Raw genomic sequence first — 288358 nt, 5'->3', positions numbered from 1 at the left:
GTGTGATTATGACTCAACAGTCAGCAGACACTTGTAAGATGTGTATAATCCATATTGGTCGTATGCTGTAAAAACCTTGTATTTTAGATGGACTTTACTACAGAGGCACATTCATTTTATTTTATTTTGCTTTGATTAAAGCTGCAGTTGGTAACTTTGAGCAAATATGATAAAAAGTTATTTCATAAAACAGTCACTATATCCTGACAGTAGTGCATGAGACAGGTAATCTGTTAAAAACAATCATGTCCCTCTGTGTCCTACGTTGCTCCAAATGGCATCTGCAAGATTTCGCAGACCAGAGGAAAACAACCAATCAGAGCTGAGGAGTCTCTACAGCAGCTGTCAATCACCGCTCGCGAAACTCGGTAAGTCATGGAGACACGTTAAATAAACACTCACGCAAATTAACAAGTTATAACGGCGGTTGTTGTCCTTCTGCTTCGGTCAGCTTGGTCCTCAATTGGCTGTCGTTTGTTCCCACATGACTGCGTCATCGGCTGTCCCCGGGGTTCCCCTGTTTAATATTTACGATTTGTAATCGGTGCGACCAGGATGGACTTCCGAGGTGATAAGAGGATGTAAAAAACACTCTTAACATACCTCACTCTACAAGAATATCTAGAAAGATAATCTTTAAACCATCAAAAAATGTTGGTTTTGCTGACGATTGTCAGGGTGAATCGGGCCCAAAATCATCCTTCGGTGTGGTGAAATCTTCCAAATGCCATTAGGAGCACTAGGAGGACACAGAGGAACATGATTTGTTTTCCCCCACAGATTATCTGTCTCATGCACTACTGTCAGGATATAGTGTCAGTTTTATAAAAATAACCTTTTTTTTCATATTTGCTCGACTGCAGCTTTAACATTAAAAACAAATGTTGAACATGGAGAAGTGAGGTTTTCTGTAAGCCACCAAACATGTAATTATGCAGAGTTCATGCACGAATCATTTTCTATTAGTCACCAACAATGTCTCGCTGATACACTCCTTTGTGAGCGGGGTCAACGTCAGCTCCAAGGGTCAAGTTAATTATCCTTTACTTGTGGTCTGGTTTTCATCCATCTTTAACCTTTGACTTCCCTCTTGACCTCTTACGCAACCCGACTTTTGCTGTGTGTGTGTGTGTGTGTGTTTGTACTCGTAAGCCCATTTCTGTGTGTTTCCGCTTGTGTGTGTGTGTGTGTGTGCTAAAGACCTGTCTGCGCACCAGACACCGAGGCAGTTTCATTAGGACTGCTGGTTCCCAGGAGGGGGGCATGTGAATAATTACCAATTAGACTGTTGTCAAGAGCCAGTGGTGGTGCAGCGCTGTGGCAGCCGTGGAAGGTTAGGGTGGGTGTGTGCATGCCTACGTACTTGTTTGACATGAGTATGAGCGTGTGTGTGTGTGTGTGAGGCTTTCTGATTGCACTCCCCGAGCACTGGAGCGTGCGGTCGTGGCTGTTAAATACAGAACGTTGTTTAATCTAATGCTTCAGTCACTTGCTGGGGTTCTTGTCAGCTTTGTCAGCTAATTATAAAGTAGCCACATGGATTACACACTCTTTTTCTCTCTCTCATTTTTTTTTTTTTTTTGATATTACATCCCATCGTCTTTTCCTCTCCTCCTCCTCCTCCTCCTCTCCTCTTTCTGTGTTTTCACTGTACGGGCTGACATGGGTGGAATGAAAGACATATCAATGAATAGCTTTGAGTGTTGACAGACGGAAGCGCTGTGTGTAAGTGACCTTGTTTTTCTTATGATTTAAAAGCTTATTTATCAAAACCTGCCACGATGAACAACCTAACCTTTCTCGATAAATACCCAGACTCTCTGAGAAGAATCTTGGTTTTATGTATTTCTGAAAACATTCCGATAAATGTCATATTTTTGCCTGAGCTGAATCTTTACACACAAAATATATCTAGGGCTGTCAATCCATTAAAATAGCTAATCACCAATAAGCTCAAATAAATCTTTTATCCGTTCAAAACCTTAAAGTGTTTGTCAAGTATTAAATACTCTTATCAACATGGGAGTGGACAAATATGCTTGCTTATACAAATGTATGTATCAAAAACATCCAGAAACCCTCACAGGTACTGCATTTAGCATAAAAAATATGCTCAAATCATAACATGGCAAACTGCAGCCCAACAGGCAACAACAGCTGTCAGTGTGTCAGTGTGTTGACTTGACTATGACTTGCCCCAAACTGCATGTGATTATCATAAAGTGGGCATGTCTGTAAAGGGGAGACTCGTGGGTACCCATAGAACCCATTTTCATTCAAATATCTTGAGGTCAGAGGTCAAGAGACCCTTTTGAAAATGGACGTGGCAGTTTTTCCTCGCCAAAATTTAGCGCAAGTTTGGAGCGTTATTTAGCCTCCTTCGTGACAAGTAAGTATGACATGGTTAATAGATTCCTTATGTTTTGAGTTGACGCGTTATTATGGTGTTAACTTTGAAAGCCCTAATTAAAACTCATTGTATGATTTCAAAAAGATGAGTGTTTCTGCTCTTAATTTCCGGAACAGCTTTATCTGCTCTTACAGTTTACTCTTTATGCACTGTTTCCCCGTTTTATCACATTTTATTGTCGGCCTCTTTGCCTGTTTATATATCTGTATTTGTTGTATCTTATTTAATGTGTCTCTTCTAGTTTTCATTTTATTGTAAAACACATTGTAATGCTGTTAAGAAAGGTGCTATAAACGTGCATTTTATTGTTAGTGATATTACTTTTTTGTAGAGTTTTTAAATCAGATAGACCATAATCATAAAAGCAATCTCACAGTCGCTCAGACGGGAGAGGAGCAAAACAGATAACCACCGTTTATTCTGACTTACAGTCGTGCTTAAAGGCCTGTTATGTTTTATTATATAAAAAAAGAAAACAATATGATGGAGAGAATAGGGCTTCTCTAACAAACAGGTTGATGAAAGAGCGCGAGGGCTCTTTTATTCTCCCAGGATTCACCTGCGTGGGAAAAAGGAGATAATACAGTGCGGTCAAACTCACCTCACTCTGCTTCCTCCTCCTCCACCCTGCAACATCTCCACCCTTCCCTCGTTTTTCATTCTGCTTGGCTCGCTCCTTGACAGGGTGATAGGAGGAGAAGCAAGGTGGTTGGGTGATGGGTTGCATTGTCAGCTCTCTTTTATCCTGCTCTCTTCATCCTCCTCTCACCTTGTTCTGCATACCTTTGTCTCCATCTCCTCACCCCTTTTGTCCTCCTCTCATCTTTATTTTACCTACAGCTGCTCTGTTTCCCGCTTCTCTCTCGTTCAGCTGTTTCTCTTCCCTACATCTCTTTCGTGCCTGCTTGCCCCCCGAGAGATGAGGAGCATTTCAAAGAGAGGAAAAAGTGAGTGTCAGACGTTGTTCTGTGGCTCGGACCATCATAACATGTTACAATATTTCTCAATCTCCTCCTCTATTTTTAATTTTCTCTCTTCGACGGTTTCTCTGCTTTGATTTCTGCTCCAGGAAAACAATCGCCTTTGCTCTCCTCGTCTTACTGAGTCATCTCCCCGTTTTCTTGTCTCTCCTGCTCATCTTTTTATACCACCTCCTACCTTTATCTCCCACGCCAGGAAATATAAAAAAAGAGCAGTGTTTAGCCACAGAGAGGGAGAGACTTGTACGCCGGAAAATACAAGACATTTGAACTCTTCATCTCTCTTTCTGTTATTTATTTCTCATTTTCTCATCAGCAGCTCTCTTTTTCTAACGCCTTTTTTCTCCTCCGCTGTTCGTCTGTATATCACCACCTCTAGCTCTTTGTTTGGCACTACAGCCGTGTAAAGCCCGGGGCAACAAACAAGACCCAGCCGGAGGTTCAACTACAACCCTAAGAGGAGGGCTCGATAGCGTTTGAAGTTTTTAGCCATGCTAACGGCGTGTCAGCGTCTTGGCCGGTCGGTCCACCGCTTTCAGTCTAGACTGAAATATCTCAACAACTAGTGCATTGTTTGCCATGAAATGTTGATATTAATGTTCCCCAAATGATGAAGCCCCTGTCGTTGATGATCCCCTGACTTTTCCTCAAGGGCCATCATGAGATTGCAATGTCACAACTACTTTTGGATGGACTGCCATGAAGTTTGTTACAGATATCATATCTATATGGTGTCCAGATGCGGGCTGGTCTCATACACTGTTTATAGCTATGACTACGAAAAGTAATGCACTGTAATTTGTGTATGTTCCATGAAATCATATAAGACCGGTGTTCGTGTCCCGTGTGAAACCAGAAGTCAATGTTGATTTATTTGTCAAGTAACATATGTACTTAAGTAACACCACTTCCGGAGTTTAACCCAAACCAAGTCGATATTTTCCTAAGCCTAACTAAGTTGTTTTATTGCCTAAATCTAAGGAAGCTGTTTCCATGAAGACAGAAGTTTATTTTGAAAAGACTGTATGCGTGTAATGAGCGGAAATTGACACGTGTTGCTGGACATTCGTAAGAAAACAAAAAAAGGAGGATTAACTTTTTTGTAAGATATCATACAAACTGTTGTATGAGTATACGTTGCCAGACGGTATACCCTAACGACTAACACACTAAACTTGAAATGGTTAAAAAAATAACACCTGCTAAAATCAGCGTATTAGCATTGTCATTGTGAGCATGTAAGCATGCTGATGGTAGCATTAAGATTAGCTGTGGTTTGCTGTGCGTAGCCTAACGGAGGCATGGCTGTAGACATAAGCCAGGTTTCCATCCAAATGTGTCGCAAATCTTTACAGAACTTTGAGAAAATCGGCAAAAGAAATGTGAATGCATGCTTGTTTCCATCCACTACTGTTATGCGATTAATAGGAGTTGATTCATCAGCAGTAGGTGGCGCCAATACTCTATTCGGAAAAAACACTAATACCATCGCAGAAGAGGGTACAACAACATGATGTAATTAAAAGAGCACTCAAATGGTGAAAGACTCAATGGAAATATGACATTTGTTTCATGTATTAATGTGAGGAAGGTTACATCAGATCTGTGTGGAGCAATAAGGAGTTTTAATCTGCCGCTATTTTTCGTCTCTTCAGCGAAGCAGAAGCTTCAGCGGACATTGAAGTCACATGCTTCATGTACGTCATCATTTGTTTGCTTATTGCACTTCGTCACATTTTTCTTTTATCAAAACACAAACTTTCTCAGCCAAGCGTAAAAACTTTTTTTCGAATTTTCTGCATTTCCACGTTATGCAAATTGAAAGTGAGCATTAAAACAGGTGGATGGAAACGTACCTAGGTAGTCTTGCGTAATATTAGAACTGATATATTATCTGAGTTTGGGTAACTAACATTACATTTTATGTATAACGTTTTTATTTCCTTCAACAAAAGAAACCAAACTTCTCAAATGTTACATGAGGACACAAGAGAGAGAGATATTGCCAGGAACATCTTGAGATAATCACATCAAAAAGTATTTTTTAATTTGATGAGCACTCTTCCTTAAGCTCTCAAACTATCACAAAGAAATTCTCACATGAGAGAAACACTCTCACTCTCTTCATCGCGTGTTGTCAGGCGGCATATGTGTGCATGTGCTGGGTTGAAAAAAGTTTAAACACTTTTTCCTCAATAAGATGTGAAATCAGGTGTGAGTTTGTGTGTGAGAGAGACAAAAGTGCAAGATTTCCCCTGTTAGTTGAGCGTGTCAGCTCTGTCAGGAAATGAACTCGTCTCCCAGCCTCACGCCACCGGCTGCTGCTGCTGTTCTCTCCACTTCCTGCTCCTCTCTCACGCTTCTTCACTCTTCCTCCATCGCTCCACTACAGAGAAAGAGAGGAGAAACTCACACACGCACTCGCATACAAACGTCATCACATGATGCTTAACTCACACTCACACAAATCCTTTTCATCCTACAAATCAAACACAGAAACACTACAAATCTGAACAGGTTGGTGTGGTTGAGATAAAAAGCGGTTCTTGAGTTCTCATCAGGAGATGGACAAAGTGGTTCAGGGGATTGAAGATTAACATTTCCCAGATTAGAGCGGCGCAGTGGGTTACTGTGACTTAAGTGTAAACCCCATCATGACTCACCACCAGGACAAACTGAGTAGACCCGGTGACCCAGTCCCCAGATGACACCTCTCTTACTTTCACTCTCTCTTTCTCTTTATCTGCTGTATCTCTCTCAGTGTGTGTGTGTGGTGGAAAATGTGGCGATACTCAAATATATGCAGCAAACCTGAGTTTGGCTGATGAAATGAAAGAAATCCTCTGTAGAATATTTGCTCCAGACTCCAAGCTAACATTTTTAGAATGACATCACCAATTGATTATTTAGTAATAAAAAGTTATGGTAACACTTTATAATAACCATCATTAAAGCGGCAGTAGGCAGTACATTTTTGGCATCATTGGGCAAAAATTTCATAATAACCTTTCATCATATTGTAATTCAAGTGTTCTGAGAGAAAACTAGACTTCTGTAACTCCTTATGGCTCTTGTTTTCAGGCTTTAAAAAACCTGTGACAGGAGACTTTGACCAATCACAGGTCATTTCAGAGAGAGAGAGCGTTCCTATTGGCTGTGCTCCGGTCATGTGACCTGAAATTGGCATTCTTTCACCAGATTTTACAATGTCGGCTGCATCACAAACTTACTCATTTTACAGCTAAACCGTGCACCACAAGATGATTCTGAAAACATTTGAGGAGAGAAATAAGCATTTACGTAACATAATATTGATTCATATTTGATCAGCGCTGCCTAGTTTGACCGTTTGGTCGGAGTTCGCGACTGATTGACAGCAGCTCAGAGACAGCAGCTGGACAGCAGACCTCAGATCAGCTCTTACTGCTTGCTTTCCTCCAGTATGTGAAATCTTGCAGATGCAGTTGGGAGCACCGGATGACACAGAGGCACGTGTTTTTTTTTTCAGGTTACTCGTTTCATGTACTACTTTGTATCATAATTTGACATAACAGAGATATTGTATATTGCATATTAGAGTGCTGAACGGGCCTGACATTTTGGCCTGAGTTGGACACGGCCCAGATCGTTCTAGTCTGAGCTGTAGCTCAAAACGCTTATTAATCAGCATGCATTACTGTCAATGTCATTGTAATTTTAATATTGAAAGTAATACTTCACAATGGTATTGGTCATTTCATGTTTTTATTGTACTACTTATGTTTTAGGGTAAAACCTGATCCAAACTCACGGTACGCACAGAAAAATGTGCTGGACCCAGCTCCAATTGTCAAGCTTCAAAAAGGGGGTTGTTGTAGCACATAATATTGTAAATCACTTATTATTCTGAGTTACAGCTGCTGGTAATTCTCTTGACAAAATGCCAATCACCTAGCAGCAGTCAACATGTAGAATGCAAAATGAAGTTTTGACGGAGCTCATTCTCCCCAAACTTTTCTGTTTCCTATTAAATGTCAGATGGAGCGGTGCCAGATGGCCGCAATCCAGATGTTGGTGTGTTCAGTCCTGTTTTATATAATTTCTCTGTGTGTCTTTATTTCTGTGTGATTAATTGTAATAAGTGATGGTGTTCAGTGTTGCCAGTACCAGGCAAAAAAAAACAAAAAAAAAACACGTTGACTGAACTCAATGACCGTCCCGAAGTCCTCTTTCATTTAACGATTCCTCGTCTGGATTTAGGGGCTGTCGCTATCAATTAACTTCCCACCCATCAGTCACAGCTGGAGAGGAGCACAAGGTTGGCTGAGGGGAGAGTGGGGGACACATAGATCATGTGGTTGAGAACGAGGGGAAAAAAACAAGAGGAGGAAAGCAAAGGAGAGGAAAAAAAGACAGTGATATATACACACATGTGCATACTTGAGGCCGACTGCTACAGCACCGTGGACGGATGGAAGGATGGATGGATGGATGGATGGTGGTGGTGGTGGTAGTGGTGGCGCTGGGGGGGCGGGTTGTATAATTTGATTTGGATTTAGTGTTGCTTGGAAGAATGACACAAATTCTACAGGGATTAATCCGGCTTTAATTCAATCTGGCCGCCACAGCCTGAAATAGCCCCACTCCGGTCCTGCTGTTCCTCTGTGAGAGCACAGCTGCACCTGGCATGGGGTCCAGAGGCCGCACATGTAGGTGTGTGTGTGTGTGTGTCTCTGTGTGTGTGTGTGTGTAACTGTAGATGTGTGAGCATGAGGGAAAATATGATTTGTTCAATTGTGTATGGATTTGTCTGTGTTTGCCTGAACTGTATCCATGAGAATGTGTGTGTTGTGGCTATCAGACCGGTGAGAAACAGACAATACAGCTGCTTAGACGCTACAATACTACAGGCTGAATTGCTGTTCTGTGCTTGAAGGGAAAAAAATATGTGCTGGTACTCTCTTATTCACATGTTGGCAGCTTGTTCCTATTTATTCATTATTTCTATAAGCATTTTATTTAATTTTATTGCTATCGTTATACTAAGGCTATGCATCCTCTATAGTAGACCTGTAATACTCCAATAATATTCCATCTGGAACATTATAGGGTTAAAGTGGTGTTTTTGTAGATAGTTTTAATACTTAAAGTGCTTTCCTGTGTTATTTGTTGCATCGCTCAATGTAAGGGGTTTATTTCACAACAATGACCGGCTCGCTGTACATTATCCCGCCTTATTACACGACTACTTACTTAAGAAATCAATAATTTGCCACAAAAATGGTCCGCCAGAGTCCGACATCAGAACTGCGCCCATAACAATGGTCTGTTATACATAGCAACGGTCTGTTATAAGGAAATAACAGACCGTAGAACATCGTGACTGACTAATCAGAATCGAGTATTCAACCAAACTGTGTAATAAAATATATTATAGGATGTTTATAGCCTGGAATCAACACCAGACAGACAGACAGACAGGCAGGTATAGATGCATAACTGAGCTATACCCAGTCAGGATGCTCCTACATATATATAACAGTGACTAAAAGATACTAGGAGATATTGGGTTTGGAGGTCCTCCCTCAAGAAAATTTGACCGAAAAGGTTTTTGACTTAAAACTATGCAATTTTTTTCATCATTTGGGACAATTATTATTACTAGTTAAATGATTATTTATCACAGCCTTCGTCTGGACATTCAATTCAGCACGAAAAATTGTCTAGATACTACGAGCGATGTCACTCCCTATTAAATAGAGAGAGGGATATTGATTAACTGTCAGTTACTGTTGATTTTGACCAGTGAAAATAGGTTGGAGGTGCGCAGAACTTTGCATGAATAGATCTGAAACTGAAACAATCTGATGTCCGCTCATTTGCATCGCGTCCAGTTAGGAAGAGGTGTTATAAGGTGTGGCGCAAATACGCTGTGCGCTGCGCCGTTATGAATCGCTATTATGAATCTCCCAGAGAACCTGATATGGAGAGGGCAGAGAAGAGTACCTGCAACTTGTGAGAAATTTTGAAACGCAAGAAAAAGTCATGATACGTCAAGTAGTAAAATGTAGAAGTGGCGGTGCTGCGTACCGGTGAGTACCGGCCCACTTTGAACACCGACTACAAGACATTTCTTTGTCCCAGATTGTTGTCATGTTGACGTGAGGTTTGCACAAACTACACCTCATCTCAGATGGGACGTACTGATCACAGGATTAATGTATTCCAGTGAGAAAGATCTGTGACTGGGGGGAAATGATCGTGAAGACAGAAAACATGCGACAAGTGACTCCCTGTGTATTCCCATTAACTTTCCTGGCCTAGTTTCCTGTTGTCTTCTAATTGGATGCTGTTCATCTTTGTTTCAACAGACTCTCCTCCGAGGTGCTGCAACTACAAGTGTTTGCAAACTGCCACAGTGTGTGAGGCACTAGGCTTAATTGGAAAAGAAGGAATCATATGTGTTTCTGTTGGCAGTTTTAGACATTAGATAATAGAGTCTATAGAGGTAATTTTGGGATTACAGTGTGTCTGCTGTTGTACATTAGCCTGGTAGGGCCTCTTCCCAGTGTTCAGCCAACAGGGGACATAATACTGTCTTTTTTTCTTCTGTCTCACACACACACACACACACATGCTCTCTCCCAGCATCTGCCTCATCAGCATTGTTTGGCTCGCGGCCTACAAGCAATCTACAGTTCACTACAGTTTCCCCCTAAAGGGGTGGTTGTCTGATGATTTGGATCACACATCTGATGTTAAAACATTCCTAATCACAACGGCTGCGGTCTCTTTACATCTGCACCTGTACTCAAAAGGCCTATGAAAATAACTGGACTGAGAGTTTATGTTGGTGCTTTCGGAGTCCAGACCGTTTAATGTTCCGATAAACTGTGTGAAAATACGGTTGCTTTGGTCCTGTGGCTTATTAAACAAAACATTAAAAGCTTTAAAGGGAAAGTTCGGATTTTTTTGAAGTGGGGTTGTATGAGGTACTTCTCCATAGTCAGTGTATTACCTACAGTAGATGAAGGTCGGCACGCCTCCAATTTGGAGAAACAGACAGAAATACAAGGACGGGAGCAAAGCAAAACATCGTCAGACAGCCCTTCCCAACAGGGAATTGAAGCTGTTCTCTCTCTCTTCGAAGCCACCAGACTCCATTGACAAAAACAGTCATTTTACCTCGCAGAACACGGGAGTTGCTGATCTACCGCTGCCTCGATCGGTTAGTTGTTTGCGTTATTGATTGACTTTGGTGAATCCGAACTAGGCGAAAGGGCGCTTTTACAAGCCATAGTCTGTTCGGTTAGTCTAAATCAGAGTGAAATTGATACTTCTGGTTTGTTTTCTATTTAGTCTGTTTTCTGTTTCACAAATTAAAGTGTACCAAATAAAAATGTGTTTGCTGAGGGGTGTGTACGAAGAAGCAAATTTATCTTTTTCATCTTGAGAGCTGCCACTTCTATGCAGGGAACCGCAGACTTTGATGTATTGCTGTCGAAGTGTTATCACTTTGACTCAGCATTGATCTCCTGTGCGCACAAATCCCTTCTCTATTTCATCTCTAATGACTTTATAAATGTCACTATTTCTGTTCTCTTCAGCCCAGATGTCAAGCAGACATTGGACTTCTGCAGAAGTCCAGGTCAGTCCTCTCCCACTCATGTTCAGAGTTTGACTAAAACGGACTAAATATTGGCTTGTGAAAGCGCCCTAAAACACCAAAGTCGCACACAACATCACAAACAAACTAACCGATTCAGGCAGCGGTAGACCAGCAACACCTGTGTTCTGCCAGGTAAAATAACAGTTTTTGTCAAAGAAGTCTGGTGGCTTTGAAGGGAGCATAGATGGATATAATGGCTTCAGTTACCCATTGGAAAGGGCTATCTGACGGCAAGGTTAACCGGTGAAAATATTCTAAATATAGCGTACACTTTAACTGATACAGATTTTTTAAGTTGGCCTTTCTTTTAGGTGACTAAAATAGGTTTTGCTGCTGCCCATGTCCACAGCAGTAGGCTACATTGCCTATTTTCTGTGCTAGTACTGTTTCTCCAAACTGGGGGCGTGCCGATCGCCATCTACTGTAGGTAATCCGCTGAGTATGGATAAATACCTCATGCAACCCCACTTCATCAGAAGTATACCTTTAAAGCAACAGTAATGGCCCACTGTGTTTTAGCAGCACTGGACAGGACAAATAACATACTAAATATCTTGCTATTTGTACAACCTTCAAAGTAAGTTGGTGAAAAGCTCAAAAGCAAAACTGATTCAACCGGTTAATTTTTAAGTTTATGAATCAATGTTTCGACATCTTGCCCTTTTTGGGATTACCTTGAAACATTGAATTCAGGATTATCCTGAAGAAATTAAGATTCATAAAAACAAAAATAAGGATTCTTTCTGAATGTGCAGCTTTCCCCTTTAATATTTTGATATCGACCAGCAACCAGACTAGACCTCACTGGAATAGTTCTTCATTATCATTAAATTATTCGTACAGCCTTACCGGTATGTAGTCGGACTAAAAATGCGAAGCTTGTCCTGGTGGTACTTTGGCAAAACCTGTATGTGCCTAGCAAACTTAATGCCATAATACATAATTAGATATCGTGAGTTGTGTAAAAGTGTGGTGCCAGAATAAAGTAAAAGAATAAATGGTCTTGTGTTCCCATGTGAAATATAAAAGCAAAAATGCATTAAAAAAAAAAGTCAGAATCCTTTTATAGCCGAGAACATATGCACATAGAAGACATTTGTCACTGTGTGCCCGATGTTCAGCCAAGGAGAGGTGGCCTTTGAACAGCACACCAGATGACTCCCACATAACAAATCGGCAGCAGATGCTTCTAATACGATGACAGATGACAAGAAGAGTATGATATATAGTGTGGATACTACTGCCGCTGACTTGGTTAGAGATGGATGGATAAAGACAGAAAGAGAGGGATGGGGAATAGATGGATAGAGCAAAAATATGACTGGAAATGCAAAAGGGTGTAAAGATGTGAAATGCATATTTTAAATAGATCTGATCCAGCAGATAAAGGTTAGGATGTGGTGACAGCTAGAAAAGTACCCTGTGGAGTTTTTGACCACTAGTGGTGCTATGGAGGTTCTGATTAGTGCCCGTTTTGGTCATATCTTGTGCTCTACTAGCACACATACAGTATGAGAATGCACATACAGGATATGCACACAAGCATGCAGGTGAAGGTGAACATGTTTCTGCTGATTGCAGAGGGTGATTATGCAAATATTTAGTGAATGCAAGCCATAAAACACCAAGAAGAAACAAAAAATGGAGAGACACATGACTGGAAGGTAAATGAAACTAACATTTATAACTAACAATTCTTTTCATTATCAATTAAAGCTGTGGTATGCAGTTTATGTTTGGCAATATTGGGCAAAAATTCCATAATAACCCTTCAGTATATTGTAATTCAAGTGGTACCTCAGGGTAGCCAGTTTTCTGAAAAGGACTAAAATAAACACCAGAATTTGGAAATACTGCCCTCATCCTGCAGCTCTCCTCTCTCCATCCTAAGCCCCTCCCACCAGATGAGCAGGTGTATATGCACACGCTACATACAGAAGGCTAACCTGAACAAGTCCTAGTCATTCATTTTAAACATCATCCCGATCGTGATCCCACCTGTAAAGTTGAGATGACACACTGCAATTTGAGGTTCTAGCGAGCTACGATATCAGCAAAGGGTTTCAGAGATGGAGAGAAAGCATTGCTAATAGTTTAGCCTTCTGCTAACCGAAGCCCTCACGGCTGCACCGTGATGGCTACAAAAGTCTAAACAATTTCTAAAAAAAGGGAAAAAAAAAAAAATCTGGAAAAAATGTCTGAAAAAAAAGTTTGAAAAAATGTCCTTAAAATAAATTCAGAAAAATGTGTGAAAAAAAAGTTTGAAAAAAAAGTTTGAAAAAAAAGTTTGAAAAAAAAGTTTGAAAAATGTTGGAAAACAAAAGTCTGAAAAAATGTGTAAAAAAGGTAAAAAAAAATAAATAAAAAAAAAAGTCTTAAAAATGTCTGAAAAAAAGTTTGAAAAATGTTGGAAAACAAAAGTCTGAAAAAATGTCCGTAAAAAAGTTTGAAAAATGTTGGAAAACAAAAGTCTGAAAAATGTTGGAAAACAAAAGTCTGAAAAATGTCCTTAAAATAAATTCTGAAAAATGTCTGAAAAAAAGTTTGAAAAAAAAGTTTGATAAATGTTGGAAAACAAAAGTCTAAACAATGTCTGAAAAAGGTAAAAAAAAAAAAAGTCTGGAAAATGTCTGAAGTAAAAGTTTGAAAGATGTTGGAAAACAAAAGTCTGAAAAAATGTGTAAAAAAGGTAAAAAAAAAAAATGTCTCAAAAATGTCTGTAAAAAAAAGTTTGAAAAATGTTGGAAAACAAAAGTCTGAAAAAATGTGTAAAAAAGGTAAAAAAAAAATGTCTTAAAAATGTCTGTAAAAAAAAGTTTGAAAAATGTTGGAAAACAAAAGTCTAAACAATTTCTAAAAAAGGTAAAAAAAAAAAAAAGTCTTGAAAAAATGTCTGAAAAAAAAGTTTGAAAAATGTCTAAACTATTAGAGATGGAGAGAGAGAAATTATGCTAATTTAGCTTTGAGGCTAGCTCACTTGCACTTGCCCTGCTCCCTGAGCAGAAGCCTAAACTATTAGCAACATTTTCTCTCCATCTCTGAAATGCTTGCATTGCAGTGTAGGCAGTTGTTGCCAATGCTGTAATAGCAACGTTTCCTGCAGGATATTCGGCTGTTGAACAAGACTTTCACCATCTGAAGGGACGTGCACTCGCATCTGCATTTGTAGAACAGCCAATAGGAACGCCCTCTGTCTGAAATGACCTGTGATTGGCCAAAGTCTCCCGTCACACGCTAGATTTCCTGAAAACAGAGCCATGAGAAGCTGCAGAAGTCTAGTTATCTCTCAGAACACTTGAATTACAATATGCTGAAAAGTTATTATGGAATTTTGCCCATTTCTGCCAAAAATACACTGCCTACCCCAGCTTTAATCTGTTGATTATTTTCTTACTTAATCAATTATATGTCTATTAATAATGTTTTTTAAATTGCATAACAATTTCCCAAAGCCAAAGTAGTCACTGTAGTTTCAGCTTTATATTTACCTCAAATATATTTATAGTATATGACAATATTTATGCAAGGTTGTAATGTAATGTAAACACTGATGTAAACAATGCAGGTTTCAAAATATTAAAAACTGTTTTTAGAAATGATTTATGAGGAATTAGATGCATGCAACGCCTTTGTTAGGCGTCGATGACATACAAAATGCATTTTGGCAACAAACACTAAACACTTAATATAACTGTGTTTGTTTACAAGACAGCTCCACAGGGTACCTTTAACGTTAGGGTTAGTATAAGGGTAAAGTTAAGGGATTCAGATGTTTGGCTGCAGCATCTTCTATTGTAAACACCGAGACAAACATCTTTATAGAACATAAATCATTTTAACAACATGCTTATTAATAACAAAATGATACCTTATGTACCATCATAAAAGGGTCTTAAATACCAACTACTGTTTCATTTGTTTCCTTCTATCTTGGATCAAAAGGATTCACGTGAAAAACAAACACTGACCTACATTCTTAATGGTCCTTTTTAATTCCCACTGGAGCCACTCATGCTAAAAATATTTACACACGCTGTTATGCATGTTGCTTTGGATAAAAGCCTCCGCTAAATAGCTGATATTATGTTGCGTTACTCACAATTGGATTCACTACTGCTGCCACAAATTAGGACACTCATTATGACTCATTAGGAATGAGTCTCACACTCAGGCGCCAGAGGCCTCATTCATAAAGATGAGACTTGTGATAAAATTTCATGTTTGTCTACAGAAATTCGTCGCAAAGAGCTTATTTATGAATCTGGGCCTTGATGATTAATTTCACTGCTTCGATTCAGAGCCAGACTTCAAATACTTTTCCTCACTTTTACTGTTAACGATGCCGCGGTGTTGCTGGCTCCGGAGAGAAGGGAGGGGAGTACAAATCAACATTTCAGTCTTGCACAGTTTATTAGGCCGGGGAAGTTGAGCTGATATACTACTTTAAGTTTAATGTAACACCACCAGTTGTAGTTCAAGGGTTTGCCCAAGCCCCGCCATGGATTCGGATGATGGTATAATAAAATAGGTTTTTAAAAAATTGTGAATCACCGCAACTAATCATGTCCCATGGTAGCAAAAGAAAGACAGCTTGTAGAGGAGAGAGAAATAGGTTTTTCAAAAAACTGTGAATCACCACAACCATGAGAGGTCCTTCAGCAAACATCATAAACGAGTACAAAAAAATATGAGGCTGATGGGTCCAGTAGTATGCAAGATTAGCTGCGGACAGACAGACAGACACACACATAACCGTAATGCACGATCACCTCCAGGCTTACGCCTGAGCGCAAGCCTACAGTTTTCCAAAAGAATAATTTTAATAAAAATCATCTTAAATACTGGCTATTTAGAAGAAGTAAATGCAGAATATTGCCCCTTTGAATTACCTCTAGCTGTTGTAGCAAACCATATAGCAGCTGCAGAGCAATTAGCCACATTTTGCACTTCTCTACAGTGAAGGTAGTAAATATAATGTAATTATAACCAGTAGTCATAACGGGCAAAAGAAATGGCTCATGAAACTTCAACAGTTGCCATGGTATTTGACCTCCAAATCACTATTCGAGTGCTTCGGGTGTTTTTCTTTTCTTTTTTATATATATATATATATATGAGTATGTAATAATTATGTATAAATCCCAGAATAGCCTATAAAATAAGGAATAATCCCACAACATTATTGATTATTATTAGTTATTCTCAGAGAGATATGGCTGTTTGTTGTGTGTAGATGTGCGTGTGTGTGTTCAGTAGTGCGGCAGCGTCACATGTGATGATATTTCATTGAATTATTGTAAGTATTTCAGGGTTGGAAGATTTAAATAAAGTAGTTATTGACTCAGACACTCCCAGATTCCCGGTTCTGTCCTGCTGCTGCTCTGTGCTCTCAGGCAGGCCGGCGGTCTTGGGCTCACCTCAGTGAGGTTCTGTCCTCTGGCCTGAAGTCTGCTATAATTTATCACAACACACACATATGCACACACATTGAGATGCACATGATCTGGCCTCCTTTCTAGGAGTTTGTGATGTATTTTCATCTCTTGTACTCTTGGTGTTGTATCTCTGTGTAGACACACTCTCACAAAATCTGTGTGCGCTTGTGTGTGTGTGTGTGTGTGTGTGTGTGACTTGACATACCTGCACACACGTAATAAGTGTTTGAATGCCCTTTTGTTGCGGGTAGCTGTACGTCAGTGCAGAGTGTTAGTTCTGCATGGTTAGCTAGGTGACTTGGCATTTAGACTGCTGCTGATAGCAGCACCCTGCGGTAAGCAGAGTGTGTGTTTGTGCGTGAAGGCATATGTGAGCGCTAATCATGTCCCATGGTAGCAAAGGAAAGACAGCTTGTAGAGGAGACTGAGGACGCCCATTAGCTGTATAGCCTAGGGATCGTATGGTTATATTGGAAGTGGGTGTGTGTCTTCTAATTTGTTTGTATCCGTGTGCTTTTGAGCATGTGTGTATGTGTGTATGCGTTTTTGTTTAACTGGGTGAGCTGTTTGCCTCAAACAGCCAATGTATAACTTTTTTTATTATGAGAAGTAATTCTGAAAAACTAATTTCCGAGACTTAGATGAACTTGATCAGCAAACATTTAATGATAATATTGCTGCCGTTCCCCAGACTTTGCTAGAAAATATAGTCAGTATAAATGAAATCATGATTCTGCCACAGCACGGACTATTTTCTCGTTTCAAATTTATTCAGAGACTGATGTTGGTGAATAGTTTTGGGGACATTTGATGTTTCAGTTTATCCAAATTGAAAATCAGTAGCAAAGTTTAGTCACAGCCCGGCGAAAGTACAAATATTTTAACTTTGGACGGCAATGCTATCCATGTGTGGATTTACAACGGGCCCCCTGGGGACAGACATGCAAAAGACCTGACCAGCTTTCCTACAGTACATAGGAGCAAGACACGGACTTTGTGATGCTTTCTTTGGAGTCAATATGCAACTTTTTGTGATTTTGTGCTTGGTCGTTCTGAGTCTCTCCGTGGTTGTTTTGTGGTCTTTTGAGTCCCTTTGTTGTCATTTTGTGTCGCTTTGTGTTTGTTTGGTGTCTCTTTGTAGTTATTTTGGTCTCTATTTAGTCTTTTTGTGTCTCTTTGTAGTTGTTTTGCCTCTCTTTGTGGTTGTTTTGTGTCTCTTTGTAGCCTTTTAGTGTCTCTTTGTGGTTGTTTTTTATTCTTTTGTAGCCCTTTAGTGTTTCTTTGTAGTCGTTTTATGTTTCTCTGTGGTTGATTGTGTATCTTTGTGGTTGTTTTGTGTGTCTTTGTAGCATTTTTTTATCTCTTTGTAGTTGTTTTATGTCTATTTGTAGTTTTGTTGTGTCTCTTTGTGGTCTTTTTGTGTCTCTTTGTGGTCGTTTTTTATTTCTATGTGGTTGGTTTGTATCTCTTTGTGGTCTTTTTGTAGTTGTTTCGGTCTCTTTGTAGCCGTTTGATGTCTTATTGTGGTCATTTTGAGTGTATTCCTGGTTTGTACGTGTCTCTGTGAGTGACATTTTGTAGGTGAAGGCCAGGGGAGCCCCTGACACTTTTGGCCCCTGGGCCTGTGCCCGGTAGACCCGTTTAGTAATCCTTCCATCATGCTGTCTACCGTTACCGTTGCCAGTTTTCTCTGCTGGCTTCACCTAATTTTACCGTCCTACACTACAGCTAACACTCTCCACTAAAATGATATCCGGTTTGCCGTCTACCATCTGCCTGATTCCATGTGAATGCAGCATTAAGCTCGGATTTAAGGTGAGCACAGAGAAACGTCAGCAGACAAATGTGAGAGCAGCCCTCTAGTGTCAAAGTCTGCACATACATCATCCAAAAAAGTCACTAAAAAACATAAACAAAGATGATATAAATCAAATCGCGAGTGCGCACAGTTTAAGCATGTAACACTAGCAACATGTAACGCGTAACATGTAACAGCAGATAGGTGAAGGAAAGGTTCCCATTAATGACAAATTGCATTGTGTACTCAAATAGTTTAGTATGTCTTCTCCAGTCTGGGAGCTGTATTACGTGACAAATTACATTTAACCATTGTGAGTTCATGTGTGGCCTGTGGGATATACTAATGTCTGGCCATGTGTGTGTGTGACTGATTGTGTGGCCCAAGCGGGACGTGGTATCATGTAAATGTTTTGGTTCCAGGAGGAGCCGGGCTCTTTCCATAATGACTATTGACAGCTTTAATTGTAGCTGCGCTGACAAACAACTACAAATCATCCTCCTCTTCATTTACTCCAGTTAGCCTTCGCTCCCCTGCCGCCGCAGCGCGTGCGTTAGCGGAGGAAAGCGGTTTGTCTCAACCCAGCTGTTGCTTGTCCAATGTGGTTAGAGGCCAGAGGAGCCGTGTTGTGCATGTACACAGGGAGCGAGGTGTGTGTGTGTGATGCATTCGCTCGTCTCGGGTTGAGTCTTTGTTGCAGATGTTTTGACAGGTCGGAAAAGAAGAAAGGAAGACATTTCAATTGTTTGGAGTGAAAGGGGAAAAAAATCCTTTAAAATTCTTTTTGAACCCGGCAGCGGATGTCAAAAAAAAGAGCTGATCTAAACCCGCTTAACTGTGTCAACCTGCCCGTCTGCTTCAGTTCTCTTTCTCTGCATCTGTCTCTCTGTCTGAGGTTCACAAAAAGGTCACGCAGTCATGTCCCGTCTTCCTCCGAGTGTGTTTTGTGTGCGAGTTGGCTGGCTCATGCTTCAGCGAGTCCTCGTTACAGGTGTTTGGATGAGATAGGAAGGGAAAGGAGGGAGACAAAAAAATGAAAGATGCAAAATAGTTTGAGGCGTGAGGAGAACTCTTTTTGAAATCTGGGTCCCAAGAGTGGATGTTTGAAAAGAACCGATGCTGCCTCAATACTGTCGGGGTTCACGCAGAGTTCAGGCGTACTCGTGTTGATTTTAACTCGTCTCTGGCTCCTCTTCCTCAGCCAGAAGACATTAGCAGCTCTTTTTATCTTTATCTCTGTGCATCAATCCAATTATTTTGTGTGAAATTATGAAGTTTATTAAGAGAAGTTGAAAGGAAACACTCTTTTGAAGGAATTTGTTCTGTAAAAAAATGAACAAGAAATTATTAAGAATGTGGATGAAAACAAATTTGTATGGCGAATTATGAATGCACCTGTCGGAGTGGTATGACAAAACGTTGAAGTGCATTTTAAAGCGGCTCAAAAGTGGTTTAGATGTCCTTGAAATGTCTTTGAAATGTCTGTCCACCAGAGGCTCAAAGAAGTGTCTCACACAGTGCGGCTGCTTTTTAAAAAGCCAGTCTGCTTCTCCTGACAAAGTTGCTGCATTTAAGGAATCAATTGCAGTTCTTTGTTCGTTGTTTTTTGACAGCTTGAAGTATAAAAGACATCAGGAGACACACCAGCACTGTTTGACAAATACTAATAAATACTGAAAATATTCTTTTTGTCATCCAAGACGTTTTTTTTACTCACTAAAATCTCAATCTAATTGGGAAAAAAAATGGATTCACATATGTATCGTGGCTTTTTTTTTATACACGTGTGACGTCTGGTTTTCAAAATAAGGTGTTAACAAAGGGAACTGTATAAACATAATACATTTATGGAAATAAGATTGATTGGATTATATTCACCAGAAGTATAAAACGTCATTTTTGGGTTTCTGGAAAAAAATTTAATAAATAATTTCTGACAATAACTGATATATTTGACTTCAGGACATCTCTGACTACATACATGCTGTAAAACAAACATTTTTATTATTTTTTAAAGTCTCTAGAAGTGTATGATTCAACCTTTTCCCCATGGTCTAGTGTTAAAAAAAGGTAACAAAAATCTCAATAAATCATAATATTGAATCATAATACTTAAAAATTGCATTACATATCCAATCAGCATCAAAATATCGTGATAGCATTAAATCGTGAGATAGTCGTATCGTCCCAGCCTTAATAAATACTTTATCTCGTGTCCCGATAAATCTGTCTCTTTCTCCCTCTTTTTCCGTGCTAACGCTAACGTGCCCGTTTCTCCCTGTCTTCTTGACCTCTCTCTTTCAGCGTCTGAATTCCTATGCACCCCGCATCACCAGCCGCCACAGTTTGATGCTCCTGTCCTCCCTCTGTTCGTCTTTATCCCGCCTTCATCTCCCCCTCTGTCCTTCCATCCATCCATCTATTCAGCTCCTCGGGGAGAGAGCTTTGAGGCTCTCCGTCCGCTCTCCTTTTTCCAACGCCGCGATCCCGTGTGAAGGAGAATCATATGGAGCCTTTGAACGGGATTCTGCACTGCTCTGGGTGCTCTATGTTATCTCTTTCCTCTGTGTTGAGTGTGTGTGTGTGTGTGTGTGTGTGAGACCAAGCAATTCATTCCCACTGGAGCTCACTAAAATTCCTACGCTCGGCCACGGGGTACCGGTGCGCCACACCGACTAGCGACAGAGAAAAAGCGGGACCCTTGGGAGAAGTTGTGATAAAACACCTTCCTCTCCTTAACATGTCCACTCATTTTCATTCAAATTCCTCGCTCCCTCTCCTCACCTTCTCTCTCTGCTGACGCTTTGTTGCTGTCTGAAAGGAAATGAAACACCGTAACATGAAAAGGAGTTTCTCATCCTGAAGTTGGACTCGCTTTCAACTCAAGTCTGTTTACTGTTCCCATCATCCTATTTTCCATGTCTCCTTCACACATTTTCTCTGTCCTATACTTGGACACACTTCATTTTCTGCACATCCCTCTCATGTTAAGGACTGTATGAAAATGAGTGGGGGGGTCAAAGAAAGGGAGGTTATTGAAATGTATTTTCTATTAATTTTTCTTAACCCAGATTTATGTTTTATTTTAGTCTTCCTGTAGGAGCAAATATTTGCATTAGCCTGTGTTGTTTATTATTAAATGTTCAGGCTGCACACGTTCGTTTTGGTTACTATCACTTCCGGTAATTGGCACAGGGGTGTGGTTTCACTTTATTTACCTGTTCACTTGGATGGCAGGATTCAGACAAAGAGGGTGAGCGAGGCTCTGATATTTTCTGTTGACCGTCAGGTCCTACTGTAGTTATTAAGTACAGTTATTGCTTGTGAGTATTTTCGTTTAATAAACAGCATAAAACGCATCTGGACTTAAAGGACTGTAAGAATTGGAGTGTAACAATTAGGGGGATCTATTGGCAGAAATGGAATATAATATTAATAAGGATGTTTTCTTTAGTGTATAATCACCTGATAATAAGAATTGTGGTGTTTAGCTTATGAGCCCTTCATATCTACATCGGGAGCGGGTACTCTTCACTGAGTCCGCCATGTTTCTACAGTAGCCCAGAATGGACAAACCAAACACTATTAACTTTTGTGGGCCAGAGTCGATAACGTTACTCACTGCCGTTGCCGCCACTCTCTCTTTCTTGCTTTACCACTCACTTCCCTTGTACACACACTCTATGCATTTGCTGTGCTCCAAATGACCTACAATACTCTGACAACAACTGGCTCTACATAGGGCCATTCGCGTTTTCGCGTCGGCCACCCTAGCTCTCCAACACGCTAAGCACACGGGAGAGGCTTCAGTTGGTTACAATCTCCTCACCTCTCCGCTAAATACCGTCAGATCCTACACACTGGACCTGCTTTCCGTCTCCGTGTGTATAGTAATCCGTGCATGCTTTTAGTGCATGTTTGTGCGTGTGAGCATGCCCCACTCCGCCGCTCTGCAATGCTCTCATACGACGCTTATAACTTTTGCCATTGTTTGCACAGTTAGTGCGTGCTGTTAGCTGCAAGCCACCGGCTCAGTCTTCGCCATGTTGAGAGCCTTTGAGATAGCAGTAGAAATGCTCCCAATCCTGTATTTAACACCTTTAATAACTGTTAATGAATGCAGGGGTATATACAAAAATATAAGTTGCAATTATTATTATTATTATTATTATTATTATTTTTACTTTTAAGGCTGTCCACACATGATAAGAAGTCTGAGCTTCATCTGCTACCGGGTTAGGCACAAAGTCAAAGCTGAGAGCACAGCTTGATGCTAATCTGTCTAATAAGACGTCAAAACAAACTTATTTTTAAATGTGACTATTACATGTAGATATATGTTTGAAATCCTTTAGTCAGCTGAAATCTTATGACAAACTTTTAAAAGCTCAGCAGAACACAGGGTTAAAGGTCAAATCATTTTGTGGCGAGGTGTTAAATCTGAGTAGTGAGCAGCACCCGAAGAACCACAGCTGTGTGAGTAACCCAGATGTGCCACAAATGAAAACAAGACTGTAATAGCTGTAGATGAACATAATGAACCAGCCCGCTTATCATGTATTCTGTTTGTTTGGCAGAAAGCCACCGCAGTTGAAATTCCGGGCACTTGATTATTGTTGTCACAGAAGTGTTGCGCGAGTCGTCTTTTCATGACAGCTGGCGAGATCGGTGGGAACTTTTCTCCCCATTGAATGTGCAAGTGGCTGCAGAGCTGCTGACAAACACAATCTCATGAGGGCATAATTCAGCTGTATTCTGAAACGTGACCTAGTTATGTCAGTCGGTGTTTGTTGGGGAATAAAAGAAGCCGATGAAGATCCTCATGAAGATGCACAGCCTCTGAAAGCCGCGGTCTGGGGACTTTTGTCAAAGCAGCTTTATTTGGCGCTCTGCGTGGACGCCTGGCTGTCTCAGCCTGACCGTGGTCCTCTCCTCGAACTCGCAGCCGCCGACCGCAACAATACAACTCTCAGCGGGCGGCGGAGATAGAGATAGCAGGCATGAAGGAGAGGAGAGGGAGAGGAGGATGAAGAGAAATGTGGAGGGGGAGAGAAGAAGTGAGAGACATGCAGTAGAAATAAAAGAAAAAGAGCAAAAGTGAGGAACAGTATGAGACAGAGGAACAAAGAGAAAGGTAACGAAAGCGTCAGAAATGAGCAGCTTAAGAGCTTAGCCGGCATTAGAGATGCCTAATTTTCCAGTGAAACCATCTCAGCCTCGGCTGCACAGCGACAGGAGGCGAGCGCCGTACGCCCCGAGAACAATAAAGCACTATTTCATCATTTGTTTCTCACTCCACTGACACTTATTTATTAATCTTGGCCGTCGTCATTACTCAAGTCTCTGAGGTATTGAGAGATAAACAATAAAAATATTCAACAACATGGCCATGGTTCTCTGCTGGAAAACGCTGGACTGCGTCCTCCGGGTTGAGAGTGAGTCACTGCCCCCAAGTGAGGGAGTTTAAGCACGTTTTCATATTAGATACGATTGATCTGTACCATGCCCGAGTACGATTGCCCCCCCCCTCTCCGCTCAGCTTTCACATTAGTAAAGTTGTTCCGTACCCGAGTACCCTTGCGTCATCATCCACATGTATTTGTTTATGTTGAGATCAGCTGTTCTAGTGGCTGAGCATCGTAAAACACTTCATTCAAACTTGACAGAAATGAAATAAAACTCACAAAAACCGTCGTCGTTAGTCTTTCCAACAATCACAAACTCTGGTGTGATCAAATTAAACTCTTATTTCACAGAGTTTGATGTGAAAATATGCCGGTCGGATACGGTTCGATCAACGAACCGTGACCGAGTACGGTACGGAGGGTCCACACTAATCAAACAAACTGGACTTTGAAGACAGGTGTACTCGGATTCGGGCCCGGGTCCCTGATGTGAAAGCACCCAAAGTATCACAGGGTCTTGTTCACGAGTGAGGGTGAAATGGAGCGGTAGATGGACAGGCGGTTCGGTGCGGCGTCTGCAGTTATGCGGGCGCTCTACCGGATTGTTGTGATGAAGAGGAAGCTGAGCTGGAAGGCAAAGCTCTCGATTTACTAGTCCATCTACATTCCAACCCTCACCTATGGTCATGAGCTTTGGGAAGTGACCGAAAGAACGAGATCGCAAATACAAGCGGCCAAAATGAGTTTCCTCCGTAGGATGGCTGGGCTCAGCCTTAGAGATAGGGTAAGGAGCTCAGACATCCGGAGGGAGCTCGGAGTAGAGCCGCTGCTCCTTGGCGTCGAAAGGGGCCAGCTGAGGTGGCATCTGATCATTATGCCTCCTGGACGCCTCCCTTTGGAGGTTTTCCGGGCACGTCCAACCGATAAGAGGCCCCGAGGAAGACCCAGAACACGCTGGAGGGATTATATATCTCGTCTGGACTGGGAATGCCTCGGGGTCCCCCAGGAGGAGCTGGAAAAGGTTGCTGGGGAGAGGGACGTCTGGAATTCCCCGCTAAGCCTGCTGCCCCCACGACCCGGCCCCGGATAAGAAAATGGATGGATGAATGGAACAGTAGCGAACTATACTGATACTGTGCCGCTAATCAGCTGCAATTCTGTCAAGACTTGGAAACATGAAAGCATCAGAGGGATCACTCCTGAGAATCAAGGGAGCACATCTCCCTCGCTGCACACGTCAATGAAAATCCTGAGGTGGATATAAAGAATTCCTTTTTTCCCACCAGTTGTCTGAAGCTGCAACAACAGAGACATTAACCGGGAGGAGACCTGTCTCTCAGGTGATAACTCACTTTTCTCACACATCAGGTGTGTGGAAAGAAGCCGCGACTGATCTTTGAATGCATCGCGCCGTTGGCTCGGGGGTGGGGGGGTATTTGACGTACATCTGTGGAAGTTAACACACTGCCGTCGTTCTCTTGTGCTTTTCTACTTTTCCCAATCCAAATACTACGAGCAATGGATGTCTAGACTAAATAATGAAATATAGATATTGCTGTTTCTGCTCTTGCAAAAACGGAGGGTTTTCTTACATCATCTCATTTTCAGGCATATTTTCTGAGCGAGGAGGTGAGCGATGAGAGGAGGAAGCGAGGAAATGGAGAAGGAGGAGGGAAGCAAAAGGAGATAAGAGGTGAAATGAGTAAGGAGGGGAGGACGGGAGAGGAGAGTATCGTAGATTAGAAGGAGGGAAGAGACAAGACCCGGAAAGTGAGCTCTGCCTGGGAGACTCGGAGGATGAGAAATGAATAAAGAAAGACCAAGAGTGTGAAAAGCCTTATTTTCTTCTCTTTTCGCCGAAATACAGTCTTGCTCTGCGCTCACACGACGGGAGGGAGCAGAGAGAGTTCACCAAAAAGTCAGGGGGAGAAAAGAAAAAAAGTAGGGGGAGAAGCTGCCAAGACGGATGAGAGGGAACCTTTATCTACATGTATGCTCTCTAAGCTCATCCCTCCCTCAGCAAAAAGCATTTATCTCATTTTCATCCGCCAAAAAAAAACTAGTTTGGTAACCTCCTCGTTACCTCTTCCTTCTCATTTAGCCTCGAGCAACACGGATACACAAACACCGCTGACACAACATTTCCACGGTTTTGTTTTGGACTCACTCAATTATCCTGTTGTCATTTCCAATTAGTTTCATTACAAATATATTTTCGTTTGAGTTTTTTTTTTCAGTAATATTTCATAGTGTTTATTCATGCTGCTGCACTGTTAGTTCACCTCTGATGGGAACTGCTCAGAAATTCTTTTTGGATGCCCTTTAAAAGCTTAGATGGTATAAAAGAAAGTTGTGGCAAGAAGTAGTTACGGTTAGAGGTCTGGGCAGGGGGAGGAAGTCAGATACGATCTGTTAAGGTGAAGGCAGGTACAGATACAGGTGGATGGCAATTACAAATCATTTTACTGATTGCTTGGTGTGATTTTGCAGAGTTTTGTCATGACAATGAGGTTGCCAGGCAACTAGCGAGATACATCAGACCAGCACATATGGGTACTTCACAAAAAGTCAAGGCTGTGCCCCCTTTTGGGGGAAAGAAAACTGAAGATCCTGTAGACTTCAATGTAATTTGGCGTATGTTTGGATTGTAATTTTGACAAATTGGTATGCATTCATCTCTTGTTATACAAACGTTTGTTTTATACACATAATAATTATTATTTTGCAACCTTGCCTGAACCTGAGCGTTTGTGATACCTTCATAAATGAAGGTTGATTGCCGTCATGTCTCTTCAGTCTTCCCTTGTCCAACACAGTGGCCGGATATTGCTTATCCAGACTGGACTGTCAAAGTTAATGCGATAATAACGCGTTAATGCAAATTTGTTTTATTGCCACTCGTTTTTTTAACGCATTAATGCATCATGCTCTTTTAGAGTGAAGATAATGGTATCATATCATATCACCAATCATGTCATACTAGCTTGTCGAGAAGGAGGCAAAATAACGCTCCAAATTCACGCTAAAGTAAAAAGGGGTCCCTTGACTTCTGACCTCAAGATATGTGAATGAAAATGGGTTCTATGGGTACCCACAAGTCTCCCCTTTACAGACATGCCCACTTTATGATAATCACATGCAGTTTGGGGCAAGTCATAGTCAAGTCAGCACACTGACACACTGACAGCTGTTGTTGCCTGTTGGGCTTCAGTTTGCCATGTTATGATTTGAGCATATTTATTTATGCTAAATGCAGTAGCTGTGAGGGTTTCTGAACTATATTTATCATTGTTTTGTGTTGCTAATTGATTTCCAATAATAAATATATACATACATTTGCATTTAGCAGCATATTTGCCCACTCATATGTTGATAAGAGTATTAGATTAAATGAAAAATCTCCCTTTAAGGTACATTTTGAACAGATAAAACTATAGACAATCATGAGATTAATCCCGATTCAATATTTTAATGGATTGACAGCCATCATTTTGATGTTTTGCAGACACTTTGGTAAAGTAACATGCCATAGTCGGCCAGTGGGAGGGTTAATCTCGGTGGTCCACATCTGTTGAGTCCGACTGCAGATTCATGACAACATGATGCAAACACACAGTGATAAAATCGCATGCATCAGTCACAAGTGTTTTGTCTTTTTGCTGTCCCCAACATCCACTCCTTTAGGCCCTGCACCTGGCCTCAGTGGACAACCCCCCCACCCAAACACACACACACAGACAAAATAACACACACTCCTGCTCTTTAACTGACAATATTTCCATCTCGTCTGCTCTGCTACTTGTCTTTTAGGGGTTTTGGACTGTGCTACAGGTATGGCATTACTCAGCTGACATGTCTTTAGCTGGCATGTGCGTGAGTGTGTGCTTCTCCTGCCTGGCGGTGTACCGTTCCCAGTGCCCCCGCACTCGTATTTGCTGTTTCATCGTGTCGCCCGCTGCATTCTCAGCTCTGTTTTCAAGGCGACCTGTCAGATTTGCACTAATCCTCAGGATGAGGATGCCATGTAGCCTGTGGCGCTCCCTTTCTCTTTGTTTCTCTTCTGCACTCTGTTTTCGCTCCTCTCTCTCTGTCTTCCTCTTTTTCGTCTTTAGTTTGTGCTTCTCTGTAAGTCTGCTCTCTGTCCCTGTAATCACGTTTTCCTGACTAATCGGAGCGGTGTAGGGCTGTGTTGTGAGGCGTGTTTGCTACGAGTGTGAGGGCCCTGTATGTGTGCAGACAGTATGTGTGCAGACAGTGTGTGTGCAGACAGTGTGTGTGGATAAGTTATGTAAAGTAGGTAAAAAAGAGTGCGCAAGTGTGATTACATCAAAATGTGTGTGACAGCTGAGCATGAGTACGTGTTTGAGCGTGTTTATGTACTGTATGTGAAACCTGCCACCTGGTTAACTCTGCTTTCAGGTGCTTTCAGGGCCAATTAACACTTCCTCTGTATCCTGTTTTTCCTCACAGTTTAATTCATTAACAAGTCCGTTGTCTGTGCTGCTACGTCAGCTTCTGCAGAGAATTCTATGTTCCAAAATTAGACATACCTGCTTACCACAAAGTGATGCTTGATCCAAAAATGTTCCTGCCTTCAGCAGGCGACAACGTGTGGTTCTGAAAAGTGAAGCCAATGGTGAAGTGTCTTAAACTTGCATTCTTTGTAATGACCAGCAGGGGGCGACTCCTCTGGTTGCAAAAATAATTCTATGAGAAAATGACCCTACTTCTCAGTTGATTTATTACCTCAGTAAACATTGTAAACATGAGTTTATGGTCTCAATCGCTAGTTTCAAGTCTTCTTCAATACAACATGATGTTCATTTAGTAAATTATGGTCCCATTTAGAGTCAAATAGATCATAAAGCAGGGTATGCTTTAGGGCGTGGCTACCTTGTGATTGACAGGTCGCTACCACAGCGTTGTCCGGTCTGAGAGTTGTCCATGTTTTCGTCGTAGAACTTTGACCCTTTCACAGTGTGTTTTCAGTTCATGAAAGTTAATTGTAATGTTTTGATCGCCTAAAAATTTCTTATTCAGAGTTCGGTTCTACTTAGCTCCACCCTCTCCTGTCACTTCTGATTGCAAAAAAAACAATATGGCGACAGCCGAAATGCCAACCTCGATGCTTCGAAACGGCAGTCCACAAACCAATGGGTGACGTCACGTTGACTACGTCCATTTCTTAATCACAGTCTTTGGATTTCAGACAAGCTCACAATGTTTTAATAAAGAGATCAGTCAAAAATAATTGCAACTGTGATCTGATTTCATGCTGAAAGTAATTTTCCATACAGCAGCAGTACACAGTAAAGTGGTTACCTAGCTGAGGAGATGTTGCTAGGTACGCGTCCTGTGTCTCTGATGCATTCAAATCTGAAAGACACAGTAAAGTCACTATCGGAGCATCCAGGGGACGACAGGGGACACACCTTATTTTTTCCCTGATAATGCTACATTGTGAACAACAAATCAGTGTTGAAATCAGAGAAATAAACAAAAGAAACCTTGCTGTCAATATAACCATAAATATAATACATCAAACACGAGTTTAACACTACAATTGTTAAAAAAAAATTTGGGGACCAACCCAATTATCCAGGGACATACTACATTGATCAATTTATCAACGGTTCCATCACTCCTAGAAGTATTTTAAAACTGATCCACTGACAAAAACATGTAGGAAATGACCGTTGTCTTGTTTTGTATATCGCAGTAGTCACATCAAGTTTCCAGAGGCTGCTGCACGATAAAAGCCACTCATGTTTTACCAGTTTAAATGTGAAGAAGTGCCAGTAAGATGCTATCAATAAGATACAATTGCACTGGATTACATACATGCATTGTTTTCCTGTTGGTCCCTAGTGCTTAGGTAGGCAATCTGAATCCAGCACAGAGATAATTACTGAATGTAAATACTTTAAATGGTTATTGCAGAAAAATGCAGACCATAAATTGTACTGTATTAAAATGTGGTTTCATCTCCAGCTCAATCAGCTGAGCACATTCACACTCTTCTCTTCAGCCAATCGGATTTTGCCATCACCTCCGGGAGCCAATCATCTCTTTGCTGTCAGCTGTCATTTTAGTGACCTTGCACCCATTCAACTCCAGTTTTCATAACAGTCAGCTGTCCAGTGAGTCCTTCTAGTGAACCCATTAGAAATCTGGCTCCAAATCACATCCGTGCATATGTTCAGCCATTGGCCTTCACTCTCCCACCACCACCACAATCACCAGTGTTAATTGACTATTGACTCATTTCCAGTGCAGTTTTCTGATTCTGTAACACTGCCATAGCAACAAACAATCTGATTTAATTTTGATTTTCATTTATTCTATTTGGATCCATGCAAAGTGTCTCCCCCATCCCACCCAAGAGGATCCACTTGCATCAGAAAAAAAAATCAGTAAAAGTAATATTGCAAACATCAAATCAACCTCCAGCTAAGATTTGATTAAAGAGCGACACTTCCCTTGACGTGCGCTTCCTCCTCTGTGAGCTCCAGTCTCGACTTCAACACTCTCACCCCCCTTTTTTTTAAAAAGTATATTTCTTTTTTCTCCCTCTCACATGCATGTTTGTTTTTTTTTTTTTTTTTTTTTTTTTTTTTTTAGTTGTTTACCCGTTTTCAGCCTGTCATCTTGTCACCAACAGAATCGAGGGAGAAAAAGCACTATACCTGACCAAGAAAGGCACGTGCAATCACAGGGAAAGTATTTACATAAGCCTCAAGGGGGGGATGGAGGGAGGGGGTGAGGGAAAGAAAGGGGGTATTGATAGTTGGATAAGGAGGATGTTCTATTTCCGTCGGAGCAGTAGCAGATCAGGGCTCAACGCATCACTCAAGCTACTACAAAGATAAATATATAATTGAAAGAGGAAGAGAAAAGTCAACGTGTGGGATGACAGATGTGTGATTCCGACTCGAGTCCTTTGAGGCGATCTGATGCGAATCATTAGCCAACGTTGTCTCCTCGCCCATGTGTACCTGCATATATGTGTGTAATGTGTAATCAGTGTGCGTATGTACAAAGGACCGTGTGGACAGAGTGTTTGACGACCGCCACGCCAGTGTGTTTATCATCATCTATGCATGCTTGTCTTGGATTTTTGAGCAAACAAATTTGTGTGCATTTGTACTGATATGTGTGATTTGAAACGTCTTGGACGATTAAGTAGACTTTCCCGTCGTATGTGTGTGTGTGTGTGTGTGTTGGATCATTGTATTTTGGCATGCATGGATAGCAGCGTGCATGAAACAGCTTTTATTTATGTGTAATCATGAAAAAGACCGCATAGTCCCCGGTTGAAGGAAATAGAGGAAGAAGAAAGGGATATAAACAAGGCTGGATGGGAATTGTATGAGGAGAAGGGACTCCCCAGGGGCCAATAAAGTTGCTTAATTACGGGAGGGCTTGTTAATTTAGTCTCTGGCAATGCGGAAGATCTCCGTCTTGCCAAGGAAACGCAGCAGCAGCTGCAGCGGCTGACTCTTCCCTGAACTCTTCGTGGCCTCGTCCCAGTCAGCGCGGTGCAAGCAGGGGGGAGATTTATGCACGGTACACGTTTCTTTGTTGTAATATTTTGGGAATGTTGCTGTTGTGGCGCGAGCGTGGCAAGTGTCCAAAGTTCTCGGAAAGCGGAGTGAAAAGCCTGCCATCTGAGAGAGAGGGGCGACACTGTTGATCGTAATAAAATACAGGGATAACGGCACACATTTTCATTCTTTAGTCTTCATACTATTGTGTTGACTCGGTTGTTCAAATGAAAAGTGACAGATATAGTTGTGTAAAGAATGAAAAAAAAGAGAGCTAGAGAGAGAGAGAAGTTCAAACTCCTTCCTGACCTTCACACAGCTGGCCAATCACGGCGGTGAAGTGAAGTGGGTGTGAATGTTGGATTGTCGGTTGTGGAAAGTTACAGAAATTGTCAGACACCTGCCCCCAATTCTTCTGAAGCTATTGTATCCGACAAGCAGATCTGATGGAGTTGGAGCAGAATATTAAAATTGCTCCTCCAATTATAAGAGTAACATCCAGTGTTAAAGCAGTGGACATGTCTCTTCTTTGTGTGTTTGTTATTGTTACGATCTAAAACTTTTGTGTGAAAGTTTTGTCACCTTTTTCTTTTCATTTGGTTGACTTATTAGTTCTACTTATTTGACACTAGAGTTGGCCGAGTGGAGGCTTGCAACTTATTGTTGATATCAAAGAACTTTATTATTTTAAACTAAGGCTGTCAAAGTATATGGAAACTAAAAAACCTAAGGAATCCATTCGTACCAAACATGTCATACTAGCTTGTCGCAAAGGACGTTAAATAAAGCTCTAAACTTAAGCTAAATTTTGGCGAGGAAAAACTGGCATGGCCATTTTCAAAGGGGTCCCTTGACCTCTGACCTCAAAACATGTGAATGAAAATGGGTTCTTTGGGAACATCAACCAGAGGCGATGAAGGCCAACTGTTGCGTTGCCTCACGTCGCCTTTGTCTTGGCCGACAAGTTGCATTTGAACACACTGCAAAGACTACAGCTACAGACAGTTAGCACGCACGTTCTTCGCTTGCATGAGCGGAAATAACTCTCCACACCAGCAGGTGGTGGTAGTCTGTATTTGTCAGTCAAAAAAGGAAAACAGGAAGGCCGAGGACGGCGGATATACAACTCATTGGCTTGCTTTCCTGACGGGAGACTTTGACCAATTACTGGTCATTTCATTGAGAGAGCGTTCCTATTGGCTGTGCTCCGGTCATGTGACCGGAACTTGGCGTTCCTTCAACAGATTTCACAATGGCTACAGCTAAACCGTGCACTACAAGATGATTCTGAAAATATTTGAGGCCCTGAAATAGGCATTAACGTAACAGAATATTGATTCATATTTGATCAGCGCTGCCTAGTTTGACCGTTTGGTCAGGTGATTGACAGTCGGCTCTCATAGATGGCAGCTGGACAGCAGACTTCAGATCAGCTCTGACTGCTTGTTTTCCTCCAGTCTGTGAAATCTTGCAGATGCCATTAGGAGCACCGGAGGACACAGAGGAACATGATTTTTTTCAGGTTATCTGTTTCATGTACTACTGTCACGATATAGGGACTGTTTTATAGAAATAACTTTTTTTAATCATATTTGCTCCAGTGGTATGATTAGCCGTGGACAGACAGATACATGATTTCCTGACGGAGAGATAATGATTCTGTCTGAAGGGGGTTTTCCCGTTCCATAAGTTGTAGTAGAAAGGAGGGGAGAGAGTTGTGCTTGATGATTTTGAAGGAGCAGAAACTCATATCTCAGTTTTCAAACTTGAGATGTTATTACCCCCCCACCCTTCCCCTTCTCTCTCAGAACGAGTGTGTACGTCTGTATATGTGTGTAGGCAATATTACAGCATATTGCTACACAAATGACCCCGCTGTGAAATGAAAACTGCTATAGAAGGAGTAATGGAGGGAGGAAAGGAGAGGGGGATTTAAAATATAGAGGGAGAGTCATTGATTAAATGCTGCAAAGTGAGAGTAATTCTGCGAGCGCTGGGAATACACACACCACACTCCTTCCATTATTCATGCCTCTGCATTTCTCTCTTCACCTTCATTCTCTGTCTCTCTTTCCACCTTCTCTCTCTCTCTCTCTCTCATCTGCGAGCTGGCTGTCGATGACCGATGATAAATTGCGGCCGGTGTAGAACCTGCGTTTAGTTCTGTCATTATTCAATAACTTGTGCAGCAGAAATCAAGGCAGCCTGGCAGTTATTGTACTGCTGCTGGCGCCATGTGATTATTCGCCATAATTTACTTTACCGCCCTGTCCTATACTACCTACGTTAACTTGAGTTGTTTGTCTAACTGGGAGAGGAGAGAACTGTGGGTTTCAGTTTGAGTAACTACTTCAGTTTAATAAGAAACAAAGTGTTCCGCAGTTGTAGATAATGAGAAAGTTGGCAGCGCTTTATCGGGGGAACTGGTGCACAGTGGTGGTTTATCTTTGGCAGCTTGTGCAGACACAACATGGAAGCTGCAGAAAGTCTACTTGAGATATGGATTAAAGAATGGCTTTAATCGACTGTAGATAAGCATACACTATATTAAACAGAAATATAGTTCTGTTTCTATATAGATGTCTTATAAGATGTCATAAAATAGTGAAAATGCCTGGCACCAGTTCAAGGTGATGTCTTTATATAGCTTGTTTTGTCTGACAGAAAGTCCAAAACACAAATATTCACAATTCACAGTGATATAAAACATAAAAAATCAGTAAAATCTTACATTTGTAAATCTGGAAACTGTGATTGTTTGATATTTTTTGGAGCTGTCGATCAATTAAAATAGTTAATCACAATTGATCGCAAATTAGTCGTACATTTTTTATCTGTGTAAAATGAACCTTAAAGGGAGATTTGTAAAGTATTTAATACTCGTATCAACATGGGAGTGGGCAAATCTGCTTGTTTTATGCAAATGTATGTATATATTTATTATTGGGAATCAATTAACAACACAAAACAATGACAGATATTGTCCAGAAACCCTCACAGGTACTGCATTTAGCATAAAAAATATGCTCAAATCATAACATGGCAAACTGCAGCCTAACAGGCAACAACAGCTGTCAGTGTGTTAGTGTGCTGACTTGACTATGACTTGCCCCAAAACTGCATGAGATTATCATAAAGTGGGCATGTCTGTAAAGGGGAGACTCGTGGGTACCCATAGAACCCATTTACATTCACATATCTTGAGGTCAGAGGTCAAGGGACCCCTTTGAAAATGGCCATGACAGTTTTTCCTCGCCAAAATTTACCAAAAGTTAGGAGCGTTATTTAGCCTCCTTCACGACAAGCTAAGGTTACTACTGTAGGTAGTAAGCTAGTAGGCCTGGCATGCTAATGACTTCCTTACAATTGTGCTGTTGTGTTTTTGGTTTTGGAAACACAACCTGACAGTTTCAGTTCTACGGTGAATCCCGTTGGTTATGAAATCATACCCTTGCATTGCCTGAGAATGTATCACATGTATCATGACCTCTACATTAGTGGTTTTGACGGCCCCAGCTGGCATTCTGCCAGCCCGGCCTGACCTCCTGTAGCTGTAGCAGATTTATCAGCCTGCTCAGCTTAAACCACATTGATATGTGGGGGATTCATTCTACAGTATGTTAAGCCTGCAGGCCGCAGCCCGCTGACTTCTATTGGTGCCGGCCACAGCGACGGCCTACGAGGGTTAATGGGTTGGCGGTGGGAGCTGAGGAGCTGAGGACACAGGAATTAGACTTCTGCTACTAATTGCACAAGGGAAAGATTTGTTTAAATTGGGAGGGAATAAGCCTGCAGGGTTACAGTGGGGGGTACTCAGCCGAATATGTCGAGGCAGTAGAGAAGTGGCGCTGCCTCTGAGGAGCTTCATTGACGAAAGCAGAAACACAGGGATAGTTGATATCACAGAATTCATTTCAATTCATGGTGAGTTTTTGCTGGCCGACGCTGCTGTAGCTCTGATATCTCTTTTTCTTTGAGTTCACGCTGGGCACAGTAAGTTAAGTAAACATGACCTGCTTTTATTTGCAGACTGTTTATAAGTTAAAGGAACGTATTAGCGTCGTCACTAGCCTTCATTCAAACTTCATACCGCCACTGTTTGAGCTTAAAAACTTGTAAAAATATACATTTTAGTTTCGGACAAATCAGTCACAGATTCTGGTTTTCTTCAGATGTTTTCAAATTTCATAATCTTTCTTTATGTGGTCTGCTTCAGGGAATTATATAATCAACACTCTGAGGAGCTTTTTTTTCTTCAGGAAAAATTACTCTCAGTCCCACAATTGTCATTTCTTACAAACATAAAGTCAATCAAAATGTTCATACAAACCTTCATGCTCTCAAAAATTCAAAAATTAAACCCGCATGACTTATAGTTGTGCAACTTTGTCACTGTCCCTCAACCATCCACCAACCATTTCTATGCTTTTTCGCTATTCCTAACCTAATTCAAGTAATCATTAAAGGTAGGGTTGGTCTTTACATCCTGATAGCAATCAATAAATCAAATGATCTGGCAAAAAAGAGAAAGAAATCTGGTATCCGTGGTTGTCGCAGGACTGTAATAAGCCCATCCAATCATTTCTTTCAGCCCAATGAAATGATTGGACGGGCTACCTGCCTCTCTACCTACTTGCCTGCCTGCGCACACTCTGCCCGTGCACTCATTGAGCATCACCGGAGTCTTCCACAAGCTGCTAGCTTGACAGCTGTGAGTGCTAACAATAGACTGACCCTACCTTTAACTCCTGTCTCACTTGTCTTAAATACGTGATTTGTAAAGGTGACCATGTTTTATATTAACAGCTAACCCAAAGCAAATATGTGACCACTATTCAATCATGTCCAGTAGCTAATTCAGTTTTGCCTGCATTAACTTCATGTTAACATGCCCACTGATTGCTGTGGGATCCCAGATGACTGGGAAACACACATGATTAGGAATGATGTTACAATTAGTTCTTATTGATTGGCTCAAGGACTGATGCAGACTGATGACAGTCAAGTGGCTCGTCTTATGCCCATCCAACCCTGTCGTCTACGAAATGACGTACCCATACAGCTATACTGTATTCTCAGTTACGTTTTGAGGAAAATTTTCTCCCGGATTGCGGTCGCAGTTTTAAATAGATCCAAACACATGGTTAACATTGTAAATTTAAACAAAACAAAACAAAAATGCAACAAAACTGTGTGGTTAGGTTTAGTAAAAAACATCATAGTGTGGCTGAAAATAACTACGAAATTGAAACTAAACAAAAAACGTAACAAAACAGTGAATGTTGAGACACTAACAGCGGTCTCCTGGGTGAACGTCCTGTGTGTTTGACCCATCCACCACCAGACCTCCTCCTCACGCGGACGGTCATTAGAAACGTATTTGTGATACGTCAAAAAACAAACGTAATCTGCGACAAACTACGCTTCCCTCGAAACGTAATTTACAATGCGCTTTTGTTATATTATATATGTAAGCATCATCCTGTAGCTCTGGTTCCCTGCTTCATCCACTACTTATTAAGTATTTGGCCGTCTGAGAATAGCACCAACAATAAATATTGCATGTTGTTCCCAAACTCCACATCCCTCCCTCCCTTCCCTCCTGGCTAACAGTCGCTAATCGTGTTCATGTTTCTCCCGGCGGCGCTCCCCAAGATGGCGTTTGAAGCTGGAGGTTCCACTCTCCGCGGCTACAAACTCCCAATAAAGGACGCAGCTGAGGATAATTAGGCTCACCGAGCATATTTTTTATTTAGGAACAGATGCATTCACTCTTCATAAGCTCTTCATAAGCTCTTTTTCACTCCCCTCTTTTCAATGTTCCTCCTCCTCTCCATCCCTCCTCTCTGACGCTCTGTTAAGCCCGCTATCTGATGTGGTAATGAGGCACTAATGAGACAAGGTCCATCTTAATCTCAGGGAGAGGATCGGAGCGCCGGACGATTTGAAACAGCCCGTGGGGTTAGCAGAGGGATGGGCGGTCCGCGAGGTAGGGCGTGAGAGAAAGAAGTGAGACTACCAGAGACAAAGGTGAAAAGCAGAGTTGTATATATATATGCGTGTGTGTGTTGTAGACTTAGTGCAACGTTCTGTGCTAATGACTTTAGAACATGAGTGGGTGGAAGGAGTCGGTATGTGAGTTGTGACCCTGATGGGAAACGAATAATGAGGCACACTCAACACCCACACACAAACTGACAGGAAGTGCATTCTTCATCCCTCACGAACTGTCTTTAAAGTCTCAGCTTCTGCAGATGTTCTGTCTCTCCCACCTGGTTCGCCGGTGGGATCCCCGCTAATCAATCAAGTCAATCACCACTGAAGTCTCATCATTTCCCCTCATCATAGATTTATTTGTGTTTGATTCACTTGAAAGTTTGTGACTTTATCTTGACTCACAAGAACTTATGGTGGGGTAAAAGTTTTCTTCTTTTGCCCTAAACTTGGATGCATAAATTAACTACTTCTTTTCTTTTAAATTGTCACTGCTGGCTTCGCCATGAGTCAGGGGGTTTGAGAAGTTTTGACTCGCGGCAGACTTGTAAAGCTGACAGCTGATTTCTGCTGTCCCAGTCTGAACTGCGGCTGTGAAGTTGCCCTCCTGCTTGCCTTCACACTCTTTCTGTCTGACGCCATATGTTGCTTTTTTGACCAAGATTCCGCTCGAGGGATTATCTCGGATCATCCAAAAAGTCGCGTCTTCCAGCTCCAATCCCACTTCTGGCTTCTCCCTATGACTTCTGATTCCCCTCTGCAACTAGAAACTTTTCTCTAGATGAGACATGCAGAATTGTCCAGCACCCAGTTACCATTTCACTAAAATGCAAAGTACTCTTGAGCACAGATGGATGGATTCTCACGATTACCTGAAGCCTGAAATTACCACCAAGTAGCTTTTTACTAGTAAGTGGACCAACTTGTGGTCTTCCTCAGTGGGTGCAGTTTGCTCAGTTTGAACTTAAGTCACCTGGTTTTGATGTCATGGAGGGTACATCCCTGCCTCTGTTCAAACATGGTCTCTAGTCTCTCTCAGAAAAAGCTAGTAAGTGGACCCTTGAGTCAAGATTTTAATTGTTTTTTTATGTTTCATTATGTTTTTAGGTTGTTCCATTCTCGTGAACGTGATATCTCAGGAACGCCTGGAGGGAATTTCTTGAAATTTGGCACAAACGTCCGCTTGGATTCAATTATAAAATGTATATAAAGATGGACGACCCGTCTCCACTTCCTTTTTTTTCAAGATTTGGAGCCAGAGTCTGCGCAGTAGTGTTCCGGCGGTAGAGTCGCGGTATCGAGGTCCCGCCCACACACCCGGCCAAACCAATCGCGAGCTGAGCACGGCCGCAGCTTGTCGGCGAGAGAGACTCACAGCTGTCAATCATGACGTCTCACCCCCCTTTTTATAGCATCAAATAACTAAATAATACCAAACTTATCAGAGAAATAAACACTTGAACATACATCAGCGTGATAAGAACGACCTACAATTTTTAGTTTGACTCATGTCCCATTCACTGACATGGAGGGGGCGGGATTAATGAGCTATACTGCAGCCAGCCACCAGGGGGCGATCAAGATGTTTTGGCTTCACTTTTGGGGAGCTGTCATGTTGTCCATCTTTATATACAGTCTATGGACTAAGGATGAACTGATTAGATTTAGGTCAAAGGTCAAGGTCACTGTGAACTCACGTCTGTCCCATTCTGGTGATATCTCGGCCTTGAGCAAATTTCTTCAAATAAACACAATAAAATAAATAGATCTTGTTTTTGTCAAACTATTGTTTTCTATTTTTAAAAATTAGCTTTAGTTATATACTGTATGTGTTTTTCTCTATTTTTTTAATTGGCTTCTGATTTGTTTCTGATGCAGTGTACCGCTCTGAAATGATTATTTAATTTAGAATATAGTTCAAACTAATTTCAGTTTATTTACTTTCTATAATTAATTACTTACAACCTGTGAATAGCAGTCAACATGAAACCTCATACTGTACTTCAAGGCCAGCATCACACATCTATAGGAGCAAATTACAAATAGATTAATAACATCATTTAAAAATGAATTAAAAGTAGGGCTGAATGATTTTGAAAAAACATCTAATTATGATCATTATGACTGCGATATGATTTTATTTATATATAATAGAGGAAATTATAAATTTTTCATCATTATTATCATGATTATGGTGTGATATTTGCTGGGATCTGTGCCAAACAAAGATGTTTTCTTAAGTCTGTAGAATATGATGTGTAGGCCAGGACATCTTTGCAGCACCACAATATTTAATTTAAAATGCTATTTTAACAAACATTTAACAAATACTTTGCCTCCTGCGATTTGAAAATTGCAGCGGGCCATATTGCGATTTCAATAACATTTTGATTACACTACATTCCAAACAACTCATTTCCATCTATTGTGGAAGCCTCTCAATTATGCATAGATTACCACATATCATAACTCAATGAATTTATTAACTGTTATTAAGACTTTACTGCTACAAATACGCTTCAACAGTGCAACAAAAACACTGAGATATTAATGCATTGTTGTGTTTTCCACTGTTTACCTTTACAAAAGTCTACATTTTCCAACTCTATGGGACGTGTTTAAACATGTTAACATTCACTTTTTGGCTCTATTTATCTCATGCATGAATTAAAGTGTAGCAGGATACATATGATAACATGTCTTGTACCGTGTAAGTGACGGTGGGATTATGGGGAGTGGCGTTGTAGCAATCTGTCTCCTCACTAACAGAACTGGGTCTCACGCCACATCATGCCACATGGGGGAACGTGTCAGAGAAGTGATCTCTTTTAAGGATTTGCTACTGTAATATTTAGGACACCCACACGCCACATACAGTAAGGGTTGTACGGTTGAGGCATGCATGCAAGCAGCGAGATACACACATGCACTGCTGTGTGCGAACGGGTTTATGTACATTATGCACAGATGCTTTCGGCACGCACACACGTACACAAACAAACACGGCAGATCTGCTTCAGGCATCCTGTGCTCTTACAGGCAACCAGAGGCAGCTCCTGTTTGCATGCCAACTGTAACATACTTGAATTGTGTGAACTCGAATCCACTCAAGTGATTTATGCAGGAAACGTACGAAACAGCGACCTGAGAGAGAGAGAGAGAGAGTGGAGGGATGCTGCCCCACTTGAAAACTGAATATTTATGACACCATGACACAATGCACTTCCACTAAGGCCTCCTCTCGGTTTCTCTCTCCCTCTCCTGTTAAAGTGATAAATCTATTTTCCAAGGTTGTTATTACATACCATTGTTTCATTCCTCACCTCTGTGTATCCCCGCGCAAATAAACTCAACTAAGCAAAAACTAAACTGAATTTAAATGAACAGAACCAAAGTCACGGTGAACTAAAATGAATATAAACTGAACTAATATTTCCTCTAACTCCCATTTATTTTCTTCTTCTTCGTCTCTGTTTTTTTTTTCATCCCGTATGGTCGAGAAACAACACATTTTCCAGACTAATACATGTGTGTGTGCACCTGCTGCATGTGGCCATTTCATCATTCCCACCTGCAGGAGGAATGACGTATACGGGCCATATACCCATTGTATAAATATGTCAGCTACAGAGGCAGATAGCCCAACCTAATACACTAATGCATACCGATACGCGGAACTATAAGAAGATTGGTCACGCTCCGATACACACGGTAATGTGTTCTTATACATATGTATGCACGCACACATAACACCATTCACTCTTATTCATAGCAGCTATCCTGCATGCAGCGTAACGAGATAGGTTGTGTACAAATGTATGAATACTATGAATTTATTAATGTGACACTTAAACCATAATATTCTTAAAGATTTGCACCTTAAAGTCTTTTTTTACACTCTTTTCCCAAAATATTCTTAAAAACTTACACTTTAAAGTATTTTTTTTTTACTCTCCTTTCTCAAATGTTACAACTAGGGCTGTCAATCGATAAATAATATATATCGGAAAAAAATTATATAGAAATATTTAATTGCGATTAATCAGATGTCCATAGTTAATTGTGATTAACGGCAAATTAATCGCACAATTTTTATCTGTTCAAAATGTACCTTAAAAGGACATTTGTCAAGTATTTAATACTCTTATCAACATGGAAGTGGGCAAATATGATTGCTTTATGCAAATGTATGTATATATTTATTATTGGAAATAAAGATATGCCCAAAATCTTCTATCACAGTATCTGTAATTTTAATATCATAGTAACGGTATATATCATGATACAGTAATTGTTCTGTGAATTCAATTAAGAAATGGTTTAAAATAATAAAAAATAATATAAAGTAGGGCTCTGTGAATACTGACCTATAAATGAGTGAAGCAGGCTGAAAGCAAACTGATGTTCTCCCTGTTTCTGTTGATAGTAGTTATTTAATACATTTGGCCAGTGCATTAGTGAATTAACGGTTTTAAATATTGTTTTTTATTAAAGCCTTTAATAATGAATGCTGTTTTAATATGCTATGCATTTAGTTAAACGGTATGTGTTTATGTTTTACAGACAGCCGGGCCTTCATCATTTGTGCATGGCAGGAGGCAGAGTACAAACATATTCAGGTAAGAAAATATTGATGATTCTTGGATTTCGTACGCACGGTTTAAGCACAGATTTGTGCATATACACTGTTTATGAATGAGGCCCATTGTGAGAACCCAAATATAAAATGTAAAGATGAGCAGCCTGCGATAAATACCTACAGTCTCACAGACAAAGCACTGACAGGAGAGCTGTGAATCGTATTGAAAAGTGCTCTTCAGTGTTCAGATTGGTGAACCAGCTTGGAGCCAGTGAGCCGCTGACATTTTAACCACAATTAATGCAGAAAAGTAGAAAACTGTCTGTTTGACCAACTCCCAGCAGGCAGTGTTTGTAACTGTGGCATGCATTGAACAAAACACACACATGCACACACACAACATGCCTCATATATAGTGTATAAATCCAGCATAACTAATCACATTCGACAACACACTAGACTCATTTGCTCTCCCACATGCAGGCCGAGGTGTGACAGTCACCATCTGTATCTAGAGGCATTTTCATTGTGTGTGACAGCTGAAGCCAACAGTCACTTTACACCTCATGTGGAATATATGATTTGATCATGCATGCTGATTAAAATGTGTATAGTGGGAATTTGTACATAGATGTTGTAATGTGCAGAAAAATATACTGTATGTGTAACACACACGTAGCAAACACATTAATGCGTTGTGATACACGTGCTATCATCCATAATGTACATTTTATTTATGCAGTAAATGCTTCAGGGACACAGCCGGGGGACACAGACGGACTGTGAAGGAAGATGTTTTGTGCATCTAAATGATTTCAGAGAAGCCAAAAGACACAGTTTCCAATTTATTAGGTACATATAACTAAAATTAACCAAGTTTTATATAACAGCTCTGCAATAAATGTTACCTTCATGAAGGTTATAATGGTTTAGAGACGTGTTGATGCAATTTCAGGGTCATTTTTTAGGACTGGTGCAGTGCCCGTTCAAAACATGCCTGTTCTGAATGGGCTGAATGCTTGACTATGGTGTTGCTGCTCGTAGCTTTCTTGTGAACTGCTCATACAAACAACGTCACACTCGACACTGTGCTTCCTCTGGTCCTGAGCAATACACCTGCCATCACATAGTTGTGCCACACACCCAGGTCGCAGTTACTTACAGTCAGAATCGTCGGTGAAATACACTTAGCGGAGGTTATTTCCAAATAGGCGTATTAGTCGCTTGCTTTGACCGCTGCGGTTATAAAGTAGAGCATGGATTTAATGACTGGAGGTATTTTGCTGGCGGTAACGTCATCAGTTTTATAAGTTAGTATCAAGTTTTACAGCAGGGAAATACAGTCTTACTCACGGGGAAAACACACAACCAAGTAGTGCTGGCTGCAACATAGGTGAAATACACTTAGCGGAGGTATTCATTTCCAAATAAGCGTATAAGTTGCTTGCTTTGACCTCTGCAGTTATAAAGTAGAGTTTCATTGTATCTGTTCAAAATGTACCTTAAAGGGAGATTTGTCAAGTAATACTCTTATCAACAGTCATCAGTGTGGGCAAATATGCTGCTTTATGCACATGTATGCATATATTTATAATTGGAAATCAATTAACAACACAAAACAATGACAAATATTGTCCAGAAACCCTCACAGGTACTGCATTTAGCATAAAAAAATTATGCTCAAATCATAACATGGCAAACTGCAGCCCAACAGACAACAACAGCTGTCAGTGTGTCAGTGTGCTGACTTGACTATGACTTGCCCCAAACTGCATGTGATTATCATAAAGTGGGCATGTCTGTAAAGGGGAGACTCGTGGGTACCCATAGAACCCATTTACATTCACATATCTTGAGGTCAGAGGTCAAGGGACCCCTTTGAAAATGGCCATGACAGTTTTTGAAGCGTCATAACCTCCTTCCCGATGAGCTAGTATGACATGGCTTGTACCAATGGATTCATGAGGTTTCTAGTTTCGTAGATTGTGCTGCAGGTATCTTTCACTCTAGCTTTAAAACTGAGCCTGGTACAACCTCCAGAAGATCAATTGCATAAATGCGTTAAAGAAATTAGTGGTGTTAAAACGAATTTGCGTTAACTTTAACTTAACTTCGACAGCCCTCCTATAAAGCCAAGTTTTCACAGCTGTTCATTGTATTTAAAAGTGAGATTTTAGTGTGTGTGACCTGAGGTAAGAAAGAAATTCCCTCTATAGAACAGAAGGAATTACAAGCAATTTTCACCTTCCCGCTTTCTTCAAAAGATTAACTTAGTTACGATGAATAATGAATGTAAATGCCTTTGTTAAATTTACAACGCGGTAATTGTTCTCTAAACCTTGCTTTCTCTGCTCAAAACTTTACCGCTCTTCTTGCAAACCTGTCAACAGACATTTATAGCTAAAGGACATCTGGATCATCATTCTCTTTTATTAGACAACTTCTGAATTCACTAGACCCTCAAAGCATCAAAGCTTGTCAAAGCTGGACTTCGTAGAATGATGTTATTCAGCATCGCTGCGCGTCTGGCTTTCCCACTTCTAAAAGCAGGCAGATTAAATGCAGTGGTAAATCTTTCACCGAGCGAACTGTAGACACTCGCCAGGCCCCTGTGTGTGCTGATGTGTTTTTCAGGGTGGCTAATTAAATACCTGTCTTATGAGTCTTGATTATGGTAATCGACTGCCAAGCAGGCAGGTCTCTGTAGATCAGACGGTGGATGTCCTTGTGATTAGAAGTGTAGCAGAGCCGGAGAGGACCAGGTAGCAGATCATTAGTGGGTCTAAATGTGGTAGCACCACTCCAGGGGCCTTATGATCACTCCTGAGAGAGCGGGAGTGAGAAAGATTGAAGATTGTGTTTGTGTGAAGGCCTTTTTTCCACTCAATTCTGTTCCAACGGCCGAGGCAGAGAGTGAGGAAAGGTTTAGGGTAGATTAAACATCAAGAAGATAAGAGATGATAGATATCTTTACTCGAGCACCCGAGTCTTACCTTATCCCATTCCAAACTGAGTTACTTTGATGTAGCTGGGAGCTCAGAGTAAGGCTTGAACAGGCTGGTTTTAACTGGATTTTCACCCACCGTGGTTTTGAATTTCACTAATTTAATTCAAGAAGATCACTGCTGATGTAGGAAAACAATGTGCCGAAAGACAGGACATTGTCAGAGTTCATTACCATGGCAACACATTCTCACTCCCAACTCTTCAAATACAGATGCTAGGTCAAACTACGATGCTCGAGGTACCCGTCTCGTGTCAAATTTCTTGTTTAAAGGGACTATTTGTAACTTTCAGAAATGCTTCTTAACAGCGACATCTGTGGCCGTGAAATCAACGAAAGTCAGCGTCGGGCTCGTGCTTGATCGCTCTACATAGACATGAACGAGCATCGCTCAAAACAGTGAGGCGACACACGTCAGCTAAAACCACAATATCACTCTATATTTCAGCTGCTTGGCAGTAATGTTAGCAGACCAGACGAAGGTCTCTCCATGAATCAATGCTGATACTGTGTTTGCTTCTCCTGCCTCAGTGCAGGCTTCAGCAGCGGGGCTCCGCAGCGAGAAACTTGTCTCCCTCCGCCCGCAGCCGGAGTGAACAGGGAGACACCGGCACCCGGTCGGTAACGAGACGACAAGGTTTCTCTCTGCAGAGTCCCGTCACTTCACAAGACACGGGAAACCTCTGTTGGTCTGGAGGAGCTGCAGCATTTATTTCTTCACAAACGTCCCCTGTGCATTCACTAGATATTCTCAGAGCTAAACTAACTCTCCTGCAGTGTGGAGTGAGCGCGCGTTCACGTCTAGAGGTGGAGCGAGCTGAGCGAGAACGTGCGCGCTGTATGAGTGAAGGCAGGCAAGCAGAGGAGCGGGGACGCCGGCCACAAGCGAGCGCGCTTAAACGACAGATGATAATCTTAATGAAGCATTTACTTGGTTAATTAAAGGAAAATAAACAAAGAAAGAAATAATATGGTGGAACTAACGGAGGCAGTAAAACAGGAAGCAACACCTTAACGACTGAATTACGAAACATTTCTTTTACACCTGGGACCACATTAAAGACCTTCTATAACCCCAAATATTAAATATAAGAGCATATGTGCTTAATCTTTCACATAAGTGAAGGTACTTTTGATGTTTTAAATGTGTGGATCCGCTTTCACAATATTAAAGTAAAAGTCATATTAAAAATAGCCTGTGGAAAGGTATTTGATACAAGCAGAAGTCATAATGAGATGAACTTTCGAAAAACTAATTGGCATTGGTGATTTTTGTTATGAATATTTGCATAAAAAAAAACTGTTGCTCTGTGGTAAGATGTGGGAACGCTAGGAATAGAGATTACATGACGTGAAAACGGTTTAGAGTGCTGATTAGGTCTGAGCTCCGGGATATGTGATGAGATTAGTTGGGCTGCCATGGCAACACTATCTGTGACCTTAATTTGTATGGAAAATATACAGTATGGTATAACAGTAATACCTACATGCTTATATGTGTGTGTGTTTCTCTGTATTACACTCACAATACACAGCGCTCCCTTCCCATCTGTCACGCACATACACACGTACGCCCTTCTAGACCCACCACCAGCACCGCGCACAGCGGAGTGCATGCTTTGTGTGCGCTCGGAGACCGCTGTGCTCTATTTGACATCATATTGAATTCGGTGGGGTTGAAGACGGGGTGTTTGCTGAGCCTAATTTACCTGGGCTAGACCTCACCGAGGGCCTGGGAGGGGCTGATAATTAAAATGGCTCGCTGCTGCTGGGATGGAATATTCATGGGAGATTACTTCCACCCTCAAACATCCCCGCACTTCACTGAGATGTGTGCGGTGTTGTGTCTGCGCGTACGTGTGATAAGAGTGTGTGAATGCTGTCAATGACATTTGTGTGTGTGGTTTTTTTTACCAGTTGTGTGTGAGTTTTTGTGCTCGTCTCCGCCCCCGCTGTGACCTTCCTCTCTCTCCCCGTAATGTAAAGTCATCAACGCGCCGCCGAGGATATTTAGGTCAGTGTGAGACACACCACACACACAAGACGAGATGAAAGACAGGCGGGAGAGTGAGAGACGGACAGAGAGAGAGAAATAATGAAATTGACGGGTCCCGCGAGGTGATGACAGCGGGCTGTCCGCGCTAGTTGATGGATGACAAATGCCCAGTGTCCGTGTCTATCAGAGTCCCTGCACATCTCTGTCAATACGGCGCAAGTTAAACAGAAAAGCTGGCCTCCTGGCTTTAATTAACTTTGTCACTGACATTTTCTTCCGCAGATAATGTTTTCGTGACTTGTGGATCAGTGATGACTCATTAAATGTCATAAACTCAACTTTGCTGGTGGAAAAAAAAGGTGTTGGACATGAATATTCGTGCAGAGCCCTGGCCATCTGGGAATATCTGCAATTATCTGCAAATCTCTCGCTTAACCTGGACACTGGAGGACGAACTTGAAATTTTCACTTTGGCTTTTCTTTCATGTTTCCACACTTGAAGCGGCAGTAGGTAGAATATTTTTGGCATCATTGGGCAAAAATTCCATAATAACCTTTCAGCATATTGTAATTCAAGTGTTCTGAGAGAAAACTAGACTTCTGCTCCTCTTCATGACTCTGTTTACAGGCTTTAGAAAATCTAGCCCGTGACGAGAGACTTTGGCCAATCACAGGTCATTTCAGAGAGAGAGAGCGTTCCTATTGGCTGCTCGTTCAACGGAGGCAGCTGTCAATCACTCGCAAACTCCGATCAAACGGTCAAACTATAGACAGCGCTGATCAAATATTAATCAATATTCTGTTACTTTAATGCCTATTTCTGGCGTAAAGTTTTTCAGAAACATCTTGTAGTGTACTGTTTAGCTGTAAAAGGAGAAAGTTTGCTCCGGCTGGTGGGCGGTGCTTGGTATTTCCTCAACTGATCTCGACAACCACCTTCCACTGTACATTCCCTTGATATTCTCAAAGATAAGCTGACTCTCTTCTGCTCTGCTATTCTCCCCCAATACCAGTTTTACCCCCGACGTCGGACACGTTCCTGTTTTGCAAGATGGGCTTCACTAGATATAACTTTGTTTTTTTCGTGCTTCCGTGGAGTTTGTGTTGGAGTTTGTGTTGTGTTCACACATTGGCAATAAAAACGATTTATACATGCAAAAACTTACATACATTCCCTTTAATAAAACAGCCTTTTTTCTTGATGATGAGGATGTGCCTGTGAATGACCCAATGTGTCCTTTATGATCCGATACGCAGTCTGGAAAGTCTTGACCTTTTTATGCAAGTGGCGAATGAACTGGCTCCTCCTCCTTCTCTCAGCCTCTCTTTTTTTCCCTCTCCTCTCCTCCTTCCTCGCCTTATTACAGTGAATTTGAATCGGAGGCCATTAAGGAGCGCGAGGCGAGAGTCTGAAATGAGATGAAAACAGTAGGAAGGCAATAAAAAAGCCTTGTTAGAAGAATTTTATTACCGTTTCCTCTCCGCTCATAGTCTGGAGAACAGCCTGCGTCACACCAGGCGCCGGATCTATATCCGTCATAATGGGGCTGGGAAAAGACCTTTGCTTTTTTAATTCATCTCATGTTTAATGCAGACAATTTAAGAAGACATTCTGGGCCATTTTCACTTACTGTAAAAACCAACAGCAGTGACTTTCTCCCCCTGCTGACATCTAAAAATACACTCTCTCATCCTTTGCTACAGTTTCTTCGAAATCAAGCAGCACACGACCTCACTGTGATATTTTGTATGAGGATCTAAAGCGGAGCCTCTTTCATATACCTGAGCAGATACAGGCCTCTGTCCCAACCATTAATCATAATTTTGTGGCTTTGTGTGTGTGAGGGAGATAGAACAGCAGATGAAGACATGGAGCAGATTGGGCTATTTGTTATCACAGCTTATCCCAACACCGGGATGCCTGCTATTATCCTGCCAACACTGGGAATGGCAGGTGGAAAATGGGATTCCTCCCTCTGCTCTGTTATATTATTGGATTTTTTTCCCCCTCCCTTATTCTTTCTACTGCTTTTTCAGACGGATTGAGAATAATTTTCCTGTGTGCATTCATGGAGGTGGGAATAAGGTGGCTGAGGGCGAGGTGGGAGAGGGGGAGGAGGAGGAGGAGGAGGAGGAGGAGAAGGTGAGGGTGGCTGACATACTGATGGTGAAAGATAAACATTTTTCTGCAGTTGTTATCCTAGGTGAGGCTATGACCTCTCTGGCTTGTGGCTTGATTTGTAATGTTTGGTCAAGGCGTTATCTCTCCACCACAGAGAGCATCAGATACTGTCAGGAATATTAGCCTCATGTTAGCCGGGGAAAGACACTGGGATGCTTGAGCTTTGTTCTCCATAGGCAGCGTTTGACTGGTGATCTGGTATACCCCAGGGGGGGTGATGCACATTGGATGCACATTGGGGCCAACATGATTACATTTTTGCCTCCACCAACCAGTCAAGTTGCAGTTTACATCCATGTCTGCACAAAATTTTATCATTTTATCCTCTTAGACATTTGTCATAATTAGCTTCTAAATTCATGGCCAAACAACGTGTTTCATGAGGTCACAGTGACCTTGACCTTTGACCTTCAAATTCTAATCAGTTCATCCTTGAGTCCAAGTGGATGTTCCTGAGATATTGCTTTCACAAGAATGGGAGGGACCTGAGGTCACAGTGACCTTGACCTTTGACCTTATCCTTGAGGCCAAGTGGATGTTTTGTGCCAAATTTGAAGTAATTCCCTCCAGGCGTCCGAGATATTGCGTTCACGAGAATGGAACGGATGGACATTACATAACATAAAAATGGCCCGTAAATCTGGGACAGCGGCCCATTGGTTCATTTTCTACACTGGCACTGAGCTGGCCCAATCACATCTCTTACTAGGCCCTACCCCTCCCCCTCTGTTCTCTCTGTTTCTCATGTCAGATGCCGTGGCTCTGAGCCAAAAATCTGTGGATGGATAAGGGCGTCAAAATACGGTAGATGAACCACACCACAAGGGGGGATGCGGAGAAGTTGCGGGCCGAAAAAAAATGTATATATAGAGGCAAATGCCACAAAATGTGCAAAAATAACAGACCTGTTTGCTGCAGGGCCTGCAGTAGCTTCAACACCTACAGTACCCGGCAAGGTGCAGCAACAGGTGGAACTTGAGGGAAGAGAGGTGGCTGGCCACTGCCACGGCCAGTCAGGCCCGCCGTGTGTCATTCTCGGGACAAGATGATCCCCAAAGGCTCAAACGAGGCTTTGTACTAAAATATTGTAGTGACGGCCCACATTTCTCATTATACCTAGTGCTGGACTTTGTAGTTTGTTAAATTTGCTATTTTATGTTCTAAAATGCAATTGTTAGTTTTTGTTATTGTTTGTAATGTGTCTGTTTAGAACATGGTGGTTTGGTAGTTGTCACTTTTTATGCTGGTTTATAGTGTTAACCATTAGTGAGGTGGCCGTTACATTTCATCACACCATGTAGCACGTCGCTTTTGTTGAGCTCGCAACCGTTTATGAACGCTTATGAATGTGAGCATCAAAGCTTGCACGTTGCTTGGTAATGTATCAAGTTAATATCTTCGTCTACTGTCATTGGCAATGCGGGCCCTTCGTGGGCGCTCCCTTAACAACTGACCCGGTGTTTCCCGCTGTCTGCGGCCATGCTGCCAGGCAGAGGAGCAGGTGTGTGACAGGCAAGCCGAGGACGGACAGAATGAGCAGGAGCAGGAGCAGGAGCAGGACGAGAGTGTAGTTGAAGCGGGGAGCATGGAGTAGCTTCATGATTAACAAGGACTCGCAGGGGGGTGGTGTGTGTGCCATGCCATGATGACGTTGAGGAGGATTAATTTTAATTAATGTTGATGATAATTGTATACTTTATACATACTCTTATAATCTTAAATTGTATTAAACTAATTTAAATGATACTTTGAATTTTAGCAGAGCATTTTCTTTGACATGACTTGTACTTAGAGACCGCGAGGATGGTGTACTGGTCCCAGTTCAGCCCTGTCCATAGGAGTGCGTGCACTTGTGTGTCTTTCTAAGCACGTTTAGTTGAGCAAACACCCGGAGTTCCAGGTACGCCGCTGCATGTCATACAGATAATTTTGTGTGGAATCCCAAATGCCTGTGTGTGTGAGAGAACACACAAAGCTTCAGCGTGAATGAGTGAGTGAGAGGAAGTGTATATTTAGCTCGAGCCGCTATGCGTGCCTTTACCTCCTGAGGTCAGCTCACAGGGGGGTTTGCAGGGATTAAAGATAGCGTTCAAGTAGATTCATTATTTATTCATCCACTTCCACCTACCTCCGCCGCACCACTTACACCCCCGTGGGTGAGTGCAATGCAATTAGATCTCCGCAAATGAGGACTCACCTTATCTGAAACGAACTGTGGACGGGCTGTGTGTACGGTTGAAATATGGGCACAATGGGTTTACTACAAAGCAGTTTGTGTGTTGTGTTGCGTGTTTGACAGTCGTGACAGCTGCTTTACAGGTTGTAATGCAAACAGTGATGCAAACAGATTGAAAATACATTAAGCAGTGGAGGATTAAGTTGTGATGAAGCTGAAGAGGAAGTTTATGAGCGTGATGCATGTGAGAGATGCAGAATATGGAGGGGGGTAGAAAATGGCACGAGTTTCTGGGGATTTGTGTCAGTGGGTGATTTCATGTGCGAGTGGACAGTAATGATGGTCGTGTGTGGCAGAAAATGAGGGCATGTGTGCATTATCGCGTGCGGCGGCATCACGCGTGTGTGCGACCGTCTCCATACCCTCTGGTCAGGTACCAGCACTTGAGATTGGGTCAGCGTACCCCTGCTGAACAGATGGGGGTCAATTGGATGCATCCATGCAGAGCCAGCCTAACCTTGAACACTGGCACCGGGTGCGGGTTACCTTTCCAATTTACCCACGGCTCCCCCTGCCAAGTGCAAGAGCCATGCCAGCCATAACCAGCACCCTCCTCCTCCTCCTCCTCCTCTCCAATCTACCGTGCTCACAGCTGCCAACCACCCCCTAAGCCACCAGTCAGAGAGAGAGAGGGATGAAGTGGGGGGAGGGAGTGTTGAGCGTGTGAGAGGGACAACAAAAACAGAGGGGATTGGCAATAATGAGGGTTTAGAGAGAAAATGAAAGAAGAAAGGAGAGATGGAAGAATGGCAACGGTGGTAATGGGAGAGGGGAGATTGAGACGAGAAGAGGGGATTGACAGAGAAAATAGGTTAAATCAGGGAGGATGTGTTTTAGTGACGGGGGCCAAAGGGGAGGGAGAGGTTCAGCCCCAGTGGCTCTCTGGTAAGCATGCAGGGCCTTCTGATTATTGTATCCCATTGGCAGCCATTGCAGGACCCCATCATGTGTACTAATTGAGGACAATGGATTGTTTCAAATATTACACCGGTCACGATCTGCTGCAGGCAGAACACAGTGGAAAAAGACAAAGAAGCCAAATGCCTAGATTCTCCGAGGCCAATTACGATAAGCTGAGGAGACGCTGTTTAATAGTGAAAACTTACTTCCATTGTTTTTTCTTTCTTTTTGTTGAAAATGTAAAAAATTACTACTTAATAGGGCTGTCAAAGTTAACGCGATAATAACACGTTAATGCAAATTCGTTTTAACGCCACTAATTCCTTTAATGCATTAAGGCAATCAAGCTTTCAGAGGTTGTAGCTCAGGTTTAAAGTTAGAGTGAAGATACTGATATCATATGACACTAGAAGTGCACTCGGAGAGCGCAGACCTCCGCCAAGGCAGGTTTCATGTCCGTTGCTGCAAAACACTGAAGGAACTTATTTTGTTTGCAAAAATTGATCCCATTTTCCACGGAAAACAGGAAATGGACTTTTGACAAATGCAGTTGAGCCCTCAAAGTCAGTCAATCATTTCCACCACACCAGCTGTAATTGGATGTGTGTGTGTTTACCACCACGAGTCTGACAAATACACATTTTAATGGCTGTCGTTAACAAGTGCTGTGTCTTCCAGCCGTATTGGACAGGTCTGTCAGCGGGTCACATGAATCGGCTCCTGTTGTTGAGTTAAATCAAGTCAAATGCCAAAGGCAGCCATTAACACTGACAGCCTCAGTCAATGTTTGTGGTGTGGAGTTGCTATACATAGTTTGAGCCTGCCGTGGTGAGCCCAGATAGGAAAACATGGCATATACATAAAATACTATAGATATAAAAGATAAGCTAAAAACCTTAAAGAGGACCTATTATGCTTTTTTTGTTTTTTTCCTTTTCTTTAGTGTGTTATATAGTTTTTTGTGCATGTAACAGGTCTGCAAAGTTACAAAGCCCACACCAAAGGAAACACCTGCTCTAGTGGATAGTTTGGCACGTACTGAAACAAAGCTTTCACAGTGTGTTATCAAGTCATGAAAGTTAATTGTAACATTTTGATCGGCTAAAAATGTTTTATTCTGCGTTCGGTTGTACTTAGCTCCACCCTCTCGTGTCACTTCTGGTTGCAAATGCTCAAACTCGTGGCTTCAAAACGTCCGTCCACAAACCAATGGGTGACGTTGCGGTTTCTGTCCCCTTCTTATAGTCTATGGCTCAAACAGACAGAGGGAGAAAAGAGGTGCTGCAGCACAGCCGCTATGAGAAAAGTAAAGTGTTTTTTGAACATTAAAGCATGTCAACATGGTCTAGTAGAAACACAAAATACAAGTATGTACCTGAAAAGGAGCATAATAGGTCCTCTTTAAAGTGCCCAAAGTTTCAGTGTAAGAGTCTAATAGCCTCAGGCAATGTTCTTCTTTTGCTCCACTCAGATCTAAAATAGAGTTATCTATACCTCCGCCCAGAGGAAGTGCTGGGTGAGAATCATCTCTCACAATGTTAAGAGCATTTCGGTGAAGCTCAACTTTATAAATTGAAGAGAAAGATGGCAGCGAGTGGCTTTCCTTTAACGCATTTGTTAAATTTGTGTACATTTTATTTGTGAACCAAAGCTCCGAATGAAAACGTGGGAAGGTGCTGATGTAAAAGTAAGAACACGTGACACTAAAAGGTTTAGCATGACAGCTGTAAAATAGATGCTCCTTTTCCCAGAGAAAACACACACCACTCGAACACACACAAAGTAATAGATGTTGTCTGTGACACTAAGATAATACATAGGGTATCTGATGCAGACAGATTTATGTGTGTGTGTAAGAGAGAGAAATGAGAGGACATACAACAAATGCTGTCAAGTCTATTTAATTCATTCAGACACACAGAAACACGGAGGTAAACACGCCCCCACTGTCCCCCCGAGGTCTCCGCAGCCGTCGTGTTCTCGAATCTGGTATTCCCGGGTTCCGGTTTGACAGATTGCAGACGGGTCGAGCACTTCCTGGTTTGTGCTCTGCTTCTCCTATCAGAGGCCACCATCTCATCTGACACGGCCAGCCCGAAAAGCCCGTCCCGTAATCACATCAGAGGGAGAGCAGAGGGAGTGACAAATCACATTACAAGCACTGACTCACCGCAGTCATTGTGTAGCCCCGATCCCGTTCTCCGTCTTTGTCCGTATCTCTCCCAATGAAGATTCATGGTTTGGCCTGTGGGAGGAAGAGTAATGTGATAGAGAGGCAGGCTGTGAGTGAGACTGGCTGAGTGTGTTTGCAGTTGTATGCAGTCTATAAAGCTGACGCTCGTCCAGCCCACGGGCAGGTGGGATGTTTGTTGGGCTGGTAGCTCGGTCGGCCTGGTTTTGTTCAAGTAACTGTGCTGAGGTGACGTCATTTCTTTCCCAATTCACCAGCTTTACTTTTTATTCATCCTTCACAGCTACAGAAGCAACACACATGGGTATTATATAGCCAGGTTTCCACCAAGAAGTTCCTGGTAATTGTGGTTTACTTTTCAAGGAACTAAAAGGTTCCTTCAGCCCACTGTTCAAAATGTACCTTAAAGGGAGATTTGTCAAGTGTTTGATACTCATCTAATGACTATGACTCGCCCCAAAACTGCATGTGATTATCATAAAGTGGGCATGTCTGTAAAGGAGAGACTCGTGGGTACCCATAGAACCCATTTTCATTCACAAATCTTGAGGTCAGAGGTCAAGGGATCCCTTTTTAAAAAGGCCATGCCCTTTTTTCCTCGCCAAAAGTTAGTGCAAGTTTGAAGCGTTTATTTAACCTGCTCTGTGACAAGCTAGTATGTAATGTTTGGTGCCAATGGATTCTTCAGATTGTCAAGTTTCCTATGATGTCACTCTAACTTTAAAACTGAGCCGTCTACAATCTCCGAAAAATCGATTGTGTTAATGCGTTTAAGAAATTAGTGGTGTTAAAACCACTTAAAAAAGCCCTAATATTTATAAAAACGTATCCATATGTTAATATTCCTTACTGCATCAAGAGTTAACGTGAACACCTATCGTTCCAACTGATGTATGGCACAACATAACAAATGATATTGATTATTTGTTAATAAAAAAAATATGTTTAATACACTGCTATAAACATGTTAATGAGATAAATATTTAAAATACCTGAAATATGTAAAGGAAACATTTAATTTTTGGGGAAATATGTTTATTTGCTTTCTTCCTAAGAGGTAAATGAACAGTAGCTATTAATGTATTTTTAACTGTGGATGTATAATTGAATAATACTTTATTGCTGGACATTGATTGAGTGCATGCCTCTTGTTTCCTCCTTTTGTGTTTCACAAAAAACAACTAAAAACCTGAAGGATGAGCTTTTCTTCCGAGAAACACAATGCAGCAGTAATTTGAGTGGCACTGGCAACGCGCCGTGAATGAAGCCAATCAAGTACAAATCGCTGTGTTTATAGATAACCCTATTAGTGCAGTGCCTTTGGAGCATAATTACAGGGATTTTTTTTATGCTTATGAGGCCCCAAAGTGAGGGATGGAACAATCAGGCGGCTCAGAAAAAGAGCTTTTTCGGTGTAATTTACATAATTATGATGTAGACCAGCGGTAGATAAGGAAGGTAGGTAGGTTGGTGGTACCGTATGAAAGTGACATTTAGAAAATGAGACACAACTCTGTTCTGTGTTGGGTTTGTATTCATCCTCCAACAGGCCAGGTTCTGGTGGTGCTTAACTTTGATCAGACACACTGCTGCTGTCGGATAATTTAGCCGATCCTGAAGAGGGATGAAATTACAGGCTGTGGGGGATTCTCCTCTGGGTCTAAAATGTGATGGTTTTACCTCCTCTCCTCTCCTCTCCTCTCCTCTTCTCTCCTCTCCTCAGCTTTCCTCTCCTCTCCTCAGCTTTCCTCTCCTCTCCTCAGCTCTCCTCTCCTCTCCTCTTCTCTCCTCTCCTCAGCTTTCCTCTCCTCTCCTCTCCTCTCCTCTCCTCAGCTTTCCTCTCCTCTCCTCAGCTTTCCTCTCCTCTCCTCAGCTCTCCTCTCCTCTCCTCTCCTCAGCTTTCCTCTCCTCTCCTCAGGTCTCCTCTCCTCTCCTCTCTTCTCCTCTCCTCTCCTCTCCTCTACTCAGCTCTCCTCAGCTCTCCTCTCTTCTCCTCTCCTGTCCTCTCCACTCCTCCTCTCTCCTCAGCTCTCCTCTCCTCTCCTCTCCACTCCTCTCCTCTCCTCTCCTCTCCTCTTCTCTCCTCTCTTTTCCCCTCCCCTCCCATCCCCTCCCCTCCTCTCCTCTCCTCTCCTCTCCTCAGCTCTCCTCTCCTCTCCTCAGCTCTCCTCTCCTCTCCTCTCCTCTCCTCTCCTCTCCTCTCCTCTCCCCTCCCCTCCCCTCCTCTCCTCTCCTCTCCTCTCCTCTCCTCTCCTCTCCTCTCCTCTCCTCTCCTCAGCATATTGATCTGTTACCAGTAGAGCGGTGGGACACACATGCCTCCTTACCAGCCTCCTGCCTGGGAATCCAATACCAGAACACACCAGCGACACTGCGGAGCTGTAATACAAAAGCACAACACAATGACAAGCACCTGGTTCAATCGATGAAGCCCAGGTACACACACACACACAAACACACACACACACACACACACACACCAGACCGACCGGAGGCTGTATTAAGAATGGGCTTACAAGTATGTTACAGGAGTCTGAGGGGGATACGGCTCAGGCTCAGGGCTTTAACAGCATCACTTCATGTTCTTTACTGATGTCCTAACATCAGCGAGCCACGAAGAGGAGGGTTGACATGTTTGTGTGTCTGTGTGTGTGCATCATGGGCACCAGAAGTAGGGGGGCCAAGGGGCCATTGGCCCCCTCACACTTTACGGCGCCGGGCGTATCGTTTGGTGCCGACGACCGAGGTCTGCTTGGAAAGGCCCGACCATGAGTTTTACAGCACCCCTCGCCCGAACCTCGCCGCTGCCTGGGCGGTTCTCGCTGCGCTGTGTGCCCTCTCTCAATAATACAGTATTGCTGTCTACACTAAGGCATAATTAGAGAGACTGAAAGCGTAAATAAAGCGTCAGCGGTGTGTCAGCCGATGTTTCCATAAGCGCTTTCTCTGTGATCGCGTTGTTTAAATAAGGAGCTTCACTCGGTGCAGTTCGAGTCGTGTGATGTCAGCACTGTCAGGGTAAAGCAGGAGAACAAAATGCCTCAATACTGTAGCCTTGCACTTTGTGTGTGATTTATAAAGCATGCCATCTAGCAGCAGATATTCCAGAGATGTGAATACGACTGCTTTCCTGGTTAACACACCGACTTTTACTCCGCTGCAACTTGATGAAGTTACAAAGCATACTGATATTTTTGTCGGTTTCTAGGTCCAATTAATTTGCCACCAACTATCTCCACAGTGCGGTGCCCTTATTTAGCCTTTCATCTCATCATTTAGGGCTGACAAGGAGGGAATCGGTTACCTGATCGGCACACTAACTCCCCTGTTCACTCGCTTTCCCCAATTTAAGCTTTTTAGAGGTGACTTTTACACAGCATCTGTTAAAATGTCATCGCATTTCCCTGTGAATGCAAGTGGCACTGAAATGCAATACACATAACACACAAATAGGATCTTGGGACCACATAAAAAGAAACACTGGCAGGTAGAAGCACATGCCACACAAGCAAACATAAACAAAAACAATGTGCCAGAAATGAGGCAGCTCATCCGGCAGATTTTTCTGTGTCTTCACAACCCAAATTTAGCTTTATGCAACACAGTATTACATCTTTAATGCCAGTGGAGGGTAAAGAAAGTTCAGCCGAAGTTTGAGGAACAATTTTTCATTCACACGCCTCGAGAAATCCCGGAGAGAGAGGGGCCGCAATCGGAATGCATGAATATTCTGCTTTGAATTTGCATATGCTTAGCTCTTCATCCTTTGGCCCGCTTGTGTCTTGCTCCATAGGCTGTTGGTGTAATCAATTATGCAAATAGCGCTGTTGTCTTTGCAAAATTGAGCACTGTCAGCGCACGTAGGAGACGTCGGGGAGAGGAGTTGAAGGGTGTTGACACACCTTCTTATCTTGCACTTGTAAATAAAGCAAAAGCTTCAAGTAGCCACGTGTGTTTGGAAGTTGTCGGGTAATGTCAATACAGTGAGGAGTTATGACTAAACAACTTCCTTTTAAGGACTGACAGACACGATGTACAAGCAGCTGTTTGCTGACGTCCTCTGTCAGGTCTCTTCCACTAGCAGTTTTGTATGCTGAAGAAGTTATAGCAGTTCAAAAAGGTCACAATGGCCTGTTGACATTGACTCAAGCCTTTTCATTTTGGATTTCGTGAATTGAACATATTGATTACAGAGATTAGTGCATTGTAATTAATTTTTTTTCTGCAATATACAGTACATTGCAATATTTAAAAAAAAAAAAAAAGGAATTTTCAGCCTAAATTTTCTACCTTTCAAAGTAAAATGCATCAATCTGGTACACTTTGAGAGAAAACATAAGAAGCTAGATAAACAATATTTTGCTCTAGTAAACGATTTAATCATAAACTCATTAGTTGTATAGCTATGTAGGATGATGAAGGCAAAATAATGACATCCACAAAGCGTAGTAAACGAGACAGGGTCTGTGTTTCAAGACGGGTTGGGTGGTTTGCTGACATCGCCGTTAAAACCATGACAGCAAAGTTATCATTCATATTGACAGGTCGGAGGGGTGCTCCCATTCGGAGCAGGCTGATTGCTTAGCCCCCGGAAGTGCTACTTGCTTGCCCAAATTGCACCATCTTCGACACTGCACGTCCGTGGGTCCCCAGCGATACACCTGCCGAGTGTGAAGTAGATCAGATGAACAGTTCTTGAGATATGGGAAGGACACACACACATATACGTACAGACAGAGATTCCTTGCTTTAGTTAGATATACAACCCACACTCAGAGGCTCTTTTCTGCACCAAGCCATCAACTGTAATCTATCTCTGGTGATTCTGTCTCCGCGAGTGGCCACAAAAAGAAAGAGAAGTCGTCTGCCATCTGTTAAGCTTCCAGATAAAGGCGTTGAATGCCTCAGTAATCGCTGCAACCCAATCTATGGCGGTGTATTAATATGAGATTGGTTTGTACTGTAAGTGGGCCGATGTTATTGCCAGCCTCCAACCATAATATTCATATTCATTTTTTTTTTAAGATCCAATCTTAGTGCAATTCGAAGTCCTCATCATCCAGCACCGAGGAGTAAACAGGGGTGATAAAACCAGTTTGACCCTGGTCGTAGACCTCTATAACGCCTCACGTCTATGCAGGCGTCTGGCTGTGTGGCTGTCTCTTTCTCTTCTCCTGGCCATGCATATTTCTCTCTTTATTGTCCTCTCACTTGGCCCCACAGTAACCTAATGTCTGCCAACTACCCAGCCAATGCTGGACTCCTGAGAAAGTCTTCCACTCAAATCTCTTTCCATATATATTTCTTTTCATTTTCTTGGTTTTAAACAACCCATTCTCACTCCCAACTTGACAAATACCACCGTTTGGTTAAGTGCCCCTCGGCATCGGAAACTGACGTATGGAGGCACTCTTGAGCAGTTTAACAGGACGTAAGGAATCGGGCTTTCGACTAACTCCAATGTAAACCCACCTGCGGCGTTAGTGACAGTCGGAGCAAGTGACGTAGGATTAACAGCATGAGAGTCCGTTCAGGGCGGGCAAACAAACACAAGACTTTCAACCAGTAGACCGGTGTTTGTGGCCCTTATGAAATTAAAAGTAACGTTGACTTATTTTGTCACATCAGTCTGTAGTCGCGTGACAAGTCGGTATTGTCAGTCCTGTGAGTCGTTAGTTCCGTCAGTCACGTGAGTCATTAGTAACGTGAGTCATTAGTATCGTCGGTCCCGTGAGTCATTAGAATCGTCAGTCCCGTGAGTCATTAGTATCGTCAGTCCAGTGAGTCATGTGAGTCTTTAGTCACGTGCGTCGTTAGTATTGTCAGTCACATGAATCGTTAGTCACATGAGTCGTTACTATCGTCAGTCCTGTGAGTCACGTGAGTCGGTTGTCACGTAAGTCATTAGTATCGTGAGTCACGTGAGTCGGTAGTCACGTGACTCGTTAGTATCGTCAGCCCCGTGAGTCACGTGAGTAGCTAGTCACTTGAGTCGCTAGTCAGTGAAGTTAACGTCAACCGTGACCGTTTCTTAACACTAACTACCGTAACTAACTAACTTACTAACTAACCTGTTGCCTAAACCTAACTTCCTGTGAAAACAGAAGTTTATTTTGAAAAGACGCTATGCATATAACCAGCGTATATTGACACGTCGTTCCCGGTCCATCCAAAAGTAACGCAAGAGGGGTACCCCGTGCGTCGCTATCCGATGCCGAGGAGCACTGACCAAACGGCGGTATTTGGCGAGTTTGGAGTGGATGTGTTGATTTAAAATGTCTCATCTACTGTCTGTACATTTTTATATTTAAACTCTATCTTCAATATTTGCACTTGCAAGTACATTTTTCATTGTGTTCCCAAAATGAGCTTTATCATCTTTTCCTCTGATATGTGAGCCGCTCCTTGTTGTGTGTGCGTGTGTGTGTCTGTGTGTGCATTATTTCCCAGTGATGTTCATTATGAGCAGCAGTAGGAGGGTGAAGATGTTCTTCCATGTCATGCCTCTACGACTACAGTGAGCGGAAAGTTGTATGTCTTAATTGCTGCAGTGAAGATATTATGAACCACCTTTGATTTGCGTAGCTGTAATCTAATTTACACACCCCGTGCCCTGTGTTAGGTAGCTGCTTAATTACACAGTGTGCCACGTGCCACTGCACATTTTGTATTTATTGTGTAGTGAGGCTGAACCCTGCGACTCAATGCTATGATGAGGTGTCACTTGGAAAACAATTGTGGCTGCGACTTTACAACGACATGCTGTATCTCAAAACATGTTACATCCAACAAATAATAACACAGCTGTGTGAAAGTGTGTTTGTATTAGGTACTGTGTATGATATAAGATATCATAATAAGATATTAAAGGTCCCATATTGTAGGAAGTAAGGATGTCACAATACCAGAAATTCAGTAGTCAATATTAATACCAGTGAAACTTCCTTGATTCTCCATACCAGTTACAAATGATGTTTTTGCCTGGGGTGTCTCACCTTAAGTAATATAAAGATAGATAGATAAGTCTCCAGTAGAAAAGGGTTGGGTGTGTTTATAGGAGACATTGGATTGATTCTTGTTGAACGGCTGGAATTAAATTCAAACCTATGTACAAAAACAAACAAATGCTAAATAAACATTTATCTACACACACTCTACTCATCCATAATGATGCCTTTTATTGTATCACATAAAAGGTTAAACAGTCAATAATGTAATTACTGTCATTGTGCAGCGCAGCCCCGGAGGTAGCCATGTATGACATGGTCCATATGCTAAAGGGTTTTCATGAAATAACCGATGCACACACACACACACACACACACACACACATACACACAGACACTAAGGAAAGAGGGATACCACTGCAATATAATTTGTCTCTCGTGATGAATTCCCTATAGTGTCTCCTGAGACATCCAGCCCATGCTGACAAACCAACACATTTTTCACTCTCAGTCCACTGCTTCCTCTCTCTCTCTCTTTATTTCCCTTATACTTGACTCAATTGATTTTTCATGCCCTTCTTTCTTTCACCTTTTCCTCCGTGAGGAGAAAAAAAAAATGCACATGGCCCTAAAATGTGTCTAACGGCTGCTGGGATCACTCTGGTTATTAAGAAGAGAATTTGAAGCCGTGGGTCTGACTGCTGCAGCGCATACGCCACTGTGCTTTATTTTCTCAGCTGGAGCCAGCGAGAGTTGGTTTTGCATGTTTAGCTATGTTGACAGTGCACACTTTTGGCACATTTGCTAACATGGCCCACCACTGTTTCGCAATAAAGATGAAACACACTGCAGTTATGTTTTCTCTCTAGAGGTTATCCTTAACGGTTCTCTTTATATCCAGAGAATTTATATATCATCAAACAACCATTAGCTATGTAAAGATATCGAGGAGTAATGTCTACCTGAGCAGAGAATGAAGTCTCTCTCCCTCTGTGTGTGTTGTAATCAGAGCTTCTCTGTGCTTTGTTGACATAGCCGGCTGGCTGCGCTTGATTTTAGTGCATGTGAGCGTGCTCCACTGGCTAGGTCACGACCGCCGCCCTGTAATGCATTGTCTTTTAGGAAAATCCTGTTAATTGTGCTTTTAAGTTTCTAATCTAACAGAACTCTGAAATTATAAATCATGAACTGTTGTTCAAGTAATTTTGTCTTTGTAAAAAGCAGAAACAGAGTCATCATTTTGCATTCAATGTCACTGCTATACAATTGTGACTACAAGAGATAGAGAGATGGAGACAGGCAGGTAGAAAGAGGAAAGAAGAAGTGAGACGAAGACAAAAATGAGTAAGAGGAGGAAGGGTATGTAGAGGGAGAAGAGGACGCACAGGAAGGAAAAAAAGGTGGTTAAAGGGACGAAATAGAGGTGAAGGAAAAAGCATAAGAAGTCACAGTTGTCCCATTTTCCTGGCTGTCTGAAGTCGGCTCTAAAAATTGGAAACAGTGGCGTTCCCTAATCTCCCATCACCTGCACAGAGTGTATTCAGTGTCCGATAAACCGCCCCGCAACCCTGAACCACCACCACACACAGATTTAAATATAAAAGGATCATCCTGCTAAAGAGGAACGGACACACACACGCGGCTCCGTACGAACAGAGGCCGTTTGTGTAAACTGTATAATTGAACTTTATCTGGAGTCACGATAGGTTTGCGCTATCTGTGTTGATATTTTAAAATACTGGCGCAGTAGCAGTGGTGGCTGGAATAACAATCCTTTGGAGAAACGCTATCGGATTCAGTTCCTGCCGAGTGCGTCGCCTCAGAGCCAGCCTGCTGTGGTAGAGAAATGAGGCCGCCGGGCAGATGTCATATCCGGGAACGTGTCGGCGAGCAGCAGATCACACTGTATATTCCTGATTACTTAGTCATGGGTCTTATCTGCAAACTGCCACATGGCTACTTGACAGTTGGCTTGGCCCTGATTTCACTGTGTCCTCCTTTCTACCTCAACATCCCTCTTTTTCTCTTGCTCTTTTTAAACATTCTTTCTCGGTGTCCATCTGCCTTCCTTTTCTCCCAATCTACTCTCTCTTTTCACCCTCTGGTAACGATATTAAAAGATGAGTTTCACAGAGGAAAGATAAAAAGTTGCTCAGTGACAACAGAGCAGGATTTGTTTTTCATGTTTTATCTTTTCTGCCAAAAGCGATCTAATACCTTTCAGAATAACGTCATACTCAATATAATCTGGTGATTTTTCAAATGTGCTTGTCAAGAATGGTGTGAGCGAGATGTTGTTTGTGACTTGCATTACAAAAATGTAACCCTGCTGCGCTTCCTTGTTATCCTAATTGCTTAGTGCTCAGCCAAAAATGTATGGTCAGAAGCAAAAAAAATGCAAAAATCCATCTGGAAACTGTCCCACTTCAAAAGCGACATCACTTCAATTACACAAGATCCTTTATTTTTGGCTACAGCGTCCCAGAGTAGTGTGATCGGGCTAATTGAAGAGTCTAATTCCAAAGTGACATATGTGCCACCTGCTCGTAGAGAATTAATTTCATCGTCCAGAGAAAAGGACTGCATGTAAGTTAAGCTGCTTAATCATCAATCATATTTTGAAAGTAATATCTAAAGGCAGAGTTGGTAAAGATTTTAAAAACATTTTTTGTTATATTAGTTGAAATTCGCATTATATCCCGACAGCAATCAATAAATCTAATGCTCTGACTAGGGTTGTCACAGTTAGCGAGATAATAACACGTTAACGCAAATTTGTTTTAACGCTGCTAATTTCTTCAACACATTAATGCAATCAATCTTCCGGAGGTTTAACCGGACTCAGTTTTAAAGCTAGAGCAAAGATACTGGCATCATATGAAACTAGAAAAAACCTAATGAATCCATCGGTACCAATCATGTCATACTATCTGACTGCACTTACACTTGGCTACGGATGTTTAAAGCAACTTTATTTCCAAATAGAAAATAACCACAGTGACAAACTCAATGCTGTACAATTCAAATAAGGATTCTGGTCCAAAAGTGAATCACACCTTTTCAATTTATCCATAATGTACAATTAAACAGCGACGGCGGATGTTATTGACGGCTGAATGTTGAGTCGCTTTAATTGTTGCGGCCGCAAGGAATTGTGGGACGCATCATCTCCTTTCCTTTTCTTAAAGGATGGTCCAGTGTTCCCTATGCTAAAGGAGATAAGAAAGGAAGCATTGAAGCACATTTCCTTAGCATTTAGAGAATTCAACCAGCTCTTATCATGGCTGCCACTGAGCTTCTTCTGGGTAATTTCACTCATGGTATGTGTCCACAGGGGCGTTTTTTATTGCGAGGGATTACCTCGCCTCCCAGCATTGGATGCTTGATAGGCTGCCACAAAGTACTAGGCACCTGATGTGACGAACGCTTTCTCTTTTGGGTTGCTGCTTCCAGCCTTCAAACCGAAACCAACATGGAGGCTCGTTTGACAACTTTCTTCTCTGCACGAAAATAGTTCACCGAAATGTGTTTCTGAAAATATTTCAGGCAAGAAATAAGCGATGCAGTTGCTAAATCTGTCTTCATTTTGAATCGACAAAGGTTAGTTTAAAAGTTTCTAGGGAGTTCCCAGAGGCGGCGCGTCGCGTTGGACGCCCGTTTTTTGCATAAAGTAGCCTAGACCTCGACTTTATGCAAATAAGGAGCGGCCAACGTGACGCCCCGTCTCTCGAATCACGCCGCCACACTACCAGAACGCATTGCACAGCTGCTTACATAGACAATGAACGGGAAGCGTGGAAAGGACGGAGGCTGTGGACATGTACCATTAGTTAGCAACCTTCCTAAGCAAAAAAAGACTATTCGACCGCAACCCAAAACTTTTGAAAGACCTTGATGACACCACAAAATCTTGTACGCGGAACTAATTGCAACACAAGGACTCATTATCCAATGACGGTCATCCTCCCATGGGCTGCTTTACCCAATTTTCCCCTGATGCACCCCCCCCCCAGACACCAGTGTGACCTGCTTCTCAAATGAGACCGATGTAAAGATAAAACAGCGACTCCATGACATCCTGCTAAAGTCTCAATGTCACTAATTTGATTCCAGTTTATGAACTACGACCTGTCCCCCCTCTGTTCTCACTTGTGACGTCCTACAATTATTTAAACTCTGATTTATAGTCAAACCACACGTAAAGGTTATCATCTCATTTGCATTAATAAAAAAGAAAGTGTGATTGTAATAAATCCACTAACAAATCACAAACAGGCTATTATAGAAATACTAATGAAGGCAATAAAAACAATCTGTCCAGAGATATTGTTAGAATGCATCTGTAATCTAATTTCATTATGAGATGTTGGTGTGATTAACGCCTGGCAGCTAATGACGATTGTCTCCACACCCATCTGAATAAAGTAAAGAGTGACGCCCGTTCCCCTGCGCCCATTTAAAACACTCTGTATCTATTATTGCCACCGCGGCTTTGTGTGTGGGCATGGGTGTGTGTGTGTGTGTGTGTGTGTGTGTTAACGCCAGCCATCCTTATGTATGAGTGTGTGTGAGTGTACTGTATATGTGTGTAGGCGTATATCTCTTTCAAAGACACATTAACACCTTTTCACTTGGCGGCGTTTTCAGTGTCCCGTCTAGGGAATAACACAGCGATGGTACAATACATCAGGGACTGGTAGCCTACTGTTATCAAACACCCGCTCTCTCTCTCTCTCCACCACCTTCTTCCATCGCCCCATTTCCTCTCCTCCTCTCCTTCCTCCCTCCCTTTTCTCACCTCCCACCACAACCCCTCTTCACTCCTCCTGCTCCCAAAGGGTGTCAAAAAAATGATTGTGGCATTATGCAGAAGGAGGATAAAGAGAGGGGACGGCAGCAGGGGTGTCAAACCTGAAAAACTGCTCACCCTCATTATTGTGACTTACACCATGTCCACAACTAATACCCCAATCATACTGGAGACATACAGTACATATGGAATATGAGAGTCTGCAGTGTAGTTCCATACACTTACCTGATAAACAAGTAAGGGATAATGCCCGACGAGATGTCCATTAACTCATTAGAGATGTCCATTACCTGTGCGTCGGAAAGGGCATTATCCCGCTTGTACCACGGTCACTTGCCAAAGAAAAAAATTAATTAACCATCCATTTATATTTTCATGCATTTTGCAGCCAAACTCTAAAGTAGACCCTGGAGCTTCCTTCCACAATTCCACAAGAGATTATTGTTTGATTCATAACCACTAACGCTGTATCAGCCGCTGCCAGTTACAAGCTAGCAAGCTAAGAAACAACATAAACAAATAAAAGATGCTATCTACACTTACCGTTCTGATACGGCTGCTAGTCTCTGATTTTGGTGCACAACAGACTCCTCATTTGAGTCAAACATGTATGGCTGAATCTCTCCGATGTTCCCTCTAAGATGACTGAAGATGCCATCATATTGACATACAGTATACAGTGGGGGATCATGGAGATAGAGTGGTTGATAGTGTATAGTAGAGAGGTGGTCAGGAAATGTGGAGAGACCCCGGAGGGTGACATGCAATAAAGATCACCAGCTGAAATCAAACTGGGAACGTTGTGGTTTACGTGGTTATAACCATAGACTGTATATAAAGATGGATGACATGGCAGCTCCCCAAAAGTGAAGCCAAAATATCTCTATCGCCCCCTGGTGGCTGGCTGCAGTATAGGTCATAAAGTAAACTAAAAAAAGTACACTTCAAATAAGTTTTTCCCAAAGATAATTTCTGTCATTTTAGGTCATTTTTTTCTGATAAATTTGGTTTTGATTAGTTGTTGGGGTGAGACGTCATTATTGGCAGCTGTGAGTCTCTCTCGGTGACCAGCTGCGGCCGTGCTCTGCTCATGATTGATTTGGGCAGGTGACCTCGATACCGCGGTTTCTCCGCCCAATCACTCACTAATGGCTCCAAATGAGATCAAAATCTCATGATGGCAGCTCCCATATCTGTGATATTTTGGCTTCACTTCTGTACAGTGGAAGGAAGTGGAGACGCGTCGTCCATCTTTATATACAGTCTATGGTATTAACCCTTTAGGACACTGAATAACCAGGCAGTCGGTCCCGCTCCTCATGGCTGCGGTGCATAATTTAGTTGTACTACAAGAGGAGAAAGAAGGAATATAGCTGTGCTCCTTTTGTTATATGTTTCATTCTGAATGGAAATCTTTACAAAAATTACCTCAATTTCAGGTAGTTTTTGTAAACAGCATTTTCAGATTGTATCCAGCTTAGCGTTGATGCAATCTTAAACAGTCACACTTGTATGATTGAGAGTGTGTGTATACACTTACATGCCCGTATTCATGCATGCACTCACACACCTCTTCTCCCATTATCTCTTTGTTCCCCCCTTCGTTCTGCTTGGATGACTGGGGAAACGGCCAGGGAACAGAAAAGGTCAAGTGACTCTGCCCCCTCTTCTCCTCCTCCTCCTCCTCCTCCTCGCCTCCCCTCTCTCTAATGTGTATGAGAGGAGGAGCAGAGAGGAGGAGCCAGCAGAGAACACAAGCGTGAAATTGTCGCATGGTAATGAAACCTACAAGACTGAGCTGCATGAACATGTATGTGTGTGGAACGTGTGCTGGAATTGACATCTATTTATTGCTTAAATGCCCCCCCTCTGTAAGCTATCAGGTTGTGATTCACATCTTTATTTATTCTCCCTGGTCATTGTGTTCCTGATCAATAATGCAAACACGTGGCAGCAGATTTAACCGTTGTGTGTGGGCATTTGTTGACGGAGGCCAAAAGGGAAAAAAAGCACTGCAAGTGTGCAACGAGAAAGCACTCAAGTAAAATGGAGCAGGAGCTTTTCTTAGACACTCAAGGCTGACATTATTCTATTATCTCTTATTGTCAACAATTCCCATGAAAAGACCAACCAGCAAAGAACAAACAATTAAAAAACAAATATTATAATTCAAAACACATCAGCGGCCCACTCTGTTGCACCTGGTGACATATTCCTATATTACCATAAATGTGGACATTGCAGTCTTTTTTTTACCGCTTTATTATTACTGTCTTGCTGGCAAAAATACTCACTAGTGTGTATTAATGCACAGTTAAAAATAGTCCCTGGCAAATGCACTATTTAGTCCTGATTGAGTGATGTTTGTTAATAGCTAACAGCGCTAAATGTGAAAACAATGGCAACACTGCTGACAGAGCTGATGGCGTTATCCGCTGTAACCGCCATATGAGAGCAGTGCAGAGCGGCGGCCGTGAGGTAGCCAGTGGGGGACATTCACACACATGAACATCCACTAAAAGCACAAACGGCCTGCCCGGCAATGTCAACAAAACAAGGAGAAGCTCGGATTACAACCCACACAGGGGGAGAGTGATTTCACTCTCTGCTCAGGTAGACATTACTCCTCTGTATCTTCACATAGCAAATAGTTGTTTGCTGCTGTATTAATGCTCTGAATATCAAATTTTGCATCTTTAAAGGTTGTCTATACGGAATTAAGAGCATTTCTATTGCCTCCACACGGTCTCAACATGGCAATGGCTGAGCCAGCGGTGCTAACAATGCTAACAGTAAAAACAACGGTTAACAGTGTTAACCTGTGGGGGACTTGGAGGGGGGGTGCTACGCTTCCGTGACGACGGCATCAGTCGGGATGGTGTTATCAGCAGTAACCGTCGACAATTAGCTAGCCAATGGAGCACACACACACACAGGGACTCACATGCACTAAAATGCACGCGCAGCATGCACAAAGCACAGTTCAGGACGCCATTACGCCATCATACAGTATCTTTACATAGCAAATAGTTGTTTGATACTATATTAATGCTCTGGATATTGTATAGAGCACCTTTAATGCTCTGAATCCTGTATATATAGAACCTTTAAAGATGTATGATTTCAGAATGAACGGATGGGCTGAGTGCGTCACACACAGAGTAGGGAAGTCAGAAAGTACAGTATAGACACAGACTATAAAAACCACCATCCTTATCATTTTAACTGTAAGAATTTACACATGGATTTTAGCAGATGGGGTAGTGGCGGTGTATGTGATGTGAGACCAAGAGCACAAGAGACCGTAGCGGTACGTAATGGACTGAGAGGCACGGAGTGACTGAGTGGGGCTGTTGGCCTCTGTCCTTGGTGAGTAATGACCACAGAGGAGGACAGATGATCATGTTCATCAGCTCCCAGAACTGAGGCTACCAGCCCCCCTGCTGGGGAGGATCAGTCACACTGATGGCCCATAATCTGTGCGTCAGTGTGTGTTTATGTGTGTGTGTGTGAGAGAGCCTGTGGTTGAGTAGAGAGAGCAGGGATGGAGAGGGGGCCGGGTGACGACAGTGATAATGAGTCTTGCCGTAGATCATGGAGCATATAGTGTTTGCAGACGTGTGTGTGTGTGTGTGTGTGTGTGTGCATACCGTTGCACGCAGAGGGGGAGTTTGAATAAAAGTACTTACTGCATTTATTACAAAGCTATTTTATGTCCGGCAGTTGCAGGGCTTACTTAGGGGGAAAATAGGGCGTGCTGACTAGCCTTTTCATTAGCGCGTCATTAAAGATTGAAAAGTAGCTAAATAGCCGTGGCCGGCGGTACATATTGAAGAGCTGCCAAGTGGAGGCTCGATATCATTAATGCAATTCTGCGGCCAGTTTATGTTTTTGAGGAAGTTTCAGCTTTAAGCTTTGAACTCATTTTGATCCAAAGCTGAAAAAGAAATGAAACCTAAACTCTGCATTCAGGTTTCACTCAGGAAGCTGACTGTGTAGTAAGTGAAAAAAAGCAAGGACAATTTCATACAGACTGATGAATGTACTAGGACTTTTTTGAGGACATAATTACACAATATTGGGTAATTGTAATTTGCAGAGCCACTTAGCCTGGATTGTTCTTTAAACGAAAGAACGGGAACACATTTCTGAATACAACTGAATTTAATTAAAGGAGCTGGTCGTGGACTGAGCAGTATTTTTACGTTCCTGATGAGCTTTGTCGAGAAGACCCACAATCTGTTTGGAATTTTGAGAGAGCTCTGTGAATGTCCTGCAGCCTTCTCCGTTCAGCTCTCAGAAAAGACTGAATCGAGCGGAGATTCAACCTGTGTTCCCATCACTAGTTTTCTTTTTGAAAACAATGCTATGTTGCTTCTCAATCAGCAATAAACTGTGTTGCTTTCCAAGCTGAACTGTGAGAATGATCAATTCAGGGCAATGCTTGTGTACAGGGCCAACTTAAGGCATAGGCCATATAGGCGGTCGCCACCTTCTGGGCGGCGCTGGTCGCCCTATTTTTAAATGCCGGTGGGTGCCCTTCCTCATTTTCTGCATTGAGGTAACAAATTAACAAATAAATTATAAGTGTAACTTGTAGTGAAACTGACAAAACAAAAATTAGGGCTGTCAAAGTTAAAGCGATAATAACACAACTTTCGAGAGGTTGTAACGGGCTCAGTTTTAAATCTAGAGCAAAGATACTGGCATTATATGAAACTAGAAAAACCTAAGGAATCCATTGGTACCAACCATGTCATACTAGCTTAACATATTAACTAAACTTGTGCTAAATGTTGGCGAGGAAAACCTGGCATGGCCATTTTCAAAGGGGTCCCTTGACCTCTGACCTCAAGATATGTGAATGAAAATGGGTTCTATGGGTACCCACGAGTCTCCCCTTTACAGACATGCCCACTTTATGATAATCACATGCAGTTTGGGGCAAGTCATAGTCAAGTCAGCACACTGACACACTGACAGCTGTTGTTGCCTGTTGGGCTGCAGTTTGCCATGTTATGATTTGAGCATATTTTTTATGCTAAATGCAGTACCTGTGAGGGTTTCACATCTGAATTTTGCCTAGGGCACCAAAAGGGTTAGAGCCGCCCCAGCTTGTGTATATATATATGTACATTTCCTCTGTGTATGTGTGTAGCTACGACAATGACAGACAGAGCAACAAGGGACCTTTTAAGTGTAGTCTATGTGTTGCAATGATGCAAACCCTTGAAACAGCATCTCCATGTTTCTGTTCATCTCGCTCCCCTAACGTGTGAAGGAGCACAAACAAACCAGTTAGAATAGCTCGATGATATTTGCCCGGTGCAGAATTCTATGAACACGTCTCCTGACTTCAAGTAGCATCGAATCAATAGTCCCCTGAGAAAGGAAGCGATTTCCATTATAGAAATTGTCTCGAGTCAATTTGCGGACGAGGTGTGAAAAGAAAAGAGTGTAAGATGTTAAACTATCAATTATGCTGATTAAATTCTGCTGTGTTGCTGCAGATGTTAAGTTGGCTTGTCAATGTTTCTATTTATTCATGTCAGAGGATTTGGGGACACTGACACAGATATATAAGGTTTTCCCCATCCCATTGATATTTTTTTATTTTTGGTTTAGAGTTAATTTATTCTGATGTAGTACTGCATGTATGATAACAGATCCATATCTTCTTTAAAACCACTATTTGTGAAAGTTTGTATGTCATTATAGCATCATTGTTTGTAGAAGAATGAGACAATCCTGGTGACAATTTGTGCAGCACGTGTTGCTTTCAGCCCATTTGTCTCCGTTTCTAAAGAGAGATCAGACATGTAAGACCAAGTGCTTCTCATTAAGTGGTTTCTGGTATTTGTCTTGTATCATTGTATTTGGTATATTGTCTTTTATGTGTTGTATTGAGTGGTCTAAGGATCGTTAAACTATAGCTTCTGTTGTATATAGATGCTGTAGTATCTGGCATTGGTCTTGTCCCTTTAATAATGACCATTACACATAAATAAGTTCCCAGGTCAAGACCCTGAGGGGAAGCGGTCTGTGACTGCATCCTTTTTGATATTATCACCGGGAGGTACCAAAGGCAAAACTTTTATGTATTTCCGCACATAATAGCTTTAAATTCTGATTATTTACATTTTCGTCAATATCAGAATCAGCTTTGTTTTGCCAAGAACATACAGTAAATACATGGAATTCGATTTGGTTTTATGAAGCTCTCTCATTGTACTTACACAGAATAGAAATGACAGCTGGGAACAATAATGACCAACAATAAAACAAGAATACAATAATATACTATATACAAGTCAAGTGTTCTGGAAGTTTTAAATAATACAAATAGTGCAAATAAATAAATACTGGATGGATATACACGGACTGGATGATCATGTACGGTATGTACATGTGAAGATGTGTATATACTGTACAGCGAGTAGGATTTATATTGATGACATGTACATATTACAAAAAAATTTGCATTTAAAACCGTAAGTTATAATAATAATAACAATAATAATATAAAATATTAATAACTACAATTAAATTCACATATACTGTATAATTACAGAAATTATCAACTGATCATTATTGAAAATCTGCGTTTTGCTAAATTAAAACAATATTTAGGATCAATATGTGTTTTGATTTTTGGTGGTGGTGAGATCACCAAATCCGTCAGGATTGAATGATGGTGGTAATTACCCTCTAAACTGGTTTGCCAACTGCCAACAAACGAAGAAGGAGAAGATGAAGGCGGAGGAGGAGGAAGAGGAGGAGGAGAAGGAGGAGGAGGAGGAGGAGGAGGAGAAGAACAAGAAGAAGAAAGAGGAGGAGGAGGAGGAGGAGGAGGAGAAGAAGAACAAGAAGAAGAAAGAGGAGGAGGAGGAGGAGGAGGAGGAGAAGAAGAACAAGAAGAAGAAAGAGGAGGAGGAGGAGAAGAACAAGAAGAAGAAGAAGTTAATATAGTCATATGTCCCTGTCACTCTCCTGCTCCACACTCCTCTCCAGTAGGTGGCGGTAATGCACCTCTGAGCTGGTTTGCTAACCATCATTAAACACCAAAGAAGAAGAAGTAATTGGACGACCTACCTGCGCGCGCTCTGCCCGTTAACCCAATACGTCACCGGAGTCTTCAACCAACGAGCTGCTAGCTTTGACAGCTGTGAGTACTAACAATAGTTAATGTTCATTGTTTACCTTAATTAACATATGTTTATGTTAATAATGATCATTTTGGGGGGGAGTGGCTTCAGTGATATTAACCTAGCGACTTTCTAGCTAATTTAGGGACGTTGAGCTAACGTACTGACGTTGAGCTAACGTAATGACGTTGAGCTAACTACTGACGTTGAGCTAACTACTGACGTTGAGCTAACGTGCTGACGTCGAGTTAACGTTCTGACGTTGAGTTAACGTTCTGACGTTGAGCTGACGTAATGACGTTGAGCTAATGTCAGAAAGTTATTTTCAATTAAGGACCACTTAATTGAAATATCCTACTGGCACTAAACTGAGGAGCACCTATTTGAACCAAGATACTGAGGACATTAAACAAGTGCAGCACTTTGTGAACTGAGGAATATAACACTTTACACTTACTTTACACTATACATCCTATATACCGCTTCATAGAGTTTTTTTTTTATTATTATTTTTTTTTAAATTTATTTATTTATTTTATTATTTTCTTTCTTTTCCTCATAACAAAATAAAATAAAATGAAATATGGATAAAAAATGGAGTGAAAAAATAAATTAAAGAAAGAAAAAAAATAAATAAAGAAAAATAGAAAAATAAAGAAATAAAGAAATAAAGAAAACTTAAAAAAAGCCAACATAACTGGGCAAGATTTTTTTTTCCTTCCTTTTCCTCAGAAAATACAATAAAATGAAACATGGATAAAAAAAGAATGGAGAGAAAAAATAAATTAAAGAAATAAAAAAATAAATAAAAAAATAAATAAATAAAGAAAGAAAACTTAAAAAAGCCAACATAACTGGGCAAGATTTTTTAATTGTTTTTATTTTCTTCCTTTTCCTCATAAAAAAATAAAATAAAATGAAATATGGATAAAAAATGGAGAGAAAAAATAAATTAAAGAAAGAAAAAAAAGAAAGAAAAATAAATAAAAAAAAATAAAAAATAAACAAACAGACAAATAAATAAATAAATAAATAAGACTTTAAAAAAAGCCAACATAACTGGGCAAGATCGATATCATGTGACTGTGTGTGCTTGAGAGGGTTGGAGGTGGAAAACACCTGGCTGGCTGGTGGTGGATATCTAGCAGGTTGCAGCTCCTCCAATAGGTCGAACCCTCCAGTACTCTCGTTCTCCTCGTCCCACTTCATTGCTCCCTGCCGGTGTCAATCTCTCCGGTAAAACCCTCCCCCCGAGATATCAAATAGGTCCGCGTGGCTCCCGACATCCCGCACTATCTGCCCAGACAGACGGCTCCAGCTCGCTCCATCCACAACACACTCTGTCCAGTGCGTCTCTGCTGCGGTGCGGTGCGGTGCGGAGCGTTGCGGTGCGCAGGGCTTGGAGAGAGATGACAAGAGCCCCGCGGAACTGGACAGACAAAACATGGATCTCCGTAAAACGCTGGTTTCGGTGCTTTGGATATTAATGCTGAACATAGAAGAAGACTGTCACGCAGAAGAAGGTATGTTATTTAATTGTTGTTGTGCTGCAGCAGGCTGTGTGTTGATCGACAGACAGATAGAGGAGATAGTTTGGCTGTTTGTCCTGTGATAAAAAGCAGGTGCATTTTTTTTTCCCCACTGATGAAAGCACGAATAGTAGAGGAGTTAAAACAGTCTTTTTAAATGGCAGTTTTTAAAAAAACAACCTGCACATGTTGGAGAGAAAATCCTGATTGTGGAGAGACGCGTCTAAAAAAAAGCTGACAGATTTGTGCTCAGTGAAGTCGAAGCATTTTCCCCACAAATCACCCCATCATACTGAACAAATACTGCTTATTTAGTCACATTTTTGTCACTCAATTTGCTTGTAAAACAAACTATATAAAGGTGACACTTTTGTACAATAGCTTATCAAAAAACCTGCACAAATGATTATTTACAGCATTCACTCCAGCAGTGTGAACTAAAGGAGTTATTTAATGATTTAGTCCTAAAGACAAGTATTATTCTTCCATCTCTGTTGCCACACAGTAGAACCACTGTCTGCTCCACTATCCAGTTTCTGATTTATTCACAAAGGAAAAGTCAGTTTCCTTCAGGCAACCGGTTCTCCTTATAATAAGAAACAAAATCCCCGGTCTGTTGTCACAACGATTTGAATAAGTGTGGTGTGCTTTTTGTCACGGCATCTTTTTTCTTTGTGCAACTGGTCTCTTTGTCTTTTCATACTCCGCCAGTCACTGATGCTGTGGCACGGACGACAGGACGCATTAGAGGCTGATGCCTCGCTGCTTTATAATCCCCCTGCATGCAACTCTCCTCCGTTTTTCCAGCTCAGTTCTCTAATAAAACAGCAGCTTTATAGCTCTCAAGTTACTTTCTTTTGTCTTTCCATTAAGTATCATTATCAAAGCAGTACTTCAGAAGGACAGTGTACGATCCAGAGGCTTTTTTTTATCAAGATTAAATGCTGATGATGTGATTTGGGTTGCTGGCTTGTTTAATTGCCCCCCATGCATCTGCACTGAAGTGTGTCAGAGAGTGAGGGAGCTACTGCCGTGGTCCGTGGCAGACTGGCTGATTGCCACAGATAAATACTTTCTGCACTCGGAAGTTAGCCGTAAATCTGTGTAACTTGTATCAAACTAAAGCACAGCAGATCCAATTGAATGTGTGTGTGTTTCTGTCCGGCCGGCTCAGGTGAAGCCGAGGAAGTGTTCCTAATCAGTGCTGAGATTGTGGAGTGGAAAAAGAACATAATGGCTTCAGACCCCCGGGCTCTTTTCTAAAGAGGGGGCTTTTATTGGCGAGGTATAGCTGAGTGGATTTTAGATACACACACACGCATGTAGGTGCATGCCAACACACTTATCATCAGCCAAACACATACAGTCACCTATATGCACTCCAGAAAAGTACATTTGGCACACTTCACAGCCATACATCATTGACACACATTAATGCACCACACGCAACTCAAAGGATCAAATGCACACACTCGCTCGCTCTCGCACGCGAGCCTTCTCATGAAACATACACACTTTGCATGCCGTAACATTCCTTGCATGCAGATTCACTCGCACATGAGCGCTCGCACACACACACATTTTGCACTCTTTTCATTTTGCACACACTCTCAGATGCAACACGCGCGGATTCATTGCCAGATTGATTCGGTTCCCTGGAATGCTGGGTAGCCGGATTTTGGATGCTAGCTTTTGTTTAATTGATGTTGTGACAGCGATTAATTGCTGTGAAAGCAATGTGCTCCTGAAGGCTGGTATTGGCAGCCATTCTTCTTCTGTTCCTGCGGATTTGGGAGATAGAGAGAAACACTGGAGAGAAGAATTCCTCCTCTTTATTTTAAATTCTCTGCCATTAAATCCATATTAAATGAGGCAATTTACCTGCCTGTCTGTGTGGGTTCTGTTAGAGCGCGGAATGCCGTGGGAGCTGTGTTTTAACAAAGGAAGTGTGTGCATAAGTCTTCCCTGCATTGGGATTCTTTTAAAACCTCCTTTTATATTATATTACAGTATTTTTGTGGCTCTTTGATCACTACTCATGAAATTTCCTTTTTTGCAGACTGCCCTTGTTTGTGTTTTAATCCTTTTAGTAGTTTTTAATCAGAGTTTTAAATGTCCCTTTGCTCTTATTTCATGTGCCAACAGCGTTTTTCCTGTGTTGCATCTATGAGACGGCATTATTATGTTGTAGTTATTCTTTCTGCCTTCCTGTTTTTCTTTGTTCTTCCCACTGTCCTCCTCTCATATGTCATCTTCTCCTCCTCCTCCTCTCCTCTACCTGCCTCCCGCATCCCGAGCTGACTTAGCAAACACTAATACGAGCCGGGGCCGCTCCGTACAGACACGGCCGAATCTCCCCGCCATCCCACGCCGGCACCTCACACACAGTCAATCCAGCCACTCCCCCCTCCCTTCAGGCCGCTTTTTCTCATTCCCCCACGCCTCACCGCTAACACACCTTGGCATCTCATCGGGATCTCATTTACTTCCCCTCTCCTCCCTCTCTCCCTCCCTCCCTCCATCCCTCCGCATCCATCCATTCTGCAGCAAGCCGAGAGAGCGAGAGAGGGCACGGGCTAGGTACAGAACAATAGAGGTAGAGTGATGGGGAGCAGCATAGTGATGGAGAGCGAGAGAGTCACGGCGTAACCTGTGGGATCATCCTGTGTGTGCGGCTGTAGTTTGGTTTGATGCCTTGTCGTGTCAGAATAGCCGGGGTTGACTTGACGGCACTGTGTTCTCGGCAGGTATTCAGCCCATTGTTTACCTGCAGCCGCTGCTCTCATGTCGTGTGTAATTTCAAATTTACAGCTGACATGATGCTTTGTGTTTGGGAGAAAGTCACAGTATCTGTACTGTTAAACATATCAGAATGTCTATCTGACACTGACAATGTGATTGGTCCTCCATGTCTACAAGTCAGCCGCTCACAGCTCAATCCTGAGAAATAAATGTACCTTTAGGTTTCTTTCAGCGTCTATCTCGTCTTAAAGGTTAAAGGCGCTGTGAAGGACTCCACTGACGATCTTCAGTGGCAGTGCAGGAAGTCCTTTATGTAGCAAAGCGAAAAGTAAAAGTTTTAGGTTGGTGGAAGGGTACGCAACTTTTACGCCAGAGACTGCAGCTTTAATTCCGTCTCAACGTACCCATTGACCCGGTGTGTGTGTGTGTGTGTATGTGTGTGTAAAGAGTGGCTGTGTGCGTTTCAGCATATAACTGACCTCAGAACTTTTATTTTTCTCCGGTTTCTTTCCTTTTCCTCCTATCTCTGCATGTTTATGATGCAGAATAATAAGGTCTTGGTATGAACAAAAATGTTTTTGTTCAAGCTGGAACATTTTCAACTCGCTCAGTCGCTTCTTCACCTCAATTTTGCGCTGCCCAGGAGGATTTTGCTTCCGCTTGAGTCTTTTCATCGACATTGTATGCAAGCCTCCACCTCTAAAATCTGCGTCGTGTTCGGTCCGACCCTTCAGAGCTACAAGTAATGTTGGCTTTTTTTTCTTTTCTTTTTTTTTCTAGCCACCGCAATCTTTCCGTGAGCATAACACAAGGCGTTTTGGTTGTCTAACCTTAATCATGTCTTAGCCACAGTTAGGCTTAATTTGGGGTTGTGCAAAATCATTCTGGCATGTAAGTTGCTGCAATTTCAAAAATCCTGAAATTCCTTTTTTGGCTGGACCGCAGAGCACCATCCCTACAAACGCAAAAGTATGATACTGAGTGAGTGATGAAGTCACACGATTGGTCGGCCGAGCGTTGGAGTTTCTTTATTGGCAGTTGCTCTTTCAAAATGAAAAGACGAGAATAGTCCGTTATGCAAATGAGCCCATCCAGCGCGACACGTCCGGCTCAGTCCGCCATGTTGTTTCCTGTTAGAAACGGCATTCCACAATCGGGTACGTCAGCGCTGGAACGGCCAGTTGAGTGGAGCAGCGTGTCCCCTAGTGTCCTCGCCAGACCTGGTGGACATGCAGCGCTGGGTTTAACATTATTAACATGACCTCTGACTATTTGTATAACAATTTAGCCACAAATTCACAGACTGACCATACACGGTCCAGCCATATACTCGGTTTTGACCGAGTCTTGCTTTTCATTTTAAAGTGAGGCAGGATTAATCTGTAGATTGAAATTTAAAGGTTTAACTCATCTGTCCTACTGTTCTTATTATTTCTATAACTCCAGTAATATGCCATCTATTTTAAAACCAAAGCCTTGATATATCTGTTCACTGTTAACTCGAACACAACATAATTAAATTGACTGCTCATCATTAAACTCCACTCATACATCATATGATTACTGAATCAGTAATACTGGAAATTAGTACTTAGCAGTAGCAATCTGACTAATATTGGGTTTACCAGCAGTTGCCAGACTGGCAGAGTAGCAGCACTCCACCCTCCCAGGCATCAATTGGGACTAATTGTGTGTGATTGATGCAGGCTCATTTCTGCTCCGCTGCCACCGCCGGGCCCGATGCGCCGGTCCATCTTCGGCTGGCAAAGGACAGCCTTGGACCTGTGCGCGTTGGATCGGACGACTGCGACCTCCGCGAGTACGAAAGGTCAGAGTGATTTGCGAAGATTGGCAGGCGTGGCGCCCGCGACATTCTCTTGTCGAGGCCTCGGGGACGCTGTCAATTTTCAAGAGGAGGGCGAAGTCGGGAGGAAGGGTAGAGAGATGAATGAATGTAGGGAGGGACAGGGGGGGGAGAGAGGAGTTTCATCCAAAAAAAATGATGCATTACAAGCAGAAAAAGGGAGAAGAGGTGTGTCAGGTCGACGGGGGGAGGAAAGAGGGAGGCTGGATTAAAGCGAGGAACGGTGGATGAGGGAGTGACAGAAATGAAATTGGAGGGGAGTAAAGGCATGTGGGAGGGAACAGCGGGTGATGGGGGAATTGTAAGCTGCCACCACCGCTTTGTTCCACAGCCACTTGTATGTTACATGTAATCAAACAGACCAAGGGTACCTGTAACAAGTCAATGCAGGAGCTCAGCCAGATCCATATTTACCTCCCACTCTGCCTGAACACATTGACTGAGGCTGATTAGATAAATTGTGTGTTAGAGAGAGTGTATGCGTGTCTATTGGATCCCAATAGGGTCACCTGATTTCTTTTGTTCAGGACGTTACTACAGCATCGGAGGCTATTCTGCTGGATCGGCAAGAATGAGCCATCGGAAAGGGTGGGAGGGATGTTGGAGAGAAGGAGAAAGAGCAGTCTTTGTGTGTGTGTGCACATGTGGGAGGAAAGATGCTGGTTTAGCAGGTGTTTCAGCCATATTGGACAGTGAGGAAGGGGCTCCATGCAGCTGCCTATGATTGATGAAAGAACTGCGGACGGACTGCGCATTAGGATAGTCATTTTATTGATGAGTCTATACTGAAATCTTCAGCTGCCGTCTGCGTGGATGTGTTCTTCACGTACTTGTGCACATTTTGCTTGCATCCCATGTTTCTATCTAAGAATATGGAAGACATTTTCTACACCTTTTGTCCTTTTTGTATTTATTTTGAAGAGCATCCCTACAATGTGCCGCTTTGGGGAAGAGTTAAATCAGTGTAAACAAGCTGTAGTCTGCTCAAAGTGTCCTAACCAACTTGTTGTTGTTCTGGTGAATTATATGAAAATGAATGAAGCGTTATTAATTTGTGCGGGTGATAATTAAATGATCGCAGCAACAAAAGCAATTCAGCGCAGAAGAGGAAGACGAAAATATATGTAGGCTCAAATCAAGAGTGGCAGGGTGAGAGAGAGAGGAATTGAAATAACATTGAAAAAGTAAGATAATGCTCACAACACAAAATTAATATAATTTTTAAATTAAAAATGTCAAACATTCACTTCTCAAATATGAAGATTTACTGCTCTTTTCTGCTTTATATCGTTGTAAATTGAATATCTTTCGGTTTTTGAGAAATCACCTTGAGCAGCTTCATATATTTTCTAGATTAAACAATTAACTGATTAATCAAATACTAAGGGATAATGGAAATGTTAGTTTCAGCACTAAAGTGGAAACAATTGCAGTTGTTGATTGCCAGCGTGTTCATTATGTCAAGTGGGGTTTACTTATTAGAGATTTTAAACACACTGTACACGCTCACAATTAATCAATATAATTAGGGCCACGGCTATTTTCATCATTAATTAATCTGACAATTATTTTTTCTGTTAGTCGTTTGGTCTAATGGTTCAGCTTACCAAGCTTTTACCATGTTACTTAAGGTATTTAGGTATCCAGTATATGGCAATCATGACGTCTCAACCCCCTTTTTTATAGCATCAAATAACTAATTAAAACCAAACTTCTCAGAAAAATGAACACTTGAACATACATCAGTATGATAAGAACTACCTAAAATGACAGAAACCATCTTTGGGAAAAAATTATTTGACCTGTACTTTGACTTTTTAGTTTGGCCCATGTCCCATCCACTAACATGGAGAGGGCGGGATTTATGAGCTATACTGCAGCCAGCCACCAGGGGGCGATTGAGATGTTTTTGCTTCACTTTTGGGGAGCTGTCATGTCGTCCATCTTTATATACAGTCTATGGTATTTACGTGTAGTTTAGAGGCGGCAACCTCTAGTGGCCGTAGTAATTATGTCGTGAGCAAAGGAGGAAGTCAAGTGACGGTTGTATAAAGAGCGACAAAGTCCGCGTACGGAGGAGGTCGGGGTGGACGGATGGGTCAAACAAACACAGGACTTTGACCCAGGAGTCGCTGTTCATGTCTCGTGTCAATCCAAAAGTCAACGTTGAGTTATTTTAAACTATTAATTTACGCAATTTACATAACATAGGTTAAGTTATGTACGTAAAAAACATACTTATTTTAACCCAAGCGATCTTTTCCTAAACTTAACCAAGTAGTTTTGTTGCCTAAACCTAACCAAACTGCGACCGTTTTGTTAACCACGTGTTTAAAACTGGACGTGTTGATATCTCGCCAACGGTAGGGCCGCTAATTTAGGAAACGCTCCTTTGGGTTGTATTAGAGGGTAAGAAACAAACAACCTATGTGGTCGTATGGGTTAGCGGACTTGTTGGTATTTGTGAAAAGTAGAGGAAAGAAGTCTAAAAGCCCAAAATGAGGCATCAACCAGAGCTGCTTTAGCAAATGCACTTGTGCTTTCATGCCAGCGCCTTATGTAAACATCCCAAGGGCCTGCTCTCTAAAGGTTCTTCAAAGGTTATATGCAAAAAGAGTCCAATAAATATTACTGGAAAAAAATGTCATTACTCCCACCACCCACACCATCAGCATCCCGGAGTTAAGACATGTTATTGCCTGATTTTTACACGGATGCCTCAAACACATTATTCATCTTTGCTGCTTTTGTTGGGATGCTAATGGATTAGAGGAGTTTTTGTTGGCAAGCTTTTCAGTCCTGAGGTGTCTGAAGTTGATAAAGTCATTGGTGTGTATTTGTGCGGAGCTGGAGCTGTGCTCTTGGCAGAAATTTCTGCTCAGGGTGTTTTGCATCGAGAGTAAACACTAACTGCATTAATGCGAGGCTTGATGTGGGTGGGCATGTTGGGGATTGAACTGACAACTCGGCGGAGCTCAGTCGGCCTACCACCCTCACACTCCCTGCATTTCATTTCCTTGTTTTCCGATGGTGAAAACAAAATCTCCCACTCATTTAGACTTAAGTTTGAAAAACAGATTCATGAGGATAGACTTTTTGAGCCAAGCGGGACTTCAAGCTCGTAGGATGTACAGGAGCTACTGGCCAAATACACTGGCAATATGATAAACACCTGGAAACTCCAAGTACCTTTTTAAGGCTCTATTTGGAAAATGCAGCTCTCCTCATCCCTCTTCATTTTGCCAGTTTTTCTTATTTCTTTGTTCACCTGATCCTGGATCTTGTTATTGCAAATTTCAAGTACTGAATGACCCTACGTGACTCCAAAGTGGACTCAAATTTGCCTCGCCGTTGTGCAGTTTTGACCAGGCACGCTCTGACGCTTCAGTTTCTTTTGAATCACGAACCGGCTTTGAGGATTTTGTGCGGAAAATGCTGGGAAAGGAAATGTAACCTTTGTGTGTGTGTATAAAGGCAGTGCTCTACAAGAGGTTAAATGTGTTGCCCTCCCTTTCAGATGTTGGCTTAGAGACCATCAGCTTCAATTGAGCCTGGTTTAGGCAGTCCCATCACACTGTCATGGAGGTCCTGGAATGTACAAAAAGACTAACACACACACAATTTTAGTTACCCGTGCTTCTTTAAAGAATAACAGGCTTTGTCTTTTGGTAAAGCAAAGTGTGAATCCTGAATTCTGGTGAAGTGGAAACACCTTTTTGTAATTGCAAAGAAATTCTTGTTGTACTATTGCCGCTGGAAGACCTTTTCACTTTAAAGGTGCAATGCGTAAGATCTGGCTATAATTTTAGTTTAAAACATTAAAAAACTGAGCTTACTTTATCAACAGAATGTGAAGAGGTTACAGTGTTGACGTTATGTTAAAGACATCTATGTATTGTGTCGCAGAGATATCTACTGTAATGAGCATGCTAACCAGCTAGCCCCGGCCCGTCATGTCTTGTAATACCACTTTGTACCTCGAGAGGCGATAGTGAGTCACTGTAGTATCCAGTCTGCCTTGGATGAATTTTGACTCTAAATTTAGATTGTAAGTAGTAGAGGTGAAATGCTGTCCCCTATTTTTTAGGAACATGTGGCCAGGCATTACACATTGCACCTTTAACGTAAACCTATATGTCATTTTGGGGCATTTGCTGAAGACTGATGCTATTGTTTTTCCTGCGAGGACAGTCTCATTTCCACAATTCTGTATGTTTACCACAGTCTGGGAGAAATGCCGTTTTGGGCACAAGGTCATTACACATGAACCTTTTGGATTGGCTGCAGCTGAGGCAATGTTGTCCAGTCGTCCAGATCCAGTTATGTAACAGTTATGATGGGTTCTCAGGTTGTTAAAACATGAGGCGCAGTCTTTTTCATGTGTCCTTGTACCAAAGTGGCAAAACACACTCAAGATACCACATCTATTCATGCATATGCTCCCAACAGTCTCGCTCTCATACCGTCAAACACACACACACGTGGCATACTCGGAGACCCTGCACACCTCTACAGCTGATCTCAGTCCATCCCTCTACCATTAGCGTCCCCTCTTCATCTTTGCTCTGCTGCGTCAGTGTTCGCCTCGCTGGCTGTGGCTGAGCCCGGCCGACCTGTGAACGCCGCCTCTTAATGTGCTTTTCATGTCCGCCGGTCCTCTTCTGCCATGTCTGAGCTGACGACACATGTTAGGAGAACTGGAGAGGAGGAGGAAAAAGATCGCACATTACTTTATTTGCACATGGTTAAATGCTACATCATGCTTTTCTAATCCCTTTCACGTGTCTCTCTACCATCTCCAGCCCCATCTAATATAGAAACAGTCGAGACTGCTAATGAAAGTTTAATTTGTTTCTATGCATACTGCTAAGGCATTTTCCAAAGATGCATTATATAAGATGTGAAGAACGGCTCTTCACAGGTACTCAGGCACAATTGCATGCACTCTCCACTGTCCAGAAACACACCAGTCATAACGATATTGAGTCTTTCTCTAATGGAAGCCGAGTGACAACTTTGGCAATTACTTACTTTACTCGGGAATCAAGCCGCAGCACTTGTTAACACACTCGGACTCAAAGAAAAACAGAGAGCTGCTCCTTGTATGCGTGTTGCGTTCAGGTGCTGGCTTGAAACCTGTCGACATCTGAAAGTTGTGCGTTGGCTGCCAAGCAGCATCGCATCACAGGAGTGCTCCAGGAATTTAGCATTACACTCTTTAACGTCGTCAGATTCACGATGGACAGTTTAAAAAGGGATCAAAATCGATGCAGAATCAGACATCATCTTTTTTTATTTCATTATCATATTTTGTATTCTTCTTTCTTGTCCAAACCCGCCACCTACATTACCCATGATGCAACTCTAACTGCTCTTGGACAGAGATTTGTGTGTGTTATGCTAGTAGAGGCTAATGTAGCCTTGAGTGACATCATTTTGATAATTTATCAGATTTTGTGCAGCCTCCTCTGGAGCCACAACTGTGTACTCGCCTGTAAACAGACTTTGATTTTTAACATTGGCAGCTTTCCCCTTTAACAAGCTACTTTGTCAGTAAATCCCAGTGGGCTACCTCCGTGTCTGAAAACTGAGTGCCTTAAACCTGCATTCTTTCTAACAGCCAGCAGGGGGCGACTACGCTGGTTGCAAAAAGAAGTCTGATTGTATAGAAGTCTATGAGAAAATACTAAAACTTCTCACTTGATTTATTACCTCAGTAAACATTGTAAACATGAGTTTATAGTCTCAATCACAAGTCTTCTTTAATACAACATGATGTTCATTTAGTAAATTATGGTCCCATGTAGAGTAGGATAGACTATAAAGCAGGGGATGCTCGTCCGGTTTGGGAGTTGTCCGTGTTTTTGTCGTACAACTATAACCCTTTCACAGTGTGTTTTCAGTTCATGAAAGTTAATTGTAACATTTTGGTCGCCTAAATTTCTTTTTCAGTATTGGTTGTACTTAGTTCCACCCTCTTGTTTCACTTCTGGTTACAACAAACCAAGATGGCAACGGCAAAAAAGGCGAACTTAAGGCTTCAAAACGGCAGTCCCCAAACCAATTGGTGACTACGTCCACCTCTGGTATACGGTCTCTGACATGCACAGAGAGCAGCCTGCAGGAGACATTTTTAACAAATGAGATAAAACTGGTCTTGATCACAGCAGGCAGGATGACCACGCTCAGTCGTTTTAATAAATGAAGGGGATGAGATATTTATGCATGTTAAGGATTTGTGGAGATTAGGGATTCTTTAACCTAAGGTTATATTTCATATATATTATATTATGTTATATTATATTGTGATAAATGGCTTTCCAAAGCCATTTGCAAATGGCTTTCTGTTATGTGTTGCAGTTTGTCAACGCTATAGATTTGTAGTAAAAGAAAATAGGTTGTAGCTAAAATTTATTCAGAGCCATAATCTGCCAACTGCAATTCATTTTAGAGATAAAATATACAGTGGAATCTGTTCTCTAAAGTGTATACACATAATCAAGCATGCACAAGAATGATTGACGCACGTACATCAGGTGGACAGACACACATTGTTCTCTTCTCAATGCCTGCTGCCTAGCAGCTTTGTGTTGTCCTTGTCTTCGCTTGTGATCCCTCCTCCCGTCTCTGCTCCGTGGTGGTAATGACCGTCATGTTGGAAATGTGTCCGGCTGGGCCTCGTAAACCATTACCCCCGTGCCTAGGAAACCCCATTAATCTTTCTGAGAGGCGTTTGACCTTTCAAACTCATTAACCACTGCCGGCGTGCAGACGGATGCGGACGCATACACAAACCGTAGACGCACTCACTTTTTCTTCTCGCGCACAAACAAACAGCATGTGTGCGCGCGTACAGGGGTGCTTAGGCCGACTGTGCGTATACACACACACACACACATACACACACACACACACACACACACACACACACACACACACACACACACAACCAACCACACACACAGGTGAGGTGTGAAGGCGGCGATGTGTGTCCAACTGCCAGTATGCCTTTACCAGCTTGCCATCGTAGCCACTCTCTCTTTATCTCTGTTGTCTCTCCTCTCCTGTCCTCTTCATCCCCTCGCTTCCTCACCGTGTGGGTTTGGTCAGTGACCTGGAAAATTGCCCGACCTTTTAATACGCAGCTTCCTTGGTGATGAATAAATACATAAATCGCGCGGCTCCGGCTCAGTCACTTTTACGATCCCCCCCCCTCCTTCCCTACACCCATTCTTCTCTCCCGTACACCTCACCGCACCCCTGTCATCTGCACCCTCTCCACACACACACGGAAGAGTAAAGCAGGGTGTCTTTGAAGCGATAGCCCCCCGCGGAGAAGACTATCCATAATGAAAGGGTGTTAGTGACTGGGCCGAGGGCAAGAGAGTGTGTGTGCGAGCGGCATAGATGGCAAAGGATCTAATGGGGTGAGTGGGTGAGGCAGGTTAACACGCCAGCATGGGACCTGCTCTTCTCAGTTTGTCAGAAGGCGAGGGGCGGGAGTGAGAGTGCTTTGTAGGTGGCAGAGAATGTAATGTGGCGGGTGGCAAGGGAAGTTAACATAGCAGCATGGGACCCGCTCTGCTCAGTTTATCAGAAGTGCGAGAAGTGAGAGAGGAGCAGGCTGTAATAGGCTAAGTGGTGGGGCGGGAATAATCTGCTCAGTTTACTCTAGGTCCGAATGAGGGAGGGAAAGAGGAAATGAAGCATAGATAGAATACGGGGGGCAGAGAAAGACAAACTGATGTGGTAAGAAAGATTAATTAAAGGGACAGTGTGTAGGATTCGGTGGTGTGGTTGCAACTGAGTACCCCTCTGCTCACTCCTCCCTTTCCAAGACTGCGGTAACGGGAGCTGCCGAGTGCAAAACCGTGGTAACTAAGGATGCACCGATCTGATTTTTTTCAGTACCGATCACGATACCTGAGCTTTGGGTATCGGCCGATACCAAGTACCGATTGTATGCCTCACTGTGTGGAAGTGGTTGGCTGGCGGTACCACAGTTTTGCACGCTGTGGCTCACGTTACTGCAGTTTCACAAGTGTGTGGGTGAAATACGGTGGCCTTCAGGTAACATGAAGGTTCTCTCTAGAGCCAGTGTTTGGTTTGTCCGATCTGGGCTACTCGACCCGCTCCCTGTGTAGATATGAAGGGCTCATTCTTAGCTAACGAAAGCACATTCTTAATTTCAGGTGATTTTACACTAATGAAAACATAGTTATGAATATTACATTCCCTTTCTGCTAACTGAGCCCCCTAAATGCTACACACTGGCCGTTTAAGAGTGTGCAGAGGTGGTGAGGAAAGCAGCAGACCACTGCACTGGCTTGAAATTTTGGCAAAAAACCTGACCTGGCCAGTTTCACTCAACAGTTCTAACCCGGCCTGAAGCACAAAGCCAATATTTTAAATTCAGAACACCTCTTAGGTCAGGTTGCAGACCTCTGAAAAGCAGAAACGTCCTCAGAAGACGGAGAGATGTGTGGGAGGGAGAGCAGAGATGAGATGGAGAGAAGAGGCAGATATTGGTAATATTTGACTAAGTGCGGTACACTGTATGTTCTCTAACTGTACTCTGTGGAGTTTTCTTCCTCGTCAACAAACAAAAGTTGTGTTTACATTCAGTTTCTCGCTGCAGCGCATACGTGTAAAACACATGAGCCATGTGCATTTTATTCCTCATAAAACATTTGCGAGTGCATGTGCGTCCACATGAGCGAGACAAACAGAACATTGCTCTGTAATGGTCAGCTACTCCACAGGGTACTGATGTTTTTAGCATCTCTGAAGGCAGAAAGCAGTCTAGAAAACAAACTGAAAGCAGCAAAGACCAAGTCAAATATAAATATATATTTATATATAATAAACCTGTCTCTTTGGCATGATGTTTAACTTTCTTCACAAGTAGCCTCTTGACTTCGGCTCTTTTGATTTAGTGATAACATCGCTTATTGGAACTGTTTAATCCAATGTGTGCTGCTTGTTTGCTTCGATATGTGCATGCTGTACACGCCGTTCCTGTGTGTTTGCACTCTTGGCTACTTGTTTTGCATGTTATTAAAACGTCCATATGTAAATTTCTGAACATATGTCTGTGTGTGTGTAGGTGTTTGTATTTGTTTCTTTGTGTGCCTGGTCGTGATTGCAATCAGAGTGTCATCAGTGCAAGATCGTTGGGTGGAGCGTGCTCCCGTTGTTTCTCGGCTTCCTCTCGGCTATAAATGCTGCCTTCCTGTTTGCAAGTCAATTAGTCTGCCAGCCAATCAGTGCGCCAACCAGCCAATCAGCTAGTCGGTTAACCAGCTGGCTGGACAACCAGCCATTTAGTCAGGTAATCTTGGCAACCGAGCGACCACTAAGCTAGTAGCTAGCCAGGAAGCCCCTAAGTCAGGCAGCCAGAAGTCAATCAGAAAACTCCTAATCAAGTTAGCCAGATGCCCGTTGCCGTTTCGTCTTCTTGTCTGTCAGCCAGCCAGCCAATCAAAGAGCATGGCATTTGATTAATCAGTCATTTTGAAGAGCAGCTAGTGATTGTCAACAGTGTGTGAGCACCACTGGCGTCTCTTTCTATGCTGCTGTGTGTACAATAGGTTAACACTCACTGAACTCTCTGAACCTACACGACACATAATCATCTCTAAAGCATCAATCATTTTCACTCACTGCTATATCAAAGGAGGAAAATACCGTTCCTCAGGCAATATAGAGATTCAGCAGAGCAAGTGAATCCTGCTTGTTTTGCATCGCAGGTGCCAGAACCAGAACTACAGTAAGACCTCAGAGACTTTATTTGCTAAGAAAATATGCAAATCAAGTTGTAGCAGCAACAGCCATCAAAAGAGCGCCGCACAAGCAAAAACAAAAAATAAATCTTCACCAACTGTTGCAAAGTACAAATTGTGCCTCAGCCGGAAGACTAATCCTCATTCTGGCACTCTAGCGCCCTAAAGCACCCCTCTCTAACTGGGGCATTCTCTGATCTGATTTGAGGTTTTAGGTTGGGAACCCCCCCTCCTCTGCATGTGTGACTTAGAGGTCATGATGTTCAGGTCTGCAGCGAGTCTGCAAAATAGTCTGGGGGCGGGGCATCAGGGCTCTGTGGATTGAGTTGAACATGTCGTGCTGTCAGCAGCGGGCCTTTACAGGCCGCTGCTCATTGACTGCAGTTCAATTTTGGTGTTGGATGCTGGATATATACTTAACCTGACCCAGCAGATACTTTGTTATAAAGAGAGGGCATTGGAAACTGTTGAAAAAATACTTGGCAGGTGATTGGATGAACCATCTGTCAATCAAACTCTTGCCAAAACCAGTTGGGAGAAGAGCAAAAACATCTTTTCCATCGAGAAAAGCCTTCAGTGCCGTTCTTTGTTCTTCTTTCAATGAAGAAATACTCTCCAGTTGTGATTTAACTGATGCTATAGCAGCATCTGCACTAACCTCTTCAGGAGCCGCCATCGTTGTTTAGAACCAACAGTTGCCCTAACCCATATTGCGTCACACACAGACCTAAACCACGTCCGCAACTGCCGGTAACTCCTCACAGGATGCTGATTGGTTCTTGCGTGATCTCATGACATCGCCAGAATTCCGCTGCCGTGCAAAGTAAAGATATTCAAACGTTGCAATCAAACTCTTCTTCACTTCTCTAGAGTCAACGAATAATGAGCGGTTCTCGACAACGCTTTGAGCAGCACTTCCGGGGGCCAAGGAACCAGCCCGGCACGCATTCCGAAAAGCTATGCCGCGAACGGGCACTGACTCTGTTGAATTCAATGTTAAATTGAATTGAATTAGTCTGCTCTCTTCCTTTCTCTCTCTTTTTTTCCCAGCTTGCTTTTCTCTTTCTTTCTGTATCTGTCCTTTTTTTCCCTTTGACCAGACAGGGAGGCAATTACATGAATGTAATTTAAACGTCAATAATATGAACGTTTCCTACTCCCCATCTCTCCTGTAATTCATGCAAGCAGACTTGGATTAATATTGGTTTGGCCATTATGTAGTATGTACATTCTACTGACAAACATTGCGTCATTTACGATGTCATGTTTTGCTGTACCTCAGAAGTATATACACATACACACACGCATACATTAACACCATAAGCACATGTCATAGTGGAAATATGACATGCAATAATAAAGAAATTTATATAAAATATTGAAAAGTTTTTATTTTCCTCTGCAGCTTAAGCTCTGAAATGATTACACGGTTTCTCCAGTATCTCTCCTGTAGCTAAACGCTAGCTATGGTTGTTACAGCTCTGCTGAGGAGTGTATGATGGCGTGTGTGTCTGTCTGTGTGTGTGTGTGTGAGTGTTTTAGCAAGAATTGGTTTATGTGCAGTAATTGGTTTGCCCTCACATTTAACACGTTTGCTGTGTGTGGTTGGTGTGTCTCAGCTCGGTTTCTGTGTATGCGTGGGCGTGCGTGTGTTGGGTACACCTTCCATGGATGAATTGATTTTAATGGGGTTACCGAGGGTTATTATGAGGGCGATAGTGATGCAGGCAATTTTCCCCTATTTTCTGTCGTGTGGTTGCGTGGTGTTCTTGTTATTGTACTTGCTGTTCAGCCTGAAACATCCCAGTTTTTGCACTTGAATTTGCATGTGAACACATCACAAGAAAAGCATTGTTTGTTCTGTGAAGTTATTTACTGTGCTTTTGTGCGTGTGTGTTTTTTTTGTCTCATCTTTTCAGAGGGGGATAATACTGCATTCATTAATGTCTGTGCAAGTCTATTCTCTCTGTGGCGATGTAATGCTGGAGCGGTCAGATGGTCCGACTGGTATGGAGCTGAGGTGACTGGGATGCTCTCTCCAGGCCAGATGGGAAGGGATGCTTTTGCGCAGGAAGTGGCAGAATAAAGTGCCTTCCTCCCTCTCGTCCTTTTTTTCTCACTCACTCCGTCGCTCTCTCTCAATTGCTCTTTCCATCTGTCCCTCCCTCCCTCTTTCTCTCATTCTCTTTGGCATTCTCTTACTCCATCTAACTCGCTCACACAATTGAACTTGGCAGTGTTTCAGGGATTGAGTGGCTTGAGTTAATGGCGAATTACCTGCCTCTCAGAAGTCTCGAGTGTGTATGTGTGTGTTTGGATGGGGGGTAAAGTAATGGACTTTGCTGGAAGGTCATTTGAAGGAGCCTGTCACTAAATCACTAAATGCCACTAAAGCACTCGATGAAGCCTATTCATTGGCCGGGATTGTGCGGATTTACATGTGAATGTAAATTGGTTTGCGGTTTGTGGGATGTAATTGTTTTCCGTGCTGAAGAATTTGTCTCCGGCACACAGACTGTAGCACCGGCACTCCACTTTCAGTACCGAAGCCCGAGAGGCAGCAGCCTTCAACCTCCTTACATACATGGGTTTTTGTTTGCTTATAGTGCAGTTGAGGTGTGCAGTCTCAACATTATTTGTGTCCTTGTGGCACTTTTTGGGGGGATGCTGATAATGACGCAGAGTGGCAGCACCACTCAGACGCCTGACTCACCACACAGGACTCTAATTAATTACCAAACTAAACACCATTTACCTAGCCAAGATGACGGAAAACACTTTCCTATGTGCCCCCTTTTCTTGTGTTTAGTCCTGAGTTTTTTCTTAGATTTCAACTTTCCCCTTCTTTGTTGATTGCTGTCCCTTTTTTACTCATTTCTTTTTTTCTTTCTTTTGCTCTGTCATTCTCTTCATTTCTCACCATGCCTGCTCTGGGACTGAGAAGTACCCAAGAGCTTAGAGCGCGCCCAACAGCAGAGAGTCCAAGTTAATAGTGAATATATTAGCATGTCCTTGTAAACTGAGTCCTACTTTTCTTTTTGTCTTTCCCATATTCTGAGAATCTGTGGAGATGTATGTTAGGGCTGCACGATATTGAGAAAAAAAAGAAAAAAAAAGACATTGCAATATTTTTTTTCAGTGATATATATGCTAAGAAAATAAGTACAGGTATTTTCACCCTCTAGGCAGGTCTGGACACATGCTTTCCCGGAAGAAAATTTACATCTTAAAGTTAAATGGATCAATCTGGTGCACTTAGACAGCAAAATTAAGAGGCTAGATCTATGAAGGACTCTTGAAAACAATTTAGTTATAAACACAATGGTTGCAGAGATTTCAATGGTGATGACATGGCAAAAAAGCGTGGTGAACGAGACGGGGTCCGTGTTTCGAGACGGGTCGGGTGGGTTGCCTGGTTACTCAGGCCACGAGCTTCAGCCAATGAGAACGTGAGACACGGGTTGAGGGGAAACCTGGGGGAGGAGGGGTCGCCTGTAACAATGGGAACTCATCGGGGATTCCTCTGGGTGAAAGATCTTGCAGTGTGTGACCCCTTGTCGCCTGTCAGTCATGTAGTGTGAAAACCACAACGACTTAAAGCCTCCCGATTACAAGACAGCAAGTTGTGTAGTGTGAACAGTACTGCGATCTGACGACTTTGAAAGTTTTGTAGTGTGAACTTGGCTTAATGGGAAACACTGGATTAGTCATGGGAAAATGGTGCGAGTTTTCCTTTTTGTATCAAACAGCAAAAACGTTGTAGCATGTTGTGTTTGAGTTAATTTTCCTCACTTGTGACTGTGATTATTGTGCATTCGCACATCACAATGTCTGCTAAAATAATATGTCGTGCAGCCCTAATTTATGTATATAGAGGCCCAAAAAAAGTCACATAACCTAATTTTCAGTACACATGTGACATGCCTACAGATGCACACTTCTTTTTTTCCACTCTTGCTACACATGCACACACATACAGCATGAGGGCACAGGGAAAGCTTGCTTTTAGCCGACCACCCCCTGAGAATGGAGGCTGATGAAAAATTCAGCTCAGTTAGTCAAAGAGTGGCTCAAAGGAAAGGCTCTTTGGTTTAGTTGCTCTCTTTCCTACTTTCTCTATCTGCCTGTCTGTCATTTTGTCTTTCTCATTGTTAGTCTCAATGTTCTTATTCCATTTTGCATTTCCACTCTTGATTCTCTGTCCATTTTTCCTCTCCCTGCACGACTAAAACACCTCACTGTATCCGTCTGACTTGTGATTCTGCCATAAGTCCAACAGTGTAACCACTGCTCGCTGGGCAGCACTTTGTGCTCAACATTTGCCCTTCGCTTGGCTTGAACTGCAAACCTTCTGCTCACTGAGACCATGTGACCACAGCGGTCGAATGGGTTTCTGACCCGTGACTTGGAAAGGTTTGTATTCATATGGTGAAGCGATGGCTTTGTAACAATTAACCGGCTAAACCAGAATCTGTCAGCCATTAAAACAATTTGTGCTCATAAAAGCTGATTTATTCTGGCTTGTAAATTTGTAAAATGTCTCATAATGCTTCCAAATTTCCTTTCTGGGATCACATTTTTTATGCAAGGTCCAGGAATGAATCTCTAAATCTTGTTGACCCGCAATATGTCGAACAAACCACTCTATACAGTTTAATGTAGGGCTGTCAATTGATTGAAATATTTAATCGTGATTAATTAGATGATTGTCCATAATTAGAAATGAATCGCATATTTTTTATCTTTTCAAAATGTACCTTTAAAAGGAGATTTGTCAAGTATTTAATACTTTTATCAACATGGTGTGGGCAAATACAAATCAAATCATAACATGGCAAACTGCAGCCTAACAGGCAACACCAGCTGTCAGTGTGTCAGTGTGCTGACTTTACTATGACTTGCCCCAAACTGCATGTGATTATCATAAAGTGTGCATGTATGTAAAGGGGAGACTCGTGGGTACCCAGAGAACCAATTTTCATTCACATATCTTGAGGTCAGAGGTCAAGGGACCCCTTTGAAAATGGCCATGCCAGTTTTTCCTCGCCAAAATGTAGTGCATGTTTGGAGCGTTATTTAACCTCCTTCGCAACAAGCTAGTATGACATGGTTGGTTCCAATGGATTCCTTAGGTTATATAGTTTCATATGGTACCAGTATCTAAAATTGCAAGTTGCGTTAATGCATTAAAGAAATTAGTGGTGTTAAAACGAATTTGCCTTAACACATTATCACGTTAACTTTGACAGCCCCATTTTAATGCTTTAAATAGTTTTCTAATATCCTATTTTAAATTTGCTTCGTGACTCTTTCCTCATGCTCGTTAGGTCGAAGCCTATTGAAGGTCTGTCGAAATTGCTCGCAGACAAGGGCAGAAGGAAAGACGGCGAGGATGACGATTGAAATGCAGCTCCGAGAGGACAATACTGAATCTAATCTGTTTATACAACCTCACCTCCAGTCTCCCTCCTGTCTCTCCCTCCCTCTCTCTCTCTCTCATTTCAAACTTGACAAACAAACAAACATACACACTCGCGCATAAACACACACAAACACACACAAACACACATCCCCCCCCGTACACTTTATGAAAGAAACAGAGGTCCTTCGCTTATCTCGCAGGTGAAATCGGGAAAAATGGAAGTGTTTGCATTTGCATTTTAATTTGCCCTCAATCAGGCATTGTGTTTGGCGTTGCGGCGAAATTGCCTGGTGTTTGCTCCTCGTCCCTATTTATAGGGGCTCCGTGAGGGACGGGCCCGAAATTCAAATCTGCCTGCTATCACTGAGTATGGAGATGAGGCTCTCTCTCTGCTTTTTCTCATTGTCTTCTTTTCCTCTGTCACTCATTCTCTCTATGTCTGTCCTCCTTCACCTTTCTTCGTTTTTCTAATCATCTCTCTTTTTTATTATTTCTCCGTACTTCTTTACCACACGCCTCCTTTTTTCACTCCGCCACCTGTCTCCCCTCATCCCGCACAACCCCTTCCTCATTTCCAGGAGAGCGAATGCACAGATTTCATTAGCGATGCCATGTGCCGTGCCGCTCGGCTCCGAAGGGCTCCGGCAGTCGTGGAATCACAACCCCGCTTTGCCCTCATCATCTCAACCCTCTGTCATCCCATCCCTCGGTCCCCCCCTTTGATATCTCCCGCCCTCCATCCGTTCTTTCCGCTCTAGTCGTCTATAACATGGCCATAAGCTGTCTGTGGCAGATGAAGGACCTCCTTCACACGACTAACTGTTCCCTGGAGTCCGGAGCAGTGGTGGTTTTTAACCCAATAGTGGCTGCAAACTCTTGATATGCAGTAAATGGTGTGCGCAGGAGTGTGCAGCAAATGGTGCCAAAGCGTGTTCCCACAGGTTATTATATAGCAATTTGATAGAAAATACACACATAAGTAATCAGTTTGCATACTGCGTCTCCGACTGAACATCACATTTGTAAAGAACAGAACAGACACACCGCAGTAAAGATGGTTTGTAACGCAAATTTGTTTTAACTTCACTAATTTCTTTTACGCATTCACGCAACTTGCGATTTTTTTAGGTTGTAGCAGGCTCAGTTTTAAAGCTAGAGTGAAGATACGGGTATCATATGAAACTAAACACCTAAAGGAATCCATTGGTAACAACCATGTCATACTAGCTTGTCGTGCTGGAGGCTAAATAACGCTACATTTTGGCAGAAATAACTAGCAAGGCCATTTTCAAAGGGGTCCCTTGACCTCTGACCTCCAGATATGTGAATGTAAATGGGTTCTATGGGTACCCACGAGTCTCCTCTTTACAGACATGCCCTCTTTATGATAATCACATGCAGTTTTGTGCAACTCATAGTCAAGTCAGCACACTGACTGCCTGTTGCGCTTGAGTTTGCCATGTTATGATTTGAGCATATTGTTTTATGCTAAGTGCAGTACCTGTGAGGGTTTCTGGACAATATTTGTCATTATTTTGTGTTGTTAATTGATTTCCAATAATAAATATATACATACATTCGCATAAGCGAGCATAATTGCCCACTCCCATGTTGATAAGAGTATTAAATACTTAACAAATGTCCCTTTAAGGTACATTTTGAACAGATAAAAAGTGTGCGATTAATAACGATTAACTATGGAAAATCATGTGATTAATTGCGATTGAAATCGTTTGACAGTCCTAGTTATTATATAGCAATTTGATAGAAAATACACAAGTAAATAATCAGTCTGCATAATACTGCGTCTCCAACTGAACATCACATTTGAAAAGAATAGAACAGGCACACCAGAGTAAAGCTTGTTTGTAAAATCGCTCCTGTGAATGAGTTTGAACCTCGCGGCGTTCTATATTGTTGTCCTCGTCTGTTTTTCTTTAAAAACCTCCTACATGAATATCCGACTGCGCCTGAGGTTTCCTCCCCATATCACAACCCTTTATAGCCATCTGTGTTAGGGTGCTGAAAGCACCTCATGATCAAATGCCTCAGTCAATCCATCATCTATGATTTGCACAAGGGTACAAAATGCCTGGAGGCTTTCTGGTTGTAAAACGAGGTGTACATACATTTGATCAAATCCCCCCCCTACAAGCCGCTGCGGGTGTTCTGATTGGTTCATGTACCGCTCGGCCGCGTCGATTCGATCCCTCACTCGATAGGCCGAGACCTCCGGGGACGTGGCCTTTTGAGCTCTGTGCTGGCCGTTGTTATACAAGGTGTCAGGGAGGGCTTTAGAGGTCAAGACAGATGACCTTTAACCCTCAGGGGTCATCAAGTCCACCGCAGGGCATGAAGCTGTGTGTGTGTGTTAATGTAAGGTCAGGAGAAGTGTGTGTGATTAAAATGTAGCGGTGCAGAAATAACTTGCTGTTTACTGCTGTTGTGCTGATCAGGATTCATTGACCATTTCCATTTAAACATCTCAGTTATTATGATCAAAAAGGCAAAAATCAACCTCTGAAGACTGAAAGTTTAAGTGGTGTTAAATGTTGAGTTACAATATGTCTTATCAACAAGTCCCCAGAATTAAACAGCAACCTAACTTGTTATTTTATGCCCTCTAGAACGACGTCTGGATCTTAAGTTATCAGGGAAACAAGCTGAGGAATCGTTTGGCTCGCATCCTGTGTTCACAAAAAATGGTATTCGGGACAGCCCTAATTAATATTTTGCCTTTTGTGTGAGTAAAATAATGTATAAAAATCAACTTAAAAACTCTGTATCACTCACTAGCTATAATGTTCTCTATGAAAAAGTTGACCAGTAAAAAAACACAGACATTAAGCACTAAATAAAACCAGCAAAGGAAGGCTACGTGCTTGTATAACAATATTCCTTTTGAATATCCCATAATACTGCAGATGACAGAATTTAGGGGAAAATAACCGCCTTGCTATTTTCCAATCTCTGCCCAATTAGTCAGGGCTAATTATGAAAACGCTGTTATGGAGGTAATAGTGTGAGTGTGTATGTGCGTATATTAATGGCATGATTAGTGAGAGCTGAGTTGTCATATTGATGAACTATAATTACCTAAGGCCCTATCTGCAGATTTTATCACTCAACATGTTGCTTCTGTTGCTCACTACATGTCTGTCCTGAGGATATGTTATTGGCTCCGTTTCCACAAACACACACACACAGAGCTACGTTCATTTGTGAATAAATCCATGCGTACTGATACACATGTGACTTGTTGAAGTGAATGGGAACGGTGGCTGCGTGCGAGTACTGCAGCAGAGGGAACATGTGAGTCTCTGTGTGATTAGATAGTAGATTTACTTAATGACATATTGGCCTAGGTAATCAAGTATGGATTACTACTACTAGCACAACAGGATGGCCACAGGAAGTCTGACACCCTCTCACATCCAAAGACAACGTGTCTTAAGTGTCAGAGTTTTTAGTCACAGATTATATTATTTTGCAAAGATTGGGGATCTTGAAGGGTCACTATTTACAAAACTAAAACTAGAGTCCTTTTGAGATTATCGGTGCGTTCAAATGGGGTCGTGTTTACCGTGTTCACGAGAAGAATCCATATGAACGCCCCCCTCTTGTGGTATTCACGACCTCGTAAGTGGAAAGTTTGAAAGCTCAGAGTTTTGACGCGATTGTTGACATTGTCAGACACAGCGGAGGCCATAGAAGTTCATTTTTCGGTGCTAAATGAGTTAATATATTGTAATTTTTGTCGTATATTGTTTTCGTAATTTTAGAATAAGTCTGAGGAAAATGTTGATATTCCCAATGGCCTCGTCCTTTTCCTCTGTCATTATGCCTTTGCATTTACTACATTATGTTACCCACTTGCTAGCCTCTGTGGCTTCTAGGAGCCAACAGTGATGTTAATATTGCCGTTGCTTAGCCAGCGGTGTTCTCAAGACTTAACCAATTGAACGCCAAGCATATCATGTACACGACCTCCCATGTTGTCAACACAAGCTCACAAGATCTATTTTGAAGGCACCATATGTCACATCCTGCTCCTGGTGGAAAACAAAAAACTGTTGAGAAAGAAGTGGAGAGAAGTTGCTGCAGCCTTCAAAAACCCTGGTGACGTAGCTAACGTTAGCTTGCAAATAGCCTCGTTTGGAGCAGTGGTCAGCTAGATAGCTATAGCATATAGCACACTAACCGGGGATTTCGAGAGCTAAAGCAGTTTCCCTTCTCCACTGTATCGTGGTACAAATGGAAATTTTACAGAACGTCAAGACGTGAAAAATACTTTAGACCGCTTGGACTGAGTTATGTGACCACCTTATACTAAACAGTCAAGATTACGGGAGCACGCCGCAACTCTAGCAAAACTCTCATACTTTTATTCCGACATTGGAAATATGTCTGCGACAGTGAAATTGCTTGAAAAGTCATTTGGTGTAAGGTCGGCATAAGTATCATTTGTATAAAAGTTCATAGGCTATACACATTTCCGACTGCAGACACTCGCAGTTTTGTTGTAGCCAGACACAAACGTGTACCTGCTCTCACGGCAAAGTCACAAACCTCTTCTGTGACAAGATAATTTAAAGTGTCAAGCTGAGAAAAGACGTCCTTGTTTCCTGTTATGTTCTCTCACCACCCGGTCCTTCCACTGAAAGCAGTGGCCGCCTCGGGCATTAGCACCCGGGGAAGTGTGGCAGCAGCAGCAGCGTCGGTGGTGGTTAACAGTTAGAGGAAAACAAGTAATTAGCCCTGATAATTAAATCCTCCAGTCAGCCAGTCAGCCCGCTCTGTACAACCAGTCCTGCTTTTCTGTCCATTTACACAAACAGCAGAATTGGTCCGTTCAAAAAAATGAGGAATTAGCAGATTAATTCTGTTGTATTATCTGCGTGGCGATAAGCAAATAAACAATTGGCCGTGTGGTGAAATGAAATGGGATAATGGCTGGTGGAAGGAGGGAGGAGGGGGAGAAAGACTCGCAACAGCCAGCGGTACAAATGAGGAGCATAAAGCTGGCTGTGGCCTCTCACAGGACCGGAAAGATTCCCTTAATTTGTGTGTGACTAAACTGTGTTCGACTGTGTGCACTTAGACATATTTAAGACCTAACTATCGGTGTGCCTGTTTTTGCATTCTGTCCTACTGGGCTCTTGTTTACCCGTGGGGGGGAGTCATCAGGAAGGGAAGTGCTCTTTGTCTCTCATTAGAGCAGCTCTTTGATTCCATTAATTACTGACCTACTGCTGCTGCTGGTTTGGCACAATCTGGCATTCTAACCGCTCGCCGCGTACCGCCGCTGCTCCACTCTGCATTATTTATTTACCGCCCTGGCTCGATAATTAATAAACGTAATTTCCCGAGGAGTCCTGATTGGTGTGTGTGTGTGTGTGTGTGTGTGTGTGTGTGCGTGTGCTTATCATGAATGGATCGCTTGCTGAGGAGCTTCTACGTTTTTACGGATTTTGTCACTTCCTTATGCAGCGCTGTGCACGTCCCTTCTTCTTTTTGTGTCTTTTCATCAGAGTGACTGCAGCAGGTCTCTCGCGGAGCAGCCGGCCCGATTTTGCTGATGAGCTCCCATCTGATATGAATCTAATATCGCCAGCTGCACAAGCGGATCATTAAATTGTTGTCTGAAATGAGCTCAATGGCACTGTTCTACTACAGAAAACTTAGTTGGGGACTTTTTTTTTAAAGAATAAAAAAACAGTTGTGGCACAATGCACACATGGAGAACTCTCCTCACATGCACCCTTTGACAAGTGAATTCAATTTATGACTCACTTTTTGTTTGTGTTTCTGGTCTCATTATCTCCCACAATCCTTGTGATTCTTTGTTTGGCACGTACTGTATGAAAGTCGAGGTCGACATCTGGACGGCTGCACGATTCAGGAAGGCTTTCTTGTTTCCATGGTGCCTTCTTAAGGAAATAAGACGAAGTGTCTTTGGAGGACTTGTGGTTTATTTGTTTGTAATTTCCCTCCATAACAGCACATATAGTTTAAGCCCTTTCTGATCCATTCTGATTTGCCAGAGTCTTATTCTATAGTTACGGTTTGGGCACTGAAACAACGTTAAAGGGATAGTCTGGGTGTTTTGAAGTGGGGTTGTTTGAGGTACCTATCCATAGTCAGTGTATTACCTACAGTAGATGACTGTCAGCACGCCCCCAGTTTGGCAAATACATTTTGCTGCTGCCCCCGTCCACAGCAGTACATTGCTTTGCTTCTGTGCGGTAACTTCTGTCTGCTTCTCTAAACTGGGGGTGTGCTGACTGTCATCTGCTACGACCCCACTTCAATACACCCAAACTATTCCTCTAAGGTTGAGGAACATGGTTAGAAGAAACCAATTTGAGTGCAGTTTGGAAATGGGAGGTGAAAAATATCCCATATTGAAGTCGGATGTTGGTGATCCAGCTGTCCACCCCAAACTCTTCCCTCTACAAACTTTGTTGCTCCATAACTACGTCACACTTGTTTCGTCCTTTGTTCCCGATTGACAAGATTCAAAACACTACAGCTGCTAGAAGGCTTTGTCTATTGAACGTAAACATCTGTTTTTTTTTTTAGGCATTGTTTTTCTTGGGAGAACTTTACTCCCCTAATAAATGCGCCCAAACACAACACTGAATCTTCCTGTGTCACATTACCCTTCACTCCTCCTCCATTGTGTTTTTGTGCCATTTATACTGGACTTGTGTCAGAGCGGACAGGCGCTCTGTTTTTCTGGTCTATTGACTGCTACGACCAAGCCGTCTTTTCTTCTCCCTCTCTGTCCTCTCTGTCCCTGCCTAGCAGAGCTAGTTATGGAGCCTATTGACTGATTGGCCGTCGGCCCCATCGATCCCCAAGGTCGCGCTGCTGGCTATTGACGAATGGTCCCACAATGCCCTCCCTCCCTCCTTCCATCATCTTCTCTCCTCCGCTCTTTACCTCTCTTGTATTTTTCTACTTCTCTCCTCTCTTTCTGCCTTAATCTATCACTCACCTCATTTCATCTCGCGCCCCCTCCTCCACTTTCCGCATTCATCTGTCCTTTCCGTCTATCCATTCTTCTTTCCCTCTATCTCTTTCGCGTCCGTTGCCGCTATCGCTCATCGATGCAGCAGAGATCGATGCAGAGGATAATGGGCGCCAGGCCCGTGGGGGAGCCGGGCAAAGGCTGTTCGGGGTCCGCAGACGCGGCGCTGCTGACACGACTCGGATGATAGGGAGAGAGCGTAAAAGATGAATAGATGGCGGGTGACGTGAGGTGGTGATGTCGCTCAAGGTAAAGCATAGGAAGAGAGTGGAACAGGACAGGGAGAGACACAGAATCAAAGGGGAGAGGCAGGGCGAGGAGTGTCTGCCTGAGGGCAGCTATGAGACACATGGGGTGGCTTCTGGGAAAAGACAAAGACAGAAGGCGATGAGAGAGGAGAGAGCTGGAGGATCCCTGAAGCTGGCAGAGTGCTGACTTTATTTTTTTGGATTCTGTCACTGAATTACATAGCAGTGGTTAATGTACCTCCAGAGCTAGAGAGCTCTGCTCAAAGCCTTCAGTAAAGAACAAGCTGTCCCCGTAGCCTGGACATGGTGACATGGTCACCCACAGTAGAGCTGGGTGAGCTATAGGGATGGGTATCGTTAGGATTTTATCAGTGTGTGTGTATATATATATATATAACAAAATGTTGATTTAGAACAGCAACAGTAATATTTACAACAGCAAAGTCACTATATAAATTCAATAATCTCACAGGAAACGATTTATGATGTCAATAAAATAAATCATATTCCTGTGTGAAGTTTATAAAGAATGAAGAACACAAACATCCGTCAATATCAGTCCTTCATCCTGTCCTCTGTCCTCCCTCTGATGAAGTGATTCACTGCTGCAGGTACTGCTGGTAGCGGGAGGACGGGCTGTTTGTCTCAGCCACCAGAATTCATTTGTTGTAGCTTGTTTGTAACAATTCGCTATTAGTGGTGGATGAGAGACTGCGGACAAAGTAGATTGATAGATCGCTTTTCTACATGTTTGCATCATGTTTATGCTTGTTGAACAGGTATTGTATTTTTTATTCGCCAAGGTTTTATTACACTTGCGTAGTTGTCGTAGTTATCTTCACTTCACCTGGTTTACTTCTCTGTCTCCACCTCTCTGCTCTGCTACTGCATGACTTTGCTGGTGTGTGTTTGTGTGTCTGTAGTTGAGGAGCTCAGCCCCGACACAGATAAGAGAGGAGATGCTGCAGCGTGATAAGAAATTACACCAAAACGTTAAAAAGTGTCGATAAAAGAACCGTCAACGTCGGAGCTTATCAATACTCTGATCTTCGGTCATTTAGCACCGGTGCCCGTTTAATACCGGCTTTCAGTACCCATCTCTAGTGAGATATCAATATATAACTGATATTGTACTATATTGAGGATTTATTAAGGATCGTCTAGCACTGTTATAAAGCTTAAAGCCGGATTAGTTCACCCAAATCAAAAAAGCCATTATTCTCCCTTATCCCTGGGGGTATCTTTAGCCATTCACTTTGGTTTTATCTGCTGAGATTCTGACTGGATGTTTCTCTGAGACTTTTGCTGCCCATACAACGGAGATGAATGAATGAAAAGATCCCAAAATTACACAATAAAAAGCAGCTTACATTTTCATTAGAATGGCCTCAGTGTTGTGAACATTTTGTGGATCTAATCTATCGGAGTAAAGACTCTATTAGATTTAAGCAATCCAAGAGTCATTCTCTAATGTATTTAGCCCAGAATCAGGGGATTTCTTATGTGCATTTATGTGTTGTTTATTTGTATGCATTCAGAAACATTGCATCAGTGGAGCACACATCCTAAAAAAGAACGGCTTAAGCATAAAGTTAAGTGGGCTTAAAGAGGAGGTTATCATCTCATTCTTGAATGTGAAATAATCCACTCTTACTGACATACTCACCAGATGGCTAATGCATATGTATTAACCCAGTTTAACGGCAGCATTTTCCAAACATTATACTGCTGTCGTGGCTGTAAGACAGAGGTTATTTGAAATGAGTTGATGTGAGACTATTAGAGGATGGAAGGCAGCCCAGCGGCCCGCCCATATACAAGCAAATGTCTTTTACATTACTGCTCACGGAGGGAGGGGAGAGTAAGGGTGAGACAAGACACCAGTTTGAGAGCAAGGTAATGATACACAGTGTGTGTGTGTGTGTATATATATGCATTGGAAATATGTAGCTTTGGTTGTAGCCCCAGGGAAACAGTCAATCATGGTGCTAAGTGCTACACATTGAAGGGGGTGAGTAGAAGCACAAATAACAATCACACCTAAGGAGGTTTTCTGAGTGGAGCAAGGCTGGGTGATTGGTGTGATTTCATATAGGATCACCCAGCAACACGAGCTAGACATGCGTTCTGGTCACATGGGGATGGGGTGATATGTTAGACATACCTTATCTCGGTGTGTCGGATATGAAATCTACATAATTGCTTCTACATGTTGCTGGCGGATAGATAAACACCTTGACCAGAATAAATGTGTAGAGATATTAAAAATTCATATAAAGTAACCAAGCAAACGTAGCCTTATTTCCTCCTCTGGCAGTGGATGTTCTCTGCATACACTACAGGCAAAAACATTGTTTTTTTAACGCACTGGTCAGTTTGTACGGAAGCCCTGGGAAGCAAGGTGATTTTCTTTTTTGTGGATTTTGCTTCCATAACATGTTTTCTTTCACTCTAGTGGAAAGAAAAAATCCAAAATACACGTTTATTTTATTACACTATTAACACTATACTATTTTATTTACACCATTTGTCTATTTGCGTCTGTAGATTTGTCCTAAATTCAACAAAAGTTAGCATTAGATAATGCCTCATTTGCATATTTAAACATACAATTTCAGAAAACTTGTAATACAAAAAAATATTGTCCTTATGTCCCTGATCAACCGGGGAATTTTCGTGGTGATATCTATTAGTTTTTATTTTACCTTGTTCACCCGTAGTGTCTTCAAAATGTATCGCATTTTACAATCCATATCTTTAAAGACTTTTTTCTCATTCTGAGCCATAAACCTCCCCTTCAGTAGCACTTCCATCCACCAAACTCTCAAGTTTAATTCCAATTTATATTCTAGAGAGGGGTTTGTTCATGTATCATTCATTGCCTGATTTATACAACATTTTATTCCTAGATTTTTAAGGCTGTTGACAGTATTTTCTGATTTATGGAGTGATACAATGAGCTATCCAAAATTCCCTCAGTAAAAATCTTTGACTCTAATATATCAACAAACTTATGATTTATCTTCTGTTCATGTATGCAAATTAGCACATATTTAATAGGATAATGGCTCATTTTTATATTTAAACAAAAAACTCCGTTAAACTTGTAATACGAAAAATAATTGTCTTGATGTCAATAATCAATTGGAGAAGCTTCATGGTGATTTCTATTAGTTAAATTGTTTACCCTATTCACCTGTTGTAGTATCACGTCTTTCTGCAGTGTTTTATTGTGGAGGAATCCTGCCTAGCCTGGAATAGCTTTAGGGAGAGCAAGCAGTGGCGATACATCTCTTATTCAGGGGGCATGTATTTAGTGAGTGAGGTGATTGTTTAAACCTTGTAGTGATACTTCCAGGTTCTGTCTGAATCAGATCACCTTGTGATTGATTCATTGATTAATCGCATCAAAAGTCCACTTGTGATTAACCAGAGCAGCGTGTCATGTTGTTAAAGGGCCAACTTTTTTTTTTTTTTTAGCTTTTACAATTCAGCAAAAGCAGAAGCAGACAGTCCTATCAGGTCTGATATGTGAGAAAAAAAAACCTCTCCGCACATTTTTGGAGTTTTGAGAGGCGGCGTGGGAGCACTCACCACCACCGCTAACTAATTCCCTGGAGGAAAGCCTGCATATATAATGCAGGCTTTCTTCAAACTTGTATCCAGTTATTTTCAGTTTCATCGTGTTACACAGCCAGCCACTGGTTTGTTTTGACTTCTGATGTAGAAGCCAGCAGATTAAGTCCCCATCAATGAAAGATGAGTGAGAGAACAGCATCATTAGACAGCTTGGATGTATTTTTGTGCATGTATCTGAGACCTGTTTGTTAGGCTGGTAAAAGACACACATATCTGTCTGACAGACCTATTACATCACCTCTTGCCATTTTGGTATTAATGTACGTGTCCTGAATGACACAGTTGAGGTTTTCTGAAAAGAATCGGATGTTCTGATCGCACTAGAAGTGCTGTGTAAGCAGAGGTGTTGTGTCACTGCAGAATTTGTTTTTGGGGGAATTGCTGGCTCGCCCGTGGTTTCGTACCAAGGTCTTAAAACAATACATGTTTTTAAGGCATTCATCTCTCTACCAAGCTGTTTTTGAAGCCTAATTTTCCGTGAAACAACGTTGTCGGTGTGTCTGCTTTTCAGTGACAGACTGGATGGTGTGTTTTGTTTACCTCTGCACAGCGGGATGTTTGCTTTGCAGTGCACTATGGGAAGATAGGGGAGATAAAAACGAATACTGTTATGTCTCTGCAAGTGTCTGTGTGGCGTGTGTTCATTTATTTCTTTAGTCCCGTGGACAGTTTGAACCCTGAGGTGAGTGCAGCATGTACAGTACGTAAGAGAGAAAAATGACCTCGGAGGAAAACAATAAAAACACGTTTGAGGTGTAATATGGATTCTACTGTATATGCATCAAATGATTTATGGTGCACGGACTGTTGTGTTTATGGTTGTATGTGCATGTTGACCCCCAGACAGCCCTGTGCACATCAGCACCGCTGCAGGTACTCCTCCTCCTTTCAGCTGTCGGTGAATAAAAGAAAGAGAGGGCGTAAAAGAGCGAAGCAGGGAGGGGAGGAATGAAAGAGACGAGGAGAGGTGAATGTAGAAGAAGACGACCTAATTTAATCTAAAGTGGTTCTCAAATTGAACCAGAGGGAAAACAAAGTCAGCACAAAACCTTCTGCACTTATGTAACTGTGCCCTCCCCTCTCCTCGCTCACTTATGAATAAGAGAGAGGGAGGGATGGAAGGGAGGGTACTTAGAAAAAGAGGAGGGCAGAAAGAATGAAAAAAGGTGAAGGCAGGTGAGTGGAAAAATGGAGGGAATTGGAGAACAGAATCAGGGCTCAGCAATGGGGATTGCCCGGGGCAAGTGAAATGCCACGTTTCTTTCCCGAGCTGATGATGGAAGTCGCTAAGGAGTGAGCCATCTCGCTTCCTTCTCATCTCTTTTGGGAGTCGCGCATGAGCAGTTACCGATCGGGCACTTGCGAGAAAATGCCGGCGGGTGAAGACAAAGTTTATGAGCTGAAGCACAAGCGAGTATTTCAATTATTCTGGAGACAGGAGTTTAGTTGGGTGGCGTTAGAGGATGTTGGCTGTGCTCCAACTATGGGGCGACTGCGGCTCCGGGGCTAGAGCGGGGTCATCCTTTTAATCACGAGGTTGGCGGTTTGATCCCCGTCTCCTACTGTTCGCATATCGAAGCGTCTTTGAGCGAGACGCTGAACCCCGAGTTGCTCGACGGTTGCCACAAGTTTTTTTTTTTAACTCAGATTTTATACATATAGTATGTCTTTATACTATGACAGTTTTCCTAAAATTAGATTTTTTAAAAATCACAATTTATGGCCTTGCTTACAGTATCGCAATATATCGCAATATATTGAATCATTACTCCGGTATCAGGATACGTCTAGTATCGCCAAAGTCTTGATAAGACATAGCCCTAAAACGCTGAGGCACGTCAAAAACTATTACCACAGCGCCTCATGTTTCAGAACTTTAGTCTTTGTTGTCATTTGATAACCGCTAATAAGTAAAACATTTGATTTCGGGCTAGTAGATTTAAAAAAACAGTATGTATAACCCTAGATAAAGAGTTGTGGACTTGTAGTGAGGGTTGTATAGAGGGAACAGGACAAAACAGATGAGGGCATTGTAAAGGATGATCCTGACGGGAGAAGATGACAAACAAAGACGTTTGCATTTCTTTGTCACGCACACTACTCGTCCTCTCTCTTTTCCATCCCTGTCTTGCCATGTTCTCTCTCTGTCGCACTGACACCAAACTGTAAGGCCCCGGCGGCAGGCTCTATTCAAGATAGTGGCCTGAATGAGTGTCTAGTTAAATAATGCAGTCTGCTGGCTGCCTGGCTGGCTGGACCGAGGAGAGACTAAGGGAGTAGATGGTGGAAGTAGTGGCACAGTGCAAAGATACAGACTTTTATTATTTAACAGTCCTCTGAAAGGCTTGCAAGTGAGGCTTTCCCAAAATTAAAACCTCGACTCGGCGTGTATACGTGTGAATTTAAACACACAGACGTGGAGCTCACACACGCGTACATACATCCAATAAATGCTGGCATTCAAAGTTTTGAGCCCAGCCATGCATGACATATGCTGATGCAGGTGCACTTATATTACGCATGCACAAATTCAGCTCATATTAACCTGTGGAAGTGCATGTAACAACATAAGGCTGTTTGTGTGTGCAGACACGAATGCCACTTTTGCTTTACGCTGTGTTTTTTATGACATTTGAAACAACCTTAAAAAGGTTAACGCCGGAGCCTGTCAGTGCGACAAGGGAATATAATTATGTGTTTGTGTGTGTGAAAGTTTGCTTCTTTCTACTACATAAATCAGCCTTCAGTGACATTTTCACTCCATTTTTTTTTCCTTCAAAACCCTTTTTGAGATTTACGGACAAATAAGCGTGATCTTTTTTAATTTGGCACAGACTGTAATAAAGCAGCATTCTTTATTTATTGTTCAAAATGATCTAACGCTTGTGTATTCATACTGTACCGATGCAGCCATCCAAGTGTTTACACACACAAATCCCACATGAGTTTCCTCTACGACTTGTTTCCATCTCCAGACATGCCAGGAACAATCTGGAACATGCAGCCTATGTGTTCTCTTCCTCCAACCATCCATGTGTAACCATGAACTCTGCGAGCCCTTATATTATGCAAGCACATTTAAAGCTGGATCACTGAGCACCACACATATATGCACACTCACTGTAGATTGCCTTAACATCCTTAAATAGGGCAATGCACACCATGACATATGGATATCTGGTTGCATAAGAGCTGAAACGAAATCAAAGTCATTTAAAGGGGACATATCATGTTAATTTTTGGGTTCATACTTGTATTTTGGGTTTCTACTAGAACACGTTTACATGCTTTAATATTCAAAAAACACATTTTTTCTCATACTGTTTGTATTTTAGTAGTCGATACCAATACCAGTGAAAATCTACGATTCTCGATACCTATTCGATACCACTGTAAAATACAAAAGTATAACAATAAATCCCTTGTACTTCAATATCCACTCCTTTATTACCGTTTGAATACTGTTTTTTATTAGGAAGTTAAACAAGTCATAATTCCCTCTTTATATTGCTGTGAAAACATCTCCTTCAAACAACTGGATTTATTCAAGTTCTTTGCCAAAAATTACATTTCACAAAATTACATTTGAAGACATCATGGTAACGTTAGAATTAATCTTCAACCCGATATACAAATTTTACTGAATAGAGCCTGAACGCATCATAATGTAAATCAATGGCACCTTCCTTGTTGAAATCGGCAGGACAAGAGGTAGTCAATGTTCGCTGTTAGCCGCCAGTAAACAGCACAGTCCTGCACAGAGCTAACAGCTAACTTTGACTAGCTCTGCGGATTTCAATTCAGATTTGTTGTTCGCAATGTAGCATTATCAGGGAAAAGTAGGGTGTGTCCCCTGGATGCGTCTATAGCGACTTTGCTGCGTCCCAAACACATTTTTCGTCCCCAAGACGATGGGACGCTGTTAGTCTCAAGCCCTCACGGTACCTACGGTACAGTAGAAAAACAATTACAGTCATGTTTTCAGAATTTTGACATTGACTTGGTACCGAAGTATCGTTTCTCGTGACATCCCTACTAGGCAGCGCACAATAAACTGACTGGGTTGTCTTTTTTCACAGTTAGTGTGTTGGTAGGAACTCCAGATACCAAATGTATGTGTACTAAAAAAGTGAGTTTTTCATGATATGTCCCCTTTAATAAAAATACACTGGAAATGGTTACTTCTTTTAAACGTTCCAGTTTTACAGTAAATGGCTTTTATTTGGGAACAAAACAGCAGTAGTTCAGCATCCTTTGTTTTATTTACTAAGTTCAATTCAAGGTCTGTTGTGTTCCAGAAGCCTCTCTTTATTGGCCTTGTCGTACAGTGGAAGGAAAAACATTTTTATCACTAACATGCTTTTGATTTTTAAAAATGTACGATTTTTAATTGTTTACTTTAAGGCAGCAAGGTTGCACTTTCTGACAAGTCTTTGATATTCACAGTCTGGCTAGTAGGACGGAGATAGAGGGTTGAAATGTCCCATCGTTGGGAGGAGATGGCAGATGTATTCACTGCGCAAAGCCTTTAAACTGAACATACACTGCAGTGATGTCTTTTAAAAATTAATTTGAGTGCTGCAGGCGAGTTGTTTCATGCTATGTGGGATATCGTTCAGGAAGTGGCTATCACTGCCCCATTGGAGCTCCATATATCTGCTTCTATTACAACTACTGATGCCGCACAAATTGTTCTTTTTTAGAAGCAAATTATTTCGTTTTAATGCCTTAAATGATAAAAAAGCAAATATATGAATGAACTGTCAGTTCCTCTTCCTCTTGGTTATTTAAATCGACTAAAAAAGCATCTAGTGGTTTTAGATTCAGCCTATTTCTGTAGCTGATGTATTCATTGTGGCACCCAGCCCTGTGGCCAATGTTTCACTCATTAAGCTCTATTGGCAGCTAGGTCATGAACCCAAACGCAAAAAGCTGAGTCATCCCAGCACGGTGGAAACATCTGGTCTATATTTAAGTATCTCTCTCGCGTCATCTTTCATTGTCCATCTCTTCTATTTATATTTCTACATCTACGAGAGAGTCTCTTTCACCGGCATGTTTGCGTGGTTGATTTCTGCCATGGAATATTCCAGCGTTTTTTATTTCCAGCACTTTTTTGCTCTTAGTGCTGCGACTGTTCCTGAAGTGGTTTCTGCATTTGTCCCTTCGCTTACCACTCCGTCCGTCCTTTAAATAGGTTCTACTTGCATGGTCCACTCGTTCCTTTTAAATGGCTCATTCCTTTGCTGAAAAAACCAACCAGGGTTAAAGTGGCTTCGCTTCCCGAGCACCAACAGTCACGGAAGAGAAGAAGGTATTTTAGATTTTCTCTGTGTCCTAAATGTAACCCGACACATTCTTTGATAAGTGCAGCTGCTTCAGAGTTAAATCTGACATCAATATATCACCCCATCTCTTTCCGAATCTTTCTTTAATTTTTTTACGAGTGTGTCGCCTTGCTTTGCCGTGCAGAAGTTTGACTTTCAGCCTAGTTTCCAGTAAAGCACTGTTCACAGGCCTGTGTTGAGGAGCCACTCTGTCGTAACAATAAGACCTGACAGCGCTCTCACCGCTCTCACTATATCAACCCAGACAGCCAATTACAACCTCTTACAAGACCCCACAAATGAAAATAAGTTCCTTTGGCCTCTGGTCTCTTTTCTCCATCTTTTTGCTCCGTCTCTTGCTTTCTTGCGTTAGTTCCAGATTTTTTTTCGATCATTCTCATTCCTTCTCCCGTGTCTTGTCTGGGAAGTAAAAATATCTACACCCTAGAGCTTGGGAACATATTGTAATAGAAACGCCTCGCAGGAGTGTATTTATTCAGTAGCAGCAGGTATAACTTTAATAGCATTTATTTTTCTTCCCTAGGTACCCGACTCAACCTGTCGTTCTCATTTTTTTCTTTCTTTTTACAGTCAGTCCTCACTCTCTGCATGAATTTAGCTTTTTCCCCCCTTTACCATTTTTTTTCTTTTCTTAAGCACACTCTCTTTTGCTTTCGCAGTCTCTCTCTGACTCACTCAATGACTCTTTTCTTTTCATTCCCTCGAGCACACACAAACATGCATACACACACACACTCGCTTTATTCCCCCCTGGAAGCGATTTGTCTTAACAGGTGGTCATTCAGATTCAAGACCGGCACTGCAAGAGAGGTAACGGGGGAGGATAGACCGAGAATGACAGGAGGAGGAGATGGAGGAAGATGAGGAGGTAAAGTGATTAGGAAGAGGAATGATTTGCTGGGGACATAGAGGGACATTATGTACTATGTGATGTACTGTACCTTTACCTCCAGGGTTGAATTCATAAAGGTTGTCGCTGTCATCGAGGTACTACAGTAACAGCAACTGTGATTTCTGTACAGCACCTGTCGCCTTTGCCTCCATGCAGATTTAGCCTTGATTTAGCTAGTTCCTTCACTTCTTATTTTTTTAAATTCTTTTATACTATCATTTCTGATGTTGGTCTTGGTCTGCCCAAGAAGCAAGGCACAGAAAATCTTCATTTTGAAAGTAAAAAAGAGGAATTATGACCATAAAACACCTGTTCTCACATCTGTACACTGGCTTCTACTGCAAGCTAGCATGGAATTCAGGAGTTTATCATATAATGTAAAGCTGTAAGAGGATTAGCTCCTTTTATACATATCATCAGTCCACAGTATATACCTCCTGACACAAAACTGGAAACCCCAGCCCGTTCTTTTAACCCTCTGAACCCCGAGTAATTTCATTTTTTTAGTCTTTAGTTTCGTTAGTCCTGTCGTCCTCTATGGAAACACACAATCATGGCTAGAAGTTACAGTTATAATGCCATAAATCATAAAAAAACACAAGTTGAATTTCTTGGACAATTTATTTTAAAAAAATTGAACAAGTGTTACCAATATTGAAAAAATCATGGGCTCCACATGCTATATTGAACTATTTACATTTTTACAACCTCTCTTGTCCTCTCCTCTCTGTTCTATGTAAACAGCAGTTCAGTCAAAGTTTCACTGAATTTTTGTCACGTGACTGTTGGTCTCAGCTGACTCTTTCATGGCTTCCTAGTTGCGCTAAGGAGCGCAGAATTTAATGTTTTTTTCAGGATGTACTTAGTGCAAACTGTTTATTTTGACGGAATTTTTAACAAGTAGAATGAAGTGATTTTGATGAAATATCATTAATTTAAGCTTAGGTTGTTTTTCCTGAAGCGTTCGTCACACATGATTCGTTCAAGTGCTGTAGGAAATTTGAAAATCCGGTGATAAGTTCTGTTTTTACAGTTTGCGGCTATGTTAAATGGTGCATTTTTGGCAATTTTTTTTTAAAGAAAACATGCTTTTAAAACCCGCCGGCGGCTTGTGGGGTTGGAATTATTAATTTTATTACGTTTTTTATTACACATTGTCAGAGAAAACTGAATAGCATGTCTTTGCTTCAGAGAGACTGAAATCAACCAAAATATCCACGTTAAAAAAAGGACATTTTATATAAACTTACGCTTAAAAATTTGTACTACTTTCTCAAATTTAATATAGACTATAGACTAAGTTGTTGCATTTATTAACCGACAGCCTACTGTACACACTGCACTGCTACATTCACAGCTATAACGTTACTGTTAACGTCCGTCACACACACGTACGCTCTCTCTCTCGACCGACACTCGCTAACGTTAAGCACACAACCTACGCACTGAGCTATTCCTTAAATATACATAAATCCTGGATGATTATGCCAGGCGGAGAGTCAATTTAGGCCTTGCGAAATTCATTGGGGTCGTCCTCAGACGGGCTTTCCAGCGGAGCTTCCAGCTCTCTCGGTCCTCCATACATTTGGCTAGCTCGCCAGCACTCTCCACTCCTGCATCTCTCCTCAGTACGTCCATGTAAGTTGGTGTGGAACGTCCCCGTGATCGATGCCCGTGCGTTGGCTCCCACAGCACCAGCATGCTTGATGGGAGTTCTTGATGTCTTTGGCAGTGACCGGCAAGTCTCATTCTCCTGGCTGCCACTCTTTCACTTAGCTTCTGTAAGCTGAAACCCTGACAAAAAAATCAACAAATGAATCCATAATATAAATGATCATGAGTAGCAGTCGTAGTGTTCGTACTCTATTATAGTTTATACTGCTTGACAACTTATTTCAGCACTGAGTACCAATAAGGGACACATGCGCTGTACCATGGTAGCTTTTAAGCGATCGCCCCATTGTCATGCATCATGTAGGTAATTGCATGGTGGGCTTTAGAGAGCGGGCAGTCCAGTCTCTTTACAGTATGTCACGCTACCCGAGTTGAAAGTTTAATGACTCTGTTAAAAGGAGAGCCCTGTTTGAAGTTAATGTGCTCTGCTGTGAGAACTGCTGTTATGGCACCACTGGCAGACTCTGTGAGTGTGTGTGTGTGTGTGTGTGTGTGCATGTGTGTTCAGGGACAAAGAGTTCCCTGACACCATTTGTCTCAGAAGGTGGTGTGTGTGTGCGTTCCTGATTTGTGTGCGTGTCCGTTTATACACAGCATTTATCTTTTATGTGCCTGTTTGTGTTTTTATGTGACACTTCATATCCCCATCCATTTATCCTTTTTTTATCCGTCCTACAGAAGCATTACTGTATTGCTTCTGTTGAACTATATATTATCTTCCCTCCCACGTCTTTGAAGCAGCAGGGAGGTTCAGCAAACAGGAAGATCATTTTTCATATGAAGTGCTGCGATTCGGGCCCCCTCCAAGTCCCCGTGTTCCCACCCTGCTCTAGTGTCCTCGAGCAAGACTGTAAATCCCAACCAGCCTCAAGGGTGCTTGTGCTTCCATATTTCAGTTCAGTTGGAAAGTGAAGAAGCAGACTCCCTCCGTGGGGACTAACAAACTACGCCCTGCAAACAGTCTCTGCTACAGGTGTACATACCTGTGGGTTTTACATTTGCTGCATACTGTTTAAAACAGTTCTCAATCCTTCTTGTCTAGCTCTTGGATACCTACATTTCCCTTCATCATCAGTCTTTCAGGACGATTGATATGTGTAGCTATTATAATTTTATATACATCACAGCTGCGTTTCGTTATTTTGGGGCAAATCCAAGTCAAGTCTCAGGTCATCAAGACAAGCAAAGTCACAAGTCATCAACACAAGCCATATCTCGTGGATGTAGTCACCATGACGTCACTCGTTGGGTTTGTGGACTACAATTTTGAAGCCTGGAGTTTGTCATTTTGGCCGTTGCCATTTTGGTGTTTGGCCGTCACCATCTTAGTTTTTGCAACCACAAGTGACACGAGAGGGTGGAGCTAAGTACAACCAAACGCTGAATAAGACATTTTTAGGTGACCAAAATGTTACAATTAACTTTTATGAATTAAAAACACACTGTGAAAGGGTTAAAGTTGTAAGACGAAATAGATGGACAACTCCCAGACCGGACAACGCCGTGGTAGCGACCTGTCAATCACAAGCTAGCTACGCCCTAAATGATACTCTGCTTTATGGTCTATTTGACTCTAAATGGAACCATCATTTACTAAATGAACATCATGCTGTATTGAAGAAGACTTGAAACTAGAGATTGAGACCATAAACTCATGTTTACAATGTTTACTGAGGTAATAAATCAAAGTAGAAGTAGACTCATTTTCTCATAGACTTCTATACAATCAGACTTCTTTTTGAAACCAGAGGAGTCGCCCCCTGCTGGCTGTTAGAAAGAATGCATGTTTAAGGCACTTCCACATTGGCTTCACTTTTCAGACCCGGAGGTTGCCCACTGATTCAGACAACTCCAAGTCAAGTCTGCCAAAGCCAGTCTCAAATTACTGAGGGTCAGGTCTTAATTCAGACAAGTGCTGGTCAAGTCTTGAGTCTGTCTAAGCAAGTCTCACTTCATTAAGATGAGTCTGCGTCAAAGACTGTCACGACATATCCAAGTCCAATCTGTCAAAATGTCTCTCAAGTCAAGGCCTAGATCCTTGAGGACAAAACCAAGTCATGTCACATGTCTTTAGTAGCAAACTGCAAGTGTTTTTCACATAGGTGCGATCAAGTCCCCTTTAATAAATAGGATATTCTAGGTGTATGGTTATGCAAAGGGTGCATGTGACTGTCTCAGTTATTTGTTATTTTTATGGGTTTTTATCAGGTACAATCCTGAGACCTGAATGTTTTTGCTTTCAAGTCCTTCCTCCAAGTCTTTCAGGAGTCAAGTCTCATTGATCAAGTTTCACACAAGTCCAGGTCAAGTCTCCTTTCTCTAAGTTTTGAAGTCTCAGTCTCTCCTCCACTCTCCTGTTGTATAAGAAGGATAATGTCTAGTTTTCCCAGTGGCGCATCGCTGGCCTGTGTTTATCCCCGTCTTGGTGTTTTCTCCTCGGGCAGGTTGAGCTTCCTGAGCCCCGTGGTTCCGCCTCGGTGTAGTCTGGCTGATGAGCAGGTCGCAGTGAGGACAGCCAAGCTAATCCTGACTCTAAGCTATAGAACATCACCGAGACAAATTATGAAATGAGCCCCTTTCACTGGGAGGGATTTAAATCGTCTGTGTTTGTAAGAATAATATACTTGTGTGCGACATTGTATATTTGTGAGCTTAGCAGAAGATAGAGAACCCTTAACATGGGAAGCCCTTGAGATTGGCCTCTCTTCACTGAGCTGTCCTCATGTTGCTGTCCATCACTGTACTTGACCTGAGTGCTATAGTGTAGATCTCTATTACAGCCGTCTCTTCCCTCAGTGCACGCTTTGTATCTGCTTCTCATCCTTGTGTGTCAGCAAGGCTGAACAACTCAATTACTACATCATACAAGCCAGAGAAAGATGAGGCAAGGGAGGGAGGTAGAAATAGACGTTCACACTTTAAGGCCTTCACACAGCGGGGGCGTGACAAATGAACAACATGAAAATGTGAAATACTCAGCTGCGAATAGCATCAAAACTGTTCATACCGGCAGCGATGCAAATTTGCGACAGTTGCAGCACTTTTTAAATAAAAGGTTTGAATAAATTCACGCAGGCAGAGGACCAACTACCGGGATCCTATTGACCCAGAGCAGCATCTGGCTGTCTGTCTGAGGTAAATTGTTGTGTAGCCTGATCTACTGTAAGCTATTTTATTGAGTTAACGTTTAGCAAAATGCTCTGAGTGAATTTACCTCTGGTAAACAATTAAGCAGCGTATATGTGTAGGGCTTTTATTGTGAAAAGTAATAACGGAAGGAGTGGATCTGGTCAGCACTGCCTTTGTCAAGGTTGAAATGAGTAACACAGTTTGCCGTCCTGGTTCGGACTACGAAACCACCTTAATGTTGGTTTATAAATATAGGCGCAGCTCAACCCGTTCAGCACAACGTGATTAGTTGATGCCTTTATTCGCTGTGTGAAAGCTCAGAAAAATCGACCTTGTTCCAAAGTCTCTTTTTCGCCGCGTAACATTCACATTCTGTGTGAAAGTATTCATGACAAAAACAACAGTTCAAAAAGGCCTTTAGTAATACTTTTAATGAAACCCATTACTGAAAAGTCCCTCCACCTCCTGCACCCTCACACACATGAAGGCAGTCAGACATACGCAGCGACAACACACATGATATTAAAATAGACAATTTCAAGTCAAAGACTCCACTCCTCCCATAATGCATCCTGCAGCCTGAAAACCTTCATAAAGGTCTCATTTCTAAGAGAAAAACATAGATGATGTTTTCCACTCTAAAGTATGTCTTTCAGTATTGCTGCTGTATGGCAGCTGAGTGGCTCCGAGACTGAGAGAGGAGTTTTCCAAAGTGAAAGGTTTGAATTTCAAGATGGCCTTTGCTCCATTACTGAGGCAGATGTGTCTTCTCCTGGTAATTGATCAAGTTCCTTTTTCAAAATGTTTTTACTCTTTCAGACTCTCTGATAAAAAAACGCTTTGATAGTGTTCTCCCGTGTGTTCTCATCTATATGCCTCCGCGACGGTGACAGACGTGGCCGGAGGCTTTATGTTTTCGGTAGGGCTGTCAAAGTTAATAACGCGTTAATGCAAATTAGTTTTAACGACACTAATTTCTTGAACGCATTAATGCAATCGATCTTTCGGAGGTTGTAGTGGGCTCAGGGTTATGATGATCTTGGTATCATATGAAACTAGAAAACTTAAGGAATCCATTGGTACCAACCATGTCTTACTAGCTTTTCGCGAAGGAGGGTAAAAAACGCTCCAAACTTGTGCTAAATTATGTGATATAAAAACGTGATATCTCAGGAACGCCTGGAGGGAATTTCTTCAAATTTGGCACAAACGTCCACTTGGACTCACGGATGAAGATTAGATTTTGGTAGTCAATGGTCAAGGTCATTGTGACCTCAGAAACACAATTTTTGCCATAACTCAAGAATTCACATGCTAATTATGACATTTCACACACATGAGAGGATAAAATGATGAAGTGATGACATTTACAGACAAAGATATAAACTACAACTTGACTGGTTGGCGGAGACATATAACTGCGAGGCGGTAAGTCTAGTTCTACATGAAAACACAAGCAATTACATGTTCACTTTATTGTTCATGTTCTCTTTTCATAATCCTTAATGTGACAGTAGTTGCTTTTTATGCATCATCTGCCGTCTGGACTGTGTCTTATCCATTGGTGATGAAAGTCAGCCTCGTGTCCTAAATAGGGCTGAGGCTAAACGGACAAAAATAAAACCAACAAAATTGGCACGCAGATCCACATTGTCCGTGTAATGACAGGCAATTATTTATGAAACCACCTTTTGAAATTGGTGTTTAGTAGCTCGTGTGTCACGACTATTAGTCAGAACCTTGGGCAGCACAGATGGAGAGCTTTTGTTTCTTTGTCACATGTTCTTTCTTGAACTTTCCCCACCCTCCCCCCCTCTTTCAGTGACCCTTCCTTCGCCTGCTTTGGTTTTCTTTTCTTAACTTTTTTCTCTCTTGCTCTTATCTGTCCCTCTGTATTTCTCCCTCCTGTCCCCCCAAAGGCCCATTAGTCTGTCTAACTAGGCTGTGATTACAGGACTTATGTGTTCAGTGTGTGATCATAGTGCCAACTTTGTCCTCGGAGTCTCTCTCTGACTGACTGACTGCTCACTAAGGCACACTGATCCCTCTGTGTATTGCCCCGAGTATTCATGTATTTGCACTTCATGTGCTCCTTTCTCTCTTCCTTTTCTTTTTTTCTGACTCTTTCGGCAACTTGACAATTTTTTTTTTGTCTTTTCTCTCTTTCAAGTTGGCTCTCTTTTTTTCTTGCTTCTCTTCACCCTCCTCCTCTGCCGCTGATTATTTCCTCTCTTCCCCACCTCAGCCTTTTCTCAGCGTCTCTCCACCACCCTTGGCCTCTCCCGCTTTAATCTTCTCAAAATGCCTCCATGTTATCAGCCAGACACAGAAGCAAGCTTTGGGCACCCAGCAGTGTTAACCCAAAAAATAATAAAGTTAAGTGTTTAGCAAAGGATCTCTTATGGTCCAGCGAGGACTCCCTGCACTCTAGCCAAGGCGCCACTGTCTCATTTTCACTCTCATTGGCCTCTAAGGGTTTTGGCTATCCAGACTGTGGTGACACTGAAGAGCTACTCTTTTCTCTTTATGAATCTCAAATAGCGTTTACGTAACCTTGTATTAATATTCTTCTCCCCTGAGTGGTTGGAATCGTGGCTTTGAGATAAAAAAAAAGTAAACGAACACATCTGAGAAAATTGCTTTCTTAGGTTAAAGTAAAATGCAGGTTAAATAACGATAAAAAAACAGTGACTGTCCAGGATGCTTTGAAAGGAAGTCTTTGGTGGAAAACATCCACCAACACACTTTGACTCATCAAGTCTTCATCAGGGTGTGTAGTTTGGTGAGAACAGATGTTCAAATTCAAAATCTGATCAGGGGGTTATGTGACCTGAGAAACATGACATGAAGATGCTACCTGCTTGAAACAATAAAATATAAACAATATATGTATAAAGTGTGAAAAATTAAATAATGTGCTTATATAAATTATAAGGCTCCCCAAAAAATAAATACATACATAAAAGAGAAATAATAAATAAATAAATAATAAAAAATAAAAATGTGAGATTTGTTTGAAAAATTCCACCAATGTATCTGAGTCACATGACATCAGGATGATACCTACTTGAAACAATAAAATGACAATGGATATAGCACAATATATGTATAAAGTGTGAAAAGACAAATAATGTGCTAATAAAGATTATTATTCTTACAAATAAATAAATAATAAATAAAATAGAAATAAATGTGAGGTTTGTTTGAAAAGTTCTGCCAATGTACCGACGGGTTTGTTTCGACACTCTCTTCTCTGTGCAACTGTAAAACATCAAAACCTTCCTTCCCGTTTGTTACACCAGCACATCTTCGTGTCAGAGTCCAAGACAGAGCATGAGTCAGTAAGATTACAGGTTTTTTTACAAGGCCTACAGCATGAGTCACACTGCGTTGGCGTCTACTCTTTGCTCACCAGGTTGTCCATGTGCCCGGCTATTATTGTCGATACGGGCAAACATTTGTCATGTAGCAGTGGAAATCAGAGTATTTTCAAGAATGCCAGAGCATTGCTTATGATCAGGAGGAATGGTTACGTGTCAAGGAGTCCGCCTACTCTAGACTGTGTCACGCAAGTTGTTTTTGATGGCCATTCCAAGGCTCCTGTGACGGTTGAAAGTTGAAGCAGAAAACAAAAGTTGAAGCTGAGTAACACGCAGAAGTACAAGAGGGAAGGTAGCACTTTTCAAGGATGAAAAACAGCAGCACAGGATGTTGTTCAAACTGCTGGTTTAGTCTGGTTGTCAGACTCATACTGCCTCAAGGCTGTAGGTGTGTGTGCGCGCGTGCGTGTGTGTCGGGTACTGGAGAGGGTCTTTTCAAGCAGATGAGCTTAAAGCATGGGTAACTTTAATGTCAGCAAAATCCTTTAAAAATGAGGCGGTAATGCAGCTCACCATATGTCGCTACAGATGTTGATATTACATTATAGATTAAGATAAATGTGCTGATGATGGCTTTCATGTACGCCTGCTGCATACTACTGAGAGGGAAGCAACAGCCATTCTCACTCTGACTGCTCAAAGACATCACGACTACTGAACTTCTAACTTTGGTTTGAGCAGGGTGCTTAAGCACTGGGCAGTGTGTCTTCACAGTGTGTAATCACAGATGTTTTTCAATGGTGGACGTATTCAGATCTTGTATTGAAGTAAAAGTAGGAGTACTACAACATAACTGCAACCGAAGACTGATTTATTATTGATTAATTTGATGAATATCCTTGATTAATCACTTAATCTTTTTGTCAATGAAACGTAGTAAAATTATTTAAAGTTTTATCTCACGACACCAACAGTCCAAAAAAAAAAAAGTATAAAATATATTGCACTTATTTTTTTATTCATTTATTTTTTTATTTTTTTTATTTTTTTTACTTATTTATGCATTTATTAATTTACACACAATTTTCCCTTTGCATTTCACCCCTTATGTATTTCTGTATTCTTTTCTTTATACATTTCTTTACACATCTATTTATGCATTTCTGCCTTAATATGCAAATGAGGCAGCTGTCACTCAACATGTGTCATCAACAGAAATATCAATTTATGTAACATTTAATCAATTAATTAATGACTACATTTATTTTTAATATTATTTTTGCTACATTTAATGACATTTATTTATTTATCGAGTAATTTATTTATTTATTCATTTATTTTTTATTTCGGCAGTTTCCGTTCCTCCATATAAACATAGTGAAGTATAAGTAGCATAGCACGGGAATACTGTATTAAAGTAAAGTACCTCAAAATTGTAGTTAAAGTCAGTAATAAAGTAAATGTATTTATGTTCTATGACTGATATTGTGGTGAGATCACTTTTAATACAAACAAGAAATACCTGCAGATGTCAGCTTCAACTCCTGGATGTTCCTTTTAGGAAACCTTCTCCTTGTTGTCTGTCTTTTATTTGAGCAACTAATGCTAAACAAGCAGTAATGCACTGAAGCCTCTCTGAGCTTCACCTCCTTATTTCTTGCGTAGCTCTCCATGGTGCTGAAACCAGACTCGAGTCTTGCTCCTGCTCCCTGTCCATGGTGCTGAAAGGAAAACACAGGACGCAGACCTTAAGTATAGTGTTTTCTCTGCTCGGTCATTGAAAGCCTACTGAGGGTACTCTTTGTCTCTCGGCTTGTTTTGAAAGCTCCACCGCCGTGTTTTGTTTGCCGCCTCTGGTGTGTTTTTACTGCTGAAGCCGGCGGAAGATGGAAAGCTCTTTGTCCAGCTTAAGTCCTCAACAGATGGTATTAATGCACCCATCAAAGGATACGTTCACCCTCACCACGTTTTGACTGACCTGCCTCGGTGTTAATGGCTTTCTTTCTTTCATTATTCCAAAAGTAACATGTCATGTTGCACTCGCATTGTTAGACTTGTAAAAGACCACTCGTTCTTTATGAGTTAGTCTTGCTTTGTTGACATGCACTCGCGAGGCGCTGTTGTTTATACTGACAAGATAAAATAAATGCAAACTGTCTCTGTAATCCCCTAAATTGACCTCTTCTGTTTGTTTGTTCTTCTTTATTTCCTGCAGTGGTGCTGCTGAATTCTAAAGAGACTCAGGCAGAGCTGGGCTGGACGTCCTATCCCCCCAATGGAGTAAGTGTGCTTACTTGCATTTTTCATTGTCTGTGTGTGTGTTTATTTGTCTGTACATGTGCTTGTTCAATCGCTCGGATCCACAACACAGCTGCCTGCTTAACAGCTGGCCCGGGCCACCCATTTTCATCCCTCTGTTCATGCTGTTTCTACTTTTCCTTCCTCTACTCACCGCTCCTTTCCTTCCTCACACCTCGCGTTCTCTTCTCTCCCAGTCCATAGCTCATCATTATCATTAATCGATGGTGCTTATGCGTACTAGGATGCTGCAGTGTCCAAACCAGCCACACAGATATGCTGCCACGGATAAATGGTCCCCCTCCGTATTGATCCATTTGGCTTGTGAAAAGCTTAGCGCTAAGTTATGACTGTAAGACGAAGGCAGGAGCCCTTTTTTTAAAAGAATCTGCCCCCGCCGAAGCAGTTTGTCACCCACTTCCCACCTGGAGGTTAGCCTTTCAATACGCAACACACCCAAGGTGTCTATTATATAAACAGCACACATGTACTGTTCAGTGTAGAGTGTGTTGAGCCGCCGTCAGTTTGAGGAGGCTGTCGGACCACATGCAAAGCTAAATCTTAAGATTAATGGACTTGTGTGACTCACCTATCGTCCCCAATAGAACCGAGGGAGAACACACTTTGATTTAGTCACCTTGGCAGCTGTGCAGTTTATCACATTACCATCACAGATAATCTATATCCACTGTCTGGTTTGCTTTGTGCATGTGTATGCCACATTCGGTGCTCAGTTTACTTTCACTTCTATCAAGTCATTCTCAGTAATTCAAATAGTAACATGGAGTTGTAATCATTCACCCACTGGAAAAATTATATATCATAAAACTAGAGACCGGGGGCGGGAGGGGTCTTCCCTACGTCCTACCCTCCTGCCTCGGGTGCCCTTGCTCGGACCACGCCCATCTTCGAACTCTACCTTAATTTTTATCTCAACTACACATCCGTAAAGATTTCGTGACTGCATCTTACATGGTTGCGTCGCTATTGCAGTGACAAAATCTGACCACGGACAGAAATATAAACACTCACACAGACTCACAAGGAGAAAAGAGTACCAGCGTTGTTGTCGCAGTTGGTAAATACTAACTCTGCTACTATTGGACATAGGGACTGTACGAGAATTATATTATATTATTATTGTAATTATTCATTGAGTTGTGACGGGTTGTGGTAAGCTGAACCTTATGTTTAATTTTATTAAAAAAAAAACTCGTGCATACGTTTTTCAGACCCCTCCTTGGGTAAGAGAATAATTACACCCTCTACCAACAACTTAACATAATATAACAATAGTGGTACAATTTGCTTACCTTCAATAACTTAGAGTGCATAGAATTTAAGATGGTCTAATGCAATTTAGATATTTAATATTTTAATGGATACATAAAATAATTTTTATACAGCCGCATATTGTTTAAATTATGACAAGATTGTTGTCCTCTGCACCTGGCCAAACACACCTTTATGACCGGTTGCACAAACAAAAGCCATGTTTTTTATGTTAACTTCCGGAAAAAAAATACAATAAACAGTGTCTCCCACTGAAACCTGCTGCCACTAGTTAATCGATCACGGATGGCATCGTTCTCTTGGACAGATAAAAAATAAAATAAAAACAAAATAATGCTAAAATGGGTTGCCAAATAAACTTGGGCGGACCGCCCAAGAACAGTTTATGTGTGTGTTGGAAACACTGATAACATTTACTACAAAGAAATTAAGTAAAACATAAATCTGGGGTGAGAAATGTCCTCACAAAACAAGTAAGACTACCCTCCCTTCAGCAAAAAGAAAAACATAGTGAATCCCTCCCCTTTCTGAACCCCCCAACGCCTAATAAATTGTGTACAGACCCTTAACTGGTGGTTGTATCTAGAAGGAAGGATACAGTTGCTTTGAAATCTACATTAGTCAATTTAGTCAGTCATTTTACTTCCAACAACTTCTGTCAGCAGATGGACCAATCATTTTCAATTATCCAAATCAATAAAAGACTAAAAGCCTTTACTTCATTACCATTTTCAGAAAAATGTGCTGTATATATATATATATTTTTCTAGGCATTTCTTGGGAGTGAAGCAGCAGCGTGTAGGCGAACATATTAAACAAACATTCCTCTTAAATGCCATTACTTTTAGTGACAAAGGAGGTGAAGATAAAAAAGAAACAAAGCGACTAAGGTCTGACCCGTCGTTTCAGAAACACCACTCAGGGCTGATGTAATGACTGAGGTTGGGCAGTTTGTCATCTTCTCTGTGACGTTATTAAAGAATTTGAGTGCCGATGCTTTTCCAGACGCCCAGACTCCCACTCGTCACATTGTGTCATTAGACTGTTAACCTGCACTTAATGTATTCTGTCTTTCTCTGACTTGTGACTTTCTCTTTCATTATCTGTGTTGCCTCCCGCCCACCTCACTTTACTTTGTTTTCTGTCTTTTCACTCCCTCATATTATCACTCCTCGTTGTTTTTTCGTCTCATGTTTTAACTATATTACTGACTCCCCTCCCATCTTTTTTCCCATGACCTTCCTCCCTTCCTCTCGTTCCCTTTTCCTCTCCTTGTTTTCTATCATCCTCCTCACTACACCTCCACCACTAATCCTCTTTGTTGTCTCTCCTTCTTTTTTCCCCCTCTCCACCTCCCTCCATCTCTCCAGTGGGAGGAGATAAGCGGCGTAGATGAAAAGTACAAGCCTATCCGGACGTACCAGGTGTGCAATGTGATGGAGCCCTCGCAGCAGAACAACTGGCTGCAGACCGGCTGGGTGACGCGCCGAGGCGGCCAGCGCATTTTCGTGGAGCTTCAGTTCACGCTGCGCGACTGCAACAGCATCCCCGGCGTGGCGGGCACGTGCAAGGAGACCTTCAACCTCCTCTACGTCGAGTCGGACCGGGACCTCGGGGGCGTGACCCGAGAGGACCGCTACACCAAGATCGACACCATCGCCGCCGACGAGAGCTTCACGCAGGGCGACCTGGGCGAGAGGAAGATGAAGCTGAACACGGAGGTGCGCGAGATCGGCCACCTCAACCGCAAGGGCTTCCACCTGGCCTTCCAGGACGTCGGCGCCTGCGTGGCCCTCGTGGCCGTGCGGGTGTACTACAAACGCTGCCTCGCGACGGTCCAGAACCTGGCGGTGTTCCCCGACACGGTGGCTGAGGCGGCCTTCGCCACGCTGGTGGAGGTGCGCGGCACCTGCGTCAACAACTCCGAGGTCGACGCCGACAGCCCTCCCAGGATGCATTGCAGCGCCGAGGGGGAATGGCTGGTGCCCATTGGGAAGTGCAGCTGCAGCGCCGGCTTCGAGGAGGGACACAGCAGCTGTGAAGGTAGGAAATAAATAAATAAATGAGAGGGTGGGATCCATGGGGAGATGAAAGAGGCCAGAAAACAAAGAGGGAACAAAAGGAACAAGAGAGGGATTGTGTGAGCAAAGGAGAACTAAACAAACAAATGAAAGAACAAGGCAATGAAATGTTTGCAAAGCAGATGTGAAGGTAGGAGAGTTGATTGACTACTTCAAGTACTGTTGATGTCTTTCAGTTCCGTTGCCATAATAACATCAAACTATGAACAATTCCTCTCGTATGAGAAACAAAGTGAGAACAATGCAAAAAAATATCCAACTTCTAAATTAACTTTTGTATATTTTTGTAATTTTTTGAAACATGAAAATGTTTGCTCCGGTCTTCGTAGCATGTTAGCTGTATAACATAAAATACATATAGTGGTTCATACGTCTTTTAACAAAATACTTCACAAAACTGCTAGATATGCTGTTGAACTTTTCTCTTAGATAAGAATGTATAAATAGAGCTGTATTACAGACATTCACATAGGAATGAATGAACAATTTCTCTGGTATGAGAAACAAACAGAAACTGAGAACAATGCAAAAAAGTCCAGCTTTTAAATGTACAGACAAACATACAGAACACATCGTGTTTCATACGTCCTTTAACAAGTAGTTCACAACACTTATATATATGTTGTCAAACTTTTCACTTAGGAAAAAGGGTATAAATAGTATTACATTAATTTATCAGTTTATTAATTCACTATGGAAGTTTGCATGTTACGCTAACTTAAAGTTAACTTTGCATGTTAGCAAGTTAGTGTGTTATGCTAATTTCCTGTGCATGCGGTCTGTCCCTAATCTGCCGCAAAAGTAAAAAAGGACCATAAAAAAAAGAAAAATGGAAGGATGAGTTTTGCAAACACGTCGGAGATCACAGAGATTCCCATAGGAATGAATGAACTTCTGGTAGACCCCCATACGTAAACAGAGCTATGTAGAAACGAGGCGTGACAGTTTGATCGGAGGTTGCAGTTTCGTGAGCAGTGATTGACAGCTGCTTTAGAGACTGCTTGGCTCTGATTGGTTGTTTTCCTTCAGGCGTGGTAAAGTCTTGTAATTGCCGTTAGGAGCACAGGAGGAGGCAGAGGAACATGACTTTTTTTTCACAGATCATCTATCTCATGCACGACTGTCAGGATATAGTGACCGTTTTATAAAAATAACTTTTTATCACATTTGTTCAAAGTTACTGATTGCAGCTTTAATAAGATGAAGGTTTTTGCAGTGAAACAGAACCGAGGGAGACAGGTGAGGAAAGAAGTGAGAAGAGAGGTTGGAAGTGAGAGGAAAGGTCGAGCTGTGAAGATGCAACAGATACTGTAAGAGTGAAGGAGAATAGTAGAAATAATTTCATTTGAGCAAGGAACGAAAGGAGAAATCAAGAAGACTGTTAACAAGTGTTGAGAAGAGGAGAAAGTAAAAGACAGACAATAGAAGTACAGAAAAAGCCTTTTGCACTTAATGTCAATCCATTCCTGCTTTTGTTCAACACTGACATCAATGCTGAGGGCCTTACCTTGATTCATGCGTACGTCCATAGAGTGTTATTATCACACGTATCGTCATGTGAGTCGTGGTATTTGAACCGTAAAGCTGAACAGTCATTTGTGTGAGTGTGAACACGGTGACTAATGTAGTCTTTCTTCAGATGGCTGTGCCCTACTGAGTTTAACACCACAGCCTCTCCTTTAGCATTTGAATGTAGCCTGAATGACCTGCACACACACACACACACACACACACATTTACAGTGCATGTTGCCAGTGTAAAGCTGGTGGCTGGCGTGGGGTGTCTCACTCTGACGTAAACACAGAGGGACAGTATTGGGATCTTTTGTCACAGCCTATTGCTCATACAGCAGCGACAGTTTGATCTGCCTGACTGTTGCTGTTAGCTTTCACACCCCATCTTGCATTGTTGTGCAATGCAACGTGGGTGTCGTAGTCACTGGACAGCAGACTGTGTGCCGCGTAATGGAGGGGTGATTTAGTAGGAGGGCTGAACTCTTTCAGCTGTTGTTCTGGTTGATGGTTGCAATTGATTGCTATTATTGGCGATGAACTTGTTCTGTTTCGTTTCCTCCTGCCAGCGGTGGGGTTTTATGGGTAAGATTTACAGATCCGACTTACAGCTGGGGTTTTAGCCAAGTTCAGACCTTGATAATGTTCTTCACCTTGACTTCATCGTGCCAATAAAATGTTTAGACGATTAAACTACGTAAAGACAGACAAGGGAATTTATCTTGAGAACTCCTGCCGATACAGTAATTAATTTACAGCGAAAAGATGCGTAAGTATGGAGGCATACTTTTTATTTCTTCGTGCTGATGTGTTCTTTCATTTCTTTTAATTTGATCCTGTATTGTGAAGCTCTGAGTGGGTGCTATAAAAAAAGTCATCGTTGATTACCTGTCTGACATTTGATGATGATTGAGCAACCCACTCAGCAGAAAAAAAATGTTGGCGTTGTACATTTCTGCAAATCACAGGATGCGTTGAATGACGATGTTTCTGAACCAAAAAAAACTATGGATATGAAAAATACAGTATGTTTCATATCCGCTATATCAGTATGATGCTCGCAGAAATGCAAAATGCAAAGTGGTTAACGTTGCAAAACTATTGGTTGGGTTTAGGCAACAATAAGACTTGGTTATGGTTAGAAAAAAGATCATGGTTTGTGTTAAAATAATAATATAACAATGTAACAACATAACTAGCGTAAATATATAACAACCACCCGTAGTGGAATTTTTTACGTCATGTTACGTACAAGCATAACAACTAGGTCTATCAAAGTTAACGCAATATTAACTCGTCAATGCTAATTGGTTTTAACGCCACTAATTTATGTAACGCAACTTGTGATTTTTAGTTTTTTTTTTATTTGTGATTAAATCGCCATTAAATATTTTAATCGATTGACAGCCCAACTTTGTACATACACATAATTGTATGCATCTGGACCAAGGTGTTTGGGTAGATATTGTGGGATTGCATGATGTTAGAAAATATGACAAAGTAGTAGTATTAGAAAGTGGAACAAAGGCAACAAAGAGACAGGCCTGTAGGTGGATGTGAGAGACACCTGGATAGGAACAGACAGACAGAAACAAACTTACAAAGAACAAGGGAAAGAAAAACAACAGCCTGTGTCCTTTCAACAAAAGTTAATGATGAGCTGTTGAAACACACTCAGCTTGTTAGAGGAACCAGTAGTTTATAACAAAAGATCTAAGTGAAAATGGAAAGAAGTATTAGTAGTGAAGTTGGTAGAATCAGCTATGCTGATCATGCAGAACGTTGGCTGTGTTGCAGAATTCCTGGCCCTTCTTGTAAGTGTTTGAAAGTTGGAGACAAGTGCTGCCCACTGATATTGGCAGTTGGTCCGTTGTGCAAACAAAGTATGTGTTGCTTGACCTGCTTTTTGTAATTACCAACAATGCTTCGTCTGCAATAAAAGCTGAGCTGAGGACAATAAAATCTGACGAACGGACAAAACCAACAGACACAGAGAGCATATTGAGCAATGTCGGGAAATGCTGGAGAGGCGAAGGTGAGGAGAGGACAATATGTGATTTCTAACAGTGACTGGAGGGACTTTTGAAGGAACAGCAGGAGTAAAGGGGGAATAGAGGACAGACCAGGCTTGTTGCCAACGGAGCAAGCAGACAAGGATGTTAAAGTCCAGTGACAGCGCCAATGAAGACAGGAAGCCCAGAGAGAGAGAGAGATCTTATGCTTCGACCTTCCCTGGGTACAGTTTAGCGAGTAACAGTGCGGTCTACTAGGTGACAGGGCCTGTCATGCCCCCTAAGAGGAATCTACCCACACACATACATCTATACACACACACACACATACTTCCCATGTAGCGCCTCATTTCTCAGTTGAGCCGTAATGGTATGAATATGCAGCCCCAACCCCGACATCTCCCACTGCACCAGAGCTATTGATCAGCCGTAATGCTCCACTAAACTGAGGAATTGCGCTGGGACTGCTCACACACACACATATAGCGAGGACGCACACATTCAGCAGCACTGCTGTGGTACGCTCGACTCCACAGCGCACACACACACTTGGGTTGATTTAATTGTGTGTCTGGACAAGAAAGACATTGAGTCTTTGTGTGTGTGTCTGGTAGAAGTGGATAGTGCGATAACAGCAGTGTGTCACGCTCATGTATGTGTTTCTGGAGGACATGCGTGACTGATCGCTGTGAAACATAATATAATGAATGCAAATCATGACATGATAGTCAGCTTATTTCTGTGTGTGTGTTTGTATACAGCTTCTGCGACTGCGTCTTATTTACTCCTGGGTCTAATTGTGTAACTGCGTGAAAGCAGATGCACTAAGCGTCTCAGTGCAGGTCAATAATATTGAATAGCCAGTGAGTAGCTACTGATAATGGTGTGAGCGGATAGTGCTGTGTTCAAGAGAGAAGAGGATTATTACCACACGCAATGTAACTGGCATGCCAGCCAGACCCCGGTAACACTGGATTACTTCACATCTACAGTCATAGTGTACCTTCTCTAACCTTTTCTGCCATTTCAATGCTGATAAAGGCATGATTATTAAATTGCTGATTGACTGAAGTTAGCTTTATTTAACTGTGTCTTTAGGAAGAAACAGCAAATAGTCCAGGCAATACATATGTTTGCTTTCTTTTCTTTTTTTCATTCTTTTTTTATATATTAGTAACACTTTCTCTGAGACTCATGTCTATAATGCATTATAAACATACTTGTAATGCATTGTAAGTTGCTTATAGCACTGTATAATTATGTGTTTCTGTGGGGAAGAGTAACTCCCTTTGGCGTGGACTTTGGGCTTTGCAACTTTGCAGACCTTTTACATGCACAGAAAACAATAAATCACACCAAAGGAAAGGGAAAAAGCATAATAGGTCCTCTTTAAAAAAAAGAAAAACAGACCCAAACACAATCTTGTAGTACCATTGGATTAAAAAAAACAAGCCCAGTAAACAAAAATACACAACAAAGAGGTTTGGGATTTAAATCTTGAAATATAAATCTGAGAAATAAGAGATTTTCAATTCTCCAGCTTTGTGCATAATTACTGAATGAATGTCTAATTGTAGAAAAGCTGACTCAAGAAAATGCTCGCAGTGTTAAAAGTCTGTTATTCTCAGTTTCCCCTTCCTTTATCACTTAAAATCAAGTTACCATAAATCCACTCTAGAAAGAATGAATGAGAGACACTTAATCCCCCGGTCGCTCAGAAGACTGGAAGACCGCGGTGGCACTTGACCAGCTTCTAATTGTGAATGTGAAGGAGGATGTTATTGGAAATTAGCATATATGCTCAGTCAGCTTCCTCTTGTGTAATAAAGGTGTGGAAGCGGGGGGAAAAAAGAAGAGAGAATTAAATAACAGAGCCGTTAGAAGTGATATACTGGAGTGTGGAATCATCCTTTGCAGCATGTGCACACACAGCATTGCTGCTATATATCTTGACCCTGCATGCATTCACAAATTTGCACTACATGTACTCGCGGTGATGAGCTCTCACACTCACACATGTGTTCTCCAATCTCATTACGAAATGCCTCCAGCAGGAACAGACCGAGGGGGGAAAAATAAATGATGTAATGATTCACCTCGCTATAAATGCTATGTTTCATGTGTATTTGCGTGTGTGTTTCTGTCACACTCATGAGCTCCATCCTGTTCTAATTAAGGCAGGCTGCTCTTTCTATATAATTACCGAGCGTAGCCGCGCGCCTTCAGCAGATTCTCTTATTATCTCCGTTGTTTGGCGCTCCGCAATCCGGCTTCAGGCGCGTTCGCCACCCCTGCTATTCCTTCCCATTGCTCTCCTTCCCTCTGTAATTTACTACACGCCTCCCTTCTCCTCCCCCTTTCCTCGCCCCCCCCTCCCCTCTCGCTTCTTTATTTCCCTCACCCGTTCACCCCTCTGTGCACTCCCTACATTGCCAAATAAGTGTGCGCTTAATTTCTACCCCACTGATCTCAGCGGAGCTTCATGACTTTCCTCTTAAACCTCCGTTAGTTCACTCTCTACCTCCTCATTTTCTCCTCTCCTTGCTTTTCTATCATCATTCCCTCCCTCTCTCCCGCCTTTCTTTTCAATATTCACTTGCTGTCTCTGTCTCTCCACCCCTCCCTCCCTGCCCCCTGTGGAGACCATGTGGCAGGGTGAGGCCGGGTTGAGGCAGGTTAACAGGCTGAAATCTGTTGGAGAAGCTCCGAGCTTCATCTCGTGTGTGTGTGTGTGTGTCTGGAGAGAGAGTGTTTGTGTGCGCTCAAAATTCGCCCAATCATATGTTTCTGAAGTCGCTCCCTCTGTCGCACTCATCCTCCCCTCTGTCTTTTGTCACTTCTCGTCATGTCCTCGTCAACCCTCCCTCCCCGAACTCTTTTTGTCTCAGACAGACGTCGCCTCGTATTTTCTCCTTTGACTTTTATTTTCTTAAACCTCCCTCTCCTCGCTTCCCTCCGACTGATTTGTGCCTTTTATACAAAAGCCTCTCAAAAGCCGCTATCGCCCACCGCCCCCACTCTCCCTCTCCGACTCCTCTTTCATGCCCCTTCTCTCTTTTATCGCACCTTTTTTTTTTTTTTTTTACCCCTTTACTTTCTACCAGCTCTCCCTGGCTCAGTGCCACCCCTGCCCATCTGGTCCTCCCCCCCCTTCTCCCTCCATCCTTCTCCATCTCCCGCCTCTCCTCTCCAGCCTCGTCACCCACCCGCCACTGTTAGTCATCTCTCTCCCCAGCTTTCATTTTAAATAATTCACATTCTCCTGGGAGACAAATGTGTTCCTTCATCTGATGTATTTATTTAGCCGGCCAACGTGAGCAAAATTTGCACACACTAATATAAATGTCGAAATGCTCCCACATAGACATGCATGCATGCTATATGCACGGGCTCTCTTGCAGAAAGACCATTAAAATGTCCTATATGTTATTGAAAATGTGAGCTGGAGGGAAGCCAAGCATTCATCTTTCCCTTGCCTTCCTTCACCTAGGGAGAATCAGGCAAGGTAAGAAAGAAAGGAAGGAAAGGAAACATGAGGATGTTATACATCAGACCGGTACATACGGGTACTTCAATGCAATTTGACGTATGTTTGGATTGTAATTTTGACAAATTTGTACCCATTAATTTCTTGTTATACAAACGTTTGTTTTTTATTTTGCCTGAACCTAAGCATTTACGATAACTTAATAATTTAAGGTTGATTGCCACCATGTCCCTTCAGTCTTCCCCCGTCCAACACAGTGGCCGGATATTGCTTATCCAGACATCTCTACATATCTGATTGAATCACTTCAGGCTAAGTGTTGACTGTAAATAACCAACCTGTTAATAGCCAACTGCTGGAGATGACAGTCTGATGCTGGTATAAAGTTAATGTATGACTGTATTACTGCAGCAGCCTCCCACTCAAGCTAACGTTACCTCGCCACGCTAGTCACTGTCACCTGCATCATTTAGTGATTTACCACTCTGACAGTGAATATTCATGTATTGTATGTGCCTCAGATCTCAGTGTGAAAAGCCTCGGTTAACCCGCTACACAACAGCTTTTCATCATTTTCTCTCCTGTGACGGCGAGTTTCTTTCCCCACAAAAGGAAGCGCAGCCTCAGCGATGACGCCATGCTGGTCTGGTCTATAGCTTGGAGCCATAAAGTCCATCTATTATATCTTGTTTAGGACACGACAGGAGAACAAATCAGCGTTTTTGGATTTATTGTTGGTGCAACCAGCTACACAGCAACTCGGCATAGCGTTATTACTATTACCGGTTTGTTTAAAGTAGAAGTTTGGAGACATGTTTCAATTTAACTCTGTTACCGTCTACGAGGGACATGGGATTGTTTTTCCCCAAAAGGAGGCGAGGTCATGAGAGCCTACTCTGGATGACATATTGCCGGTCTGATGTATGGGTATGGGGAAGAAATGAAAATGTAAAGGGGGGGAAACGAGCAGGAAGGAATACACGGTGTTGCAGAGAAGAGCAGTCAGAGAATTCTAGTGGTTGCTATTTGTTAGTTGTTATGCATAAGAGCTGAATGCATAAAATATGAGTTGTAAAAGCGGAGGATGATTTCAAACGAACACAGTGGCAGTGTGGAGAGATGCCTGTGAGAGATGGAAATGAGAAATCGGGAGAATGGGTGATGTAAATTAAGAGAGGGAGGACAATGGGGGGGAAGAGATGAGAAGACTTGAGAGTAAAGATGAGGAGGTTGGAAGTGAAAAACTAGTAAGTAAGTTGGAAGATGTTGAGGAGAGGGAAAAGTGCAAGTCACAGGGGGTATTGATAGAAGAGAATGGAGAAGAAGGAAATAAAACCACAGAAAAAGGGTTCTTTGGCCACAGGCAGAATCAGTGAGAAGGTGGGATAAACCCGCAAATTACAACCTCCATCCTTCCCTCTCCTCTCCGCCTCCCTCTTACCACTTTCAATCTTTCACACCAGACTCATGAATTAAATACAGCCGACACGAATGCATCAAAGTTAGAAAAGGTTGCCATCCAGTTTAATCATGTTGCTAACTCACCCGACATGACAGCCTCATTTCTCTCTGCCTCACTCATGACCACTGAGCTGAGTCAAACATCCAGTTAAGGAGGGAAATATCCTGAAAGAGAAACTCTTGGGTAGAAGTAAGTGACAGGTGTAATGTCAGTAAGGCATAAAAAGAGATTATTAAAACAGCTTTGTTCCTTGTCATACAGATTTATTTCCCCTTTCCCCCTCTGTTTTTGTTATATATATATATATATATATATATATATATATATATATACACGTGGGGAATGTAAACATATATCCTCGTGAGAAATGTAAACTAAGATATATAGATATATATCCCTGTGGGGAATGTAAACTAAGCTATATAGATATATATCCCTGTGGAGAATGTAAACTAAGCTATATAGATATATATCCCTGTGGGGAATGTAAACTAAGATATATAAATATACTGTATATCCCTGTGGGGAATGTAAACTAAGCTATATAGATATATGTCCCTGTGGAGAATGTAAACTAAGATATATAAATATACTGGTATATCCCTGTGGGGAATATAAACTAAGCTATATAGATAGATATATATAATTGTGTTATTCAGCAGCAAGTACAAATGATATACAGAAGGTACAATAGAATATAAATCCAAATGGAACAATGAGGGAAGATTAACAGCGCAGCCAATAAATGCAGCACCATTTCTTCCTCCTCCTAGAAGACATATTAACCTGACCGTTTGTGTAAGAAACCTGTTTATTTCCACTTAACATCATTGTGCATGTTTTGACAAAACGTCGATATCAAATAAACCATTTAAAAAACAGTTAGATTATATGAAGAAATGCATTGTCGCAAAGCTGAAAACTCAGCTTTTTTTGTCCTTAGCTCAAAATAACCCAGTTTGAGGTGTGGTAACTTGCCTCTGGCGGTGAAAAACGGGACGTTTCCACTCAATTCCAGAGGGAGAATAGAAAGTGTCACCTATGTGATCTGGGAAAGGTCGAAATGAAATGCACTTTTTGTTCTATTGTCCTTTTATATCACAATCTTAGATACAGAGCTTTTCCTTAAAATGTCTGCAGAATGTCCTGCTTACAGACAAATGGTTTCACCTAGCTCAGTTTATCTTAAATGCCTAACAACAGCGTGGGGGGGGGGGGGGGGGGGCGCTTTATGTTTGATGTGTTAAAGGCACAGTCTGTGCCTCAGCTGTGCCTACGTTTTGTTTTCTAGCTGTAATGTGGAAGATGGATTGTGTTCATTTGTTTTGACATTGTTTGACTTTGCTTGACAAGCATGGAGGTGTATTGTATTTGTTCTTTCACTCTCATTATGTTATTGTTCCTATTTGTTATGTCTGTATTGTTCCTATTTGTTAAGTGCATGATACTTTGAAAAAATAAATTTACTTACTTAGCACATAGAAAGAAGACATTTTGGAGACACTTGATCTTCACAGGACAGTGACGAAACTCTTCAGAGACATTATCAGTATCCATCTTGATATAAAAAAATATTAAGATAGAAGTTGATTGAAAGAAATATGTGCAATAGTTGTATTGTCTTGATAACGCCTATACGTGATCATTTGTTAACAAAGACAGGAAAGAATGAACAGAAAGAGAAACTAACCTATTTATTTATTTTACCTTTATTTAAGCAGATGAGTGACGACCAAAGGAGGTGCAGACTTTTCGAATGACCAAACTGATAAGTTTGCTAGAACGTAAATCGCGGTTACTGTTGGAGATATTGAGTAGTGAGCGGATATATGGAGGGGTTTTGCCAATGATAGTATGTAGTATACTTATAGGTGAACTGCTACTAGTGGATCTGACGCCTGGTATGGAGTGATGGCGAGGTGACGAGAGAATACAGCTTACAGTGATGAGTGTTGAAAGGGGCACCGTAGCGTCGAGTCAACATACCACTGGCCCTCGAGGGTCGCTCATGTTCGTTATTTTTGGGCCACACAGTCGCTGATAAGGGCAGATTGTGAATCACACTCTGACTCTGACGTTTTTGTGAGGACAAGCTGCCTCTTAGCCTGAAAATACATTCCAAGTCTGATTATGTCAGACTATGTAATTCTCTGCGTCTTGAAGCGACACAGCAGAGGGACGCTGGGGCCCAAGACAGCTTACAAAGTGTTTCCGTGTGTGCAAGTGTGTCCTGCAGTGACTTCTTCTTATTCTTGGGCTCCAGGGACCAGAGTAGGGAGGCTGGGAGTTACACACATATACACGCTACCTGGCTGCCATTCATGTGCATCCCTCCTCCTCCGTTAAAAATGATATATTGTAGGTGAGAAGGCTCTGTCGGGCAATTGACCTGCTGTCCCACAATCACCTCTTCCCATCCCCATTCAACCTCCAGTAATAACTTTCCATCTGTTCAAAATTGATGTGGGATCAGTGTATAGATCCGTCTGCCCCCACTTAACCTCGGAGAGACGTACTTATTCTGTCGAAACGGTCAAAAGATTACGAGCGCGGCGGCACACACACGCGCTCTTATTCAAAAGGAAGTCTGAACAGGAACGGCATTAAAAGCGGTAATCATTTTTAGCATGCGGGGTCTCACCGTGGTCTCGGGAGTGGAATGAAAAAATTATATCTTTAATGTATCTGGAAGTGCGAAGTCAAAGGTGACTGGATTTGCGGGATTAGTCTTGAAGATTGTTTTTTGTCACTCGTTCAAACAGCTCAACCAGTTGTACTTATTGGTGAGCCGTTCACTCGGTCAATCTAAAAATGGTTGAAGCTCTGTTTTCTCTTTGCTCGTCATTACAAACTGAAGAGGCTCTAAGTAATTTCACTGTGCACTTATAAATAAACCTTAGATATCACAAACCTGCACCCCATAATTGTACATTTGTACAAAGGCTCGTGTTTGTATGTGACAGGCTGCGATGCCAGCACTGTTTGCTGCTACTCTGCGTACGGGACTGTGTGTGTGTGTGTATGCGCCGGCTGTTGTCTCTGTATCCACAGCTCGGCTGAGGGGCCCGCCGTGAGGACAGAGTCCCTCCCCCCCCCCTCTGGCTGCACAGCGAGCCTGGCATGCCAGCCTGTGCCAGCTTGGCTCTCCATCCCCTTGCCTTCCTCATTTTGTTGTCATTTGTCATCACCCTCCCCATCACGCACACCCTCCCCTCGTGCACACTACTGATACACATTCACAACAGAATCACAACACATCCCGATGAGAATGGATGGGGACACCTGCGCCTCTGTGCTCCCAATCCTCCCCCCCCTCCTTCAATGCACGCACGCAAACGCACACACCCTCTAACATATGCACGTAAACGTACACCGTGGATTTTTTTCTTGGACATTTGCATGTACGCACGCTCATGTGCAGCACACACACACACACACAGAAGCAAACAACACCACATATGCGTGCTCAGACATGGGCTTACTCCCACTCTCTCATAGGCTCATGTGCGTTATTTGTTCATAACCCACTCCATCTGTTTCTGTCTTCTGCCTACCACTCACTCACTCACACACACACACACACACACACACACACACACACATACACACTCATTCACTCATTGTTTTGATGTATAATCATGCACAGTCCCAGAAACACCTGTAGTCCTCATATTGACTAGACAACCCATAATCCCCTTGGATGGACAGGCTCATTAGCACACAGAGGCACTCAGATGCTCCCACATCACCGAGCACAAACACGAAAACATAAATCTCGACATACACTTTGGTTAAATCGTATTTTGTATTCTGGTGGAGATGTGGGGGGATTTTGTGCGCACACTATATCAATAATTGTTACATGCTCTCTTTACACACATGGATGTGTCCCTTGGTCTTTCTCTCTCTCTCTCTTTCTCTGGTACTTTCTCTTTCTGCCTCTCTCTCACACACACACACTCTCTCACGGTGGGGAGCAGGGTGAAGTGATTGGCATCCTGAGGCGAGTGTTATGGGTGACATTTCCACTAGTGCTGTGGTATAGAGGTTTCCTGCAGAGCCTCTGGTCCACTGGCGCACCGAGAGATTGGGGGACGTTAGGTGGGTGGGGGTGCAGGGGTGGGGGCGTAGAGTGAGGGAGAGAGTGTGTGAGAAAGAGAGAGAGAGAGAGAGAGAGAGAGAGAGAGAGAGAGTAGTATATAGTATGCAACGTCTCATTATTGTCTCAAGTCCTCCCCTAAAATCAACACATTTTCACTCCCAGATCATCAAATACCGCTGCTTGGTAAGTGTCCCTCGGGATCGGAGACCAACGCACGGGGTACCCCTCTTGCGTTACTTTTGGACGGACCACGGATGGCGTGTCAATATACGCCACATGCATAGTGTCCTTTCAAAATAAACCTCTCGTTTTCACAGGAAGTTAGGTTTAAACAACACAAATACTTAGTTAGGGTTAGGAAATGGTCGTGATTGACGTTAACTTCACTGACTTAACGACTCACAGGACTCACGGACTGATGATGTTAGCGACTCACATGACTCAGGACTGACACTACCGACATTTCACGTGACTAACGACTGACGTGACAAAATAAGTCAACATTACATTTTAGTTTGACACGGGACACTAACAGTGGTCTCCTGGTTGAAGGTCATGTGTTTGTTTGACCAATCCACATTGGAGTTAGTTGAAAGCCCGGTTCGTCACATTCTTTCGCTGAAGGGTACCTCCATGCGTCGGCTTCTGACGCCGAGGGGTGCTGCCCAATTACCGCTGCCGAATTGGCGGTATTTGACGAGTTGGGAGTGAGACCGGGTTGCTCAAATACCCTTTACCTTACCGTTGTATACTATACGAGACGTTACCTTGACACTGTCTTGAAAATGACACTGCTTCTCTCAAGAATAGCAAAGCAGGACGGCCCCCAAACAGGCAGAAATAGAGATGTGACAGCTTGAAAGATGCAGAGCTTTCGTGCCTTTCTCTTTATGCGCTTTAATTTCCTGTGATGTCCTAACACCACTGAGCAACAGGGAGGAAAACTGGCCTTGGGAATAGAAGATCAGATCTTTTCAGAAGTGTCTCTTAAGACAAAGAAAATAAAACAAAACTCCTAGCGCCTGAATCTCTTTTGTGTTTCTCAGTGTTCCTCTCTTGCAGTTTGTCTTTGTCTGTATCCTAACATGACATTATTAAAACACATGACAAACTCATACTCTATATTCTGTAAAAGCCCAACCAGATTACACACCATCCCACAACAGATAGTTTTCTCCGACTGTGGCGTTTGCTAAGCTGTTTTGAGTGGATGCAAATATGTCTGCAGTTTGGACATACAGGCAACCGTTGCATAGTCTCGCTTTAAGGTTTAAAGAGCAGCTTATCTCAACCAGCCTATCAGCTTAGCCAAATTTGGATCTTCTGGATTCAGTAAATCAAGGCTTCAAAACATCCCCCCCAGACATCTACAGCTGATGTGAAAGACAGATAGTCCATGTTCGTCTGCAGTCCATTATTTTCCCCTCCTTTTTTATTCAGTTACTAATCAAGCAATGCAAAATGCACAAACAAACGGCAACATGTAACCACATCACTCGTAGGTGGCAAGAGCTCAACTTTCCCCTCCTCCCTTATTCATTCTCTCTCACTATGTGTCTCTCTGTGGTGGTGTTGTGTTGCTCGCCATCCAGAACAATGTAAATCTACTGTTGAATTAGTTATTTTCCCTCCCTATCATCCATCACACAGGACACACTGAGAGGGCGGAGTGCGGAACAGCGAGAGTCCGCGTGGCGCAGTGAACCGTCGCCGTGTTTGCACAGATTGAAAAATCGGACACGGGGAAAAAACACGAGTTCACACATGCCTGCCCGTGTACATGTTTAGCCGGGCAACACGCGCAGATATACACTCAATACACACACTCGTATTTGCACACGGAAAATCTTGCACGAGGAATTATCGGTTGACCTGCTCATGCACAACATACATGTGGACACACGAGCTGTACGTTTCACAGTTTGTTGGTGTGTATGTTTGCTGTGGATGCCTGCAGTGCAGTGGACTGTGTCTCTGTTTGCATGTATAATACCTGGATGGAAATGCACAAACATACCTGTTTGTCAACACCGACGCTCTGTGTTCCTTCTCTTTACACATGGAAACTCCATCCAAGTGTGTATAAGCACAGTTGAATGCTCATACTTTGCCTTTCGTTTGGTTCTACTGTATAAATGTGCGCACGTGTTGTCGTGGCAATGAGAAGACACACACAACGAATCAATGGCGTGTCATGTGGCTTCAACTGGCCCCCGCCTGGCGGTGATGGATGGTGTATTTATGAAGTCGCCTTTCCACGCTCTGGATCAAGGACTGCAAGCATCATCCAGTCAGATGGAGAGAGGGACGGGTGGATCAACGTGACGGAGGCGAGGATTGAGGGAGGGATGAAGGCTGGATGGAGTGATTTAGGGATGGAAAGAGAGAGTCGGGGTGGGTGCGGTGGGGAGAAACAGGACCGCCTGCTTGGAGGGAAGGTCATCGTCAGCAGGGAGGCTTGGGCGTCCTGCTGAGCCAGGGACACGTAACATAAACACACACACACAACATTGGGCCGTTTTTACAATCCGAAAATAGTCCCACATCTTCTGTCACTCACTGACGAGCATTAGTTACGTTGTCAACATTTTTTTGAACATGAAAACAAACTAAGAAGGTGTCAGCTTGTTGCTACCTCTCTAACAAGCTGTGATGGATACTCATCGCCTCCCCCAGTGAACTCGACAGCTCATACCTTCGCCGTCCTAATGCAATGCACCACGCTTGCGCACACACACTTACACGCATGCAAGCAAGCAGCCTCGCCCCTTACTGTTTTTATTTGTCCTTCCCCCGCGCTATCTCATCTATCCCTGCGTTGTTACTCTCATTTGGCACAAGGATAAATCTGGTCCCAGTTTATGAGGCAGCAGTCGTAAGGCAGATAGAGGTAGATAGACCAGCCAGTGGACTATTAGATGGAAAGACAGATGGGCAGAGGAGGGACAGACTGCAAAAACACTAGCTGCTGAGTAGGAAAATAAACAAGCAGGCAGAGAGACAGTAAGACAGACAGACATGCATACATTTGTTCACTGTTTGATAGAAAGAAACATTTTTTGCGTGACAGGTCGAAGACAGATTGGAAGCAGGTTGGAGTTTTGGTTTCGTGACCATCTCAAAGAAGAGCTACTTTGGAGGCTGAAACAATCTCATTGGTTGAGTTGAAGGTTAATGTTTTTGTCTACATTAAAGATAGGATATATTTGACAGTTCACAAGAATTGAGGGGGGTGACATACAACAATGGTGGACTCGGACTTGAGTCGTGCTTACATGGTCAGTGTTTTAAAGCCCTTGGCCATCAGGACGCCGAGGAACTATTTATTTTATAATGTTGAGCTGTCGATTTGTTTACTGTTCTGTCGTGAAATGGATTCCGACGTCAAAACATTTCTTCCGTCAAAACATTAGCTCCGTCTAAACATTAGCTCCGTCAAAACATTAGCTTCGTCAAAACATCAGCACCGTCAAACATTAGCCTGGACAAAGCATTAGCCCCGTCAAAACATTAGCTTCGTCAAAACATCAGCTCCGTCAAAGCATTAGCCCCGTCAAAGCATAAGCCCAGTCAAACATTAGCTTCGTCAAAGCATTAGCTTCGTCAAAGCATTAGCGCCGTCAAAACATTAGCTCCTTGAAAACATTTCCTCCCCGGTCATGTGCAGCCCACCTGTCATGCATCTGTGCCCCACTAGGGTGGCGTGCCACATGCTTTTAGAACCATACTGACTGACTTTGATACACTGACATGTATAACTGTTGGAGTTTCGTGCTTCAGGGGGAATCTTGTGGTTTTAGCCCAACCAAGGCTAATTAATTTACAAAACGAGTTCTCCAAGTGTTTGTAAGCTTTAATTTACAGCTTGGAAGGCCACGACTGACAACTTGCATTGTCTATGGAATACATGATAATATGCAATAGCACCTAGTCCCTGTCCACCAGTAGCAGGGTTTGCAAGCCAAAGAGCTGTGTTTGTGTGTGTGTGGGAGTCCAGCTCAAATCCCATTCTGGCAGGCAGTGACAAAAGGCAGTTTCCTCTTACTAGCTTTCGAGTTTGTTGAAAAGGCTGCTGCTCTGTATGTGGTACCTGTAAGTGCAGTGGTCAGAGAGGCCTGCGGAAGGCTATGTCACAGCTTTAAGTGGCAATAAATGAACTGAAGGCTCCCACTTTCTCCTCTTTATATTTTCTTCATCCTCCAGGTGCTCATATCCCCTGGGATGAAATTGACCCGGGAGTTGATATCCCAGTGGGATCAACTGTACAACTAGTGGCATTGTCAGTTGTTAATGTTGTTAAAAATACACAGTTTTCCTAAAGATAAATGTCTTCTCTTGTCAGTTTCCACAATAGCATTGCCCCTGCTGAGCTTGCTGAACTAATTGTGCCTTTATAGCTTTTACATTTTCAGTATTTTAAGTGATTATCCTGTATACCCTGAGGGACTGGCAATTTTCAGAATGAAAGAACGGGTTGATTTCAGTGGAATTAAAGTGGTATACCCAACCTTAGTAATGAAATACATTGTAAGCATACTTCATATTTACTCAATATTTGATTAAAGAAAAGTGCTCTCTATTCCCTCGATTCGATTTGTTAATTTTAAATAAATTGACCACACACAGCTGCAGGAGTCAGACTGCACTGGTGCCGCAGATGCCTTTCTGTCTGTCTGCCAACCTGCTCGGCTGTCATGGAGGTGATGTCCTCTATCAGGATAGCACAAATTGACCTGGCCCCCGGGGCTGCCTGCGGGGACACTGCTGACTGTTCCTATACCGTCTTCAGTGGCTGTCAACTGCAGAAAAAGCTCTGCCAGCACATCTCACTTAACCAACAAGGGGGGATAAACTCAAGCATAGTTTAAAGTGAAATGTCAGGGAAGATTACTCAGCAGCATGTGGCTTATTTCCATAGAAATTATAAAGTAGGTGACTTATTTATGGGTCTAATAATGTCCTCATAATAAAACAATTTCCTGGAACAAACGATGTCATTTCAACACTTGGTGAGAGGCCCTACGCTTCAAACTATGACACTCTAGGTACCCTTTAGCATCATTTTTGGACGTGTCAGAGACAGCGTGTCAGTTTCCGCTCATGGTGTCTTTTCAAAATTAATTTCCAACATTAAGTTTACTTAGTTTTTAGGTTTATTTATGCAACAAACTAGACTCAGGGTTAGGCTTAGGAAAAGATTGTGGTTTGGGTTAAAATAAGTATGTATGTTTCGGAATTGGCGTTGGTTAATTACGCAAGTTACGTAAGTTCATGCAGTATTTATGTAATTTAGTTTAGTTTATAAGTAGTTGTTGACTTCCAGTGGAGAACAGCCAAACTCTCAATGACTGACATCCAGTTAAAGTCAAGTAAAGGTTAATTTGTTACTTTATACTCCATCTTTGTTGAACTGTATGCTTGATGGCTGTAACGCTGCTGTGTGCAGAATAATGGCACAAGTAGCACCACATGACATAGTCCTTTCCATGAACCTTCCTAAAACAGTCATGCAATCTGTTCCTTTGTAGAAAATGATTGGAAAAACCATGGGACTAAATCACAATCCTAAAGTGCTTTTCTTTTTATTTTGTATTTTTCAAGAAGTGCAGTCAACTGTGCTCAAAGTCAGATTGTATCCTTGATCGTCGCCGAACCTTTGACGAGCGACTCTGGTAAATCTGCTAAAAGCATGTTGCAGTATTTAGCAAATATGTGTCTCAGAGCGCAGACAGTTTTAGTGTCGCGGTTATATGTGTATTTGTGCGTGCGTCTTGAGGGAGGCGTGTCGGTGGCGGGCCCGCTTTGGCGTCCCCTCCATCTGTGTGCTTTGCGCTATGGTTCCCCAGAGGCCTTTACACACTCTCTGATGGCACATCAGAAGCCTCCACCTGTAAACACAAGCATCAATAACCTCTCTCTCTCTTTCTCTCTCTCTCTCTCCCTCTCCCTCTCCCCGCTGGCTGACTGTTGTTTATATGGTTGTAAAATTCAATTAGGCTGGAGGGGAGGGGGCCGGCCTGCATTACTGCCTGCCAGGGTGACATTTCATTTGCAATGAATCATGGGCCAGAGGAGGACCGGGCCGGCGAGCAAAACAACACTTCTCCTCCTATCTGTCCCCCTCCTTCTCATTTCTCTTTTTTTCCCTTCTTCTCCTCAGTGCCTCTTCACTTACTTAACACCCTCTCCCCGTTCCGCCGGTGCATAAACCCTCCTCCCCCCTTTTATTTCCCGTCCAGAGTCGTGACGCTTGGAGAAAACCTCCAGGACTCGCTCTGCGGTCCATGAGGAACTAGTTGTGTATTCACCTCTGCTTTTACTTTCTCAATCTTTGTTTGTCTGCTTCTCTCTCCGCTCCTCAAATCTTCCTGGCGTATCACTTTAATCAAGATGGTCACCTGATGTTTGTTTCCCCCTCGTACTCAAACCACTACATTATCTTCCTTCCTTTTCTTCTTCCCTCCGTGCCATCTTCAACTCCTCTACAATTTCTGTCAAGATGAGGTTTTTAAGCTCCAGCGAGCCTCTGTGCTCCTCTTACCTGCCTCATGTTGATTGAGGCCGGGACCTCAACATTTCGGGTCCGCTTCAGCTCTGACCAAAACCCCCCTAGACTAAGGAAATGTCTCATCAAATTTTAACATGCATCGCTTTGCCCGGCAAATACAGTGTCAGGCCGCTGCCACCGCCGAAAGGGTTGGGACGAGGCCGGCTTTGCCCGGGGACATGAAAAAGAATTAGATAGAAGATTTTTGCAAGAGCTCCGGCGCAGGAGCTTGTAAGTCAGAAAATGATGGATTTAGGGAGTTCCCTGTTCGTACCAAGCGAGTGTGCTGTCTGCATTTTTCAAGAATAGATGAAAAAGATTCTGCTTAACACCACAGAGAGAACCGCGGGATGAGAAATTGCCTTCTTGTGCTCATTAAGGCGATGTAAACACGGAAGAATGAATAGGGTGGCATTGAGAAAAGCATGCAATAATGCTCTAAATGATTGCATGAGCTGCCTCTCTGATTACACAGCGAAGGGATTCTACTTAAATCGAGGATAAACTGTGAATAACCTTATGTAACGACATCCACGCTGAGGAGGAAACGAGCTTATGAAAACATACCTCTTGTAGTTTTGAGCTCAATCCACCAGAAACAGGCCTGGGACTCATTTTGGGTCCTGGCCTGTAATTCAGGGAAACCCAACGTACACTATTAATAATGCATGTTAAGTGCTCTGATTTTAGCTCTGGTTTGTTCTTTTGTTCTTTGCTTGAGTACAAAGTTTGGGTGTTTTTAGTTTTGTTTGTTTGTGCGAGTCAGGATAAGACTGTTTTCAACATTTGTATCATAGACCATGTTTGTACGGTAGCCCAGAACGGACAAGCCAAACACTGGCTCTAGATAGGGCCATTCACCTTCTTACGTCAGCCACCGTAGCTCTCCTACATGCTTAGCACACGGGAGAAGTTTTAGTTGGTTGCAATCTGCAAACTCACCGCTAGATGCCGCCAGATCCTACACACTACACCTTTAAAACAAGATGTACTTACCGGAAAAAATGAACAGCCGACTCCTAGGCTTAGAGTGTTTTTAGTACAAACGAATGCTGAACAACGCCGTGGTAGTGATCACAAGGTATCCAAGCCCGAAAGCATACCCTACTTTATGGTCTATTTGACTCTAAATGCAACCATAATTTACTAAATGAACATCATGCTGTATTGAAACTAGCAATTGAGACCATAAACTCATATTTACAATGTTTACTGAGGGAATAAATCAAGTGAGAAGTAGGCTCATTTTCTCATAGACTTCTATACAATCAGACTTCATTCATTTTTTGGCATCACAACTAGGTTGGAAGCCAATCATGGTCCATTATTCAACTTACACAAAAATGATGTGTAAACCTGAACTTCCAGCGCACATTCACTGAGAATGGACTTTTCAGTGAAGTAGGAGGTATCTTTTGTCCAGTAATTAAACTTCTTTAAACTTTTTTTGTGGAAAAAAACACATCGGACACAAGTTATTATTCAATGATGAGTATTTTTGGACGGGGTCTTTAACCAGGTCATTGCCCTGTAGGTACACCAAGTAGATTGTTGTTGACCTGCTCTCTGCTGTGCTCAAAGCTGATTTACTCACACAATTATTTTCAGTATTGATTAATCTGTCAATAATCTTTTCCAATTAAGAAAATTGTGAAAAATTCTCATCACAATTCTATAGAACCCAAGGTGACTTTCCAATCTTTAATTGGAAAAACAGTCCAAAACCCAGTGATATAAATCAGAGAAAGCAGCTAAATCTCACAGTTGGGAACGCAAAATTCAACAGATGTTTGCCTAATCGCTTCAGCACTGCTGTCTGGTGTGCGTCTGTCATAGTGAGTGCTGAGATGTCTTTTATCCGTACAGTACTATGGTATCTGACAATCTCAACACTATTTACTGGCTGCATAACAGATCTGCTGAGATGATTTATCGTCTGATACTGTTCCAGATACTGTGATTGCTATGATTGTTTGTGTGTTTGCATGCAAATGGATTGCCATATGGGAGAATCATGGCGCATGCGTTGTCTGTACTGCAATGGTCAGTTCTTATGAGATGCTACGCCACCTGCTGAACATTTTATGTTCCTATAAAAGTATCCTGTATTCTGTTTACAAGCCGTGTTATAGTCATGTGACACAGGAATGGCTGTGAGTTCATGGTGGTGGGGGAGCGGGAAGGAGGCGGTAAATTTCCAGCGACACCAGATAGCGATGGGGTGTGGGGTTCAATCCGTGTGACACCTCCGATAAGGCCAGCTCAGGGAATAAATTCTACCACCTTACCCCACAATGCATCACAGTCCAGCAGGAGAGAGCCGCAGCCGACCTTCAGGTGTCAGTATTTGCATGTTATCGGGCAGGTGTGTGCTTGTGTTTGTGCACGTATGATTGTTCTCAGCTTAAAAAAAAAAATCTCATTTTATATTTGGGTTGAGATGCTCCGTGCAGATTGCTTTTATAATGCAGTTATCACCATGACACGCACACACACAGGCATGCATACACAGGAACACACACTTGTACACAACACAGGCAACTTTGCACTCTAGATTATTCTCTCTTCATGTCTCTCTCTTACTATTCCTCCCTCACACACACCAACTGAATGTCCACGGTGGGTCCGTCCTCGCTCCCAGTTTAGGGATGAGCCCCGCCGGGAAGGCGATCTTTATTTAAATCCAGTTGTCTGTGCTCACTCCTAATCTCCTCCCTCAGAAAGAAGGGATTTCTCCGCTCCGCTCCGCTCACTGATGTGATTTACACCAGGAGGGGGAGGGAAAGGATGGAGGGATGAAGGGGCCGGTGGTAAAAAAAAAGTGAGTGATGGGAGATGGATAGGATGCGGGGAAATGTTATCCGTCTTTGAAAGGCTGTGGCTATAAAGGGAAAGGACTGTAAATGAAAGATGGTGGGGTTGCTGAAATCCACTGGGAGAGAATACCATATAGTCGTGTGTTTGTGGTGCGGTGTAACTTCTAGGGAGGGTGTATATGATGTTGTGAACTGTGGGAACAGCATCTCGATTAACTCATATTCCCACTGCCGCATTGTACCTTGGAATGAAAAAAATGAACAAATGAACAAAATGGAATTGGATGTACTGTACATATTATATTAACGTATTAACCACAGACTGTATAGAAGAAGTGGACGTAGATACCGTGATGTCACCCATTGGTTTGTGGACTGCCGTTTTGAAGCCTTGAGTTTGGCATTTTAGCCATCACCATCTTGTTTTTTTGCAACCAGAAGTGACATGAGAGGGTGGAGCTAAGTACAACCGAACACTGAATTATACATTTTTATGCGACCAAAATGTTACAATTAACTTTCATGAACTGAAAACACAAATTATTAAAGGGACAAAAACATGGACATGCTTTATGGTCTATTTGACTCTAAATGTGATCATAATTTACTAAATCAAGATCATGCTGTATTGAAGAAGACTTGAAACTAGAGATTGAGACCATAAACTCATGTTTACAATGTTCACTGAGGTAATAAATCAAGTGAGAAGTAGCCTCATTTTCTCATAGACTTCTATACAATCAAACTTCTTTTTGCAACCAGAGGAGTCGCCCCCTGCTGGCTATTAGAAAGAATGCAAGTTTAAGGCACTTCAACATTGGCTTCACTTCTCAGACCCGGAGGTTGCCACTGGTATTAATGTAACTAGGCCTCAAAGGGTTAAAGAAGGGCTGCAACTTACGATTATTTTCATTGTTGATTAATCTGTCGATTATTTTCTCGATTAATTGATTAGTTGTTTGGTCTATAAAATGTCAGAAAATGGTAAATGGTCTTAAAAAAATACTGATTTATCTGATTATCAAAATAGTTGCTGATTAATTTTATTAATGACAACTAATTGATTTATTGTTGCAGCTCTAGGTTAAAGATACAGTCTGCAGTTTGCATCGTTAGATTGCAATTGTGACTAAAAGCAAATAGGTTATAGGTTTGAAACCAAAGTTCTTAGGTCACCGTTACTTAGAAAATGTGCATATAATGCATGTGCAAATTCTTCTTCTCCGTTTGCTTTGTTTTATAGTATGAACAGCCTAGTGTGGATTGGATCGGTCCACCTACAGGGTTATTCCAGCATGCATGAACTCTGCAGCTCTAATTAAAGTTTGACTGGCACTCTGGTGTGACGCACTCAGCATGTTCACCACTCTGCATCGCCCCGGCATTCTGCATGGTCAAACAGCATTACAGACCTAATTCTTATTACTCTCCTTTCAACTTTTTTTTCTCTCTTTCTCTCATTCGCTTGCTCGCTCACCCTTACCCCAACTTTCTCCCTGTCTTTTCTCCACCCTTCAGCCGTTCTTTCTCAAAGACGAAAAGTTTTCCACCCCTGTCTGAGGGAGTGGATCGATCCATCCTCAGACCTCCCGCCGGCGTCCTCGACCGCTGGGCCGAACCATTAAACTCCGCGTGGGGGGATTACGCCTCGTTCCTCTCCGCATTCCCCTTGACTTGTCTTTTTCTGCTTCCCCATTGCGCCCCCATCCCTCTTAACTGACACTCTGATACCGCCGTTCTCCTTCGCTTACGCTCGCTCCTTCTCTTTGATCGATACCTTTTGCTTCCTCTCCACTTTTCTCCCCGCTTGTCTGGGCCTTCTCCCGTGCCCCGGCGTCCTTCAGCTGCGGCGTTTGCTCTTATGTGTGTGCGTTTGTCCGAGGCCCTCCCTGACTCTCGCAGGAGGAAGATGCCAATTAGTGCATGGGCACAGGATACTTTTGGCTGCCAGCTGCTGTGTTTGTGTGCTCCATATGACTTTCAGTTCTTCCACAACAAACACGCAACCACAAAAGTTCTGAAAGATTAGTGTGTTTATGTGCGAGGGGTTGCACGTATAAGACACTGCGACCCAGAAAAGCCCACCACCCGGTAGGGCGAGTCAATACACAGTGTGAGAAAGGCAATAACCCCTGGTGGCAAACCTCTTATCTATCATCTCTTCTTCCCCCTCTTTATCTCTCTTTTTCTGTCTCTCCATCTCTCTGTCGCGCTTTCTCTTTCTCCCCCACTTCCACTCGTGTGTGTCTTTGACCCAGAGGATGCCATATAAACACCCCTGGTAAGAGGAACCAAACAAAACACACAAAGTAAAAAGAACAAATCAATAAAGGAGAAAACACAGTAGGTTGACATGGTCGAGCTCTCGGGAGAGTTGTGTGTGTGTGTGCGTGTGTGTGCAGCTTGTCAAATGCTGTTTGAGTCCACAGCGACGCGTGCTGTCACTTCTCGATCGCAGGCATCGGCATGTCTGACAAATGTACATCATTGCACGAATGCAAACGCACGCTGCACACGCAGACAATGGGACATTCGCACAGCATGCGTGACCAGTCACTCAGCCCTTACATCACTCTCTCCGTGTCTTGACACACTCCGTTGACTTTCCTTGTCTATCTGTGTTCGTGCGGCGTTGGGTTTGTGTTTTCCCCTAACCCCGCAGAACTCTCAATTCCTGCTGCCCTGCTCCCTAAAGACACATTTGTCACTTTGTCATTTGTCATTCTGGAGTCCCCAAGGCTGGCTGGCTTCAGTATGTGTGTGTGTGTGTGTGTTCTGCTGGACACGACACAGCTGCAGCCCTCATTCTGGCCTCATTACTTCACACTTCACCCCTCTCCTCCTCCTCTCCTCCCAACTCCACATAATCGTCTTCTCCCCAGCTTCCCCTCTTCACTCTTCTCTGGCTCTCTGGGCTGCTGTCCTCTTCTCCACCTCTACCTTTCTCTCTAGAGAGATGTGCCCTACACTGCAGTTTGAATGGTTTTCTTCCCAAGCTCTTGTCACGCTCACAACCATGCTAAATATTCTGTATTCCAACTAGGGCTGTTAATGGATTAAAATAGATAGATTAATAGATTAATCACACATTAATTGCACATTTTTATCTGTTCAAAATGTACCTTAAAGGGAAATTTAAGTATTTAATACCCTTATCAACACTGGAGTGGGCAAATATGCTGCTTTATGCAAATGTATGTATATATTTATTATTGGGAATCAATTAACAAAACAAAACAATGTCAGATATTGTCCATAAACCCTCACAGGTACTGCATTTAGCATAAAAAATATGCTCAAATCATAACATGGCAAACTGCAGCCCAACAGGCAACAACAGCTGTCAGTGTGTCAGTGTGCTGACTTGACTATGACTTGCCCCAAACTGCATGTGATTATCATAAAGTGGGCATGTCTGTAAAGGGGAGACTCGTGGGTACCCATAGAACCCATTTTCATTCACATATCATGAGGTCAGAGGTCAAGGGACCCCTTTGAAAATGGCTAAGCCAGTTTTTTCTCGCCAAAATTTAGCGTAAGTTTGGAGCATTATTTATCCTCCTTCCTGATGAGCTAGTATGACATGGTTGGAACCAATGGTTTCCTTAGGTTTTCTAGTTTCTAAGTTGCAAGTTGCGTTAATGCGTTAAAGAAATTAGTAGCGTTAAAATGAATTTGCGTTAATGCGGCATTATTGCATTAACTTTGACAGCCTAAATTCAAACTTATAATTGGCCTATTTGCGTTTCCTTAAAGAGCCCCATCATGGGTTTTCAGCTAGGACTTAAATGCAAAGACTTCGAAATGAGGGAGGAGAAAATAATTAAAATCAGCCAATTCAGTTCAGCAAAAGTTAAGAAAATTGATTTTCTCACTTACTTTGTGTTTAGCCAAGCAGGTAGTTTTGTTTTTATTTGTCCACATTTTAAGACGGCAATCCCCAAAATTTCTGCCTCCACACCAATACAACTTTAGTGAATATAATTATTTGTGGCACATAGTGATTTAAAAAAAGTTTAAGAAATTCAACACCAACATCTCTTGCCAGAAACAGCATTCCCCTGAATGATTCACAGGCCTCACAGTTTTCCCTGGAACAATTTTTTTTTCCAAAGAAATAGGCCCCATGAAATTAACCTCCATTAAACATGGGCAGATAACATCATGATTATAAATGAGAAAGAGATAAGATACCATAAACAAGAGTAAGATCAAAGGTATTGTTAAAAAAAAAATGAATTACTACATTAAGAGACAAACTGGATTCACGCAATTATGGAGTAGCTGTCAAATTGGTAAAATTAAAAGTCAAAGTTTCACCAGTTAAGATCTACAATAAGTCCCCATAGGAAGTCCAAATTGATTTTGTAGAGTCCACAAGAGTAAAAGTAAAAAGAGTAAAATACAGCAGCTAGCCCAACACTAAATTAATAGTGACTTACTTTAGGATGTTGGTTTAGCAACACATTAGCCTCAGACAGCTAGTACCCTACAATGGCTCGCTCGGTCAACAGTAAACTGGTCGCTAAATACTACTAAATCACAAATCAACAATCACACATAAAAAAGTACCTATAGATAATTTAACAACAAGCGCATTTTGGGGAGTAGATAAAAGATTCTTGCCAATAGGGAATGGGAATTGTGGAACTTTCTGCATCACCGGTCCATCCATCTGTCGTCTGTCAATCGCTCATCATCAGAAATGTATAAAGTCAGTACAAAAGGCAAAAGAGAAGCTGATGGAGGCAAAGGAGCGATATATTACGAAATTGAAGTTAGTTAATGATATCAACCCTTGACAGCTTGCCCCCCCCCACTAACCTTACTGATGTCAGGGCATATCTGGTGTTTGGCGTTAGCTCCTACTAATTCAAACAATTGAAATCTTTGGAGGAGCATGTCCAATTTACAAACGGATGGGTACAGAAGCTTCAGATCTACAAGCTAAATGCCAACTACCTAACCATTCGCACAGAGATAAGCTAATTAATGTTATGCTGAATGATAACAAAAGTTGGTTAATCCTGCATAAGTAATCTACTGGTATCTTGCAAAATGAAACGCATAGCCTACCTTTGTGTCTGACTGTATACGACTGCATTTTGTCTTTTGCATGTTATTCACTGTGTAGTGTTTTGTGTTAGTTTAGCACTTCTTTTTGACACTTACAGAAAACAGCCAGCACTCTTACTCATCCTCCAAAAATGGCCGACTTGCTGTTGATGTTGACACATTCCCATTCCCTATAGAACTGTGCCAGTAGGAGTTGCTACTAGGAACAGAATGAAATAGCTAAATATCACTAGTAAGTGAGAAAACACTTCTTTTTTTTGTTTGCAATTGGGTTGAACTGACCCTTTAATTCCCTCATTCACCACTTCTATTTTTGTATTTCTTTGTCTCTCTATGTTTCTCGCTCACGTTCTCTCTCAGGACTTTGGGCATCACTAATTCATTCCACCCCTTGCCTCTCGTGCCCCTACCGGAGTACATGTCATATTTAATTCATCACTGTGTGTTTGTGTGTGAGAGCTTATGTAGCATTTAATGCATCGGCATTATGATGAGATAGATGTGTGCGTGTGTGTGTGTGCTGCTTCAGGCTACCTGGAGTGGAAGCGGGAATCTGGGAATTGTAAAAGAAGAAGAAAGGAAGAGGCCTCGGCAACCCGGAGTCCCCAGTGGACACACACACAAACATCTAACGTCCTCCTAGATCTCCTCCTATAGCATAAAACTACCCCGAGAGGCAGCGTAGGGGCAAAATTGCACACAACTGACATGTTCCACACGCTATATAAAAGCTTAACCTGCACACACACACACACAAAATGGCATGTGGCGTATATGCTCCGCATGCCACAGATTAGCATACATGCATGCACTCCACATATTGCCTGCCAATTACCCAGCTATACACACACACTCATCTATACTTCGAACAAAGACACACGTCTCAGTTGTGCGCGTGTCGTCCCCAAGCCAGTCATTGTGCATTCACAGCGTCGTCATGCTGTCTTTATCTCGGCTGAAACCTCCTCAGAGCTGCGCCTGGTGCCTGTCACGATCCCTTCACCTAGGCATCAGTGAAATCTTCCCAGGAAAAACACCATCATTAGCTCCTCCTCAAGGGATCCCCTCTGCGGGGGAGCGTTTTTTTAAAAAAAATTTTTACATTTGCTAGACAGTGGATGAGCTGGAATTGCTATTCCACTCAATTTGAGGAATGAAACAACCATCGGAGCTTATCACCGGGCTCGGGTTGTGGCCGGAGGCTTCTATTCTATGCTTGTGACTCTCGCTGATCTCCTCTCAATTGGTTAAAGAGGCCGCATTATCATCACTTCTCCCCTTGAGCTTCCATTGTTAACTATGAGACAACAAAAGAAACGCCATCTTCTCTGTGATTTATTTTACACCCGTGACTGGCCGTGCATTTTATCAGTAACCAAGGAACGGCTATGGTGATTGCATCGAGCTGTCATAATGACAGTGCACGAGCGAGCTTGGCTGTGTGTGTGTGTGTACGTGTGAGCGTGAGCGCAAGGTTTATAGACCATGCTAAATGTCCCTGGGATGTGAGCCACGTCGTATGGCCGCTGTCTGTCTGTCTGCTCTCTGCAGCACAGATCAGCACAGCGCTGATAAAGCGTGAAGATAACAGTGGCGCTAGTCAAGGACACACTCATCTCTCTCTCTCTCTCTCTCTCTCTCTCTCTCTCTCTCTCTCTGTGTCTGTCTTGCTCTCTCTTCATCTCTCATCTTTGTCTCCCTCCACGCCCATCTCACGTTGTCATCTTTTGATCCCTCTCTCTCTGTTTTTATTGGCTCTGTCCTTCTCTCTTTAGCCCTAATCTTTCCTTTTCACAATGCTCTTGGCATTTTGTACTTAGCTCATTCGCTATCTTTCTCTTACTTTTGATGTTTCTTTAGGCACGGCGTATATGAGCATTTCGCTATTTTTAGTCACAAAAGCAAAACAAGATGTAAACACAGCATATGGGGAAGGCCCTTTCATGTTTCAACTTGACAATTCCCCCATGCATCCGAGCGAGGTCCATTAAAGAGGAGCATTTATGCTTTTGTGCTTTTTCTCTTTCCTTTAGTGTGTTATATAGTTTTTATGCCTCCGCGCTGTGCGACAGCTATTGCATTCTGTTTTCGGTGTGTCCGTCCATCCGGTCCACTCTCGCCTGGAGGGAATTTCTTCAAATTTGGCATAAGCGTACACTTGGAATCAAGGATGAGGTGATTCGATTTTGGTGGTCAAAGGTCAAGGTCACGGTGACCTCACAAAGCACATTTTTGGCCATAACTCAAGAATTAATATGCTTATTATGACAATTTCACACACGTGTCTAACAGGATAAAATGTTGAAGTGATGACATATTGGACAGACATGGATGTAAACTGCAACTTGACTGGTTGGCGGAGGTATACAACTGTGAGGCAGTAATTCTAGTTTGTACATGTTAAAGGTCTGCAAAGTCACAAAGCCCAAAGTCCACGCCAAAGGGAGTTCCTCTCCCCCACAGAAACACTTCTCCTGAACTGCCTGAAAGGCCTTGCTTGAAGTCCTGCATCTTCTTCTGTAACGTGGTGATGTCACCAAGTAACAAATTTGCATAATACCTGCCTAGCGGCTAGCTCAAACAGCGCATTTCAGACAGAGCGTGAAAAGTGGTACTGCAGCAAAGCCATTATGAGAAAAGTAAAGCATTTTTTTTTAACATTAAAGCATGTAAACATGTTCTAGTAGAAACTCTCAAAATACAAGTAAGCACCTGAGTCTAAGCCAGATTTTATTGCCCAACATCAGTGTCCAACTTCACTTAAGCTCTGGTGGCTGAATGGCAACAAATCCTGCAACCAGGTTTAAAAATGTAGAAAGACTTCCCAGAGTAGAAACAAATGCCCATGTTTTGGGGGGTCTTTGTTCGGATGTCCACTTACACATTTTGGTTTGTTAAGTATGTGTTTTTATATTAGGACACCTCATATAAGCAGTTATGGATTATGTGGTGGTGGAAGTTTAGCCCGTATAATAATCATCATAGTGTGATACTTTATTGATCCCTAAGGGAGGAATTCTATTTCCGTTTGCCTTCCACAGCGAGGTCAAAGGTCAGGGTCGGCCTCACACCGGCAGAAGGGCGTTTTGTGTGTGCACTTCAATCCACTTCCACTTACTTTGAGTTTTGCTAGAGTATTGACGGATTGATTTTTGCATGTGTGTGTTTCAAGCGTTTCCCTGCGAGTGCTGTCGGTTAGATTGAGGTGAATTTTCTCCCACAGAGCGAGACAAGCTCCCCGCTGCTCCCGACTAAAACCGCCTCGTATGCTCTTTCTCCCTCTTTCTTCATCCAACACACCTGTTTGTGCACACAGGCTGCACTCGAAATGAACCCTTTATTATCTGTTTGTTATTAGAAAACCAGGGTAGATGGATGAAAGGGAGGAACGCCCATGTAACACTCCGAGATGAAGGGCGTTTGGAGGGAGTGGGAGGGAAGGGGTGACGCTTTGGAAATGTCATCTGACTTTTAAGTAGCTGTCAGACTGTGAAATATCTGTCCCGGCAGATCTGAGAGCATCTGACCGAGCCAGGGTCGCTCGCTGTCATGTGGACCGAAAGAAGATGAAAGATTCCTCTTTCTGCATCCCGGCTCCTCGTATTACCATAATACCAGATTTACTGGCGGTTAGCGATGGACAACACAACTTCAGTGAAACACTTCACATCCTCGACGACTGATGTTCGGCTTCTTACAAGCGGTACCCTCAAGTTCAGACAAAAGCCTGTTGCACGCCATCAAAACAATCACACGCGCTCTCTCCCTCTTCCTCCTCATCTCTCTTTTTAATGTTGAAAAGAAAACCACTCGACATCAGAGAGCGAGTTAGAGGGCAAGGAAGCTGAGAATCAACACCCTCAGACTGAGAAAGGAGACAAAAAGAAGTGGGAAAAAACCAAACGATGGATGGAGACGATGATGAGAGATGTGACTCCCACAGCTGCCAAACCACTTCTCTCTCTTTTTCACCTCCTTTTCCATCATTCCGACCCCCTTTGCTCTGCCTGAGGCGCTTCCTCCCGATCAGATCTGACTTGTCACGAAAGCGCAGTAATCCCTCCATTACAAGTGACCTGCCCAGAGTGTGTATGTGTGCGTTAAAGTCAATGTCTCAAGGGCTATGGCCTAGATTGAATTATTCATGAAGCATGTTTATTCCCTCTCCTTTACTCACGTTCACTCTCATTTGCGGCTTCCCATCCCCGCGCTCCCACGCCTCTTCCCATGTGTTCACCCCCCCTTTCTCCTTGTCTGACCCTGCTGCCGGCGCTAACCCACAATCAGCCTCACGCCATGTCGGCACATTATATGCTATACACTATACATCTATGCATTACGGTATAGACTGGGTGTGCGTGCATGCTTGAACATTTGCGGAGGGGGAGGTTGAGGACACTGCGTGAGTAAGTGTAAGCGACAGTTATGGCAGCGGGGTGGTAACTACGACTCTGTCTGGATTCACGGGATGACATTAACGTCTTGCACATAAAGTCAGGGATGAACTTAACTGAACCAAGAGTTCATTCAAGTTACAGTCTCGGATTTAGCTTCTCTTCCATGTCACATTTTCTATCCTGGTCTTATTAAAAATGCTTTGTATACCTAGTGTTTCCAAGGTAGTGTTGTTGGTGTCGCTGTTGCAAAGAGAACCGGATTGTTTTCATTTTCTTCAGAGCCTAGCAACTACCAACAGTGCAGTTAGTAACATGGCTACCACTACAGCCAGTTAGACTGTTAACAGGTCATTGAATGGGCGTTATTAGTGGTTATCAGCCTCATAGATGTGGGTCAGAAGGGGCCTGCTACACCCACTAGTAGGTTTAATCATAGATTCACATGGACAATCACCAAAAGAAGCAATCAAAGAAGACAACAGAGACCTCTAGATGGAGTAGTGATGGAGTATAGACCGCGCGAAAGTCCATACAGGTTGGAGGACGGGGGTGATGGACGGGACACAAAACACAGGGATTTCCCCCTTTGAGACCGGGATTTGCATCCCATGTGTAGTTGTCTTTGTGTGCACAACCTTAATTTTCACTTTCACTTTTCAAATGTAGTTATTTTAAGCCAAAACAGTCTTTTCCCCTTAAATTAACAAATTGGTTTTGTTGCCTAAACCTAAAGAAGTTGTAGTACAACGTGTTAGAACGTGTTGCTTTTAAGTTTCGTTTTCACTTTTACAACGTAGTAGTATTCATTATTCTATAGCCATTACGTTGTGCAATCAACAGGTAATGATAATGCAACAATAATGATGAGTTAAAACTTGCCTATTGCCACTTTAAGATTAGTTGTATGTTAGTGGTTTAAAGGCTATTATCGTGATGCGGATCTCACCTTGTCTAGTGCTGAAATGATTAGTTGATTGACAGAAAATTTTAATTCTGACTAGGATGAGTCTATTTTTTCAAGCCAAAATGCCAAACAGTTGCTGGTTTCAGCCTCTTAAAGGTGAGTGTTTGCTGTTTTATATCATTGTACATTGAATAACTGGACTTTTTGTTAAAGCAATTTGAAGAAATCCCCTCATGGTCTCTGATAAATTGCGATAGACAGACTATTCCTGACATTTTATCGACCACTTGTTTAATTGATTAATAAAAAAAAATCTCTTATCTCACCTCAATAATGGGTGTCATCTTAGGCCCGTCCTCGGCGTATGTATGTGTGTGTAAACACGTGTGGCTGGCGTCTGCTGTTATTGATCTGCAGCGACCCGCGATCAAACACAATTAGGTGTGAATTCTCCAGATTGTATATCGACATGTCTCCTTCTGCCGCTGCTGCTGGTGCTTCTAGTGCTGCAGCCGTGTGTTTGTGTGTTCATACTGAATCAATAGGTACGCAGACACTTTAGAGGTGTTATCACACTGAGCTGAAGCTCTGTAGTAGTTAGAGCTGGTGAATTAAATGCAGATGTTTTATCCATTTGTAACATCAAAAAATGCAGACTTAAACACGTGTCCCATTCCGTCTCCTTGCACCAATTCACATCTCCAGATCTGACCTCTCTTTGGGGTTGCACTTGTCTCTGCATTGATCAGATTGAGTCTGCATCTCAATCCGTTATTGATTCGCCAGTCTCTGTATGTGTGTGTGTGTATGTCTACTCCACCACCATACCTCTAACCAGAGTGAAAAAGACAGAATAAATTCCTTGATACCCCGCTTTCCTGGACCTTTTTGTCAAACCCCCTGCCAGCTGTTGTCTTGACAACCTTTGTTTACCCCGTCATTCCAAGATCAATTTAATTGGCGAGCCATGTCTGGCCCAGAACCCCCTTTCCCTCCTCCCCTCCTGCACCACCAGCAACCAATCACATTCACTCAATGAGAGACAGGTATAAATAAAAGGAAGGATGGATGGAGGAACAAATGGCTTTTGTCATTTATTGACCACTGTGTATTATATCTCAGCATGTTGTGGTCTTTTGTCTTACTGCAGTCGTGTGGATGTGTGTAAGTGTGTGTGTGTGTGTGTGTGTGTGTGTGTGTGTGTGTGTGTGAAATGTGGTTTTGCAGCCCAGCAAAGGTCATGCATTATGTGGCTGTGCATGTGAGTTAATACAATATGATGTTTCCTTTTTGTTTTTCCCCCATTGTGGGTTTTTTGTTGCTCTGTGTTTATGCGTTTGTGTATTCTGTGTGTGTGTGTGAGCAATACAAAGGGTTTGGCTCCGTGTCAGCTGTAAAACAAGCAGGCTAATTCAGACAAAGGTACTACGCACGTTGTATCCAATCACGGGGAGGCATGCCTTCTCTTTGTTTGAATACTACCCAGCAGGCTTTGTGGCCATTTAGCAACGGTAACTACGAGTGCGGGGCCCATTTAGAGTCATCAGACCCCATTCCAGTCCAATTATAGCGGCTCTCAGCGGTAGATATCATAGTAGCACAACAAGTGTCTTGAGGAAATACTAATGAGGACTCTTCATAGACACAGTGGGACGCACACACTCGAGCACATGCCCGAATGCAAGCCAGCCGAGCAGAAAGAAATATTTTTTTTGTACACGGAGTAGTAGCTAATGCATTAAATTGAATTAGCAACTCCAGTTAACAACTCATTACATAGCGACAGCAGTTATGGAATTTATTCATCCAATAAAAGAACAATGAGTCCTCAACAAACTATCAACTGTTAAAAAGCGGTTCAATCATGTAGAAGCGATGATTATGTACATTTTTACGGTTTGCCGGCTCCTCTGTGGGTGTTACTGAGGAGTTGGACTATAATCAGAGTGCGCCGCCTGTAATCAGCCCACATCAGTCGCGTTGTCTGAAGTAATTTGCCGTAACACGTTCTGCTAGCAACACCGCTCATGCTAATTGTTTGTGTTTGTTGCCAGTTCCATTTACGGCCACAACTGTGATATGATATGCCGAAGCTGGAGGAAAACATTTCTCCCGTGTCACTCACTTTTCTTCAGTCTCGCTGCTGGCGGCCTGTCAGAGCCAATTCAAAACCCCGCTGCTGGTGAACAAGGCAGCGCCGTAGCTCCAGACCTGAACACCAGCCTCTGATCCCTGCTCTGCCCCTACCAGCTGCTCGGCCTCCCCTACTCCTTCCCATGCACGCTGACACCCAGCCCTGATCCTCATGCTTTCCCAATAATAGAATGACCCTCCTCCTGCCCTTGGAGAACTGCAGAGTCACCCCCACTTCACATCATGGTCTGAAAACTCATCTTTTACTCAACTCAACTTTCTTTTTCTTTACCATGCTGTTTCTGTTGCTCAGTGGCCATTGCTGTTGAACTGTAATGTTTCTGCCTCCTGCACTTAGATACCTCTCGGTCGCCCGGATTTTACAGCCATTTCTCATTCCCAAGGGCGTCAAATACTGAGGCTTTGTCACGACCGTCGGCGTGTGATACCGCCGCACAAGGCACCCTTCAGCACCGGGCTTTCCATTAACTACAGTGTAAACCCATCCATGGCAATAGTAAACTGTTTTCCCCAAATTCTGCATCTTTGCGGGGATGCACATATTGCAGGAATCTCTGTAGTCCATCTCTGCGTGTGTGCGTCTGTGTGTTAGTGGTGTAACAGCGCTGACATCTGGATCTTTTGAAGAGTTGTATGTGTGAGTGTATGTTGTCTGTTGAGCAGAAGTGGACCTGGCTGTGTATGGGATGTTTGCTCTGTTTCCTGTCTCGCTCATGTCACTTCCTCTCTAATAAACTGTCACGCCGTCTAATCTGCCCAGCTGGCACTGTCGGATCATGTGTCTGGATGAGTAGGATAGAGGTTGTGTGTGTATACAGTATGTTTGCATGTGAGGGTATGTTGAATTAATTTGTTTCTGTTCATCTGAGGACAAGGATGAATAAGAATGAAATCAAAACCCTACTGTTTTAGGGCTGTAGTCATTTTTAAATGTTAGAATTAAGGCTACGTTAATGTCCAGTTAATTGCTGATGCGAATAATAGACATTAACTTACAACATATGTAAGGCAAATAGGGTACAGTGAAAGCACCAGCTCAGCAATGTGAGCATTCTATATTGCAATTACTGCTATAAAGAGCAATGCTAACAGAAATACTGAATGATCATAAGATCCTTGGTCAAGTTTCTTCATCGCTTGATGCTGAAACGATCATGTGACGCTGGTCTGTTATCAAAAGCTCAATTCCGAATCCGAGTCCAAGCTTTGCTGGCAGCTTGTTTTTCTACTTATCAAAGCCCACATAGGCTATTGAGCTCAATTGCAGTCTGTCTTTGCGAGTACTTTGTCATTCATCATCATCAACGCGATCCAAGGTTTGAAAAAATGTCCTTGGAATGCAACCAACTCTTCACCAATCAAGACGCGCACAAACTCTACAGACTGATCTCTCAAATTGCAATCAAACTTTGTGAGTCTCTCTTCATAGATCAGTTATAAATAGAGGTTCAGTCTCACTTGACTTTGCTAATTATAGCCAACTGACTCCATCCTGTGTATGTGTGGATCAGTTTATTGGTAAGTGACGAAGATTTAAAGGGACAGTGTGTAGGATTTGGCAGCATCTAGCGGTGTGGTTGCAGATTGCAACAACTGAGTACTCCTCCGCTCACTCCTCCCTTTTCAAGACTGCAGTAACGTGAGGCACCGAGTGCAAAACCGCGGTAACGCCGTTCACCTCATTCAGATGCCATCCTTACCATAATAACACTACTTTAGGAGCAACGGAACAGACGGCGGCTGGCGGTACCACGGTTTTGCACTCTGCAGCTCACGTTACCGCAGTTTCACAAGCGTGTCAGAGAACTACGGTGGCTTTCAGGTAACGTAAAAACGCAAAAGGCTCTCTCTAGAGCCAGTGTTTGGTTTGTCCGTTCTGGGCTACTGTAGAAACATGGTGGACTCTGAAGAGGACCCGCTCCCTGTGTAGATATGAAGGGCTCATTCTAAGATAACGAAAACACAAAGATTCTTAGTTTCAGGTGATTATAGACTAATGAAAACATGGTTATATGAATACTATATATCTGCTAATAGATCCCCCGAAATCCTTCACACTGGCCCTTTAAATAACAAGATTAAATTAACGTGATAATTACGCGTTATCACGAACCAACTGACGTATTATTTATATACTCACATGATAACATTTTTGTGATTTGGTGAACTTTAAAACTGAAAAATAATAATAGAAGATACTTCCAGACTGTATGTAGAAGTTGTTGCAAATTAGAGTCAGTATGAACTGAGAGGAATTTGCTTGTTTACAAAAAACAAAGATTAGAACAAATACATAGAGATGTAGAACAGTCAAGGGAGTTAATTTGTTGGAATAATTTTGAAAAGGAAATGAAAATGTGTAATACAGATTGAAAAAATATTTAAAAATAAAATGATTAACATAAAACTGAGGTATGAACACCAGTGTATGTGTTTTTTCTTTTATACATATATATATATATATTTTATTTAGTTTATTTCATTTAAATATATGAATATAAAGGGGAACTGTACAAAATAATGAATATAAAAAAGGGTAGGTGTAAGAAGCTAAGGCTTCAGCCCACACCTTTTTGGTCAGCATAAACTTCCGTTGGTTTGTCACTATTTCAAAAATAATGACTTATTATAATTTATTTATTATACGTGTATTTGAGTTGTATAAGTTGAAAACGACCAAACACTAAACTGAACTAATTGGAGTGTTTGAACAGCAGGAAACCCAAAATAGCAAGTTGATGGAAGTGTGTGTGGGCAGGTGCATGTTATGCAAATGGATAACAGCTGAGGTCTGAAAAGTCAGATTCTCTTCAGTCAAATGCCTGAAAAGGAATGTATTTCAAATAGGATATTATTTTAATTCAATCTCTCCCTGTTCCAGCGTTTTACCGGTAGAGATTTACTTTGCTGAATTTGTTTTCATCACAGTGTTTGAGCAATTGTAATTCTCATTTTTCTCGTGTAGTTGTTATTATTGCCTTCAGGGAGGGGTAAACAAGTATGTGTGACCGCACCATTCACAATCTTTTTACTGCTGTTTTGGCTCTTTCAGTTGGACAGATTTGAGTGCATCAGGGAGAAGGGAGGTAGACATGGAGAGAACAGGAAAAAGCAAAGCTGGGAGAGTTTGTGTAGATGTCAGTTTTGAGTGTCTCCTCAACTTTCCCGCGGGCTACCACGCATTTCTTTCTCTCCGCTCTCACATCGCTGTCGTTGGTTTCACTTTGTCCTCTGACACGCAGCGGGATGTCTGTGTGCCTACAACCCACCTGAATACTGCATTCAAACACTGCATTTCTGTGTCTGTGTGTGCCTGTCATGTGCCCGGAAAGCCACACAGCAACACTTGGTGACAAAACTGCTATCTTACACTTGGCAGGGAGGAAACTAGTCCTTCATATGAAAGTTGGCATTGTCCTTGTAGGAGGTATTCTTGTCCCTGTGTGTCTGCTTTCACTGCTCTGTGAGTAAGAGAACAAAATTCAACACTGACAGAGAGAGAAAGGGAACATTTAATGCCATAAACCCAGCCAGCTAAACAATAGAGCTGTCCAGAGGGACTCATATCACGCGTCCTAACATCTCCGATGCTTCCTCCCTGAGCCGACCTCTTATTACCTCCTCCTTCCTGTTCCATATTCCTCTCCAGCCGCCCACCTCCGTCCCTCCCTGTGCCCACCACCGCATCTCTACAAGCAACTAAACTCCGTGGGGGATTCGGTCCAGACCGGCTCAATTCCCTTTGGTCGTGTTGTGGTCATGTCGCATCAAGCCCCGACAATTTGTGTATCCGTCTCTCTCGGCATCCCTCTTTGAGTTGTTTATAACATTCAGTTTCCAGTCCACTCACAGCTGCCTCTATTACAACTTTGTGTTCGCTTGCTGTGGATATCCGTGTGGGCTGGTGTGCTGGATCTTGTTCGTCTATACAGCATGTCCTTGAGGCTCCAGACGGTTTGTCCCTAAATGGTGCCGGCACACTTTGTTCCAACGCAAAGCTGGGAGTGAAAACTTAGAAAGGCTCAAGCTTCAGTGTCGTAGAACACCACATTAACCATGTCTCATTCTGACTGTTGAATTCCCCTAAATGAAGATACAGAAAGGGAAAACAAGAGTGTCAAAATCCAGGAAAATTGCCATTTTGATTTACACTAGTGCCCCCTTGGTGGCGTAGCTGTTTGGAGCGCTTGCCCATCTGGAACAGGCCAGAAGTGCTGCTTGCAGCGTTGTCAAGAGCCGCTCATCGCTCGTTGACTCCAAGAAAGTGAAGAAGAGTTTGGTTGTAACGTTAGTATATCCGGCATCCAGCAGCAAAAGTCAACAGCAGTCAGTGAGTCGCGGCCTGTGAAGGCCCGCTGTGGACGACCTGCTCGACTCAGTCCGCAGAGGCAAGGCAAGTTTATTTATAGCACATTTCAGCAACAAGGCGATTCAAATCGCTTTACATAGAATATATAACATTAAAAGCATCGAGACAAAGTGCAAAAAAAATACACAAAAAATAAGATGAAAATAAGATAGAATAAAATACATATATGGTAAATGGACTTGCATTTATATAGCACTTTTCTAGTCTTCCCACCACTCCAAGCGCTTTACATTACATGTCAGCATTCACCCATTCACACACTGATGCCAACTTTGCCCATCAGGATCTAATCTAAATACTCATTCACACACCGGTGGCTAAGCCATCGAGAGCAATTTTGAGGTTATGTGTCTTTGCTCAAGGACACTTCGACATGTGACCCAGAGCAGCCGGGGATCGAACCACCGACCTTCCGATTGGTGGACGACCTACTCTACCCTCTGAGCCACAGTCTTTTCTTTTCTACATCAGTGGTGATTTACATTTTTTAAGACGAAAACGTATTTTTTTTTCCCCGCCACTGCACCGAGCACAATCGTTTGTTTATTTAAAGTTTATTGATAATAAAAGTTTCCAATTTGCACCATCTTCGACACCGCACGTCCTTTGGTCCCCAGCAATACACTCACCAAGTGTGAAGTAGATTGAATGAACGTTTTTTTAGATATGCGATGGACACATACATACGTACGTACAGATAGACAGTGATTCCTTGCCTTATAGTTAGATGTTTTACACTATCTTAAACAAATAAAGCAGTTTATGTTCTGTCAACATCGTTCTTATATCCCTGAAACCTTGACACACTCCTTTATCCTCTGGACAAAGAGCAAAACAAACTTCCAATTCTGTAAAACTTCTTTTCATAACCTGTCCTAGATATTTCACCTATTCTGGAAACAACAATATCTGGCATGCTGATAACCTGCAGTGGTTATGCCATACGCCTGTAAATGAAGGGAGTGAAAACCAAAGATAACTGTCTATAGTTCAAAGGGATGTCAAGTAATGTTACTCACTGTTGGTTAAGGCAAACCATGCCTTGTACTCGGTTGTTCCTCCGGCCCTTAAAATGATCTCAGCTCAGGGCCTCTATTCATTATTTTATTGCAGTTTTAGCCATAACACTGCAATTGATTCCCTCATTACGACGGTAACTGCTCACTGCACTCCGTGTGCAATCCCCAACGGCTCAACAGGGATCATTATTATTTTTGAAACGTGTAAAACTCACAACTTCCCTTGCAATTTCATCAAAGTATGTATTATTTGTGACATCGAACCGTGCATACTTATTTCACCCGAACTATAGAAACGGACGGGCTGCAAACCTAACGAAAGGGAAATTACATTAAGCAAACTGCCAGCTCTGTGAATTTTCAGAGTTGCCAACAAGAAAGCAAGAAGCACATTTTGGAGAAAGCCTGCAGATTACTAAGTAGTGGAAGGAACGGTGGTGGGTGTTTCTGCTTCTGGGTTTGAGGATAGTTGTGTGCATGTGTGTGGGTCCAGACTCTGTATATGTGTGTGTGCGTGCACGCGGATGTTTTCATTTTTTGACTTGGATCGCGGCCGCTCCTCGCAGAGTCGGAGTGATCCCACTCGCTCGCTGCTCTTTCCTCGGGGCACGGAGATAGTGAGAGGTATTAACGGAGAAAGTGGTGGGAGGAAAGAGAGTCAGCGAGCGGGCGGGAGAAAACATGTTAGAATGAGAGGAGAGATGGATGGACAGAGGTGACGGAGGGGGGCGAGATGGATGGATGGATGGATGGGTGGATGGAGGAGAGTGGGCGGAAGAGGTCAGCTTCGAGAGCGATGCAGATCAACAGCGAGGAGCAGAGGAGGTGGAGGGGAGGAGATGCTTGGATCCAGATGGGACGGCATTTTGGCGAGCAACCCCCCCCCACCCCGACTGGCCCGCTTCAGAAACCGCCAGTAATGACCCATCCGGCCCCGCCAGAAAGCAATCATACACTAGTTTCATCTCTCTAATAAAATCGCTCTCACTCACTGTCTCTCCAGCGATCGCTTCCTCCTTCCCGACCTCTCTCAAGTATGTTCAGATAGTTCTCTCTCTCTCTCTCTTGCTCTCTATTGTACTCATCTTTTGTTCTTTTTACTTTTTAATCACTGCGATCTGACCAGCTGTTGAGGACATACATGACCCCTACAAGTAAAAACAAAAGAAGAAAGTAACTATAGTAGGGCTGTCAAAGTTAACCTGATAACACAAATTCGTTTTAACACCACAAATTTCTTTAACGAATGGACACAACTTGAGATTTTTAGGTTGTAGCGGGCTCAAAGCTTGAAGTTAGAGTGACGATGCTGAAACTAGAAGACCTAAGGAATCCATTGGTACCAACTATGTCATACTAGCTTGTCGCAAAAGAGGAAAAATAACGCTCCAAATTTGTGCTAAATTTTGGACGAGGAAAAATTGCAATGGGCATTTTCTAAGGGGTCCCTTGACCTCTGACCTCAAGATATGTGAATGAAAATGGGTTCTATGGGTACCCACGAGTCTCCCCTTTACAGACATGCCCACTTTATGATAATCACATGCAGTTTGGGGCAAGTCATAGTCAAGTCAGCACACTGACACACTGACAGCTGTTGTTGCCTGTTGGGCTGCAGTTTGCCATGTTATGATCTGAGCATATTGTTTTATGCTAAATGCAGTACCTGTGAGGGTTTCTGGACAATATCTGTCATTATTTTGTGTTATTAATTGATTTCCAATAATAAATATATACATACGTTTGCATAAAGCAGCATATTTTTCCACTCCCATGTTGATAAAAGTATTAAATACTTGACAAATCTCCCTTTAAGGTACATTTTGAACAGTGAAAAAAAATGTGAGATTAATCACGATTAAATATTTGAATGGATTGACAGCCATAGTAACCACATGTAAGTGCAAGAAATCACTCTCTCTCCTCTCCCACTCTGTTCTGAGGATTTGTTGCCTCTGCATAAGCTAGAGTTGCCGCGTGTACCCGAGTCGACCTCGTGTGTGTGAGGACAACTGGCTGATGTGCCAAAGGCAGGATTGTAACAAGGACAAGGCGCAGCAGAGGGCAGAGAGCAGGACTCTGCGTGTGTGAAGTAGAAGAGAGGGAAAGAGAAAGAAGTGGTAGAGACAGAACAAGTGTGTGTTAGTGACAGAGGTGGAGAAAGGGATGGAGAATGTGTGTGTATGTGTTTGGAAGCCAAAACAGTGACGTTACAGGGCTTCTAAATCTGCTCAATCAACCGTACAGAGACATCTGCTATGCAAAGCCAGGACCCCAGGACCTTTTCTTTCAGACATTAATTCCAAGAAAGGGCCAGACAATACTCGAAACCAGAAGCAGAGGGCCGGGAAGTGCAGCTTACAGATGACTTGAGTGCGTAATTGTTGGGATAGAAATGTGTGTGCTTGTCTACTAAAGCTGGAGACCTTGAGATCGCTGAATCCCACAAAGACCAAATACAACACATAGTCAGAAAGAAGCAGATATTGAAGGACTGAGTTAATACAGACACACAAACAAACTCACTTGTTTGAGCTTCAGGTGAGCTGCATGGAAACCTTATGAACTGGGATCTAATATATATCTTATTTTGCCACATTAATTGGCCCAGTTGTCGAAAATTAAAGAAATGTTGGTGAAGGCCTTTACACACGGGGGGTGTGACGAATAAACAACACGAAACTGTGAATATTACATGTCGAGGGCTTTTATTGTGAAATGTAAGAACAGAAGGAGTGGATCTGGTCTGAGATACCTTTGTCGAGGTTGAAAGGAATAATAAAGTTTTCCGTCTTAGTTTGGAATATGGAGCCTTCGTGTCGTTGGCACAATTTAACCCGTTCCGCACAATGTGATTGGTTGATGCCTTTATTTGTTGTGCGAAAGCTCAAAAAATCAACCTTGTTCTGAAAAAAAAGTACCTCACTTTTTCGTAATATTCGTGTTCTGTGTGAAAGTATTACTGACAAAAACCGCAGTTTGAAAAAATATATTAACGTGCGAAACAATCGCGTGAAAATGAAATGTCGCAACAACAGATATGTGAATGAGGCGCATTTCCATCAACTGGTTTAGAGTGAATAAACTCGACTACAGTGTAGTTTGGTCAGAAGTTGGCATTATAGGCTACACATGGCTGTAATCTGCCAGTAAACAGAGTAGAAGTAGAGGTAGCGAACAGGAAACAAAACATGCCACCTTGGCCGTCTAACTATCTACCGGAGAAAAATAGAGAGAGGTCTTCAGGAATTTGGTATTGGCCATGTTTCATGCTGTCAGGAGACGAAGACGAGCATTCACGCGTTATGAGAATATCGAGAAGACGCCGACAAAGGAAACAGCTGATCAGTCACGTGACTTAAATGTTCGCTACGTCAGAATCTATCCGGCCAAGGCGTTTCCATTATCCATTCAGCTCATCAACTCTTTTTTTACAAAGGCAAAAACCACCTCAAGCGAGCGTAAAACTTTTTCTCCACAATTCATAAAGTTTTATCGAATTTTGCCATTTCCATACAGCCTTCTAATCTGATACTTCAAACTACAATTGGCTCAAAACATCAACATGGGTCTCGCCTTATAAGAGGGAGAAGAAAAGCTCTTTCTAAAGTTACTAAATACCATGTAACAGATTAACATTAAGGTCAGAATAATTGTATAATTTAAAGAACTCTTAAAAGCTTTTTCCGGCCTGGATTCTTGAATAGTTGAGCTTTTTTCATTATTCCAACAATATAGAAAAACTCAATAATGAGTTTGTGTACTGCATTTATGATCCAGTCCTATTATAGTGAGAACAGAAATATCCTGAAGTAAATCATTGGGCAGCATGGCGTTAGGGTCGATACTGCATACAGTTCTGGTTGTATGGAGAACAAGGACTTGAACTGTATAGTAATCACTGTAGCCTTTTCTTACAGTGGCGCCCCCACAGTGAGGCTTAGTTGGAAATACAGAGACAGAGGGTTTATATTGAACCACTACACACACTCACACACACACACACACACGCACTCGGACACACCTACACTCACAGCCCACTTCGGCTCGCCTCCCAGCGATGGAGAGCTCCAAGTGTGGAGGGTGTGCGAGCCAACAGGAAAGCAAGGATTGGGGGAGTAGAAGAGAAAGCACAACAAATGCAAAGGGGAGGGATGGTGCTACAGAGCTTCAGGGGGAGGACAAATCGATACACTCGCACACACAACACTCCCACGCAGCAGCTAAATAACGCTGCTGGTTTGTCTTCGCCTTCTCCCTCCGTGACCTCTGTCATCTTTACACGCTGTCTGGAAGAGTTTTATTCTTCTTTTGCAAAATTACAGAGTTTTAAAACAATAGTTTCTGCAAATTTGTTTACAAAATGTTTTCGGCCTTCTTCCTCGCCATTAAAAAGCTTTTTTATTAGCTTGCAAGTCTCTTGAAGGACTCATTTTATATTTACTTTGGCTCCAAAGCCACAGGCGTTCGTGTGCACATGGTTTGCTTAGAGAAACAGATCTTTGGTTACAATATGACTGGACATTTTTGGTCATTAACGCTATGTCGAGGTCAAGGGGTGTGGCATTGATTACATACAAACATCAATGGTGCAGCAACACATATTGGTATTAGTATGATAAAGCTAAATGTGCATGTTTGAGTAATGCACACTTTTAGCTTCATCCGTGATCAATGGCTGTTGCTAAGTAACTTGACTGTACGCCAGCGCTTATTTGGTAATTGGCCTTTTCCCTCACATTGCCAGTAACGAGGCAGCCAGATAAGAACTTGGGAGCCTTTCAGCAAAACTGCATCTGAATGTTTCCAAGTCTGCAGCTGAAGACTGAATACATCAAAATGCTGCTGTTTACAATGCTGTCTCATTCCAAAGGCCTATGTGGCCAAAAATGTAGCCTTGTTTTGCCCAAATTTGGGGAACACAACTGGCATATCCTCCATTTCCATTTGTCCTTGCTTTACTGATGCATTCATTCAGAACTCATGAAGTCATGGTGTTGGGAAATGTGTATCATTTTCCACTCATTTGCCTTCAGTCATTTATTCATAAATAAATACCTTAAACGAGTCAATGTAAATTATTATTTACCTCACTGCAGGCAGTTAACAATGCATGCCAGGCATAAACTTTGCTGTTCTTGATAGCAGCTTAGACACTGTAATCATACAGTTACACAGTAGTTGGAAGTAAAATGGGAAAAAAAGATTATTAAAGGACAACTGTGGTATTTTTCAACTTGGACCCATGTTTTTGTGTCTAACTAATGGGGACAAAAAAAAATTGAATTTGTCAAAATCAGCTAAATGATTTTGCCTTGACATTGAAAATCGTTTAGATAACACTAAGCTATGCTTTCTGTACTCCAACCAACCTGGTCTCACAGGAAGGCGTATAAATAGCATTAAAATACACATACTGTACATTCTGCATGTCATGAGGACGCATTTTAGGGTTTTTGTGTGTCACTTGTACGCCGCGTTTCGTGTGTCATTTGTACGCCACACAACAAAACTATGGTAACATCTGCAGCTAGGTTGAGGCAAGAAAACCGCTTACTTAGGTTTAGGCATCAAAACACTTAGTTAGGTTTAGGAAAAACATCATGGTTTGGCTTAAAATAAGTATGTAAACAAAGTAAAGTACATACGGGAAAAACATGAAAGAAGTATGGAAAACACAAACGTCACTAACGAGTGACAAATGTCACTAACATGTGACTTACAAAACAAAACACCGATCTCCTGGTTTAAAGTCCTGTGTTTGTTGAACCCATCCACCTCCCCAACCGCCCGCCATAAGCAGTCTTTCTCACTTTATATTCTATGTCACTAGCGCTGATTCTAGCATATGTACGTAGAGCATTTACACTGTAGCTAGTACAGACTACATGGCGTACAAATGACACTCCAAACGCAAGAAAGACGTTCTCATTGCACGTTAAATGCCTTGCGCATTAATGCGCCTTTTGGTGCGAACGAGCCGACTCCAACACAACAAACTCTGACAACACCGGCACTCCTCTCACTCCAACCGATCTCTTCCATTAACAAGTCATATGGCACAATAACAAACTTTCTCTGTAGGGTCCTTTCCATAATAAGACACTTATAATAACAACCTGAGCCAAAAACAAGCACTTTTAGTGGACGTACATTAATGTATTGATGTGAGGAGTTGCCCCAGGCAATTACATTACAGCTCGTTTAGTGATTGCCATCTGCAGCGTTCTCCCTCAATACCGGACCAATTTCAAACAGTGTTATCCCCAGGTTGAAAAATATCCACGTTACCCTTTAATCTGGCATATTGCTAGTCAATTATCTGTCACGGCTCATACTGAAAGCTCCTGATTCTGATATATTTCTCAGTTGTACTTTGAGTTTAAGCTCTACTTCCTGGCATTGAAAGTTTTTGAACATTATTTGGACTTTTTTTCTGGGTAAACTGTGCTGGGAAGACTTTGCTCCCCAGTACAGGAAACACATTTAACATTCACCAGTAGCCATGATAGACAACACCTTCTTATAATGAAGCGAAGCAGCGGCAGTCGAGGGACACTTGACCAGCTAAGCAGCAACGATGTGGATGTGCAGCAGGGACGAGTGTGAAACAGGCCAGTTTAACTGGACCGCCTAGTGTCACTGTTTGATTGTAACCGGTGCTGATGGCCACTGTGGTGTGGCTGTCTGGTCAGTGGATTTTAAACATGAGCCAGTGTGCCATTATGCCTCTAAGTGGCTGGTTTGTCAGCAGGCTGTCTGACAAGTCTTATGTTTGAAACTTTAGTCTCGACTTGACTCGGATAATAAGGATCTGTGGCCCTTAATTAGAAGAAGATAATGAGTCAGATAGTGTTTATTATGGATCAAAATGACAGAAACTATAGAGCAGAAAGATGCTAAATGCTTGATGTGTTCTCACTGCACTCATGGCTGCTATATCCAAACATTACAGTCTTACTATTTTCCTTTTGACTGTTCATCCACCATTTTTAAGTACAATCTCACTGTGCCGTGAGTCTCCAGCCACCTGTTTGTCTACTCCTCCTACCTGTTTCAAGTCGAGACTCACCGCTGCTCGCTTCCTGTATCGGCCGATGGCTGTCGACGGCGCTAAGCGAGGCAGTAAATAGCACAGTAACGTCTGTCGCGTCTGCTCGTGCAGCGTGATTCTTTTCAGTTGCTCTGCGCTCTGTTTGAACAGTTGGTTTACGGCAGCGAGGCCTCCTTCAAAGCACAGATTGCAAGCATCGCTCTCCTCTACGAATAGCCTTGCTGCATTGGATGCACTCTGCCCGCCTGAGACCATCATGGACTAGGATGCACACACACACACACACAGCAGGAAGCGAACACGCGATGTAATGCTCCTTGAGTCACTTTACTGGATGACTCACTGTCTGGTTCAGTCTGTCTCCACATGCTACAGCGTCTGGACCATAATTCCCAGCTAAGACCTTGGTAGAGTAGAGTTGTGTGTAAAGTGTGTGTGCGTGCTTTGCTCGCATGCCAGGAGGGAGATTGCACTCAGGAGTGACGTGGAAAAAAACCTTGTAAGCAGCAACAAACAAACAGACATTCATAGATTTATATTTTAGGTGACTGTTCCCTGTAGACGTTTTTAAGAAACGGCTGGAGGGTTCAGAACAGAGGATGTTGTGACAGAAAAGGGCTGTAGTCAGGGGAAATGAACAAGATGCAAAGAGCGCTTTTTTTTTAAAGTATAAAAATTAGGGCTGTCAATCGATTCAAATATTTAATCGCAAATTAATCACGCATTTTTTATCTGTTCAAAATGTACCTTAAAGGGAGATTTGTCAAGTATCTAAGCTCATAGCGGGGTCTGTGAACGTGATTGCCCGGCGACCCTGGCAGGCGCTAGCTAGTTGTCACGGCAGTTTATGGAGCTTCTAAACTCCGAAAACGTTGTAGCAAATGTTCTATTCGCCATCTCATATCGTAAAACTGCCAATATTTAAAATCTACACAGTTGATTTGTCGCCTCAAAAAGTTTCAGAAGTGAATTTAGTGATTAAATAGCAACGGAAAATTTTAAAAACCTGCTGTTTTTGGTCGCTGTTGTTGTGACCGTAGCGTTCCAGCGCTTTGCATTGTGGGATACAGTAGGCGAGGTAGACTGGTCCGACGCATACTGGAGATTTTTTCCAAATCAGTACGACATCCGGGTATTTTTGGCATACTGTAAATTTTGCTTTCGTTACTACATGCTGCATTTTGGCCAAATCAGTACGTACTACTAGTATAGTAAGCGGTTTACAATACAACCCTTCAGGTCAGAGGTCAAGGGACCCCTTTGAAAATGGCCATGCCAGTTTATCCTCGCCAAAAATTAGCAAAAGTTTGGAACGTTATTTAACCTCCTTCTTGACAAGCTAGTATGACATGGTTGGTACTAATGGATTCCTTAGGTTCTAGTTTCATATGATGCCAGTATCTTCACTCTAGCTTTAAACCTGAACCCACAACAACCATAACGTTAATGCATTAAAGACATTAGTGGCGTTAAAATGGATTTGCGTTATCGTTAACTTTCACTCTAATAAAAATACAAACAGGAACATAAGTGAATGTGTGTGAAAGAGGGGCGGAACAAAGATTTCACTTTCTGTTCATCTCTCATCGTGTGGCCTAATTCCCCCTCTCTTTCTTTCACTCGCGTCCCTCCCTTCATCCCTTCTTTTTCTCCGTCCCTTAATTGCTTGACTTCTATCCCCGACTCCACGTGACGCCATCTTGCATGCCTTAATTAAACGGCTGCTTAGAAGGAGGAAGGCATTGAGTGAACGAAGGGATGTAGGGGGAAGGATGGGTGATGGTGGATTAATGAAAGAAGAGTCTGTTAATTACACAACAAGGTCAAGGCCGCTTTACCTTCACAGCTTAATTGCGGCCCCTGATTGTGTTGCAAGGCTTCATTTTTAATTCAAACAGCGGGCAGACTAAACTATGTTAATTGCCGGTGTAGTGTGTGTGTATGCATGTGCATGTATGTTGGTGCTTGGGTGACTAGTGTGTATTTTATGAGGTAATGCATCAGTGACAGTGTGATTTTAGGGCGGGGTTGTTTAAAGAACTTGTCTGAAGAAAGGATGGGTGCATAAATGTCTTGTGTATATGTTGTATTTACATGTATTTATGTGATTATGTGTTTCATTCTGGGTCTTTTTGGAATTTGGGAACATGGCAATTTAACTGTTTATTTTGATTATTAAAACGTTTGATGAAAATTGCACACAAACTGGATTTTAGAAATACAATTGGCAGTGCAAACGCTCTGCAATTTAACAGATTTCCTTCCTTCTTAGAGGAACTCTGGTGCATAATCAGCAGCTCATTTGCATTTCTTCTCACTTTTTATTACAGGAAGCATTTCTCCGAGCTGTGATTGTCGCAGGAAGCGACCTTGTTGACTGTAAACTGCAGTGATCACTGTGTTTTTGCAGCAAGAAACACAATCATCGTTTAATGCTGGGAGACGTAAAATCAGTTTAAATTGATGCTCTTTTTAAATTGTGACATTTTTCATTAAAAGTCAGCAAGAGCCAAAAACAATTAGAGGTGTAAGGATACCTCGATCTGGATCTATATATCGATTCAACGATCTAATATCATTGATGCAAAATTAAAACATTGATGCATATCATCTTTAAGATATGCCTCAGTGTTAATTTTGGCAGCTATTTTAGATTTATTCTTAAAACGAAAGTGCTTATTAGTTTTAGTCACATTTTAATCGTTTTTATCCTTGTCCAAAGAATCAATATAATATCGTATCGTGATGAAACTTGTGATATACATCCTTAAAAACAGTGAGCTCTAACACTTACTGTGTGTTGTCCATGTTTATGTGCGCCTGTTTTGATCCCTGTCATGAAGCTCAGCCCTTAAACCCAGTGGGGGGTGGGAGGGTGGGAGGTGGAGGGGTTGGAGGATAGGCACACCTCATCCATCTCCTTGATAGACCAACTGTTCCTCATCACATGGGGTTGTGTGCGTGCGCATGCACACACACACATATCCACACACCCTCCAAAAACATTTGAACTGTCGTATGCTGTGACCGTGACTCCCCCCGCCAGTGAAGACACTTAATCAGCCTTATGGTCCAAGTGACCCCCTACCACCGTCTCCATCCATCTCTGCAGCCGCTCAGCTTTTTAATAACTTTGGATCAGGAGGCTGGATCTCAAATGTCGCAGGGGATGAGCGATGAGCAGGGATTAGGGTTTGCCTCAGATGGTCAGCTCAACACATGACTTTATAGTGTGGAAATCAGAGAAACGATAGTTCGTGTTTTACAGCGGGAAAGATGTGTGCCTGTACCATGTCAAATTAATATTTAGTATCATGTATTTAGAATGAAATGCTTCCCTAAACACCTGACATTCTTTTTAATTTGCATATTGAATAAGATGCATCAGGAAAGCGGGACCTACATTCTTTATAGCTTAATTCCTTTAAAGCATTTTAAAATAAAGACATTGATACTACTTGGCATTTATAGATAAAAATGTATGCACAGTACCTGCTGAAATAACTTGTTTGTGTATGCATGAAAATGAAAAACGATTGACTTCCAGTTTTCCCTGGAGATTATGACCTCTGTGATCTGACCTCATGGCTTTGGTTAATACATACAGGTCAGGTGTCAAATGAGGTCAGACGGATGGATCAGTGAGGCGTTCATTGTGTATGCCAGACAAATGTGATGGAACAGCGCAGAGCAAGAGATAAAAAAAAATAAGCAGACAAAGGAGTGAGTTGAATGCTCACATTGTCAAGCAAACTTAAAGTGAGCAATGAGGAAAATAAACAACTGTATGATGTAACACAATGCAAACCAATAGCTCTGCATTAAATACTGCTACTAGTTGTTTGTCTTGACTGGTGCGCTTTGAAGCTGTACTTTTCACCCATTTTGAATGTTATCAGCCAATTGAATGGGCGTTATCAGCGGTTATCATTCTAATGCTTCCGATGGGCCAAACTGCACCTACCACATTGTGAAAGTGAAACTTAACATTGTGAATTGAAACGGAACAACATAAGGTTTGGTAGGGGTGTCTTTGGTATCTTTGCGACAGCCTCAGAAATGCTAAATAACAACAACATAAGGCCAATGTTTCAACATGCCATGTCCCAAAAGTCCCATGTATCTCGGCCAATAGTTTTGTTCTGGGGATCATTGAGCAAAAAAACAACAAAAACACTATTCAATGATCAGTAGACGATCGGCAAGACTTGACCAATCAGATTCCACTATGTAAATTCTTAGTCTGGGACATCCCTAAGGCTTGACAACAAAACTACATGGTTAGGTTTAGGAAAAGAGCGTGATTTGGGTTAAAATAAGTACGCTTGTTATGAAACCTAAGTAACTTGGCGTTAGTGAAGTACCTACATATCGTAACAACAATATGTTAAGAGAAGTCTACATCGACTTTTGGTTTCACACAGGATACGAACAGCAGTCTCCTGGGTGAAAGTCCTGTGTTTGTTTGACCCATCCATCGCCCTTGACAACGACCCTAGAGGTTGGCGTCGTCTTCTTGTATTTGTGTTGGCGATCAACCATGTGGATGGACGATAAGGGAAACTTAATGTTCTGAATTGAAACAGAACAACTTTACGTTTAGGCAACAAAACTATTTGGTTAGATTTAGGAAAAGATTGTGGTTTCGATCAAAGTAAATATATTTGTCACATAACTTACGTGGCTTGAGTTAAGTACGTAAGTTACGTAACAAAAGTGTGGTAAAGTAAGTCAACGTTGACTTTTGGTTTCACATTGGACAGGAACAGCGGTCTCTTGGGTGAAAGTTCCTCCTTTGCTCCCGTCATAATTACTACGGCCACTAGAGGTTGGCGTCGCCTTCTTATATTCGTATTGGGGATCAACCCTGTGAATGGATGATAACAGCCTTCTGAACCTACTAGTAGGTGTAGCAGGCCCCCTCTCACCCATATCTATAAGGCTAATAACAGCTGATAACGCGTGACTATGTGCATTGGACTGCATCACATTGAAAGGTGTTTCTAACATTTTCTACTTTTCATTTACATATTTGGAAAAAAACATAGAAACACCTTAGAAACTAATGCAAACCAGTAGAACAACATGATATGGATAAAATGTTACCGCAGAGTTGCATCAACACTTCCCTCAGACAGTGTGAAAAAATTACAATTGATAAGTTTCACAAGTATTTATTGTAAGACCGCTGTGTCGGAATGCAATGCAGTGTGTACAATGGTTTTCATTATAAGCAGATGGTTGTTCCCTCTCGATAGTCTGTCAGGAGACTAATGTTTGCAACTAGAATTTGCACCTCTAATCCCCTTGCTACTGCATTCGCAGGCACACACTTTTCATTCACACATTAGACACTAATACGCTGTAAAAGATGCACACCGCCCTCATATAGGGCCTCATATACATAATTACACTGCGTAAGCACACAAAGATATGCACCTTTCCCTATCCTGGTCCCCTCTAAGTGACTCTAATACGTTCGTCTTCCAGGGTAGAGGAGCTATCTGATTACCCTTGACCTCCTCTCGTTTAACAATCCGACAAGACACTAGATTGAATGAACTGCTCTGCAGTTTTTTCCCTCTTCCTCGTTTTTCCTCTTCTCCTCTGTACTTAAGGATATGCAGCAGCGCTCATCTGTCTGCACTCTTGGGAATGACATTTACCCGGCCGTTTTGTCTATATCTGGGTCACAGTCTTTATGAAAATGGGTGATTCGGATGAGGCAAATGGAAATGGAATGTCATTAGCAGTCACGAACCATTCAAGTTCATATCCCAGATTTGAATAGCTGATTTAAAAAGAATCAAATGAAATCGGCGTGTCACAACAGACTGCAGGCTGGAGATTATGCTTGTTAATTTCCATAAGCAGGCCACATCCAACACACAAATAAGGGGTCTGCAAGACAACAAAAACTCTCTTCTACTCTTCCATATCCTCCCTAATGCTTCCACCAGTGAATGTGATTAGCTTCCAGTTGCATATATTATTAAATGTTTAGGAAATGTAACATTGTGGGGTGTGTGTCACAGTTAATTACGATCTGAATCGACAGCAACAAACACATTTTCTTTTCAGCAGGACTCGCTGTTTTCTTTCTCTGAGGGTTTCCTACAAAAACACACTCATTTTCATTCAATACTTCTTCGCTATGGAGGATGGAACCTGCCAAAAAATAAATAAATTAATTACTTGATAAATAAATATGCCATTAAAATTAGCAAAAATGATATTCAAAATAAATGTAGTCCTTAATTAATTGATAAAATGTGACATTTCTATTTTATTTATTTATTTACCTTTGTATTAATTCCCTTATTTATCTACTCTTCTGTTTAATTTCCACTTTTATTTATTTATGTATTTGTTTTTTTATTTAGGAATTTATCTTTGCATTTATTTGCATAAAATATGTATTACGTATTTATTTGTGCATTTAAGCATTTATTTATTTCTGCATGATTTTCCCTTAGCATTTCACCCCTTATTTACTATTATTAATTTTATAATTATTCCGTCCTCCACACTTTATGACTCTGTGGTTGTTATATACGGCGTACTCGCAGTGCAGACACGCTGTAGACATTTTTATACATGAAAAATTGGAAGTAGTCAAGAATGACATTACATATTGCCATTGCAAATGGGGAAGAGATGTAAGTGTCTAAAAGGCTGCTGTGTGTATAACCTTCAGCGGCATTACAAATCAATATTACTTCTCTTACCTAAGCTTATCTTCGCTCTCGGTTTGAGGGAGGAATTGTATTCTAGTGAAGTATGACAGGCAGGGGAGACGGCACGCACACATGCACGTACACACACACACACACACACACACACATAGAGCGCTGCTGTTCAAAAAGAGCAGAACATTGAATCTCATTTCGTGAGCGCTCGACCTGAAATTGCCTGGCATTCACATGCAAACATGTTTGCCGACTTGCGGCTGATGTGGTTATAATGTAAATGACTGGGGCGCTACCCATTTTTGCTCAAATGCACACACAAACATACACAATATATTACCTTAAAATGAGCTGATCCCGTCTTCTGCTGCGAGCTGTTTTCCATGCAGGCTGGGTGCATGTGCAGTAAAGGAGTGCGACTGTGGGAATGTCCATCTGGATGTGATGGTGGCGATGATGATAATGGGTATCAGTGGGACGTGAAGGCTCAGAGCCTGCAGGCCACCTCGCAAAGCTTGACCGAACAGCACTGAATTAGTTTTTTTTCCAGCGTTTTACTGTCCGTCTTTCTCTAAAATCTCTTTTCATTTGTGTCCTTCAATCAGAAGAGTCACCGCTTGTCAGTCCACTTTGGATTTTGGATTCTTAGACGGCAGTACTGCTTTGTAGTCTGCAGGGAGTTTGTGTCTGCATATGCACATTACAATTTTGAGACACAGTGTGGTTGTGGGTGTGCTTATGTCCGCCTGCAACCCAAATGTGTCTGTTTGCTTTTTCCACACACGTGTGCTTGCATGCTGGTGCCATATCATGAGGATAGGCATGGACATAAATAAAAGCCTGTGTGGTTGAGCTAAATTGAAGCCATCAATCACACACATGGGGAAACAAAAACGCTGCACACTTCAACACAGTGACCACTAGACAAGGTTGCTGATCCTACAGTCAGGGTCTCACGACTGAGGTAAGGTGTGATTTAGTTAGTTCATTTGGTTTAGGCTTGAGGCCTAAGCTGATGATGAGACTGTTTGCTATTACATAGCTGACAGACAGAAAGCATAAGAAGAGAGAGTGAGGGGGGACGCCATGCAACAAAGGCCCCTAGCTACAATCCAACAAGGGACATTGTGATTACATGGTATGCACCCCTGACCACTAGGCCATGGGGAGTTGGGTACATTCAACCCAGTCGCACGAAAAGGCGTGTGAATGACACAATAGTGTGCAAGGCATAAGCGTGTAATAATAACGTCGTTCTTGCGTTTGGCGTGTCATTTTCATGCCATGTTGTCTGTACTGACGCCAGTGTTAATGCATCTGCTACATTCAGAGCTGGTGGCGTGGAATAAAACGTGAGAAAGGCTGTTTATGGCGGGCGTGTGGTGAGGTGGATGGGTCCAACAAACACAGGACTTTCAACGAGGAGACCGGTGTTCAAGGCCGGTGTTTTGGTGGTGGAAACCCGGCATTTGGTGGTTTTCCTGACTTTTCCTCTGGCGCCACCATGAGGTTGACATTTGAGGTTTTGACTTAAATATCTTGATGCAACTATTGGATGGACGACCATGAAATCTTGTACAGAAATTAATGGAGTCAGTGATGACATAAAGTTATTCACAAGTTTCTATCGTGAATGAGTGAACAAGGCAGTGATTTTCGGACACGGTCGGCGACTGCTTTGGCCAATGTCACAATGAGGCTGAGAAGCTTCATGCCAGAGTTGCTGATATCACCATCAGGGTGGGAAACTCGACGCCTAGCCTATGACATCACTATTAGGCTGTGCAGCATGAGCCTGAGTTGATGATGTTCCAATGAGGATAAAATCAAATTAAAGGGTCAATTCACCCAGATTACGAAATAACATATCTTTTTTTAATTTAACCCTTGTGGTATCTACACATGAATATTTATGTCGCTGAGTCTAATACAATGGGGGTGAATGAAATTTCATTTGTGCAGTTGCACATCATTTGTTTTGGATTACCTGAACATGAAGGTTGTTTCCGAGAGTCTCAAATGCATGTGATTGTAAAACAGAACAGGTTAATGAGCAGGAGGCAAACAATGAAAGAACAAAATTCAGTCTAGTCACAAGTTGAATCCCCTAAACAATATGTGAGCTAATTGCAGCTCGCTCTGGATAAGAACAACAGATAAACACCTGAAATGTAAATGAGCAGTACATGTGTGTGTCTGTGAGATGGGTAGGGGAGAGGAGGAGGAGGAGGCGATAGCATCCTGAAATTGTCCCCTTTCAGTCTTTTGTTCCACGGCCTCTGATAAATCCTGTGAAAAGTGATAGCTGGAGCAAAAGAAGGGATGGCGAATAATAGACAAAAAGGGTGAGGGTGGGAGAATGGCAGAGAGCAAACATGATAGAGGGAGGGTGAGGGGGGAGTGTGCACGCGTTTGGCAGGGAGCAGAGCTGATAGCAGTCAAGAGCTATTTGAGAAGATGAGATGGGAGAAAGGTAAATGTCGGAGTGACACGGGTATTAGAGAGAAACGGTGAAAACACAGGAAAAGAAGAGGAGGCGGCTCTGTCAACAGACAGTGATTGACTTCTCTGTGTGTTTGCGTGTGTACATGTTGCGTTTTCTATAATCAGCGCCTCAGCCTAGTGAGTCAGAGTGTGTTCATAAAATACAGATATGCATCCTCCGTCCATCTGTCTGTTCTAATCACGTGTAAGCATAAGAGGAAATACATTTGTTTATTTTTATATTCATATATACAATACTTAAGTCAACCTGTATTTTGTGTCATACCATTTTAACCTTTTTAAACCTCAGTTGTTTGCCTGTTTTTGCGTGTCTGTATTAGTTTGATGTATGCCTATATGTCCTGCTGAGTACATTATGTTTGATGCTCTCCTGGTTCAGGTGTATTTTGTCTTTGTTTGTCTGTCCGGGTGGTCGCCTTTCTGTTCCTTTCTGCAACTTCCGTCTGATCCAAACAGAACAGACGTGGCCCTTCGGTGCTGTGATGTAACACAACACAGCTCTTTGTTGTGTCCGTTTCGTGATGTAACCACTCTGGTATTGTTAAATGTTCTGTGTCTGTCTGTATGAGAAAACCAGCGAATGAATCTCTGGGTGTTTGTCTTCATACAAATTGGTGTGCTTTTTGTGTGTCTGTCGCTGTGCATACGTGCCGCATTCAGCGTCGGTAGAATTAGACTCGTCTCCGGCGTAAAGCTCGTACACACAGCACCGCTGACATTAATACCCCTGGCGGCATTGTTCGCTAGTTATCCTCCTGTGTTCCCTGCGTGATGTCAGTCTGTGGTAACCAGGGCAGAACAGAGAATAAAATGATAAAGCAAAGCGTTGACCTGAATGGCATGGCTCAGAGCTTTCTCCCCGATTACACTGTGAGGCAGCAGCCAGTCAGTGGGCAGACTTGAATGAGGTCTTTACTTAGAACTGATAACAGGGATTTATGCTGTAATTCAGGGCTTGGTCGTATCTTCAAAGCAGCTAGACGCGCAGACAGGTTATGACACTGCATGTAGCGCGAGAGAAAAATTGTTGTCTTCAAAAAGCAGACGATGGAAAGTGTCAAAAAATTGCTTTTTTCCATCAGTCACTTAATGTCAGATGTGATGTAATACTTAACCACCAATAAACTACGCTGACTCGGAAGCATAAAAAAAACAAAAAAAAAACATAGAAGTGCACTGTTTTGGAGCCTGAGAGGTGTCACTGAGAGAAAAAAAACTTGATTTGTGCTCTCAATCTAATAATTCATGCTGTCAAATTAGTAATGGTGCAGATATTCATTGTCCCAGAGGATGAAACCTGCTGACTTTGATGATCCCCTGACTTTTGCTCTAACGCCACCACGAGGTTGACATTCTGTTTTTTAGTGATGTTTCCCTCAGAACGAATTGGAAAAATGTTTGTGATGCCCTCACTTATCATCTAGCTCCATCATCAGGTCAAAACTTTAACAATTTTAACATTAATTTTATCATCAAATGTGTCCTAAACTAATGGCATACCTATCAGCCTCATCTGTACTTTGTGTGTAGTTATAATTAACAGATGTTGGCAGATGCTAACAAGCGGAACCAAAATGGTGACAATGGTAAAACATCATAACTGCCCAACATCAGCATGTTAGCACTGTCATTGTGGGCCTTGGATGTATAAAGAGAACTGGATACAGCATTGTAGGCGGACTCACGTTCATTCCTAAGTGAGTTGCTCAGTGGCAGCAGCCAAAGCCAAAATGGTGGAATGGAGGAAGGGAAATAACTCTGGATTCAGCTATTTCTAGGATGAAAATGATTTAAATAAGGGCTATTCAAGTGTTCGTACTGGGAAGTTACAGACGTCTCTTTTCCCAATGTAAGTCTATGGGAAAAAGTATTTTTGAGCCCAATGACATCATGTGACGGACACGGAAGTAATTCCACCGTTTGGCCAGTATGAAAATTTGCTTCAAAGCCCGGCGCTCTTCCTGGTGGCTTGTTGTGGGCATGGTAGCATGCTGACATTTGCAATTAGCTTAAAGCACTGCTGTGCTTAAGCCTCAGAGCCGCTAGCATAGCTGCAGCCCAAAATTTGTGACAGCGCTGTACGTATAGCAAGCATGCTGACTATCACGGACATTGAGTTTGTCAACATCTGTTTTATCTGATAGGATACAGTTTTCATTCTGTTCATTTCAGTTTTCATTCACATATCTTGAGGTCAGAGGTCAGAGGTCAAGGGCCCCCTTTGAAAATGACCAAGCCAGTTTTTTCCTCGCCAAAATTTTGCACAACTTTGGAGTGTTATTTAACATTCTTCCTGTCAAGCTAACATGACATTGGTTGGTACCAATCGTTTGCTTCTACTATTGGTTTTCTACCAGTATCTTCACTATAGCTTTACGACTGAGCCCGCCACGACCTCTGAAAGACAGGATAGTGTCTGTGTATCGATACTATATTGCTACGCAAAATATCACGATACTATGCTGTATCGATTTCTTTCCAGCACCTCTAGAAAGTATGACGTTTATATAACCACAGTAACACTAAATAGAGAAAGCAAGACAAAGACAGAGACTGAATATAGCGCAAAATCCATAACAGGTGTTGCATAATTGAATATTGTTCCGTTATTGTGGCCAAAGAATGTCGTGTTGAACGATAATCTGGTCATATCGTATAAGCCTAGTAAAATTTCAGCTTGTCGAATTCAGTCGTCTCATCTCATCTCATCTGGGACCATAACCTCATCACTTCACCATTTTATAATTTAACCCAACCTGAAACACTTAAACGCACCAATCAGTCATTTCTCTCCAACCCGCCTACTTGTCTGACCCTGAGTTCATTACATGCACTTGTGTGTGTGTGTGTGTGTGTGTGTGTGTGTGTGTGTGTGTGTGTGTAAGAGAGACCTTCAAAACAGTGTGATGGTAATGAGAATTCATTTTGCGGATGTTAAAGCTGCCTACCAGCTGAAAGAATTAGCATCAGAATCAGCATCAGCCACACAGAGGCCACTGATCTGAATTAAAGCTCTCTGAATTATTGATTTCCACCTGCTGGGATCACATCCCGTCTCCATTCATGCTATCACCTCTTTTTCTCTCTTTTTTTATTCTTCCGTGCCTTATAAACCTCTGCAAAAAAAAACTAATGAAACCGAAAAATTTCAAAAACAAATGATAGTGTCATTGTGTGTTTTGGTACGTGCAGAAGTTCCTGTTTTGTGTGCATATTTGTGTTCATTCCGCAGTGAGTGTGTGTGTGTGTGTGTGTGTGTGTGTGTGTGTGTGTGTGTGTGCATATCAGCGGGGGTAAAGCTGAGTGTGTGTGTGTGTGTGTGTAAATGTCTAAAGCAAACCTCTTTCACTGTTATTAATATTAATTAATGTGTGCTGTCAGGGAGGCAAAGAAACAATTCATTGCTCACATTTATTGTATTAAGTGCTTCATGATTTATTAATGGGCATGTTTAAGGTTAGAGAAAAGAAAAGTGAGGGAAAATAAGAGAAGGGCAAACTATAAATTGATTCCTCCCACAAAGACAAAAGTCTATTGAAGTAATTTGTGAGCTCATTGAATTGTGGATTCTTTGGCCCTTTTTTTTTTAGTTTTTATTCATTAGATGGTGAAACCGTTAGCATACATCAAAGTGTCATTTTGATTATGAATATTTTACTCTCATTTATCTGGTTAAATTGATACCAAGTTTTGCATTTGTCATATTATCCCATCAACCAACTCCACAAAGTTCTTTCTCCGCATTAACGTAATCAATATTTCGGAGGTTGTAGCGGGCTCAGCTTTAAAGCTAGAAGATACTGGCATCATATGAAACTAGAAAACCAAAGGAATCCACTAGTACCAACTATGTCATACTAGCTAGTCGTGAAGGAGGTTAAATAACGCTCCAAAATTGCGCTACATTTTGGCGAGGAAAAATTGGCATGGCCATTTTTAAAGGAGTCCCTTGACCTCTGACATCAAGATATGTTTTCATATGATACCAGTATCTTCTAGCTTTGACAATGAGCCCGCTACAACCTAAGATTCAGAAGTTACATTGATGCGTTAAAGAAATTAGTGGCGTTAAAATGAATTTACAACGCGTTATTATTGCGTTAACCTTTGACAGCCCTAACTCCGACTATAGATGACCTTAGCCTCGCTCGCTGTCCCTGCTTCTCTCTGTGCTTCTCATCTGTATGCGCTACATGTCCGTGCTTATCTGTTTTCTGCCGCCGTCTATCTGTCAAGCTGAAGGAGTCCATTCTCCCTCCCTGTTTAATGTCCTCTCTTTGTACAGTGCGTAGCCGTACCGTCTCTCACACACCATCTGTTTGTCTGTCTGTTGGTGTCTCTGTCTCTCCTAACTATCTCCCACGCCAGTTGGTCCTCCCCACCTCCCCTCCTTATAGGACTTGGCATGTTGCTGCATATCTATATTATTACACCTTGAAGAAATATGTCTGTCTGTGTGCGTGTGTGTGTGTGTGTGTGCATGTGCTACCATGTTCCATTTAATCGAGGCTCCCTGTTGGCGCATAGGACAAATTGATCAGTTGGTTTGCCAGCTGTCCTGGCAGATCTCTCCTTCTGTCTCTCTATTTCTCTAACCACCCCCCCTTCTCCCTTTCTCTCCCTGACGCTCTCAGTTCCAGTTTAACTTGTGTACATACCTTGGCAAGGAAACGGCAAAGACGAGATGAAAATGATTGGAGTGGTCTTCCGTACAAGCATCGCTGTTGGATGCATTTTAGAGACTCCGCATTCTCCCATTGGCAGGTGGCCGCCGCTTTGACTGACGTGACCTTCCCTGGCATTGGCTGTTGCCTTCGAATGATCCCTCGCCGCGGAGAATGACGGGCAGCGAGCGACGCCAGCTCCTTTTGTTATCTGAGCTGCACATATTGTCTTGATACACCCCTATCATTAGCCACACATTTCCAAGGTGGGCTGGCTAAGTGTGCATCCACGCTGAATTGGAGAGATAAGTCGGGATCGCGGCCAGCCACGAAATATGGCTAGCCATGCTTTTAAGCATGATAGGTAGAAAAAATGCAAAACCCCCATTTCTGTTCTCAGAGATCTATGCATAATTTCGCCTTGATCCGGGCGCTATTCACGCTTGATGTCCTTGGCGTGGCGAGGGAAGGATAGTGGCAGCACGGCCAGGAACAAAGAGAGTCTACTCCGTTGCCGCTTGACAGGGTGTGTGTGTGTTTCTGTTATGTCCCCGTGCTTGGCTGTGCTGTGAGCTGAAAGCGACAGGCTTTTCTCTGTGTAATGACAGACATTAGAAAGTCGATTACAAGGTTCTTACAGCCTCGCAACTCGCAGGCATACACACATGCACACGGGCGCAAAAAACACACTTTCATGCAGTCTGGTCTGAGCCAAGGAGAGGCTGACGAGGCCTGCTAATCGATGTGTGATGGCAGGCCTTTTGTGTGTGTGTGTGTGTTTGGTAAAAAGAAGAGGGATAACAGAGGCCCCCTTCATTATTGTGCTCGTGTTTTGAAGACCATAAGCCAACGGTAGCTTTGTGTGTCTCTTTGCACCTGCTGCGTGTACCTCAACCTGACCATCTCACACACGGCCCTGTCGTCTCCTCTCTGCATAATTGACTGTATTCTAGCGTGACGCGGTGCCAGTGGTAACACAAAACTTCATTTACTGTTCAGCCAGCTGGTTCCAGACCTCTAAATCTCTGCTCATACCTCAAATTCTGTCACACAATTCAAATAGTTCTGCTGTTGTTCTCTTGAATGGCTGATTCTCCAGTTGGAGAAACGGTTGGTGATAAGGTAGCTGACTTACATTGCTAACAATACTAATAATTTATGCAACTTAGCTTTCTGATTTTAGCCAGCCAGTCGGGACAACCTCGAATAAATCTTATTGATTGCGTTATTTATTTGTCTTCTCTTTTTCTTTTGCAAGTGACAAGTGTCCAATAGTGAGATTACTCTGTGTTGTCCTCACAAGGGGAAAAGATGGATTTAGTGTTGTGGAAGTCAACTCTGCCTCATCTATTATGTTGTCATATCACAGCCCTTCATTGTGCGTTGTCACTTATTTAACCAGTAAATATTCTTTTGGTGACGCTATGTTACGCCCCTCGAGGTCTGATAGCGACATCTGGCGCACAAGGCACCCTTTAGCAAACTGTTTTTTTCAACACTAGTGGGATGACGGGTGGGGCAAGCGTGACCGGGGGAAAATATAATGCACAATTAATGTTTTAATGAACACATTTTCATACGCATATCTTGAAGTCAGAGGTCAAGGGACCCCTTTGAAAATGTCCATGCAAGTTTTTCCTCGCCAAAATCTAGCACAAATTTGGAGCGTTCTTTAGCCTCCTTCCCGACAAGGTAGTATGACGTGGTTGGTACCAATGTTTCGTTTTTTAATTTCGTATGATTGACTCCAGCTTTAAAACTGTTTAGTGGCTATGTCAGGCACTAATGATCTCTGAGGCCAAAGTCAGTCGCTCCTCCCACAGAAAACACCTAACAACAAGCTATGACTGATTAATGAAGTGTTAACGAAATGCCAGTCAAATGCCTGAATATCAGCTGAGTTAATGCATGGAAAAGAAAGCCTGTTGGAGGTTATGTGTTTTTAATTAGAGGGGGGGAGAGGGGCAGATTAGAGAGACGAGGAGAGGAGAAAGGTAGAATGCAAAAAGAAAACCATAAAGAGTGAGAAAGGGATGAGAGAGCAGAGAGAAAGGAAAAGAGGGCGAGAGCATAGCAGAGCTGTTAATGTAGACCTGCTGTTTAGAATACAGTCTCAGAAGAGAGCAGACGAGAGCATCGAGCTGCTAGCTGGCTGCCTGATTTCACACCCATTATCACCTGCTACAACGGCACGGCAAGTGGAAAATGAAACTGCGTAGGGGCAGAGTGTAAAATAACCTGTTTGTGAGTGTGTGTTTACGCTGCCGCCCGTTGTCACACATGCATTGATAGGCTTCTGCTGTGTGGAGTGTATTCTATTCTCGTGTGCGGCACATGTAAAGTCATGAGTGCTTATCACCCTTCTCACCTTCCGTAGTCTCTCTGATGTGGAGTGGAGGGAGATGCTTTTCAAAACTAGCAAATAAAGTTGGAAATGTGGAAAAACAACAACAGATTTAAGTTTGGGGTTTTGCAGTTGCGTGCCTGCGCATCGCCTCGGCTTGTTTTCGTTTGACTTAGCTGGTTCAATCCAGTCGCAGGCCGCTGATCACACGTAATGTGAAAATTGTGTTTGTCAGATGGATTCAGACAAAGTCTCCTCTACTTTTCTCCCCTAATCATATCTTTTTATCTCTGTCTGTACTTCCCTCTGGACTCAGTTGCTTTCTGTTTGTCTCATTCATTCTTAATTTTCTCTCTTATGAACCGAAAGGGAGATTAGAACTTCTTTTCTTAGGCTTTAAAATGTTGCTGTGCTGTTTCTGTGCAAAGAAGTGAAAATGTAAAAGTTATATAAGAAATTATTTAAATTATCTTTTGAAGAGCTGAAGACTTTTTATGAGCCCTTCTGTAGAAAATAGCTACGGAAGCCCTGAGAGGCAAGTGAGAAAAAAAAAATCTGGTGAACCGTTTAGATTTTTTCGCTCCTGTGTTTATGACTAAACTTAGAAAAATTGTCCTGGAAAAACTTTTTTTCATCTGTTCCTAAATGAACAGTGTGTAGCATTTCGGGAGATCTCTTGGCAGAAATGGAAAATAATATTAATAAGTATGTTTTCTTTTGTTTATAATCACCTGAAAGCATCAAGAATCGTTGTGTTTTCGTTACATTAGAATGAGTCGTTTCTATCTACGGAGCAGGTCCTCCTCATGGAGCTGGCCGCTGGAGAAGTTTCAGTTGGTTGCAATCTGCAACCGCACTGCTAGATGCCACCAGATCCTACACACTGCACCTTTAAGGAACTTACAAAGATTTCCAGCGTTTTTTTTTCACCTTTAAGTCGTAATCACAGGAGAGAAACAATTTAGATCAGACTTAGAAAATGGATCACCAGATTTTTTTTTTTCTCACTTGCCTCTCAGGGCTTCCATAAATATCTCATGGTTTCCTGTTATATAATAATGTGGGATTTATGTGGTCATCTGGGATTTCCCTTAAGGAAGCCGGAATTATTAATGAATCAAATTTCTTGGACATATCTAATGTACTGTATTTCTCTGTGTTCTTTTCCAGCGTGCCCTCGTGGCTCCTATAAGATGTCCTCCAGGCAGCAGGAGTGTTTTCCTTGCCCGGCCAACAGCGTCGCAGAGGACGAAGGATCTGTGGTGTGTGTGTGTGAGGAGGACCACTTCAGAACCCCCCTGGACACTCCCTCAGCACCATGCACAAGTAGGTTTATATTTGCTTGTGTGTCCTCTCAGACTGCACCAACCCGTCACACCACATCACTCACACACTATCCTTTCATCTAGACATTTTTGCATTAAGCGAGCAATTTTATGTTTGCAAGCCAATCATTATCCCACTCACCCATTCAGCCTTTCATTTATCTGCCCTTTGCCATTCGCTTCTTTCTCCTTAACGACCACTTTAACCCGTCCTTCACCCCGAATCCTTTCATCCACCTCCCCTTTTTTCATCTCATCACCTCTTCGTCTGACCTGCACCCACCTCCCCCAGCCACTGTCTCGCCATCTATCCTCATTCTCCCGTCTCTCCAGCTCCTCCTCATCACCCCATTTCCATGTCTCATCTCACCCGACCTTCACCTCTCCTTCACCTCATACCCTCTCCTCTAGTATTGCATTCCTTTTCATGTTGAAAAATCCACCCAAAAACATGCCGGGTGTTTCTTTCAATCTTCCCAAGTCTGTCTCAAAACTAGAGACGGCATACGTGCCTTGTGCTGCTCTACTGATTATGAAGTTGGGAGATGGTCAAAGAGTTTTTTACAGCTACAAGCTCAAAGAGTTGTTTTTCTTCTTATTTCCCCTTGATGGCACCAGTAAACACTGAACAACTGTCTTGTTTGAGAGAGAGTTAAAAAGAAGGGATTTATTTTGAGTAATTGGTTTTAGATGTAGTTGATTTTAAGGATATTGAGTGAATCCAATCCTTGATTGACAAATTTGGCAGAGTTGCTCTTTCATAGAGAAAACATCCTCATGATCATCAACGTATCCTCATACAACGGTTCGTATGATAACTTGATATTGGGATTATTGATTAGGATTAGGCAACAAGGCTACTTAGTTTAGGAAAGGATCATTGTTTGGCTTAAAATAACTCCGAAAGTGGCGTAACTGAACGTGACAAATAAATCAATGTTGACTTCTGGTTTCACACGGGGTACGAACACCGGTCTCCTGGATGAAAGTCTGGTGTTTTTTAACCCACCCATCCACCTCGACCTCCTCCATACGTGGCGTTTGTTGCTCTTTATACTTCCTGTTTCACGATTATGTGGATTACAAGCTCAGTCGCACAGCAGTTTGTTAAATAGTCACGAAATTGAATGTATTGATCCGTGTACATAGACACAAATTTCCAATTTTTTGGGGGGATGGTTAGCATGAAATCAATTCTGATTGGGAGGTATAAAGAGCGCCACGTAGGGAGGAGGTCGGGGCGGATGGTTAGGTAAAAAAACACAGGACTTTTACTTAGGAGACAGGTGTCTGTATCCTGTGTGAAACCAGAAGTCAACGTTGATTTGTTTGTCACTTAACTTCCGTACGTAAGTTACGCCACTTCCGGTGTTATTTAAACCCATACAGCGATCTTTTCCTCAACCTAACTAAGTAGTTTTATTTTGAAAAGAATGGAGCGGAAATTGACACGTGCGTCACGTGTTGCTGGACATTCGTAGGAAAATGCACCAAAAATACATCGCTGAAAGTCGTGCAAAGCGTCACAAAACAAAAGGGAAATTGTGTCTATGTACACGAATCAAATAGGTTAAATTTCATGACTATTTCACAAACTGCCATAAAACTGTGTTGGGATTACATACAAATTGATTTAGTGGGACATATACGAGTTACAGTGCATTACTTTTTGTAGATATAGCTACGAACAGTGTATGAGAACAGCCTGTGATCACACATTATTTTGTTTTAAGGTAGACTTTCCCGTCCCGACCTGTGCTTACACCCTCTTCCATTTCGTCTAATAGTATACACACATTATGTATCCATCCACCGCAGCCATTTTCTCTGCCTCTTAACCTTTATCCCTTTTATCACCCACCCATCCGTCATCCCTCCTGCCATCTCTCCTAACATTAGGTGCACATTATGTATCCGTCCAAAAAGCCCATCACCCCATTTTCCCCATCTTTTTGCTTAACCTTGTACACTCTCTCCATATTCCTCCACCTTTTATCCTGACATTACAGATCCATTTTCTGCTATACATCCATTATCCACCCCTCCACCGGACCACCCCATCTTTTCTCCACCTCCCCCACCTCCCTTCCACCACTCTTCCTTTCTGACCCTTGAACACACATTACCCTCTTCTCTCTCTGTCTGTCTTCTTTGCTCGGCCACTCATCGCTCTTCTTTCTACCAAACTGCCTCTTCACATTTTCCTTCCTCTTCATCCTTTTTCGCCCCGTGCGCGTTATCACCCCATTCTTCTTCCCTCTGTCAAACCGAAATCTCATCCCTCTATCCTCAAGCGACAAACTCTATGATCTCATCCCCGGCTCCCCGCGCATTATCCGTTCATCCCTCACCTCTTACCTTTTCTCACCCCCCTCCCAGCATACCATTCTTCTCCGATAAAGATGCACTACGAGGCCAATAAGACAAAGACCATGCAGGGTAGCCCTATTGATTTCTGCATGGAGAAGAGCTTATTGATATAGCTTGGTAATTAGATGGAGGAATAATGGGCTCCATATCCTGTGAGTACTCAGGGCAGTAAAACCGGAGGGTCACAAGGTCTGCGCGTGTTTGTATACATACACTAGTGTGTACGTATATGTGTAAGTGTGTGGTCATGCCGGCTTTGATGGTGACTGCGATGGAGGGGTGTAATTACAATATTGATCGCTGAGCTCTCTGATCCCGGTGTGATAACATTTATAGCAGCCTAATGACCACATTAATTACACTATTGATTCGCTAATTATGATCATCCCCAGATTTGGCTAATCCACCGCATGGTACAGATGGAGAAAGGGAGAGCTCGATGAATCTAGAAATTCTAAGAATAAAAGAGGTTTGATATGTGCACTTTATTATCTCAGAAATTAAAGAATAATACCAGTGTAATTTTATTCTTTTCCCTTTTGCCATTAAGTCCTGTGAAGTACCTAAAGCCTGCTGTGTTTACCACCGTTAAAGCCACTGCTCTCTCTTTGAAATAATAAACTCTCCATTGTTATAAGAATCCTTTTGAAACTGGTGAAAAGAACACGCGGCTACATCTTTTTCTCAAATGACATTCATCTTGTAATACCTCCTGACAAGACTAATTACCATTTCTAATGACGACTATTTACAAATGTTCCATTACAGCACATTAAGTATTCCCTAGTGGCAGTTAAGAGGGAAAGTAAAACTTTGGAAGCAGTGAAAGGAAATGTCTCGCTGGGGACACAAATATGTCTTTGTATTGAGTTTTGGTGAAGTGGAACTACCGCTGACAGGACTGTAATGGTGATGATTGTAGCATAATAACTATAAGGAAAAAATATATATCTTAAAGCAATGCATAATGTTTGTCAATGTGCAAATGGATTTCTGAAAACAGTGGGAGTCGATGACTTCCAGGAGGAAGGATAAAGTTGCAGCGTAACAGTTTTAACTTGGCACTTAGAGAAATGCATAGATGCAGACTTTTTATAAACCTGAATGGAAACAGTGTAAAAGAAACAACAAGAGCAAGTTTGGATTTGCTTCAAGACATCTTAAACTTATTTAGAATCAACAGGTTATTCACAATAAATAGTCAAAATACTTCACCACATTATGATATGGTACAAACTTAACATGTCTGTGATATAATTGTTTTCTAATACTCTTTTCCCACCAAAGTTAGCACATATATGCAGGTTTTTTAAACATGGGAAAACCCCCTAAAATTGAGTGATAGACTCCTTTTCCTTTGCGAGTATGCTGGTGCAAGTTGCGCTGGCCTTTCTAATTTTTTTCCCTGGTGTGTCTATAGACTGTATATAAGAAGTGATGTCACCCATTGGTTTGTGGACTGCCATTTTGAATCCTCGAGTTCGGCATTTTAGCCGTCGCCATGTTGTTTTTTTGCAACCAGAAGTGACACGATATGGTGGAGCCAAGTACAATCGAACTCTGAAAAAGACATTTTCAGGTGATCGAATGGACAAAAATGGAGTCCAAAAATGGCCTCAAATTTTGAGTCATGGAAAGCTTCATCTTTGTCTTAGCTTCTGTCTCAGGGAATAAATGCAGACTCTTCATAGGCTTTAATGGTTTCAATGGCAAGTTTTGATTTGCTATGATGCGGTATGTTGTAGCAGCAGTGGTGAAGGAGTCAAAGAGTCATTTAGATGGGTGTTGAGGGGGAAAGGAGATGGAGACAGATGGAGAGTGAAAGAGTTGGGGAGGTCAGGTTTTAATAACTCAGATTTGAAGATGATAAGAGAATAAAGGGGAAACTTCAAGAGAAAGAGGGAGGCCGAGAAAGCGCAAAAGAAGAGAGAGAGAGATGCGTATAAAAGGCCCAGCTGTGTCTGCATCAAATGTGTGCGTACGTGCGTTCACACGCTGAATGCTCCCTGGGCTTATGTAACTCTGGGCTCCACGTGTGTCTGGGAGCGGGACGCAGCTGCGGCGTGTGACGTGTCCGACAGCACGCACGGCGCGGCGCGGCTCAGCACACCTTCACTTATTCATTACACTGTGCATGCACACACATACAGGGACACATATAAAATTCATGGCCTTTAATGGACCTCGGCTCTGTTCAGCCTGCGTGTGCAAGGACCTGCAGGATAAAAAGGCACAGGTCAGTCAGGACACTGACTTAGTGATGAGGTACAGTCCTCCAGCCTGACATTTTACAGCCCTTTAAATAAATACTGGACTGTATATTTTAATTTTAGCTTTTTTTTCGTCACATGTGGTGGTTGATTTTAAAACACAGTGGTCTAAAGACGGAGGATTTCATGTAATAGTTCCATGTTTTGCCTCAAGCGTCCCAACTCACAGCCTTTATAGTAAGCAGCTCAGACTCTCGTGATGCGTCTGGCACATCACAACCCTCATATCAAATCAGATTAATGTTCTAGTAGAGTTAAAAGCCTCCTCCATGGTAACTCACCTTTATTTACTGATGGTAAACGGAGGATTTGTTCCACGCAGCACTGTTGACATCATTACATAATGGACAAGTTGTTCTACATGATGCTCGAGCATGAACATGTTCAGACAAGAGGTACTGTAATTCATCAAAACACACAGCTACTGCTTTTAGTCCTCGTCTTATTCCCAAGTCATTTTCCCGTCTGTCTGCATCATCAATAATCCCTCCTCCATCCCAATCCAATAAATGTTTTTTATTGACTCCCACTGCCAAACCAAACATAATGCAGTTGTATCCCAGCAACGACTCCACATTTTCAATCGCTTGCCCTATTCCCATTAGGGTCAAGTGGTTCTCATCAAACCAGTTGTTTGTTATCAACAAATCCGGGATAAAACAAGATTATCGTAACATGATGTGCGAACTGAGCCCACACAATCACGCCATAATACCCAATGCACTTAGTCCATCAGTCATCTGAAACCACGCAGCCCTCTAGGGCTGTCAAAGTGAAGTTGAAACTAGACAAGGAATCCACCGGTACCAACCACGTCATACTAACTTGTCGCGAAGGAGGCTAAATAGCGCTCCAATCTTACGCTAAATTTTGGCAAGGAAAAACTGGCATGGCCATTTTCAAAAGGGGTCCCCTTGACCTCTGACCTCAAGATATGTGAATGAAAATGGGTTCTATGGGTACCCACGAGTCTCCCCTTTACAGACATGTCTACTTTATGATAATCAGATGCAGTTTGGGGCAAGTCATAGTCAAGTCAGCACACTGACACACTGACAGCTGTTGTTGCCTGTTGGGCTGCAGTTTGTCATGTTATGATTTAAGCATATTGATTTATGTTAAATGCAGTACCTGTGAGGGTTTCTGGACAATATTTGTCATTGTTTTGTGTTGTTAATTGATTTACAATAATAAATATATACATACATTTGCATAAAGCAAGCATATGTGCCCACTCCCATGTTGATAAGAGTATTAAATACTTGACAAATCTCCCTTTAAGGTACATTTTGAACAGATAAAAAATGTGTGATTAATTTGCGAAAAATCATGGTTAACTATGGACAATCATGCGATTAATCACAATTAAATACTTTAATCGATTGACAGCCCTAGTTACAGTTAAACATGTTGTTGCTCTTATTTATCCTGGGGAGTTATATACAAGCCCCTTTTCCAGAAATGCCCAGCTTCACGTTAACAGTTACAGAGATTACGATAAGTGGATAATAGGGAGTAGTCTTTGAGTGTAGTATGTGGGAGTAAAGAATGCTGCTGCTATGATCGCTCCAGTGTGTATAATAGGCATGGCTTGTGGTGACATGATTAGACAAAGTGAAAATCCTTTTGTCAATTTCAATTGCTGCATAACAATTGCAGACGAGAGGATGTGTTTGATGAAGTATTGATGTTTACAAAAGAGGGAACACATATTGTCTTGTTCCCTCTCTGTTTCTGTGTGTCTTTGTTCTATCAAAAAAAAGAGAAATAAATTCTCCAGGGTTGTAACAATGAACCAAAATGCATGTCCTTTACTCTTCTCTCCAGGGCCCCCCTCCCCGCCTAGAGACTTGGTCTGCACCTTGAAGCAGTCCACGCTGATCTTGGAGTGGGCCGCACCGTCCGACACAGGAGGCAGGGTGGATCTGACCTACAGCGTGGGGTGCCGGAGGTGCGTCGGGAGGCAGTGCGAGCCGTGCGGGGCGAGCGTCGGCTTTGTGCCTCAGCAGGTCGGCCTGACGGAGAGAACGGTCACCGTGGTCAATCTCCTCGCCAACACCAACTACACATTCACCGTCGAAGCCTTGAACGGAGTGTCAGAGCTGCTGCCCAACAAGAGGTTCTACACCCAGGTCAACGTGTCTACGAGCCTGCCAGGTGAGTCCCAGTTTGACCTTTTTAAAAATAACCACACACATGACAGCATGCGCAAGGAAGGGGGCATTTTAAATTTAAAATTACAGCACAAGTCTGCACAGTCGGGAGACAAACAACAGCTGAGCAAGAATGAGGTCACGCTGCATTTTCAAAAGGAAGACGTAGCAAATGTACTCAAATGGGACAAACCAGCACGCTTGGACGGTTCAGATGAAAATGAATTTTAAATCAGCTTGCACTGCATGCATTTCTCAATTTGAATATCTTGTAGTAGGCCATATTTTAAGGAAGTCCACAAGGATCTGAATTTGCTTTTCCAGAAGGTTTTGATGCAGTATTCGTGCTGTTTTGCTATAGATTGTGCTTATGTTTAAAAAACGTGGCTTTGGGGGGAAAAGATTATCTTCACAACTCGGTCTGATTTTTATAGGATGTAATCTTTTTTGATCCGTATACTACAAGCCTACAGCCTTAGCTGACCTTAGCTATGTGAAATAGCACTTATGACTTTTAAGGTTTTGTTTCATAAAAGCATATTCATTTCTTATAACATTCGTGGACGGATTAGCTGCTTTACGCCTACACACACGTGCAGGCTGGCCCACACTAAAAGATTTATCAAATCTTAATAGATTTTGAAAATGTGAGGGACCCCATACATAACGACATGTTATGGTAAATTTAACAGTTTTGTTCCTATAGTGTGTGGAGAGCAACGATTTGGCCAAAAACAGCGCACCACACTCAAACAGATTATATTCATGAACAAGAGTCCCGACTAAAAAATCGATTGAACGTGACTTTAGTGTAAACAAATATGGCGGACGACGGTTCGTTTTTGCACTACTTTGTACTGTCCAAAATCAGCGTGATTCTCGTGTAGAGTGTACCCGGCATAAGTTACCACGAAAACCACGATCTTTTCCTAAACCTAACCGAGTAGTTTTGTTGCCTAAACCTAGAGTTGTTCTGTTTCAGTTATAAATGTGATAGGTGCATTCATTCGGCTGACAAGATTCAAAGTGGCTGCATGGAAGTAGATACATGTGCACACTTGCAGGTGCTGCGTATGTTCATAAATAGATTTATGCACACTCTCCGACACACAGTGACCTTTGAATATATGCTTGGAATTTATGTAGATTCCCAACATGCATACATCGACATATAGTCACTGTACACACATACACGGAGGCATTCAAAACCAAATGTGCATCCGGCAGACTGATTTTCATTTGTGAGTATGCTTTATAGCGACACAGACTGCTTCCCCATACTGTGCCCGTCGTTGCAGACGGAGCAAAATGTCTCGCCCGGTGGAGGTGATCTCATTTTCATCAGCAGAAGTCTTCAGCAGGCCATTAGCCAGGGGCTTGAAAAGCACTTTGCCAAGTAGCCCTGTCAACCAGCTCTGCAACAGCACTATTTGGAGGAGCTCAAGTGTGAAAAGACCAAACACACACACACGCACACACACACATTGAAGAATGTACAGGAACACATTGTGGCTGGAACGCTGACAGACGCTCTCTAATATACAAGCGCTCACATACATTTACCTCTCATACCTACGGTGCATATTTTGAAAAAAGCTTGTTTACTCTTGTTTGTTTGCGAATCCTTCATTTGAAAAGGCTGAATATAAATATTAGTCTGAAAAGAGTGAAGGCCTAATGAAGCAGATGTAGTATGAGGGCAGAGAGACTGAAAGGTGCTGCACAAGGAAGCAGGTGAAACAATGTGAGAGTGAGTTTTTACCACTGATTGGAAATTAGCTTAGAGAATTATGCTGCATAATGAATGGAGAATTGTTAGTCACATGTGAGTGCTGAGATGGCGGCAGCACTCAGCGTGGGTCTCTGGTTAGTTATAAGTGAGCTATAACAGTTTTGTTATGCTATAATCTCACTTTATTACTTTAAAGAGGACCCATTATGCTCATTCTCAGATGCTTCATTGTATTTTGGGTTTCTATTTGAACATGTTTACACACTTTAATGCTGAAAAAACGCTCTATTTTTCTCATACCAGCTGTGCTACAGCACCTATTTACACCCTCTGTCTGAAATGCTCTGTTTTTAAAAGTTCCTTATAGTAACCTTTGAGGAAGTAAGAGGTTGTCGTGACTGAGATTGTGCCTCTGTGTGTACAGAGATGGTGGCTTTAAGGAGATTGGTGTTGAGAGTATTTATAATGAATGTGCTTCCCAGTGGCCCAGTTTCTCTTGTTGGCCAACTGTTAATGTTATGTAAGAGTAACATCTGGACATCTGGACCCCATAGGGTGAGTGAGAGGCTAAAGGACAGCTTTATGTGTGTGTGTAGCCTCGTGTGCACCCGATCTCTGTGCTGTGGTCAGTGACATGTGGTTAGAGTTGATATCGCTCTTCTGAATTTGAGACTGCAGTATTTTACTAGAAATTTTTATTTTGTTTTGCAGAGAATAGTTCTTCTTTAGTAACCTCTTTCACCATGCTTTCATTCCACTAATAGTAGTTTTAAACTTGAAGCTGCATTAAGCAGTATTTGACCACTTTGGGCCAGAAAAACAAAAACAGGCTCAGAAATACAGATGCAAGAAGATTTTATAGCCAACTCTTTAACAAATATTTGCCTGCTTATGCATCCTGCAGGCACAGAACATCATGGTCATTGTATTTTAGCTGAATTTCTGGCCACCTGACAAATTACATCCAGTGTTCACTTTCTATTTGAGTCTGTTCTGGTGCACCAAAATAGCCACGGCTATTGCCGGCGCTGAGGCATTTAAAATGTATTTGCTGACGGGCATGTACGAAGGAGCAGGGCCGGAAATGTACTCGCAGAAATCTTTCTTATTGGTTGGAAATTTGGCTGTGGAAAAATGTAAACACGGAAAGAAACAAGCGCAGAGAAAACACAAAACGAGCATCATGGAGCAGAACGCGCCGCAGATACATTTGGTGATACTGGCAGTAATCCTGCTTTGGTGTTCCTACCAAACACATTTGGAAAGTGTTCAGAACGACTGCCTTCAGTTAAGGCTCCGGACTGTCAACAATATGTTGATTGTGTACCTGTGTTCATTTCAACAAATGCCCATGAAGGCAGCCCATAATCCCCCACGTTTTGGTTCACCTCCTGCAATTGGGTCGGATTATTTTCTCATTGCAATCGAACCATACTAGGGTTGGCATGGAAACGGTCTCAGACCGGTTGTTTTATTCTGCACCAGAGTACGATAAATGCATTCACTACTGCCCAAAAAAAAAACGCACCCGATTTTGGTTAAAACATAAAATAGTTAAATTTTACAAGATTACATTTGAACACACCGTGATAACGTTAGTTTTTACCTTCACCCGTTACTCGTTTTTCCTGCGAAGAGCCTGAATGCAACATAATATGACACCTCTTGTGTTGACATGAACAGGACGAGAGCTAGTCAATGTTAGCTGTTGGCTCAGTGCAGGACTGTGCTGTATACCGGCTGGATTTGTTGTTCGCAATGTAGCATTATCGGAGGAAACAATAGGGTGCGTCCCAGGGACGTGCCGATAGTGAGTTTACAGTGTCCCAAACACATTTTCTATCGTCCCCATGACGCCGTTATTCTCAAGCCCTGACGGCACAAGAAAAGTACCGTCACGTTTTCAGAATTTTGGCATCGATTTGGCACCGAAGTATCGGTTCTCCTGACATCCCTATACTTGCCCCTTTTATGTGACATCACTTGAAATGTGTGATAGCCCGGCTGACGTTAACATAGCTAACAAGCTACAACTTGGCCGTCTCCAGCTCCCTGAAGGGATTTAGCGAGCCCAAAAACCCTGAGCTCCAAGGTTAGGGACACTATATGAGAAAAGGACGGACCTGTGGTGATTATTTTTCCTGTCCTCACAGTTCTTTCAACCTTTCTCCCTTTTACTCCCCTCCCCCCCCCTCCCCCCTTCCCTGTCTGTCTGTCTGTCTTGTCAGCAGTTACCGTGGCGTTGATGTGTGGTTATTATGGGGTATTAGGGTGTGAGTTGTCCCGCTAACCGTGTCATCCAGAGGGATTGGACAAGGGGTTAGGGGAGTGTGTTTGCAGGGGCTTCAGAAGACTTTCTGTGTCAGGGAGGATTTAGACTGACATTTGGTGTGGGGTGTTTAATGCTGCCTGCGTGAGAGAGAGCGAGAGAGAGAGAGAGAGAGAGAGAGAGCGAGGGAGACAGAGCTTTAAGAAAGACGGATTTTGAAATGTGCTTTAGAATTACTTAACGCGTGTCTTGTTTTACCTCTCCTGACTTCACCAGTTACATGTCAGCTTTTGTTAGAAGACCTGTGGTTTCCACTCAAGACCAGCAGAGCAAGGTTCAGATCAACAGCTAACACACTAAAGGTCACGTAAACCTGCCTGCTGTCCTCAACGGACAGCTCTCCCCTAGGGTCATGTGAGGTTGGACCAATCTGTCAAAACACCACAAGTTTAGGACTATAACACTGGTACCTTACCTGCACTGCACTATTGCATAGCTGCTGATGCTAATATCCTGCACAAAACTATTTGCCGACTGCACTGCCACTGTAAAGCCACTTATGCACATCCAGAGACACCTAAGACTGTCACCCATGAACACACATGAAACGCACAATGTCTTATTTCCTTTCCATTAATAAAAAATAATCTGTAACTTTTATAAACATACTTATAATGCGTTATAACAACACTACATAATTATAGTTCTAAGCGATCATAAATATCCATAATGCTTTATAACAATAATCATAAAACATTATGAAGCATATTAGTTGTATAAATTATACTTATTTTATAATGCATTATCATGTCATAAGTGGTCATTGTTTAAGTATTGCATTTTACGTTTTGTGTGTTCTTGCATAGACTTAGATTTTATGAGTTTTTCACTTTACTTAAAGCACCCAATGACCACTGTCAGTGAGTTACCAGCAATTATGAAGTGTTATGATACTTGACCTATAAGTCATTATAAAATGCTTTATAATGTGTTATGATTATTATTGTATATAAAGCATTATGGACATTTATGAGTGCTTATAACTATAATTATACAGTGCTATAAGCAGATTATAATGCATTATGTTTATGATGCATTATAGACATGGGCGTCATAGAAAGTGTTACCAAAATATCAATAAAAAAAGGAAACAAAATTGCATCTCTAATCCATATCTTATCCATAAACATTAGCTCTACTTCCACTCTGAAGTCTGATGTTTCAGCATTTGGTATGTGTTGCCATGGGAGACAACCAAAACTATCAGAGAAACAGGGACAGACCCATAACGTTTTTGTCCACTTTTAGCATCTACTGCCTCAAATTAAATACATAAGTACTCTGTGTGTATGATCCCAATAGATTTTCAATAGAGAACATAGTGTGGGGTGGGAGTGATCAGAGTCTCTGTGAACTGTGAAGTGAGGTAGCTCGCCCAGTCATGGGAAACCCTGTGCAGCCAGGTCAGGTCCAGAAAATTGAAAAAACATCCCTACACAGACCTCAACCTTGTGTCCGTACATGTGCGTGTGCGCCTCCACACCTCGACTTTACACCATCAAAACTCACTGACCTTTATGAATACTGCAGCAGGGATGTGGAACAAAGCTAACACACACACACACACACACACACACTTTCTCTCCAGCCACCTCATCATCTCTTTATTACCTTTTGCTTTTTTTTTTCCTTCCCTCTGTGTTCCGATCTCTTCTTTTTTTACCTTCTATTTCCTTGCTCATTTCCCCGCTCCTTATCCTTTCCTGCTCTCCCTATAAACTCACTATTCTTAGATGGTAATTTCTCTCCCTCCTTCCTCCTCCGCCACTTCATCCACCACCACTCTTTCCTACCATCTTCCCCTTTTTAACTCGCCACATGCCTTGACATAATCACAGCTGCCCTCTCCCTCCTCACCTCTCTTGCTTCTCTCCATCCTCTCTACAACTCTTTTCCCCGTCTTCTCTTACTGTACTATATTTGTTTCTCCGGGCACGGTATGCTTGTTAGCAGCGGGTGGTGTGGTTTAGCTGGCAGCTGTGGGCCAAGAAAGCCTGAGGATTTAAGGCCACAGTCTGAGTTGGGGAGAGAAGGTGCTAACGGGTGCTATATTATGGCCTAAAAAAAAAACAACCGCACACATAGACACTAGGGTTGGAACGATTCACCTATCTCCCGATTCGATACTATCACGATACTTGGGTGCGGATTCGATATGTACTGTGATTTTTAAGTATTGAGATTCTACAAGTATTGCGAGTAGTATTTTTTTCCCCACCCCCTAATAGACACACAGGGTCAATTTACATCAATGCATATACTACGATTTTCTTTCTTAGCGGATGAAGAGCATTTTAAATCTAGTGACATTAAATCCGAATCCAAATTGAATTCTTTAAAAGCGTCTCTTCGTGCCGAATGCCTGCACACGCACAGTGGAGGGGTGGATTTCTCCCAGCCAGATGGGGGTTTTATCAGGACTCTCCAGGCCACCGAGGGGAAGGGGGGGGAGTTTTTGCACGGTGTGTCAAGGATGGCTGGATGGATAAAAGGGAAGCGGAGAGAGGGGGATAGAAACATGACTGGAGTTGCGTGATGAGATGGGGCATGGGCCGGGTAAATGTGGGGATCAGGTTTGCCCTGGGCTCATGGGGCCCCTTATCCAGCTGTGGATTAGGGATGCATATATATATGTGTGTGTGTGTGTGTGTGTGTGTCTGCTTTGCGTGCACCAGACCATACGTATATGACGGCATGTGCATGCTTCACCGTGCTTGTATGCAATAAGCTCTGTGCATTGCTTCACGCTTGATCTGTGTACGGGCAAGAGAAGATAGGATAATGACATCTTGCCTCTGCATCGTTCAGTATATGTGAGTTTGTGTGTGTGTGTGTGTGTGTGTGTGTGTGTGTGATCAGAACACACTTGGGTTGAATGTCTTGGCCCCCCCAGTGGTACATCCAAAGCGCTTTAGCTGAGGCAGGGAAGAAGAGAGGGATGCAGGAAGGCTGCAGAGATGGGGTGGAGGTGCGGGTCAGGGAGGAGGAAGGATTGGCATTTCAATATCCTGAGAGGATTACCGGCCGGGCTTTAGATGGCCGGTCCCCGCGGAGTTACATGCGTGGCCCTGAGAGGTGGATGCATAAAGGGAGGAGAGCAGAGAGGGGTGAATATAGAAGTGGAGGGATGGGGAGAGGTGTAGCATTGTGAGCAGGATGTCTTCTGGGTGCAAGGGGGGGAAAGGAGGAGGCATGCGGTGAAGAGCGAAAGAGAGAATACATGTATTTCTTCCGAAACGAGTGCAAACAGTGGAAACTTTTTTTTTTTGTCTGAACTTTTCTGGTGCTTTAATGAAATACGGAGCACATTTACAAGTTCCTGTGTGTGGAGAGAAGTCAGGAGATGAGAGGAGGACAGTAAGGTCTTGAGATAAAAGGGAGGAAGTAGAAGACAGGAACATAAAGAGTCGAAGACGTGTAGATTAACAAGGGAGCAAGAGTGAGAGGAACTCCACAGAATATATATATAGTGTATGAATACAGGAGAATAAAGTTGTAAAGTTGAGGGAAGGAGAAATTGGAGGGAATGTGGTAGAATCAATGGTGGAAGACGTTTTCAGATCATTTACTTAAGTAAAAGTACTCAAGTATGCAATTTGGAAATACTCCATTACTCCACTCCAGTAGAAGTCCTGCATTTATAATCCTACTCAACGTGATCTCATGGGAATGCGTATAAATAGCATGCATCTTTTAAGGACATTTCGTGTGTCATTTAACGCAGTTCTCATTACCAACTTGTCACACACGGACGCACGATGGCCACTGCCGGGTATTCATGTAGCGTCAAAGGAACCATTGGGTGTTTGAATGATGAGAAGGGAGGCTAAACAGACCGATGAAGTCGTGTCTGACTCTCTCCATGTAACACCTCATGATTTTCTAAGAACTCTGGTTGACTTCTGAATAGACGCTTCAGCTTGACTGTTTGAATATTTATAAGTTTGAGCCTGAATTAATTCGGGATCACACCTTCACTGCATCGTGACAGAAAGGAAAACTGTCAGGTAATTTATTTATTTTCGTCATTCCTCCACTGAATGAGCTCCTCAACTGTCAACGTACAAAACTCTTTGTCATTTCGTTTCTAATACCCTCTCTTTTTTCCTCTCACGCTGCTCCACCTCCTCTCCCCCCACCACATCCCCGCCTCCAGCCCTCTGCATAGAGGCGTTTGGATCCTCTTTGCCTCCTTAATTAGAAGTGATGGGAAGGTGAAGCTTCAGCAGGCACCAAATGAATAGAGTCATCAAGCTACTTTTCAGGACTATAGCCCAGCCACTTAAGACGCTTTTTCACCCTGTGATGGGAATTTTAATTGCCTACCTCTTGGCTTATAATTGGAGTCTATGAAGAGGCACTCTCAGGGTCTTTAGTATGTGTGCTCTGTATGTGGATTTACAGGCTGTTTCTGGTTGTTCGGGGAATTATGGCATCACTTAGGAACAAAAACAAAGCTTTGAGATAGTTGATGACACACACATACACAAATGCTATCCTCATAATCAGAGTACTGTACAAGGCTCGAGGGCCGTCTTTGATGAACTCCTTTTTGCCAAACCCGGGAGGGGAGAGAATCGGGGAGAAAACACAAACTCTTATCGTCGCGAAGAGACTAGAAAGAAAAGTTCAAACTTCAAAATCATCTGTCATTTTCTCCGTCTAATACCCTGTGAGGTCTTTATCGTGATTCTGTTGAGAGAGCTCGGCTGTGTTTGTGTGTGCGTGCCATCTTTGTTTTGTTGCTGGAGGGGATGGGAGGGGACGGGAGGGGAGGGGAGGGGAGGGGAGGGGAGGGCGCCCCGCTGTGAGAAAGAGAGAGAGAAAGTTGTGCGGAGATGCAGCTGTCTTTGTGAATGACAGCGTACTCCTCTCTGACACAACAGTAGGTGGGTGACAGACAGTTCAGCTCATCAGACCAACACAGACACAAACACACCTCTTTTACATCAGCTGTCTTCAAAACAATACATACAGTATGCTTTTGTGCAAGACTGTATATTTATACTTTTTTTTCAACATCTCAGTATTCATCAGCTTTCATACAATATCATTTAACATTTAACAGTAGGATCTTTTATTCTTTACTTGATCTCTGCATATAATTACTGTATTTCTGCGTCATGCTACTTATACAGCTACTACTGAGAGTAGAAGTATTTCAGAGGCTAAAATTGCTCATTTTTACTACGTACTTTTTACTCCCCTTTATTTATTTCACGGCTTATTTACTAGTCCACTTTCCTTTTTTAGAGTCTTTTACTTGTAATTAATTATTTTTTTATTGCAGTATTGCTGTTTTTTAGGGCCGTCAATTGATTAAAATATTTAATCACGATTAATCGCAAATTAGTTAATTTAGTATTGTTCAAAATGTATCATAAAGGCAGATTTGATACTCTTATCAACATGGGAGTGGGCAAATATGCTTGCTTTATGCAAATGTATATATATTTATAACTGAAAATCAATTAAAAACACAAAACAATGGCAAATATTGTCCAGAAACCCTCACAGGTACTGCATTTAGCATAAAAAATATGCTGAAATCATAACATGGCAAATTGCAGCCCAACAGGCAACAACAGCTGTCAGTGTCAGTGTGCTGACTTGACTATGACTTGCCCCAAACTGTATGTGATTATCATAAAGTGGGCATGTCTGTAAAGGGGAGACTCGTGGGTACAGACAGCCCTAGTCGCAACATCATCATGCTGAAACCTTGGTCGGGCCACGTGGGAAAACAGTTTTAGAAGGGCTTGGAAAAATAGCATTTTGACGCTAAAACATACATACTTCAACCAAAATTAGAATTTACAGATTTGATAAGGAGCACCACTTACTTGAGGCACACTCGCACCAAGTCAAGGATGTAGTTAAAATGCCTTTTGGACATATCAAAGTTAAAGTACCTTGCATTCACCTAGAGTTTTACTACTTTACAACCAAGAGCACCCAGTATTTCCTCTGTTTTGAAAAGATCTGAATACTTCCTCCAGCACTGCATTCTCCAAACCTAGTATGCACTATATGAGATCTCTCTCTTTCAACATGTTTAACCTGCACTCTGTCAGAACTAAAGGAAAGAGGATGTAGAGATGTGTGTGTGTGTGTGTGTGTGTGTGTGCATGCATTTGCTCTCCTTTGCATGTCTGTCAGGGCAGATAGAGCTTTCTTCACCTTCTCAGCCAATCTCCTGCAGCTGGTTTGGGTCAGCAGCCTCTCTATGCGTGTGTTTCTGCAAGTGTGTGTGTGTGTGTGTGTTCTGTGTTTTTATTTGTTCAAGGCTCCGGGCCGAGTCTGTCTGGCTTGACGGATGTGTCGTGATCAGACCATGCCTCTGCCTTTAGGCTAAAGCACGCTGGGCCTGAAGAGTGTTCAGAATCAGTCAGTGAGCAGCTGTCAAGAGCAGTTTAAGCAAGCCGGCCCTAGTCGCTCTCTCCCCTGGTGAGAGTGTGGGATTTGACAGATTTGTAAGCAGTAATGTCTGAGCTAGCAGGTAATAGGTGTTTTTTTGACATCCAGCAGGTCCTCATGTTGTCTTTTTCTAAAAAAAGCATCCTCTATTTTGACCATACGTCCTCTTGTCTGACTTAAATTGCATGTATGTGCATAAATGTGTCACTGAAAGCTTCTATTCAGGACATGGTGTTTTTGCACAGCTGGATTATGTTGATTGGGCCCTTTTTGAATACGTTCTACAGCGAGAGACTCTTAGTCTCGCTTACTTGTTCTGGTCTTTCACTCACCCACCCACCCACCAACTGACTGACACATTTAATCATTCCATCACTGAGACTCTCCTCTCTGTTACACACACATTCACACACACACATTGGTGGATCAGGTCCCTGCAACATATAATCTTGTAGTTTAGATGGAAATGTGCCCTATGCAGGTGTCTTCCCTGCGCCATTCCTCCCCCTTACAGACAAAAACATCCCAATTTGTGTGTGTGTGTTCCCTCTGATAATAACCTGAGATAATACCTGTCTCTGGCTGCATCTGCTCCCCTCGCCTTTAAAGCATGATCCTGGGTAATATCATTTTTCCTTTCCTACTCTTGCTTTTTCTGACATTCTGACGCTCCTACTCTGCTTATTTGGAGCAGAGCAGAATAATTGTGTGCGTTTGGGACGAGGCGTCGAGGCGGTTGGACGCTGGTAGGGCAGATTAGACCGAGTGGCAAGCGGGGGGACAGGTTGCCAGATAGCACACCACTGCTGGGTCAGGCCGATAGCCGCAGATTGAAACAGCGAGTCCCGCTGCAAGATAGTGAGACCTGGGCGGGGGTAGCTGCTCTTAGATACAACATCATTAGATTAGGACGCAATCACATGCATGCACATATGACCACCTGGTGAATGGTGGAATTAAAGATGTGGAAAAAGTTTATGCCAGCTTACTTTAGCAGTCAACCTTTCAGATCTCATAGTGATTCACTTTAACCTTCTGAGACCCACAATACTCGTTTTTGTCTTTTTTTTAGGGGGGTACAGGGGGTCTTTAGGGGGAGATAGCAGGTCGACAGTATATGGCACATAGAAGTGGTGTAAATCATCTGAAAGCTGGGAAGCTGAAAATTAATTTGAGATGCAGCTCAGCACTGTGTGTCAAGTTCTTCTAGTCATTTCTTTCAAGTTAAAACTTTTGACATTTGGGAATTTCTGCAAGAATTGCATTTTTCGGCGATTGGATGGCGGGCACTTCTATTCTGGAAACTGCTCAGAAACCCCCTTATTGTCAATCCTACCGAGCAAAGCCATCCATCCTCTGAATGCTCTAGGTCTCTAGTTTGTGGTTGTAGAGTTTCATGAGGCTGTGATTATCCTAGAGGTCACCACAGGTCATTTGTTGAAATGGTCTCACTACAATGAAATGGCATCATCATACATGAATACAATTAGGCTCATTTGATCCAAAAGAGTCTCAGCTTTACAGTGGTACCCAATTTATGTAATTCCAAGACTATTTAGGGACCCTAGTATGCAGAAATATTCAAATACACCATTTTAGAATAGGCAGAAATAACACATGTATACTACATGCATAAAACTAGAGCCTCTGAAAGACAGTAAAGTTGGTCGGGTAAAAGCGGTCTCAGGGGGTTAAAGAAAGAAACATTAAGAATTTGTGATAAAAGCTGTATTTGAATCCCTTAATAGGATCCTTTAAAGCTCTAATATTGTATCTTGCCCACACCATCATATTGTATTATGCTATTAAGCACAGCTAGATGTATTCCTGCAATGCCGTCTCTTTTTTTCTTACATCAAAGAGCTGCTGAAAACCTTTTAATTCACTCAGTACAAGGAATGCATTGCATTATGGTTTCCGTCTGAAAGGATCCTGCAGTATTTCTCCACACAAATGATAGTCGAAAGTCTGCAGGTGTGGATTCTGGCTTCAGATTATCAAGTGTCTGTCAGCAGGATATTTGAAAGTCTGAGTGAAATCCAGCGACAATAAATGCAGTGGTACATTATTCACTTCTCGATAAGCTTTTTGAATTGATCAAAACTTTAGGCACACGCTACTGTCAAGTTAAAGTGAAGGAACATACTTGAAAAAGTTAGCCACGCAACTACTCGGCCGTTTGAAACTTAAATGACTTTATTAAAGAGATGCACATGCAAATGCGCGCTCCACTGGGAGTTTGGAACCGCTGACAGAAATGCTGGTGGCAGTAGGTTTATAAAAAGCCCCAGGGACAGCCCAAGCAAAAGAAACTAAATGTTCCCACTCCTCCGCTGTCAGTCACTATCCGTTTAACCCCAGGTAGACGCCAGCGGTGCTGTGCCCAGAGGGAACGGCGCTATTGCTTCCCATTAACCCTTTGAACACGAACAGGCCTGACAGATACAGCTCTCTCAATCATCCCCCGCCTATACGACGTATAGCTACACAATCTCTACCATCATGCAGCCCGCTCGCTCTTTAATATGCAAAGGCACACTGGAGCGTGTAAAGTTGCACGGGAGGCGGAGGTGGCGAGAAGTAGAACAATGAAAAACCCCCCTCCTGACAAGATGGATGTCATCTCAGCAGAGGCACAAACAGGCCTGCGGGGAATAGTGGATTCCCCCGAGAACAGAGATGGAGACGGAGCTGAGTTGGGGGGGAAATGGAGAGATGAGGAGAGAGAGAGAAAGAAAGAGAGGACCCGTAGAAGTGAGGATGAGAAAGTGGGAAAAGTAAGAATGACTGCGAGATGTTCAGCCCTGCCTGTGCCGACGCCCCCCTGGGGAGAGCAGCTCCTCATGCCTGTCTCCTTTGATAACGACACGGAGATGCCAGTTGCACCTCAGCTGCCTCCGTACACACGGATGCGAGAGCCCACAGCAGCGGCTGCCATTTTGTGCCGCAGTCTGTTCATAGATCTACCTGCCATAGAGACCTGAGCACAGAGCCGCCACATGCTGTAACCCCCAATGTCTGCAGGACTTGGTATTGTAAACCGGGTCTGAATTGGAACTCATTTTTGAATGCTCCCAGTAGCGGTCATGATTTAAGAGAAGCGACTTAAAGTAGCAGTAGGCAGAATATGTTTGGCATCATTGGGCAAAATGTCCATAATAACCTTTCAGCATATTGTAATTCAAGTGTTCTGAGAGATAACTAGACTTCTGCACCTCCTCATGGCTCTGTTTTCGGCCTTTAGAAAATCTAGCCTGTGACGGGAGACTTTGACCAATCACAGGGCATTTCAGAGACAGAGTGCATGTTCATTCAACGGAGGCAGCTGTCAATCACTCGCAAACTCCGATCAAATGGTCAAACTAGACAGCGCTGATCAAATATGAATCAATATTCTGTTACTGTGATGTCTATTTGTCACATAAAATCTTTTCAGAAACATCTTGTAGTGTACTGTTTAGCTGTAAAATGAGAAAAGTGGAGATCAGTTGAGGAAATACCAAGCACCGTCCACCAGCTGGAGCAAACTTTCTCATTTTACAGCTAAACAGTACACTACAAGATGTTTCTGAAAACATTTGAGGAGAGAAATAGGCATTACAATAACAGAATATTGATTCCTATTTGATCAGCGCTGCCTAGTTTGACCGTTTGAGACGGCAAGGTTCCAGCTCGGCTCAGATTGGTTGTTTTCCTCCGGTCTGTGAAATCTTGCAGATGCCATTAGGAGTAACAGATTACCTGTCCCATGCACTACTGTCAGGATATAGTGACCGTTTTATCATCATCATATTTGCTCCAACTTGCCTACCCCAGCTTTAAGTAATGCAGTTACGTAACAAACATACTTATTTTACATAACAAACAGCCAAACCAATGATCTTTTCATAAGCCTAACCAGATAGCTTTGTTGCGTAAGTAAACCTAAAAAGTAAACTTTTGTTGGAAGTTTATTTTGAAAAGACATGATGCATGTAACAAGTGGAAACTGACACGCCGTCCCTGACACGTCCAAAGCTGATGCTAGAGGGGTACCTAGAGTGCCATAGTTTGACGCGTAGAGGCTCTGACCAATCTGCAGTACTTGACGAGATGGGAGTGTTGTCTGGCCTTGAGTTTGAGTCAAAGGCGTAGAAATGCATCAACAGTTCGGATTCAACAAAAACTGGAACTGATATAAAACCTAAATGATACCCGGTCCTGGCTTGTCCTCGCAGCCTGTGGAAGTTTAATCACTGAGAGGTACAGCTGTGTGCTGCCTGTTTGCCATTTTGTGCCAAACTCCATCTATTATACTTCCCCATGCCTCACTTTATTCTCTCTCATCATTGCCTCCCTTTGAAGTCTATAGATCATTATCTCTAGCAGTGATTGCTGTGTGTACAGCAAAGCTTTCATACTGGATCTTATCAGGAGCTGTGTGTCTTTGTGACGAGTGCCTATCAGTGTGTCTGCCATATGATTTCTGCTGTATGATGAGGCTTTGAAAACGTCTGCCGCGTACTTCCACAGCAGAGCTGGAGAGGCTTATTGCCCACAAGGCCATCACCTCTTCTATATTACTCGCGAAAATCATTGTGCAATTGTGTGTGTGTTTGTTTTTGTGTACATGTGTGAGTGCAAAAGCCATTTTAGTCTGCATCGATTTCTTCCTCTCCGACACAACGCCAAAAACCAACACTACCCGCCATTTTCTGCCGTACACTCTGTGTTTGCTGTGCGTGTTGAAGTGGTGGGCGCTCAGTATCTACACTTCTGCCAGCTGGGCTTCTGTGTGTGTGTCTTGGAAACTATTATATCCACATAGTAACCGTTTATCCATAGTTGTGTCCAAATTCCTCACAGATACACACATATTATTGAAACAAGGAATGTTAGAAGGCAAATTCTGTGAGTAATAGGGACAAATCTAAATAGTGAAGTTGATGGTTCCTAAAAGATCGGACCTTTCTCATCACTCTTTGTGACTTCTTCTCGTTGCGCCCTGAGTGAAGTGACTGATTCATGACAGATTGAAGTGATGTGTCACAATCATATCAGAGTTTCTATTGTCCCACAGCTAAACTGGGTGTGAGTAATTGACACAATATTCTTGTTTTATTGGTGCAAATGGTCCCCATCTGGAGATATGTCCTTTTTAACGATACAGCACAATTTTATAATTTATAGCAAATTATTTCGCGGACCCCCTGACAGCGCGCCACGGACCCCTGGGGGTCCCCACTTTCAGAATCACTGTTGTACATGATACGGTGCATATTTCTTTATAATGTCATGATAAAATATGTTTTAGAAGCTACAAAGCTTTTCAGGCCTTAGGAAAGGTCACACATCTAACCATAAAGATCTCTGTGTGTCCTTCGCATATCTCGAGAACCGTTCATTTCATCAACTTCATACTTGGCGGGTGTATTGCTGGGGACCCAAAGAAGTGCAGTGTCGAATGTGGTGCAATTTGGCCAGATGGTGGCGCTATACCAATGAACTTACGATGTCATTTTTGAACAATAAGCCTCATAAAATAAATTATTTTTTCCCTGGATTTTTTTTGTCCAGACGATTCTATCTATTAATTTTGAATTGTGTCCAAATCTGATATTTTTGCTACTCTTGTAGTTGATTGCTGTTCCATACAGTTTTGCTTATTATTATTGCTTATGCTTTGGCCCTCAAAGTTAGCTCAATTGCTGTGAGCAGGGCTTGTATTACAAAAAAATGTCATATCTCCTGAACACTTTTTGCTATTGGGACCACATTTGGTGGACGTGTGTAGATATGATGTATCAGTGACCATGGCAAATATGGTGCCATTTGGCCAATAGGTGGCGCTGTAGCAGCATTATCTAACTATAAAGGACGGAAGCTCTATCTGTGTATTTATGTATGATTGTCCTTCGCATATCTCGAGAACTGTTCATCCAATCATCTTCACACTTGGCGGTTACAAGCAGCCATATCACGGTTCTTGACAACGCTGCAAGCAACACTTCTGGGGTCCAAACAATCAGCCCGTTCTGGACGGGCACGCGCTCTGAACGGGCACTGCACTAGATATGAAACATGTTGCATACTGCATCATATACACTGAATGCCTCAAAGATTTAGAAGTTGTACTCTGAGTTTGGACACTGCTACTATGTTAGAGCCTTCTTCTTTTTATCTGTAGGTGGAATGAGGTGGAAACATCACTTTAACCGGTGTATTCCTTTTGTATTTGAGCCTTGAGGGGATTTTGTGTGTGTCTTTGTATCAATAGTGAACTCCTGCTCACCTGTGTTTTTATGTGTCAGATTGAGCTGTGATGGTTGGTTTGGAGGCCAGCACCAGTCCTCTGCATAATTCAGCACGCAAGGAATGAAAAAAAAAAGCAAACAATAGCCTGCAGTTGTAGATGGGGAGAGCAGGTTGTGTTCTCTTTGTGTTTGGGTGGCAGGGACTTTGAGAAAGCAGGGGTGTCTGTTCCTTTCACTCTTCTTCTTACTACCTAGCTCCTTTTTCTTTTCCTCAATTTCTTTTATGTTTGTCCACCTGCCCATCTCATCTGTGCACTACATAGTAATATAATATTAGAATATAATTCTAGAAAGCATCTTGAGATAACTTCTGTTACGATTTGACACTATATAAAAATAAATTGAAATGAGTACAATGCATTATCATAATCAGTATAAAAATGAGTCTGAATAGAGATGGCACAATGACGACTACATGCAAAGGCTCAAGGTCAATGGATCCAATTGATTTATTATTATTAAATGAATAAAAATGTCATGTTGAATTGTTAACCTGCTCACTAGATTTTAGAGTCTTTTTTTTTTTTTTTTTTTTTAAGTAAGGACAGAGCTACATTCCTACTGTACACAAGTTGAGATACAATCACACGCAGTCACACACATGCTGGTCTATCATAGTGCCTGGGAATTCTTCCTCCTCCATTCAGCCTGATTGGGCAGCCATAAAATGCAATGATAGATGCGGTGATACACACATCTACAGAAGTCACCATGAATAATGGATAATACCTGTATTTTCGAACATCAAAAAAACAAGACAGATGGAGATGGACAGTGAGAGACAGATCGAGTGTGTCTTCGATCCGCCGCCTAAAATGACTGTATTATCCCACTGTTGGAGAGGAGGACTGAAGGAGCTGCACAGATGCTTTGTGTGTGTGTCTCTGTGTGTGTATGCGGAGTACTTGTGTGTGTTCACATAGTTTCTCTCGTGTGTGAGTGACAGGCAGAACATATTCATTAGTGTGGCTGTTTTCACAGAGGAAAGAGATGAATTGATGGTTAAAGGTCAGGGAAGAGATGAGCAAGGAAGAGGAGCCGTCAACTGATGAGGTGACCGAGGGGAGAATGAGAAAGGATAGAAGACAAACAGGAAGGGAATCAGGGACAGAAAGAAATGGCAAGAAATAAGGAAAAAGGGACTTCAATGCCATAGAAAGTCCTGAGGATTCCTAGTAATAAAGGTAGAAATAATTCAACAAATTACAAGGAATTGGTTAAAAGATGATTTTATTATATCCAAATGGACGAATGAAATGTATGGAATGAAAAAAATAACCATCAAGTTCGTATCTTTGAAGAAACACATGGAAAATGGGTGATTCGCATCATTCACATATTTGCGTGAGTTGACATTTTTCAACTAAAGCAAGAAATTCACGTGACGCTGTGTCACAAAAGCCTATCAGCATTGAGATTCTCCTGCTGTCGACACTGACGTCCTGATGTCGTTGAATCAGAGATGGAGGGCAAACTTACTGTGGTTGTTTGCAGGCACCCAGAGCTACGATAGTACATCATATCTGTACAGAGACCAGACGAAACTCTGTGTATAAACCACATACTGTCTACGGTATAAACAACAATGTCGATGCCTTATTTATGTCTAGATGACTTTATCTTGAGTGTTGATGGAGCAGCTGCATAGCCCGACTCTGATCGATCCAAGCTCCATTCAGAAAACAACCATTTTAAAAGTTGTTTGCTTGTCGTCTTGCAGACAGACCTGACAAAGCATGAATTCAGACTTTTTACAAATCCACATCATGATGTTGTTATTTCGGCATCCTTTTGATCTGTTTATTGCATTTAAATCACAGCGCAGTCTGTTTATTTTGGGTTCATACCTCAGTAGCAACGTGTGGCTTGCTAGATACAATCAGTGCAATGGCACTGTATGTGAATACAGCTCGTTGAAATTCACACAGCACCGCCGGGTGATGTTATGAACCCAAACACGACGGCGTTTGGTTTTCCTACATATCTGGGATTTCCACAACATGTACAAAGCAGCAGGTGCAGTGGTTATTTCTTCCACGGTTGATGGTGGAAAGAAAAGTTGTTGGCATCTATGGAGCAAGTAATATGTATGAACACAAACGACCCCGACAGTCCAACTCTTACGATTAAAGCGAGGCGAAAATTCGCTTTGCTCTTGGTGTGAACGCAACGTAAGACGATTGCGTGTGTGTATCTATGCTACCCGGTTGTTGTTTCTTTCTTTATTGGTATAATGTACCCTCTGACTTGAATTTATCTGTCAACTATATCCTATGAATTGATATTTTATGTTATCAGTTATTTGATCTCCTTTTTTTTTTTTCTGCCGTTTTATTTTATTATTATTTTTCGTATACTCTGCAACTATATCATCTTAAAATGAAAAAAAAGAAAACCCTGAGGCTCATTTATTTTTGAATTATATTGAAAGGCGTTTAAGTAAGTGGAAAACAGCAATAATTATCATCCAGTATAAAAAGAGATGACAGGAAACACCCCTTCCTCTCCCCTGCCACTAAACTTAACTCTAATGCTCTTAATGGCAGCGCTCCTCCCAAACATAAAGGCCTTTTGACGAAGCTAACTGCACCCCTTTATTTTCCTTAGGAGTTTGGAGTGACAACCCATTTAGCTACTTCATTATACATGGCATAATTAGCACTTAAGCAAGAGTGGGTGGTGCTTGCTGAGTATCCTATTATGTGCTGCCTGTCACTTGTTGACAGAGAAACAAAGAACTGGTCTTTTTCCTCAGTAATGTGATTGTTTGCTCAGCGTGCCCGCGTCATTACACACCGCATCTACATTTTGGAGGGCTTTAGTATGGTATAATTCATCTTCAATTTTGCTTACCCTCTGTTGTGATCAATAAGAGATGAAATATCTGTCAGGATCAATTTCACTGCCGCTCTCCTAGATTGAGTCAGAAAAAGTTCTGAGGTCAGTTTAATTGCAGAGACTCGGAGAGGAAAACAGGGGAGTCCAGATTAAGAGCGTCACCATCCGTTAGTCTCGTGTCGATACAGACTTGTCAGTCAATCCATATCTGTATTGATCTATTGTCAGTCCCAATGTACCGACCCGGACTCTGGTTAATGCCACACACACACACACACACTGAAACAGACAAAGAAACGTACGCAGTGTTTGCCCATTCATGGAGTGCGATGAAGTTGTCTGCTCTGACACAGCTCGGCTTCAATAATTAATCCGTTACCTCTCTGTTACCTACTCTTGTCCTTGTTCTTTCACTCCCTTTGTTCCTCTCCTCTCCTTACATCCCTGTTGGACTTCCCCCCCAACTGTCCTCTTATTCCCATAATCCACGTTTGCTCCTTCTTTTGCTCTCTCACATCAGATGAATACAGTAGGGCATACTGTATGCTTTCTGGCACAATATCCTCCTTGAAAGAGAATTGACCGTACTCCTCCCTTGACCTTTGCCCACACAGTCAAGCTTGGTGTAAAAACTGGAAATACAGGAGAGTAGTAGGGTTGTATTTATATTGAATGAGACTGGAATCCCCAAACTCATCTCTCTTCTTTCTCTCTTCTCGTCTTTGTAGCACCATCTCTGATCAGCGAGCTGCGAGCGGAGAAGATCGAGCAGAAGAGCATGACCCTGGTGTGGAGGCAGCCGTCTTACCCAAATATCAGCCGCACCGAGTATGAGGTCAAATACTATGAGAAGGTAAATACACTGGTACATCACAATCTGACCACATCATTGTTTTTCACTGCTGTTTTTCTGCAACATCACTCACCAATACTTCTATATACAACGAACTACAACACGGCCGATGTGAGGCATACGGCTTATTAATTAAACACTGGTATCGGGTATCGGGTCAGATACTGTGCTCATGTACTCGTACTCGCAAAACGGCTCCGATACAACGGCACCGATACCACTTTAAGGCAGCGTGACGATAACTTCTCGTCACCATCTCTCGGGTCCTATCGCACGCGCTCACGCTCCACCTCCCCGACGGTGCGGGCGAGACGGGCTGGTGGTGCGTCCGTCCCGCGGGGCCAGGATCCCACCTCAGCCCTTACTTTCATTGCCCCACGGGGTTTTGCTTGCACCCTCTGACTCGTGCGTGCGTTAGACTCCTTGGTCTGTGTTTCAAGACGGGTCGGGTGGGTTGCAGACATCGCCGCAGACCCCTGGCGCCTTTTACGTTGGCCGAGCCCCGGCGATTGGGGCACACTAAGGACAGTCCGCCCCGGTGACACTTTGGCCACGGCCCCAGGGAAGCACCTTCACCCCGAGCCTTTCCAAGCTGACCTAGAGCTGGTCGTGGCACACCGCTTCATATGCGGGACTCCCCAACCTGCCATGTGTCGCTCACACCCTCCAGCTGGCTGTTAACGAGGGTCTTTTGGCACCGAGAAGTACTCGTATCGGTTCTTGGTATCGGCGAGTACCCAAATGTAGGTACTTGTACTTGTACTCGGTGTGAAAAAAAGTGGTATCGGTGCATCCCTACTGGTATCGGATCGGTACTCAGTATCGGGCGATACCCGAAGCCCAGATATTGGTATCGTGACTGAAAAAGTCGGATTGGTGCATCTCTATTTTAAACTCTCAAATATCAGAATCGGACTTGAGCATCTGCTTGTTTCCTTTTCCTTTGGTGCACCATGCTAATTTGTCAGTTCATGATGAGTGATACTCAACGTACGTACACTGATGATGAAAAGTTTAAGGAGAATCTGTAGAAACTTACCACAAAGTGAACGAAGGGAAGTGATATACTGACTTTTGTTGTGTGAGGACCAATCAGAGGTGTTATTTTTACAACCCTTTCCATGAGATTAAATAATCGTCTTGAACAGCTAACTACTGAGGTGTGGTTAAAAAAAATCACATCTTTTTTTAGTGCATTTCAAGGCCCAATTATGTACAACCCTGAATCCGTATTACTGCCACATTTTCTTTTGCTTTTATGGATAACCACTGTAATTTCATCGGCCTCATCACGCTCATTTAACACAGCACTTAGTCAGATTGTGGCCGCCCCGTCAACAAGCCATAGTCTTCACAGTAAATCTGTCATGCACGTAAACCGCAGCTGTCACGCTCACACTTCTTCCATTTTCATACGCTGCGTTTTTTTCTCTGGCAACGCCAGGTCTTTGTGTGTTGGGCTGTGTCACACTCGCACCCATTTTCACACCTCCCTCTCTTCTCTATGCTTCACCATATTTAATAAAGCCCTGCGCCTCGCTGATCTACTCCCACGGCTTTAGGGGGGGAAAAAAAGAGGGGAAGATTTAGAGGAGGGATGGGTGAGGAAAGAGAGGAGATAACAAGAGGTATACAGTACATTTTGAAAGAATGATGTGCCTGTGTGATAACTGAGGGAGAGAGAAAAGGTTAGAGAAGGTATTAGGGACAGATGACTTGGTGGAAAGATGCTTGTAAGAGCACAGTGATAGAAAGAAATGAATAAAGAGGCGTTGTGGAGAAAAGCAGAATGAGGGAGGCGGATGAATGGAGAGAGAGTAAAGGATAGATGGAGAATAACTGAGAGTGAGACAGGGAAATTGGTGACAGGCCATGAAATGAAAAGGCAATACAACCACACTGCAGCAAAGAGCCTATTAAAGTATGAAATATAGCTTTGCTTAGTCAGTGCATCGCCTTTCTCCTCCTTCTCTTTTTTATCATTTATTTATGGGCCCACACAGTGCCTACTGATATTTCTTAAATCACTTGTTAAACATTTGATAACACTGACTTATTTAAATGTGTTTAATCTGGATCACACACATTGTCGACCGCAGTAATGACCAACAATGGTGATGACTAATCATGATTAATTCACCGTTTATTCATAACTTGATATTACGAAGCATCATCTCTGACTCCGTTGTTGTTTTCCTCCCACCGCTCGTTTTCTTCTCCATCCTCCTCTGTCCATCTCTTCTCTGTGTCACATACTATATTAGTTCACTCCACAGGGGCCACTCATTATAGAGTAGCTAGCTGCCATTCTCTCTCTCAGTTAAGCTCTCTTTGTCTCATTCTGCCTGCGTCTTACACTCTGACGTTCGTTCTGCTTTTTTTATCCTCTCTTCGTGTAACGCTATTCTTGGACGTTAAAAAAAAAAGCAATAAGGATCATGCAAGTAGCATTGTGCACATTCAAAAACACACTTTCATTATGACTATAGACATCTTTTCTGCAAACATGATGATGTATAGCCTACCTGTGGGCAGGACACACTCTCAGGGACCGCAAGTGTTGAGGTACGTTCACATCAAGTGCAAAGCGAGCTTTTCGTGCGGCAGGATTACATACAAAGTCAATGCAAATCAAGAGGCGAATAGACACAAGCCTATCAGCGTTGAGATTCTCCTCCTGTCATCAATGACGTTGTGACGTTGTTGAATCAGAAATGGAGGGCAAACTTACTGTGGTTGTTTGTGGTCACCCAGAGCTATGATAGAACCTCATATTTGTACAAACTAAGTGTTTAAATATATGTGTATACATCACATACTGTCTACGGTATAAACAACAATGTTGCTGCTGTATTTATATCTATATGACTTTATCCTGAGTGTTGATGGAGCTGCCGCATAGCCCGGCACTGATCGATCCAAACTCCATTCAGAAAACAAGCATTTTAGAAGTTGTTTGCTTGTCGTCTTGCAGACAGACCTGACAAAGCATGAATTCAGACTTTTTACAAATAAACATCATTATGTAGTTATTTCGGCATCATTTTTGATCCTTCTATTGCACACAGCACAATCTGTTTATTTTGGGTTCATACTGCAGTAGCGACGCGCAGATGCGACCCAGACACGATGGCGTTTGGTTTTCCATGTTGTTGACTTCCGCAACAGTGGTTATTTCTTTCGTGTTTGATGGCGGAAATGGTGGAAATAAAAGTTTTTGGTATCTCTGGAGACAAGCCCCTTCTCCTCTCGTGCGGCTAACGCGAATGAACACAAATGATGCCGGCGGTCCAACTCGCGTGAGTAAAGCGCTCTTGGTGTGAATGCGACATTAGCGTTAAGACAAACTTGTCAAAAAGAGTCTTACAATATCGGCAAAGCTTTTCAGAGATGGAGAGGAAATGTTGCTAATAGTTTATATCGATCACTTCTGGCACCCAACAACACAGCAAGATGACACTTCTGATGTGTAACTTTAGTCTACTACTCTGAAGTGATTGGTACCTCCAGTCTTTTTTTTGTTTTTCCTCAAGCTAACACTGCAACGTGATCACGACGTCGGCTGTAAACGGGGCTATTAAATCTGATTTATCATCAAAGCTGTTTATAGAAGCTCAAAGTCAGTTGAAGTGATCTTATTGATATGCAGACGCATGACCTGCAGTGATACAATAAGGACTATTTGTTGAAACGGATCGCACCAAACATCAAAACATATCAGACAACGAGTGGCGTAATTATGTAAATGCGTCATCTATTCACTGACCCCAGTGTGTCCACTTGTGTGAGTGAGTCATTCTCACAGAGAGAAGCAAATGAGCACCATCTCTGATGTATTTCCTAAAGACCTCTCTAATGAATAGAGCTTTTATTACCGTCTGGCTTTTTTTTTCAACATCTATTTCCAAAGCGCAGAGTGATACTTCTTTATTGTTATAGAAGTCTAACTCCTCAGCTTGTTCTGGCAAACTGTCTGAAAACTTTTGTCTGTCTCTTTGAAACACTGTTCCGCCGTCTCTATAAGTGAAACATTACCCCCTTGATTTGGTTACAGAATGGTCTCGCACGGCTCCCAGCGTCACAAACTGTGCCATGGAAATGAACAAGGCACCTCACAAATGGATTCCACCTACTCGTCTCACTCCTCCTCTCTTTTCTTCGTCGTCTTCTCCGTCTCTCACTTTTTGCTTTTTCTGTCTCCGCAGGAACAAAAGGATCAGAGTTATTCTACTGTGAAGACCGCCGCCACACGGATCAGTGTCAACAACCTCAAACCCGGCACCACATACGTCTTCCTCATCCGGCCTTTCTCCACGCCGGCTCCCTCCTCATCCCTGTCCTCCTCTCCTCTGTCATCATCCTCTGCCTCCTCCTCGTCTACTTCCTCTTCATCATCCTCCTCTTCCTCGTCGTCCTCCTCTTCGCCGCCCATCGACTACGGAGCGTACAGCGCTCCCCTGGAGCTGCAGACACTTGGCGAGTGTGAGTAGCCGTTTTACGCCTCCTCCTTCTCCTCCTCACTTTCTCTTCACTCCCTCCTCTCAGCACCACCAGGCAGACTGGGACGGGGGGTTTGTGTTGTGTAGGCACCTGGCCAGCCCACACAATGAAGCGTGCTGCTAGAGTGAGAGAGATAGGGATGTGACTGTGTCTAGGATTATGTGTGAAGACGCAAGATTCTACCAGTAAGCTGTGAAACGGTTCTTCTTTGTGTAATACCGTGTCCCTTGTGTCACCTCGAGGTCTGGTTGGGTGTGTTAATGCGTGTGTATGTGTGTTTCATGCCTCGTACTCCTCATGAATCTTTTGTTTTGAACCTTCTATTTACCCAGGAAAGGGATTTGTTGAGCGCAACTCACCCGAGAGCTGCCCCCGCGCAACCACTGTCTTCCACAGTTGGCCAAAGACCAGCTCCACCAAAGATTATTTATTTGTTTTTTCAAGCGAACGGGGTCTCGCACTTCTTTGTTTCGCTTTAGGGTGAGGGCTCTCGGTTGCACAGTAACTTTTTTTTGGACGATGCATATTCAATATTGCTTCATTTGCCTCAGGCCAGATCAAGAGTCAAATGAGTGAGGACCTGACACACTCACAAGGCAGCAACACAGCAGCCTCTAGTGGCCGCGTACAAAACACAGGCGTGCAAACAGATTCTAAACAACATTAGCAGCACATTATCATTAATCTTTCAAGTGAATTATGCATTAAGCAAGTACTGTAGAAGTATTTGTAGGTTGATTGTAAGCGAACAATAAGAGTTGGCAGGTGCACAGCTACAATACAGAGGGGAACATGAATGTTCTTTAGTAAGTGTTTGAAGATAATTAATGGTTACTGCATGTTGTGTTGTGTCCCGAGATAGAAAGTATTGCAGATCTGTTGAGGTTCAAATTGATTATTTTGATCTTGGAAAAAGCAGGTGACAACATTATTGCTGTTTCTGATTGTACAAGTAATTACAAGGTCAATAACAACCTCAACTTTTAAACCAACATGGACGAGAAGTACTTAAATTGCTTATAAAAAAAATCTACAATTCTATGTCAACTGGCAAACTTTAGTGAAGCAGTGTATGCAAACGCTTTTCAAATGGGAGGTTCAATGTAATATTAATCGTGAGGGGGAGGTCGTGGCTATCGAAAATAGGAAAACATCAGTTTACCCTCCACTCTAATCAACCTCTCCTGTGAAATTCATCTGGCCCTGAAGGTCACCGCCTTATTATTTGATATCATCTCCTGTTCTTCTTGGCACCTAAAATATACCAACACTTCCTCATACCATAACGACAGAAAAAGTTTGCCAATGACTCCCAAAAAAACATATGAGGCGTTGGAGGGTACCAGCAACAGGCGTTGCAGTTTTAAACTCGTGGTTAATGTGAACTGAAACAAAACTACTTGGTTAGGTTTAGGAAAAGATCACTGTTTGGGTATAAATAAGTATGTTTGTTACTTAGGTTACGTACGTGATGCAAGTTTAGTACGTTACATACGTGACATAGGCAAAGTTAAGTATGTTAACTTACATACGTAAGTCCCACAGGACATGAACAGCGACTCCTGGGTCAAAGTCCTGTGTTTGTTTGACCCCTCCATCCACCCCGACCTCCTCCATACAGTGATTTTTTAGCTCTTTATGCTTCGTCGCCTGACATTCTCCTTTGCTCCCGTCATTTACTATGACCATTAGAGGTTGCCGCCCAACAATAAACTTAAATATGGGTCTTAATCGTAGACTGTATGAAAGAAGTGGAGGTAGCCACCGTGACGTCACCCATTGGTTTGTGGACTACGAACTACGGTTTTGAGGAGTTAGTGACCAGATAGCCCTACACTAACGCTAGCACTAGCCTGCTAGCACCCTGCTTTATGGTCTATTTGACTCTAAATGGGACCATAATTTACTAAATGAACATCATGCTGCATTGAAGAAGACTTGAATCTAGCGATTGAGACCACCTAAGTGTTGCACACCCATTTCAGTTAAGGTGTTTTCTTTTGTTTTGTTCATATGTGTAATCCGTGTGTTTGCTTATTTACAGTGGCATTGGCGTCCAGCGAACAGAGTCCGGTGGTGATCATCGTCGTGGTGTCCGTGGCCGCCCTGATCATGCTGCTGTCCATGGGGGTGGGCCTGCTCATCTGGAGGAGGTAGATATGCATTCACAGACGAAAAACACGCATAATCCACCATACACTTCCCGTGGCTCATTCTGTCTTTCTCTAATACCCTCAGCATGTAGCACAAACACGCACTGACACGCACATGTGTACAAACACTCACCATCAAACTCAATCACAGATCCAGTCAACTGTCACACGATACTCTGTCATAATCCAGATTACAGTAATCCAGTGACGGGAGGAAGTCCCTCTGTGAAAGGAACGTGCAGCGGCGGCGAGCGAGAGAATGGCTGAAATGACATGATAACCAGTTACACTGATCGTTTAATATGCAACATAAAGAAGTCAGCTGGATAATGGTGCTGTCTGCGTCGGGGGGGAACGTTGGCAGGGTCAGAACCTTCTTTGATAATTTTCTTGGCTAGGAGTTCATAGTTCTTGCTATCTAATTAGTTTTCACATCGAGAAGTGGGAATTGTGAAACAGCAAAGAAGATGAGAGCGAGGTTAAAGCGGTGTCTCTTGCATAACAGCTGACGCATGGTTTACTCAGTATGCCTTTCAAAACTCTTTAGTGCTTCTTACGACAAGAGTGAACAGTCCAAATTCATTATTTCACCACATTTTGAAAAAAAGATCTTAAGATGGCAAGAGACAACTAAAGCATTTAACTTCAAGCATATGGTCGGAGTTGCCCGTAACCACAATGACCTCTACTATTACCGTGACCTAATTTTTCAGCGTACTGCTCAGTCTTATTAAATCAAGATTCTTTCAATTGGGAGAGTGTTGCGGTGGCGGGAAGTGATCATTTAGAGCAGTGTAAGAATGTTTATTTCTAATTTAAAGTGGCAAAATTAGGTCAAGCAAGCCAATACGTGTTATGATATGGTGTTAAAAACTAGAGTAAAGTAGGACAGTTTAAAGATACGCCCCCATTATTTAAAACATGAATGATTTTTGCGGCCTCACTGGACGTTGCTACACATTTTCCAGCAATTACAGCATTGTTGCTACAGTAGTACCTCAGAATAAACTGAAGAGTGAAGCAACTACAAAAGAGACAACCAACAGAATTTTGTGTTGTGCTTAAAGCCGGGGTAGGAAGTTTATGTTCGGTATCATTGGGCAAAGACTTCTGCACCACCTCATGGCTCTGTTTTCAGGCTTTAAAAAAATCTAGCCAGTGACGGGAGACTTTGGCCAATCACTGGTCATTTCAGAGAGAGATTTCCTATTGGCTGCATGTCCCTTCAGATGGTGAACGCCTGATTCAAGGGCAGAAAATCCTACAGGAAAAGTTGTTATGCCAGCATTGGTAATAACTACCTACACTGCAGAGCAACCCCAGAACAGGAAGACGGACTTATAAATGAGAGAGTCTGACAATATCGACAAACAACTCTGGATTCGGTTATTAGTGCATTTTACAACTTCAAAAAAAATTATCTGCTGAGTTACAGACGTCTTTTTGGGCCCAATGGCATCACTTGACCGTCACGGAAGTTGTAGTTCCACCGTTTGGCCACTACGAAAATTTGCTTCAAAGCCTGTCGCTCTTCCAAGCCCCCAGCTTGACTTAGCCACAGATATGAGGTAACGGCTACCGAAGGCTGAAGGCTAAACTACCAGCAACATTTTCTCTCTCTAGGGGAGAGCTGCAGGATGAGCGCTGTATTTTCAAATTATGGTGTTTTTTTTTTTTTTTGCCTTTTCCAGATAACTACCTACCCTCGGCTACCACTTCAATTACAATATTCTGAAAGGTTATTATGGAATTTTTGCCCAATGACGCCAAAAATAAACTGCCTACCCTGGCTTTAAGAGTGACCATTCAACACCATGTTAGACTACTTAAAAAAAAATGCGTTTGGAGCTAAATTGGGAATCATTGCAGGCAGGCGTCCGATATAATACTACAGACAATATAGACAAAAATTGAATAATAATTGAAAGCCTTGTTTTTACTTTTGTCTGTCTTTACGGAAAGTATCACATAAATAAATTCATCTTTTGAAGATTATGATCCTACTAAACTGAAAGTCACTCACAATCGAACGTCAGCCTGATACTCAATACATTCCTTCAATTCAATGCTGCCATTCTGCATCATCTGTGGCGCTTTAATGCATATTTTATTGTCTTGTTTATTGCACTGAGTATATCTTTCCATATACTTGCATGTTTTATTCAGCTGAGGAAGATAAACGGGGTGAGAGTGCATTCCTGCTCGCCGTTCCAACCACTTCGCTCTCTGACTCCTGTCCAACTCTATATTCTGCCAGCTTCGCCTCACACACGCCCACACGGATACAGTCCACACACACACACACACACACACGCTTACACATTATATAGTGTTCACTCCATCACACATGCAAGCACATACGTAGGGAGCACACATATCTACTCCCACACAGCTACACACATGGCCAGAAAACATTTTCATTTCATTTGGCTGACATTCAATTGATATCTGTCCGGGGAGATTTTGTTGGATACATTGTGAAAGCATTTGTTTGTGTGCATCCTTTTGTTCTCTCCTCTGCACGCACACACACACACACACACACAGATCTACATCGGTGCCACCTCTCATCCGGATAAATCAAAGCAGGCCTTTTCCACGTGTACACCTACCTCTATAAAGAGGGGATTGTGATATAGAGACCACCAGACCAATTCGACACAGACACAAACGGTCCAATGATGGAGTCAATCGGGTGTAGAAATGGCTTCTATTCACTACCAGGGGCGCCATACAAACTGGCGCTGTCAGTCAAACATCTTTAAAGGAATATATGGAAATAAATATACACACAGCACTGCAGTAGAAATACACAAAATATGGGAAAAAATGTGTCTCTCACATACACACACGAGTATTTAAACACACTGTTGCTTTGAGGGAAGGCAGCGTCATCCCCTCACGCACAGCCTCCAAATTAATAATAATGCTTATCTCTCTCTCCTTTATTTCCATCACTGCATTCATTGAAAGTGGTCTCCATTGTTCATCGCTGCTGGACCATTAACTTGCTCGTCATGTTTTGCATAGAGACAAAGAGGGAATGGCTTGATGCCTCAATTACCATGCTCTCGTGTTTGCAAAGGCAAGCCAGCTCCCGGCCACAGCTGGAGGGGTCTCGGTTACATCGATCTGCCTGCTCGCACAGACACATGCAAATGAGTCCCACTGCACACACACACATACACACACACACACACACATAAAAGCACGGACACGGGCGGTCGCACGCATTTAAGGCACGCATTCATGGAAACCACACTTCATCACAAAAGCTGGCTTAAAGCCGAGATGAAATGAAAAATGCCTTTTAACCTTTTGAGAACACATCCCCGGTCATATTGTGCACCTATTTAACAATGTATGCAAAAAGCAATGACAAAAGAAATCACATTCTTTGTATTTTTATATCACAATCCAATCATCTTTTCTTCCTGTAAAACAACATATGACAGTTTTTCCTCCCCAAAATTTAGTGCAAGTTTGGAGCGCTATTGATTAATATTCACTCTAGCTTTAAAACTGAGCCCGCTACAACCTAAAAAATGCAAGTTGCGTTAAAGAAATTAGTGACATTAAAGCAAATTTGCGTTAATACATTATTTTCGTGTTAACTTTGACAGCCCTAGTTAAAGCACATTTCTTGGTGAACTCATAGATTGTTCAGAGATTCGCCGGTCATGTTAGAAGTCAAGTGAAATAACACCCAAAACATCCAGTGCAGCATTATGCACATAATGGTAGCAACATATTATTCAATAAGAATAATGTGGGGAATAAACACTAAGGAAAAATTATGATGGAACAAAAAAAGGAATGAGTACTTTGTGTTTTCGTCTCTTTGATACCTTATCTTGACACACACACACAGTGTCCATTGGTGCCTGACAGACTTTGATAGAGCCGGAGTTCCAGGGCATCGCCCAAACATTCTCCAGGAAGCCCAAGCTTGACTGGTCAGTGCGGGGATTGTTTACCCTTCACTGGCCACACCACCAGTGTGCCTGTGTGTGTCTTCGGATTGAGTGTGTATGTCTATGTCTTGTGAGTGAGTAACAAGTTATCAGCAGCGGGAGATGGAGAGGGGATCAAGAAGAAAGGAAGAAGCTGGAAGTAAAGCAGAGGGTCATTTCATAGGGCCATTGACTCTCTCAAAAATAGTGGGGGAAAAAATGAGACGAGGGAGAGATGGGCAGGCCAAGAGAAAAGGTCCCAAGCACTGTGTTGTAGTTTCCTGCGTGTCTCGTACAGATCAGTGCTTTCATGTATCATGAAAGCCCCCCAACCAGCAGACGGAGAACATGTTCCATATTAAATGTGAAACCTGTCGTTCCAAAGGGCTCCGCATCAGTTTTGGAAATATCTTGCCATTTATTATTCATAAGTCACATATGAATAAGTCATTACTTTATTTGTAAGTATGGACCTGATATTGATTCTTAACCCAAACCTAAAAGTATAATGTCTTTACCTTTTGTGCAAGAAAAATAACAAACAGCTCCCAGCAATAGAAGAAAATAAAGGTGTTCACCCACTTTGAATGTTATGAACCGGTTGGCGTTATCAACGATTATCAGCCTCATAGGTATGGGTTAAAAAAAGGGCCTGCTACACCTACTAGTAGGTTCAGAAGGCTGTTATCATCTATTCACATGGTTGATCAACGATACAAATACAAAAAGACGACGTCGACCTTTATTGGTCGTAGTAATTATGGCGGGAGCAAAGGAGGAAGTCAGGTGACGTAGTGTTGAGGGGCAAAGTCCCTTCCCTTCCATTGGACCCCATGGGACCTTATTTTGGAAACAATATGTACGGTAGTCAACGACGAGAGACAGATATGTTTTGATCCTGTTTGAATTCCACCATGAATCACACATATGATGTTTGTCAATATAAAAGATAATTTTGCAAGTCAAGAAAGTCACAGTTCGTCGTAGGTTTGTCGTAGTATCATTTAGTTTTGTTTGAAACCGCTAATTGAACTACATCTGTGGTCTCGCACACTACACTATAAAACATTATCTTACCTGATGAGTTTTATCCAGAGAGTCCTGGTCTTTTTATCAGCCGGGAAGTGAATGAACGAGTGAGACCCGTTGCTTTTGTGAGTACGACCCAGTACGAAACACACAGGCATCATAGCTTCAGAGAGAGAGAGACCTCACTTATGCAACTTTTGGGTGTGTAGTCTTTCTAATTACGTATTTTCACAGTCTGTTACTTCAGCAGTTTTACAACAAAATGCGACTTTCTGGATCAGCAAAAAAATGGCAAGGCGATGGGGGACAATGGATGGATCAAACAGGACTTTCACTCAGGAAACCTCTGTTAGTGTCTCGTGTGAAACAAAAAGTCAATGTTGACTTATTTTACTGTACTTTTTGTTAAGTAACTTACGTGCTTCACTAATGCCAAGTTACGTACCAAACTTATTTTAACCCAAACCATGATCTTTCCGTGAACCTAACCAAGTAGTTTTGTTGCTAAAACCTTAAGTTGTTTTGTTTCAATTTACAACATTAAGTTTCACTTTCACAGTGTGGTAGGTGCAGTTTGGCCGGTGGGTACGTAATGTAATCGGTGTGTGCCCGACCACCGTTGAACACCGACAAGCCTACTGATAACGCCCATTCAATCGGCTGATAACATTCAAAATAGGTGCGTTGTCACCGTTTTGAATCTTATAAACCAGATTCATACAAATGGATAAAAGGTATGATGGATGAAAGTTAAAGTGGCTTTTATGAAATTCCCCAATGTTCCATGTATTTTCCCTGCATACCTTTCTGCTGGCCTAATTTTTTTCTCTGCTTCGCTTTCACCTGTCATCTAGGATTCTATTCCTGCTGTCTCACCTATTATACATATTTCCATAACTGCATTTTTATTTTAGAGGAGGAGAATTCAGGTAGGGAGAGGAAAGAGCAGGCAGTGAATAGGCTTCATTTACATGGCATCCGTTCCTTTTCTTCTGCTTTAATGTTCTTGAGCTCGTGCTTGTACTTGAAAATGAGCAAAAAATGTTCCATTGTGATGCAGAGTGTAAAAGTAGATAAGGCTATAGTGCTAATTCTGTCAGCCCAAATCATGGTGACAACTTTTTATGGGATTTGTTGACGCTAACAAAAATGTAGAGTTAAGTTTTATATTGCTACGCAGACAGTTGGAGAGAAAATATATGACTTTATCATTTTTGGTAAATCTACCCTTCCCATTAATTACAGTTATGCATTCAAAATGAAATGTATTTTCAAGATTCTCCAAAGGACAAAGACTAAAAACTAAGATGCAGATACTTGCCAAATTTAACATTTGATGAGGCTGAGCTGACAGTGACAGAATTTGGCTAGAATCTTCAGTGTTTTGGCATCCACACATTGCTTTCTGCCATCTGGTTCTTCAGAAGTGTGATATTTCAAAATTGGTCCAGAATTCTCATCAAAAGCATAAAATTGGAACCAATTTAGCAAAGAATTTACGGCAGGATACATTTTCAAAATAGAGAATGTATGTTTTCATAGTATAGCTGATCTATGAATATTTTATCATTTTTGCATGTTTTCTTGGCGGCATCCTTCATGGATAACCAAATGATTAGAATGATTAGATTTTGGAGAAAGAAATCAATCCAAAGTTGTGTTGACTGAACGTCTTTTAAAGTAATGAAAAGAGCCAGAATTGACATTGGCACCCCCCCTTCCCCTCCCTTCCCTTGTTTTTTTCCCAGCAGCGTCTGCTCGAGCTCCTCCAATGTAACTCCTGCTAGCGTGGTGCTGCTTTCGACCTCCTTCTCCACTCTTCCTCCTCCTCCTCCTCTTCTCTCTCCTCTTCCTCCCTTCACACAGCTGATGCCCAGGTACACTGGCATGCCTGCACTCCCCCCCTCTTCCCCCACTCTTTCCCTCCCCCACCTTTTCATTTCCCCCCCAGTTGTCCTGCCATCTCTCCTCCACCTCTGCGCTTCTTTTTCTTCTTCCTCAAGCTTCCACTCCAAGAGAATGATAATAAGCCAATCTCCCTTTTTCTTCCCCTTTTTTTTGTCAATCCGTTTGGCCCAATTTCATATCGGTGCCGCGCTCTACCACAATATGAAATGATCTTGAATATGTGATGGAGAGTGTTACCGTTGAATTCATAACCAAAAAAGAAGCCACTCTCCAAAAAGAACTGCTTTGCATCTGCTTTTTCATTTTTGTCACATCTGTGACATTTCAAAAGAAGTAATGGAAATGGAATCAAGTCATGCGACTTTGCCTTCATGCAGCCCTGCCAATTATTATTTTTTTCTTCCTTATTTCCTTTCTCCAAGGCTTAGTTGCCCCCTTGTCTCCTCACGTCCTTCACATCACTTGACTTGTCCCCTTAAATCTATTATTTCTGTTTGCTTTTTTGTTCAGTTGTCCTTATCCTAACTACAGTTTCCACCACTGTCTTGCGTCCTTAATCTCCAGCAGCCTTTCTTTCCCTGCACTCCTCACTACCATCCTTTCCTCCTCTCTCTGCTTCCTCCTCTGCCCCTCACCGTGTACTACATGGGCTATTCTGTGTGCCTCTTCAACTATGTCTCCTTCCTTGCATACCCTTCTGCCCAATTATCCTCTTATCCGTAACCTCCTATTTTCTTGTCACTTCCTCTGCCTCCCCGTCTCCCGACTTCCTCGCATTTCTTTCTCAATGATTTATCCCCTGCTTTGCCCTCATCCTCTTGTCATGTTAACCATTTGCTCCCTTACCTCTCTTTCCTGCCCCCTTAGGTCTCTTCTTGCATCTTGTTTCTCCTGGTACCGCCATGCCCTCCGTCCTCATCTCCTCCCTCCACCCCCTCGCTCCCTTTCCGCTGTGCTCTCTTATCTATTCATTCTTGTCTCTTCTCCCCTGTCTGGTATCTCCTGCCCTGAGGATCTGTGCTGCATGTGTCTGCTGGTGTGTTTTGACAGACAGGGTCCTGACCTTGTCTCAGACCCTGCTGCTGCACAGTCTGAGGGATGTGTCAGCCTATCACGTCTCCCCATGCAAACACTCACATGCAAAAACCCTCCCTTCCCACAAACGCACACATTTGCGCGTGCATGTGCATAACCCTGCACATGCATACACGTAAAGAACACACACATGATTGAAACACACAACGTTGGTCCATGAGGCTCTCTGTGAACTCCCTCTCAGCTTGTGCACCGGTTTTGTGTGAAGTGCTGATGTGTTCTGACATTCGCATTAACGCACGGCTCCCTGAGCAGATATTATATTCCACTCAGACACACACACGCACACACACACACACGTCCGTTGACACACGCATGGACGACCTCACCCGTTGACTTTCCCGTGCACAGACTGAGCACCTCGATGTCATCGATCAAAGCTCAATTACCAGACTCTCCCTGCTGTCTATAACCCCTGAAAACATGGTTACACAATAATTATGTTCCACGTTCACTTGTTGATATGATGCTTGCGGATATAAACACACAAGGTCGAAGGTTTCATTTCAGCATTAGAGGGGGCATATATTAAGCTGTGGGTCATCCCCCAGGAGATTTTGAGCGTCGAACATGTAATTTCCTGCATTCTGGTGAATTTTTATGCATCAATTTGTGGTGGAAATGTCTTTTATTTATGTAAAGGGAAATATAAAAATACAATGCAGTAAGGTTCTCAGGCATTCTGTACTGCTTTCAAATATTTATTCACCTGTAGATCAACTTTTCTCTTTTAATGTTATCTCTGCTGAGTTAACCCACATGTAGGCATGGTTCACTCATCCCTTCTCTTTCGTGTTCTCTTTAAATGTGCATATGGCACCTTTTTACCCCAATGATATAATTCATTTTAATTAATTTATAAACCCAGCAGGCTGTTCTCATACACTGTTCATAGTTACTAAAAGTAATGCACTGTAATCCGTATATATTCAACAAAATCTATTCATATGTAATCAAAATAGGCTAATGGATGAGCTAATGCAAAACATGAAGCATAAAGTAGTAGTAAGGTGGAGCTCAGAAATGGAGGACCAACTTGTTCATTTGTAACAACAACGCAAGCGTTTATTTAACACGTCTCCATGACTTCATCCAGCCATCCTTCGTGAATTTTCAGTACAAAGTTGTGCAAAAAATGAAGTACTATTCTTAATTTAATGAGAATAAAGTCATAATATTTCAAGAAAAAAGTTGTAATATTATGACAATGAAATTGCAATTTAACGAGAATAAAGTCACAATATTTTAAGAAAAAAAATCTACAATTTGATTTAAACGCATATGCAGTTAATATAAAATTAGAGGCTGGGACAATTTTAGGTATTCTGAAAAGTGGTAGGGACATACCCTACCATAAATTCCGCCCATGTAAACACATGTCATAAACCTCACTGTATATAAACTAAAATGCTGCAAAGAGGAAAACCCCAGTGTTTATGACCTTGTATTTCCATACATGTCTGGGATATATTTAGATTATATTTAATCAGCACCCTGTTTGTTAGAAGAACCTCTGATGTACTGAAGACTTTCTTCAATTCCTTGGCTGTATCCCTCTTGTCTTGTTTTTCATCCCTCTCTCTAATCCAAGTAAGCATGGTGCTGGCCATCCAGAGTGCCTGTTCATCACTTGTTTAATCTCTCACTTACAGTATGTGTGTGTTTCTCTGGATTGTGTGTGTGCGTGCGTGCGTGTGTGCGCAAAGAGCCAAGTTTTTCCCTCTAAGCCGTAAAGCCATCAGCAGTCAGATCATAGAGAGCTCTTTCCTCTTTAGACCCCATGTGGTTCGCAAGGGATGAGAGATAACAGTGTGTGCACATGCGTGTAGAAAGCACCGCTGTCCGCGTGTGTGTGTTCATCTCTTTCATAAAAACTCCATCAGGGCGAAACAACAATAGCGTATCAATTCCCGGCCTATCGGTGTGTATCTGTGACTCGCTCAGTCAAATCAGGCAGGATTTCCACTTATTCAGCCTCAGATCCGTTCTGTTGCTCATCAGCGCCGTCGCATCAGGGGTCTTTCTGAATGCCTCTCTCCGTATCCTTTCCATCTCCACCGTCAATACTCTTGTCTTCTCTCATCTCACAGTTTTTGCACATTCCATTATAATCTATCGCGTTGCAAGATAAACAGCGTCTGATGCTCTGCTTTGTTTGTGTCTACCAACTGGGGAAAAAAAACCCACTGTCTGATGTCTTTTCTTTTGTTTCTCTTCGCAGACAATGCGGCTACAGCAAAGCTTCTCAAGAGGGAGACGAGGAACTTTACTTCCAGTGTAAGTGACAGCGGAGATCGCTTTATTATCACAGATATGTGTGTTAACTGTTGGTGTTGATGATCAAACTCTGAGGATAGGGGGAGGAATCTGTCATACATGATTTGTCCTTCCTATTCCATGTGCTGGAATCATAGAAAGAGAGTCGGAGTAGAACGGACATTCACGTTCAAATCAACGTAGCAGGATGTGTCAGAGCAGCGGCCAAGTTTGCCTTTAGGGTTTTCTGCCAGAAATCACCTTAGGTTTAGGCAACTAACCTACTTGGTTAGGTTTAGGAAAAGTACACGGGTACTTTCGCAAAAAGTCAAGGCCCCCTTTTGGTGGAAAGAAAACCAAATATCACATAGATGTCGATGCAATTTGACGTATGTTTGGATTGTAATTTTGACAAGTTTGTATGCTATTCATCTCTTGTTATACAATATGTCTCATAATTATTTTGCGGTCTTGCCTGAACCTGAGTGTTTGTGATACCTTAATAAATTAAGGTTGATTGCCATCATGTCCCTTCGGTCTTCCCCCGTCCGACACAGTGGCCAGATATCGCTTATCCAGACATCAAAGCAAAGTGTTGTCAGCACAAATCCAACCTGTTAATAACCAACTGTTTGATCTATAGGCTGAGATTTAGTTGGAGACGACTGGTATAACGTTAATGTATGACTGTATTACTGCATCAGCCTCCCACTCAAGCTAACGTTAGGTAGCCATCCTAGTCACTGTTACAGCATCATTTAGTGATTTACCACTCTGACAGTGATTATTCATTCATCGTATGTGCCTCAGATCTCAGTGTGAAAGCCTTGGTTAACCTGCTACGCAATAGCTTTTCAACATTTTCTGTCCTGTGACGACGAGTTTCTTTCCCCCAAAAGGGAGCGCAGCCTCGGCGATGACGCCATGCTGGTCTGGTGTATAGCTTGTTGGTGCAACCAACTACACAGCAACTCTTGATCATAGCGTCATTACTATTACCAGTTTGTTTAAAGTAGAAGTTTGGAGACATGTTTCAACTTCTTCTGTTTACTCTGTTACCGTCTACGAGGGCCACGGGATAGTTTTCCCCCAAAAGGAGGTGTGATCATGAGAGCCTTCTCTGGATGATGCACTGCCGGTTTTTGATGAAGCTTTAATGCTACTGTGGCTGCAGAAAATGAGCCAAACAGCGGGCTGGTGGGTCTAACGGTCCCTCCGCCTCACTCGCCGTTGCTCCGAAGAAGGACGAGCCACCTAGCTAACTAGCAAGCCATCCGTCTCTGGAGCTGGGTCCGTTCTCTTCCCGGCGAGCTGCGACCACACTTAACGCCCCCGCTGACGCGTGATCTGTTGTCACCATAACAACTAACAACAGCTGGCATTTTCTTTGGTACTAGACAAATGACCACGGAGAACAGTCCGTTCTGCTCCTCTTCTTTCTCTACAGCTGCATTACACTTGACTTTTGAGGCATTAAGTAGCGCCACGACATTAATTCTTAATTCTGAGTGCATGCTTAGCCAACTCTGAGCACACTGACACACTCCATTAGGTGGAGTGTGTGCGGCAGAGTTTGATGGGGAGAGATTGAAATCAGGAGGAGGGGAAGGATATAAAGAGCTGGAGACGGAGGGGGGGAGGGAGGAAGAGGCTAAAAGCGCCAGAACAAGACAGGCAGCAGCTGAGATTGCGCTTCCAAAACAGACGTTAAATGTTGTTGTGTGTCGTACAAGGTTGTAAATGCTGCTTTTTTTAAACTCACAAAGCTCTCAATAGGCTTTTTTGTTTAACAGTGACAGAATGGAAGTAGTTTGACGTATCTCTTCCTGTTTGTGTGTAAGTGTGCGTGCTAATGTGGTGGATGTATGTGTGAATTTTCGAGTTTGAGTTGTGTGCGTGTACACAGTTTTGTGAATTCAGTGTGTGTGTGTGTGGGGGTACCCGTGTGTGCGTGCTCATTTGCGTTGTTTAATCTCCCAGCATGCTGAGCCCTCTGGAGAGGTTTGGAGCACTATGCCTGATGAATAATGAGCCGAAGCCATGCGGCTGGGAATTAAATCTGCCCAAACAAAGACATGCCAACAGCTGACAAGCACGCAATACACACAGAAACACACAAACATTTTTGGCCCGCTTTTCAAACACTCGCATCGGCGGACACTCATAAATAGGCACGTTTTTTTTTTTTTTGTTCTCTATCCAACACACACTCTCTCGAGTCCACTTCCTGTTCCGTGACTGTGGACTCGGAACAACACGCTCTCACGGCGCTGCAGGTTCTGCCACCGAGTGTGTGAGGTAGTGACTGTCATGTAAGCCGGAATTAAATTGTTTTTTCTCCCCCCATCTGTCCGCCTGCTAGACTCTTAAAAACACATTCCCCGGCCGTATATTAACACGGAAGGACAGGGGGAAGAGAGAACGAGTGAATAAATGAGTGTGCGAGTAATAAAGTCGAGGAGGAAGGAAGGAGCGATGGGTGCAATAAGAGGGCAGAGAGTTGGAGTATGAAGAGGTGAGTTGGCAGAGACGGGGGGAGACTCATCATAAGTGACACTGCTCAGTTTTATGTTGGAGTTGGGTGGATGTGACCTAGAAACATGCGATGGGGAGGGGGTGGAGGAACGGATCAAGACTCATCTGCAATCTCCATTAATGGACCGCTTTTAGATATCATCCAGAGTTTGATTACAGAGAGAGAAGGTGTCTGGGGAAATGAACGGAGAAAGATAGTAAAGCATGATGAAGAGTTTGTGCCCTTGTGTTTAGAATCAAAGTTAACACCACTAATTTCTTTAACGCATTTAGTTAACTCATATAAAACTAGAAAATTAAAGGAATCCATTGGTACCAATCATGTCATACTAGCTCGTCACAAAAGAGGCTAAATAACGCTCCAAACTTACACTAAATTTTAGCGAAGAAAAACTGGCATGGCCATATTCAAAGGGGTCCCTTGACCTCTGACCTCAAGATATGTGAATGTAAATGGGTTCTATGGGTACCCACGAGTCTCCCCTTTACAGACATGCCCACTTTATGACAATCACATGCAGTTAGGGGCAAGTCAAGTCATTGTCTCCCTATAAGGTACATTTTGAACAGATACAAAAAATTTGCTTAATTTGCGATTAACTATAGACAATCATGCGATTAATCCTGATTAAATATTTTAATAGATTGACAGCCCTACTATAGAATGAAAATATTTGAGGCTCGGATGCTCACTCTGTGGTTCACTGAAGATTACGCAGCCAAGTGTGAATATGCTTCAGTTTCCCCTCAATCGCTCATGGCAATGACACAGTTAACCCTGAAACTAATCAGCCACAGAGCCAATGAAGCGTGCATGTGCATATGTGTGTGTGTGTGTGTGTGTGTGTGTGTGTGTGTGTGTCATACATGTATCTCAGCGTTTGCAGCTGATATTGCTCATTTATACGAGGCATGTGAGCACCCCCTCTTATATGTGTGTGTGCATGTACTGCACAGCTGGTTGCAAAGCTACAACAGTGTGTTTGAAAACCCTATTTGACAGAACAGAGTGTTCGATCCTCCACTCAGCCCTGGCCTTGAATAGAAAAGGTTTCATTTGCTTCATAATTGAACTTTTTGGCTTTATTTGTCGATGTGTGTGTCTGTACACAAACATTTCTGTGTGTACACACAAGCAAACGTGTGTGTGTATGTGTGTGTGTTGGATCAATAAGCCGTTATGAGGCAGCCAGTATAGGATCCCTCAAGTCGATCTAGAGCTGTAATCACATTTCGGAGCCTCGGCCCCGGCTTTTGGGAAAACCACAAGGTCTTTTCTTGGAAGATTAGCCTTAACTTGTAGTAACCGGGGTCAAAGGTCATCTAATTAAGAACTACAGTCCATTGGCTAATGGCTATTGGCTATATGCTGGCTAGTTTATTTGCTAGTCGTTAACGTTCGGTAAATACAATTGGCAGTTGATAAAGGAAACGAGGCCCATCGAGAAACCAGGCAGAGCTTTTGTTTCGTGGTGTACTGTCAAACAATTGGGGGTCAATATCACTTGCCGTTTTAAATGTCAGCTGAAATATGCAATTGTTTTGTCTCGTTAGTGTCACGGAAGAGATTTTGTAGCGGTCCTTGAAAAAAAATTAAGCATGGCAATATTAAAATGTTCTTTGAAGATTGTATAGGGCAATATGAAATAATTAATCTATTTTGAATACAGAGTCTAGGCTTCTATTTTAACAGATATTAAAAAGGACCTATTATGCTTTTGTGCCTTTTTCTTTCCTTTAGTGTTATATTGTTATGTAAAAGGTCTGCAAAGTTACAAAGTCCACGCCAGTCCACTCTCCCCCCACAGAAACACTGCTCCTGAACTGCCTAAAACGTCTTGCTTGAAATCCTGCCTTTACTTCCGTAACATGGTGATGTCACTAAGTAACACATTTGCATAATACCTGTTTCACGGCTAGTTTGGCACGCCCTCAAACAAAGCTAGGTAGAGCGGAGTCCGAAGAGTTCGGTTCAGTTGACCAATCACAACAGAGTGGGCCAGCTGTCCAATCAGCGCAGACTGCGGCTTTTCGAGGGGTTAAAACGGAGCGTTTCAGACAGACGGTGAAAAGAGGTGGTGCAGAACATCCAGTATGAGAACAGTAAAGCGTTTTTGAATATTAAAACATGTAAACATGTTCTAATAGAAACCCAAAATACAAGTATGCACCTGAAAAAAAGCACAATAGGTCCTCTTTAACACATTGTGTAGCCCACAATACATCACTTTTATACTTATTAAGCTATTTATCAAATGTCACATTATGGATAAAGGACATAGAGTAATGCTATTTTTGGAGATTTTTTTTTTTTTGCCTAAGCTGTCATTATTTTCCGGAAGCACCAAACTCTAAAACTACCAACAAAGCAGCAAGACTAGTACAAAAAGTACCATGGCACTTTAAGGTTTCTCTGCCTCAGCATTTTAATGTCTTATTATGTCCCATCCCAATTTCTGCCTGAAGATTATACTGTGTTTGTGTGCGTGTCTGTTATTTTGCATGTGTGTGTGTTTAGCGAGATAACATTTAGAAGCGAGCAAAAAAAGACAAAAAGCCTCGTGGAAGAGCCCTGTGATCTGACTAAAGCCGCGTGGAGGAAACCCAAAGTCAGATTTGAGCACTCTGAGCCTTTGATCTTGGTTTTTCCCTCTCTGCCTCTGGAGTTCGGAAGGTCAAACCAAACAAAAACGGAGAGTTAGGCAAGTTCTGAATACATAAACGGAAGCATATTGTATCTTTTAAATGAAAAGGAGGACACCATAAAACAGTTGAGAAAAGCTGCTACTTGCAAAGTATTTTTAATTTGGGGTTTATGGTTAGTTATTACAACCACAGATAACTTGCTAAACGTGTCAAACTGAGATGTTTAGAGTAGGCCTACTGTTATAACGGGGTTTGATAGCAGAAAGTGTTTTCTATCTCAAACATCAATGGTAAAACTGAGGTATTGATTTCAGTCTCTGGATCAAAGAGCAAGGGGCTTCTTACCAGACACAACATTCTCTGGTCTAATGTTCAACAATCATACGGAGAGAAATTCTTTGTTGCAGGAGGCAAACATACCAATTTCTCCACAGAGTATAGCTTCAGTAGAGCACAAAGCGATGCAGACATGAGAAATGTTTTTGCTTTGTGTTGAGAGAGAGGTATCGCCAGGGCAACAGACTTCTCTTTATGCTAACAAAGCAGTTGGCTAGCTATGCTTGTACACAGTTTAATGGTATTGCAATCTGAGAGTGGCTCCTTTTATCTATTTTGTGCCTCGTGCTGGACATATTGCTGCTGGGACTAGTGCAGACTTTTATCTTTTAATGTGTTTCTTTGTGCAGAAAAGCATGTTAACCATATGTGCTGCTGTCCTGTTGATTTTATGGACAATGGAAGGTCTTGCCTCACCAGTTTCTCATTCCTGATGGGCCATAAGGCTTTGACGTTCTGCCTCCATCGAGATCCGTCTTGTGCTGCACGCTGTGCTCCACCCCGTGTTAGGTCCATCTCCTTTAGCTCAGCTGTCACAGTTCGCCGCCAAGTTTGGTTTGGGGCGACCTTGCTTCCTTTTCCCTTGATGTCCTGAATCCATCCTAGTAACCTGACGCGACAGATGGTTTGTTACACAGAACCATCTGAGAAGCCGTCATTAGGAACTGTTTGGAAAAAAGGGCAGGTACTGTCAAAAAGTAATTGGCAGGTGATTGGATGAACCATCTGTCCATCACGGGCTAACTGGAGAAGAGCGGAAACCTCTTTTCCATCGAGAAAAGCCTTCAGTGCTACGCTAACCTCTTCAGGAAACGCCATTGTTGTTTAGAACGAACACCTCTCTATGTCGCCACACACACACCGGAGCCACGCTCGTAGCTGCCAGTAGCTCCTTACAGGACACTGATTGGTCCAAACCACCAGTGGTTTGCAACCGTATTACTTGAAGCCTGACAAGATTGTGTGACCTTCGTGTGACCTTGTAATCGCTTAATATTGCAAGAATCTAGTTTCCATACAACCATCCTAGTGCAACCTTTGGGATGCGTGGGCCATTCTGAGGACATGTCCAAGCCACTGCAGCACCACGCTGTTACACTTAAGTCATCTTTTATAGATATTCATTTGACACCTTCTCAGGCCAGAAGATGTGGCAGATTTTGCTGAAGCATCCACTGTGGAAGGCATGCATCTTTTTCACGTCAAATTGATTTCCCAGCACCGGTTTTACATTGCTGTCGCATAGTCAGACCTTTGCTTTTAGGCTGCACTGCTTTGACTTCCAGATAATCTGGAGCCAAGTGAAAGCACTGTGAGCCTTCCCAAGCCTCGCTCTGATGTCCCTTTGTGCTGCATTCAGTTTCGGTTCTAGGCCATTTCAAATAGGGGGACCAGGCTGGGGCCACATGAAATTTTAGGAGGTATGCAATTACATACCTCTGGAGGTAGAGCGGTTGTCCACTAATCAGAAGGTCGGTGGCTCGATCCCTGGCCCCTGCAGTCTACATGTCAAAGTGTCCTTGGGCAAGACACTGAACCTCAAATTGCTAAATGATAAATGTGGTTGTGTAAAATGTACAAAAATATTTGCCACAGTGAGGGGGGTGCAGGCTTAATATTATGTCTTACATTGTATGTTTGTGTGTTCAGTTAAGATCCCAACACGGAGGACCTACATTGATCCAGAGACCTGCGAGGACCTGCTGCAGGCTGTGCACGCCTTTGCCAAGGAGCTGGACAACTCGAGCATCAAGATAGAGAGAATCGTGCACACAGGTACGTGACTGTTCGTGGGAACAATGCTGGTTTGTTGAACTTTGCAACTCTTTCTTCGGCAATTTAGTATTCGAAGCAGCAAATGCCGAGATATCCTGAGTTTTAGTCTGAAGTATGGGTCAAGCTTCTAATACGCTGGACTCTCTCATTTACAGAAGGCAACTTTACAGGTACATCCAATTTTTTTCCAAGATAAAGCTATCATCCTCTTCATGGAGGACAACAGAACCTGCCAAACTAAAAAAATAAATAAATAAATGACTCAATAAATAAATAAATATGTTATTAAATGTAGCAAAAACAATGAGCATGATTAATTAAATGATAAATGTGGCATAAATTGATATTTCTGTTTTAATTTGCCTCATTATTTATTTATCTTTGTAATAATTCCTTTATTTATTTAATCTTCTGTTTAATACTCCCTTTTATTTATTTATTTATTTTTTTTAATTAAATACAGGGCATGACACACGTTGAGTGACGGCATAAAGAAATGTAAAAAGTAATGTATAACGACAAGAATACAGAAATTAATAAGGGGTGAAATGCAAAGGGGAAATCATGCAGAAATAAATAAATGCATAAATACATACATTTAAATATAGATATAAAATAAATAAAACAAGAAAAGCAAAAATAAATATAAAATAAATGTAAAAATAAATAAAAGGGAAATTTATTTATCGAGTCATTTATTTATTTGATTTATTTTTTATTTTTGCAGATTCCGTCCTCCTGCAGGAGTCCAAAGTCATTTAAAGTTAACTGTTTTGAATGAACAATAAAGTTATTTGAATATATACCTAGTATACACACCCTTGCTGGGTGAGGCGCCTTCACTCCAACAATCTCAGATATAGTCTGAACAACTGTCCAGTAGTTTTAAAATTTTGGAAAGTCCCATACACAGTGAAACAGAATACCTCTTTCTTTCTAAGCATTTAATGCAAGTGTCTGGGACTTCAGGGCACCGGGGTAATGTCAGCTGTCATTAAACTTTTATACCTTTTAATATTTTCATTCAGCAAAATAATTCTTAACCTTGCTACCATTTTTTATTGTGAAATATAAAAAGAGAAGACAAAGGCAGCTAACATAGAAGAGCCCATCAACAGCTGCAGTAATGTTGAAGCAACTCGATTTCTTTTTTTTTGTTTTGCACTTTCCCTCAACCTGCCCTGAGACAAATTGGAGAAACCAGTTCAATCAGTCTAGCAACCTACTGATCTGCTGAAATCGAGCTCCACTGTTTGCCTTGGCTGTACTTGATGTTCCACTGTTTCACCTGCACCCTACCCCCATCTTTGATCTGCCTTTGATCCCTTTGTATTTCATGTCTCTCTCCCCCTCAACTCTGTCTGTTCATTTGCGTCATCTCTCTCCCTCTCTAGTATTTCTCCATCTGATTCTGCTCCAGTCTGATCCCCCCCCCCGCCCCCTCTCCTCTGTCTAACTCCCATTCTCACTTTCTTTTAATCGTTGCACAGATATTACTCCATATCGTCAGTGTGACCTGCAACACCCTGCCCTATTCTTCCCCAGCTCTCTCTGGGTTTCCATCAATCAATGGGGATCACGACCCCTGTTTGTCTGTCTCCCCCTACAGGCGACTTTGGGGAAGTGTGTCGCGGCTGCCTGAAGCTCCCCAGTAAGAGGGAGCTGCCGGTAGCCATAAAGACGTTAAGGGCCGGCTGCTCCGAAAAACAGCGGCGCTCCTTCCTCAGTGAGGCCGGCATCCTGGGGCAGTTTGACCACGCCAACATCATCCGGCTGGAGGGCGTCATCACCACGGGTAAGGAGGATGGGGAGGGAGATCAAGCACAAAGTGAAAGGCAGTTCGGAAGCGAAGGCAAGCGGATGAAGATGAAAAGAAGCATAGGAGGGGAAAAATCCTGGGTATCCGAGGATCAAAGGAGGAATGGGATAGTTTGACCACCTCCACTATTATAAAGCGGGTTCATCACCTCCATTACCAAGGAGGGAGGGATGGGAAAAGGGAAGCGAGGCTGTCGGGGAAGCAGAATGGGGCAAACAAGTGAACTGGAATTTGATCATTTTGATATCACACGAGTGGAGCGAGTCACCCGGCAGCGTAACATAATTGTGATTGGTGTCGGTGCAATTTTTTTTTCTTGGGCCCTTGCCCCAAACACATGCGTACTCTCTTGCGCATACACGCATGTAAACACAACCACTCCAGACAATTGCAAAGCAGACAATTGCTATGCCACCATGGAGAGGCTCACCATGCAACTCCCATACTGCAAACCAGCCTTAGATCAGAACCACAGACAGCAGCCGGAGTGCCAAATTTATCAACGTTAATTTAACAGCCTGCCCTGGACTCAGCCGCCAAATGTTATCACAGACACTGATTACAATAGATGCACATTTTCCAACATATGAGACGTAACAATATCAGTGCTATGTATTTAAATCCCTTAAATCCTTGATCCCACTCCGTAATAACAAAACAAAACCAGTACTCACCCATTAGAAGTTTATCCTATAGGTCTTGTGCTCCGCAAAGTCATTAACTACGCTGCTTAAGAACCATGTCCTTTTTTATTGGAATGTTCGGCCTGTGAGCGACGCAGCGCGACGCAGCGCGACGCAGCGCGACGCAGCGCGACGCGGCACGCCGTTTTGAGCTGAACTTTTGTCAGGAGCCCATTGTTTCTATTTATTCCTGTCGCTCGCCTTGAAATCGCCTCAATGGAGGCGGGTTCAGGTCAGGTTATCTACACGAGTTATCTACACGATACCACCTCATTTCACTACTAAAACATAATAAGGAACAACCAACAAAGGAAGATAAGTGGTTACGTCTCCAGTCTGATCTCGAGCACACAGCTGATAGGTAGCCTACGTGGTTTGTTTAAATGACGTAACAGTAGTGCATATAACGGATTCAATGTGGATACAGTGTAGGAAGGTGATTTTTGGGCCCTTGACAGCCTCTGGGCTCCGGCGCGCTGCACCGGTTGCACCATCGATAGTCACACCACTGGGGTCACCACCCCTGGTAACTATAGAGAGAGATGGTGAAGAAAACTGGAAGATGAGCATGGACAGGAGAAGAGAGGATTGGGAAGAGCACTGCGATACTCCGACCACTTCAATATCACTCGCACAGAGGGGGTCAACAGCTCGCAGCTTAGAGGGCGGGACGGGAGGATGGAAAAGAAGAAGAGGCTGAAGAGTAGAGAGCAGGGTGGCGGGATGGATGTCGTACGCTAGCGGCAGCTGAGCTACATCAAGGCCCATTTTCCGCTGACAGATAGCAATTGAGGTCCTAGAGCGAAAACAGGATGGAAGGAGGGGGAGGGAAGAAAGAGAAACGTGAAGGGAGGAGACGGAGGAAAGACACATGAGAGACAGAGAAGATGAGGTAGAGGTTAATGGGAATGGCAGGTGAAGGGAGAAGCTTTAAAGAGTTTGTGAAGTTTTTGTTACTGCCGCAGTGATGCTCAGCGTGGTGTTTGTGTGTGTGTGTGTGGGCACGGTGCCCGAACACACTCTGTGCTCAGTAGGATGTCAGCAGATGTGCAGGGTACAGTAATTGGTGCTAGAGACCCAGCGGGGCACTGAGATCCACTCCAATCTCTCCCACCATCACGTGCGCAAACACACACACACACACACACACACACACACACTCATTCACACACAACTCACGTGCATGCTCCGTCACACACATACAAAGGCAGTCCCATATGCTCACTTTCTCTTTCACCATCATTGACACACACACACACACCTGCTTGCTTGCTTCCTCACTTGGCATGAAATCACACATCCGTGCACACAAACAGTACACACACACACCCACATACTGTTAGAGTACAAATCACCTGCTTTACATCACTTACCCCCCACCAGATTCTCAATCAGCCCTCTTCCATCCCCCTCCGCCATACCTCGCCCACCTGCAAACAGCCTCCTCGCTGATCTTCGCAGCCTTTTGCCATAATTCAAGACCACATTAACTCAAAAAGCTTCATTCTTTTCTTTCTACCTCTACCGACCATTTGCTCCACCTTCTTCCAGGATTATATGTAGTGGTGGAAGTAGTACTGACATCCTTTACTTAAGTAAAAGTAGCAGAACCACAATGTAAAAAATACTCCATTACAAGTAAATGTCCTGCATTTAAAGTCCTATTTACAGAAAGTAAAAGTATTTCCTGTTTAGTTTCACTTAAAGGACCAGAGTGTAACAATTAAGGGGATCTATTGGCAGAAATGGATTATAATATTAAGTATTTTTTCTTTAGTGTATAATCACCTGAAAATAAGAATCTTTGTGTTTTCGTTACATTAAAATGAGCCCTTCATGTTGCACCGCCATGTTTCAACAGTATCTCAGCGCCAGTCGTTGATCCCAACTTTCGTAGCGGCCAAACGGCGGTACTGCAACTTCTGTGTCAGTCATGTGGTGCCATTGGGCCCAAAAATACTTTTTTCCATTGACTTACATTGGGAAAGAGACGTCTGTAACTCAGCGGATAATTTTTTTTTGAGGTGAATCAACTCCCCAGTATGAACACTCTAATAGCCCTTATTTAAAAAAATAGGTTTTTAAAGTTGTAAAACGAATAGCTGAATCCTGAATAGTGAATATAGCTGAATAGTTATTTCCCTTCCTCCATTCATGTGAGTGAGACGCAGACTGAGGCTGGAGCACAAGCCGTGACGACGGCGTGATGTTGGGACCCCGTGACCAAGTCATGTGACTCCGCCAATCATTTCGGACGCTACTCCGACAAGATCCGGGTACTTTTCCAGACGGAAGTCGAGCCATTTAGGCTTCATGCGACAATGAGTAACTCTCATAGGAATGACTGGGGCCCCGCCTTCAACACTGTATCCAGTTCTTTTATTACATCCATGCTCTAGATAGAGCATAGAGCATAGAGCATTCGCGTTTTCGCGTCGGCCACCGTAGCTCTCCAACATGCTTGGCACACGGAAGAGCTTCAGTTGCTAGATACTGTCAGATCCTACACACTGGACCTTTAAAGTATCAAAAATAAAAGTACTCATTCTGCAGCTCTCACAGAACAGCTATGGAAATTAAACCATGTTTTTAATGTAAAATCTTAATAAATAAAGTAACCAGTAGGTCCAGATGTCAGATAAATGTAGAGGATTAAACAATATTTCCATCTGAAATGTAGTGGAGTAGAAGTATAAAGTCACAGAAAATGGAAATACTCGTGTAAAGTACAAGCACCTCAAAATCGTACAGAAGTAGTAGAGTAAATACAATAAGGTAAGGCTGTAGCAAATAGTTCGAAGCTTAACTTTGACTTTCAAATTCTGAATCACATTTGAATTTGAGCTTTTTTTCTTGTGTCTATTCATTCAGTTTAAACCCAGTGTTTCCGTACAGTTGCAGATAAAGATTAGGCTACACTAATCAGTATTTCCCCGATATTCATTCTGCAGTGGCGCACTGCGATCATTAATATCCTCGGCGCTGGTGTTTCACTGAGTGCAGGGCTTAGCCTCTCCACATCCGCACACAGGGCGGTGCAGAGGAGAGACAGGTGAAGTGAAGACAACGCTGTCGGTACCGGTTACAAACAGGCTCGGTAGTGAATAGTATTGTACTACTTGTAGAATTAGATTCCAGTGGTGGCTGCGTAGGATTGTTTCTGACTTTCCAATAACTCCAGAGTGTACTAGAGGAGTACAAATTCAAAATTTATTGAAAAAAGGAAAATGTTATCATCTCAAAAATTCACAACTTGTTTTTATCTAATGAAATATTCTGCTTCAATCCATATTTGTTGGTGTTAAGCCTTTCAAAAACAACTACTTCACTGTAGTCAAAAACCTGTTTGCTCTCCCGCTTGCTGCACACAGACGGAGGCTCGTACTGATGTGTTATATTTATTAAAGAAAGTTGATTTAATAAAAAAACGCTAACTAATTTCCTCTAATGAACCACTTCATTTAAATTGAGGATTTTGTTCGAGGATTTTTTTTATTTATATTTAGGGTGATGACGTCATACTGTCGTCAATACGACAGCAGACATTCAAAGCTTCATTTGAAAAAAACTCAGTAGAAGCTTCGAAATTTAAAAAAAAAAATCACATTTGGTACAGCCCTACAATACGGTGATTTGCTACGTGGAATATCTCAGGATAGGAACTGCTAACCTCGCCCGTACTCAGATCTACCGAGCTGTTAATCCAATCCCCTGTGGTTGCTATTTCAGTGCACAATCATAAAGATCAGGGTCTACTACTGCAGGTAGCTTTGTCAAGTATGATTGGCTGTGATGATGTTTGTCTTCTTGTTTCTTTTTCGTACAAGAATATGTGATATTTTTCAACCTCAAGTGGTTATTTCAATTTTCATCAGCTGCTCCGGCAACCTGAAACAGCAGAGTACAGTAAAGTGTCAAGGATTTGCTTTTCAATATGTATTCAAATTATGACTTACAAGTGTGTATGCGTTTGTATTTGTATGAGGAAGCAGAAAGCGCTTATTACTCTGTCTGTCACATACTCAGTTTTTCCTCCCTCTGCATTTCTGTTATACATCCTCTAAAACACAAACGCATTTAGCAGGTAATCACACAACACAAATTACATAATCCTTTTAACTAGCTCCTTATTTGTTGCTAAATGTATCTGTCATTCCAGCTCTGAGCAACCCACCAACACACAGTTAAACCCCCTGATTTCCTCTCCAACTCGCATTAATTACATGATTGGCTGCCGTTTTATGGCAGCGTCTCTGTGCCGACTCACAGTTCCCTCGTGTTGTCGGTAACCTTTCCAAATAGCTTCCTGACAGCCCAGTGATACTGGCAAACCATGAATTGTGGATATTACAATGCCAAGTTATTTTGTAATGTGTTTGGAAAAAAAACGCCAGGATTGGTGTCATATCATATCTTTGTATTTTTTAGTTGTTTAAATATCTATGAAGGTTTATTTTACTCTCTCCATCTCCCATAATCCACTCCTCCTTTTCTCCTTGTTTCCTCTCCACTCCAACTGCTGCAGTCTCATTTTCCTCCTCTGTGCACTTCATAGCACTGCTGGATCCCTGCCATCTGTGCCTGGGCACAGTGTGTGTATATGTGTGAGCATGCATGCATCTGCTGTGCATGTGTGTGTGTGTGCAGTGTATACGAACGTGCACACCCTTGGACCGTGTAGGTCAGTGTGTACGGGTCGTGCACAGATTGTGAGTGTTTGAGGGTCGTTAAACTTGCTGAGACAGCCAGGGCAGCACACAGGTTCTCCTGGCTTCACCACAGTTCACTGGGTGAGGAATGGCTTTGCACAATGCCTGCCGTGCTGCCAAGTGGACTGGACTCACTTTATTCTCTCCCTCCCTCTCCGTGTCTCCGTCTCTATTACCTCTCTCACTTTCTTTTTTTTCCCTTCGATTCTCTCCATTTTACCCCCAATTTCACGATTAAGCTGGGGTAGGCAGGTTGGAGCAAATATGATTTAAAAAATATATATATTTTATATATATATCATGTGCCTCTGTGTCCTCCGGTGCTCCAGCAAGATTTCACAGACCGGAAGAAAACAACCAATCGGAGCCGAGCTGGAGCCTTGCCGTCTCTGAGCAGCTGCCAATCACTCACAAACTTGGTCAAACTAGGCAGCGCTGATCAAATATGAACGAATATTCTGTTACTTCTCCTTGTAGTGTACTGTTTAGCTGTAAAATGGGAAAGTTTGTGACCCAGCAGCCATGTTGAGATCAGTTGAGGAAATACCAAACACCGCACGAGCAAACTATCTAATTTTACAGCTAAACAGTACACTACAAGATGTTTCTGAAAAAATTTGAGACAAGAAATAGGCATTACGGTAACAGAATATTGATTCATATTTGATCAGCGCTGCCTAGTTTGACCGTTTGATCGGAGTTCGCGAGTGATTGACAGCTGCCTCTGTTGAATGAACAGCCAATAGGAACGCTCTCTCTCTGAAATGACCTGTGATTGGCCAAAATCTCCCGTCACTGGTTAGATTTTTTTAAAGCCTGAACTTGAATTACAATATGCTGAAAGGTTATTATGTACTATTTTATGCTTACTTAAAATTATGCTTAATTTGATTTAATTTCCTCTTTTTAAAACTAAATCTATTTTATTTTTTTAAATTCTCTTTATTATTTTGGTTTATTATTTAATTTTAATATTATTTTTTTTTGTGACCGAGACCAACATGGGGTGGGGAAGGTGGGGGTCCTCTTTTTATGTTTTTATTTCATGTCACGGACACTCAGTTATGTTCTGCATTTGATATGATGTCTTTTCCCAGGTCTGTAAAAAAAAAGCAATAAAAAAGATTTGGAAAGGTTAATATGGAATTTTTGCCCAATGATGCCAAAAAATATTCAGCCTGCTGCCACTTTAACGCACTTTCCTGTCTTTGTCTTCCTCCAGGTAACACCATGATGATCATAGTGGAGAGCATGTCCAACGGAGCCTTAGATTCCTTCCTTAGGGTAAGTTGTGTGTTTATATATTTACTATCTTATATGCACACGCAGACGTGTTTGCTCATTGTCTAATAATTAAATTAAGCCTCATCATTATCGTCTGTTTCAGAGCCGTTTCACAAACGAGGCGTTTTGTTCTAATGATCCTAAATTCACTCTTATTATAGTGCAGTCCTAGGGCAGCAATAGTTGCGCTTATTACAGTAATAAGGAAAAGCGCACCATAATTAACAGCACAAATAGAGTGTTTCTGCTGTAAGCTTCTGTAAACTGTTATTGTGCCCCTCTGCTCTGTGAACCACTGCGGCATACTTTATAATGATATGAATTAATGGCCTGTTTGTTTTTATTCTCCAAATAAAAGGGATTGGGCTCAGTGAGCACAACATTGCACTGTAGTAACAGATGTGCCGCCTATATATATAATATATATATATATATATATATATACAAGCTGAACTTATTTTCTCCTCTCTTCTTTCATTTCCTTTCACCTCCCTGTTCTTCTTCCCCTTTTCCATCTCCTTCCTTCCTTTCCTTTAACCTCAGAAACACGAAGGCCAGCTGAGTGTAATGCAGCTGATGGATATGCTGACTGGTGTGGCATCGGGGATGAAGTACCTCACCGAAATGGGCTTCATCCACAAACGGCTGGCCGCACACAAGGTAAGGGAGCAGGTGGGAGGAGATGATAGAGGTGATGTATGTCGCAGGCTATTGCGAGTTTCCGCAGGTGGGTTACAGAATGCAATTTGTCCGCGGTTGCAAACCTCTTTGGCAATCACTAGCCTGTAGGTTTTTATTAGAGTAGTACACGGAGCCGAAAAATGACGAGACAATACCGCCGAAATCGTTTTTTTTGTCACATTCGGGTTTCGCCGTGTGGTATTTTCCCTAAAAGAGCCCGTCTGTCAAAACTGCAAATGCGGTGGTCACGTTGCGGAAAATAGAGAACAGGGCAATTTGTTCTTGTAAACAATCAATTGTCCCGATGCGATAAGAGCTTTGCCCACCAGGGTGGTGAGAGCTCACACCCAGATTGTTTCCGCCTCTAAATGTAACCAATGATAATCTAAGTTTGTCTTCTCACTCTCAGGTGCTGGTTAACGCCAACCTGGGCTGCAAGGTATCTGGCTTCAGACCTCTTCAGGAGGACAAGATAGAGGCCATCTACACCACGCTGGTAAGAAGAAAAATAAACACTTGCTATAACGCCCATGTCTATAATGCATCATAAACACACTTATAATGCATTATAATATCAAAGGTTCAAGGTTCTTTATTTATCATATGCCAATTCCAGCAAAGCAGTCATTGGCAATTAAAATCTTTGGTTCCTTCAACAATGCTCATAAATAATGTGTATATATATATATGTATATATTATATATACTTAGATATATATAATATCTATACATATATAGATAATATATATATATAATATACTTAGATATATATAATATATATATATATTATATATACTTAGATATATAATATATATACTGTATATATATATATATATATATATATAATATATACTTAGATATATATATATATAATATATATTATATATATCTAAGTATATATATATTATATATACTTAGATATATATAATATATATATATATATATATAAAAGGGAAATCACAGAAGTAGATGTAAAAGCAAAATGATAATTTAAGGCATAAAATAGTAATGTCAATTTATAATTTAGTTGATGACAGTATTTCAGATGGGAAAACTGAATGTAAACAGGATGTAGTATGTATATGCATGATGAGAAGTAATATATATACACAGAGGTATAACGGTATGTAAAGTATATAAAGGTAAAGTTACTAAAGAACCATGGTGGAAACATACTGTACGTGTGTGCTGCAGCCAGGAGATCAACCTTTTTTTAGATTCTGTATTTCACATCTTACTTTCCTAATTAATGACCGTCAATGTGGCCTAAAGCCTGTTGGTAGGAGGTTCACACGTGTACGGGCGATATTTTTAATGAGCCTTGGACCAAACGAGAGTTAACATGTGTCGGGTTCAGCCGAGGTCATGTAATTACGCTTTCAGATTAAATAAAGAAATATTTCGGTGCTTTATTTCCCTGGATATTTTTGGGTTCCACTCAAGGTGAACCCGCTCCTCTTAAGATTCTTTTGATCTGCTGAAAATATGTTCAAAAGCCGTTCAAAGAGAATATTAAAGCTTTTACTTCTGCGAACTCTACACACCCTTTTTTTGCTCCGCGTCTTACCTCTCCGCTTCTTCTTCTTCTCCTGCAGCACGGAGGGAAGAGCGTGGTGCTGTGGACCGCTCCGGAGGCCATCCAGTACCATCGCTTCTCCTCCGCCTCAGATGTCTGGAGCTTCGGCATTGTCATGTGGGAGGTCATGTCCTATGGAGAGAGACCCTACTGGGATATGGGCAACCAGGATGTAAGTGTGTGTGAGAGAAGAGCTTAGAGATAGGAGGGTGCTTTCCATTAATCTCCCCAGTCATGTCCTTTATATTCCTCCCTCCCTTCCTTTTTTTATAGAATATCTGCACTTTACCAGTCTCCCTCTCTCTTTCACCTCCCTCTATCAATGAACTCTGTATCCATGCCCGGCTTGGATCTTATTAAAAGAAAGCCAAGAAGTCACAGTACCTCTGAAAGCTTTTGCAGGGCCTAAGTCCCCCTCTTTAAGTCTGCATCAGCTCCGTGACCAATCCTGTTTTCTCTTAAGGACGCATTGACCCCCTTCTAGTGGCCTCCGCCCGTCCCTGAGTGCCACCCTGCTCTTAAAAGTGTTAAAAATCCTTCTGGAAGAATTCCTCTTTCAGGAAATGTAAAGCGCCTGAGCTATTTGAGGGCTGAAGAGATTGTCCGGTCGATAGGACCCCGCCGCTCGTCACTAGAAACCTCCAATTTCCAAGTCAATGTGGGTGGGTGCTCGGTTTTGCTGTCGCCACTCCTACCTCTTTGTCCTTCAAAAGAAATAGGCAGGCTGCGGTCGAAAAGTCTTTTTTGCTTAGGAAGCAAAACTCCTAACTGAGTGAAATGACCCGGATGTATCTAAGTAACAGCCATTATAAGAGCTGTTTGAATTCTCTAAATGCTAAGGAAAGGGTGCTTCAATGCTTCCTTTCTTATGTCCTTTAGCACAGGATAGACCGAACCATACTTAACCAAAGGAAAGGAGAGAATAACATCCCACAATTACTTGCGGCCGCAATATTTAAAGCTACACACCATACGGAAAACAATCAATATGCCTATCATGCATAGATCATGTTGATAAATATGAGTGGACAGTGACAAACATTTCGTTTCATTTATTTAATTCGAACAAGGAAAAAATAAGTAAAAGATAAAAAAAGAATAATAAATAAAATGAGCAGTAAACATATAGCAAACTGCCAATAAACAAATAATCAACATAAATAAATATTACGTCCGACAAGAAGTAGGAAGAAGTATACATTTAATGGTTGTACACCTTCTCCATAACACAAAAATTAACTTGATATTTATCATATAAACGTTTGTGACTGGTAGCCTGTAGGCTATTCCTTTTTTAATTTCAATTCCAACCTTGGTAATGAAGTAATACTTTTCACCGGTTCACGTTAAGTAAGATAATCTTTTATTATATGTTGAGGTAGAGTGTTACAGCAGCAGAAGGACCTGTGGTATCTCTCTTTCACACACCGCGGGTGAAGCAGTTGGTCACTGAAAGAACTATTTAACAACGCACAGGGAGAGCATACACCTTTTGTAGTCCATCTTCAGAACATTGTAGTTTCACCACGGCAGACCCTCGTCACTAACATCCGCCAACGTCGCATCATAATTACGGAGCCTATAGTGTAAGTGCGGTCGGATTCTCTGAACACCACGCTTGTCTTTTCCTAAGTCCTTCTGAATTCTCCTTCACATCTTTCCTTGACCTCATGACGTTTTCCACCAAGGTCAAGGAAAAGCAGTTAGGAAAAGACATTAGGATGTCATTCTTTGACTTTTCGAACGCAGCCTTTGTTTTTATTTTACTTTAGGAAGGAAGTCATGCTTCTAAAGTGCGTGATGCAAGGCTGCTAAAAGAGACGAGAGAGCATAGTTTATTCTTTGTGACTGTTTTTATTGAAGCCGACAACACACAGGGCACCGAAACATAATCTAAAAAATATTATAGTTAATCAGGTCCAAAAGCTTCATCATGCTAATGCCCTCTCAAATCACTGTCATCTGAAAAATAATGCCTCCACTTTACACAGGCGGGTGCGTAGTTAAAAAAGCAAAGGATTATTAGCATGTTCCTTTTTTGAATGTCCGAAATGAATATGCATGAGTTATTCAGCAGGCACGAGAATAGCCTGCTTTTTAGAGTCCTTTTTTTTTTTCTCCGCTAGTGCCCTTTCACAAAGCAGGAGAAAGTTTCCTCCCAGTCTGGTTCATATTATCAAACTTTCCAATTGAGAGGCCAAAGGTCAAGCTTGTAGAGCGCCGGGGATATTAATCCACTTTAAATTGATACATTATATCATAACGGAATTGTTGGTCGGCCTGTCCACCTGTGATCCGTCGTGCCCTTTACCTACCGGCTTTGATTAAATGGAAAATGTCAAATGCTGAAAAGCATTTTGTGAATGCTCTTTAGTGAGATAGGAGCTTAAGGGGGCTGAGAGGATGGTGGAGTGGAGCGGCAGAGAGAAGAAAGAGTGTTTTAGGAAATAATGCCGCTGATGGATGTCATTTTTTGTGATTATGCTCCGACTATTTCCTCCATTCAGGAGATTGTATTTCTTAGAGTGATACAAGAGGAGGACGTATCGCGTGTCCCTGGATATAGTAAGAGGAAATCTCTGGTGAGGTGTTACAGTGAATGGTTTTTGAATGGGGACGGCATTAGTTTGATGGAGGAGCGAGAAACATTGAGGAAGTCTGGAGGGATGCTTTCATGCTCTGCTATTTGAAGACAGTGAGGTTTCACAGGGTTATATTAAAAAATGCTGAGCTGAGATGAATCCTTTTCTCTGACTCATTGTATTTAGTAGATTATCTTTTAGAGTCAGGTATAAGAAAATACCGGCTGTTTGTTTCATCTTTTGCAATTTCTCTTCTATTTTTTTTTATTCACAGGTCTACAACATATTGTATTATAGGAAATTAAAATGTTAGAATACAATTTTCGGCTGATAGGAGCCCAACTATTGTGATACCCCATCAAATATCCTGTGAAGTGACACTGAGACATTGAATATCCGGTTAAGTGACCTTTCAACCCGCAGACATTGTTCACTTTTTTGCAGGGTTTCTTCTCTTTGTCCGCTGCCTATTCGCTGCACGGTTCTAGTTTTTGTGTAGTAGTTTTTAGTCGAGACATTACTGCAGATTTGTATTCAGCTCATACTGTTTAGGTTTGCAATATCTCTCTGTGAAATTCTGTTTATTTTGCAGTTGGTGCCGACTCAAGGTGACCTTAAAGCATGCTGCCTCAAAATAAGTTCAATTACCTAAAAGCGTAACAATGCAATGGGACATTGTAGGTGGTGTAATTAGTGATGAGAAAATGATAACACCAGCACTTTTATTTATCCGAGTAGGACCTCGACTGTCCAAAAGCTTCTATTCCTGGAAACTATGCCACTGTAAAGAAAAGGTTTTAAATACCTTACTCAACTTTTTTAAGTAGGACAAAACTTTTTTTTTTAACATTCTTCCTCACCTCCTCCTTCCTGCCCTACCCGTCACAAACAGGCCCTTTGGGGATTCATCCTATAATAAGTACTAGAAAATCACTACTTCTAAATGTTCTCACCTGATCCTTCTTCTGCATGTCCTGCAGGTGATCAAGGCCATCGAGGATGGTTTCAGGCTGCCGGCTCCGGTTAACTGCCCTCCACATCTCCATCAGCTGATGCTGGACTGTTGGCAGAAGGAGAGGACGGAGAGGCCCAGCTTCAGTCAGATCCACTCAGCCCTCAGCAAGAGCATTCGCTCCCCTGACGGCATCGGCTCCTCGACACTGGCACGCAGGTACGGTCTGGTTATATATCGGATCGGTAAATAACCTTTATTTAACTAGGAAGTCACAGTGAGATTAAAACCTCTCTTACAAGTGAGTCATAGCTAAGACGGGGTCAAATAGCAGCGTCCAACGCATAACAAGACAACAACATTAAATCTAGGGGTGGGAAAAAAATCGTTTCACCTAGGTATCGCGATTATTTTTATTGATTTTTTTAATGCCAGAATCGATATATTTGCTTCATTTGAGTCTATGCGGAGGTAGAAGGAATCTACCAGGTACATGGTACAACTAGAATTAGTGACGTACCTCAGGGCTGAGTGATACAGGGGGTCAAATTTGGACAAGGTGAACAGTTAGGCAAACCTGTATCACCAAATGGATGGCTGCATGCATTAATTTCTACAAATTTGCTGTCTCCACACAATCAACTCCATTTCCTCTTTTTTTCTAGAACCCTGAGTTCATCCATCACGCTAGCAGAGAGGCCTCTGCCCTCCTTCCCAGCCTTTAACTCGGTGGGCGAGTGGCTGGACGCAGTGGACATGGGCCGATACAAGGACAACTTCACTGCAGCAGGATACTGCTACTTGGAGTCTGTGGCACGAATGACTGTACAGTAAGTGGCTTTATACAACTCTGTCGCAGTGACCTTTTCTTTTCTGGTTTTAGAGAGGGTGGTTAAGTGAGTGAGATAATAAGAGAACAGATCATTAAAAAAAGATAACCTCAACACACTTGTTTCTGGATGGTACGGTCTCATAGATAGGGCCGGGCGATATCGCCTTAAAATAAATATCAGATTTTTTTTCACATCACATCCATTTTACGATTTTAATCAATTTTTTTTTCTTAAAGCCAAATTAGGCCTACGACACCACCAGGGCTCTGTCTCACACATGATGCCGTTGTAATGCACAGAGCCCCGGTAAGCCCAATACATGAGAACAGCAGTGGGAGGGGAGACGACCACAACACGCTGTCAAACTTTCCTCAAACTGGCCATCATTATTTGTAGATCTATAGAGGTAAATACATACATACAGAGAGAGCTCTATAAATAGATGATTATATATATGGAGAGAGAGATATATAGTGATACATAAATAGATAGTGAAATAGATATATATATATATAATATATATATTATATATATATATATATTATATATATAAATATATATACAAATACATGTATATATAATATATATATATCTATGATATATATATATCATAGATATATATATATATATATCTATGATATATATAAATATATATATAAATACATGTATATATAATATATATCTATGATATATATATCATAGATATATATTATATATATATAATAATAATAATAATAATTTAGATATATATAATAATAATAATTTAGATATATAATAATATATATATATATATTTTTAATAATATATATATATATATATATATATATATATATATCTTTGTTTTACCCCAGCCAATGACAAAGTCCAATAAACGTCTAATATTCTTTTCATTAACCTTGGTAAATCTTGATCTGGTAAATCTTAATCTCTGTCTGTCCACAGAGATGTACTGAGCCTTGGCATAACTTCCCTTGAGCACCAGAAGCTGATCCTGGCTGCCATCCAGACCCTCAGAGCCCAGGTCATCCAAATGCACGGCCGCGGTGTGCAGGTCTAACAAACACAGTCGACATGCCTACTCTCACGCTGCTGCTGGAGACCCCACAGGTGTGTGCAGATGGATGATGGGATGGAGAAGAGGGGAGAGAGAGAGAGAGAGAGAGAGCTCTTCCAAACTGAAGGAAAAAACGAGCAGCTCTTTCAGCACTCTGTCTGCTCCTACTTCCCACACGTCCTCATGCCTTCCTCGATTCCTTCCTTCCTTTTTTCTGTGAATCCCCTCACAGAGACGAGCGCCGTTACTGACGCGATTCGATTGGGGGGGATAGCAGAGGAGTGATGTCGCCTGACTTTTTTTTTTTTTTTGTGACCTCTATCTGCACTTCAATAACTGTGTCAGCTCCATCTCACTGGTTCTGGATCAGTGCGTAAAGACGAATGAAATACTGTCTCTAGCAAGATGGGGTCCGTCTGAAGCTGACCTCTGAGCTGGGGGGAGAAGGGTACTTCGCCGCAAACACGCCGGTTATGGACTAGTGCTCGAAAGAAACATTTACATTTTGGGTGGAATTTCCCTTTACCAAAACATTGATTCACTTAAAAACAATATGTCACCAAAGCCAGGAACTCTTTTACTGGCCTTGGATCAAACTACTCTCCCCCCCAGAACTGGGCACAGCTGATTTCACCACTAAGCGGATACAGAATCATATCGTTGTATATCAGATGGTGCGTGGAACATTACTGAAGATTAAACACGGCTGCAGTAGCTTAAGAAGACTGTGCTGTCCCACGTCAAGGGTCCAGTAAGAGTAAGGTTAAAGGAACAGGGCTAGCATCCAGTATAGTCCTATATACAGTATATAAAGTGAGCTGACGGGATGAACACAGCTACGGTAGATTATGGGCGACGATGTGCTGTACTTTCAGGAGCGTCAACCTGCTTTTTTTGGGGGTCCACCGATGGTTAAACAAAAAGCTGCAGGATACAATTGTAAAGGGTTGAAAAGGTGTTCCTTAATTTGTTGTGTGTCGTATGTCTTTATCTGTTTCTTTATCTCCACTTTGTGCATTTCAAACATCTAATTTTACCCTTCAGCCTGCTGGATGTCATCCTGGTTACATAATCCTCCTCTCACAACCATGTTTTAATACTCTCTATAGAGCACACGGGCCAACTCTGGAAGATGGCCTGTGTGTCAGATATTTATTTATGTTTACAGACTGTAACACAAACAGAAAAGAGGTTAGGAGGGTTTATTTAACTTATTGTATTTAAAAAAAAAAAAGTTAAGCAAAGCAGTTTTGTTTGTATTTTGTTGATTATTATACGACTGAGTTTATACCTGAACAAAAGAAGTAGTTTTGAACACTGGAGGGTTTTTACTGTCAGCACACAGTATCTGTGTATTCTTGATCACTGGAGTTGGTACAGTTAAGTTGAGGTCCATTATCATTGGATTTGCTGTATACATTACAGTGTGTGTGTGTGTGTTGCAGTACGGATACAGTATTACAGAATGTCATGGACTGTTTTTTGTTTTTCTCTTTGTAGCTGATTATTATGTTTAGTCTGATGTTAGGGATGTCCATAATTAACCGTTTAACCGTTAACCGACATTAAGCACTTTAACCGATTAACGCTATCGGTTAAAACCGTTAAAAGAAATGTTAATAATGAACTCAAAAGCGGAGCGGCTCAAAGGAGCGGCTCGTCACTTTAAGGAGGAAAGCTGGTCCACCTTAACAGCCGGAGTTGCAGGATACAGGAAGTCAGCTCCGGTCTCTGGCTCGCTTGAGCAGAGCGAAATAGTTGTAGTTTCGTAGCATTTATTCACCGATAAATAAACTGTACACACACTGCTACACCTACGTTCACAGCTATAACACCAACAACCTCACACTCACCGCCAACACACACACGGTCTGTTGGAAGCTCGCTAAAGTTACGCCGCGCTGACAGACTACGTGTGCGGCGGCGAGCACGAACACTCCGGCAATGCTAGAGCTGCTAACGTAGCACAAATACACACACTGTTTGTTGGACACTCGCTAAAGTTATGCCGGGCAGACAGAGTATCGTTCCGCCGGGCAGACACGCAGCAGCGTGGCTGCTAAGTTAACGCTCCCAGACGGGTGAACTGAGGACTCCCGTTAAGGAATATCTGTTGTGCTCCTGCAGCTGGTACACCGCTGCATGCGAGGCACACATCTTGTCGGTTAATAATCAGTTAACGAGGGTCGGTTATCGGTTAAGAAAACGTTTAAAAATGAGCATCCCTATTTTATGTTGCTGTTAATATCACGCTCTGCCATACTACTCCACATGGTTGCACTTTTTTCCACCCCGGATAACTCCCAGAATCCTCTCTGTACAGTGATCTGCCCCCTCGCCTTTACTGTCCTATTTCAACACAGGAGACTTGAAGGAGGAAGTTTATCAGGGCATTATTTGATTATCATGCATTTTCACCATAGAAGGAACATTTTTGACTGGAATATTGTAACTGGTTTGTATTTGGTACAAAAAATAATTTTCTTTCTCCTTGTACTCTCTCTGTAACCGTTTTGTCAAATTAAACTCATATATGTCCTTATAGATGTTTTCACGCACATATTAACATATCTGAAGAAACACTCCGACGGTCCCTTTGACACACACACACACACACACACACACACACACATGACTACAAAAACACACACAGTTGCTAAACACAACAAACTGGACCTCGTCACCACGATGAATGAAACTTTCCCCCTCTCTGTTACTGTGACCATTAAATGTTTAATACTGTAAATATGTATTTGAAAATGCTGAAATCTATTTTTATAATTTGTTTGAAGAACAATGTGTTGAATATAATATCTGCTCACTGTGTAAGGGTTTTATTTGTTTGAATTTAGGGCCATAGCCAAGAAACTCTGGTGTTTGGAATATAAAACTGAAAAAAAAAAGTTTATTCTTTTCCGTTTGTTTTTTGATGATTTTTACCTGTTAGAAGAAATCTGATGGCTGTTGCAATATTGAAACGTGTTATTAAAAAATATTCAATTCAAGCCAATGTCTTTTTTCTCCTTGTCGTCTATTTTGGAATGTAAACGTTAAAACTAAATCCCCGATACTGTAGCCCGACACATACTAACAATCCACTAACACATACTGGACTTTAGAGGTTGATATTTTAGGTTTTTAAAAGAAATGCAATAATTATACATCAGCCAAATTTAGTTCATAATCAAAGAGGCGTAGTGAGTGATATTTGACAGTTCTCTCTGTCTCTCTCCCTTCTCCCTCCCCCCTCTCTATCTCTCTCCTTCTGAGCTATCTGACAAGATACTAAGGGTAGTGTTTCTTTTTCGACATACTATACTTTGACTTTTTTTGTCATGAAATTTTTCAACATACTATGACTTTTTCCATTAAATATTTCGACATACTATACTATGAATTTTTTTTATAAAATTTTTTGACAGACTATGACTTTGTCGGAAACATTTTTTACATACTATAATATGACTTTTTTAAAAAATTTCCAACATACTACTATGATATACAACTATGACTTTTTTTCATGAAATTTTTCAACATACTATACTATGAATACTATTTTTCGACATAATGACTTTTTCCATTAAATATTTCGAAAAACATTTTGACATACTATACTATGCCTTATTTTTATGACATTTTTCCACATACTATACTTTGACTTTTATATGAAGTTTTTCGACAAACTATAATATGACTTTTTATTCACAAACTTTTTTCGACATACTATACTATGACTTTTTATTTCGACATTATATACTACGACTGTTTTAGCAAACATATTTGACATACTATACTATGACTTTTTTGTCATACTATTTTTTTTCGACATACTATGTCAAAAAAATTAAGTCATAGTATAGTATGTTGGAAAAAATCAAAGTATAATAAGTTGAAAAGTTAAAAAGTCATAGTAAGGTATGTCGGAAAAAAAGTCAGTATAGTATGTCGAAAAATTTTAAAAGTCAGACTATAGAATCTCGAAAAAATTAAATAAGTCATCGTATAGTATGTTGAAAAAAATTATAGTAAAGTATTTCGAAAAAAAAAAAAAAAAAAAATCATACCATAGTATGTCAAAAAAAAGTCATAGTATACTATGTCAAAAAAAAAAGTCATCGTCCAGCACAATCGTCCACTTGAACTAAAGGATGAACTGATTAGATTTTGGGGGTCAAAGGTCAAGGTCACTATGATCTTACAAGACAGGCTTTTAGCCCCAACTGAAGAATTCATATGCCAACTACAACAATTTCACACAAATGTGTATTAGGATAAAATGATGAAATCATGGCATTTTGGACAGACATGGATGTAGACTTCAACTTCACTGGTTGGCGGAGGCATACAACCTTGAGGCGGTAATTCCAGTTTAAACTAAAATGGGTTAGTGTTTAGGTTGTGTGCTTAACGTTAGCAAGTGGTAACAGTTTAGGCTTTCGTGACTAAATTATATAACTCCTCAAGATACAAGCCAAGTTCCCTTGTCTTGCTTTCCACCTGCTGATTAAAGTGAAACCCCCAAGTTAGCCACAACTTCGGCTCAGTCTAGCTTAGTGGACTTTAGATATCCAACTGAGCTTTGTACCTCCCTTTAAAAGAACTTCATAAAAGAATTCAAACTTAAACAGTTAAAGGACGACCCACTCCACCCACTGAGCTACAGCGCCCCCAACTTGGGTTTCAGTGTCTTGCCAAAGGGAACAGGGTAGGTGCATTGAGCAACTGAGCACTTAAGGTGGATGGGTTCTAAATGATAAACTCATTATCGGTCTACCCTTTAACTTCACTTCTGGTGCAAAAGAAATGACCCGACGGCCTTTAGAGCTCTCGCAATCCTCTTACCTTAAGGCTACCTCGACCTCTTGTACTACTTACTTAGCTATGTGTTACGAGGTTAATGCCCTGCATCCTCTTACAAAAGAATTGAACTTTTAGTTACCTCATCGAGCCTACTTCTGTCGTTCATGGTTTTCTCTCTCTTTTCTACCATGTGAACTTAATAAGTCTCTCTCTCCGGGACTGAGGTTATATTACTTACTGTTTTATTACAAAACGCCCACCTTTAGACTAGCACTGAGCGTATGGGAAATTATTGTAAATGCAAATTAACTTAGCGTGGGATTGCTGTGGGCAACTGTGTGGGTGTGTAGAAGTGAGTGTGCTGGTACGTGCTTCAGTGCCTACTCGTACGGGTCAGTGTGTGTGTGCACAATACTGTGTGTACGTGCACATTATGCGTGTGCGAATGTACTGTAAGTTTGATGACAGTCCATGGGCATGCATTTGAGAATGAGATCTTTTTATTTATCTCATACAGTTGCAGCAGCAATCCATACTTTTTATATTAAATTCTTATTGGAGTCGAGGATTGGAGTTTGAGACTTAATGAGTTTCATCTCGGAGCCATCGCTGGAGGCAGCTTTCTAAACCTCCCACGCAATCAAACATCACCTCTTTCAGATGCTGCTTAGCCGACCCCCGGCTAAGCAGCATTTGAACTCCTGCTGTCAGAAACACAGGATTTGGATAATTCATTATCGGAAGCTTATCGTAAATTTCTCGCTTGCATTCGAGATGTAATGTGATGAGGAAAACACAAAAAACGTATTTATATGTAAGGCTCATCAAGATCATGTGTATGAGAAAGAAACTCCAAGAATGTAACTGGAAATTTTTTTTAAAATGACAAATGCACAGATTAAAAAATAAGAAGTGAAGTAATTGCAATGCAGCAACATGCCATTGTAGGCAGACTTATGCATTTGGGACATAAAATATAAAACTAAATCTAAAATATAGCCGTCGGCTCTAATCTACATAATATGAATTATGAAATCCTAATAGCCTTGACACTTGACTCCCGCCTGCTCTGGGTCATGAGCCATCTGAGCAGCTGCACACAGGCTAAATGAACCGAATCGCGGGCCTAATCAACTGCTCTCTGCATCCTATTCCCTTGCGGTACGATATAATAAATGCTATTAGTTTGAGTGTGATGTCTTAGTATGCAAACAACATATCCCACAGTAACTCTCCTAAGTGGCGAGGGGGGGTTTGTGTTAGTTGGTATTTTGTCAGGCTTCTCACGGTTTGAGCGTAAATCTTCAATCAGATTTGCCTGTTTATTCACTGTGAATGAGGCTGGGACAGGGAGACGGGCGGGGATTCTTCCAAGAGATTAAACGAAATCGTGTTTCAAAACGCAAAGTCTAGATAGTTGTACGTGAAATCCATCACTTTTTCCAAAATCAAGACTACACTCAAGGCATGTTTAAGACCTTGAAATAATCTAATTAAAATACACGACACATGATGCAGCTATGGTGTAAGTGATTCATCAAGTGGTAGATTTCCTTTTAGAATCAATAACATGTGAATGTTAAAGGCACAATGAGTAGGATTTGTCGGTTGCGGCTTGTAAACACAACATTCAAAGTCTTCCCCTTCTACCCAGCTCAACGACGGTCATGGTGCTCGCCAGTGGGTGAAAGCCAACAAGCTTTACGCGCTTGGCATTTTCGCAATTTTTTCACCGCTGTGTCCACTATTTCCTTGGCTTTCTAATGGATGCGTGCTTACGATCTGGCATCTGGCTGCTACGTTTTTATAGAGGTTGACGCCCAGAAATGTCCCGAACACAGCAAAATAAGAAAATACAGGCAGAGGGCGGAGTCTCTGCAGACACAGACACATACTTCTAGTAGGTCATAAGTGATGATTATGGCGACGGCTGAGCAGCTAACGGTGCTAACAGCGCTAAAAGCGCAAACAACGGTAACAATGCTGACAAAGCTAACAGTATTAACCTGGGGGTGAACCAGAGGTGGCTGTTACACTTCCACAACGATGCCGTGGGTCGGGACGGCGTTATCAGCAGTAACCCTCCGTATGAGCGCAGTGCAGAACAGCGGCGATTAGCTGGGGACTCATATGCACTAACATAGCATGGAGCATGGAACAAAGCATAGAGAAGCTCGGATTACAACAGAGGGAAAGCGACTTCATTCTCTGCTCAGGTAGACATTACTCCACTATATCTTTACTTAGCAAATATTCGTTCGCTGCTAAATAAATGCTCTGAATTTGGAATTAAGCATCTTTAGTAGTTAAAGTCATAAAGCAAAACTTGGAGAGGAGCGGCTGGTCACTTAAAGGAGAATAGCTGGTCCACCTTAACAGCCCACCTTAAGTGAGCCTGAGCCGGATGTGTTGCTAGCTTTCAGGTTAACCCTCTTCACTTTAATCAGCAGGTGGCTGGCAAGACACGGGAGCTTGGCTTGGGTCTTGAGGAGTTGTAGCATTTATTCACCAACAAATAAACTGTACACACACACACGGTCTGTCGGAAACTCGCTATTGTTACACCGGGCTGACACACAGCTGACAACCTCGGAGCTAAACTAATACGGAGGAGACTTTTACTGGGAAAGTGTCTGCATGTGTCCACGACAATACACGCAGCATCGTGGCTGCTAACTGGGGACTCAGTTGTCTGTACTGCAGCTGGTGAGAAATGATGGGTTTGTGCATCGGCTTATTGTTGCAGCTGGGCGGCTTGTTAGGCACTAAAAATAGCACCTCTGTATGCAACGCACTAATCTTGCTATGGTTAGAAAGAAAAAATCTAAATTAGGATCCCTCGTAGAAGTTTTTATTAAATGTTTTGTCTAAATGTTTGAGTCAATTATCAAGCAAAGATGCTAAATGCCCTTTTTTTTCACCTTCTCCAATGTGAGTTTTTTTCTGCTTTCCTCTAGTTTTTATTATTTTAAATTCAATATCTTTCTTTTTGGACTGTTGGTCGGACTAAACACGACATTTGAAAACGTCATCCAGAGTCAACTATTGTGATGACCATTTCTTACTTTTATCTAAAGTTTTATAAACCAAAGACTTAATCTATGAAGTGAAAAAAAGTAATAGATTTATTGATAATGAAAATTATCATTAGTTGCAATCCTAATTTGCAGGCTCTAGTCTCTAAAATCTGAGCTTTTGTCGCTTTTCTCCATTTCATATAATCATAAAATAGACTGGAGTGTTGGTTGGACAAAACATTCAATTTAAAGACGTCACATTTAGTTACCATAAGGAGCATTTTTCACTATTTCTAACATTTTGTAAACTAAATAACACATCAGTTGTTAAATGATTCAAAAATAAAACCCTGATACACTATAAATACTACGCCCAGACATTCTGATCTACTTCATCACTATAAGATACAACCTTACAATAAAAAAACTTTGCCAGTTGGGAAAGAGAAGAAGAAATAAGAGTCCAGAAATGCAAGAGGAAGAAATGCCAGACAGAGAACGGATTCAAAGAGGCACATGGGAAAGCAGACGACACCTCTGTAAAGACATTAGCGATTCCCAGCTGTGTGTTGAGAGCCCTCTCCCCTTCTTGTCCTCCCTCCATCCCTCGCTCCCTCTGCTCCGTGTGAAGATTAAAGCGAGCGGCATAAAGGGGAGCGCAGTCCACCTCTAAGCTAGTGTGAAGGGGAAACTTCCCCTCAGCACAAAAGTTCTGCTCTCCGCTCTTTGCCGAAGCGTGCCGCAGCTCAAATCGGCTTTGAGAAATTAATCCCTGCATTATGGAGGGAGTAAAGTAAACAAACGGAGGACAGGATGGGGACCCGAGAGCGTGAGACGGTGAGGCTTTTGTAGGTAAAAGCTTGTGTTTCTCTAGAGAAGAAGAGGCTGCGTGTGCGTGTACATGCGTGTACAGCGAGAAGGAAGAGTGAGCTCTAGAGGTGATAGGGTGGGGGTGAATGAAGGAAATGAAGCAGCAAAAGCCCGCTCAATCCTCTGGGACACTCCTGGGAGAAGAACGTCACAGCCTTTTTTCCTGCATGGTCTTAAACCTCTCTCTCTCTCTGTCTCTCATATGTCCAGCTTATTACTGGCTTTGTCTTTCCCGGCTCCATTCAACCACTTTGCCCCTGTGGCAAAGAGTCATTGTCTGCAAATCCTCCTCCTGCAAGCCTTCTCTGCTTTCCCGCTCTCCTTTTTTCCCATCCCATCTATCCACTGAGAGGGTACTTAGATAAGGCCGGGGGTTCAGTCTGACGAAATCACAACTTCCCACTGAGCAGAGATTAAACTCTGAGTGACCGAATGCACAACTTCCTCTCACTCTCTGTGGTTGGCTGGCAGACTGAAGGCTGGCGAAGAGTTTCCATCTCTTCTTTCTTTCTTTTTTTTTTTTGACAGTTTAAACACCCGTCTGTCTGGACGCCTCCTGAGACTCTCCATAAGTGCACTTTCACACTCTCTCTCTCCGCTTGTCTGCTTGTTGCCTCTCGCCGTCTCGCCATATATCTGCCGTCTATCATCTCTCGACTATTCTGCACATACTTCAGAGATCTCTCCATGCATCTTTCATTCTCCTCTGTCTCCCTTCACAACTGCACAAGTCCAGCCCTATATACAAGTCCTCAATCTTGTGTGTTCTACTTCTGCTGTTTTATACAGATGTATCCTACTTGTCCCTATCTGCCCTCCCCCCACCAGCAGACAGACAGACAATATAAAGGATTTAGCAGAGTTCATCCAGAGTCCAATCTCCTTAAATGAAGCAGAATGACACTAAACTGACACCCAGCCTTTGACCTTGAGGTGTTAGTATACACAGCTAAGCTTGCAGGTTTGTTTTTGTAGTCCCATACTGCCACTTGGTGGAACATGTGAAAACTGCACCCTACAGTTCTGAACAGTAGTGCATAGCGAGTGAACTTAATCAAGTAACGTACTTAATAAACTTTTGAGGTAGCTTATTTTTGATTTGACATTTCAGAGGGAAGTACTATACTTTTTACTCCTAATTTACTTGGCAACTTTATTTAGTACTTTGCAGATAAATATTGTACATACAAAACATATGAGCACCTTATAAATAATTAAAGGAAAAGTAGGAAAAGTTCAACAAATTGTGGTTTTACATGTTTTTTTTTTGTGGTGGAACAATTTCCTGGCCGGATCATAACTTGTCTTTTTTACGGTTCAATTTTTTTTGTACCGATTTATCAACAAGATTATGTGTTAATTGATGAAATTTAAAGGTGTTAGTAGGCAAATTTTGTTACCTTTGTACAAAGCCAGTCTAGCAAATTTCCCTTGTCTTTATGCTGAACTAAACGAATAACTTGCTGGTTGCATTTATACATATTTGCCTTACAGACATGAGACACTTGTCTAACTTCTTTTAGCAGTACTGTAGATTAAACCACCTAGCTGGATAGAAAGTAGTTACAATTTGTTCCACCTCAACCAGAGGAAACAATAAAATGTATCAGTAATAACAATGCAATATTATAATATTCTGAAAGTATTTTTTCTGTGGCATTTTATGCCTTCATTTGATATTTGACAGTAGACAGATGAAAATAAATGGGGATTAAGAAGTGGGGAACGACATGCAACTAAAATTTCCCAGCCTGATCCGAACAAGGGATGTTGCAGTACATAGACCGCACCCTGAACCCCAAAGTCACCGGAGCACTTTTGATACTAATAGTATATTTTGATATAGACTCCTTTTATATAGACCAAATTTTTGATGCAACACTTTTACTTTAAATAGATAATTTGGACCCTGAAGTATTGCTACTTTTACTCAATTAAACTTTAATATTTCTTCTACCAATGATGCTGACCAATTCAGATCTAACAAGATCTACTATAGAATAAAATATTTAGATGATTATAACACATTACACAAAAATCATAGTACAAATGGAGATTTTATTAAAATTATATTAGTTAAAATTCAATTCCAAACTTACAACGTGCATTCAAAACAAAATCATAATCGTTTTGTGCATTTGATTGGTTAAGGTTGTCAAGAGTTGTTTCAAATAAGGCATTATGATTAGTATGTCAGATTTTTATCACACTGTTAGTCATTATTTTTCCTGTGATATTCCTTCATCTGTTCTAATTTTCACTTTTGTTGTACCAGTACATTCTTCTGTCTTTCACTCATTATTAAAAGTATGTTTTCTTAAAACTAAACAGAATAAATCATTCATCCTCTCTCATTGTGTATATCTGTTACATTATCTCTTCAATCCTTCCAGCTGAGCCCCAGTGTCTCAGCGATGAAGGAGAAGATGTGCGTGTCCTCCAGGATGGCCTTGGCGGTGGGTTTCCCCGCACCGTGGCCGCTACGGGTGTCTACCCTGACCATCAGAGGCTGACGCTGCGCGGGGCTGCTGCCCACTCCGTGCTGCAAGGCAGCACAGTACTTCAGGGTGTGGAGAGGCACCACACGATCATCGTGATCTCCTGTCAGAAGCAGGACGGCGGGGTAGGGAGGGCCAGAGTAAGTTGACTGAGGCAGGTTATGAAGAGGAGAGTATCTGGAGAGAAGGTGAGAAAGACCAGTTGGAAGGAAAATGTGAGGAAATCAGAGAGAGGAGAGGATATGGGAGAGATTCATGAACTTTAATGTGTTATTAATTTGCTCTGTTGCTATTTTTTGGATAATGTGTAAAGCTCAGAATAGACACTGAGATACTGAAACCAACAAAGACTAAACACACATAATGACTATTTGAACCAACATGCACAGTCAACAGTCACAGTTAACACCTAACAACCGAGTGAATACAAAGGACAACACATGACGACTACTATGAATAGAGATGCGCTTCACAACCCCCAGAAATCCAACGGGAAGACAAATTCTCATGTATGACTATGCCAAAATAGAAATAGATATCCATCATCAAACGTTTGCCATGTTAATTTATGCTAACCTGACCCGCCAGATGGTTTGTTACACAGAACCATCTGAGAAGCAATCATCGGAAACGGTTTGGAAAAGGGCAGGCACTTTAAAAAAATACTTGGCAGGTGATTGGATGAACCATCTGTCAATCAAACTCTTGCCGTAGCCAGTCGGGAGAAGAACGAAAACATCTTCTCCATCGAGAAAAGCCTTCAGCGCCGTTCTTTGCTCGCTACATTTCTTTGCAGAGAGTTGAAGGTGAGTTGAGTTGTAGCTCTGCACAGAAACCTGGTTGAATTGCGTTATAACCTAGTTGTCATTCTGAGCCCAGTGGTGCACTATTTAACTGTTTGCTTGCCAATTTTTGGACAGTTTGTTCTTTAAATATTATATTTTTTATCATTATCAGTCACACAATTCATATTGACGTCCTAATTCTAGTTGTAAAAATGTTTGAACTAAATCTTAATGTGAATGACGATAAGCAAAATGATCAGCAGGTAAATTATTAGAATCATTAAACATCACATAATCTGATATTATAATTTAGTTTTCCTTTTTTATTTCTTCCTTTAGTTCTATTTTTTATGTAATTTGTTCTATTTTATTGCCTATTTTATAGTTTAAATTTTATTCTAATTGAAATATTTGTTTATACATTTTCTGTGTGTGTAGCATTAATTGGGCTACAACTATATTTATTAGTGCAATCCTGCATTGTACAGTAACTATAACGTGTTTTCGTGCATAAGTAGATTTTAGTGATTTGTTGTGTGTGTGTTTTTCGTACTTGATGAGCCACTTGAACTGCTCCGGGTCGTCAGAGCAGCCGTAGTCGGTGGTCCAGGCGTGGCCGATGGTGAATTTGTGGAACTTCAGCATATCCATCACCCCCACCTCTGCCACAACACAGCCGAACAGGTCTGGGCGCTGGTTCATGCACGCCGCTGTGTGTGTGTGTGTATTCAAAAAATTCCGTTACAGATTCCATTCGTTTCAGATATACACACTGAAACACATCCTCTTTACTTCACACTGTAGGACACAATCACTCCTAAACGGCCACTTACACACCAGGGAAGAAGTCATTAGTTGGGTTTGTGCGATGCCATATGGCAGCCAGCCTTTGGTAAATGATGTGACTAAGCACTGTTTAATGTGCTGTTTAATAGCTAAATTAATTGAAGCTAAGCAGCTAACTACTGTTAGATGAATTTGACATTAGCAATTATGCCAAAGATTAGAGAGAAATATAAGGAATGCACGGCATCCGGATCAACGCAGCTGAGACTAGCAATGGAACAGTGATCTTAGCTGGCTCTTGGTTGGCTTTGAAAGTTGAAGGTTTTTGACTTAAAACTATGCAATTTCACATCATTTCAGACCATTATTATTACTATATATAATGCCCAAAAACTGTTAACACAAGACTTGCTATAGTTACATATTTATTTATTATTATTATCTTTTATTTATATATGTATTATTATTATTACTATTATTATTATATATTTATTATTATATTATTATTATTATTAATTTATATTATTATTGTTATATTTATTATTATTATCATTATTATATGTATATGTATTATTATATTATTATTATTTATATTATTATTATTATTGTTATATGTATTATTATTATTTATTATTATCATTATTATATGTATTATTATTATTATTATTATTATACGCATCACAGCCTTTGTCTGAACATTTAATTGTTCTGCCAATGTTTGCCCTGTGAAATCATATTCTGTAAATCAAAGAGCAGATTCAGAATTCAAAATTTAAATAATGTTTCATTAATTATATTTATTCACATATAAAAAAGTAATGATGAACAGTTCATTAATTATTTTTACAAAAAAGAGCTTGCCAACAGATTAACAGATTTCAGCTATAAAAGAAAAAAAGAGTAGGTTTTCCCATCTCCTAAATGCAACAAGTAATGGACTGTTGCATAATAGTTTCCAGGGAATACCTTTAAAACCTTTCACACTGAATATACATATGAACACACACAGCTGATCCTGTACGACTACTCACCCACTAGCAGTCCTCCATTAGAGGCTCCGTTGATGGCGATGCGGCTGGTTGTGGTGTACTTCTCCTGGACCAGATACTCTGCTGCACACTGGAAGTCATCAAAGCAGTTCTGCTTGTTTGCCAACGTGCCAGCTGCAAACACACGATAAGCAGCAGTTGTGTGAATTAAACTATAGCAAACTTGTTTAATGTTTCCTAATTAACACCGTCTGTAGCCCCTTTCACAGCCTGTCCAAGACAGGAATGCAGTTATTCTGCCTCGCCTTTCTATATAGAAAAAGGTACAAACATGGAATGGAAGACAAAAAACTGTTCTGTGAATCTCTGTGTAAAAAGAGGCTATTTTCTCTCTGACACTCTCTCCTTGGTACAGTGATGTCTTTCTCAGTGCATTCTGTGGATGTCTGTACCTTTGTGCCAGGTGAGGCCGTACTCTCCGCCGCCTCTGATATTGGCCACTGCCAGGATCCCTCCAAGGTGTCTCACATACAGCAGGTAAGCAACACTGACCACAGACAAGACAGAGGAGATAAAACCATGGACAACACCATTACAATACTTGCATAAAATGATGTCAAAAATCCCAAAGTAAGTGGATGTTTGATGATTTTTATTAGTAAATGTAGCATAAGTAGGATACAGATTACTTTCCTGTATTATATTCATTTTAGATTACATTTTTGTCAACACTTTCTACCTGTAAATTACATCACACTCTTTTTTGGTGATGTACTTTATGAAGGTATTTAAACTACAGTTAGCAGTGTTAGTTATGTGTAGAGTACGTAAACATAAAAACTATATAGTAACCTCTTTCATTGGGCATCGAGTATTTATGGTGTGTCTAAAGCACAACTGATGCATATACTTACATCCAGTCATTTACACAGAAATCAACACAAAGTAGACCCTCGTATTTGTATCCCCGTTTTGAAGTTATCTGACAACGTCTGGTATGTTTTCATTTCATTATAAATGTTATTTATATTTATTTGAGACAGAAAAAAGTTAAGAAACATGTGCTCATATGTAATGATCCACAATTTAACGCTGGTACTATTCATTTATGGAGCCGTGGAAGACACTGCATGTTCTACAACACTGTCCTGGCTGCAAATATTTCAGAATAAAAGCCTTGTGTTAACAAATGAAGGAATTCTGTCAACAGAAACGTGACGTGCTATCCAATCAGAAACTCCTTCCTACTCTTATATAACTTCACTGGTTAATGTTACTGCATAATATGTACTGTATGTGTATCTTTTTAAACTATCAATGTTTGTTTTATAACACACAATATGGTAGTGACAAGCCAGCAGAGATGATCAGTTTAAGAGCAGAGGATGCTGAATAAACTTGGCAGCTCTGTTTTATAGAAAGTTGGTATATCTGTTACTCTGTTCCCCCCCCCACACTTCAGGCATTTTTGTAACTGACTAGTGTTCATCAGTGAATAACAGAAGAAGAGAGTGGCCACATTGGTTTAAGAGATATCGAGCAGAGCAGTCGTACTTACTTGTAGTACGGTTGTATGGAAGCCTCAAAGCCTCCGTAGCCATAAAGGAAGACGGGATGAGTCCCATCCTTCTGCAGGCCCTTGGTGTGAACTAAGAACATGGGGATCTTCGTTCCATCTTTACTGGGATAAAACACCTGTAAATGCATGCGAGAAGATAGATTCACAAAACATCTCTTACGTCAATGTTATTAAATGGCACAGTTTCCTCATAATTAAAGTCTAAGATGAGCTGCGCACAAACACCATTCAACACTTCCTCAACTACTTCCTCAACATTCTGGGAAATCATCTGCATCATGATATGAATATGTAATCAGTAGATGTGATAAAAAAAACAGGAACTAAAGATAATTGGAAGATGACGGTAAGGAAATAACAGTACTACGAAAAGGGTAACGGGGAAGTTTGAGCATGGAGACATACGGTCTACAGAAAGAGGAGATAAGTAAAGGAGATTAAAACAGGAGGAAGTCACCTGGCTGGTTTCATAGTCCTCTTGCTTGATGCCTTTTACTTCCACCTCCCTGAACACTCTGGGCTCTGGGTTGGACTCGCTCAGATCACAGTGGTAAATGATACCTGGGCACCACAGAACAGAGGTCACACAGGTTACAGGTTACTGTGTGTTTAACTCATTGCAGGGGGATATTTACAATAACTGTTTGTTCATATTAAATGACAAAATTTGATGATGACATACTAATTAGATTACAAATTACACAACCTGCAGTTACAGTAATATAGTATATTTTATGCAGTATTTGGTCTTTACCTTTAGTTTGTTAGACTTTTAAAGTATTTTTTCTGGCATTTAATGTATTATTTAAAAGTATTAGAAGTAGTAGAAGTTGCACATTACAGTAGCAATACAGGACTTGCAGCAAAATATGTATTAAAGACGTAGATGTAATATTTTTGGGGGAGAAACAGAAAACTTAAATTTGTCCAGCTTCTCAAATGTGGGAAATTCCTAGTATTATTTATCTAATCTGTCAGTAAACTGAATATAATTTAAGATTTTCACTGTTGAATGGACACAACAAGGAATTTGAAGATGACAACTTTGGGCATTTTTCTATATTTTAAAGAAAAAAAATGACTTATCAAAAAAAAATAATCAGCCTATTAATTAATAATAAAAATCTTTAGTTGCAACTATAATTGATACACTTTAAAGACCCCTCTAATGAAAATCAAGCTTTTCAACCTTGTTAACATATGGTGTTTATATATGCTACAGACATATGTGTGAAATAAGCAACGCAATGGAACTGCAGCGTACCAGTGACAGTCTGATAAACACAGAGTCAGACACCCGGGGATTCACATACTTAAGGAACCAACCCTGTCAACTTGCGATGTGGGGGCATATCATTAGCGTAACGCTACGGCCAAAACGAGGGGAATCAGAGGAGAAGAAAAAAATCATCATGTCCCAGCCAAACTTCCAGAGAAAGTTTTGCAGCAGCAATTTTCCAGAGCACTGTTTTGAAATTGTAACCCCAAACAAGATGGGGTTTCCCACAAAACTTATATTGAAACCTGACGCTGTTCCATCCATTTAACCTGGGGACACAGCGAGCATGTTGGTCAACCCGTAAGTTTCAGTTTCAATCAGACTAATTTGCATATTCATACCTACGCACAAACTAAATGAGGCAAAGATCTAGAGTAAGCCCTTTTAAGGCATGAAAGGATTTTTTTTTTCATAGATAAAACTTCTAAATATGTAATTTTGATGAACAGAGGTGAGTTTTTAGGGTTTAAATCAAAGGAACATTAAAGACTTTTGTATGCATTGACGGTAATTGTTTTTGCAGCGTGGGATTAAATACTTTTTTAATGGTATTTTATTTTCTAATTTTACTAATATGAGACAACTAAAACAGTTTATGAAATGACAGAGTTACCAGGTGTAGTGAAGGAGGTGAACTTGTAGAAGAACTCAGAGTGTTTCTTCTTGCAGCTCACTCCGGCCACAGTGCCGACGTCCAGCGGCAGGTCCCTGACCACCCGGCCTGTAGACAGCTCACACAGCTGCAGGATGTCCTTCACGTCGTGGACGTAGTTGACCAGCAGGTGGCGCTGGTTCACACAGGAGACAAAGCCTTGCAGAAGGAGAGAAAAAAAGGGAAGTGATAGAAAGTGAGTAAGCTGTCTGTGGTGTTGTTGAAAAACACCGTCTCCAAGAGAAACGGTTACGTCTGTTTTCTTTTCTATGTTACTACCAATGTCAACTTGTGTCTGCACATGTACAGTTAATACAGGTATGGACTATGACATGATAAAATCTCATCAACAGCCAGCAGGGAGCAGCCTACTATAAGTGTAATACCTGTAAATACAGGACCTACTGCTCAGCATATGTCAGCGATGCCACACAGGCTGCCTTCTCTTGGTTACTCTGTTTACTGCACGCTGTAGACACAACTTCACATATGGCAAGTTTTGCCTCTGAGTGTCATCCCAGTGTCAAGACAATGACAGCGGAGCAGTAAACTGATGAATCAGTGACTTCTTACTGTATATCAGTAACATTATATTCAACAGTTTGGTGCCAACAACCACCACCGTCACTATGAGGGCCAACTTGGAGTTAAAATGGTGTGAAAAAAATGATATTAGTGAACAAACTTATTTCTATTCTACTGTCAAATTCTACTGAATGGCCTGTGCTGAACAATAAAATATTATAAATATTATAAGCGTTTTTTTAGTCGAAAATGGCGTCAGCGGCCGTTGTTAAAAAAAACCACACAAAAACACACATCAATTTTGTCTGTTTGCTTCTATACTCTTTGTCCTTACTGTGGACTGCATGTATACAATGACTGTTTGCTGCCATGGCAACAAGTTTACAGTGCTGCTATACCCAGATGGGACATACATATCGTTAAGCAGAAAACTAGTTTTACAAATATTGTGAATTAATAATGGTTTTATATAAATATATGAATATTAATATAATTTTAAAAGAAATGGTCAAAAAGTGAAATTGGAGAAAACAAAAGACCATTTACTCGCACTGATAAAGCAGTATCACTGATATCACAATCATTCTGTCATACTTTACCTACACTAAACTTTACTCTATTTAGCATTTTTAAGCAGTATACAAACATTAAATGTAATAAATGCTTAATAACACATAAAGTAGTTGTACGCAGCTATAAGTGCAGTTTTGAAGTGCTTATTAAAATTACAATTTTTGTTAGCAATTATAGTTTTTTGTTGTTGTGTAAAAAACTATTTTACATTAGTACAAAAGTGTTTTACTATATCTTCATTTTCTCTTTATGCACCAGCCCACACTTATGGGTGCCCACAGGAGAAGTTATAGATGTTAACCATATATAACCGATATATTTACTTTATTGTTATTATTATAAATATATCTTTTTCTAATTGTTTGTTATCACTATTAATTAGTCATATTATTGTCTAATTATTGAAATTTTAATATTATATAGGTGGAGGCTTCAAATAAGCCCAGTGGGGTTTTTCTGCCTCTTCCTGCACTGTATATCATTTGTAATTTTTTGTTAAGTTTGCGTATTCTTAAACTGTGCAAAAATAAAAAATAAATTAAATACATTAAACAGCTACATTATAGTGCTCTATAAAACATGTATTGAATGTTTATATGCCGCTTATAAATGCTAAATAGGGGGACTGAGAATGAAGTGTTGCCCAATAATTCAAATTATTTGCCTTAACATACTTGTTTCTTTCCATTCCAACCTTTCTACTGGCGTGTCCATGCGTTTTACATCAGCAGAAACGTGGACATTCACTGTTATGTGTTTCAGTGATCTCTAGGTACAGTTACCATCATTCAAATGACTCATAACAAAAAAAAAGTGCTTCATAAGTTTCACTTTTTGAGCCGAGTTCCCTCTGACGAAGGTTTTCGACCACAGACACAGAACTTCCCAGTTGTTGTGGTCAGACGGTCGTCGGACAGATTATTCTCTGAAAAAATATTTTGTAAGACTTTCAGAGATGTGGAACTACTCCACGTACAAGCCCTTTACGCATTTCTGAAGCTTGGTGGAGTTTTCTCACGCTCTAACACAAGCCCACGGCCGTCATGTCAACAAAGATTTGTTTTACAAATCACCGGCAAAACTTCTGTATGACCTTTCAGACGTGTTACACTTCTGCTGTAGGGAAGTGATACTATTTAGATGGACTACTTAATCTTCTTTAATTGCAAATTATTAAAATGGGAGTGGCCAAATATACTGCTTTAAGCAAATGCATGTATATGTTTATTATTAGAAATCAATTAACAACACAAAACAATGACAAATATTGTCCAGAAACCCTCACAGGTACTGCATTTAGCGTAATAAATATGCTCAAATCATAACATGGCAAACTGCAGCCCAACAGGCAACAACAGCTGTCAGTGTGTCAGTGTGCTGACTTGACTATGACTTGCCCCCAAACTGCATGTGATTATCATAAAGTGGGCATGTCTGTAAAGGGGAGACTCGTGGGTACCCATAGAACCCATTTACATTCACATATCTTGAGATCAAAGGTCAAAGGACCTTGTAAAAAAATGGCCATGCCTCGCAAGTTGCATTAATGCGTTGAAGAAATTAGTGGCGTTAAAACGAATTTGCGTTAATGTGTCATTATTATTATTATTATTAACTTTGACAGCCCTTGTATATTCTATTGAAATGTCCATTCAGTCTCACCCAGGACGTCCTTGTCGTGCTGTGGAATGAGGGTGGTCCAGTGCTGCTTGTCTGGTTTCTGGATGTCTATGTTGATGAGACGGTACCGAGGAGCATCCAAGTTGGAGCGGAACGTGAATACAGTCCCCTCGTTGGTGACATACGAGTACTGGGCGTCAAAGTTGTCCACAAGTTTGACCCATGGCAGCAGGCCTGGAGGAGAAGATGAATACAATTACAAAAAAACTATTATTAAAGATGAATGCAAGTGATTTTCATCTGTATCATTGACCAATGGGAGTTGCAATCAGTCACACATTTTCTCAATAGACTTCACTAGAAAGTGTCAACATTTCTCTGTGTGTGGGAGATTTTTTTTTTTTAACCAGAAAACAGGCATTTTGAAATCTCAACCACTGGTGAAGTAACCGTTGAGTCACTGGCCTCAACCCCTACACATGGTTATGATGTGCTGTGAAGCTGTAGAGAAATCTATTACAGCTTGAAAATCTGCTTTCTTGAAATGCTGGTGTGGTTTTCAATGAATCGGCTATTTTTCAACAGAACTGTTAAAGCAACAATTACTCAAACAGGACGTGTCCATAATACTTCACAGGAAAGCAATATGAAAGTGACAACACCCAAACTTGACGGGTCATTTTGTTTTAATGCTGCAGCTCCAGTGCTACTAATCGTTGCAATTAAAACAATAAGAATTCTGAAGCTGCAGCGTTTAGTCGATTAATTCATTAGTCAACGGACATAAAAATAATCGGAATCTATTTTGATAACTCTTCAGTTATTTTCCAAGCAGCATTATCTGGTTCAAGCTTTGGGTGTGGAGGAGGATTTTCTGTATTTCTTCATCATATATCACTGTCACATGAATATCTTTTGGCTTTGGACTTTGGTCAAGCAAAACAAGACCTGGTGAGACATCGCCTTGCAATTTGGGGAGTGAGGATGGGTGTTTTTTGACGTTTCCTAAACTAAATGATTAATGGAATTAATCAGAAAAAGTACCCTTTAAAATAAAGAGATACTTCCATCTATGATGTCTTTTTTCCAAAAGACTTTTTCTTCTCACTAAATGCTTTACTCTACAAAGATATTTTTTCTGTTTATTTGCATGCGCATACAAAGATGCTGTCAACCCCCAATTTTATCTTACGTCAACTTATCTATTTAAGAGTCACAATCACGCCGAAGCAGACCTAAGGATTCATTCTGTATCTGTGATCATGTCCATCCACGTCCGTCACTTCTAATACGTTTTAATCTCTTGGTTGAGACATATACTGCACACGATGTCCTTTGATACACACAAAACAACCCACAATCTCCTCAGAGCAGGATCAAAAACAGTTTGCTTCTCCTAATCAGCTGCACCTGTGGTAACAAGCATGTGGCTGGTATGAGCTACCCGAGGCCGGCCTCTGCCTACGCCATACACCCCCCTAGTGCTTGGAGGGCATATTACACCTTACACAAATAAAATACATGGCTCCTACACAGTGAACTGTTCTCAGTCGGGAGAGCGTCTCAAGGCTACAGACCTGCAATGCCATCGGGGAGCTGCTGGAGGTCACAGTACCACAGCCGGTTGACCGGTTCACAGCCTTCAGTGATGGACAAAACAGCATATCTGCCATCATCTGATATCTGGAACAAGGAAGGAGTAAAAAGACAGGTAGGAAGGAAGCAAAGAAAGACAGAGAGAGAGGCGTGATTATGTCAATGTAATCTTGTATTTTTAACTTGCCTTGACCCTGCAGAGAAAAAAAAATGTTTACCTTTCGCTTTCCGTTTGTGTATTGTGTCATGTGACTTGTTGCAGCAAGACAACGGTGGAAACGTGAGAGTTGGAGAGAGGAGTGTCGGTGTTGTCAGAGTTTGTTGTGTTTTAGTATGGAAAGCGTAGATTAGTGTTATCTAAAAGATTTTCAGTGTCATGGCTGAAATATTTAGCTGATTTCGACAATGTAGATGCAACGTCAGATTTCAGAATGAGACTTCTCTGAGCGAGACACACAATAACAAACAGACCGGATCAAGCGAAAGCTAAGAAAAAGGTTTCATTTCTCTGCAGAGTCCTTTTACATAATGTTATTAGACGCTTATAATAACAATCTGAGCCCGTCAGTGGCTAAAACAAGCACTTTCAGTGGACGTAAACTGACGGTACCAGGTTGTCCCAAATGATTACATTACAGTTGGTTTAGTGGCTGCCTCCTGCAGCATTCTCCCTCAGTACTGCACCAATTTCAAAAAGTGACACTTAGACACAAAAACATGGGAAAATAGGGTCCAGGTTGAAAAATACCAAAGTTTTAAGCACTGATTTTTTTACACAAATGCAGCTCCTAAAGGATAAATAAAGTTATTTTGATTTAATTTCTTTTGAATGCAGGATTTTAACTTGTAGTGGAGTATTTTCACAGTGTGGTATTAGTACTTATACTTAAGTTAAGGATCTGAATACGTCTTCCACCACTGCCCTGATTGCAAACGGGTGATTATAAGGACTGATTTAAGATTACTGTGGACTCACGGTTACTGAACTGTGCCACTTGGGATGTTTGGGGAACTCCGCAACCAGAATGTCTTCAGACTGTTTGGTGCCGATGGCGTGGTAGTAGAGCTTCTGGTTGATGTTGCTGGTGGTCTCTGTGCCTTTAGTGAAAACAAAAACAGAGAGGCTGAGTCTTCAATGCATTTGTAATTGTTGTAAAGGTGTTTCTTGCATGGAGCATGCGTTTGTTGTGTGCATGGTGACTCTTCCCAACCGTCAGTTTTGCCTTCCTGGGGTGGGTAGCAGTTGTAAAAGATGCCCTTGGCATCGTGGGTCCAGGCCAAGCAGCTGAATTTAACCCTCTCCAGAGCATCAGGCAGTCGGGTGAGGTCATCAGCCTTCATGAAACTCACTGTTACCCAGTCGGAACCACTGCTGCTCAAACCGTATGCGAAATATTCACACTCCTCAGACAGACGGCCCACTGGATGTAAAAGTGGGGAAAAGAAAAGAAGGAGGGATTCAGCACCATACATCTTCTTCTTTGTGTCTCTACTTGTCTGGGTATATGTGTGTTTGTGCATGATAAAGTGCAGTATATGTGCTCTGGTGAATGGCTCACTCTTCAATGCCACAGTGCCATCTTCAGAGAGTGTATTCGGGTCAAAGAATACAGTGGCAGCTCCATCCAGAGAGTCCTGTTGGTACAGCACATCCTGGTTCTGGAGCCCTTTGTTGTGAAAGTAGAAATACCTGGAAATAAAAACAGGAAATAACGTGACAAAAAGCATGAAACTGCAATTCACGTCTCTCTGATAAGTGTTTTTTCAGTCCGTGCATTGCCTATTCTTTCACTTTCAACTAGTACCTCTCCCCTCTTTTGTAGGGGCAGCTGTATTTGGGATAGTCATAGAGCTCAGTGAGGCGCTGGTGGAACTGAGCCCGGACAGCACACTGCTCCAGGTACGGCATGGTCACTTTGTTCTGCTCCTCAACAAATGCCTGAGGTACAAAAAGAGAGAGAGAAGGGATGGAATTTCTGGTAAAGACACAGCTTCAGCTTTCTGCAAGAGATCAATACATACCATTGTTTCTGCACTATCAGTGTCTTCCAGCCATTTGTATGGATCGCAGATCTTAGTTCCATGGTGGTCATCCACCTACAAGTTACACAAGAACAAACAACAGCGGTGTTCAAACTTTGGCATTCAAACTTGATTTTCTTGACGGAGAGGATTCTCTTGGTGGTTGACACTTCCCTCGAAAAATGATTTGCTGTGAAACTGAAGAGCATGCATACTTCTGCCAACTGTCTCGTGAATATTTGGCTTGTCCCCTTAGGGCTAGGCGATCAATCAAATTTCATTTGTAGTTATGATTTTGGCAACAATTATGAGAACAAGGATTATTGTGTCACATTTCGTTTCACACTGATGCAATCTCGTTTGGTCTTGTGTAATAAATCCAGAGCACACCTTTTGCTCTGGCTGGCCAAGGTCGGCTTTGAAAAAAAACAGGGTGAAGATGTCTCGCGGCTCCGACCGTGAGCTTTACAGCACCCCTCGCCCAAACTTCACCGCTTCCCTTGGGGCGTGGACTTAATGCTCGCTGTGCACCTTGAAACACGTATATATACACACAACTAGTTTATGATTAAATTGTTTACAATAGCATTAAGTTCTTCATAGATATAGTATCTAAATTTTGCTCTCACAGCGCACCAGATTGATGCCATTTAACTTTAAAATGTACAGTATTTTCTTTCTTAAATGCATGTTTCCAAAGTCAATAAGTAATCGTGTTAAATAACCATGATAAGGATTTTTGCCATAATCGAGCAGCCCTATAATGAACGGTGCAGCTGTAGGAGCGTATGATACATCAACTCCGATGTGTCAGTGGGCAGATTCTTGGCCAAATGTTTTTGATTCCAGTAATCAGAATAATGAGAAATCATTTCCCAGTAGTCAGAGGTTCAGCTCTACCTAAGAAGCATTGCATTATTATTTCCGACAATTTCACTTTATCTTGGCATCATTTCAAAATCTATGTGAAAGACGGTATGCACAAGATTTTTACGCAAGTTGAAACAATATATATATTTTTTTACATATATACAGCGGGACATATATTATATTTGTTTATACATTTTAAGTAGTTTTATTTCACCAGACATATGCAGCTTTTATCATCTGCATCACACTCTTGGTCATGACGTATCCGGATACACGTTGGCCTGTTTTATTGCCTATGCTCAGAAAATAAAAATCACTATGTATTTTCTTCCCTGAAGAGGGAGTGCCTTAGTTATTTTCCATGTTTGTCTGCACCGCTTGATGACGACTTATCCAGCCACACTTCCTGGATTCTGTTTCTTGTACTTTTCCTGCCTTGCTAAAGAGCGACTGTCGTGTGAGCCATCAAAGCCAAGCAGCGCTTCCTTCCTCTGTTTTAAACTAAATGATTGCGATCGGTCATTGTCTTTGCAAATGTAATTAAATCTAAAAAAATTATATTATTTATCAGAAAGACTGGACTTTTTGTCTTTAAAACTTGTCATGAAAAATATAAATTTTCTATCGAGCAGTAAATGGATTACTGAGCGTACAATAGTGAGCCTCGTTCGCCTTTATCCTGTCCTCCTTTAAGACGTGACACATGCATGTTTAGTCATGTTTTAAGAGCCTGTGGGTCATAGTTTTATGAGGGTCTACTTCACCTCCCGTCCCTCTTTTCCAGCGCAACTATTATCCATCAGACATGGTTGTCATTTTTGCGTCATTTCCTGTTGTTGATTGTTACATAATTTTGTAGTATCTGCAACTGATGCACCAACGATTGAGGCAATGCCCATTTGGCCATGTTGAACTCCGGAAGTTCACTTAATAAAAGATACTGGTGTGTCAGCAGCAAACACTGCAGAATGCTGTACTGTGGCAAAGAGCCAAGTTTCAGTCAGACATAATAAAGCATAGACCCAGTCCTGTAGGGTTGTTACCATTGAGGACACGGAGGTCATGTCCTCATTTACTGGTTGTAATCACCTTAAGAGGAGTTTACATTCTACAAATCACACAGAAGTGACATATGGTGGGTTTTGAAGGCTCATTCTGATGCTGATGATTTACCGTTTCAGACAGACAATATCAATAATCATTCCTTAATTCAATTAGAGTTTAAGTTATTAGTTTTTTTGTCATTATTAAATGCCTAAAAAAATGCCTTTTCCTGGTTTTCTTTGATAGTAAACTGAATATCTTTGGATTGATCAGACAAAACAAGACATTTAAATAAGTCAGCTATTCACCAGCATTTTATAGGACATTCAATTAACTATAGAATACAGATTAATCAATCAATCAACAAAATAATCACAAGATTAATCAATCATAAAAGTCAGTGTTAGTTGCAGCCCTACATTCAAAATACATACATGTTATTCCTATGGTCTCAGACAGAAAATTTGTAGTAAACATGAACAACTCTCTTCCAAATCCCAAAAATAGCGTGCTAAAACTCAAAGTTGTGATGTCACAGGGTATAAAGTGTGGAGCTGCTCCATAGACAATGAACTGGAGAGATGCTACAGATGACACTGAGAGCACCTAAAGGTATATGGCAGGGGTCAGCAACCTTTACTATCAAAAGAGACATTTTAGGCAAAAAAAGGGACAAAAATCTCTCTGGAGTCGCAAAACATTTGAGCATTGTGTTGAAGGTCACACAGTTTATAGTCTAAGTATATAGTTTATAAGTCAAATGCAGTGAGGGCCAAAGTGCAAATGTACTACGGAGTATTAGGGCCACATTGAGAGAAAATAAATCTGAGATTTCCAGAATAAATCCATAATATTCTGAGAAAAAAGTCGTAATATAACGAGAATAAAGTCATATCTTTATGAGAAAAAAAGAAAATAACACGGAAAATTACTACTTTATAATATTATGACTTTATTCTCATAACACTACGACTTTTTTACTCGTAAACTTCTGACTTTATTCTCGTAATATTATGACTTTATTCTCGAAATCTCAGATTTAGTTTTTTTTCTCAATGTGGCCCTAATACTCCGTCGTACCGTCGTACCATAGACCTACAGCAATGATAAATAAAAATGAAAATGTAAACAAAAAACAGTTGTTCATTTCCACAATTTTTTTTTTTTAAATCCACATGGAGCCACATGAGAGGGGCTAAAGAGCCGCATGTGGCTCCGGAGCCGCAGGTTGCAGACCCCTGGTATATAGGAACATTTTCTGTTTCACAACTGAGAACACTACAATAAAATAAACCTAATTTGGGTATAAAAAGAAAACAAACATTCTGTTGGTCCATAAAAATCAGTCTCTCATTCATCGTCTATGGAGCATCTCCAGACTTTATACCTGATGACATCACAAGTTTGAGACTTACTACTCTTGTTTCTGTCTTTGAGAGAGAGAGAGGAGCTCATGTTCCAAACTGTTCTCAGACGCTTTTCTTAATTAATCAAATGCTGCACTGTCTTTTGATTGTTTTTATTATCCTTTTAATTTTTTTTATTTTAACTGATACTTTTATATTCTTTTATTCATTTTTATCTTATGCACTTTGTGCTCTTTTATCTTGCTTTTATATATGTAAAGCACTTTGAATTGCCTTTGTGTATGAAAATGTGCTATATAAATAAACTTGCCTTGCCATGTTCACACATATTGATTGATTGATTTACAAGGCCTTGGGAATAACATATTAGAATTCTTAATTTGGGTGGTGTTCCCCTTTAATATTAAACATTTAACACATAAATTAATAAAGAAAACTCAGTTGAATTACAGTTTTTCTCAATTGTTTACACACAAATATTGGTACTTGACACACAATGACCACAACATGTAACTCATGCACCAACCCCCTGAACCAATTCTGCTAAACTACAAGCACAATTCCTGCTTTACACTCAAATTGCAGTTCTAAAACACACTTTTTTTCAAAACACTACACACAATTCTCTGCATTTGGCACAATTTTCATGAAGAAAATCTCATTTTCACAAGGAACACACTGTCATTCAAAATTCTAAAGTCAATTGCCCTACTATGCACACTGACTCATCACATGGGCAAACACCTGTCACACAGTGTTACAATTAGCAATCAGTTGATGCTTTTCATGGCTGGATTCGACATGCTAAGCGATATTTCCCCCGCTGCTTGGCCAGGGAAAACATTGCTTGTGATGTGGATGAGGTGCTGTGGATAGACCGAAACAGAAGAGAGGATGCAGCATAGTTTTTTTTACTGTAACTGTATACAGTAAATTCTTCTGTTGTTTTGTATGTAGACCACTGTATGTGCAACTTTGTGTTGGTTGGGATGTTCACTGTGTACATTGTTTTTGTGGGGAAAATAAAATATATTTGTTACCGTGTATTTGTGTGTTCTGAGTATAAAAACAATATTCTAAAATATTTTACAACACACTTCTGTATGTACTGTCTGTAGTAAGTGTAACACTGAACAAAAAAAAGGCCTAAGTCATCATGATGAATGGAGAAGAAGTGTTTTCCATTCATCATAGTGTTTTACATTGAGCACATCAGTGTTCAACTGGTTCTTATAAATGTCTATTCATATGATGGTGTGTGTGTCATTTGAAAACAAAATACCATTTTGAGAAGAAATAACATTGTTTTGAATGTAAAGTTTCATTTTGCAGGAGAATTGAGGGGTTTTGCCCATTGTGTGTGTGTGTTTTTTTTGATTTGTGTGTAGAGTTCTGAGAGTATGAGGCATGCTTTCAGAAAATGTGTGTAAACAATCAAGAAAAACTGTAATAAGTAAAGTCCTGGCTACAGCCCTGCATGCATCATACACAGGACAGCTGCATTATCAGTGATGATAAGGAAACTAAATGCAAACTGCCTCAATGAACTGTGACATTCTGAACATATTGTTCTGCATGGTTTCATGGTGGGGTGTTTTACCTCCTCCACTGCATGCAAATGCGTCAAAGTGTATCACATTTTGAAAGAGATAGTATTACTTATTTATGTGGTTAATACAGTAAGAATTCCCCTTGAATGACCTTTTTAACAGCTGGTATTAAAAGTTTTGTTTTTGTTTCTCCGGTCGCCATTTGCCTTTCTACCCCTCCACCCAGAATGACTCTCTTTCTCTTCCTCGTCTCGCCCTTTCCTGCTCGTGACTTTGCACCACAGGACTTCACGGAAAGACAGACAGAAACAGACAGCTGGACTTCTTTAGACACAGACCTGACTCTCATCTCTTCGTGCAGCCGGGTACTTGAACGCCATGGTTGTTTCTTTAAGTGCTCCTCTGTTTCCACTCTGTCGCCTTTCTGTTTGCTACTTTGTTTCTTTTTTCCTATTTTTTTTTAATTGCTCTGAATGCAGCATCTACCGTCGAATCAATGGAGCCTTGAAGTGAAAGTGAAAGCATTCTCTCTCACACACACACACACGAGCAGACCATGCACACCGCGTGCGTTTGCTCTCTGTGCAGGAAATGATGTGTCATCCAGGGCAAGTTATGGCATGCGCACTAAGCAACATGGAGAGTCTTAGTAGCAATTCATGTCATTTTAATTTAGATCATCTTTTTTTTTTTTTAAATATATTGTTTTAACATCCCCCACTAGAAAAATAATTAGAGAAATAATAAGAGATAATTTGTTGCCAAAAAATTATATTTGCTAAAAAAAAAAAAAAAAATTAAAGGGACTGTTTGTAACTTCTTTCAGGTATAAATCAATCCCGGGTCGGTGTCCCATGCGCGCTCACGTGTGGCTACGCTGTTCAGACTCAGACTCCAACACAAACTATACGGAAGCACCAAAACCGCAAAGTTCTATCTAGTGAAGCCCGTCTTGTTAAACAGTGTTGGCCGTAGTTGCAGGACGCCGGGGAGACCGTAGCTTTGGTCTCCAGGGCCGGAGTCTCTGCTGTACTCTGATCCTCTGCTCCGCTGCATGCCTTCACTCACACGCCGCGCGCGTTCTCGCTGTCTCGCTCCACCTCTACACGAGCATGCGCGCACACTACACACTGCAGGGCTCCGCAGCGAGAAACGTTATCGTCTCTGACCGGATGCCGGTGTCTCCCTGCGGGCGCGGTCAGAGGCGATAACGTTTCTCTTCCTGCTTCAGCCCCGGAGGCTGAAGCAGGATAAGCCAACACTAGGATCAGCATTGATTCATGGAGAGACCTTCGTCTGGTCAGCTAACATTACTGCCAAGCAGCTGAAATATAGAGTGATATTGTGGTTTTAGCTGACGTGTGTCGCCTCACTGTTTTGAGCGATGCTCGTTCATGTCTGTTTAGAGCGAGCACAAGCGCGAGCCCGATGCTGACTTTCGTTGACTTAACGGCCACAGGTGTCGCTGTTAACAAGCATTCCTGAAAGTTACAAACAGTCCCATTAAAAGGTACAAAAGCAAAACGCCTCAATAAACATGTAAAACTAAAATCCTATGTGAGTATCTGAATTTGACGGTAAAAAAAAGAAAGAAACTAAGAAAAGAGGATGTGTTTTTATGCAAGTACTGGTGGTGACAAAGCATGACAGGCAGCTCTTTTTTTAAATATGCTTCATCATCATCATCATATTATATTCACTTAATAACTTAAAGGTCTTAAAGCAGCAGTGGGTTGAAATGGACACAAAGTTTTTTTTTTATATAAAACAATCACTATATCCTGACAGTAGTGCATGAGACAGGTAATTTGAAGAAAAAAAAATCATGTGCCTCTGTGTCCTCCGGTGCTCCTAATGACATCTGCAAGATTTCACAGACCGGAGGAAAACAACCAATCAGAGCCGAGCTGGAGCCTTGCCGTCTCGTCTCTCGCAAACACCGATCAAACGGTCAAACTAGGCCACGCTGATCAAATATGAATCAAGATTCTGTTACTGTAATGCCTATTTCTCTCCTGTTTTCAGAAACATCTTGTAGTGTACTGTTTAGATGTAAAATAGGAATGTTTGTTACCCGGCAGCCATGTTGAGATCAGTTGAGGAAATACCAAGCACCGCCCACCAGCCGGAGCAAACCTTCTCATTTTATAGCTAAACAGTACACTACATATAGGCATTACAGTTCGCGAGTGATTGACAGCTGTCTTTGTTGAATGAACAGCCAATAGGAACGCTCTCTCTCTGAAATGACCTGTGATTGGCCAAAGTCTCCCGTCACGGGCTAGATTTTTTTAAAGCTTGTAAACAGAGCCGTGCAGAAGTCTAGTTTTCTCTCAGAACATTTGAATTATAATATGCTGAAAGGTTATTATGTAATTTTTGCCAAA

At 42.0% G+C, this 288358-nt stretch overlaps 2 protein-coding genes across 3 annotated transcripts; one reads left to right on the top strand and one right to left on the bottom strand.

The window, feature by feature from the left end:
* The first annotated feature begins 74197 nt into the window (after nt 1–74197).
* On the top strand, nt 74198–259098 carry LOC119503019 (ephrin type-A receptor 7-like). Of its 2 annotated transcripts, XM_037794439.1 has the most exons (18): nt 74198–74727; nt 122042–122106; nt 124788–125460; nt 189781–189936; nt 196403–196732; nt 217066–217190; nt 221396–221672; nt 223735–223843; nt 234050–234105; nt 241252–241377; nt 242987–243172; nt 249811–249872; nt 250416–250532; nt 250963–251049; nt 252148–252300; nt 255691–255881; nt 256328–256492; nt 257438–259098. In XM_037794439.1, the coding sequence occupies exons 1-18, from the start codon at nt 74649–74651 to the stop codon at nt 257550–257552; spliced, it is 3072 nt and encodes a 1023-aa protein (XP_037650367.1). In that variant the 5' UTR covers nt 74198–74648; the 3' UTR covers nt 257553–259098. The 2 variants fall into 2 exon arrangements, with proteins under 2 accessions (XP_037650367.1, XP_037650368.1); XM_037794440.1 differs by lacking the exons at nt 189781–189936; nt 196403–196732; nt 217066–217190; ... (10 more) ...; nt 256328–256492; nt 257438–259098 and adding an exon at nt 126715–127049.
* Nucleotides 259099–268276: 9178 nt separating this feature from the next.
* Nucleotides 268277–286541, bottom strand: LOC119502971 (prolyl endopeptidase-like). The gene is made up of 15 exons (XM_037794345.1): nt 286310–286541; nt 281141–281215; nt 280924–281057; nt 280678–280808; nt 280330–280539; nt 280095–280216; nt 279100–279205; nt 277565–277756; nt 274766–274963; nt 273331–273434; nt 272853–272989; nt 271747–271841; nt 271337–271468; nt 270073–270229; nt 268277–268911 (listed from the first exon to the last, which is right to left on the bottom strand). The coding sequence occupies exons 1-15, from the start codon at nt 286349–286351 to the stop codon at nt 268617–268619; spliced, it is 2130 nt and encodes a 709-aa protein (XP_037650273.1). The 5' UTR covers nt 286352–286541; the 3' UTR covers nt 268277–268616.
* Nucleotides 286542–288358: the final 1817 nt, after the last annotated feature.

The sequence above is a fragment of the Sebastes umbrosus genome, chromosome 15, assembly GCF_015220745.1.
Source record: "Sebastes umbrosus isolate fSebUmb1 chromosome 15, fSebUmb1.pri, whole genome shotgun sequence".
Taxonomy (NCBI): Eukaryota; Metazoa; Chordata; class Actinopteri; order Perciformes; family Sebastidae; genus Sebastes; species Sebastes umbrosus.
Note: the sequence above shows the minus strand (reverse complement) of the source record. Positions and strands in the feature narration are given on the sequence as shown.

What these genes read in the sequence shown, in the direction of transcription:
- LOC119502971 (XM_037794345.1), bottom strand. Translation starts at nt 286,351, where the DNA reads ATGGCGTTCAAGTACCCGGCTGCACGAAGAGATGAGAGTCAG. An exon ending in TGGCACTGTGGCATTGAAGA is followed by an intron (nt 280,540 to 280,677) that starts GTGAGCCATTCA and finishes TTTTACATCCAG; the next exon opens with TGGGCCGTCTGTCTGAGGAG. An exon ending in AGGACTATGAAACCAGCCAG is followed by an intron (nt 272,990 to 273,330) that starts GTGACTTCCTCC and finishes ATGCATTTACAG; the next exon opens with GTGTTTTATCCCAGTAAAGA.
- LOC119503019 (XM_037794439.1), top strand. Translation starts at nt 74,649, where the DNA reads ATGGATCTCCGTAAAACGCTGGTTTCGGTGCTTTGGATATTAATGCTG. An exon ending in GGCCTGCTCATCTGGAGGAG is followed by an intron (nt 223,844 to 234,049) that starts GTAGATATGCAT and finishes TTCTCTTCGCAG; the next exon opens with ACAATGCGGCTACAGCAAAG. An exon ending in TCCTCGACACTGGCACGCAG is followed by an intron (nt 255,882 to 256,327) that starts GTACGGTCTGGT and finishes CTTTTTTTCTAG; the next exon opens with AACCCTGAGTTCATCCATCA.